We start from the raw sequence: 288,358 nt of genomic DNA, 5'->3' as shown, positions 1-288,358 counted from the left end.
AGACCCATCATATACAAGTAATCTTTGGGCTAGTCTTGAAATGGCAACCCACTCCAGTACTCTTGCCTGGAAAATCCCATGGACAGAGGAGCGTGGTGGGCTACAGTCCACGGGGTCGCAAACAGTCGGAAATGACTGAGCGACTTCACTTTCACTTTATACCTGGAATCCATCTTTGAGCCATTTTGCCCAGATCTCAATTGCACAAAGACCCTTTGGTTGGCATTATGAAGAACATGAGAGATAGATGATAGGGTGTAAGATAATAGCAATTTCATTGAAATATTGTTAATAGAATTTATTCCCAAAATTGTTCTGTGGATGCTGCCATTTATAAAATGAATACAAGAATTTCTTCTGAGGTTGCTCATTCCACAAATATTTATTGAGCACCTACTAGGAGCAAATGCTAAGGAGATACCAGGAAAAAAAATTCCTTGGCCTCATGGACCCTGTATTGTAGTAACCTTGCCACCTGTTCATCCTTTTTCCCATTCCCCAAGACAGTGGATCCAAACCCATTTAGCCTTTACAACTCTAAGTCTCCCCATCTTTGTCTCATCCTTCACCCTTAGTAGGTAACTTTATACATCACTTCACAAAAGAAGCGGAAGACAACAATGCATTTTTCCCTCTACCTCCCTGTAGACTATGCAGCCTCATTCCCTTTCTTCCTGCTTCAGAAGACTGGGCAGTAATTTTGGAACTTCCCCCTGGGATTAAGAGGCCAAGGTGCTATGAACATGCAAGTCTGCTATGGATGTTTGTTTGCAACACTGAGAGTACCTGATATTTTGCTTAATCCAGGAATGCCTTCATTTGCTGACACACTGCATAGTTTTAGCATGCCCTCAAAGCATTCACTGTCTTTGACTAACTCATTAGATAACCTTAAAGAAGACTATGCTCACTCTTATTCAGCATACACAATTGATTCGTACAACAAATCTTTCATTAGTTGTTAGTTAGCAAGTCCTATGGGGCTTCCCAGGTGGCACTAGTGGTAAAGAACCCACCTGCCAATGCAGGAGACATAAGAAACTTGGGTTCGATCCCTGAGTTGGGAAGACCTCCTGGAGGAGAGCATGGCAATCCACTCCAGTATTCTTGCCTGGAGAATCCTATGGAAAGAAGAGCCTGGTGGCCTACAGTCTACTGTGGGGCAAAGAGTTGGACACAACTGAGGCAATTTAGCATAGCGAGTCCTATAGAAGAAGAATTATGGGATTATAAATACTAGTGTTATTAAGAAAGAGAGTGTCCACAAAAACTTCCCTTTTAGTTTGTGAGTTGCAGAGATGCCAAGAGCTAAGTATAAAAAATAGACCTTTCATAAATACTAGATAACCTGACATAGAGTGATGAAGTCAGAAGATAGTGGACCTTGTAACAGAAAATCCTTAGTTTGCATTCCAGTTCTACTACTTAGTAGCTATGTGACTTTTGTAAAAGCTATTTAATACCTGTAGAACCCACCATTGCAACAAAAAGAATAAAAATACTTAGGAATATATCTACATAAAGAAACTAAAGACCTATATATAGAAAACTATGAAACACTGGTGAAAGAAATCAAAGAGGACACTAATAGATGGAGAAATATACCATGTTCATGGATCAGAAGAATCAATATAGTGAAAATGAGTACACTACCCAAAACAATTTATAGATTCAGTGCAATCCCTATCAAGCTACCAATGGTATTTTTCACAGAACTAGAACAAATAATTTCACAATTTGTATGGAAATACAAAAAACCTCGAATAGCCAAAGCAATCTTGAGAAAGAAGAATGGAACTGGAGGAATCAACTTACCTGACTTCAGGCTCTACTACAAAGCCACAGTCATCAAGACAGTATGGTACTGGCACAAAGACATAAATATAGATCAATGGAACAAAATAGAAAGCCCAGAGATAAAGCCACACACCTATGGACACCTTATTTTTGACAAAGGAGGTAAGAATATACAATGGAGAAAAGACAATCTCTTTAACAAGTGGTGCTGGGAAAACTGGTCAACCACTTGTAAAAGAATGAAACTAGAACACTTTCTAACACCATACACAAAAATAAACTCAAAATGGATTAAATATCTAAACATAAGACCAGAAACTATAAAACTCTTAGAGGAGAACATAGGCCAAACACTCACCAACATAAATCACAGCAGGATCCTCTATGACCCACCTCCCAGAATATTGGAAATAAAAGCAAAAATAAACAAATGGGACCTAATTAAAATTAAAAGCTTCTGCACAACAAAGGAAACTATAAGCAAGGTGAAAAGACAGCCTTCAGAATGGGAGAAAAATAATAGCAAATGAAGCAACTGACAAAGAACTAATCTCAAAAATAATATAAGCAACTCCTGCAGCTCAATTCCAGAAAAATAAAAGACCCAATCAAAAAATGGGCCCAAGAACTAAACAGACATTTCTCCAAAGAAGACATACAGATGGCTAACAAACACATGAAAAGATGTTCAACATCACTCATTATCAGAGAAATGTAAATCAAAACCACAATGAGGTACCATTTCACGCCAGTCAGAATGGCTGCTATCCAAATGTCTACAAGCAATAAATACTGGAAAGGGTGTGGAGAAAAGGGAACCTTCTTACACTGTTGGTGGGAATGCAAACTAGTACAGCCACTATGGAGAACAGTGTTGAGATTCCTTAAAAAACTGGAAATAGAACTGCCTTATGACCCAGCAATCCCACTGCTGGGCATACACACTGAGGAAACCAGAAGGGAAAGAGACACGTGTACCCCAATGTTCATCGCAGCACTGTTTATAATAGCCAGGACATGGTAGCAACCTAGATGTCCATCAGCAGATGAATGGATAAGAAAGCTGTGATACATATACACAATGGAGTATTACTCAGCCATTAAAAAGAATACATTTGAATCAGTTCTAATGAGATGGATAAAACTGGAGCCTATTATACATAGTGAAGTAAGCCAGAAAGAAAAACACCAATACAGTATACTAATGCATATATATGGAATTTAGAAAGATGGTAATGATAACCGTGTATGTGAGACAGAAAAAAAGACACAGATGTATAGAACAGTCTTTTGGACTCTGTGGGAGAGGGAGAGGGTGGGATGATTTGGGGGAATGGCATTGAAACATGTATAATATCATATAAGAAACAAATCGCCAGTCCAGGTTCAATACAGGATGCTTGGGGCTGGTGCACTGGGACGACCCAGAGGGATGGTACGGGGAGGGAGGTGGGAGTGGGGTTCAGGATGGGAAACACGTGTACACCTGTGGCAGATTCATGTTGATGGCAGAACCAATTGTATTGGCAGAACCAATACAGTATTGTAAAGTAATTAGCTTCCAATTAAAATAAATAAATTTAAATTTAAAAAAATCATACAGAAGAAAGATAAATAACAAAGACAATAAAAAATTGTCAATTACATTCCCCCCCCCCAAAAAATAACACCTGTAGAACCAAGTTTTATCATTTATGAAATGATGATAAAAAAGATAAAAATCTTCTCACAGTTATTGTAAAGAGTAGATGGGTTGACAAAGTTCAACATCCATTTATGATAAAACCTATCTAGAAAGCAGGCATAGAAGGAACATACCTCAACATAATAAAAGCCATATATGATAAACCCACAGCAAACATTATCCTCAATGTGAAAAATTGAAAGCATTTCCCCTAAAGTCAGGAACAAGACAAGGGTGCCCACTCTCACCACTACTATTCAGCATAGTTTTAGAAAGGCCAGTTTTCTTTAGAATTCCTATTCCCCCTCACTCCCAGCCTCATTTGTTTGGGTCATAACTCTGTCGTTGAGATGCAGTTGATGACTGGAGTTTCCCAGAGGAACTGACCAAATACTAATGTTCCCAAATGGTTAATCCACTTCAAAACAGTAGGAATTTGGGGCTGTTGGGTTGAGAGGTGGATCTTACCTATCTGATGCAAGTTTTTGACACAATTTTGAGTAACAGAAATCCAGTAAGCCTTTTCTCAACAGAAGGCTTTTGCTACCTCTAAACAAAGTGTATTTATGAAGAGTCCCTTTTTTTATGCTGTCTTGACCAAACTTTGAGATGATCTGTTAGTAACAGGAATTAAAAGTAGAATATTAAGTGTATCCTTCCATTTTCTGCCTATAGAAATCCTGCTACTTTGTTAGTAAGACAAATGCTGGAGCAGAAACACTGATCAAGAAACTTTTGGCTTCAGAAACTGACACAACGTTGTAAAGGAATTTTCCTTCAATTAAAAAATAAATTAAGGACATGGAAGCAACCTAGAGGTCCATCAGCAGATGAATGGATAAGAAAGCTGTGGTACATACACACAATGGAATACTACTCAGCCATTAAAAAGCATACATTTGAATCAGTTCTAATGAGGTGGATGAAACTGGAGCCTATTATACAGAGTGAAGTAAGCCAGAAAGAAAAACACCAATACAGTATACTAACACATATATATGGAATTTAGAAAGATGGTAAAAATAACCCTATATACGAGACAGCAAAAGAGACACAGATGTATAGAACAGTCTTCTGGACACTGTGGGAGAAGGCTAGGGTGAGAAGATCTGAGAGAATAGCATTGAAACATGTATATTATCATATTAAATAGATCACCAGTCCAGGTTCAATGCATGAGACAGGGTGCTCAGGGCTGGTGCACTGGGATGATCCAGAGGGATGGGATGGGGAGGGAGGTGGGAGGTGGGTGTAAGATGGGGAACATCATGTAAGCCCATGGCTGATTCATATCAATGTATGGCAAAACCACTGCAATATTTTAAAGTAATTAGCCTCCAACTAAAATAAATAAATTTTAAAAAATAAAATAAATAAATAAAAGGAAAATAAATAAATTAAAAAAAAGGAAAAAAACAAATATAACATTATACTAAAACTAATAGCAAAAACAGGCTGTCAACTACACTAAAAAGGATTAGTACAAGGATATATAAAAAAAGATTTTTTAATAAACTGAAAGAAGAATAAAACTTAAGCAAAATCAAGTATTTCAAACCAACAAAAGTATTTTTTGTTACTAACACAAAGCAATATTATACTTAAGAAGCCTCTTTGAAATGTCTATTGCTTTCATAAACCTGAAAACTGTCACTGAAGGATATTGTGTACATAGAGATTAAGAAGTGTACATGAGCAGTTAATATTTCACCTTTAAAGTAAAAATCCTTGTTTCCAACAGCTCAGTGTTTAAATATCACTAAAAAGAATGGGTAGTAAAAGTAAAGTAACTATATTTTAGACATTAATTCCATTGTGTACTCTCTGATTATGTTTCTACTTGGATTTATACAGTGTCAGCAGATTTGAGACATGGTGAAAAACTAGTCTTATCAGACATACATAGAAAGCATTTTTAATCCTCTTTAATAATGTGCTTCAAAAAAAGAGAAATGAAATGTCTTAACAACAACGATAAAGAAACTTCTGCCTTCAGATTCATTTAGATATATTCACGAGCTTTTGATTGACGTGGGAGTTCTTGTCCTCCTAGATGAACTTGCTGATTCATTTGGTGGAATCTTATCCATCTTCCTTAGTGAAGAGAAATAGGATCATTTGCACAGGATACAGCAGAGACCAGAGGCCCACATTTGTTTTAATCTCTGGTGATACACTGTGCTACAATAAAAAAATACCCTATCTTTATTTTTTAGAATTGCCTTGATATTTGCCAGTTTAATGATGGATTAATATTGGAGTTGAATGAAAGTGACAAATGGAAAATATTCTCAGAGGAAGCTTAAAAAAAAGAAAATGTTGTTTTAATATATGGTCATTAGCTACTATTAATGAATCTGTTCGGTTGATGAGGTACCACTGTTTAATTATCTGAATAACTGAAGGGATAGAATTTGGCAGAGGAGCTTCTTCCCCACCCCCCCACCCTTACTTCAGAATTTACTGTTTCTACCAACAATTCATATTTGCTTAGTCTTAGCGAAACACTGGTATTAAATGATAATGGCATTGATGATCCTTAGACGCATCTCTTTCTTTTCCTAGGACTTACCTGTTTATTACAAGATGAGAATAAGAAATGAAGTAAATATGTTTACTTATTAATTCAAATTTACAAACTTTTCTTTTCAAGTGTTTATTATCCATCAGGCACTGAATTAGTTATTGGATAGGAAAAGATGAATGTCATCATTTCTGTACTGGTAGGTTTCAGAGTTTAATAGGAGAAAAAGTCAGTTTGTCATAGAAGTCAGTGCACTTTGAGCCATGTTTTAGGTCAGATTTCCTAAAAGCACAGCCTGAAGTGGGAGCCCTTGTGCAAGTGGTTTACCGATGAAGTGTTTGAGGAGAAACTTATAAGAAAGTGAAGGAAGTGGATTAGGATAGGGGAAGAAGCTAAGCAGCCATGTGGGTTTGGCTAAGTCTAGTTTCAGCCTGATCTCCAGGAGAGCTCTGGAGTATGAATGACACCAGAGATTTGTCCTACTTTGAGTCAAAGGACTGGACTTTTGTACCTTTGAATCATCCAGTCATTTGATGAGGGCACTGCTCATAGGCATTTCTGGGTTTCTATAGGTCAAACACAATTCTCTGGAGAAAGGTAACTACAGCCCCTTAGCAGCCAAGATTCACAAAAGCTGAAGGAGGGCATGGCAACCCACTCCAGTATTCTTGCCTGGAGAATCCCATAGATAGAGAAGCCTAGTGGGCTTCAGTCCATAGTGTCGCAAAAAGTTGAACACAACTGAAGTGACTTAGCATGAACGCACAGAAGACAAGTGCAGCGACTCAGCAAAGACAGGCAGGGAAAGGCGTCATCTGCCACTGAGCACGAAAATGAGTATAACATGGCCTTAGATCCCAGTGAGTCAGAGCCTCATTGTAGACTGACAGTACACAGTTATAGCATAGTATGACAAGTATAATCGTAAAAGCTTGTACAGGGTGACATGCACAGGACAGTGGTTACCTGGTTACATGTTCACTGACACTTTAATCTCATTGCAGAAAATACTGGAGGTATTTTTTTTATAAGCTATATCTTTCTGGTGTTAAAGAGTATAGTCATACAGTATGGTATTGGCACAAAGATAGAAATACAGATCAATGGAACAAAATAGAAAGCCCAGAGATAAATCCATGGACCTATGGACACCTTATCTTTGACAAAGGAGGCAAAAATATACAGTGGAAAAAAGACATCTCTTTAACAAGTGGTACTGGGAAAACTGGTCAACCACCTGTAAAAGAACGAAACTAGGACACTTTCTAACATCATACACAAAAATAAACTCAAAATGGATAAAGATCTAAATGTAAGACCAGAAACTATAGAACTCCTAGAGGAAAACATAGGCAGAACACTCTCTGATGTAAATCACAGCAAGTTCCTCCATGACCCACCTCCCAGGGTAATGGAAATAAAAGCAAAAATAAACAAATGGGACCTACCTAATTAAACTTAAAAGCTTTTGTACAACAAAGGAAACTATAAGCAAGGTGAAAAGACAGCCTTCAGAATGGGAGAAAATAATAGCAAATGAATCAACTGACAAACAATTAATTTCAAAAATATACAAGCAGCTCATGCAATTCAATATCAGAAAAATAAATGACCCAATCAAAAAATGGGCCAAAGAACCAACAGACATTTCTCCAGAGAAGACATATAGATGGCTAACAAACACATGAAAAGATGCTCAATATCACTCATTATCAGAGAAATGCAAATCAAAAGCATAATGAGGTACCATTTCACGACAGTCAGAATGGCTGCTATCAAAAAGTCTACAAACAATAAATGCTGGAGCGGGTGTGGAGAAAAGGGAACCCTCTTACACTGTTGGTGGGAATGCAAACTAGTACAGCCACTATGGAGAACAGTGTGGAGATTCCTTAAAAAATTGGAAATAGAACTACCACATGACCACAATTGGAGAAGGCAATGGCACCCCACTCCAGTACTCTTGCCTGGAAAATCCCACGGACGGAGGAGCCTGGTAGGCTACAGTCCATGGGGTCGCTAAGAGTCGGACACGACTGAGTGACTTCACTTTCTCTTTTAACTTTCATGCATTGGAGAAGGAAATGGCAACCCACTCCAGTGTTCTTGCCTGGAGAATGCCAGGGACGGGGAAGCCTGGTTGGCTGCCGTCTATGGGGTCGCACAGAGTTGGACACGACTGAAGTGACTTAGCAGCATGACCACAATAATATTATATGGGCTTCCCCAGTGGCTCAGTGGTAAAGAATCTCCCTGCAATGCAGAAGTCGCAGGAGACACAGGTTTGATCTCTGGATCAGGAAGATCCCCTGGAGGAGGGCATGGTAACCCATTCTAGTATTCTTGGCTGGAAAATTCCAAGGACAGAGGAACCTGGCAGGCTAGAGTCCATAGGGCTGCAAGAGTCAGACGCAACTGAGCAACTGAGCGTGCAGGCTTAATATTATATACATTATATTGTAAATGAAACTTTAAGAAAGGAATAAGATGGAAACCGGTCGTCATTACAATCTAATGATAAAACCTTTTTCAAGAAAGTAAACTCATGATGATAGTATTTTCTTTTGAAACTAGAAAGAAAGAGGTCAATAAGAGTATAATGCTACCAGTGTTAGTCAACTTTTGTTGAGAGACAGATACATTTTTGTTTAATAATGGACTTGGCCAAGTTAAATGGTTAAGGTATGTCTTTGTAAAACATTTTTCTAAAGGTAGTCTACAATATCCAGTGATATTTTCTTTTAGTGATACATTGTTTCATTTGATACATTTTAGAATTAATGTTAGCTGTAAGTTTGTAGAACTTCCGGAGAAAATAGGCCTAACCCAGAACTGGGAACATCTCTGATTGAATCCAGGTTTTCATTTCTTGTCTTCTATTCCTCCAAAATTTTATTTAGTTCTGGTGGCCATAAATAAATCTATGTTTCAGTGTACTTACCTGATGCACTGCCCACTTGAATATTTGTATTTTAAGAACAATAGAATTAGATGATATTTCTTTGCATGTGTGACTAAGTGTCAGTTTCTATGGTTTTCTTATTCATTTTAAATCCTGGTACACAGAGCTTAACTTAGGAATTGAGAAATTGAAAGACCATTTATTTAATTGTGTTCATTATTACTGGAGATTTTCATATTTCATGTCCTTTTTAATGATCTTCCCAAGATTTTCACACAAGTTTAATTCATAACCTAAAAATGTATGTTTCATTTAAAAACAAAAAGTTGAAAGAAAACAGATTTTCTGTGACCCCATAATTACCTTCCATATTTGCTCTTTTGTATGTGTGAATATTTTAAAAATTTGCTGGTTCATGTGACATTCTATTTAAGAAACAAAGTTACATTGTCTGAATATCATGTTCATTCATCATTGTTTGATAACTTGAGGGATAGATGACCATGGAGAGAGGAAATTTCTTACAAAGAGAAATGTGGGGGAAGAGAATAAAGGAAACAAATACATATACACTCACACACACACTCATGGGTAAATGGCCTGATTTAAGTAATATTTGAAGCTTGTCATCAATTGGACTTTTACAAAAGTTTCTGAAACAAAGCTACATTAGGAAGTATTGGCAACTTATTTCTTTCTAAATTTTGTTATTCTTGCTTATTCTTTCCTGAGACAAGAAAATACTTAAGATCTTAATTAATTATAACAGGACAGACAGATAGGAAAATTTATCATTTTATTTGCATAACTTTTGTCTTATATTGCATACCTCCCCTAGGGGTAACTGAACAGTTTAAATTTGGGGAGCTATGCTTTTCAAGACTGTGTCTCTGTAGGCAAAGTGGAAAGTTTAAAATAAGCATTTAAGTAATTTACAAGAGGGATAGAAAGAATTTTTACAAAGACATTCTCTTAGCCAAACTGGCTATTAAATCCCTGATTAACCTACTTGGATATCTACTGATGTCCATTTCACTTGCAGTGCTTAGACTCAACTTTGTGGCCTTTTGAGTAAAAAAGTTCCTTTGTGGTTCCAAATTAAATTAAATTAGAATAGGCTTTGAATTTGGCTGTTTCTCTTTTGTATCTCTGTATTTTAATTTAGGAGAAAGCAAGCATTTGGAGGAGCTTTCACTTCTCTTGGTTAGAAGTATCATCCTGTGTTGGTCATCCATGGTTGGTTTGGTCCTTTAGGGATGCACAGTGTAGCTTATAAAGTTCATTCTGGTAGCATCACCCTGCCTAATCTCAATCCATGTGGTTCAGATAAGGCAGTACTCCCTTTTTTTTACCCCCTCACCCATCCCAGCCCCCTGGGGGAGGGCATATGACCCAGAAAGAAAATAAAAGTGAAATCGTTCAGTCTTGTCCAACTCTTTGCGACCCCATGGACTGTAGCCCACCAGACTCCTCCGTCCATGGAATTTTTCAGGCAAGAATACTGAAGTGGGTTGCCATTTCCTTCTCCAGGGCATCTTCCCGACCCAGGGATCAAACCCAGGTCTCCCGCATTGCAGGCAGACGCTTTACCCTCTGAGCCACCAAGGAAGCCCCATATGACCCAGGTTAACCACCAAAACATGTCATCCTCATGGCCAGGATGGGCTCATGATCTGAAGCTGAGCCAAACCATAGATATTCTTGTCCTTGCAACTAGACTATTCAATTAACATAGTTGTCTCTTGAACAACACAAGTTTGAACTGTGTGGGTCCACTTATACATGGATTTTTCAATAGTAAATATGATCATTTTACACGATCTGCAGTTGGTTGAATCTGTGGATGCAGAACTGCAGATACAGAGGAACTGTGGATGCGAAGGGCTGACTGTAAGTTATACGCAGATTTGCATCGGTGCAGAGGGTTAGTGCCCCTAACCCACATGTTCAAGGGTCAGTTTTCCTTTCTTAAAGAGTAAAAGAAATTTCTCTTGGTTTTAATTCCTATAAATTGAAAAGCCAAATGAAAAGACATTTTCTCAGTCTCATTCTATTATTAAAAAAATAGTGTGTCAGGAACCATGGTCATATTCATGGTCACATTTGGTTCATCTAAATTATCTTAAATAATTTCCATGATGACTCCCTGAGGTAGATACTTCTCTTATCCCTATTTACTCATAAGAACCTGAAACTTGGACGTACTAAGTAGCTTTTTAAAGGTCACATGCTAATTAATAAATTGTCTGCCTTGATTGTCTGCCTTGAAGCCACTCAGTCTGATCTGAAACTCATGCTCTTAACTACTGCACATTGTCTCTGAAAATTCTAGTGAGCAGAAGGAAAGCCTACATCAAGTATTTTTGAAACATCAAAATAAAATGTGTTTGGAACAGAGGGATGAAGGAAAAGTGGGAGAAATACATGATAAAGAACCAAATAAACAGAGGGGCTGTATTCTGTTCAGCTATTGGAGATCAAGATCTGAACATCTAGAATGGTTGTGGAACAGAAGTGGGTAACACTCAATTATCTGAATCCTGGCTGAGGACCTGCCAGGCGAAATCTACAACTCAAAGCAGCCTGGTGGCATCACATAACATTCAGTGTGAAGGCCATAGTCTAGAGTATTCTGAGGTTTGCTAGAACTAAGTATGAGTCTGGTTTGGTACCCTGTTGCTGCATATGTTTGTTGATTAATTAATTGCTTTGTATTTAGTCAGTCATCCTTTTGGTTTTTATTGAACACCTACTAAATGCCAGGAATTAGATACCTGGCCTATATCAAGGTATCTGCTTTTAAGGAACTCCTAGGAGAAGTACTCTACTCCAGTACTCTTGCCTGGAAAATCCCATGGATGGAGGAGCCTGGTAGGCTGCTGTCTATGGGGTCGCATAGAGTCGGACACGACTGAGTGATTTCACTTTCACTTTTCACTTTCATGCATTGGAGAAGGAAATGGCAACCCACTCCATTGTTCTTACTTGGAGAATCCCAGGGAGGGCGGAGCCTGGTGGGCTGCCATCTATGGGGTCGCACAGAGTCGGACATGACTGAAGTGCCTTAGCAGCAGTAGCAGCAGGAGAAGGCAATGGCACCCCACTCCAGTACTCTTGCTTGGAAAATCCCATGGACGGAGGAGCCTGGTAGGCTGCAGTGCATGAGGTCGCTAAGAGTCGGACAAGACTGAGTGACTTCACTTTCACTTTTCAGTTTCATGCATTGGATAAGGAAATGGCAACCCACTCCACTGTTCTTGCCTGGAGAATCCCAGGGACAGGGGAGCCTGGTAGGAGGCCATCTATGGGGTCGCACAGAGTCAGGCACGACTGAAGCGACTTGGCAGCAGCAGCAGCAGTCTAGAACAAGAAATAGATGAGTTAAAAAGAAATTATAATGAAGCGATAAGTGTTCAATAAGTTTCTAAGTTTCTTTTAGAAAAAAGAAAGAAAGAAGGGAAAGCGATAGAGTAGATTTGGTAACTGGTCCTATTTTGGAACATACAGTTGAGGCAAGGAAGATACTTCTAATATTTACTTTTAATAATTTAATTTGTTTAATTATGGATAAATTTAATTCTGGAAATGTTCCAAGATGCCTTTCTCTCCTGGGGAACACAACAGTTTTATAAATAGCAATCTTCCCCTCTTAAGGTGGCAGGGAGCCATCTTAATTCTTCAGTACCTCTGCTAGAAGCTACATATAAAGAATTTTATGCCTAAATACTGTGATACACTTGGGGAAAATACAAGAAATTAGATCCACATGAGATCTAATTAATTACTGGGTGTATTATATTGTGCAAATTATTTAACATTTCCCAACATAAGTTTCTATAACTGTAACAAGGGGAAGAGTATATGAAGTTTAAATTAATTAATAAATATAAAGTATACCTCATGTTGGTTGTCACTGGATCACAAATGTTAGTTTTCTTCCCTTGGTTTTTTCCCAATGGTCTCACAGTTTCCCTTTCCTCATTTATCAAACTGAGATAATAAAGTTTACTTGCAAGACTGATCATTCATTGAGAGAATATAAGTTTAAAAAAAGAATGTTTGGGACATAGTAGTTACTCAATAAGGATAAAATTCTCCTGGTATTTCTCTTGCATACTTAAAAATATACATGATTTTCAATCTTCATTGGCAGAAATATTTCTCTGATACATTCTAAAAAGAAAATTTACACATATCTGAATTATATTCTTGACTCAGGGTCAATTATGGCTTGCTTCAGTTCAGTTCAGTCGCTCAGTTGTGTCCAACTCTTTGTGACCCCATGGATTGCAGCACGCCAGGCCTCCCTGCCCATCACCAACTCCTGGAGTTCACTCAAACTCATGTCCATTGAGTTGGTGATGCCATCCAACCATCTCATCCTCTGTCATCCCCTTCTTCTCCTGCCTTCAATCTTTCCAAGGATTAGGGTCTTGCTTGGGAAGGCACAATAGAAACTTAAAGCAGGAAGCAGGTCACAAAGACATATAATGTATAATGGAACTAGTCAAGACTTTAGGTAAGATTATATATATTTATACTCTTAATGCCTTCTTTAATATTATCCCATTCTTACCAAAAATAAAAGCAATGCATTGGAGTCATAGATGGTTCAAGGAAAACCATTGCCTTATTAGTACTATGGAAATAGTACTTTAGAAATAAAATTGTTATTCATTTATCACATATATTTTTATAATAATTGGCCTGAACCTTGTGGCTGATAGTCTGGTTATGTAGAAGCCCTCTCGTTTCCGTAAAGTAGTTTCTTACTCTAAGTCAATTCCATTTTCATTTATATCAGAATGATGAATAATGCAATGTGGAACTGCTTTTTTTCTGATTTAATACCAGCATAGGAACTCTTCTCTGGAATAATACCTAATTAAAATTCACTGTTGCAGATGTGGGTTGTGGACCTGGTCAAAAAGCGTAAACTCCCAACCTACCTTCTGATTGTTTTAGTAGAAGATTTCCAGGCATTATTTTGAATGATCCCAACCATGCATTGCAGGTAATGAGGAAAGCACAATTTCATACCTAGTTTCTTAACTCCTTGGCTTCTGTTGAATATAGCTTTATTTTCCATTTGGTGGGCTTCAACTTCCCCTCAGATTAGAAAGAAGACAGCCCTTTAAAGTTTATAAGCACAGCTCTGTTAGGAGTGAGAAATAATAGCACAGAGTTTGATTTTTTATAGTCAATTTTATTTCTACTTTAAGGAACAAATTATTTTTCATTACATTTGTAAGCAGAGGCAGAATGGCTCTTGGTAAAAGTTAAAGTGTGAACAGTCTCAGCAAGGATAATTGAAATCTACACATTTAAATCTATTCTCTTTTATTTTTTCCAAATAGATATTAGCCCTTACTATATTCAAAACAGTATGCTCAATGCATATATGGTGGATTAAGTATGTCGATATCCATTATTCAGATTGGTCTGCCAACATTAAATAGGATCTCCTGATTTTATGCAGTTAAACCATTTAACTAGTCATAGATAACTTTGATTTCCTTCTTGTCTTCTTTTTGTTACCCATAAAGTTTTAGAGCCACACTACATTCTCAGAATATATTTGTCTAAGTAAAAGCTAATTTTGTGAGGGAAATCTCCTGTTAAGAGTCTAAGAGTATATCCAAGAGCCAAATGGGAATGTTTCTGTTTACCTAGTCTCTTTTGTTCCCCAGGAGTTTTAAAACTGACTAGTGTGGCAGGTGGGCTCTAAGATGTCTCCCAGAAATCCTTATCTCCTTCTCATTCACATCCTCTTGGAGTCCCTACCCATTGACTGTGGGCTTGTCCAGTGACTTGTTTCTAACTAATCCCTAGAATAGGGGGAAGATGTTGAGATGTCATTTTTGTGATTCAGTTCAGTTCAGTTCAGGTCAGTCACTCAGTCGTGTCCGACTCTTTGTGACCCCATGAATCACAGCACGCCAGGCCTCCCTGTCCGTGACCAACTCCCAGAGTTCACTCAAACTCATGTCCATTGAGTTGGTGATGCCATCCAGCCATCTCATCCTCTGTCGTCCCCTTCTCCTCCTGCCCCCAATCCCTCCCAGCATCAGAGTCTTTTCCAATGAGTCAACTCTTCGCATGAGGTGGCCAAAGTACTGGAGTTTCAGCTTTAGCATTAATCCTTCCAATGAACACGCCAGACTGATCTCCTTTAGAATGGACTGGTTGGCTGTCCTTGCAGTCCAACGGACTCTCAAGAGTCTTCTCCAACACCACAGTTGAAAATCATCAACTCTTCGGTGCTCAGCTTTCTTCACAGTCCAACTCTCACATCCATACATGACCACAGGAAAAACCATAGCCTTGACTAGACAGACCTTTGTTGGCAAAGTAATGTCTCTGCTTTTGAATATGCTATTTAGGTTGGTCATAACTTTCCTTCTGAGGAGTAAGCATCTTTTAATTTCATGGCTGCAATCACCATCTGCAGTGGTGACATAAAATTATGACTTCCATCTTGCTAGCAGAATCTCTGTTGCCATGTCAATTTGCATACTGCCATCTTAGGAAAGCTCATGTGGTAAGGAACTGAGGTATACTTCTAGCTAACAGCCAGCTGGAAACAGAGGTCTGCAGTCCAATTACCCTTGACAAACTGGATTTTGCCAACAAGCCTGTGACCTTGGAAGTGGATTATTTCTCATTCAAGCCTTCAGATGAGACCGCAGCCCTGGACAAATGTCTTGGCTGAAGCCTGTGAAAGACCCTGAAACAGACAACCTAACCAAGCTGTGCCTAAATTCCTGACCCACAGAAGCTGTGAGATAATAAATGTTTTTTTAAGCTGCTAAATCTGTTATAATTTGTGATGTAGCAATAGGTAACTAATGTGATTAGGTAATTTTCAAACCTTTGAATTCTCATCAGTCCTACCACTAACTTAACTGATAAATTACTTGGTTTTTACTTTACCTAATCTTTATTTTGCTTTTATGAGAACACAAATAATATAGTAAAATGGCCGCAAGCCTAAATGAGCATAAATTTATTCCTAGAGTCCCTATGGTCTTTTGTCCCAGGTCAGGTATTAAAGTCTGGTTGTCCAATACTATCCATTATGGAAGACTTGTTGCTTATTTTACACTTAATCCCTTGGACCCTCTGTGCTTTTTTTTTTTTTTTTCCACAAAATGAAAATAATAGGGCTACCTTCTGTTGAAGTCTGCATTGCATCAAATGCTTTATATTCAACATCAACTTTAATCATCAAATCTTATTTTGTGTGCAGAGAATCTCTAAGACAAAGAAAAAAGTTAAAAGTATATTATTGAGTGATGTCAGTAAGATGACAGAACAGAAAGCTCTGTTTTTACCCAACATCCTAATTCAACCATGACATGGGGACAAAAATCCCTTTGTGAGATATCCAGAAACTGGTTCAAAGCTGTAGGTAACCTTGTGTGTGTGTGCACTCAGTTGCTCATGTAATCTTGGCAAGCAGGAAACTAGGGAAACTGAAGTCAGAAGGAAATCTGAGACACCCTCTGCGTATAATTTCTACCCCCAGCATAGCACTATATGATCAGAAGGAAATCCCCAAGATCTCTGCCTTTTTCAGGGAAAGGAGTGAGGTGAACCTGACACCTAATGACCCAGCGTCTCTGGGGGCTTCCCAGAAGCCTGGCTTCTGTTTTGCTTGTCTCAGGGTGCTGATGGAACCTGGAATACTCCGGTGGTTTAGTTGCTAAGTCATGTACAACTCATGGCGACCGCATGGACTGTAGCCTGCCAGGCTTCTCTGTCCATGGGATTTCCCAGGCAAGAATACTGGAGTTGGGTTGCCTTTTCCTTCTCCAGCCACCTTCAGACCATTGAGACCAGAGATGGTGGTTTTAGGCTAGTAATTATTATAGCCCTCCTCCCAGATCAGCACAGAGTGAGCAGAGGAAAAATACCAGCTCCAAATTTCTCCTTGTGGAAAGGAAAATCACACATCCAAAACACCAAGTTTTCAGGAGACAGCCACGAGGAGTGACTTTGGTCTTGTCTATCTTAGACCACTAAGAAGACCTGGCATACTCCTGTCTAGGAGCAGAGTTGGCAGTCTGAACTAGCAGCTGCTGTAGAGCCCCTCCACCCAGCTCAGCACAGGGCAATATGGTTTTTCTGTGTCAAAAATACATGAAGTTGTAATTCCAATAGCTTTACCGATAAGTTGTACTGGTACAGTAAATTTACCGGTAAAAGTGAAAGTCGCTCAGTCATGTCTGGCTCTTTGCGGCCCCATGGACTACACAATCCATGGAATTCTCCAGGTCAAAATACTGGAATGGGTAGCTTTTCCCTTCTCCAGGGGATCTTCCCAACCCAGGTCTCCCACATGGCAGGCAGATTCTTTACCAACTGAGCCACAGGGGAAGCCCAAGAATACTGGAGTGAGTAGCCTATCCCTTCTCCAGTGGATCTTCCCAACCCAGGAATCAAACCAGGGTCTCCTGCATTGCAGGCAGATTCTTTACCAACTGAGCTATCAGGGATTTGCTTCCCCTCCAGTAATGTAGGAAAGTGGCTGTTGCCTTATATTCTGGATAACTTATATATCAACAACTTTTTAATGTATTTTATAATGTGATGGGTGAAAACAGTGTCTCACTGTAATTTTATTTGCACTTATTTTCTAGTAAGGATAAACAAAACCGCATATGATTAGTGTTTTTTTTTTCTATAAACCCTTAAAATTTTTTATTAATTTTTTGTCTTGGTGATTTATGGGCACTATTTTATATATTAGGGAGATTGGCCCTTGTTTTCTTAGATATAAGTTGAAAATAGTTTTTCTCATTTTGCCCTTGAGAATTTTTATTTTGATTATTATAAGTTTTGCTATGCCAAAATCTTTTACTGTCAAATTTTCACACTTTTTGTTTCATTGAAAGTGAGAGTGCTAGTCACTCAGTTGTGTCTCACTCTTTGAAACCCATGGACTATAGGCTCCTCTGTCCATGGAATTCTCCAGGCAAGAATACTGGAGTGGGTTGCCATTCACTTCTCCAGGGGATCTTCCCAACCCAGGGATGGAACCCGGGTCTCCTGCATTGCAGACGGATTCTTTACCATCTGAGCCACCAGGGAATGTTTTTAATGTGTTTGGGGAGACATTTACAACTCAGACATCATATATCAAAAATTGCTACCATGGTTTCTTCTTCTGCTTTTTATGATTTTTGTTTTAGTTATATTATTGATCTAATTAGACTTTTCTTTCAGATGGTCATCCAGTTATTTTGATACCATGGATTGAATAAACTTTCTGTTCTTCACTGATTTTACATGTTATCTTTTCCATGTGCTTAATCTCCACATACATTTGGGACTGTTTTTTGAGTTATTTTTTTGTTCTCTGTATCTATCAATTCATGTATCTATAATATATTCTGTAAATTATTTTGCCTTATGCAACATTTTAACATCTTTTAAGCTTGCCCCTTCTCAATATTCTTCTTTTGTAGAATTACCTTGGATAATCTTAGTTATTCTTTTACATTGACTTTGAAATCAGCTTTTTGTTTCACAAATAAATGAGTTGCTATTTTTGGTAAAATTGCACCAGACTTATAGGTTGATTTGGAAAGAATCCGCTTTATAAAATTGTCAGATATTTCCATCTAAGATCACTGTATGCCTTGACATTTGCTCAAGTCTCTTTTTTGTCTCTCTGAAGAAATTCTCAGTTTTATTTAGATAGTAAAGACTACTGGTAAGTTGGCATTCCTGGTGGCTCAGATGGTGAAAAATCTGCCTACAGTATGGGAGACCTGGGTTCGATCCCTGGGTCAGGAAGATCCTCTGGAGAAGGAAATGGCAACCCACTCCATATTGTTGCCTGGAGAATTTCATGGGCAGAGGAGCCTGGTGAGCTACTTGTGTCCAAGGGGTCACAAAGAGTTGGACACGACTGAGAAACTAACACAAACTGTTAAGTTATGTAAGCTTTTTTTTTTTTCCTATTGTGAATCAAGTGATTTTTATTTAAAACAACTAATTTGATTTTATCTAGGAAGGCTACTAAGTTTTAGATATAAAATTTGTGCCCAAACTTCTGGCCAAATTACTTATCTGTAATAGAAAAATGACAAAAAAAACTTTCAAGAAATTGAAAAAATTATTTTTAAATTGTCTTCAGTTTTTCAAATATACAATAAAATAATAAATATTCCTTCTTTCTAGTTTTTTACCTTAACTTTCTTTTTTTCTTAACTGTACTGAATTATACATCTAGAATTGAAGTTAAATAGCAGTGCTAACCATTTTTATTTATCTGGAATAAGTGACAAATATGAGACTATTCAAGTAAAATAAATCTTTTATTATTCTAATTGAGAAATTTATCTTATGGATTTAATTTGCATTAATGTTATTACTGTCACGTTTTAGCTTTTTTTTTTTTCTTTTCATTTTTTCTTTTGGACTTCCAATATATTGGAAGTTGATCATATTGATCAGTTGATGAGACATTAACATCTGTGAGCTGTGGGAACTCCCTCTTATTTTAAAAAATTATTTATTCCCATTTATCACTATATTCCATATTTTTCTTTTCTTTCCATAATAAGTTACCATCCTTGATGTGGGCTGCTTTGGTTTTGGTTTGTTGGTTGCAAAATATGTATTGTGTGTATGTATTATTAGCTTTCATAAATGGTTTTGTATCATGTATCTCATTAAGTACTGTGTTTCTAAGACCCATCATATTGCTATATGAAAATCTCCTCTGTAAATTCTGTTGTCATACTGAATTTCCTGGGGTTTGTGAATTATGTTTTGCCTCTTCATGCTCTAGCTGATGGTTGCCTCTGATTCCCTGCCAAACTCTTACTTGCTCCTATGGAGACTGTGTGAGAATTTCTTTGGATTATTCACTCAGGATCTTGGGTTCTAAGATGTATTCATAGGCAGCCAGTAATGCTAGATGGCTTCTCAGAATGGTATCACCAGTCTGTACTCCTGTCAGCAGAGCACAAGAGGTCATATTCTCCCACAATCCCTACCACTTGCTTGTATGAAATGTGTTTTATATATGCTGATTCCTTGCACTTTAATTTCTCCTGTGTAATGATTGGTCATATATATTTTCCAAAGTCTTCATTTTCTAATTTATCATATATATTCTTTATAAAAATGATACCATACCAATTTCATGTTATTGGTAGGTAAGATTCTTAATATATTATTTGCATTTGAAGCTGATGAAGTTCTTTCAAGCTTTACAATTTTGTGATTTAAAATAAACAGTTTTAAAAAGATGACATCAGTTTTAAAAAGATCACATCGCTTTTTGTAGCAAGGGTTTTACTTGTAAATTTCCCACAAGCTGCCTGTCTAAATACAACAGGAAGTATCTAAAAATTCTAAGGAAAAAAAAAGAAATCTAGGATAGGGATGAGTGGGAAGTCAAGGTAGGCACAGCTATTATTTCAGAAATATATTTACTCACTCATTTAATAAACATCTACAAAGTGTATTATGTGTTGGACACTATAATGAAAGCTGATGATACACAGATGAGTAAGACAGTCACCTCCCTTAGAAAACACATGTCCAGTGAAGGAGAGAGGCATGTACAAACAAATGATCTGCAAATATAACTACAGAAACATTAGCAAAGCACAGAGGACAGAAGTTTCTTCCATTTTATGACTCAGATTTTCCAGCCTTAAATTAATGTGTTTATTATAATGATGACACATTTTCAGAGTCATATTAGGGAAAAATAGAGAAAAAATAGAGTTGAGTCCATTGATTGTTGGATTTGGTCAACAAATATTTATTGAATGACTCATTTTATCATTGTACCAGGTGTCAGGGATACAAAGGTGAGCAACTGGTAAATGATAACCTTCAGAGGACAAAAGGAGCAGAAGCAGTATATCACTATGATTCTTAGGTCACAGTGATCCAGAATGTTTATAGTTGCTCAGTCATGTCTGACTCTTTGCGACCCCATGGCCTGAAGTCCACCAGGCTCCTCTGTCCATGGGATTTCCCAGGCAAGAATACACATTCCTTAATCATCTGTGCTGAATGTCAGAGATCGTAATAGTGTATATATATGGGAGTAAGCATTTTAATTTTGTGGCTGTGGCTACACAATGCTGATTCCATCTTGTCTTACTAAGAACAAAGATGCATTAAAAAGAATAAATCTTTCCATACACTGGTGGTTCTTCTTGCACACATAGTGACCTGGACCTCTTCAGGATGTCCTTAGGCAGAGATGTAATAAACAAAGTTGGTCTTCTCCTGTAATCTTCTACCACTATTCAAGGCTGAGATGTGTACAAACAGATTTATGGTATGTGACAGTAGAGCAGAGGTCAGTTGTGAAGAGTCTATGAAATCATAAAAACTAGAGGTGGTGTAGATTTTAAAATTAGATCCCAGTCATTTTATTTCTAAGGCAGTAATGTGGTCCTTTGTTTCTAGGGAAGAGCAATTTTGGAACATTTTTTCTTTAAATTCTCCATTCTGTTCTTCCTTCATTATGTAGCATTCCAAGGTTTATGTAGGACTGAGTCCATCCCTAGATCAACTGGAATAATCCTATCCTTTTTACCCTATTGAGTGGTTCATTGGCAGCTTGAGAAGCCTGCATGGATGAGCTGTGCTTTGAAGATGGAATAGAATTTGGATAAGTGGAGAACAAAACACGGGCAATAGTGAAGAAACAGGAATAGGCAAGGTTTGCTCAGAGAAGTCCGAGCAAACCTTCTTAACACCCAAAGCCATCTAGGTGCTTAAATTCAGTCCTTTCATTCAGTTAGCTACTACTGAATGGTACGTAGCACTGGATAATAGACAGGCTTCAACAAAGGAAGTTGCCTCAAGATTGAGAAACTTCACTGTCAAGAAAAACTCACTGATTTTAGAACTAAAAAGGCCTAGGACATTATCTTGAACAATCTGTTCATTTTCAGGTACAGAAACTGGAGCCCAGAGAGCTTAAGGCGAAGGGACAGAAGCAGTAAAACATGAGGGGAAAAATACAAGTTGTAAGAATCATTTAAACTCTCTTTCTTTAATTTCCAGCACTGGAAAAGTTGCAGGAATGACACAAGAAACTGTTGTAATTTGCGGAAAGGGCAGGTACGAAGCACCAGACACAAAATAGATACCAAATAAATATTCCGTTTCATTTTCGTTCTTCCCTTTATTGATAGTAATTAGTCATGCTAAGACAGAATTAGAAATAATTTTACCTGGACTCCCAAGAGAGTCCCTCCCACATAGTACAGCAGTTCTTTGTTAGAAATACCATGAGGAACGACGGAGGGCTCTGCTAAGTCGCTTCAGTCATGTCAGACTCTTTGCAATCTATGGACTATAGCCTGCCAGGCTCCTCTGCCTAAGGGAATCTCCAGCAAAGGAACTACAGTGGGTTGCCATTTCCTTCTCCAACAGAAGCCTCTCAATTCAGTCGCTCAGTTGTATCTGACTCTTTGGGATCCCATGGACAGCAGCACACCAGGCTTCACTGTCCATCACCAACCCCTAGAGCTTATTCAAACTCATGCCCTTCAAGTCAGTGATGACATCCAACCATCTCATCCTCTGTTCTCCCCTTCTCCTGCCTTAAATCTTCCCCAGCATCAGGATCTTTTCCAAGGAGTCAATTTTTCGCATCACGTGGCCAATATGGAAGTTTCAGCTTCAGCATCATTCCTTCCGATGAATATTCAGGACTGATTTCCTTTAGGATGGACTGGTTGGATCTCCTTGCAGTCCAAGGGACTCTCAAGAGTCTTCTCCAACACCACAGCTCAAAAGCATCAATTCTTCGGCACTCAGCCTTCTTCACAGTCCAACTCTCACATCCGTACATGACCACTGGAAAAACCATAGCCTTGACTAGACGGACCTTTGTTGGCAAAGTAATGGCTCTGCTTTTGAATATGCTATCTAGGTTGGTCATAACTTTTCTTCCAAGGAGTAAGCGTCTTTTAATTTCATGGCTGCAGTCACTATCTGCAGTGATTCTGGAGCCCCCCAAAAATAAAGTCTGACACTGTTTCCACTGTTTCCCCATCTATTTCCCATGAAGTGATGGGACCAGATGCCATGATCTTCGTTTTCTGAATGTTGAGCTTTAAGCCAACTTTTTCACTCTCCTCTTTCACTTTCGTCAAGAGGCTTTTTAGTTCCTCTTCACTTTCTGCTATAAGGGTGGTGTCATCTGCATATCTGAGGTTATTGATATTTCTCCTGGCAATCTTGATTCCAGCTTATGCTTCTTCCAGCCCAGTGTTTCTCATGATGTACTCTGCATATAAGTTAAATAATCAGGGAAGCAGAAGATATTAAGAAGAGGTGGCAAGAATACACAGAAGAACCACAGTTGAAAAGCACCAATTCTTCGGTGCTCAGCTTTCTTTATTGTCCAACTGTTACATCTATACATGACTACTGGAAAAACCATAGCTTTGACTAGATGGACCTTTGCCAGCAAAGTAATGTCTCTGCTTTTTAATATGCTGTCTAGGTTGGTCATAGCTTTTCTTCCAAGGATCAAGCGTCTTTTAATTTCATGGCTACAGTCACCATCTGCAGTGATTCTGGAGCCCCCAGAAATAAAGTCTCTCACTGTTTCCATTGTTTCCCCATCTATTTGCCATGAAGTGATGGGACCGGATGCCAAGATCTTAGTTTTCTGAATGTTGAGCTTTAAGCCAACTCTTTCACTCTCCTCTTTCACTTTCATCAAGAGGCTCTTTAATTCTTCTTTGCTTTCTGCCATAAGGGTGGTGTCATCTGCATATCTGAGGTTATTGATATTTCTCTGGGTTATTATCTTCACTACCTCCACCGTAGTTTGGTCTCCAGGTCAAACAACAGGTAGGGATCAGAGCCCTGCCCATCAAGAGAAAATGGGTTAAAGATTTACTGAGCATGGCCCCACCCATCAGAATAAGACCCAGTTTCACCCACAGTCAGTCTCTCCCATCATAAAGCTTCCATAAGCCTCTTATCCTTATCCCTCAGAAGGCATACAGAATGAAAATTACAATCACAGAAAACTAATCAACTGATGACATGGACCACAGCTTTGTCTAACTCAGTGAAACTATGAGCCATACCGTGTAGGCCCACCCAAGATGGACGAGTCATGGTGGAGAGCTCTGACAAAACGTGGTCCACTGGAGAAGGGAATAGCAAACCACTTCAGTTTTCTTGCCTTGAGAACCCCATACACAGTACGAAATGGCAAAAAGATAGGACACTGAAAGATGAACTCCCCAGGTCAGTAGGTGCCCAATATGCTACTGGAGAAGAGTGGAGAAATAACTCCAGAAAGAATGAAGAGATGGAGCCAAAGCAAAAGCAATGCCCGGGTGTGGATGTGACTGGTGATGGAAGTAAAGTCCAATGCTGTAAAGACCAATATTGCATAGGAATCTGGAATGTTAGGTCCATGAATCAAGGTAAATTAGAAGTGGTTAAACAGGAAATGGATGACAAGAGTAAATATTTAAATTTTAAGAATCAGTGAAATAAAATGGACTGGAATGGAAGAATTTAATTCAGATGACCATTATATCTACCACTGTGGGCAAGAATTCCTTAGAAGAAATGGAGTAGCCTTCATAGTTAACAAAAGAGCCTGAAATGCAGTACTTGGGTGCAATCACAAAAATGACAGAGTGATCTCTGTTTGTTTCTAAGGCAGACCATTCAATATCACAGTAATCAAAGTCTATATCCCAACCACTAATGCTGAAGAAGTTGAAATTGAATGGTTCTATGAAGACCTACAAAACCTTCCAGATCAGATCAGATCAGTCGCTCAGTCGTGTCCGACTCTTTGTGACCCCATGAATTGCAGCACACCAGGCCTCCCTGTCCATTACCAACTCCCAGAGTTCACTGAGACTCACATCCATCGAGTCAGTGATGCCATCCAGCCATCTCATCCTCTGTCGTCCCCTTCTCCTCCTGCCCCCAATCCCTCCCAGCATCACAGTCTTTTCCAATGAGTCAACTCTTCGCATGAGGTGGCCAAAGTACTGGAGTTTCAGCTTTAGCATCATTCCTTCCAAAGAAATCCCGGGGCTGATCTCCTTCAGAATGGACTGGTTGGATCTCCTTGCAGTCCAAGGGACTCTCAAGAGTCTTCTCCAACACCACAGTTCAAAAGCATCAATTCCTTGGCGCTCAGCCTTCACAGTCTAACTCTCACATCCATACATGACCACAGGAAAAACCATAGCCTTGACTAGACAGACCTTTGTTGGCAAAGTAATGTCTCTGCTTTTGAATATGCTATCTAGGTTGGTCATAACTTTCCTTCCAAGGAGTAAGCGTCTTTTAGTTTCATGGCTGCAGTCACCATCTGCAGTGATTTTGGAGCCCCAAAAAATAAAGTCTGACACTGTTTCCACTGTTTCCCCATCTATTTCCCATGAAGTGATGGGATTGGATGCCGTGATCTTCATTTTCTGAATGTTGAGCTTTAAGCCAACTTTTTCACTCTCCACTTTCACTTTCATCAAAAGGCTTTTTAGTTCCTCTTCACTTTCTGCCATAAGAGTGGTGTCATCTGCGTATCTGAGGTTATTGATATTTCTCCTGGCAATCTTGATTCCAGCTTGTGTTTCTTCCAGCCCAGCGTTTCTCATGATGTACTCCGCATATAAGTTAAATAAGCAGGGTGACAATATACAGCCTTGACGTACTCCTTTTCCTATTTGGAACCAGTCAGTTGTTCCATGTTCAGTTCTAACTGTTGCTTCCTGACCTGCATACAAATTTCTCAAGAGGCAGGTCAGGTGGTATGGTATTCCCATCTCTTTCAGAATTTTCCACAGTTGATTGTGATCCACACAGTCAAAGGCTTTGGCATAGTCAATAAAGCAGAAATAGATGCTTTTCTGGAACTCTCTTGCTTTTTCCATGATCCAGCGGATGTTGGCAATTTGATCTCTGGTTCCTCTGCCTTTTCTAAAACCAGCTTGAACATCTGGAAGTTCATGGTTCACATATTGCTGAAGCCTGGCTTGGAGAATTTTGAGCATTACTTTACTAGCGTGTGAGATGAGTGCAATTGTGCGGTAGTTTGAGCATTCTTTGGCATTGCCTTTCTTTGGGATTGGAATGAAAACTGACCTTTTCCAGTCCTGTGGCCACTGCTGAGTTTTCAAAATTTTCTGGCATATTGAGCGCAGCACTTTCACAGCATCATCTTTGAGGATTTGGAATAGCTCCACTGGAATTCCATCACCTCCACTAGCTTTGTTCGTAGTGAAGCTTTCTAAGGCCCACTTGACTTCACATTCCAGGATGCCTGGCTCTAGGTCAGTGATCACACCATCGTGATTATCTGGGTCGTGAAGATCTTTTTTGTACAGTTCTTCTGTGTATTCTTGCCATCTCTTCTTAATATCTTCTGCTTCTGTTAGGTCCATACCATTTCTGTCCTTTATCGAGCTCATCTTTGCATGAAATGTTCCTTTGGTATCTCTGATTTTTCTTGAAGAGATCCCTAGTCTTTCCCATTCTGTTGTTTTCCTCTATTTCTTTGCATTGATCGCTGAGGAAGGCTTTCTTATCTCTTCTTGCTATTCTTTGGAACTCTGCATTCAGATGTTTATATCTTTCCTTTTCTCCTTTGCTTTTCGCTTCTCTTCTTTTCACAGCTATTTGTAAGGCCTCCCCAGACAGCCATTTTGCTGTCCAGAACTAACACTCAAAAAAATGTCCTTTTCATCATAGGGGACTGGAATGCAAAAGTAGGAAGTCAAGAGATACCTGGAGTAACAGGCAAATTTGGCCTTGGAGTACAAAACAAAGCACAGCAAAGGCTAACAGAGTTTTGCAAAGAGAATTCACTAGTCAGAGCACACACTCTCTTCCAACAACACAAGAGAAGACTCTACACATGGACATCATGAGTTGATCAATACACAAATCAGAGTGATTATATTCTTTGCAGCCAAAGATGGAGATGCTCTATACAGTCAGCAAAAAAGAGACTCAGAGCTGACTGTGGCTCAAATCATGAACTCCTTATTGCCAAATTCAGACTTAAATTGAGGAAAGTAGGGAAAACCACTAGACTATTCAGGTATGACCTAAATCAAATCCCTTACAATTATACAGTGGAAGTAACAATAAATTCAAAGGATTAGATATAATAGATAGAGTGCCTTAAGAACTATGGACAGAGGTTTGTGACATTGTACAGAACGCAGTGATCAAGACTATCTCCAGGAAAAAGAAATGCAAAAAGGCAAAATGGCTGTCTGAGGAGGGCTTACAAATAGCTGAGAAAAGAAGAGAAGCAAGAAGCAAAGGAGAAAAGGAAATATATACCCATTTGAATGCAGAGTTCCAAAGAATAGCAAGGAGAGATAAGAAAGCCTTTCTGGGTGATCAATGCAAAGAAATATAGGAAACAATAGAATAGGAAAGACTAGAGATCTCTTCAAGAAACTTAGAGATACCAAAGGGAACATGTCATGCAAAGACGGGCACAATAAAAGACAGAAATGGTATGGACTTAACAGAAGCAGAAGATATTAAGAAGAGATGGCAAGAACACAGAAGAATTATACAAAAAAGATATTCATGACCCAGATAACCAGGATTATGTGATCACTCACATAGAATGAGACATCCTGGAATGTGAAGTCAAGTGGAGGCATCACTACAAACAAAGCTAGTGGAGGTGATGGAATTCCAGTTGAGCTATTTCAAATCCTGAAAGATGATGCTGTGAAAGTGCTGCATTCAATGTGCCAGCAAATTTGGAAAACTCAGCAGTGGCCAAAGGACTGGAAAAGGTCAGTTTTCATTCCAATCCCAAAGAAGGGCAATGCCAAAGAATGTCCAGACTACCACAAAATTGCATTCATCTCGTACACTAGCAAAGTAATGCTGAAAATTCTCCAAGCAAGGCTTCAACAGTACATGAACTGTGAACTTCTAGATGTTCAAGCTGGTTTTAGAAAAGTCAGAGGAACCAGAAATCAAATTGCCAATATCCATTGCATCATAAAGAAAGCAAGAGAATTCCAGAAAAAACATTTATTCTTTCTTTATTGATTACACCAATGCCTTTGACTGTGTGGATCACAATAAACTGTGGAAAATTCTTCAAGAGATGGGAATACCAGACCACCTTACCTCCCTCCTCAGTTCAGTTCAGTTCAGTGGCTCAGTCGTGTCTGACTCTTTGTGATGCCATGAATTGCAGCACGCCAGGCCTCCTTGTCCATCAGCATCTCTCAGAGTTCACTCAAACTCACGTCCATTGAGTCGGTGATGCCATCCAGCCATCTCATCCTCTGTTGTCCCCTTTTCCTCCTGCCCCCAATCCCTCCCAGCATCAGTCTTTTCCAGTGAGTCAACTCTTCGCATGAGGTGGCCAAAGTACTGGAGTTTCAGCTTTAGCATCAGTCCTTCCAAAGAACACCCAGGGCTGATGTCCTTTAGAATGGACTGGTTGGCTGTCCTTGCAGTCCAAGGGACTCTCAAGAGTCTTCTCCAACACCACAGTTGAAAATCATCAACTCTTCGGTGCTCAGCCTTCTTCACAGTCCAACTCTCACATCCATACATAACCACTGGAAAAACCATAGCCTTGACTAGACAGACCTTTGTTGGCAAAGTAATGTCTCTGCTTTTGAATATGCTGTCTAGGTTGGTCATAACTTTCCTTCCAAGGAGTAAGCGTCTTTTAATTTCATGGCTGCAGTCACCATCTGCAGTGATTCTGGAGCCCCAAAAAATAAAGTCTGACACTGTTTCCACTGTTTCCCCATATATTTCCCATGAAGTGATGGGACCGGATGCCATGATCTTCGTTTTCTGAATGTTGAGCTTTAAGTCAACTTTTTCACTCTCCTCTTTCACTTTCATCAAGAGTCTTTTTAGTTCCTCTTCACTTTCTGCCATAAGGGTGGTGTCATCTGCAGAAATCCGTATGTAGGTCAAGAAGCAACAGTTAGAACCAGACATGGAAAAACAGACTGGTTCTAAATTGGGAAAGGAGTACATCAAGGCTGTATATTGTCACCCTTCTTATTTAACTTATATGCAGAGTACATCATGGAAAATGCTGTGCTGGATGAAACACAAGCTGGAATCAAGATTGCCTGGAGAAATATCAATAACCCCAGATATGCAGATGACACAACTGTTATGGCAGAAAGTGAAGAGGAATGAAAGAGCCTCTTAATGAAAGTGAAAGAGGAGAGTAAAAAAGCTGGCTTACAACTCAGCATTCAGAAAACTAAGATCATGGCATCCAGTCCCATCACTTCATGGCAAATAGATAAGGAAACAATGGAAAAAGTGAGAGACTTTATTTTCCTGGTCTCCAACAATCAATGCAGGTGGTGACTTCAGCCATGAAATTAAAAGACGTTTGCTCCTTGGAATAAAAGCTATGACCAACCTAGACAGCATATTAAAAAGCAGAGACATTACTTTGCTGACAAAAGTCCATCTAGTCAAAGCTATGGTTTTTCCAGTAGTCATGTATGGGTGTGAGAGTTGGACCATAAAGCATGTTGAGCACTGAAGAATTGACGCTTTTGAACTGTGCTGTTGGAGAAGAGTCTTGTGAGTCCCTTGTACAGCAAGGAGATCTAACCAGTCCATCCTAAAGGAAATCAGTCCTGAATATTCATTGGAAGGACTGATGCTGAAGCTGAAACTCCGGCTACCTGATGCGAAGAACTGACTCCTTGGAAAAGACCCTGATGCTGGGAAAGATTGAAAGCAGGAGGAAAAGGGGACAACAGAGGAAAGATTGTTGGATGTCATTACCGACTCAATGGACTTGAGTTTGAGTAAGCTCTGGGAGTTGGTGATGGACATGGAGGCCTGGTGTGCAGCAGTCCATGGTGTCACAAAGAGTCAGACAGGACTGAAGGACTGAACTGAACTGATATCTAGCCAGAAAGGACCAAGGCAATTCAACCAATAAGAGTATGTCAGGGAGTCGCCTCAGGTTTATCTAGAAAAGCAATGGATCATGCCTAGGAGTAGAGGATGAATAATTCCTTTACTAACAAATGGTACAAGGGGCTTACTGCACTGTTTATAAATCTTGGTTGCATATCAGAATTATCTGTGGAGCATATGAAAGATATGGAAACCTGGTTCCTATCCTAGAATTATGGAAAGGAATTGGGAGACGAAGCGCAGGCATATGGATTTTGGGGTGACATACGGTTGGATATAATAAGTTTGAAGGGGTTGGGAAGCCCTGGTCTATTTTGTGCCAGGTTTTTGCAGAACACTGAAAATGCAGGCATTAATGAAACACACTGGTTCTATTCCTGGGTTAGAAGACAAGACTCTGTCCTAGAAAAAGTGATAATCAGGTGGGAGAGACAGGCAAGCAAAGATAAACAATCAACCAGATAAGATCTAAGACAGAGATAAGCACAAAGTCAGAACACAGAGATGGGAAAGTCCAGCTCAGTCTTGGGAAGGGAAGAAGCTTTCTAGAGGATGTCACATTTGTTTTTTAACTTTTTATTTTATATTGGAATTTAATCAATTAACAATGTTGTGTTAGTTTCAGCTGTACAACCAAGTGATTCTGTTATACATATACATGTGTTTATTATTTTTCAAACTGCAAAACAGAAACAGACTTACAGGCTTAGAGAACAAAACAGAGCTACGGGAAGGGGGAATGGAGAGGGGAAGGGGGGAAGGGATAGTTAGGGAGTTGGGGACTGACATGTTACACACATATTTAAAATGGATAGGCACCAAGAACCTACTCTGTAGCACAGGGAACTCTGTATATTCTGTAACAAGTGAAGTCGCTCAGTCATGCTGACTCTTTGCCACCCTGTGGACTGTAGCTCACCAGGACCCTCTGTCCATGGGATTCTCCAGGCAAGAATACTGGAGTGGGTTGCCATTTCCTTCTCCAGGGGATCTTCCTGACCCAGGGATCGAACCCAGGTCTCCTGCATTGCAGGCAGACGCTTTAACCTCTGAGCCACCAGGGAAGCCCTGTAACAACTTAATTGGGGAAATAATTTTAAAAAGGATGTCACCTTGGAAGCGAAATACAAACCATATGTAGGTGTCTCCTAAAGGAAGGAGGTTTGGAAGAATATCCCAAGAAGAGAATTGAGCCTCCAGCACCTACAGAACTTCACAGGCAGGTCAGACGATTCCTGGGAGAAGCCTCAGGGCAAAAGATTAGGGCACTTAAATGTGAAAGTCACTCAGCTGGGTCTGACTCCTTGCAACCCCATGGACTATACAGTCCATGGAATTCTCCAGGTCAGAATACTGGAGTGGGTAGCTTTTCCCTTCTCTAGGGGGTCTTCCCAACCCAGGAATCAAACTTGGGTCTCTTGCATTGCAGGCAGATTCTTTACCAACTGAGCTATCAGATAAGCCTAGGGCTTAAGCGTGGGCCAGGGCTTTTAGGTGTGCTTGAGCTGGAGGCTGTGATGCTGATCTGTTGCATTGTTGACGTATAGCTGTTTCCTAAGCCATTTTCATTTCTTCCAACTGGACATTTACCGGATACCTTTGTACCCATGAAAGTGAAAGAAAGTGAAAGTGAAGTTGCTCAGTTGTGTCCGACTCTTTGCGCCCCCATGGATGGTAGCCTACCAAGCTCTGGGTCCATGGGATTTTCCAGGCAAGAAGAATACTGGAGTGGGCTGCCATTTCCTTCTCCAGGGGATCTTCCCAACACAGGGATCAAACCCGGGTCTCCTGCATTGCAGACAGATGCTTTACCATCTGAGCCACTAGGGAAGCCCATATTGTACCCATGAGACAGTCATAAAAAGAATTGATAATAGAAATACACTAGAGGGGCAACACATTCCCTCGCCAAGTTCAGTGACAGAAGCAAAGCATTGGGGGAGAGATGTGACCATGGAGAAAGCTGGAAGGAAGGTGTACACCAAGCTGCTAACAGGCTTCTTATGCTCTGCAGGAGTCTAGATTTCATCTAGTTAGCTATGAGGAACCCTAGTTATTTTGTGCAGGGCAGTGACAGAGTCTGATTTAATTTTCTGGAAAGGTCATTCTAAGCATATGCAGGTTTTCCTTCTCCAACAGAATTAAGTATGCATAACAGGAATCTTATCTTGGCCTTTTGTTGTTGTTGTTCTTGCTTTGGGGGATTTTGTTTATTTCACCAACAGTGCTTAGCAGAGTCAGGGACACATGAAGAAGTGAATAGTTAGTATATTCATTACTTGATTGGGAGGCACCAACTCTTACTTGAGTTAATCTAACATGGATACTATATCCTATGTGGTGTCTGATAGTTAAAGATGGCAAGCAATCTTCTTTCTTTCTTTCTTTCTTTCTTTGGCTGCATTGGCTCTTAGTTGCAGCATGTGGGATCTTTGATCTTTGTTGCGGCATGCAGGATCTTTAGTTGTGATAGCTTATGGTGAATGATGTCAGATTCGTGATCTCTGAAGATTTAACTTCAAGATCAGGGACCAGGCTTGATTACTCAGAGCTTTTGTGTGGCAGAAGGACAGAAAAAGCTTCTGACATAGACATCAGAAGGGGGACAGACAGTGCCCCTCTCAGTAGTCTTAGCAAGGGAGCTATATACTTTTTCAATTGGTTATTACAGTAAATCAAAAGAATGTCTCAAGGTTGTAAAGGTCTTACCAGACCCACTCCCACAATTTACATTTTAAGATGACAGGATTTGAACTAGTAATAGAAAGATCTTACCAGACTCACTCCCAAAGATATCAGGATTAGTCAGAAGGTTCCTAAGAAGGAGAAACAGTCCTCAAGCAAGATACATTGTTGTTACAAAATCCTTGAAGGTGAAGGTGAAGGTGAAGGTGAAGTCACTCAGTCATGTCCAACTCTTTGCAACCCCACAGACTGTAGCCTACCAGGCTCTTCCATCCATGGGATTTTCCAGGCAAGAGTACTGGAGTGGGTTGCCATTTCCTTCTCCAGAGAATCTACAGAGTTTAAGATGACTTGTTTTGTTGTGTAATCACCAGCTCTGGGCTTAAAGGAAAAAAAAAAAAAAAAAAATTATGTGACTAAGACTAAGGAATGTAGAAAAAAGTTTGTCCTTTTCTCCTCCTTGAGAGCCTCAGACCCTTTTCTCCTTCTCAGGGACCCAGACTTCTTATCAACCTACCTAAGAATTAACTCTCTCAGTTGCAGCACATGGGATCTAGTTCCCTGACCAGGGATTGAACCCGGACTCCCTGCATTGTGAGCATGGAGTCTTAGCCACTGGACCACCAGGGAAGTCCCTAAAGGTCTCAGGCAATCTTAAGTTCTGCTTCTTAATTTTGCCAGTCACACAAATTACCTGGGATCTTGTTAAAATGGAGATTCTGATTCATCATGTCTTGGGTGGGGCCTGACAGTCTGCATTTCTAATAAGCTTCCAGATGCTTCTTTTGCTGATGATCTGCATTCTCACAGTTTGAGTGGCAGCACTCTTAACATTCAGTTGTGTTGCCTGATTTGTAGACAGTCTAATGGTGGATTCATCTGTGAACAGTGGAACTTTCTACAGGGATGGTGGAAATGGAGAAGCTTCACCGTGAGAGAGTAAGACTCCTTGGCTGAGACACCTATGGCCCCATGGGACTGGTCTGGAAGGCAGTGTCATAACTATGAGGCCTCTAGGGTAGACCTTGTTGTTATTTACCTTAAAGGGAATTTCTGATGCTGCCACCAGTTTCTTCCTCACACCACCAAATATTGAGTTCAGCTAGAAAATCCATTAGTAACAGTGGAGTTGATAATAGAACAGCAGATAAAGTCAGAGAGCTCTGAAAACAGCATGCTCTCAGTGTGAAATTTGTTTAGACCTATATAGAATAGAGTCTTTGCTTAGAAATTTTCAAGTTTGAAATTTGATTATGGGCCAGTTCATCATTGCTTAATAGTCTCCTCTTTTTCTTTGTTCACTTACTCATTGTCATGTAATGACAACCTGGATGTCCCTCAGTCCTCACTGTCTTATAGGCATAAAAGACAGTCACATAGGTTAGGCTGCAGTTTCCTCCCTTGATGTTATTCATTATTATGAACAGGTACTTGATCTTTATTTTAAGGCCCCCTGATCTTTCTACTGGTTCTCAGAGAAGCCCCAGGCCTTGTCTTCTCTCATTTCCAGTGTTTATGTGGGTCATTGCCTGCCCCTCCATCATTCAGCAATAGACCCCAATGGCTGCTCCATCTCAGTTCCCCATGACACCACCCACTCCATGCTGGCTGTGGCCACCGCATCCTTGGACTGAAGCCTCCAGCCTCCTTGTGAGCCTCATCTGGGAAGTATCAAGAGTAGTAGCAAAGACAATTGTCTCTAGAGACAGAACCCCACATCTCAGATGTGTGATTTGGGCAAGTTATTTAACCAGTCTAAACCTTAAATTTCTTCCCTGTAAAATGAGAATAATTAGAGTTCTATAATCTCAAGATTTTGAGAAAATAAGGTATCCCCTTAAGCTCCTAACACTTCATTCCTGGCACATAGAAAATTCTCAATAAATGCTCACCATTATTCTCACCACTTCTCTCTGTATTGTTATGATCCCAGTTTGGACAAGCTTCAATTTTATTTCACTACAGCACAGCTGAGACCAGTTGATAAGGTTTCCATGACATGGCTGATGTCTCAGGGATAACTGAAGGGGATTAAAATCTGGGAAAGTACAACTGCTATTTAATACAAAGGCTCAGAGATAATACAACCAAGTGCATTCTTCTTCTGGGGTCCCTTCCAAGAGTCTCCTTGCATTCCTACTGGTGACCGTCTTTCTGGGTCACAAGATATCCTCCCTGCACATTCCGAAGAGTGTCCTTGAACTTTTCTAGACTCCTTTGAGTTCAGGCTCAGAGGTCAATTTTGTATTCTCAGGTTCATTTTCTTTTCAACCGCCTTAGAAGGGAAGCTTTTTCCTACTCAGGAGTATCACCTTACCTTGAAATGAGGACCAATGTCTCTTTCCCTTCCCGGTCTTGCTCCAGGATTCACTTTCTTTCTTTGTGCGGTGGATAACCCAACCCTGGACCAGTCATTATTCAGCCTCTATTAAGGTTCATGTGGTGATAATCGCTCATGATAATAATAACAATAGCAGTTAAATTTTCTCATGTTTACCTCACCCTTCTGCCCCTGAAATATTTTTTAAATGCTTCTTTTTTTTCCCATTTTTTTTTTAAGGAACCTCTATACTGTTCTTCATAGTGGTTGTATGAATTTACATTCGCACCAACAGTGTAGCAGGGTTCTCTTTTCTCCACATCCTCTCTAGCATTTATTGTTTATAGATTTTTTTGATGATCGCCATTCTGACCGCTGTGAAGTGATACCTCAGTGTGGTTTTGATTTGCATTTCACTAAATATTAATAACCAGAGTAGGAAATGGCAACCCACTCTAGTATTCTTGCCTGGAAAATTCCACCGACAGAGGAGCACGGTGGGCTACAGTCCATGGCATCACAAAGAGTTGGACACGACTGAGCAACTGAGCACAGCACAATATTAGTAATTAGTGATGTTGAGCATCTTTTCATGTGCCTCTTGGCCTAATACAGTATTAGAAAGCAACTATACCTCAGTTTAAAAAAACAAAATGGGAAAAAGGGCACTAGTTATTTGAATTTAAATGTTTCACAATATGTTACTTTAACAAAATGTAAAGTCAAAATATATAGAGAGTCAAAAAATTAAATAAAATGCCGTATGTTTCACCCTTAAAAAAGTGAAAAAGGTCTTCTTATTTCACTTTCTGCTTCAAAGCAGTTGTTGTCCACCCCCATCCCTGGCACTAAGGATACAAAAAATATATTAACACATGAGGCTGTTTGTATGTGCTGGTCTTCTGAAATGCCCTCTGCTCCTTTGCTTTCTCAGAAAAAAGCATTCAACCTACATGGCCAAGCTTAAATCTGACTTCCTCTCTGGATTCTTTCTAGAACCTGGCACCCATGTCCCCAGACATCAACCAAGTTCCTTCCTCCAGGCCCCGATGACAGTCTGTACATTTCTTCACCACCTCACGTCATATAATACTTCACTTCCAGTTCTGCCTCCCTCTTTTAAAGGGAGGTCTATTAAAGCACAATCTCTAATCACATGAGTGGCCAGTGAATTTACCTTTAATTTATTGAGTTCTTTTTCATCTACTTTTTTCTCTGATCCTTACTAAAGGTCTGTGAGATATGTAGGGCAAGTATTGCATGATCTCTGCTTTATATATGAGAAAAAGAGTCCATAGCCACCCCTTCTATGTGAGGGAAAAGGGAAGTAAACAGAGCCTGAGTTCTTTGGACTTTAATTCCATTGCCCCCTTTCACTACTTTTTATTGCTTCCTTTTAACAGAAACCAAACCTTGGTAGGAAAAGGATAAGGTCCCCAGGAAGACACGACCTGGACCAAGGAAGACTGAGGGGAGATGGCAACACACAGAGAAACCACACCTGCAGAATTACGAGGACTCGACGGTAAGATTGAGTTGCGTGTGATGAGAGCCCTGGGTGTACTGTGTGCTGACTGACTTTCAGACCTGAGGGAAGCCGCTCTTTGACTCAAACAAAGTGGATAGGAATGAGAGTGGAGAGACACCACAGCAGTTTACACTTAAAATCCGGTCTCTAGCATCACCTTGCAGAGTGTCCGTCATTCCTTTTCAGTCACCCTCTGGACTGCTCTAAGTGACAAATAATTTTGTTAAAGTCTTCAACTGCTGGTAAGAGTCCTTTTTAGAGCTGAAAGCAAAACAAACAAACACGAAGCCCTACAGAGCTGAGAATAAGCTCTGGAGAGAGTGAGAGCATTGGAAATAGTTACTGGCATGAGGAAGGAGATCACAATGTAACTTGTCTCCAACCCCACGAGCTTGGCTCCTCAGCCACTCGCAAGTCCTACGGCAGGTCTGAGCTTGGTGGGAGTTGGGGGGTGAGGAGGGTTGCGGGGGAGGGGGTGGTTCAGGGGAGACGCCCGGGACAGGAGGGCTCAGAGCTATTTCAGACTCAAGGCCAACAGCCACGGAGACCTTGACTTACGTCACCAAAACTGTCTGGACTTGAGGCCCCTGAAGCCAAATGCGGTTTCCAGAAAAAGGATCCGCCGCACATTTGGATGCCCATCAACCGAATGTTGTCTCATCACTCTTGTGCTTGAGATCTTTTCATTTGTGAAGAGCATATTATTTTGCTTAATTATGGGCTTTGAGGAGATGGCATAGAACAGCGGAAAAAGCATGAGCTCGGAGTCAGAAAGACCTGGGTCTGAATCATGGCTCTGCGGTCCACCGACTGCGGGGCTCTGACTGGGGGCACCTCAGTCTCCTCGTTGTGATCTGAGAACATTCTTGTAATAATTACCCATCTCACAGGAGAGTTGTTAGGTTTAGATGGTTAATGTGTGTCGAGAGTCATATTGTGCTGCCGTTCAGATATTTAACGATCAGTAGCTATGATGAAGAAAGTGTCTTTTAACACAGTGACATTTGGCAAATGAGATTTCATTTTCACTTCAGAAGTGTGTATATGGTGGTGTGTTTTCTATATATATATGACTTCCTTCTACTTGCAAAATGCTGTTTATATGAAATTACATTTCCCAGAAAGGTAGTACTGCTATTATTCAGTATCAAAATACCTCTCCAAATTCACATTTCCTAGGAAGTTCTCTTAGATAGAGCCTATTGGTGCCCTACTGATGCTTTTTTTTTTTCCCTCCTGAACCTGGATATTTCACTTTTAAATTAACTTTTATTGGAGTATAGTTGCTTTACAATGTTGTGTTAGTTTCCACTGTATAGGAAAGTGAATCAGCCATATGTATACATTTATCCTGTCTTTTCTGGATTTCCTCCCATTTATGTCACCACAGAACACTGAGTAGAGTTCCCTGTACTACATAGTAGGTTCTCATTAGTTATCTATTTTATACATAATATCAATAGTGCATATATGTAAATCCTAATTCCTCCGACCCCTTTTCCCCCAAATATGTCCATGTTTGTTCATTACATCTGTGTCTCTATTTCTACCTTGCAAGTAAGATCATCTATACCATTTTTCTAGATTATACATATATGCATTAATGTGTATTTGTTTTTCTCTTTCTGACTTACCTCACTCTGTATGACAGAGTGATAATTCATTTTAAAATATTTATAGCTTATTTTGGAATTATCTATGCCATGACTGATTATCCTTTTCTTTAAAAAGGGTCACATCCAGAAAGGAGGTAAGATCAGAAGCCTTTATCTGCAAAACTCAGTCACTTACTACCTGATACTTTATCTCAAGTATGGGGGTAATTATTTGACCTATGTGTTTTACAGTTTTTTTGTATTTTTTCCCCTGGGGAAAAAAAAATCAAATGAACTCATAAATGGGAAAGAATTTTAAAATTATAAAAGATATAAAAATTTAACTTATGATGTGATTTTTGCTGTAGATCCCTTTGTAGCATATAGGAAAATTCCCTGCAAGGCCACCTGACCGATGCTGTTGACTGCTTCATGCCTGGGAGTCACCTTGAGGTCACTTAGCTGCTCTCTTTGCCACCGGATGTTAGGAGATTGAGTAACTTTCTTGAGTAATTTCTGACTCAAGTAATTTCTGACTCACATTCCTTGCAGTCCCCATAGTGACAGTGTACCACCTAGGGTGAGCAAGGAATTTCCTTTCTATGGCTGTTTAAGGACTAGCCCCAAACTTTCAACTTAGTCTTTATTTAACACATCTTCCAATACTACCTACCTGAGTAGCCACAGAACAAATCTGTGCAGAAGTCAGATTCGGGCTTGCTGATATGTATTTTGAGTATATGCTCTGGGAAGCACAGAGTCTCCACTCTAATGAGATTCTCCTTAATGAGATACTCATCTCTCCTTAAGGACCTAATTAAGGTGGAAGATCATAGTTACTACATGACACTTATTGTTGTTTTGTTGTTGCTTAGTTGCTAAGTTGTATCTGACTGTTTTGCAACCTCATGAACTGTAGCCTGCCAGGCTCCTCTGTCCATGGGATTTCCCAGGCAAGAATACTGGAGTGGGTTGCCATTTCCTTCTCCAGGGGATGTTCCCAACTCAGGGAAGGAACCCACGTCTCCTGCATTGGGAAGCAAATTCTTTACCACTGAGCCACCAGGAAAGCCATTAAGTGCCAATAAATAATCCAGAGATACCTTATAGGTGTACTTGATTATCTTCTTTTCCTTAGTTTATCTATTTCTTGTTTCTTCTTTTTTTAATCCCTTCTCTCTTTTATTCTCCCTGTACTCCATTGTCTGCCAATCAATAGACTCACTATGGCATTCTCGGCTATTTGTTACTGCTTGCATTAGAAGTACAGTCAGTGCCCTATGGAGGCTTCTGCATCCACTAATTCAACCAACTGCGATTTTTTAAAGATATTTTTTTTTTGATGTGGACCATTTTAAAGTCTTTATTGAATTTGTTACAATGTTGCTTCTATTTTATGTTTTGGTTTTTTTGGCCACGAGGTTTGTGTGTATCTTAGCTCCCCAACCAGGGATAAAATTCATATCCCTTGCATTAGAAGGCAAAGTCCTACCACTGGATCACCAGGGAAGTCCCCCAGGTGTGATTTTAATCTGTGTTTGGCTGAATCCATTGCACTGTTGGTTGAATTCATGGATGCAGACCCACAGACACCAAGGGGTGAATGTGCTATGCCATATTATGCTTATAAGGGATTTGAAGAGCCTTGGATTTTGACATCTGTGGAGTTCCTGGAAGCAGTCTCCTGTGGCTACTGATAGGTGGCTATACCCAGAGCACAACTGTAGACTCTTAGTCCAGGTTCTAGATTCTCATCCCTTGCTGTGTATTGCTATTACCTGGAAAACTAGAAAACACTGATGCCTGGGTCCCAATTGAGTTTACATCTCTAGGGGGGTAGGCCCTGGGCCTGGTATTTTTAAAAAGCCTCCAGAATGATTCTAACATGCATCCAGATTACACTGGTTAAAGATACTTGGAAAGCAAAGATATGACAAAGCTATACTAAAAATAAAATAAGATTTATGGCTCAAAGAGCTGCAATCATGTGGTTTGGCCACACTTGCTTGTTTCCTATCCATCAAATAACAAGTGTTTATTTTGAGGACCACAAAAAGAGGGGCTGGTTATGCCCAGGCAAACCCTGTAGCTTGTAGTCTCTGAGATAAGGTGAATGGCCATGAAACACTCTTAGAGCTAGTATTGGTTGGAAACACACTCTGAGTCATGTGCTACACTAGACACTTTTCGTGCATTATATCATTCAATGTTCTTAACCGCCCTATTAGGCATTATTATTCTTCCCAGTTTGCAAATAAACATAGATACTAGGTGATTGTTTAAATAGCTCAAGAGCTGATCACTAGTTAGAAGTGGAGCCAAAAAACTTGAATTTGACTGCTGTCTTCTTTTTAAATTCACTGCAGCAGTAATTCCCAATCTTGGCTGCCTTATTAGAGTCATTGGAGGAGCTTTGTGAAAAAAAGCAAAAAAGAATCCTTTGCTCAGGTTAACACCTAGGACCAATTTAATCCATGTCTCTTTAAGAATGGGATCCAGACATCAATAGTTTTTAAAGTATTACAAGTGACTCAAATGAAGTGAAGTGAAAGTCACTCAGTCATTTCAGACTCTTTGAGACTCCAAGGACTATACTGTCCATGGAATTCTCCAGGTCACAATACTAGAGTGGGTAGCCTTTCCCTTCTCCAGGGGATCTTCCCAACCCAGGGATAGAACCCAGGTCTCCCGCATTGCAGGCGGATTCTTTACCAGCTGAACCACAAGGAAAGCCCACAAGGGACTCAAATTACTGTTAATTACTGGGGTGTTTGGCAGAGATTGATCTGATAGTTTTGTGAAAGAAGGATTGAAGTCAGTGAAGAGGGAACTAGGCAGATCATTCAGGAAGCTGGACAACTTAGGCTTCTTTGGGTCTGAATTCTGAGTGACAGTGGCAATGCTGGTAGTAGAAATGGAAAGGAGAGGATGAATCCAGGAAACCTGGAAAAGAAAACCAGCTCAAGGGAAATTAACCTACCTGAGAAGGACAAAGGAAAGACAGAGTCAAAGACAACTTCAGGTTTTTAGGTGTGGCAGGCTTAAAGGGTGGTTGATGGTGCCCATGGCAGAATTGAGATGCTAGGAAAGAGAACAAGTTTGAAGAGTAGGGTCGGGTAGGGTAGGGTATATAATAGAGAATTTTACTGGCCTTTCTTCCGGGAGACTAAATCTTTGTACTAACCTAACTGATGAAAAATATCATTTTTATGCTTATAGTGGGTTGCCCAAGAAGTTCATTCGAGTTTTTCCATAGCATCTTACCAAAAACCCAATGTACTTTTTGGCCAACCCAATATAATTACAAATGTTAGACTCCTAGATAATTTTAGCATAGAGGCTAGATGTAAGATCAACCAACCATGTTGATTAGTCTTGCAACTTTGAGCTATCTTGACCTCCGGGACGTGGAAGAGGGCTGGAAACTGAGTTCAATCAATCCTGCTCATGTAATGAAACCCCAATAAAAACTCTGGACAGTGGAGCTGCCTAGTTGGTAAACACATTATTCATGTGCTGAGAGGGTGATGCATCTGATTCCACACAGAGAAGGCATGGTCCTCCCAGGACCCTTGTAGATCTTGCCCCTAGGAGTATCCTTTATAATAAACTATGATCATAAGTACAGTGCTTTCCTGAGTTCTGTAAGTTATTCTGGCAAATTATCAAGCCTGAGGAGGTTGTAGGAACCCATTCTTCATAGCCAGTGAGAAGTGTGAGTGGCCTGGGGACTCCCTAAAACGTGTGCCTAGTGGCTGCCTCTGAAGCCAGGGCAGTCTTGTGGAGGACCTTTCCTCATAATCTATGAGGTCTGTGCTGCCTCTGGCTAGTTAACATCAGAACTGAATTTCAAGACTTCCTTGGTGGTCCAGTGGTTAAGAATCTGCCTACCAATGCAGGAGACATGTGTTCAATCCCTGGTCCAAGAGGATTTCACACACTGCAGAGCAACTAAGCCCATGTGCCACAACTACTGAAGCCTGCCCGCCTAGAGCCCGTGCTCTGTGATAAGAGAAGCCACCGCAGTGAGAAGCCCACACACCACAACTAGAGAGTAGCCCTCGCTTGCTGCAACTAAAGAGAAAGCCCAAGCGACAAAGACCCAGTGCAGTCAAAAATCAATCAATTGAAAAAGAATTTCTGTTCACCCACTTGGGGTGGAAACAGAATAAGTAGACACAAACATGACATAAATATCTGTAGCCAAACTCAAAATTGCATGAAACCAGTTTGCCCTCCACACTAGGGCAAGAAAATGCAGGAAATACTAAATACAGCTTTTAAATGCCCACTTCTTGATTCTTAACTGACTGCTCTCTGACTTCTCCAAATGTCTTTGGATCAGTATGATAAAATGAAATATCAAGAGTTTTAAAAACAAAATGGAGCTTAACATCTATCTCCGTTACTCCCTTGCTATGAAATAGTGGGCATATAACTTATTCTCTTTTGGCCATGGCCCTTTATCTTTCAAATGGGAATATTAAGGGCTAATTTGTAAAGCCGTTAAGGGAATGAACATAAAAAGATAAGATCTTGGCAAAAGACAGATGCACAGTGATTGCTATTTTCTTCTGTCCTTTAAGATTATTTCCAATTGGAATCGTTCTTTGAGGGAGATTTTCTTTTATCCAGATTCATCAAAAGGAAGTCAGAATGATTGATGTGGCTTCCCTGAACACTCAAAGACCTGTCTGACTTTGTGGCAATAGGCTAACTCAGCCTGTCAGATGTCAGTGACTGGGTAGAGTTTTATTTTAAAGAGAGTCTTCCCATAATTGTCCACCATCTCTGCTGAGCACGTGAACAGAGAACATCTCCACGGTATTTGCATCTGCTCTCTCCATGGTGCCTGCAGTTGCGTGTATGGCATTTGTCACAAACCATCTGAGTTGCAGGTGTTCTGTGTCCGTACTCTGCACGGCAGCACTGTCATAAGCAGTCCAAAACTTCAGTGAAGCCCAGAAAGCCTAGGGCTCAAAATAAAATCCAGGCCTATGGGTACCTATGTGTCTCCTTAACCGCCTTCTTTTGACCTGCCTCCCTTCCATTTTGGGGGTGAAGTGGCTACAACCCTGAACCAAATCATCAGTATAGTTTTCTGGAGGAATGATCCTTTCTCATTTCCCTGGTCAAATGATTTCATTTCCCTGATCAAAATGATCACACAGAATGGTTGGGACCCATCCTTTGTGTGAAGTTTTAAAAAACACTTGTTTGCTCTGCCATGTACTGTGTTAGAAATTTACATGAGGTATCCAGATACGTTTCTAAGGTTTTAGTCTATGCATTATGCAGACAGAGAGGCTGAGCCCTAAAACAATCACACTGCTTAAGAGAAGAGACAGGATTTATTTATTTTTTTACACAAATATTCGTAGAAGCTTTATTGTAATAGCCTCAAACTGAAAATAAGCTGCCGAACCTACAAGATCTTATTTTTTTTAACATAATCACACAAGGGAAAACAACCTTTTAATATACAACATTTCATGCATTCTACTACACCTATTCAAACATCCTTCAGTTAATCAAGAAATGAGCTAAAAGTAAGAACACAAGATGACAGATAGTACAAAATTGGTGTGCACTAACTAAAACAAGATTGAGGGCAAGAGGAGAAAGGGGCGACAGAGAATGAGATGGTTGGATGGCACCACCGACTTCATGGACCTGAGTTCGAGCAAACTCTAAGAGACAGCGAAAGACAGGGAAGCCTGGCGTGCTGCAGTCCGTGGGGTTGCAAAGAGTTGGAGTTGCAAGTTAGCAACTGAGCTTAGTTGCTAAACTGAACAACAATTACTAAGACAAAATGAATAATTCCATTGAAGTAAACATGGTCATCATAAATATTGTTAAACTGTTGATATAATTCCTAAAATATTATATACACACATGTTGAATATTAAAATCCAAAAATATTTAAAATCAAGTGTGTCTTACTTTAAAGCCCCTTTCCTTTACTGAAGGTTTATTAACTCACGTGGGCCTGCTTCTGAGAAAGATGGCTACTTATTTCGAAGTGGAATCATCTCTTATATTTATTCTCAGATTCCATCAAGTTTATGTTTTCTAGAAACTTTATTATGAAATTCTTTATTCTCTAAATGTGGCTTAGTCAACAGAAGCTATTTTCAAATAATCAAGAAAAGATGTAGTACAACTTATACCCAAGTGTGAGTTTGCAGGCTTTAGGTTTTTTTAATACCCAGTTTCAACTTCATAGTTTGAGTTTAAACGGAAATTTATTCTGGAGGCTTTAGCAAAGCTGCTTCTCTTGCCATCTCCTCTTAGTAATCAAATCCTGGATGCTTTCCTTGCCTTGAGTGCTTAATGGCAGAATACATCATGTCATCATCCAAGGCAGAGTTTTTTGAGTGGCATATTCTCCTGGTAGGAGGGAAAAATCTGATCCAGGTGCCACAAAAAACAGATGGAAGTTTCCATACAAAACTGTTAGTCTTGGATTGCTGGCTAGTGAATTTTGTTTTTCAAAGTATGACTTTGGGCTCTTACTGTCATCCTATTTCAGGAGTGGTGTTTGGGATCTTGAGCTAAAATCCAAAGGTGTAATCGAGATAGATCAGTGGTAGGAAGTAGAGGACTTGGGGTAGTTGTGACACACCCAGTCCATGTAGTAGGTTATAAGACAGGTCTCAATTTTTAAAATGGTGGATGTCAGAGGAAGTCAGCTGCTAGGGCTGTGAGGACCTAGTGAAATGATATAACAAGTGGATTAGGGAGAGTTAATGAATTAGGTTGTTGAGATTTAATGAGATGATGTCTGTTATGAGCTTAAGCGCAGGGCTGTGTTCCTAGCAAGTTCTTAAAGGGCATTTCCTGTGAGTTCTAAGGTCAGTGTAGAAGCAATAGCAAATCAAGGATGGATCAAGGATTTCCTAGCTTTTGGCTTTATAGAACATCATTTTCTCATCTTAGTTTTTAATTATTTTTTATTGAAGTATAGCTGCTTTACAATGTTGTGTTACTATCTGCTGTACAGTAAAGTGAATAAGTTATATGTTTATATATATCCACTCTTTTTTATATTTCCTTTCCATTCAGGTCACCACAGAGCATTGGGTAGAGTTCCCAGCACTAATACAGTAGGTTCTCATTAGTTATCTATTTTATACAGAGTAGTGTCTATATGTCAATCCCTATCTCCCAGTTCATCTCTCCCTCCCTCCCCCAACTTACTAATGGTAAGTTTTTTCTCTACATTTGTGACTTTGTTTCTGTTTTGAAAATAAGTTCATCTGTTCCATTTTTCTAGGTTCCACATATAAGGGATATTATACGATATTTGTTTTTCTCTTTCTGACTTACTTCACTTACATAACACTGTTTTCTAGGAACCTAAATGGACACACAAATCTTGGGATAACAGGAAAGCCATGTAATAAATGATAGAGATTATAATTATTATTGCTGTTGTTATTATTACCATTAACATCAGTATCAAGAGGTAGTTGAACTGTCCTTTGATAAGTGAAATGATAGATACATACACAGTGATTAAATGTACTCAGAGAGGGAAAGCTAGTTGTTTTCCATTTCATCAAGAGAAGCACAAAGTTAAAGGAGCATTGTAGTAGAGTTCTGAGTCTTAGGAGCTCTGAGTTCTTCCAGCTGTGCAATTTGATTGGGATCCTTAATGGTTAGAATACACTCATTTCCAAAATTGCCCAATAAGAATTCTAGCACCAATTCCTAACCCATGGAATCAAAATCATCCTGAAAGTGTGCTGGGAATGTGTATTTTGAATAAACATCCCACATGATACTTATGATTAGATTATTTCTGATAAACACTAGGTTAGAACAATCTAGAAGGGCCCACCTGCTCTAAAATTCTAAGTAAGAATTTCTATTAAGGAAACCTTTTTTTTCCTCAGTTTCAATTTCAGAGTGAAAGCTCTTAAGTCCTGGAATTGTGTTCTGTTGGCAGTGTGGGTCCATGTGTATATGTTGTAGGGAAGTCACTAAGCAATAAGATTACTTGTAAAATGGTTAAATTTGAGGTCATCATTCCCTAGGATGGTTTAGAAATGACTGGACCACGACATGAGAGGCGAACAGATGACCTCTTGTTGTCTCTTAGAAACCTATGATTCCACAAGGATGACACAGGTTTCATGCATGATCTGTCCTGTTTACCCTCTCTTGTCTGAAATCAGTGAGTCACGAGAAACCAAAATTGCTACAGAAATGTCAATTTGGAAGACATCTTTGTGTTAGTTAGAAGGATTTTTGTGGAATTATGACTTAAGCTTTTGTGTCTCAAAAGATGAGGTAGAATTTCCCTGGAAAAAGACTCAAGAGAACCCAAGGAAATGGGAGATTTATTTTGTATTAAATACTTGGAAAAAGCCAGGAATCTCAATCCATTAGTCATAACCAAGTGTCCAGAGATGGTGCTGTTCCTCTGATGACTCTTGGAAAGATGGCAGATGCTTTAATGTGACCTCCTCTTCCATTCTGGGCTCCCAGCCCTAGTCTGTGTTGTCTATTTACTTCATGGCTGAAACTGTTCTAATAAGTCAACTCTTCTGCTTTCATTGTCTCTAGCCTATTTCTCTTCCAATCCATTCTCTACACTCCTGCCAGAATAATCTTGAAATGCTACCTTGCAAGCATCAATACCTTTCTTAAACCTCAATGGCTCCTATTGTGTTTATATATAGATATTATAAAACTAAAGATGGATAAGTACTCACAGTCATTGCTGTTAGCTCCTCAAATCCAAACAACTTTGTCCGGTGTTTAGGGACCTAAATAAGGACTCCTGCTTATGAATGACAGAAACTGGCTTGAGGGAGAAGGAAAAGTCAATGGTTCACAAAACTAAGTATCAGGAAGAAAAAATGTGGCTAGAACCAGGGGCTTAAACATCATTAGGATTCTCTGCCTACCTTTTCTCCTTAGTTCTCTCTGTTAGCTTCTGCCAGCTTAAAAAGTGTACAACATGAGAGTTTCGAGTTAAGTTTTATTTGGGGCAAAATGAGGATTATAGTCTGGGAGACAGCTTCTTAGATAGCTCTGAGAAACTGTTCCAAAGAGGCAGTGGGGAGGTCAGCATGTATGTGGTTTTGGTGAAGGGGGAGTATATACAATCAAGCACATATTTTTTACCGAAAACTTCTAGTCTCATAAAGGTTACTGCTAGTCACTGGAGCAGACAACACCATGAAGGATTTTAGTGCTTTTCTAGATATGAGGAGATACGAGAACTGGACTCATAAAATCATCTCTTGAAAATATCTAACTATCTGAAGACTTGTTCTGCCAGTTTTTCCCAGAGCACAGAGTGCCTTATTTCTTCTCTCCACCCTGAACTCCTTTCAAGGGGGTGTTGAAAGTCAGCATCTGCAGCAGCACTTGATGTAATCCTTGTAGAGGTAGATGGCAAGTGCTCATGGCAAATGCTAATTTGTAGTTGACACTCCCTTTCTCTGTGACCTCTAGTGGCTTTAGATTTACATTTTTATAGTTATTTCATTGGACAGAAAAAAATATTCAAGTCATTTCAAATTATAAATCCTGAAGAAGATATATCTCTTTGAATACCTTGGGGTAGCAATGGGAAAGTGTAGAAGTTGACAGAGAAGGAATTCGTATCAGCCCCCGTTAGAACTACATGATGAGTTTGGGGTGGGGTGGGAGAGAGCAATTCCTTAAAAGAAGGAGGTGCTTATCAGACTAAAATGAAGATTTGGGGGTAAATCAAGCAATTTTATCTATTGCTAGCACACAGAGGGTTAAATAAACTTCTATGAACACATTTAATGCTACTCTTTGAATTTTTATATAAAACGACATAAGTATAGACAATGTTTCTTCAACACATTATGTACCTTTCAGCTTCTATGACTTTTGTAGTACAATTTCTTATATCTCAAATATCCTACCTTTTCTCTCTGCTTAGATGTGGCTACATGACCTAACTGAAGTTACTGTTTCTTCTTGGCTTTCTCTGGGCTTCAAAGGTGACATGTGATGACTATGCCATGTTTATACAATTCAGTTGGCACTTAGGGTATCCTGTCTGGTATTAACAGTTACTCTTTCATGTGTATATCCTGTCTTACCTAATAGGTTATAACCATCCTCAGAACAGATGTATTTAAACTCCATTACAGAGATGATTGCTGCTGGCTATTATTACTGTTAAATCCCTACTTTATTGGAGAAGGCAATGGCACCCCACTCCAGTACTCTTGCCTGGAAAATCCCATGGATGGAAGAGCCTGATAGGCTGCAGTCCATGGGGTCGCTAAGAGTCAGACATGACTGAGTGACTTCACTTTCACTTTTCACTTTCATGCATTGGAGAAGGAAATGGCAACCCACTCCAGTGTTCTTGCCTGGAGAATCCCAGGGACAGGGGAGCCTGGTGGGCTGCCGTCTATGGTGTTGCACAGAGTTGGACACGACTGAAGTGACTTAGCTTAGCTTAGTTAGCTTAGCTTAGATGTGAAGAGAGAGGAATTTGGCAAACAACAGCAAGGAAGTCAAAGAATGAGAATACAGTTGCTTTCAGTATCAACGACTTATATTAATTGAACTGATAACCTCCACTGTTATGAACTTTGATCAAGGAAAGAGCATGGTAGAAGTTTATCCCTCAGTGAGTGTGGGTATTAGTTTAGGAAAGGCTACCCACACCAGTATTCTGGCCTGGAGAACTCCATGGACTGTATAGTCCATGGGATCACAAAGAGTCAGACACAACTGAACGTCTTTCACTCACTTAGGGAAACATCTTCAAATGTTCTCAGTATTTTGAAAGGAGCTACTTCCAGGGCTGAGCTTCCCATGTGTCTCTGTGGTAAAGAATCTGCCTGCCAATGCAGCAGATCCAGGGGATTTGGTTCCATCCCTGGGTCAGGAAGATCTCCTAGAGTAGGAAATGCAACCTGCTCCACTATGCTTGCCTGGAAAATTCCATGGACAGAGGGGCCTGATGAGGTACAGTCCATGGGCTTGCAAAGAGTTGGACGTGACTGAGCATGCATGCACTTCCAGGGCTATCTCTGCATTGGTAAAGAAGAGTGTAGAGTTCTCTGTCTTTAAGGTCCTTTTTTTCACACTCATCTCTATACCTGAATATAAATACCTCTCTGTTTGACAGGGACAGTTTCACAATTAGCAAATTAAAACAACCTAAGTCTACACTCTTGAGAGTAGTGATGGTTTGCAACTTGTGTAAACCTGGGTATAAAGTATATTGTGTTGAGTACTCTAATTTGGAATGCAAATATTTTTTCAATAAGTTAACACATTAGATTTTCATCATATGAATAAAATACTGAAGGTAGTCTATTGAATTAGATGCTTAATAAAATAGGATAGAAAAACATGGTTTTGTAGATTAAAACTTCAAGGAAATTTTTCATGACAAGTGTAGAATAAGGATTTCAAAATTGTTCCTTGGCCTGAATCTTTTTTCCCCATTATACTAATTCATTAAAACTGCTTCACAACTTGTGTAAGTTTCTAGATGGACAAGAGGAGATAGTGGGACTGCACTCACGAGGATAGTTTTAACTCCCATCCAGTCTTTCACATTAAGTCTTTAAACAACAAAATTGACTAAATTTTGACTTCCTCCTGGGAAGAATGGGTAGAGCTGAAGGATGTAGAGAGCTGGAGTGAGTGACATTCTCAAACTTATGACAAAAAGGAACCAAACTAAATTCAAATCTCAGACTTAAAAACAAACAAACAAACAAACTTTGGATGTACAACACCAAGAGTGAACTCTAAGGCAAACTATGGACTTTGGGGGATAATGATGTGTCCTGATAGCTAAGGAAAGGGAACAGGAGAAGGGAAAAGTCTATTCTTGGGACAAAGCACAGAATTAAGTACTGAACCCAGAACTGCAGCCAGGGGAGGGGCAGGAAAATTGAGAAGGCCATACACCCCAGGGACACAGACATGTTTACGGGCCTTAATGTGAACACCACCAGGTATGGGCTTCCCTGGGGACCATGGTTAAGAATCTGTCTGCCTTTGTGCCAATACCATACTGTCTTGATTTGAATCAGCCAGGACATGGAAGCAACCTAGATGTCCATCAACAAATGAATGGATAAGAAAGCTGTGGTACATATACACAATGGAGTATTACTCAGCCATTAAAAAGAATACATTTGAATCAGTTCTAATGAGGTGGATGAAACTGGAGCCTATTATACAGACTGAAGTAAGCCAGAAAGAAAAACACCAATACAGTATACTAACACATATATATGGAATTTAGAAAGATGGTAACCATAACCCTGTATACGAGACAGCAAAAGAGACACTGATGTATAGAACAGTCTTATGGACTCTGTGGGAGAGGGAGAGGGTGGGAAGATTTGGGAGAACGGCATTGAAACATGTATAATATCATGTATGAAATGAGTCGCCAGTCCAGGTTCAATGCACGATACTGGATGCTTGGGGCTGGTGCAATGGGATGACCCAGAGGGAGGGTATGGGGAGGGAGGAGGGAGGAGGGTTCAGGATGGGGAACACATGTATACCTGTGGCAGATTCATTTCGATATTTGGCAAAACCAATACAATATTGTAAAGTTTAAAAATAAAATAAAATTTAAAAAAAAAAAAAAAAAGGAATCTGCCTGCCAATGCAGGGGACATGGGTTCAATCCCTAGTCCAGGAAAATCCCAATAACCGTGGGACAGCTAAGCCTGTGTGCCACCACTACTGAACCCCTAGAGCCCATGCTCTGCAACAAGAGGGGCCACTGCAATGAGAAGCCTGCACATTGCAATGAAGAGTAGCCCCTACTCACTGCACCTAGAGAAAGCACAGCAGCCAAGACCCAGTGAAACCAAAAATAAATAAATAAATAAAAAGAAGGAGAAAAGAAAAAATATAACACGGTAATTGTACCTCCCACCCCGCACTGTGAAACTATGAAACTTCAAATGACAACAGCAAAAATATTTCTGGGCAAGGGTTGTTAGAGGAATAAGAATGTGCACAGAGAACCAGTTTGAGGCACAACCTAAAGGGAACACCAGAAACTCAGGATCCTACAGCCATTGCTTTGATGTACATCAGCCACCTTAGAAACAGGTATCTATAGAGATTTGAAAATCTGTGATTCATGGCATGTAACCTAGCAACAACAACAACAAATCACAAAACTAGCCCAGTTACTAACTGGATTAATGGAAAGGCTTCCTTTACAATTTTAGCAGAAGGAAAACAGTGCCCATGACAGTGGAGCTGGAGAGGTTAATTTTAAAAGTGCACAAAGAACTTATACAACTCAACCTCTAAAAAAACCAGTCAGTTAGAAAATGGACAGAGAACCTGGATAGACGTTTTTCCAAAAAAGACATACAGATGGCCATTAGACACATGAAAAGATGCTCAACATTAATAATCATCAGGGAAATGAAAATCAAAACTTCAACGAGTTTTGATAGCCAGTCAGAATAGCTATCGTCAAAAGAACAAATAAGTTTTAAGGATGTGGAGGAAAGGGAACCCTTGTGCACTATTGGTGAGAATGTAAATTGGTGCAGCCACTATGCAAAGAAGTATGCAAAAAATTAAAAACAGAACTACAATACAATTCATCAATCTCACTTCTGGATAGTTTTCTGAAGAAAACAAAAACACCAATATGAAAAGATATATGCACCATATGCTTATCGCAGCATAGTTTAAAATAGCCAAGCTATGGAAGCAACCTAAGTGCTGTCCATAGATGAACGGATAAAGAGGATGTGGTGTATATATGCAATTAAATATTATCCAGCCATAAAGAAGAATGGAATCATACCATTTGTGACAACATAGAGGAGCCTAGAGGATAATATTCTAAGTGAATTAAAACAGAGAAAGACAAATGTCATATGATTTCACTTATATATGTCATCTAAAATACAAAATCGGAGAAGGCAATGGCACCCCACTCCAGTACTCTTGCCTGGAAAATCCCATGGACGGAGGAGCCTGGTAGGCTGCAGTCCATGGGGTCGCTAAGAGTCGGGAACGACTGAGTGACTTCACTTTCACTTTTCACTTTCATGCATTGGAGAAGGAAATGGCAACCCACTCCAGTGTTCTTGCCTGGAGAATCCCAGGGACGGGGGAGCCTGGTGGGCTGCCGTCTATGGGATCTCACAGAGTCGGACATGACTGAAGCGACTTAGCAGCAGCAGCAAAATACAAAATAAATGAACAAACAAAAAAACAGAAGCAGAGTCATAGACACAGAGAACTAACAAGTGGTTGCCAGAGGGAGAAGTATGGGGATGAATAAAATAGGTGAGGGAAGTTAAGAGGTCAAATTTCCAGTTACCAAACAAATGAATCACAGGGACGAAGTGTACAACATTAAAAATGTGATATCTTTGTGTGGTGATAGATGATAACTAGACTTATCATGGTGATCATTTTGTAATGTGCAGAAATATCCAATTTCTATGTTGTACACCGGAATTAATATCATGTTGTAAGTTAACTGTAATTCAGAAAGAAACACAGAAATTCATAGGAAAAGATCCCTGGGTTGGGAAGATCCCTTGGAGGAGAGCATGGCAACCTACTCCAGTATTCTTGCCTGAAGAATCCCCATGAAAAGAGGAGACTGGCGGGCTATAGTCTGTGGGGTCCCAAAGAGTTGGACATGACTGAACGACTAAGCATGCACAGCACTGGGAATGCAATGTACAATATGATTAAATAATTAACACTACTGTATATTGTATATGAAAGTTGTTGAAAGAGTAAATCCTAAGAGTTCTCATCACAAGAAAAAATATATTTTCCTTTTTATTTTGTATCTATGTGAGATTATGTGTGTTCACTACACTTGGGATAATCATTTCATGATGTATAAGTCAAATCATTATGCTGTACACCCTAAACTTATATATAGTGTTGTATGTTGATTATATCTCAACAAAACTGGAAGAAAATAGACTGTGTGGTATTGGTGAAAAGACAGACTGATAGATAAATGGAATAGAATGGTGTCCAGCAATATACCCACAGAAATATAATCGACTGATTTGAAACAAAGACACAAAGGCAATTAAATAAAGAAATGCTAGTCTTTTCAACAGATCCTATAGGAACAAGTGAATATCTGGAGAAGAAAGGGACTTCAATACATATGTCACATTTTATATAAAAATTCATTTTTATCAAGGTTCATATCAATGGCAGTCATGCTGATATCATTTGCCCCTGGTATGATGTAAGAAGGAAAATTGAAAGTGAAGTCGTCTAGTTGTGTCCGACTCTTTGCGACCCCATGGACGGTAGCCTACCAGGACAATTACCTATGTGATATTCTTCTCCCAAATCCATAATATCATCTGTTCATGAGAAAATAGACTGAAATTGAGGTGCATTTTACAAAATAGCTTACTGGGGATATTTTATATAATATTTTCAATGATTCTGTAAGTCTAAAATTATTTCAAAATTAAAAGTTAAAAAAAGAGAGAAACTGACATGAATTTACATATATTTCCCTTGGAGGAGAGGCTTGAGGCAGACTCAACCCGAAAGAGCAGGCAAGGAAGCCAATCAAATTAGCACTTAAAGGATTTATACTTGATGCCATTAAACTTCCAAGCGTTTCTTAAACTTAACTGATGTGTATGAGGCCATTTCATTTTCTGTGCACAAGAACTTTGGTGGAGGAACTGGAACTTCTGAAGGCAACATGCTGGCTGTTAGTTAACCCCCGTCCTCCTACTTATGCCTTCAGCACTTAATTTCCACATTTTCCACTCCCAGGATTGCAGCTTGGGACTCTAATTCTCCAGGCTGGAGCCTCTTGACTTTACCTCTGCCATTTATTTCCCCAGATTTATGAGCTTGTGTGACATTTACCAGGATCTACCCTCTGTCAAGGGCTTCCCTGGTGGCTTAGTCGTAAAGAATCCATCTGCCAGTGCAGGAGATGTGGGTTCAGTCCTTGGGATGGGCCCTTGGAGAAGGAAATGCAAACCACTCCAATATTCTTGCCTGGCAAATCCCATGAACCAGGAGCCTGATGGGTTACAGTCCATGGGATTACGAAAGAGTTCAACACAACTTAGCGACTAGACAACAGTAACCCTTCTGTCAAAGCAGCCATAATGATCTGATTTCACAAAGGTAGGCTTGACCTACATTAAGGTTTCACCTGTAATGTAGGTGTTGCATCTACATCTTAGTAAAGTGACAGAAAAGAGAAATGCAGACTGTGAAAGGATGAGGTGTGGACCCTATTCACAGTGATATCCCCTTCTTGGGAACTGAAGCTGATGAAGACAGACCCTCAATGGCCGTGTATTTACACCAGTCCCTATTTGAACAACCAGAGTCTCTCTGCTATGAATTAGAAATTTGAACTGAAAGATACAGAAATATAAGACTAAGACAAAGTGTAGGAACTTCTGTCACTCAGGGGCCCAGTGTTATCTTAATTCTACTGTTTCTGGGGCTTAGATACAACCTGTATTAGTACCTATGGCTGTTGTGGCAAATTACCACAAACTGGGTGACTTAAAACAACAGATGTGAATTCTCTCATAGTCCTGGAGGCCAGAAGTCCAAACTCACGATGTCAGCAGGACGTACTCCCTACAGAGGCTCTCAGGGAGAAAGTGCTCCTCTCTTCCCTCGCTTATGGCTTTTTGGCTTGAAACCACATCACTCCCATCTATCTCTGCCTCTGTCTGCACATTGTCTTTTCTTCTGTCTTTCTGCTCTGTGTCTCTTATGAAGACACTTGCCACTGCATGTAGGGCCCACCTGGATAATCAAGGATGATTTTCTCATCTCAAGACAACTTAATTACACGTACAAAGACAGATGATTTTTCTAAAGCACATTGACAGATTCTGGAGAATATGGTATAAACATAATTTGGGCAGGGAGTACCATTCAACCAAATACATCACCCTTCCAGTTAATGTTTTCTTAAATTAAATAGTGCCAGTTTCTAGTGCGTGCCTGCTTGCTCAGTTACTTCAGTCATGTCAGACTTTTTTGTGATCCTATGGACTGTAGCCCATAAGGCTCCTCTGTTCATGGGATTCTCTAGGTAAGAATACTGGAACGGGTTGCCATGCCCTCCTCCAGGGGATCTTCCTGGCCCAGGGATTGAACCCGTATCTCCTGTGTCTCCTGCATTGGCAGGCAGCTTCTTTACCCACTGAGCCACCTGGGAAGCCCACAAGTGTCCATTACTGGCAACCAAAAGAACTTACATAGTTTGGTCTCTTGATGCTAGTGGCAGCAGTTATAAGTGGCTTGTGTCGTTTGTTTACTAAACTTGACTTCAGAAATTCTTCAACTTATGTGTAGTAAGAACTACATTGGAGCATGTTAAAAATGCAGGTTTCTGCCCTCCTCCCTAGAGTTTCTCAAAAAATTGGCCCAGGAATCTGCATTTTTAACAGTGTTCCCAAATGGTCCTGATGATAAAAGAAAGGGAAAATCGTGAAACCTCAGATCCATTCATGTGCCATTTAAATAAAAGCAAGAGGAGAAGCGATGAAAAATAATTTGAAACCTTTAATTAATGATGTTGTTTATATAGTAAAAACATAAAATCTTTTAAATAAGGTACATTCAATTTCTCAGAGCATCTAATATTCAGATAATTTATATTTCATACACTTTCCAACGTTAAACAATTGACTACATAATGCATTTTCTATAAAATGGTATTACAGCTTATACAGGTTAAAGTATATTACAAAAATGCTCAACACAGGAAGAATGGCAGTACATATTAGGAAATGCTACAAACATTCTGTTAAAAATATATATTTTTATCTCTTTCATGTATCATAATAATAAACAGAATATATATATTTTTCTTTCTAAAATTAAGTCTTACACAGTTTCCCTTTAGGATGGTAATATGTACAAACCTTATATCTGAATGAATATAAATAGCAAATACTATAATAGTGTTACAGATATATTAGTAACTTTTACAGAAACAAAATGGCTTTTAAATAAAAGCCTCTAGTACAGCTGAAATCTCAAAGCTATTTAAATTAGACATTCTGATATTTAGTAAGACACAATGGAGTCTCATTTCTTATTTCCAGTTGAATTACTGCAAGCAGTAACAAGAGAAAATAGAGGCAGTAGATACTGGACCAGATGTGTCAGCTGGATAAACTATTTGGGGTTTATACTTTGGGGGAGAGATAAGAGTTCTTTCTCCACACCATAGTTTCTTTTGGGGCCCTGGGGTCAAAGCTAGTCCTTGGTGATGAGAAAGAAATCATTGTTCCCTCCTCAAGCGCCTGAGAAACAGTCATTCATCAGATCTGGTCCGTCGTGAGGAAACAGCTCCGTGACCATTTCCGGTTATAAGCAGCTTATCTTTAATGACTGGACCTGGTTTCCTATCATTTCTAAAAACAGCTTCCGATATAACCTGTACATGGTGAAGCTGTGAAGGAACCGGATGGTCTTCTTGAGACTCTGAATGACAGTCTTGGGGAAGTGGTACGTCTTCAAGTGCTTTAGGGCGTGCAGCAGGCCCTTGCGCGTGTCCTGGTCGCCATTTTTTATCCTCCACAGGCTGAGCAGCTTCAGGAGTTGCTCACTTGATTTGCACGTCTTCACTGTTTTCTCAACGTCTTCGGTCGTCACTTTCTTCCCCGGCAAGCTTTCCATCAACTTTAGAAGCTGCTCAAAGGTGAGGTTCAGGTGTCCAATGTGCCTCCGCACGCTGTTTTCACAGAGGTCAATGTCTGAATGAAGCAAAAACAGAGACATTCATTCACACAGTCTATCTAAAGCCACTACAGAACTACCCCGAGGCAAAAGGGAGTTCCCCAGCATTTCATAATTTAAAGGCCGACCTCCTCCTTTCCTTTGAGGGAGGGCTCAGGTCACGCTAGTTATTTCTGAGAACTGAGTTCAATATTATTTTGTGTTACAACAGAATAATATGCTTTCTGTATTCTCGGCATCCAACAGAGCTTTGTGAAAAGCCCACATTTGGAAAATAACAGTAAGAAACTAGAGACACATTGTTCTCAGTTTTCTAAGAAAATCTGAAGAAATGAAAAGCGTAACATTTTAGAAAAAATACAGTTAGCTATTTTGTAATATAAACTTTCATTAATTGATACCAATATATGTGCTATTTGAAAAATTAGTTGCTTCAAATAGTCTTTAATAAATAGCACCAGAGGATTATCAGCACACAGGAGATCTGAAAATCCAATAATACGAGGCCAGAGAACAGTAGGATACACATGGCCTAGAGAATATTTTGGTAATGAGCTAGGACATAAACATAGATGAGTAAGTAATGTTTCTGTTGATGACATGAGTCATTTAGTATCTGTAAGACCTAAGGCAAGTCCCTTCATCTTTCTGGGATAAAATGTCTTCATTTATAAAACAGGGAATTCGATCCCATCCAATTCTAACTGTCTCTGTTTCTCTACTTCCCTTTCTTTCTGCTTCAGGGCTAATTATACTTTCAAAGAATACATTTTGTTTGCCAAAAACAGAAGACAAGTTTACTCTGCACAAGTGAAAGCATTCAACTGTCAAAGATGTTAGTCTCCTAAAATCTGTTGCCTCAGTTTCCAGATGTTTGAGGCTTTAGAGTTGTGTAGGATTCCTCAATCATTTAACTACACGTGAAGAGCAGAATGGATTTCTCATTAACATTGCATCATGAAAGCCCCCTTTTTTCCAGAATGTCCTCCCAATGCTAATTCAAGTCAGAACTTTCTCTTCTGTGTATCCCAAAGCTTATAGTACACTCTGGATGAAACTTACTCCCTTTTCCCTTCTGTATTAATTCACTCCCATCATAATACACACACACACACACACACACAGTTTCAAAAGGAGATTCTTTACAAAACTAAAACATGAGAGTACTTGCATTTAAATAGCCCCTTTCTCCAAGAAGCTCAAACACTTTAAAGAACTTATCTCATTAATCCTCACGACATGTGCTATTAAAATGGTAATTTTAAAATAGACTGTATTGTGAGGATTAATGAGAGGATACCTAGACACTTAGATTCTCTCTGGAGAGAATTACCAGATAAATACCACATAGTTTCTTGGTAGAGTTGCGAGGTAAGATCTAAAATAGTTAAAGAACTTCTAGATATATCAGACAGGATGCTCGCACACCTACTAAGGGATCCAGAGTCAGATTTCCTGAGGTTTATTCCTACATTTGAAATGTATTTTCTCTCCTTCCAGAGAGACAGTTGAAAAATTGGAGAGTAGAGTAGGTGAAAATAAAACCTCGCATGACTGATCTAGGAACAGCTTCTCCTCTATCATTTGAAAACTATTTCAGTCCAACAATAATTCCCAAAGGGAAACAGCATCCATACAACTAAACAGGTACATAGTCTCATTTCTGTTGTATGATGAGCAGGTGTTCTGATTTCTGTTTGAGTTATTTAGTTCAGGCTACCATACCTTGGATGATCTTCTTGACCATATCTTGGTCTTTGTTTTGATGCTTCCATAACTTCAGCAGCTGGAAAGTCTGTTCTCGTGAGTTGTGTCGCTGTTTTATCCTCTCTATGCTCTCTGCATTTACTTTGGTGCCAGGCAGATTGTCTACCAGGACACTGAGCCAGTTCGGGGTAAGCTTTGTAGGAACAGCAAACCTGAAGAACGCCTCCTCACACAGGGTCATGTCTAAAAGGAAGGTGGGAAGATTAAGAAGATTTACTCAATAATTTGGGCTTCCCTGGTGGCTCAGATGGTAAAGAATCTGCCTGCAATGCAGGAAGCCTGGGTTCAATCCCTCAGTAGGGAAGATCCCCTGGAGAAGGGAATGGCAACCCACTCCATTATTCTTGCCTGGGAAAATCCCAAGAACAGGAGAGTCTGGTGGCCTACAGTCCAAGGGATCACAAAGAGTCGGACATGACTAAGCGACTCACACTTTCACTTTCACTCAGTAATTGGAATCTTGGATGTCTAATGGATAATAATAATAACAGGAAGAAGAAGAAGGAAAGGGAGAGGGAGATAGAGAAAAAAAGGACAAAAACCAACACAGTTGCATTTTCCAGAATATTGCATGCTAAAATGAAAAATTTGAATAAAATCAACCTTCTATTGCCTGATGTTAATGGCAGATTGCCAATCCAGCTCGGTCCCATGAAATATTCTTTTAGAATATTTTGGAGGGGAAGAGTTTACTAAATGTCTAATAAAAATATAGTATTGCTATAAAAAATTACAGCAAAAATTCTATTACTTAATATAATATTAACATATTTTAAAGTAACTATTAAACATTCTTTTAAAGGCTTGGCTGGTATCTAAAAGTTACTTCAAGGCCAGTGTCAAATCATTGTCTTTAAGAAAGCCTGAAAAGTAACCTGAAATAGCATATTATTTTCTGCACACACACATACACACAGTATCTTTGGGAACAAGGATGGATACAGAAGTATAAGCATACATTAAGTGGGAAAATAATCAAACACAAAAACTTGTCATTTAGAAAAAAGGTCCAATAAGCTGAGTGTCTGGGTAGCATTAGTCTATCGTAGGGATTAAGAGTCTGTGTTTGGATTCATTAGGTCTGGGTTTGAATCCTGACTCTGCCATTCAAGTTCATACAGTAACCTGAACAAACTTCACAGTGTTTTTGTAAAGATTAAAACCCATATAGCAAAAGTGTCTGGCAAATAGTAAGTGTTCAAAGAGTGATATAAATAAAATTATAAATGGATTAAAGAGAATGTTAAAGTTAGATGTTACTCCTTTTAACATCCCTCCCCACATTCCATCATTTAATAAGAAACCAGACAGGATGAATGACTTAGCTAAGATTTTTATAAAACAGAAAAAATGTTGGAACCAGGCTTAAATCTTAAATCTCCCAATCCACGTTGCTATGTTTTATATACATCTATGTTGCACAAAAAGATGTTTGAAGAGAGTCAAGCTGACTAAATACTAAAAGGTCAGTTATCCTCGGTGTGATGAATCCTTGGTAGGAGGTCTGAGACTAGTGTGCTGGCAGGAGTAACAAGATGAGGATACCAACCTGATTAGTGTCATCACCAACATGGGGTGCATTCAGATACCTTGAACTTGGAGCTAGTGACCCTTCCTGAATAGAGTTTAAGACATATACAGGAACTCAGTACTTCTGTGCAATAGGTGCAGTAATACCACAGGTAACAAAGCCAGTATTGCCTTTCTAATTTGTCATCTATTTATATCACCGTGGCTCAGATGTAAAGACTCCACCTGCAATGCGGGAGACCTGGGTTTGATCCTTGGGTCGGGAAGATCCCCTGGAGACCGAAATGGCAACCCAGTCCAGGATTCTTGCCCGGAAAATCCCATGGACAGAGGAGCCTGGAGGGCTGGGACGGTCCGTGGCATTGCAAAGAACTGGACACGACTGAGCGACTAACACAATCCGATCCAAGTACTCTCAATTACTTGGCTTCTTAGTTGCCAATTTATACTTTGGCTAATAATACAGATGTGCTTAAAAGTGATAAAAATGCATAGGTTAAAAACATTCTGCAACTTGGACTCTGATAATGTGACCTTCAACATAATCTTACTTCACCCCTTTTCTGTGGGTAACGTGATTCAAGTGTGAAAGTCAGGGTTTGGAGCACTATTATAGGAAGATGGAGACTTTTTGAAAGATTTTTGAGTTGTGGCTTTAGCAATGATGCACAGAGAATAGTCTTAGTTGGTTAAAATTCAAGAAAGGGGAAATATAAGTTTAACTAAGAAGGACCAGAGAGTCTTGTATTCAACCCAGAGGTGGTACGAAGATTGATATTTTGAAACATAATTACCTATTCCGCATTTGTGAGTCGATGATTCGCTGCTACCAGAACATATATTGTCATGCGTTGCATTTCCTTTCTGAGTTAGCAGGAGCCCAAATGCACTGCAATTCGTGTGTTTTCTACAGGGCGCTTTGGATGATGTCTCATTCGAGAAGAACCCATCTGGACATCTTTTGCAAACTGTATTTCGCTCCGGGGTTCCTACAAAAATATCAAGCCGTTTAGCACATTGTTCTCAAGTACTCTCGCAGCAGAAACCATCTTAACAGAGTTGGGGTAAGACTTTTCACTTGGTTTTTACTGCTACTATTATGTTGCAGGAAACTTCAGGCATTTTCATTTTTCACGTCATTAGACAGAACAAAACTTCTACAGTGAACCCCTTAGGCATTCTTTCCTCCTTGTAATACAAACACAAATGTGTTCTGTTGTTACCTACAAAGCACATAATGGGAGAGGGAAGAAAAGAAGGGTAGGATATTCAATTAGTCCTGCCTGTGCTGAAGTTGTCAGGAAGATCTTGTTGTCAGCCATATTCTCCACACAATTATCCCTGGAAAATCATGAAAATAACTGCTGTGTAACCACTGTAATATCATTCTTTGAAATCAGTACCCGTGGTATGCCACATCGTTAAATCCCAATCGATTCCTACGGAAGTTCTTTCTTTTCTGAATCCTAATTGTGAAGCAATTCGTAAGTGTGCTAACCCCAAGAAGTAAAAATTTACAACATCTTAATAAACTTTTGAAGGTGGCAATAAAGTTAACTGTGGACTTAAGCGTAAGCCTGCAGTTACATAATAAATGGAAGATGATATACCATTTGCTTAAACTGTTGAGTTTAAAAAGGGCACAGTCGTTAAAATTTCAGGCAAGGGTGACTGAAAGGGCATTTTCTTTCATGGTGGAAAGATACTTGATAAATTTGGGGAAATCATTGGCAGGAAAACTTGAACCAGTCAACAACCCAAGATGCTATTAAAAATAAACATCTTTAAAACCCTTGACTCTATGCCTGAGTAGATCATACATTATAGTGTATTTGCATATGAAAATACCTCCATCTAGTGTAAGCTAGTTGAACAGATTTAGACTCCAGTGTTCAAATGTAGCTATTCCAGGGCAATTCTGGCTGACACAAGATACCAAATACTAAAGAAACAAATGAAAGTTAGAGAAAGTTAATAAACTTCATTTATTAAAACTTTTAACCTCCCATTTCATTGCATTCTCTACCAAAAAAGGGAAAAAGAGCACAGTGAATTTGGTTTTATTTTCACCTCTGGCTTCTTTCTTTTCTAAAGGGTTTGATAATGCATTGACCAATAAAAATGACAAAAAGGTGGCAGAAAAAAAGAAAAGGGGAGACCAAGCATGAAATTTTAACATGCTAAATGCCATTTCCAGGGTTGCAGTGACATTATCTTAGGAACCACCTTACAAAGAGGTCTCTCTTTTTTTTTTTTTTAGTATTTTCTTACTATACTCCTCTCCTTAAAGGGGATCCAACTCCACACCAAATTCTACAGTATCATAAGCAGAGGTATTTGGGCATGGACTGCATGGTATTATTTTATTGTGAATATTCTGGGAATAAATGGTCTTAGACATCTGGATCCAAATCTCCCTTTGTCAGCTGCACAAAGAAGAATCTTTAATTCTTCACATACGTGTTGATGGCTTGGGTGTTCTTCTGCATTCCAATGAGAAGGTCATAGGCACAAGACACTCTTCCAGGTAATTTAGCCTTTAAAGTTCCTTACCAAGAGGAATCCAAGAATTATAGAAGGAAAGTTTCTTAATATATGTGGAGGCTTTATGTGATGACCTTTCTGTAAAGGGCTTCCCTCTCTCATGATTGACAGAACTTCTTATAAAAGGATGTATCCATCTAAGTAAATGATTTTGCCTTGTTAATGTCAAGAGAAACACCCAAAGTATAATCTGGTAGGCAAAACGTGAAACAGAATGGCAAGAGGAATTTTGCTTTTCAGTTGAGAATTCACCATGCTAGGCATAAACAATTATATAAGAATTATACAACTAATAGAACTAACTACAGTTGATCCTTGGACAATGGTGGGTTAGAGGACCCAACCTCCTTGCATTGGAAAATCCCATTATAACTTTATAGTCAGCCTTCTATAGCCAGAGTTCTGCATTCACAGATTCACACAACGGGGATCAGGTATTACTGTAGTATTATTGAAAAAAATTTGCATAGAAGTGGACCCACGAGGTTCAAACCCATGTTATGCTGTTCAGAGGTCAGCTGTAAAATCTGAAGACAAGGCAATCTGACTTCAAAACAACAGAGAATGAATGTTAAATACTCTTTAGACTAAAACTGCAGAATCTTGCCTTCTCTTTGGTCTGGAAACTTTTTATATTTTAGGCAGAGAGAGGTGAGTAAATAAATAAACCTCTGTGTACCTTTGTGCTAAGACTTCGATTGCGTGCTTACTTCATTCTACAAACAGATTTTCATGCTTATATGAGTAAAATTCTTACTATTTCCATTATTTTTCAAAACTTTCTAGTTTCCAAACTGCAATGCCCTGCTTAATGAATTTTCCTACATATATAAATTACTGAATGGAATTAAATGCATCTGTTTCTGTTGGATGGGCTTCTCACTCTACAACTTGGGTTAGCTTTTGAGTCGCAAATTGTCATCCAGTAAAAATTAGGAAGTGTCACCAATTTCTCCCTCAAAGACTTATACTAGAGGCATTTTAAGGAACTGTTATGCAATTTGCACCCTCTGTGACTGATTTTATAAAATGCAGAACTTAGGACACTTAATAGTTCAGTTTTTGAATATATTTAATTCGTGTCCGACTCTTTGTGACCCCATGTACTGCAGCCTACCAGGCTCTTCTGTCCATGGGATTTTCCAGGGAAGAATACTGGAGTGGGTTGCCATTTCCTTCTCCAGAAACCTAAAATGTTGATAATAATTTAGACTCTATATTGCAACTTCTGAAAGTCAAAATGGTTACGAGTAATTCACATGCTCTGAACCCATGGTTGTCAACTAGGGGTGATTTGGCCATCCAGGGGACACTTTAGTGGAAAGAGTACTATTTTAGCATTTAGTGGCTAAAGACCAGGGATGCTGCTGAACATGCTACAATGCACAGGACTGCTGCCCACGAAGAGAATTATTCAGCCCCCAAAGTTAGTAGTGCTGAGACTGAGAAACACTGATTCAAATTGAATAATTGGAATCTATACCCATACTGCTTCCTCCAGAAAAGTGAGTGAATACTCTTAATTTTTCCAGGCCAGGAGAACATGCAGACGATACTGAAACTTCATGAACGTAGCAAAAAAAAAAAAAAAAAAAGGTGGATTGCAGCTTTAAAAAATTCAGTGCAAAGTGGCCTTAATCTCTGCTCTTCAAAATGCAAAAAGAGAAAGTACTTTGTTTGTAGACAAGTACTTACTCTTGGCTTGCCAGTCTGTTTTGTCTAAGATAAAGAATCAGCTTCATAGAAGAGATGCTGCTATAGCCGTTATCCTCCCAGACACTCAACTCCCCTGCCAAAGGAAAAACTAGCTTCATTTTTAATAATGAGCTGCAGTTCCCCTAGCCATTCTCACTTTTTATATAATTAATTATAACTACTCACTGTTTGCATGCCAGAGCCTCATTAATATCAGCATAATTACTCTCTTGGTATCAATTAACATTTCTGATGTTTGTCCAAAAGCACTGCACTCTGAGGCTGTCCATGCCAAAGTGAAACACAGACATAGATCAGCTATGAATGGTGCAACTAAGAGTGTGTCCCTTTAAGAAAGAGCAATCCATCACACATCTCATTAGAGAGTGATTTGCTGCATTTGAGATTTGTCACTAAATTGGCCCGTCGTGGCAAAGTGCTCCTCTGAGGAATGGTTCTTTGGCAGCCATCCAGACACATAGTACATACCTAGCAGATTCCATTACCTTTGTAATTTGCTATCCTGTAATGTCATCAGGACCAACTTGTTCCCTTAAACTTCCCCCACTACCTGACTCTGTGTGATGTTAATGAACTTGGCTGGTACATACCCGGGTGTAGCACTCCGAACCCAGGGGGACAGCTCCTGTGCTTCAAGCAGAACTCCAGCTCCAGATAGCGCCCCTCCTCACATTCACACACGCGGTTATGGGTGCGACTGCACTCCTGCTTTACATACTGCAGTTCCTTGCACACTGGGCTGCAGTACAGACACTCGTCACTGGTGTGCCAGGTGTCCGTGTAGTAGTGGTCAGGACAAGGGGCACACACGGTCTTCCGCCTTGCCGTGCAGGGCTGTTTCAGGAAGGTGCCAGGAGGACATTTGTCACACATCAGCTGACGAGAGCTCTCAGGGTCATAATGAAGGTACTTTGGAGGAAAGGTTTCCTGGGTGGTCCATTTAATGGAGATGTCTAGGAACTAGAAGAAGAAAGGGAAATAGTGGTATGTTAGCATGGAAATGGGGTGATTCTTCTGTGCAAAAGCATCATTAACCTCAGAGTCCTTTACTACCTGGAACCTCATGCTGTTCCTGCCTGCGGAGCTAGGACCACAGAAAACAAGTTCAGAAGCCATAACTCTTGCCTCTACGTAGATTAATCTCCAAGACCATGATGGCAGTACCAGCAAAGTATATTAGGAAAACATAGCTTATAGATAGCTGGAGTGGAAAGCTCATCCAAGTAGAAATTATTACACTTAGATGCACTGCTAAATAGCCTGTGTGCCTTGAGTAATACTTTATCTCCCTGGGTTTTAGGATAATCATTAGATTAGTGAGTTGGGTGAACTAGTGAGTTAGGTGAACTAGATTCTCAGGATAGCTATACCAGGATCCCTAGACTCCTTGATAAAAATGTAGATTCCTGGAATTTATATTCCTAAAAATTCTGATTCTACAGACGTGAATTCTAAATTTAAAATTTTGAATTTTAAATCCTCAGATGGGACTGAGGATTTAAAAATGTCCTGCAATGATTCCCATCTGTAGAACCCATATACAATAAATATTATTTCACTTATTCACTTGTTGGTAGTTATGTACCAGGCTCTGTTCTGGGTATTTGGGATACAGGAGTGAATAAAATAGTCAACAAACTCTGTCTTATGGACTTTATTTTAATAACAAATTATACATAAATTATGTGTTAGAAGATGAATGTTGTAAAAAAGTGAGCAAGTAAAAGATTGGAAATATGGAGGGGAAGGTGGAGAAATTACAATCTTTATTATGGGGTGATGGTCACAGTAGTATATTTAAGATCAGATATTTTTCTTTCAGTTTTCCTGTTCTAAGCTGTAATGATTTCACATGTATGTAAACAGTTGGTGATTATACTCACTCTGGTCATTCATTCACTCATGCAGCAGATATGTATTGCATGCTTACCAGAAATACGCTGATGAGAAGATATAATCTTTGTGCAGCTGGTAATCTGCTGGAAAACTATTAAAATTTTAAGACTGATATTTCCTCCAGAATATCAGTGTAGTCTTGAATCTTATAGGTGACTGATGTCTAGAAAATGAAATGATCACCTCTCTTGAGGTTAACTGGGGAAAACTTGAGGGAGTAGGCAGGGTTTCAGAAGTTTCTATCCATAATGGCCAAAGAGGTGTGTGCATAGTAGAGAGAGAGTTGTGTGGGCCAGAATCCTGCTTGTGAAGGTGGCTCCAAATGAGTATTCTATCTTGTATTCTAGATCTCAAAAGGTCTTCAAGGGAACACTGAAGTAGTTCTTCACACTAATTAAGAGAAAAAGTGTTGTTTCTGTGTAGGGGTTGTTTGTTTGGCTTTTATTGTTTGTTTTTGGTACAGGGATCAACACTGACTATTTTCAGACTTTTGGGAAGCAACAGGCTAAACACAATAATTTTTTCTAAACTCTCTTCTTTGCAGAACTCAGCAAATCTCACAGAAACCCTTTGACCTGGAGGAAAGTGTGCCAAGCTAGGAAAACAGCACTCCTTTTTGAATGAGGAATGACAGAGGTAAAGAAAGGCCTTTTTCATAAGTATTTGGGCATTTTAATAAGCAATAGAATCCACCTGCCAATACAGGAGATGCAAGAGATGCGGGTTTGATCCCTGGGTTGGAAAGATCCCCTGGAGAAGGAAATGGCAACCCATTCAACTATTCTTGCCTGGAAAATTCCATGGACAGAGGAGCCTGGTGGGCTACAGTCCATGGGGTCGTAAAGAGTGGGACACAACTGAGCATGCATATACACATGCCCTCATTTCTTATTGGGATATGGCTAGCAACAAGGCAGTTTGGACCTAATATGAGCTGATAAACCAGAATTGAATAAAATATCTTCCCTAGGGCCACAGACCTTTTAACTGAGAGCAGTTTTCAGAGTGCTATAATGTAAAGGACCGCTAACCAACAAAAGATAACTACAGTGGAAAATTGGGGCTGCCTTGATATTTTCAAGACACTCTCATGACCCAATGGTTTTGGGGAAAAGGATGTTCTTGAATTCCCCTGGGGCTTTTTATTGGCTAAGATAAAGTGGGTCAACAGTAGAAGAAAGAAATGGACCAGTAATGAGTGAAAGCTCTGGTTTGGTCTGTATCTTTCAGAAATCTATTCATTCAACATATGTCTCTTGACCACCCACTGTGTACCAGGCATTGTAGAAGGTCTTAGCATATGGTGACCCACAAAACAAGGATGCTCTTCAGACTGCTCACAGTCTAGCGAGAAGACAGAGAAGTGAAGGAATAAATAATTACAGATAACGATCAATCTTTTGAAGGAAATGAAGCAAGATGAACTAACTTTGTTGCTACTTGGTCATTCTAATAATATTGTACTATATTTCTGAAAGGCCCTTTGTGTGGGTTTGGCTGAATTATTTCTAACATCCTCAACGCTAGGGAACGAAGTATTCCTGATGCAACTTGCAAAGACACATGAAAGCAATGAGAAATGTTTTTATTTTTTTATGTCTTGATGTTCACTTTTGATTTCCTGAAAAGCCACTTTTGAGGGTTCTGTTTTTTCAAGAGGCCCAGCTCAGAGGTCCACAGGGACACATTTGTCTTGCTTACTGTGGCTGAGTGAGCCCCATCCTGGTAGGGCTGGCAGTCCTGAGACTTAACCCTGCCTGATTTCCCATCATCCTGCCCTTCCCATGACAACGCAGCTCATTTACCCATTAGCTGACTCTTTTCTCTCTTACCAAGAAGAGATGAGGATGAAATGGGAAAACCATTTCTAGTGTTCCTCACTAGAAGCAGCCACACAAATACAAGATCTGACCGAGAATACTGATGCAATTTGTATTTTTCTAGGCAATTGGACATGACACTGTTGGTTTTCTGAAACCATGCTTAAGAAATTAGTTGCCATTTCTTCAAAATACAGGGAAGCTGAGGTGAAAGGAATCCACAGAGGAAAAAAATTAATAAATTAGGTTGACTTAAGGATTAGAGAGCAATTATATAATAGTGAAGATCATTTCCCCTAGGCTACCGCATGGAATTATCATATATATTTTTAAAAATTGGAAAGCCTTAAAGAACTGCAGACTTGTTTTCAGCAAATTCTATGGGCCTCTGTGATTTACTTGAAAATTTTCCACTTTGGTAAAAAGACAGAGCTCTGTGTGGCCAAAATTAGATGCTTAGCTCTCCATCTCTGGTTAGCCTCAATTCCCGCATGGAATTTCTGGAACCAATTCTTGACAGAGGATTGGCAAAATTAATAAACCTCTTCATCTCAATCCCCTCTTTCTTCTGCATTTTCTAGAAAAGCAATGAAAAATATGCCAAAGGAGGACAGTCCATCTTAACACTGGCTCTGTGTCCTTTGCCAGCTGATAACATTTAAAGTCTAAGAAGAGTACAAAAGTAATTTTTGTGTGAAGTGAATAAATACTGATGAATATCTGCAAAAGCTAGGACTTGTGCATAGGTGTCTGCAGAAGCCTGAAGTGTCCTATATAAGAGTGTCCTATATTATAGTTTCCTATAAAAGAAGCTGCTTTTTCATGCTTAACTTTTTTTTAAATTGGAGGATAATTGATTTACAATATTGTGTTGTTTTCTGCTGTACATCAACATGAATCAGCCACAGGTATACATATGACCCCTCCCTCCTAAACCTCCCTCCCATTTCCCTCCCCATCCTACCCCTCTATGTTATCACAGAGCACTGGGTTGAGCTCCCTGTGTCACACAGCAAATTTCCACTGGCTGTCTATTTTACATGTGATAATGATAAAGAAACATTAAAATGGAATTTTCTCTCCATTTTTTCTTTCTTCCTCTTCCCACTCTATATCTGTCCACCAGCTACAAAAGTACAAAAGTAAATGAGGAACCAGTCCAGGTCACAGTAATTAGTGGAAGCAGAATTAAAACCCAGAGCATGTGCCATAGAATAGTATAGTTTGACCAAATCCTTTAACATTGCATAGCCCTAACATGCTAGTTTTTCATTCAGACTCAAGAGCATAGTGTTAGGAGATTATAGAAGTGAGATCACCCAGTGCCTTCCTTAAGTCCACATGAATGGATGGTGTTTCTTTCTTTGTGCTAAGACTAGCACCTGTCCAAGGTAACTGATATGGAAATGTCTTAGATGACACGTGATTTCAGTATAGCTGACTACCGGTATTTGCTGCTTAAAGGATACAGGAATATACTTTCTCCATCAAGTTTACTTTTGCGTGATGCAATGCAGTCAGTCCCCTGCTGCTGCGCTTATTCTCCAGTATGAAGAACCACGAGTGACCCAGTGGGTTTCCGTTTATGGAAAATTCATTAAAAGGAGCCCACACAAAGCTTGAAATAACTACTTGGTTTGGGAGTTCCTTTTGTGATCCCTCGTCATGATCTTTGCCGCAAAGAACTATTTGAGGACTACCAGAGTTAGCTAAACTTCTGGTCAATTTGGAAACCATGATATTTTACAATTCATCTTAGCCAAGAAAAGAAACATTCAGGATATATACCACAGTGAGTTTCCTAAAGATCTCTTGTAGTATAAACTACAAAGCTTATTAAAAAAAAAAACAAAAACTCTTTTGCTATGAAGGTTAGCTTATTTAACTTTCTATAGTCTTATGGTATAATGGGGCTTCCCTGGAGGCTCAGACAGTAAAGAATTCACCTGCGATGCTAGAGATCTGGGTTCGATCCCTGGGTTGGGAAGATCCTCTGGAGGAGGGCATGACAACCCACTCCAGTATTCTTGCCTGGAGAATCCCATGAACAGAAAAGCCTGGAGGGCTGCAGTCCATGGAATAGCAGAGTCGGACATGACTAAGCAATTAAGCATACACCTGGTATAGTGGCCTCTTCCCTATTTCTTCCAATCCTTAAATTATTTATTTATTCATTCATTCAGCAAACACTTATTGAGACAATTACTATGCTCAGGAAATATTGCTGAACAATAGAGCCGAGGAAGTTAATGTTCCTATTTCCTACAAGAATTCATCCAAAAGCCTCTGTTGGTGTAAAAAGTCACAAATCACTGCAAAACAATGAGAGGGAAAACAAAGGTAAAAAAAGGATCAAGAAAAGACTCAATAGAGAAACAGGTCAGAAATGAGAAGCTGAAATGAGGTAGTAGTAAGGAGGAGAGAAAAGATAGATATATGTTAGCTAATTGCCCGTGGAGGGAGGTACTAGAAAGAGTAAAGGAGGACATGCCCATGAATTATGACTATTAGGTATGTGGTGTTGCTGTTAATTACTGACAGCAGGAGAAAGAGGCAGTTATGGAGGAAGACAATGAATTTGGTTCTGGGTCCTCCAACAATGAGACTCAAGTGATGATGTCGAGTAGACACTTAAATATATGTATCAGGTATTCAGGATAGAAATGCAGCTAAAGACACAGATTTAAAGAGATGCAAATTCAATCCCTGGGTCAGGAAGATCCCCTGGAGGAGGGCATGGCAACCCTCTCCAGTATTCTTGCCTAGAGAATCCCATGGGCAGAGGAGCCTGGTAGGCTACAGTCCATGGGGTTGCAAAGAGTTGGACACGACTGAAGTGACTTAGCACAGGGTTATGAGCACATAAATGGTTCCAGAAACAGAGAAGTAGCATGGCATTACCCAGGGATTTTATACATAAAAAAATGTTAAGATATAACCTTTGGGACTTTACAAACATTTGCAAGATGAGATGAAAAAAAAGAAGGAAAAAAACAGTAGGGATTTTACAGAAAGTTTCAAGAAAAATGCTAAATGGATGATGAATAATAAGATATGAAAAATGTACAGGGTTTAGATCCATTAGATTGATATGAACTAACCAGATCTCTTTGCTGGGAACCTGCATATTAGGGTTCCAAATTCAGTTCAACCACCAGCTTAATAACCCTTGGCCATTATCTTAGCTCTAAAAAGAGATAATTCTTATTTCATCTATTCCTATACAATTGTTTTCAATTGAGTAAAGGGACACAAATAAACTTGGTAAAGAATAAGATTCCAGACAAGAATGAGTCATGACTACATATGCTAATTACACAGGAGGTGGGAAATAGGGAACATTTTGAATCAGATTCATTTTTGGAGACATTTTGAAGTCTCTTGTTCAGTAGGAAGTCACAAACCTAAAATGTGCCCCAGTCAGTTATTTATCCTATTCTTAAGTTGTTTTCAGAAAAAGCATCTCTGACTCGTTTTTAAAATCAGTTCCAGTATCTTCCCAACTTGTATCATTGACTTGGTCGAAAGGCAGTTCCACAGATTTGATTAAAGGGCTCAGATAGAAAAGGATTTGTTTCCATATACCTTAAATGTTTAGCGTGGTGTCTTACAGGCTTCCCAGGTGGCGCTAGTGGTAAAGAACCTGCCTGCCAATGCAGGAGTTGTAAGAGATGTGGGTTCAACCCCTGGGTTGGGAAGATTCCCTGGAGGAGGGCATGGCCACCACTCCATTATTCTTGCCTAGAGAACCCCATGGACAGAGGAGCCTGGAGGGTTACAGTTGCAAAGAGTCAGACACGACTGATGCGACTTAGCAAGCAGCATGCATAAGGTCTTATGGGCTTCCCTGGTGGCTCATAGGGTAAAGAATCAGTCTGTCACGCAATAGACCTGGATTCAATCCCTGGATCAGAAAGTGCCCTAGAGAAGGGAATGGCTACCCACTCCAGCATTCTTGTCTGGAGAATCCCATGGACAGAGGAGACTGGCAGGCTACAGTCCATGGGGTCACAAAGAGTTGGACATGATTGAGTGACTGACACATTCCCTGCTTTTTTCATGGTGTCTTATACACAGCAAGTATCCAATATATATTTTAATTTTATTCAATCCAGTAGATATTGAATACCTACTAGGTATAATTAGGATTGCTGGTGATTCTATAGACACATACAGAGCCTCCAGGTAAAGGATGCGTTTTCAAGGACAAGCACAAAATCTGTAACTTTCTTATCTGTAAAATGATAGTGATGACAAAATTTGCCTAAAGGAAGTTTTTTTTTTTTTTTTTTAAGCATCTTTCATTTTGCTTGGCATTTTGCATGGATCATTCTGTTTGTATTTAGCTTCTATTTTGAAGGTAAATGTGGGAAAAGCAGGTGGCTCATTTGAGAGGTTTATCTGCTGCTTCCATTTCTCTACCTGAGGGTCTGCCACTGCTTAATAATTTCCAGAACAGCCAGGATGAGGTCTCTAGGTAAGGATGCAGAGCAAATGCATTAAATCTATTCATCTATTAGGAACTGATGTGCTGCCAACAGCTTTTGCTACATAAACAGGAGAAAGGAAACAGGAACAATTATGATTTATTAGATGAATCGCTGGGCCAGACTTTACACTCTTTGCTTCCCGTGAGGCTGAAGAACTGTCTCTAGGTAAAACTTAACGTTAAATGCGTTTTGTTGTTGTTCCCTTCAAGAACTTTCCCTTTAGTTGTTTGTTTGGAGGCTTTTAGAATTAATTAGCAGTACCTTGTTTATGTCTGGAATCTACAAGAATTGTCAGAGCAGATTTGCTTCTGGTGCTTTTGCTGCTTCAGAGTTTTACAGATAATTAACATTTGCTAGATTAACAAATAAATGAGAAAAATCTCTAAGAACTTGTGATGCAAGTAAACACGTCAAACTTTCCAAGGCAGATGTGTGGACATCTCCCGCATTTTGAATCTCAGATCTTAATTTCTTCTCTTTGCTTATTTGTTTAGTCATTCATTCAGTTGTGTCCAACCGTTTGCAATCTCCTGGACTGTAGCCCATCAGGCTCCTCTGTCCATGGGATTTTTCAGGCAAGAATACTGGAGTGGGTTGCCATTTAATTCTCCACAGGATCTTCCTGACCCAGAGATTGAATTCATGTCTCCTGTGTCTCCTGCATTGCAGGTGAATTGCTGGGTCATAATCACCAGATTTGGGATATAACATCCATTTTGAAAATTTCAACTCAACAACAGAGCTGGCCACAATTTTCCTTTTAATTATATCCATTCAAGCCCACCAGACAAGCACAAGGGTGACATCCCTAGAATTTTCCAGAATTTTCCAGCTACAAAGTTCCTGGCACTTTGGACTCAGAATTGGCAATACATTTTAGTATGTTGATATTTTTGAACATCAATTATTAAGTCCCATTTTATTTCTACCTTTCTTTGAAGATAATTCCTTGTTCACATCATCTTATGAATTACTCTGGTTGGTGATGATTTAGATTGAAGCCCAATCAATATATGGTTAAGGGCATCTGGAGAGAGAAATTTAGAAAAGAACAGCCATGGTGGTTAGGAAATGAAATAGAAACTAGAAATGGAAATAGAATAAAACAGGATGTGACTTAAACATGTAGATGTTTATCATGTGCCTACAACAACGTGAAACATCCTTTTGGAAGTACTGGGTGATATGGTGAATAATAATAGCATAGTATATTATAACATCATGACATAGTAAGTTCTATACTTCACTTGTCATCTACCCCTCCAATCACCTCTGAGATGATAGTATTAATCCCCATTTTATAGATGAAGAAACGGAGCCTCAAAGAAGTTGAGTGATTGCTCAAAAGTCACAGAGCTAGCATACATTGAAGATAGGATTCAAACCTAATCCTGTCTGAACCTAAGCCTTTAACAATTGACTCTTCTCGCTAGGGACCTGCAGTGTTAGGAAGGAGACAGGCATTTAAGTGATCACCTATGACACAATGTAAAATTCTGGAAGATCTATATTTTGTCCATCTGTCCATACAGCCATCCATGCCACCTCATCCTATATCTATGCATCTATCTATCTATCATTTACATCATTTATCCTGGTGAATAAATTCCTCGCTCTTCTGTCCTGAAATGCAGTAGTTCACACAACTTCTCTAGAAGATGGTCCTGTGAGACTGAGCAGTCTGTTGTACTTTATACAAAATAGCAGCTTCTCAGTCAGTCAAGCACCCGCTTAAATTTGTCTTCCTTTTTTGCTTACTCTTCTTTTGCTAGCCCCTGCTTCCCTAGGATTGCTGTTTCTAATAAAGGAGCTAAACTATAAAGTGTTTGCCTCATGTTCTCTATCCTGAACGGTCTGGACTTAGAACTCAAGTCCGGTAAGGAAGCTGGGATATTTAATTTCATCAGGAAAGAAAAACAACAGTGGCCTCCTCTAGCTGAAGGAGCAGGTGAAAAAAGCATTTAAAAAATCCACTGGGATCACTTTGCCCAAGGATATGACTCTGAGTCCCATCCCAGGACGTTTGTATCTCCAGCAGAGAAAAGAACTCTGGTTGAAGGAACTCAGAGGCTTTCCTCTGCTTTGTGGGTATTTTTCACTGGACTCCACTGCTAGATTTCAGCTCCTATTAGAGAGAGAAAAAAAAAAAAAATCCTCAGCTAGGTCACCGTAGGGAAAATTACTTCACTTCTCTGAACCTTAATTTCCTTGCCTGTAAAACAGATTCCAGTCTCTGCATCAGAGGGTTTTTGTGAAAATGAAGGCTGTTAGCATTGTCCTCTCTGTCCAGGACCTAGGATCTTATAAAAATTAATATCTGGAACAAGGTTGGTTTGCTGGGAAAGAAAATGTTGGGAGTCATGTACAGGCAATGAGGTGCTCTAATGTACAAGTGACTTGTATCATTTAAACTCACAAATCTGCCAGAACTATCACATCCACCTCCTTCCTCACCAGAGAAAGCTGGAAGGTACAATGTTACCATGTTTCTGGAAGGTAGGACAAGGGAGAAGGCTTACAAACAGTAGGAATAGCTACATCATTGTTCAGTAAACATCACTCATACTTTGTAGTTGACCCATTATTTTAGCACAATCTAGTTGATTTTTTCCCCTTTTACTGGCTATTAAGAGACAGCAAACAGAGTGTGGGAACAGAGGATTCTGTCTCTCAGCCCACGTAGTATTCATTCTCCAGGGCATCTTCCTGACCCAGGAATCAAACCCAGGTCTCCCCCATTCCAGGCAGATTCTTTACCATCTAGCCACCAGGGAAGCCCAATGTAGTATTCCAGCACAGTATTAATGGTCATGCCAATCTACCCATTAACATGCTTATTTCACCTGAAGGTGAAATGCTTCCTTGTGAATACAAATTCAAAGAAAACTCTGCTCAAAGAGGCTAAAGAGATTGCTGGTGACCATAATTACATCTCTTTAGTAAGTCCTGAGGGAATAGGGCTTCTAAGTAGGATATGAAAATATGCACATTAATGGCTTCTATGCTAGCTAAAGACAAAAAGGTCTTGTTTCCGAATTTAAAAAAAAAATAGTTTTTAGCTTAAAAGAATAATCTGATCCTAAAACACAGAATTCTTACTGCTTAAAAGTAGGTAACATTTCAAAAAGCTGCTTCCTCTTTTGATCTCCTTCACTTAAACAGAATTTCTTATCAATGAAACCAGTTGGGCACAAGGAACTTTGACAATTGCAACAAAGTAGATTTAAAATTTTTTTCTTTAGTATGCTTTTTTTCATAGATAACTAAGTCCATTTGATTTTTGTATGTCTGGCATTTTAAATAGTATCAATATATAATAAAACACTTTAATTTATTTTTAATGACAAAAACGTAATTTTTTTTTTTTTTCCACTGTGCAAACTGCTTCAGTGCCTGCAGCCTACTGGCAGAGGCCAGGCAATAGTTTGGGGCTGGGTTTGCTCTGGCATGGGACACTATGAGAGGCCCAGGGGGATGAGCCAAAAGTATAAAATTATAGCAGAGCTTCCAGATATCATGTGGTACAACACACCTATTTTAAAGGTGAGCAAAGACCCAGAGAAATGAAGTCACAGACTGGACCTCAGAGTCTAAGGCAAAACTGAGGAATAAGATCTCTTGCTTCTTGACTGCTGTTGCGGAGGTCTTACTATCATTACACCTCACAGATGACTTCCTAAATTACTTCTGTTGGTGGTGATGATGGTGGTATGAATGCCAGAGGGAATTTAAGAATAGGGCCTTGATATCCATATTTTCTAAGAATAAAATACGTTTTTGAACAAGAAAGTAATATTACATGGCAATAGAGGTTTAGGGATCAAAGACCAGAGACGAAAACTGAATTTACCAAAGGCAGTCACAAAGCTTAGATGAATTACTGTCTTTTAAATCTATATTCATCTTGACACTGATTTTCCTGTTTTATAGTTGATTATTTAAGAGGCTGTTATAGAAAATGCTTCCAAGGTACAGACTAAATGGAGGTGAAGAATCCTAAGGCTACTCTTTTTAATTTTATAGAAGATGCTTCTAGGAAATTAATGTTTTTCACTGTATTAAAACTATGATAAAAAGAGGTGGATTAAAAAAAAAATCTCAATAGGAAAGTAATAAATCAGAACTTTTGGGAGCACATTACTTTTTTAGAAGGGCTCCAGAAATGACATTGCATTTCCTCCCGTATCCTCTATCCATTTATGGTCTGGCTGATTCAGGTGCTTCTGAGAAACTGGGCTTGAAAAAAACTACCCAAGCACCTGGGAAGTTATGTCACCTTGTAGTTGAAAGAAACCATTTTAGTGTGTCTGTAGACTGTTCTGGCCTTTGGAACATTCATTTAGCAAGGCCAGGTAAATGTGAGAGGGAGTGGGTACCACACAGCTTCTTACCTAATGTGTTGTAACACTATTCTTATCCCTTACAACTGTCTAAAAGAATTCTTTTTTTAGACTTTCTATGCTAGTTACCCCAAAATAAATATTCTGTGGTAGTGAGTTCCTAAAACTAATTACATGTCACATAAAAATACCATGTGTATTTCAAGTTGGCTATACCTCACTCCTTCTTCTTGCATGGATAGTTTACAGATGTTGCTAGGATTTCCGATTGACTAGTTCCTGCTCTTGTGGGTTGTGAAGTTTTATTTTGATTTTTGTTTTCTTTTCTAAACATGGCTGCTAGTACTGTTCATATGTGCATTTTTTTTTAAACCTATCAGTATCAGAAATGCACTCTGGGGCTGTGTCCTGCCCTCCTCTCTTGCCCTGTGAAATCCTCCTTTCCTATGGCTTTCAAAACCCGTTCTCTGCTCATGACCCAGATTTTCTGATCTCCAGTCCAGGCTTCTCTGAACTTTTTGAATCCAAATGCCTATTTGACATCTCCATGAGGATATTTTAAGAATGTATCACATTTATCAAACCAAAAAATGAACATCGATGGGAAGGTCAGAAAGGGGATTCAGTTAGGTAGCACCTGCAAGGGTCAGTATATAAGTCTGGTTCATTGTTGTTGCTCTCTTAAGAATGGACCTCCATGAAGGTATTGTACCTTCACAGTAGAAATGGACAAAAATAAGTAGGAAAAATACTGGTCAGGTGGGTAGGGCATTATATTTGTATTTTGAAAGAGATCAAAGCTGACATGAGCATGTGAAATCTCTGACAGTAAGCTACATTTTGTTGGAATATCCATGGAAACTACTGGTACATTATACAAACACCCCAGCAAATCTCATCGTAGCTCCTTTGACTCAGCAAACACACATTTAGTGTCAGGCACTGTGGAGACCTGGAGGCTATAAATATGAATTGGGAAAAAAATCTCTGTTTGCAAAGAGTTCATATTTTGTTTACCACAGGGGTCGTACCATCCCCTAGAAGTTCTGGAAATTTGTGTGGGATTTTCTCTTGTCACAGTTTCTGTGTGCTGCTAGATGCCCCAGTGACCAAGAATAATCCCATATTCCACACACTCTTTTTCTTGGCTGTGCCATTTGGCATATGGGATCTTAGTTCCCCCATCAAGGACTGAACTTTCTACCCCTGTGTTGGAAGCACAGAGTCTTCACCACCAGACCACCAGGGAAATCCCACACACACTGTCAAATGTCCTACTGATGATGGTATAAGTGATCTAAGCTAAAAAAAAATATTTATCATTATATGAGCCTGGATTCAAACTCCATATATATATATACACAAACACACGTATATATATATACATATGTGTATATAATATAAACACACATGTGTGTATGTGTATATATATATATACACACACACACACATATGTGTATATATATGCACACATATGGGCTTCCCAGGTGGCACAGTGGTAAAGAGTCCACCTGTCCATGCAGGAGAAGCAAGAAGAGTGGATTTGATTCCTGGGTCGAGAAGATCCTCTGAAGTATGAAATGGCAACCCACTCTAGTACTCTTGCCTGGAAAATTCCATAGACAGAGGAGCCTGGTGGGCTAAAGTCCATGGGGTCGCACACAACTGAGTGACTGAGCACACACACATACATACATATATATGTGTGTATATATATACACACACACATATGTAGACCTATGTGTGTGTGTTGTAAGATTTTTATGCCTATTGAATTTTCAAGGAATTTAACAACATAAAATTTGATAGAGGGTTGTGCATGCATGCATGCTAAGTCGCTTCAGTCATCTACGACTCTTTGCCATTCTATGGACTGTACTTTGCCAGGCTCCTGTATCCATGGGGATTCTCCAGGTAAGAATACTAGAGTGGGTTGCCATGCCCTCCTCCAGGGGATCTTCCCAACCCAGGGATCGAACCTGCGTCTCTTAGTCTCCTGCATTGGCAGGCGGGTTCTTTACCACTAGTGCTATCTGGGAAGCCTGAAAGAGGGTTGTATTTTGTTTAAAACTTTAGCGAGATTTGTTCACCATTTCAAAAAATCACAGCCCAAAGCCAACGCCAATCATGGTTTTGAACCCCACGTGCTCTCATCTGTTTCTCATGGTCTGTTCATGACAGTTCTACATAAAGATGCTAATGTATCATTACTTCATTAAATCTTCTAGTGAAGCTTATTTCATTATAAATCATTTTCTTTTTATTTCTCCTTCATAGTATAGTTATGCCAGTATATTGATTTGAAAAAATTCTGTATGTAGGTAAAAATATAAGCACTCTCAATTTCATTTCAGGAGAGCCAGGGAGTTGCTGCTGCTGCTGCTGCTAAGTCCCTTCAGTCGTGTCCAACTCTGTGTGACCCCACAGATGGCAGCCCACCAGGCTCCCCCGTCCCTGGGATTGTCCAGGCAAGAACACTGGAGTGGGTTGCCATTTCTTTCTCCAATGCATGAAAGTGAAAAGTGAAAGTGAAGTCGCTCAGTCGACTCTTCGCGACCCCATGGGCTGCAGCCTACCAGGCTCCTCCATCCATGGGATTTTCCAGGCAAGAGTACTGGAGTGGGGTGCCATTGCCTTCTCCAAGGGAGTTGTTACAAAGGATTTATTTAATAATCGCATGGAAGAAGTCTGATCTGATGGAGAACTACTGCTCCACAAGGTAAGATACACAGGTACACCGATAATGTTGGCATCTCTGCTCCATAGTAAAAACATCAGGGGCAGCCAGGCGTCATTAGGCAAGACTTTGAATAATGTAAACATAATTTTTTTTTAATGAAAGTACTCTTTCTCTGCAATATACTTCACTGTCCTTTTTTTCCTGGGCTGCAAAGAAAAGACTCAGGTTGAATGAAGTACTTCTGGTCAATGAGATACTGAAGGTAATGCTTCTCACAGAAAGCCTTCATGGAAAGGGAACATGCAGGCAGGGAGGCTGAGGGTTGCTTAGAGCAAGACCCAGCTGGCAAGTGAGTGGATAGGAGGACAAGAATATTTGAGTGTGTTTAGTGCCCCTTTGAGAGACTCTGATATACCTCTCCTTCTAAACTATGTAGATAAAACATCTGTCACAGAACGCCTTCTTCCCTGACCAGTGGAATCTGACAACCTAAGATTGGTTTTAACCTAAGAAGTAAAATTAAAGGCCAGATTGAAATTAGGAATAAGAAGTAAAATTAAAGGCCAGATAGAAATTAGGAATTGTGCTGAGGGTTCATGGGTGATAGAGGCCAGAGAGGTTGCTAGAGACAGAAGTACAGGACTGCTGCGGAGTGTATGTTAGATTCTCCTAGAAACTTCAAGTTATCATTCTCTTAAACAAACAAACAAAAAGGCTAGACAGATATACTCAACCACTGGGGGAGGGCAAGGAAACCAAAATAAACATAAGGAGGACCAATGTATCAGGCAGTTGTCCCGAAAAAAAAAAATTTACTACCTCCTAATGCTTCACCCCATCCCCCACCCCAAGTCCTAGCATCTTAACATTAATTTAGACCTTCGCTTTGAGAAGGTCAGTGGCTAGTTCTGGAGCTCCTTGATAGGAAGTTTCAGCCACCAGTGAAAATCTAAGACTAGACTAGGATGTTCCCAAAGCATCAGGAGGCTCCTTGAGCAACCATGAAAGAAGTGACTTGGTGATGTCACCACCTCACCTTGCAGAGCAGGTCTCTAACTACATGAGTGAGCATTTCAGAAAGCCCACGACTATGGCATTAGTCCTAATGACCACACCCTCTTATGCTTACCTACCAGCATATCCTCTGCTGTCACAAAAAGAATCTAGAATTCTAGTTTGCCTCACAATTTTATCTTCTTCCACTTCTTAAATTCAGGACGCCTTGATTTTATCTCCAAATAAGAAACATTTGGAATGTATAATGAGAATAATAAACATTCTATTGCTCCTGCAAGGTAATAGTTGGTGGCCATCTCTCCCCCATCTCTGAGCATCATCAGCACTTTGTTTACATAATTCACTTGGGTCTAGAATGTCGACTAGAAGCTAGTGTTACTGTGGAATAGGAACTCTATATTATGTGTGGTTATCTTGCACGTGTGCATATTATTATCTCTATTTTACAGAAAACTAAAACACAAGAGAGATATAAATTGCTCACCATCTTTTATCAAGTAAAATACTGGTATTTGAATTTTGAATTTTGATCGTAAATAACCAAACTCATAACCACTGCACAGCAGCTGCCTTTATAAGGTCTTGGAAGGCAGGATCTTTTATATTCCCAAGTCACCTCGTACTTCCCCTTTTGTTATTCTCATTTAGACATTCTAGTATCTGCCTTCTCCGTTTTGCTGTGCGGTCCATGAGGACAGAAATGGTGTCCATGTTTTCCATTCTGTGTCTTGTATCCAGTGGCCTGCCTGGTACAAAGGACTAAATAGCCGTAATGCTTCCAGTTCTTAGCACTACCTCCTGGTGTTTATGAAAGGGCATCTGGACTCTTCATATGTAACTGCAAAGTATCTTTTCTCACTTATTTATAAAATAAAATCAATCTCAGAAGCTACAGAAGGGAAAGGGAGCACATTCCTATTTGAAGTATTTACTAGGTTCAAGACACAATAAAAGGTTTCTCTTTTGATAATGCTGTAACATCTTCAGATCGTATTATATACATACGTATCTACATCCTTTTACAGACCAGATATCAAAACATTTGTCTACTTATTATTTTGGAACACTTAGAATACTGGAGTGAGTGGGTAGCCATTCCCTTCTCCAGGGGATCTTCCTGACCCAGGGATCAAAACCAGGTCTCCTGCATTGCACACAGATTCTTTACCATCTGAGCCACCAGGGAAGCCCATTATTAGATATACATATTATTTAATGGAAATTCTGAAATTTAAAAGTTACTGATAATATGTTTATTATTAATCAAATCTTTGACAGCATACAAAAGCCTAGGAAGAATAAAAGTGTCCCCATATTAATAGCAGAATTATTTATACTAGCCAAAACCTAGAATGATTAAGTCACTTGTGGTATAGCCATGTAATGGAATATTATACAGCACTGAAATGGATAGGCATTTGTGCATCCAATACTGGAGATGATCTCACAGTAGAACCTTAAGTGATAGCAGCCAGACACAAAAAAGTACATAAAGTTCATTTACTCATGGATAGCATTATAAGTCAGAATGTTGATTCCTCTGGCCATGACTGTCGTGGTGATAAGAGGAAGCTCAGGAAGCTTCTGGGGTGCTGGTAATGTGATGGTGTCTGAGCTGGGTGCTGGCTTACAAGTATTCACTTTTGGAAACTTAATTAGGTTCTTATGATTTGTGCAGTTCTTTATATGTGTCCTTTTTAAATAAGGGTTCACTTTTTTAAAAGTTCTCCATATTAGTGAAATTATATTATATATATATATAATATATACCCACATATATACAAATATATTTATACACATATATGTATACATAGTACCTATACGTAAGATTAGCTTGCTTAAGTGTGACCTCTTATTAATCTACCTTTCCTTTAGTGACTTTGCTGTTTATTTACTTATTCATGTGTGTGTATCCCAAGATCTAATTGGAGGACTTGCTAGCCTTCCATTCACTCTTAGTGGGTTGGACATTCACATTCAAGCAGTTACTGCAACAACTTTCAAAACACATATGTGGCTTAAATATGGATTTTCCTGTCCTTTCATGAATGTCTGATTCATATCTCAATGCAGTCTACATTTTAGTTTCAAAGGAAATAAGTCATTGGTCACAGAATAATCTACATAGAAATCTTATTAACTTGATTGGTCAAAATGTAAATTTAAGTAAAAGAAGCTAAAAATTACAGACATTCCTTTCTTTTCCAAATTTCCTTTCTTTTTCCAAATTTAAAATAACTTTTAGCCCTATTGAGTGCAGAACCTCAATTATTTAAATCTATTTTGTAACCCAATTAACATTATCTCACCAGTATTTTCCACATTACATTGAAATTGAAATGTCCCATTTTAATAATAGAATGTTATTAAAATTTTAAATTGCACAATAAGAAATATGTGTGTGTGTATGATCTTTTCTCTGGTGCCAATTATTCAAAATTTCCTATAATATTTGCTTAAGTGGCAAATAAGCCACTTAATATGACACTAATGATGTCATATTCACTGCATCCAACTTTTATTCTAATTACAGTAGTTTTAAGAATTATTATTCTTAGCATTAAGAATAATCTCTCAAATTACTTTGATACTACTATTACCGCTAATAATAATAATAAGGATGCCCAAGTTAAGCAAAGATGGTATGGAGCCATCTGAGATGAAGAAAGCCAATAAATAAAATGTATAAAAAAATCATTCCAATAAAAATGGTCAGGAGCTTTTCTTCATAAACCCAGCAGGAACTTTCCAGTGTAAAGGGACACCCTAGGAGAAGCACAGTCAGCTTGAAAGAGGTCTCCTGTTCCAACCTGACCCCAGATCTCTCCTGGGAAAGGGAGCAAGTTGAGCTTTGTCCCCATCAACAGGCGGTCAGGTCGGGAGACCAGGAGGCGAGGAGCCTCCGCGGGCGCGCAGAGCACCGCTGCCGGCGTCCCGGGCCAGGAACTTACCACGAGCGCGCAGCACAGCAACTTGTTCATTGTGGTCCCCGGGAAACCTCAGGCGCTCGGAGGCGGCGGCTGCGGGGCGAGCGCTACGGTGCGTCTCGGCTGCCCGTGCACTCATCACTTTATATATAGTGTCCCGGCAACAGGAAGTATCGGCTGGGCTTTGATCATTCATTCCCTATCTGGACCAAACTTTGCACCTTTCTTTTTTAGGAACCTTGGGCGGGAGTCGGGCGGGGAGTAGGGGTGCGGGGTGGGGGACGGGAGGGGGAGGCGCGAAACGCTCCGGGGTTAACACTTTCAGAACCAGGGCGGAAAGAAGTGGCACGAGAGGTGGGAGTAGGGGGTGGGGCGGGGATGTCTGGCCCCTGGGAGGCGAAAAAAAAAAAAGAGCTGCAGAACAAGGCAGCTGCTGTCTCCGTGCGGCTCTGAGGTTTCCTGGCCCCTTCCCGCCAGCGGCCGGCCTCCTGGCAGCCGCGACCAGTGGTGGGAGGACTGGGCGCACGCTGAGCAGTCGCTGTGCTGGGCTCCTCCACCCTGAGCGTCGGATCCAGCCAAGATCTCAGCGCAGCCTGCAGTGCGCCCCAGACACTACACCCTGCTCTCGTCTGACCCGCTTCTCAGGGGTTCTGAGATCCCCAATAACAAGTATTCTCATTCACGCGCTGCGCTCAGAGGCTCTTCTGGGAGTTTGCAGTCATTAATCTCCAAGGTTGCACAGATGGAGAAGAAACTTCTCTAACTTATGTCTGGTTCGAAAGCCCATGCCTTTCCCCACTCACTTTTGTTGCCTGGGGTAGTTCCAGCCAGAGAGAATCAGCAGAGGACAAACTTCTTGCCTAGAGCAGAAAAAACACCACCGTAGGATTCGCCGCTATACTGAACTGAACTGATCGTCTTTATCAACACCATCATCATCCAAAGGTTATTGGTACCTACTGAACTTCTGAAGTTGCCTCTTCCAGGTCTTTCCATTGCCCCCAAGCTTTTGGTGGAAGTTGGCTCTGCCTAAAGGGTTTTTGGATCCCCCATCCACTCCCACCAGCTGCTTTTGTGAGAGTTGGACCCCATGACTTCTAAAGTGTAGGCCCCTTCTGAGGTCCTGCAGTTTGCTGATTTGTTCTTAGGTTGCCACCAGAGCTCTTCACTTACAGAGGCTGAAAAAAAGAGAAAAAAACCACTGCAAAGCCAGCCTCCCCATCAGGGCCACGTGCTCAATTCTTGTCTCCTGAGAAGATCAGTTTCTGCTTTTCACCGGAGTTCATGGAGAGAGAGATGAAGTGATTCTCTCTGGCTCAAACTATCCCAGGCAATAAAAAGTGGCCCCCAGGGGCAAGTATTACCAGCAGGGATCAGAGTATCTGCGCTTTCAAACCAACATCTTTCCACCAGAAGGTCAAAGTGGGTCCATAGACCGAGTAGAAAATATTTAGAGGGAACAAAGTCAGCTCTTCTGCTCCGACTGTGAATTACAGAAGACAGAGCGTCTTACTCAGCTTTCTTTCTCCACAGCATGATGGTTTCTTAAGTGAACTAGTGAATGAACAAAGGTCAGTGAGTACTGACCAAATGGTTTAACTCCAGCCCTGCCTCTCAGCTTCTGAACTTTAGCTTTGACATCCACAATCTGAGCTACTAGCACTTAGACTGACCCTGGGACTCAGGTAAATTTGAATGTTAGTTGTAAAATACTAAGTAAATGGCAGTATTATTGTCTTTATGAGGTGATGCCTACCTGGGATACTGCCTGAAGGCATTTTTCTTGAACTGTCGTATAATGCTCACATGCAGGAGTCAAACTCTGGAGAAAACTGATCAAGGACTGAGTCCTGCAGTGTTAACCCTGGGAAAGTGTTTATGACTCAGTTAAAAATCTATCAGTTAAAAATAGTAGTTATTACAGAAATGTGGAATGGAACAAATGAAAGCATTTTAAAAAGTAATGCATAAATTAGATTAGTAATGCATAAATGAGGTTAATCACTAACCATGAGCAGTCAATAAGTAAATGCATATGAGATAACCTAGCACATTGCCTGGATAGGAAACATTTACTAAATTATAGCTATGATTGTTCACAGGGAGTACATATAAGATACCAGGCTTTAGAGCCAGACTGACTCCTAGACTTGAACCCCAGATCTCCTGCACTCTGGCTCTATTACCTCAGCCAGATTTTAACTAACCTATTTGTATTTCTGTTTGATTTCTTTTTTGGTATAGTGACAATAAAAATCATACCACCCTCAGAGGGATTAAATCGGCTAAAACGTGTAAAGTGCTCATCGCACTGTTTAACGTGTAGTAAGTGTTCACTAAGTCTAGCTATTATTGTTATACTTATCTGAGGTGCTCTTAGGCACATTTATACAAGCACCAGGTGAGTCTGGACTCTAAGCTCCTGGGAGCAGGAATCATATATTTTCTTACAATACTGCTTAAAACTTTTAGCTCCACATCTGGCCTCCCTTTAACTATTTGATGAATAATGGTAATAGAGGTGGTGGTGGTGGTTGGTATGTGTGTGTGTGTTGGGGAAGGGAGGAGAGGAAGTGTAATTAGCTGTCATCTTGAGAAAAGCCCCATTTTTATAGAGTCACAGAGTAGACAGTGTATTGATTGTGCCTTTCGGGACCTGACCGTGGGCTGTTTATTAATCACCCACTGACAGGAAACAGACACTCTGAGTTTGCAGTCACGTCATTTGTTATATTCCTGGAGCAGTCTGGCCGATCCCCCTGGCTCTTCCCAAGGGACCCACTACAGTGAGCAGCAGGCCCTGAACACTTGGAAGCTGGAGTCCATCTTCAGTCTAGACTGGACGGGACCCGGGGATTCAGAACTGAATCCATGGGGCGATGTCTGAACACTCGCTTGGTGGACAGACTACATCCATCTTCCCATGACAGATCCTTCATTGGCAGGGGCCAAGGGTGACATGAAACAGAGTGTCTGGTAAATTTAACCTTCTCTTTCTGATCACCAGAGATGTGTGATGCTGACTGTAGGTGACACCTCATCAGATAGCCATCATCTTCTCTTCCCTGAACTGTTCTGAGTTTGGTCCCATTTTCAGTGACCAAATGAAACACATTTTCATTGTGCACATTTATGATTGTCCCTGCTTCCATTTCAGCCACTGGTGTGGCTTTAAGAAATGGTGTCTGACCAGTCAGAATGGCTGCGATCCAAAAGTCTACAAATAATAAATGCTGGAGAGGGTGTGGAGAAAAGGGAACCCTCTTACACTGTTGGTGGGAATGCAAACTAGTACAGCCACTATGGAGAACAGTGTGGAGATTCCTTAAAAAACTGGAAATAGAACTGCCTTATGATCCAGCAATCCCACTGCTGGGCATACACACTGAGGAAACCAGAAGGGAAAGAGACACGTGTACCCCAATGTTCATCGCAGCACTGTTTATAATAGCCAGGACATGGAAGCAACCTAGATGTCCATCAGCAGATGAATGGATAAGAAAGCTGTGGTACATATACACAATGGAGTATTACTCAGCCATTAAAAAGAATACATTTGAATCAGTTCTAATGAGATGGATGAAACTGGAGCCTATTATACAGAGTGAAGTAAGCCAGAAGGAAAAACATAAATACAGTATACTAACACATATATATGGAATTTAGAAAGATGGTAACAATAACCTGGTGTACGAGACAGCAAAAGAAACACTGATGTATAGAACAGTCTTATGGACTCTGTGGGAGAGGGAGGGGGTGGGAAGATTTGGGAGAGTGACATTGAAACATGTAGAATATCATGTAAGAAACGAGTTGCCAGTCCAGGTTCGATGCGCGATACTGGATGCTTGGGGCTGGTGCACTGGGACGACCCAGAGGGATGGTGTGGGGAGGGAGGAGGGAGGAGGGTTCAGGATGGGGAGCACATGTATGCCTGTGGCGGATTCATTTTGATATTTAGCAAAACTAATACAATTATGTAAAGTTTAAAAATAAAATAAAATTAAAAAAAAAAAAGAAAAGAAATGGTGTCTGAATATTGGGGACCCCCTTGAGGAAAATACTTCCTCTCTTTAACACAACAGCAAAGCACCTGCTATAGGCGGCCATTTATATTCATCGTTATAACAGAAATGCCTGAAATTCAGGACAGGGATTGATTTGGTCCTTTGGGAATCAAGACAAACTGGTGGGTTCCCTAGAGACTGATTGAATGCCTAGAACATCTTACACATAAGCTCCCACACATAGAAACTGGAAACACAGTTCTGAGGTTGTGTATGGGAAAGGTTAATAGTAGAAGAACAAGAACTCATTCCTTGTTGTTTCGCTGTTACTAAATCTTTTTCTGGTTTCATAGGAGATGGAACAGAAAGAGGAGAAATAGGTAGTTAGCCTATTGATTTTATTTTATTAATGTTTGCCCACTTCTTCATTAACAAACATAATTTTAATTATTAATGTTTTAGACAAAACATTAATTTTAGCTATTAATGTTTTATTACTGGACTGGATTGTCATGCCCTTCTCCAGGGGATCTTCCCAACCATGGCAATCAACTCCAGTATTCTTGCCTGGAGAATCCCACGGACAGAGAAGCCTGGTTACAGTCCATAGGGCTATAGTCTATAGGGTTGCAAAGAGTCGGACACAACTGAAGCGGTTAAGCACAGCACAGTAATGTTTTAAGGTGTTATAGGCTCTGTGTGAAAATGGATATGTACTTACTTTAAAAATAGTGTACAAGGGAACTCTGGTCAAAGTTATGTAGCAGCCTGGAGGGGAGAGGAGTTTGGTGGAGAATGGATGCCTGTATATGTGTGGCTGAGTCCCTCTGCTGTCCACTTGGAACTGTCATTAACATTGTTCATTGGCTATGCTGCTGCTGCTACTGCTGCTAAGTCACTTCAGTTGTGTCCGACTCTGTGCGACCCCATAGGTGGCAGCCCACCAGGTTTCCCTGTCCCTGGGATTCTCCAGGCAAGAACACTGGCGTGGGTTGCCATTTCCTTCTCCAATGCATGAAAGTGAAAAGTGAAAGTGAAGTCGCTCAGTCGTGTCCGACTCTAGCAACCCCATGGACTGCAGCCTACCAGGCTCCTCTGTCCATGGAGTTTTCTAGACAAAAGTACTGGAGTGGGGTGCCATTGCCTTCTCCGGTTCATTGGCTATACTCCAATACAAAATAAAAAGTTTAAAAAAGTAGCATCCAGAAAGGCAAGTTTATATATAGCTGAAGCACTTTCTGCTTCAGTAGGTCACCCATTTCTTAAAGATCTGAAAGTATTAGACCAGGAGTCATTAAGGGCTAGTTACAGTTTCCCACTCAGTAGTAGAATGATTCCGACATTGTCAGTCATTTGTTAAAATAACCCTTTCATTGAAAGCTAGCATAAATCAATCACACAAATATGTAAATATTCAAATCTATAAGTACATGGAAAGAAATAACAATAGGAGCTACTGGGCCAGTGTGATTGTAAGCCACATCTCACATATGTTAACTAGCAGTGAGAAGATAGCCCTTGGACAGGGAGAACAATGTGTTAGCAGACCTTGAGGTAAGAGGAAGTGAGGTGTGATTTCCAGGAACTAGAGGAAGCCTGGTATGGCAGAGAGCAAGATGTTGCCTGGGCTGGAAGAGGCTGCAAAGGAGAGTGGACAGTGGTCAGGCTGCAAAGTGTAATTGATTCTATTCTTCCTTCAGACATTGAAAGGAAGCTCTGGAGGGTTTAAGCGTGAGAGTGACATGATCATTATAGCTTCTGTGGGGTGGAAATTCTCTGAACTTTACCCTGCCAACCTCAGGGTCATATCCAAGCATAGTGCACAATAGAAAGCCTTCTTAAATTAAGAAAATCACAGCAAAAATGGAAAAATGTTTTATTAAGTTAATTAAATTTAAGCTTTTTAAAATGCCTGCCTACGGTAAAAATTTAAATAGTATTAATACATATACCATGGAGGGTAAATTTCCATTTTGCTTCAGACCTCCACTGCCCATTTATAGAAGCTTCTACTATCAATGGTTTTTATATGATTGTTCAGATCATATAAAGACATATATTTATGGATAGATATCCTGTTTTTTGCACTAATGGTAAAGAATCTGCCTGCCATTGCAGGAGACACAAGAGACGTGAGTTTGATCCCTCGGTCTGGAAGGTCCCCTGGAGAAGGGAATGGCAACCCACTCCAGTATTCTTGCCTGGAGACGCCCATGGACAGGAGACTCTGCCTGGTGGGCTACAGTCCATGGGGTCACAAAAGAGTCAGACACGACTGAGCGACTAAACAACTACAAATTCTTAATATTAATCTCACCACTTGGTGTGTGTTTGGGGCAAGAAGGAGTACCTAAAATAAGTGACTACTACTCTCTGTAATGCATGTCACGTAGCACTGGAGGGAGCACTTTAAGAGGGAAGTCTGGTCTTTCAAGCTCTATAAAGAAAGCTACCTCATTTATGATTCAGGGCTCAGCAACTTCTGCTAGCCCTTCAAGAGAAGTGCAAGGTGGGAAATTTGTCTCAGTCAGCTCGGGCTGCCCTATCAAAATACCATAGACTGGGTGGCTTTAACAGCAGACATTTACTTCTCACAGTTTCGGAGACTGGAAGTTTGAGATTGAGGTTGAGGTGAGTTTGAGATTGAGATTGATATTGAATTTGAGTTTGAGATTACGGTGAGTCCTTTTTTTCTGGCTTTCAGGTGATCAGCATCTCGCTGTGTGAAAGCATGACCTCTTCTCTGTGTGTGTTCAAAGGGAGAGAGGTCTCTTTTCCTATTTTTATGAGGTTAGCAGTTCTATAGATTCCACCTTTATGACCTAGTTTAAACTTGTTTCCCTCCTAGAAGCCCTATCTCCAAATAGAGTTGCACTGAGGGTTAGGAGTTCAAGATATGAATTTAAGGGGGAACACAATTCAATCCATAGCAGCATATTTCTATTCCCCTCTTTTAGGGTGTATAAGCTCATGCTTAATTTTCAAGGGAATTTAGACTTTTGCAGTACTTGCTATAGTGCTCAATAAATGCCATGAATATAGAACTGTAAAGTCATAGTTTTTCTTACCCTCAAATTTCTTTCTGCCTCCTTTTCGGGATTCTCTTTCTCCTACTCAATTTAAGAAAATAACTTCCATAGTTCAGGCAGTTTCACTTTATGTCTGTATTTCTTTCTGAATACATCACCTGATTGTAGATTCTGGTTTCCCTGACTGAATGAGGTTGGCAAGATACTAGCAGGGGAAATTTTTGTACATTCTTTGATAAAGGTTCTTAATAGAGGGAATTCTCTGGTGGTTCAGTGGCTAAGTCTCCATGCTCCCAATGCAGGGGCCCTAGGTTCGATCCCTGGTCAGGGAACTAGATCCCACGTGCCACAACTAAGAGTTCACATACTGAAACTAAAAGGTCTCAGATGCTGCAACTAAGCCCTGGTGCAGCAAAATAAACAAGGTTTTGAAAAAGTTCTTAATAGATGAGCTGTATTACGTTACATAGCATAGCATACCCTGCCCTCTTAAACAGAGAAAAAACATAAATCAAGCCTTTCTGCACATGCGACACCCATCACAATTTTCTCTTTGAAATTATTTTCAAGGATGGTGCCAAATTCATGGTAACTCTCAGTGGGCAAGTTGGGGGAAAAGAAAAAGGCATTTCAATAGACCAAAACATGGTGTCTGTTGTTCCTCTGCAGCTAGAGGAAGAGACATACCTGTCTGTCAATACTTCCAGTTACTTCACCCAGGGTTTCCTGAAACTTAGATACCATCTAGTGTCTACTCAGGCCCACGAAATGGGTTCCCTAATTAAACAAGGATGTACATCCAAACAACCACTCACCTGAAGGCTTCTGAACAAATATGTGTGATATCTTCCTATCAGACAAGTGTTAGAAAATACAGCATGCCTACACAGTTTCCTCTTCTAAGATCCTTCAAGAAATTTGGTCATCTCTAGTGTCAATTCAAAGATTCTGCCCCTCTCCCAAACCCTCATTCATTTTGTTTGCACCTGGCAAATGAAAATAAGATAGATAAGAATCCTTAGAACTATTTTCTTAGTAGTCAATTAGGTGCTTCAGCCTGGGAAAGTCCTCTCCTTTAACTAAAACAAACCTTTATAAACAAAGATTTTGATGTAATAATTTTCAGAGAAACTAACCTGCAAGAAAGAATTGCTTCCTGCAATGAGAGTTTACCTAGAAAAGGCTTAGCCTAAAGGAATATCTCTGCTGCTGCTGCTGCTAAGTCTCTTCAGTCATGTCCGACTCTGTGCGACCCCATAGACGGCAGCCCAGCAGGCCCCGCCGTCCCTGGGATTCTCCAGGCAAGAACACTGGAGTGGGTTGCCATTTCCTCCTCCAATGCATGAAAGTGAAAAGTGAAAGTGAAGTCGCTCGGTCGTGTCTGACTCTTAGCGACCCCATGGACTATCTCTAAGTTACTGTTAAGCTAAAGAGGGAAATTAAGTTGTTTAATATCCAGCTGAAGGGACACTGTTAATGCAACAGGTTTCAGTACAAATAAAGTACTTTGTCATTTATTTATTCAACAGATAAGTGATAAAGTATTTAATACCTAGTAGGTACCAGATGCCGTACCCCCATTATAGACAGAAATAGTTAACCACACTTCTGAAGCTTTCAGTCAGGTTGGGGAGAGAGAGTAATGAAATAAACTGGGAAATAAACTCTTTGAATGTGATAAGCCAGTTTCAGAAAGTGATAAGAGGGTTGAAGTCCATAATACAAGTTAGCATAATGGCACTTGCCTAGAAAGGGGCTACGTTAGCTGAGTTTCTTAGGGAAAAGCTCTTTAAAGAAGCAACTTCTTTTATTTATTTATTTTTTAATTGGGGAATCATTCCTTTACCATATGCTGGTGAATGAATCATAATTTATATATATATATATATATATATATGTATATATATAGCATGCATATACTATATATATACGTATAGCATGCATATGAATGCTAAGTCACTTCAGTCATATCCGACTCTTCGTGACCCCATGGACTGTAGCCAGCCCAGCTCCTCTGTCCATAGGATTCATCAGGCAAGAATACTGGAATGGATGGCCTTGCCCTCCTCCAGGGGATCTTCCAGACCAAAAGATCGAACCCACATCTTTTTATGTCTACCTGCATTGGCAGGCATGTTCTTTATAACAGGTGCTACCTGGGACACACACACACACACACACACACACACACACATATATATATATATATATATATATATATATATTCCCTCCTTTTTGAGCCTGCCTGCCCACTCCCATTCCACCCCTCCAGGTCATTGCAAGATGCCAGGCTGGGCTCCCTGTGTTATACAACAGCCTCCCACTACTTATCTGTTTTATTTACACATGTTAGAGTATATATGTCAATGCTACTTTCTCAATTTGTCCTACCCTCTCCTTCCCCACTGTGTCCACATGTCCATTCTCTATGTCTGTGTTGCCATTCCTTCCCTGCAAATAGGTTCATCAGCACCATTTTTCTAGATTCCATATATATATATATATTAATATATGATAGTTGTTTTTCTCTTTCTGACTTACTTCACTGTGTATAATAGCTCTAGGTTCACCCACCTCATTGGAACTGACTCAAACTCATTCCTTTTATAGCTATTAATAGTCCATTGTATATATGTACTACATCTTTTTTATCCATCCATCTGTTGATGGACATCTGGGTTGCTTCCATGTCCTGGCTATTGTAAATAGTGCTGCAGAGATCATTGGAGTACATATGTCTCTTTGAATTGTGATTTTCTCAGGATGTACAGCACTGAAGCGACTTGCCAGCAGCAGCAGGATGTATAACTCCTGATCAGACGACGGGATGATGAACACATTGTGTATTCTGGGAGCGGGGGTGAGGGGTCAAAGTCTTCCAGGTAGAGCAAAGAACAAGGGTGGTGACCCAGATGAGAAATATGACTGGGATAAAACCAAGGGAGTAAGAGAGAGATTTAGACCATACGTGCCCAGACTGATGGACGGACTAGACCATGCAGGGGCCGGTGACAAGGTGTAGCAACAATGCCTCCAGCAGGCAAACAAGTATTCTTAACATCAGAAGTGGATTAATTCAGGGATCAAATTTAGGGCATTGATACTGAAAATATTTTACATCTAAATATTTTGTTGTTTTTGATGCTATTGTAAAAGCAATTTCCTTCTTAATTTCTGTTTCAGAGAGTTCATTGTTAGTATATAAAATGCACTGATTTTGTGTGCTGATTCTGTATTCTTCAGTTTTACTGAATTTATTCATTAGTTCTAACAGCTATTTGGTGGAGTCTTTAGGGTTTTCTATATATAATATCATGCCATCTGCAAGCAAAGATCATTTTATACTTCTTCCTTTCCAATTTGAATGCTTTTTATTTATGTTTGCTGCCTAATTGTGGTACTTTTGGTACTAAGCTGGATAGAAGTGATGAGCATGGGCATCCTTGTCTTGTTTCTGATCTTAGAGGAAAGACTTAACCTTTCACTCTTGAGTCTAACAACTGATACAAAAGAAATACAAATGATGATAAGAGGCTACTATGAACAATTTATTCCAACCAACTGAACAAACTTGAAGAAGTGAAAAATCTTAGAAACACAATCCATCAAGACTAAAATTAGGAAAATGGAAAATCTGAACAGACCAGTTACCAGGAAGAAGATTAAATCAGTAATCAAAAATCTCCCAAAAGATAACAGCCCAGGGCCAGATGGTTTCACAGGTGAATTCTGCCAAATATTTAAAGAAAAAATAATACTCAGATCAGATCAGATCAGTCGCTCAGTAGTGTCCGACTCTTTGCGACCCCATGAATCGTAGCATACCAGGCCTCCCTGTCCAACACCAACTCCCAGAGTTCACTGAGACTCACGTCCATTGAGTCAGTGATGCCATCCAGCCATCTTCATCCTCTGTCATCCCCTTCTCCTCCTGCCCCCAATCCCTCCCAGCATCAGAGTCTTTTCCAATGAGTCAACTCTTCGCATGAGGTGGCCAAAGTACTGGAGTTTCAGCTTTAGCATCATTCCTTCCAAAGAAATCCCAGGGCTGATCTCCTTCAGAATGGACTGGTTGGATCTCCTTGCAGTCCAAGGGACTCTCAAGAGTCTTCTCCAACACCACAGTTCAAAATAATACTAGTCCTTCTCAAATTCATCCAAAAATTTGAAGCAAAAGGAGCACTTTGAAACTCTTTTTATGAGGCTAGCATTACCCTGAAATCAAAGCCAGACAACAATACAGGAAAAGAAAATTGCTGGCCAATATCCCTGATGAATACAGATGCAAAAATCCTTAACAAAATACTAGCAAACCAAATTCAACAGCACATTAAAAGGATCCAACATGATTAGGTGGGATTTATCCCTGGGTTGGAAGGATGGTTCAACATATGCAAGTCAATAAATATGATACAGGGCATAAACAGAGTGAGAGGGATAAAAATTATATGATCATTTCAATAGATGCAGAAAAAAGTTTGACAAAATTCAATATCCTTTCATAATAAGAACTCTTGGTATCTTAGGTATAGAAGGAATGTGCATGGGTTCTCGCTTCATTCATGTCCAACTCTAGGTGACCCCATGGACTGTAACCCTCCAGGCTCCTCTGTCCATGGGATTTTCCAGGCAAGAATACTAGAGTAGGATGCCATTTCCTTCTCTAGGGGATCTTCCCTACCCAGGGATTAAACTCTCCTCTCTTGCATTTCCTGCTTTGGCTGGCGGATTGTTCACCACTGTGCCACCTAGGAATCCCCAGAGAAGGACTATACCTCAGCATAATAAAGGTCACATATGACCAGGTCAGTGCTTAAGGTACTCAGTGATCCTAAAAATAAAGGACAAAGAATTGGCTACATTCTGTATTCCTACGAAGGTCTGTAGAGGGTGTTAAAATAGTTTAGTTACGTGTTTCTCCACATATTTTTCATTATTACTCCCAAAGGAGAAATTTTTAAGTCAATATAACTCAGTTTAAAGAGAGAAATTAAATACTAAGGCATAAGATGTTTTCACATGAGGTTGTGCTTTGGAACATGAATCCCTTGCAATATTTCAGGGTTTGTTTTTTTTTTTTTACCTTTCCCCCACCAAATAAATTTTGCCACTTGCGGAACATATGTCTCCCACTGAGAATGCATGCTTTAGCCAATGCCCTGATTAAATACCCATAATTTCAGCAGTGAGAGCCCATTTTACCACCATTATGCATGCAGAGTAAGAAGTCTTTGGTATTGCTGGAAGATGGACAGAGCTGAATTCCTGGAATGTGGACTTTCTGTTGAAATGCTAATTCACTTTCTGCTAAGTGGGAGTCCTGGTTAAGTCAGCTGCCTACAGGCACAGGGTAGATTAACATGACTAATGTGTATATAACACATTATATACACGCAGTGCCAAAATATTCTACAATAAATTTCAGACACACAGGAATTCCGAACAAGGGAGTGGCAGAGAAAGAGCTGTGTATGGGGAATAGCTTAGACAATAATAGGAGAGAGAGGATAGGATATGACTCTGGAGGAATGTAAACCTGTATAAGTGAAAAATCGTTTCATCTACAAATTGTGTCACTACAGTCCTCCTCCTCCTCCTGTATGTGAAGTGAAATGGCCTTCGAAGGTTCATATTTCTGTAGGTACCACATGGTAGTCAATAAGAATTATGTAGTCAGTAGAACCTGAGAACAGTCAAGGTTACCTTTTGGGTCCTAGTGAGAAGGGCATGGCAACCCAGGCCAGTATTGTTGCCTGGAGAACTCCATGGACAGAGGAGCCTGGCAGGCTACAATCCATAGGGTCGCACAGAGTCAGACACGACTGAAGCGGCTGAGCACACGCACAAGAAGGGCATTAACTGTTATGGTTTTTTTTTTCTCTTAAAAGACATGTTGCTTCTGATGGGAGGCATTCCAGTAGAGGCAAAGACACACTTGTTCTTATAAATTAGGACATTAGAAAGGATTTTAAACTGTGGTGTTCCAAATCACAAGGACGCATGAGGTCTGAGCGAGACCAGGAGGGAAGGGGCAGCGGGAGGGGCGGGGAAGAGACAGGCCTCCCCACTTATCCTCTGTTTTAACTCCTCTCTGAAATACCTAGGTAACAGATAATATTATTTGATGAGTTGTTTTGCAGATGTGAAACCACACCCCAACCCTAACCAAATAGAAGATATTAACTTCTTGATGACCATGAGCACATAGCCTCAGCCCTCATGGAGCTTAAGGACTAATAACTTTAACCCCTGTGACACCAGTCTTACCTCACCATCAGCCAGTCAGAGAATTGTGCACCAGCTGGCCCTATAGAGCTCTCTTCTTCCCTGCCACCTGGCTTTTAAAAGTATTTTGCTGAAACCCTTCAGAGAGCTCAGGGGTTTTTAGGGCATGAGCCTCCTATCTCCTTGCATTGCCCTTCAGTAAACCTTTTTCTGTACCAAACTCTGACATTTCAGTTTGTTTGGCTTAACTATGTGTGAGGCACAGGTACTTGCATTAACAATGGAACTGAAAGTTGGCCCTAGACCCAGAGACATCACTTTGCCCACAAAGGTCTATGTAGTCAAAGCTATGGTTTTTCCAGTAGTCATGTATGGATATGAGAGTTGGACCACAAAGAAGGCTGAGCACCAAAGAACTGATGCTTTTGCATTGTGATGCTGGAGAAGACTCTTGAGAGTCCCTTGGACAGCAAGATCAAATCAGTCAATGCTAAAGGAAATCAACCCTGAATATTCATTGGAAGAACTGATGCTGAAGCTGAAGCTCCAATACTTTGGCCACCTGATGCGAAGAAATGACTCATTGGAAAAGACCCTGATGCTGGGAAAGATTGAGGGCAAAAGGAGAAGGAGGGGACAGATGGTTGGATGGCATCACCGACTCAATGGACATGAGTTTAAGCAAACTCAGGGAGGTGGTGAAGGACAGGGAAGCCTGATGTGCTGCAGTCTTTCAGGTTGCAAAGAGTCAGACATGACTTAGCGACTAAACAACAACAACGGAGATCATGACTGAGTGGATCCAACTCCACAGACTGTGCAGCAGGAGAAAGCCTTCTTGGCAGGAGTAGCCTCATGGCCGGGGCTTTCAAGTTCATGAGAGCTGTGGGTCTTCCAGGACAAAAAAAAAAAAAATGTGTAAACACATGAATTTTGCATTCAGTTTTAGAAGGTTCATAGCCTGTGACTCCAGGAGGGAAACCGATTTGGAATATGATGAAACATTTTGCGGCTCCGTTTTAAAGAGATGTTTGTACCTTGGTTAGTAATAATGTTGTATCATTGTTTGTCATGTTTCAATATTTATGTTTCCTGGGTTCTCGTCTAGGTTACCCATCCTGAATTTTCAATACTACATAAATGAAGCTTGTTTTCTTCTCACTAGTGCATCACTGTCCTGACGGAGTCTATAAACGGGCTTGACCTCTGACACTGTGTACTCGCAGCTCAGCTCAGATCTCAGGGCAGCTGATTCTGCTTGGCAGGTGTGGGCTGTGTGATTGAGTCACTGGAGAATCTCAAAGAGATATTTGTTAGCAGGAGCAGGGAACAGTGACTGATTCAGTAGCTCCGTGGGCTCCAAACAACCTGGTACTTACCACAGTTTACATTTGAAGGAAGCCCTGCTGCTTCTTCAGTGGTTGTTAGATGCTGGGGAGGTGAAAGGAACACAAAAGCAGAAGTCCCAAGGGGCAGGCACAGTGGGAAGTGTAGAAGAGGGGGTTTTTGTGGCTTTTCCTTTAAACTCAAGTAAGATAAGGTCTAGGGGTGTGTGAGTGCATGCATGTGTGTGTGTGTGTGTGTGTGTGTGTGTGTGCATGTGCGTGGGCTCAGTTGCTCAGTCATGTCCTACTCTTTGTGACCCCATGGATTGTAGCCCACCAGGCTCCTCTGTCCATGGGATTTTTCAGGGAAGAATAATGGAGTGGGTTTCCATTTCCTTCTCCAGAGGATCTTCCCGACTCAGGGATGAAACTCCAGTCTGCTGCGTCTCCTGAATTGCATAGAATAAAGATCAGTTTTGCAGCCAAAGTAATCATTTAGATGAAAAGCAATAGAGCAGAGTGTAGCTATGGTTCTGAGGCTGAACTCTTTGCATCTGAATCTTTGCTGCCTTGCTCTGTGTCCTTCCATTTCTCTGGGTCTCACTTCTTTCATCTACATAGTGGAGAAGCTGTAACAGTATTCATTTTTTAGGAGTGTTTTGAGTAGTAAATAGGGATATATATGTAAGAACAATGCCTGGCAAGCAGTAAGCTTTCCACAAACATCAGCACCTCTGTCATCAAATTCACTGATGTATTAGTTTAAAATGATTGTAACAGGTGCTATGTGGACACGGATGTCTAGGCCATTGAATGGAGAGATTTTATAGTTTCAAAGACTGTTCATGCTACAGTTACCACCTATTTAAAAGTATAAACTGGATATAAGCAGGAAACCTCCCAGCATCCATGGCAGTCAAATCAGGGAGGGGTGGAGGGAAGCGTACTGAAAATGGATGTCCAGGTGTCAGCCTTGCCTTCTGGGAGTTTATCGCCTGTCTCTTAATCAGAGCTTGGCCTATACTGTTACACATGCTTTAAAATAATTACAGAAAAGAAGTGGCACAGAAGGTCAGAGGCATAAAGACAGTATGGCAAAAACCATAATATTGTAAAGTAATTAACCTCCAATTCAAATAAATAATTGAAAAAAAAAAAAAAAAAAAGAATCTGCCTGCAATTCAGGAGACCTGGGTTCGATCCCTGGGTTGGGAAGATCCCCTGGAGGAGTGCCTGGCAACCCACTCTAGTATTTTTGCCTGGAGAATCCCCACGGACAAAAGAGCCTGGCAGGCTGTAGTGCATGGGGTCGCAAAGAGTCTGACATGACTGAGTGACTAAGTCCAGCAGCATAATGGGAAGTCTTTAGGAGTTTAGCCTGAGAAATGGAGTATTTCCTACCGTATTAATAAACAGGGATGTCATGGTCTTCAGCCATTCCAGCCCTCCAGGGCACACAGAAGGAGAAGCCTATCTGCAGGTCCGGCAGCCACTACCTCCAGGGAGCCCAAGGAGCTCAGGGTGTGAAAACGCAGGAAACTGGTCCCAGATAACTGAGATGCATATGAAAGGAATGATTTCAGTGAGCCCAGACTCTTGCATCTTCCCATAAATAGAAAAGTGCTAAATTCCTTCACTTGGGATATCTGGCTTCCTTTCATTAATAATTATCTGTTGATGTTCAGGCTACCTGCCCTTTGTTACAAAATTTCTGTATAAGCTGGCTCCTCCCCTTGCCTCCTTGGAGCAGTTCTCTCAAGCCTACTTAAGATGCTGCCTACTGGGCTTAAGTCCTAAAAGTTTCCTCCGAATAAAACATAACTCTCAACTTTTGGGTTATGGCTCTATTTTAAGTTGACAAGCACATAGGAAGGATACATTGAAATGGGACTGATGAAGGTCTGGCTACCTGGCAAGTCTTCCTGAAAGTGAAGGGCTTTGAGAAATAAGCAGGCCTTTCAGAGACAGAGATGAGAAGGAAATGGGTTCCAGGCAGAAAAAACAAGGCTACTGGAGGCCCAGACGCAGGCAGGAGTGGATATGTGTTGGTGGTGGTGGTGGCTTCCCTGGTGGCTCGGATGATAAAAGAATCTGCCTGCAATGTGGGATACCCAGGTTTGATCCCTGGGTCAGAAAGATCCCTGGGGAAGGGAATGGCAACCCTGGAGAAGGGAATGGCAACCCACTCCAGTATTCTTGCCTGGAGAATACTGTGGACAGAGGAGCCTGGTGGGCTACAGTCCATAGTGTCACAGAGAGTTGGACATAGCTGAGCACACACACAGAGGTACCTATATCGTCACGCTCACTTTAAACATACCTCTTATTTTATCATGTAACCCATAAGACACAATCCAACATTCTATAGTTCTTTTTAAAAATTCTTACGTATTTATTTGTGTGTTTCTTTATTTTTGGCCACACAGTGGCTTGCTCGATCTTAGTTCCCCAAGTAGGGATTGATCCCAGGCCTTGGCAGTAAGATCATGGCAGAGTCCTAACCACTGGGTCACCAGGCAATACCTTGTACAGTTCTTTTAAATCAAGACAGCATCATGAGACCATTTAATCATTTAACCTTTGACCAATAACTGACAGGTAGGTAAGTTAAAACATAATTAGCATTTCTATTAGAAAATTAGAAAAAATAAGAAAGTAGCACTCAGAGAGGACCAGTGACCAGTCCAAGGTGGCAGAGTTAACAAGAAATAAGCTCAAAGTTAAAGCAGGAGCTTGAACTGTAGATTCGAAACTTCTGTGCTCCATTATATTTTGCTGTTTCTGCTTAATTCAAGCTGTTGTCCATCATTTGATGGTAAGGTGTTTTCTTCTTTTTTAAAAAAATAATTTTATTTATTTATTTTTGTGCTGGGTCTTTGTTGCTGTGCAGGCTTTTCTCTCATTGCAGAGAGTTGGAGCTACTCTCTAGCTGCGGTGCACAGGCTTCTCACTATGGTGGTTTCTCTTGTTGCAGAGTGCAAGCTCTAGGGTGCACTGCCTTCAGACGTTGCGGCACGGGGTCTCAGCAGTTGCGGGTCCCCGGCTCTAGAGCAGAGGCTTAATAGCTGTGGTGCACCGGCTTAGTTGCTCCGCTATATATGGAATCTTCCCAGATCAGGGATCGAACCCGTGTCTCCTGCACTGGCAGGCAGATTCTTTCCCACTGAGCCACCAAGGAAGTTCTAAAAGGTATTTTCAACTGTTACCAGAACAGTTCCTTGTTTGATTATTTGAGGCTTGTGGGCAGGTACCAAGATGGAAGATTACAAGTGACTCATCTGATACAGAAGCTGGCTCTGTCTCCATAAAGCTAAAACTAGTCAACAGCATCACAGGACCCTGCCATGGCTGACGTGGCTATGAGACATGTTGCATCTTGTTGATTTTTTGGCCTGCCTTCCTCTCCTCCCTTCTTCCCGTCCCTTCACTCCCAGGCTAAAGGAGCAGAGGGAGCCTAACATCAGAGCGCTACCTTTTCTGGCTGGCTACCCGTCTGCATCAACATGATGTTGGCTTTGGCACCTTGGCGGTTGGACTCGAGACCATCTTTGGGCAGTTGCGATGATTTCTTTCTAATGGTTTCTTGACCCACAAAGTTGGGAATAGGTTATTCTTGCTTAGAGAGACCTCAACCTTTCAATGGGGAGTTTCGTTTTGGACATTTTTTAATGCCCTGCTCAGTTCTTAAGTAATTTTTAAAAAGTGCTAAATGATTTCCAAAGAAATGACTTTGCCAGTTGGCACGTCAGCTTGTGGGCCTAGAGCTGACCTCATGCTCTCCAAGCCACACTTGTAGGGAGGAGGCAGGCAAACCAGTCAGCCCCCTGTTGTTTTGCATTACCAAAAAGACAGCCCTTCCGCAGAGCAGTGGTGTGTGTAAATTCTGGCTCCCATAAAAAAAGTGTTGAGAAACATTTGCAGTCTCTTTAGAACCTCATAAAGTTAACAACTTTCCATGGAAGGGACTGCTGGAGCAGCAAGTCCAAGTCAAACTGGATGAGTAACTACCTATAGTAGAGATTGACTAGCTGGCTGGGAAAAGCCAAGATAAATAAAGACCTACTTATTCCATGGGATGTACCCATGTATTCCAAGAAGCAGTAATCTCTGAATCTGTTGCTCATAGACAAATCTCTGAATCAATTGCTCATAGACAAAACCATAAAAATTTTGTTGAGTGAATAGATGAATGTCTAATGTGTATATCACAAAGGCTTATATAAAAACTTTTCTTGGAAGGCCCTTTTCCCAACATAAATATATTTGTTCTTACAGTCACTCAACAAACATTGTAAGAAACTTTTAGGTTCTAAGCATTGTATTCTGGATATGATAGATATAAATAAATCAGGGTTCACATGTTCAAGGAATTTACAACCTAGTAAGGAAGACAGATAAGTGACAAGTTGAAACAGAAGGTGTTAAAGGTGAGCACAGAGTGCTATGGGAGGTCATCGGGGTAGCTGGGGTCGGGGCTGGGGAAGCCCAGAGCTGGCATATCAAGGCAAGGGTCCAACAGTTAAAAGAAACAAATAGGATATCAACTAGAATTCAGTTGAAGAGTTACTGAGTAAAATGATTAAAAAAATACCATCATTTATTGAGTCTCCTTTAAGTTTAGGCTCTTTTTATATACATCATCTGAAATTCGGAAGTTATATTAGATAATCTCTAAGGTGTCATTGAGCTTTTAACATTTAAATTTCATAATTATCAGCCCATTTTGACAGTTATTGAGGAGATATGATGTGCTGAACTGCTAAAGTTTCTGCAGGGTACTGGAGGAATTATGATGAAAGAAGAGAAAGAAATAATCCATTCATTTAAGATGCTTACCATCTTGAGGAGGAGATGATTGATGGCTTCAATATAAGGGAACAAACAATTCCCTCTGCTTCTGAACTTTCAGCTACTATCATTGTCCTACCCCAGAGTGAGCAGATTCTCTTAGTAAAGACATTTAATTCTGCCTGCCACCAACAGATGGGGCAAGTGGTTACATCAGTCAGACCTGTTGCATTGGATTTGAGAGCTAGTGAATGAGGGAGCTTTGAAAACCTAAGTAAGAAAATGAGCATTTGTATGCCAGAGTATCATGGGAATTGAAAGTAAGGGTCATTTTGTTTTACATGGATGGTGATGGGAGGTGGGAGGTGCTGTAGAGTGGGTCCGAGATGCTACTGAGGGAAGTTTAATAGAGCATTAATGTGTCAGTTAAATTTTGAAGCAGGTATATTAGTTGGGAGGGACTGGGGCTTCCCTGGTGGCCTAGACTGTAAAGAATCTGCCCGCAATGTGGGAGACCTGGGATTGAAAGGGAATGTCTACGAACTCCAGTATTCTGGCCTGGAAATTCCATGGACAGAGAGTCAGACATGACTGAGCGACTTTCTCTTTCACTTTTTCTTTCATACTAGTTGGGATGGCTTCAGTTGCAAAATACAGGTTACCCCACTGAAGATGGATTAATAAAAAATGCAATTATTATCCCACATAATACAAATTGCAGGAGCAGGGAAATTCCAGGTGTAATACAATGGCTCAAAATAGCATTGAGAATGCAATCTCTTTCTTTTGTGCTTGGTCTTTTTCTCAGGATATTGGTTTCTGGTCTTTAGCTTTTGCCTCATGATTGCAAGATGGCTGCTTAATCCCTCAGCATTTTTTAAAACAACAGTATCTTAAAAAAAAAAAAAAACTGAAAGGGGGCAACTTTTCTCAAAATCCTTTTAATCAGAGAGAAGAACCATGTTTTTCTTGCCCTGTTTCCTCTGTTTCTTACCCAGTCTCAGCAGACTTCCCTTCAGTTTGCTGTGGCCATGACTGGCACTCCAAACGCAAGGGAGGCTGGAAGAATACGTACCTGGTGTTTTCAGTCTCCATGTTGGATGGCAGATTCTGTCTGCTGGGAGGAAGTGAGTGTGTGAGGGAGGAAGTGGGGAATGGTGTGGATGCCAGGTAAGCTGCCAATACTGTCTTCAAAACAGGAAAAAAAAGAAGTAGAGAGTTATTAATGGATCTCCAACTCAGGCCCTGGCACAGCTCTTTGCTTTCTGAATTGTAGGCATTCAATTGATATTTGCTGATTGTGGGATCATTGTCATAGAAATGGAAAATCAATGTCAGGTCCTGCAACTAAGTAGTAAAATCAGTTATTCTTTCCACACCGTGACTTGAAAAAAATTTTTAATTTTGTCACTTGAATGGGTGACTGTTGACATTTCTACTAGTAGGCTAAATTAAATACTAATTCAACATCAAGAGAGATAGTGGTGATGTTTTTTTTTGTTTTTTTTTTTTTAAATCTCTAATTTAGCAACAGTTATATAATTTAGAAGCAAATCAGGGAAAAATTTGTATTCAGTGGAAAAAGACCACATCCTAAGAATTGAAAATTTACTGAAAATACCATGTGTGGGGCTCTAATGAAAAAAACAGAGTGTAAGATGGCCCCAGGGCTATGGAAAAAATTTAGTATGTCCTAATGACGTACTTGGAGAAGGCAATGGCACCTCACTCCAGTACTCTTGCCTGGAAAATCCCATGGACGGAGGAGCCTGGTGGGCTGCAGTCCAGGGGGTTGCTAAGAGTTGGACACGACTGAGTGACTTCACTTTTCACTTTCATGCATTGGAGAAGGAAATGGCAACCCACTCCAGTGTTCTTGCCTGGAGAATCCCAGGGACGGGGGAGCCTGGTGGGCTGCCCTCTATGGGGTCGCACAGAGTCGGACACGACTGAAGCGACTTAGCAGCAGCAGCAGCAATGACGTACTTAGTGTCTGTTGATTACACATGGAAACACAACAAGGAAGCAAAATTAGGACACCAAATTAGGACATTTAAAAAAATCAACTCTATGTACAAACAGACATCAACATTTTTTTAAAGCTTCCTTTATGAAGAAATTATCCTCCAATTAAAAAAAATTCCTTTGCCTTTCTCAGAAGTATAAATAGAACAGAAAGCCAAAAAGTTGTCTTCTGACTTTAACAACAACAAGAACATTAAATAGAGAATGAAAGAAGGCACAAGTCATTGTGTTGGTGGGTTGTAGATTATTTTAAATAATTCATATGAAATAATGCAGAGAGACTGCAAAATTAGTCTGAGCATGTCAAACACACTGATCCTTTGAAATGACTTCTCACCGTGTCTTTTTAAGCCGGCTAAACCCTTTTGCAGAATTGTGAGGGCTTGTCTGTAGAACAGAAAGCATTAAAGAGGAATAAAATATATGGGGTTATTTCGCACTGCTCTCTCCTGGAAGCAGTCGCTCCATTTTTAAATGACTGGGACTGTTTAGCTCTAACCACAATGTATTTCCAGTGGAGGTTTTTTTTTTTTTTTTTAATCCAGAGTTTTATTCTTTTGCTCCACTCCACCCTAATTTTCTACTCATGGATGCAAAGGCATGTGATAACTCAGGAAAAGGGGCTGCAAAGTATCATAGGTGGTTGATTCATCTTTAAATCTTTCATGGGGTTTGCTGTGATGTGTCAAGCAAGGTACCATATTTCTGTTATAAAGTTTTCTTTCCATCTAGACTAGATTCACAATCTTTCTGAAGTTGTTATATACTTTTGTTGACCAGTTTTCTAACACCACTTGGAGTTCCTGTATTTGCCCAAGTCCTTGAAGATAATGATGCAATTTCTGCCCTTTTTTTTCAGTGTCTAATAAGACCTGATGCAGTGTTCTTCCTCAGGAGTCCAGGTTAGACTTACACAGGGAGCTTTTACCTACACCCAGGCATCTACTTGCCTTAGTGCACAAAATCAGAAGCTCTACAGTTGGGCCTGTCAAAAACATACCTGAAAATTCTTTTTTGAGTTATTCTGATGTACAGATCTGGTTCAAACCATCACACTGTTGGAAATCATAAATTTACTCTCAAGAAGAAAAAAAGAGAGAGAGAAAAGAAAAAGAAAAGAAATAGAAAAACAAAGGCTGCATAGACAACCCCTTGAACCTGACTATAGGCATAGCTAACCAGTATGGCAAAACTGGTAACTGACAGAGAGAGTATCACGGTTAAGAGACCAACTCTTTGGATTCAAATTTCTGCTCTGCTATGTCACCTACATCAAATTAAGTCACCACTCTGAACCTAAGTTTATTCTCCTTATAATAAGTATAATAATAATACCTGTAGTATTTTGGGGATTTAATTATGTATTACATATAAGATTAAAAACATAAAGTATTTGCTGATACATTGACATAAAATAGTTATTCAGACAATGTCAACTCTTCATTATCTCAGGCTGCTCAGGGATTCAGATTAGAAGTTAATATCTTTGATTTAAAAAATGAAAACATGAGTAATTATAAATAAAAGCATTTTTGTTTAATAGATAGACTATTTTAAAGCCTGAGATCCATAGTGGGATTTTGTTTTAGGTCCTAGGTATTATAAATTTTGGATCCATATTTAATTTAAATAATTATATTAGCATTTAGAATGCCAGAGCCCCTTTTAATTGTATTAGTAAAACCCTAAGGTATTATAAGAGAAGGCAACGGCAACTCACTCCAGTATTCTTGCCTGGAAAATCCCAAGGATGGAGGAGCCTGGTAGGCTGCAGTCCATGGGGTCACAAAGAGTCGGACACGACTGAAGTGATGCAACAGCAGCAGCAGCAGCAGCAAGGTATTATAAAATGACACCTAGAAATTACCGTTTTGATTAATTAAAGATTGTGGTTTTTTCTGGTAGGTCATGAATATTTTGGGTTGTGCCATCCAACAAAAAAGATTAAGAATGCATGTAGTGCGTCAGCAAGAAGGCTGGTTGACATTGGTTCTGGGCAGCCGGGAAGTGTGATTCCTGCAGGGCTGTGGCACCCTTGTTGGTGCTTCTGCCCTGAGTTCCCTGACCCATGATGCTACAATTGCAGCCAACAAAATGGCCCTCTTATGGAAATAATGGGACTTCCTCCACCTGCAATACAGAAGATGCAGATGTGAGTTCAATCCCTGTATCAGGAAGATCCCCTGGAGGAGGGAATGCCTACCCCCTCCAGTATTCTTGCCTGGAAAATTCCATGGACAGAGAAGCCTGGCGGGTTTCAGTCCATAGAGTCACAAAGAGTTGGACATGACTGAAGTGACTAAGCACACACACACATACACGGAAGTCATGCCTCATTCTATCACATGCACTCACACTCTGCCTAGCCCCGCCATCCCCTGAGACCAAAATAAAGCCGAATGTTTCCCATACTGATCTACCATCCATCCACTCTGGGTGTGTTAGACCCACCTGGGTATGCTGCTGCTGCTAAGTCTCTTCAGTCGTGTCCGACCCTGTGCAACCCCATAGATGGCAGCCCACCAGGCAGCCTTAGGTTAACTTTCTGAAGAAGCTGAGAAGCAACCAATCAAAAGGCTATTTATTTCACTCCCTTTCTGGAAACGAATGACAGTTTTGGGAAGCATGGTGATGATTCTCAGTGGGTTCCTGGCAGCGGGCATGAGCTCTGTGATGTGGGCCCTTGTTCCACCAAGGTGGGAAGGCAGAGGTCCCTGTTGAAGTTCTGTGCGCTCCCACATGAGAAGGAGCGTTGGCAGTTCAGGACTTTGAAAATCAAGGAGGAACACCGCTGCACATTGAATCCAGCGGTCAGCACCTCGGGCTGGGCAGAGATGCCCCAGTCCTGGATGCTACCAAGCAGAGTGCATTTCTTGGCTCCTCACCAAGAGAGGGAGTGGGAAGGACTCTACACTAGCTGTTGATGAGCTGCTTCTTTATGCCCAGGAGTGGTTTTAAATGAAATACATAGTTTTTCTGTATTCTTGCAGTAGCTTAAGCAGGACTGATGGTGTGGGGAATAAAAACATCATCTGGAAATTCATGTTACTTCATTATGACACGTGGAATCTTAGTTCTCCACCCAGGGATCAAACCTGTACCCCCTGCAATGGAAGCTCGGAGTCTTAACCACTGGACTGCCAGGGAAGTCCCAATCTTGAGTGAACTGTGTAGTCTCTCTGAGACCCAGTTTTCTTACCTGTGAAATTGAAATACTGACATCGTATTGGTGGCCAATACTTATGTATGTTAAGCAGTGTCTAGGGCCTAGTGGACTTTCATTATGTGTTCACACTTTTTCCCTTCTAAAGCAAGTATGACTGACTACTTCCTTTTGCTTCTTTATATCTGGGAGAAAGCATTATATATCTCTGAGGGTTACAATGCCCTTTCCATGCATCATATACTGCATCCATCATTTATTTTCTTTATCCTCCCAAAAATTTTATGAGTGAGAACTACAATGATGCCAATCTTATAGATAAAGTGAAGCACAAAGAAATTAAGCATCTTGGTTAATGATCACAAAGATAGTACTTGTCACAGGTATGACTTGAGCTCAAGTGTTGGATCCAAAGCCCCTTCTCTTTATAGTCTTTGATCTTTCTTTGTGATTTGCATGGAGTCTGACTTTGTTGTGGCCAAAGATTAAGCCATATTTAGCATTATCTCTGTCTACAGAGTGGCTTCCCAGATGGCTCAATTTTAGAGAATTTGCCTGCCAATGCAGAAGACTCAGGAGCCATGGGTTCAATCCCTCAGTTGAGAAGATCCCCTGGAGAAGGGAACGGCAGCCCACTCCAGTATTCCTGCCTGGAAAATTCCATGGACAGAGGAGTCCAGTGGGCTACAGTTCATGGGGTCCCAAAGAGCTGGATGTGATTGAGCAACTGAGCATGCCCACATGCTGTCTACTGGTCTTTCTGTTTCCACTGTTATCAGAAACAACTTGATATAAGGTCAACTTCAGCCATGTTGAGCCTTCATTTGGAAAGGAGCAGCTGCATAAGTGTTAGGCTGAGTGTGGCCCCCTTTTTCTGTAGGACTGGAATACCACATTTTAATTTTGGAAAGGTCTCAGTTGTTTAGTCACTAAGTCCCCCAGGTATGTGAAAAACTATGGCTGGCCTTTCACTTAATTCAATGTCATTTTGCTCCACTCTCTATGTTTCTAGAGAGGCATTTCTGGATTGTACTATCTAAAATAGCACTTCCTTCATTGCTTTCTGCCTCCTTACTCTTTTTTATTTTTATTTTTAAGACTGTTTTTTAACCATATGAAATATTATATACCACATTTAATTGTCTGTTTTTCACCACTGAAATGAAAACTATGTGGAGTAAATACTGTCTGTTCTGTTCATGCAGTATATGTAAAATGACCCATTTGGTTAAATAAAGGGGAAGTTTGTTAGGACAATAGGTGATGGTGGTTCAGATGGTAAAGAGTCTGCCTGCAATGTGGGAGACCCTGGTTCTATCCTTGGGTCAGGAAGATCCTCTGGAGAAGGAAATGGTAACCTAGTCCAGTATTCTTGCCTGGAAAATCCTGAGGATGGAGGAGCCTGGCAGACTACAGTCCACGGGATCTCAAAGAGTCGGACATGACTGAGTGACTTCACTTTTGTTAGGACAAATACAAACTCTACAGAAAGAAGAAAAAAAAAAGAGTGCATATTTATTCTAATAACTATCCTGTAATCATCAAAAAGAGTAAACCAAAGTATTACCATATTCTGATCACTGCAGAAATGTGTGTGTGTATATATGTTAGTCACTCAGTCATGTCCAACTCTTTGTGACCCCATGCTCATAACTTGTCTGACTACTCTGTCCATGGAATTCTCCAGGCAAAAATACTGGAGTGGGTAGCCATTCCATTCTCCAGAGGATCTTCCTGACCCAGGGATGGAACCCAGGTTTCCTACATTGCAGGCAGATTCTTTACCATCTGAGCCTCCAGGGAAGCCCGCAGAGAGGTGTATCTTCCTTTAATTAAGACGAGAATTCTTTTAAGGACTTTCATTTCCCTTTACTGCTATCTCATTAAGCAACTTTTCTACCACTCAGTCAGTTTTCTAATTACTTTGTTCCTAGGCAGGACTGTGAATGCAGAGCTATTGGGCATAAGCAATCTGATCACTAGAGTTGTTCATTCCCACTTTTTTTGTATCTCCCTTAGTAATCAGTAAAGTGACGTTCTTGTTTATAAGAAAACATTGGAGCTAAAATTTAGGTAAACTCACAAAATCAGGTTTATGAACCTGGAAAGCCAAGGTCTCAGCTCTCCACTGTGATTTTCCTCCAACAGGTGGCAGCCGTGATGAAGCACATCTGAAAAGATTACCCAACCTTATCCATGACTCTCCTCTGCAATCCAGAGAGGCATATACATTTTGAGACTGGTTAGATTCAAGTTCATATTGGTTTAGATATAGCAATTGTGGATCTTCATAATTAACCTAAATGAGCTTAAGGTTTATAGAGTTTTACTGGGAGAAAAGGGAGACATTGCTATAGCATTGACCACACAATTTACATTTAATGGACAGATTTTCATTTTGTGAAATGCAGCAGTACAAAGCAAAAATGCTGCAGACATTTTTCTCTCAGTAGCTCCCTAATAAGGCTTAAACTGGCCAACTTCCATGCCCTTCAGGACTCCAGAAATACAAACAGGAAGTTAACATTTCCATAGCAATAACAATTCTATAATAAAAGCTGAGGCAAAACAATAAAACAGTAGGTCAGGATAAAAGCAATTTACCTTTTATTAACATGCTAACACTATATTGGAATAAATTTTAAATATTAAAATGAAATAGTAAAATGAGAGTAACATTTATAATCAAATGACTTTTTTTTTTTTTTCATTTTTAGGCATGGCTTCCCTCTTGTCTTGTAGCAAGGTGTGAGCTTATAGAGCATTTCTAAATTCCCTCAACTTGTAAGTTCTGTTGTGTAATCCATTAATAATTTTGCCCAAGCAAGGCTCTATTTCAAGCATAAATGTTCTTTTCAAAAAAAAGATGATTCTTGTATGATTTGCCATACTGGTTATTTGCTAATATTCACTCCATTATTGTGAGAAGCCATATACACTTATGTATTAGTCACTCAATCGTGTTCAACTCTGTGACCTCATGGACTGTAGCCCACCAGGTTCTTCTGTCCATAGAATACTCCAGGCAAGAATATTGGAATGGGTTGCCATTTCCGTCTCCATATACACTAATGAGTGTATGAAAAGAGTGATTTTAAGTAAATCAAATCTTCTTTGATTTGATTCTTCAGACATCCCTAGTAAGCCAAGAGGGTGACAGTTTGTGCTGTAGGCATAGACGTAACCTAGAAATGGTAAATGTTCCTTGAGTTCCTGCACTTGCACCTTTCCTTTCCAAACCACTGAACATTCCTTTCCTCTAACTATGAAAGATGATTGTGGCTTTCTAAGACGGTGAAAAGGTATTCAACACTGTGCAGCGGAAGGATGAACTGAAGGCCAAGAAGAGAGAAAAGGTACATTCCCAGGTTGAGATGAGTGACCAGGAGATAGGGTGTTTAGTTCCACAAACCATGAAGTTGTTACTGTAATCTTGAGCTGTGCAAGCCTCCATGGCCTTCTGTTCCTATCAACTGATGGGCTTATAAAGTAGATAAAGTTGCTAACAGTTGGAACATTGATACAGAAAATTAGAATCCCTTTCCCTGTGATGGAATCTATTTTTTGTCAATTATCTTTTATTGTTTAAGGAATACATATTCGGTGTCTTTAAATGGTCTAAGTGCCTTAACAGTAGTTTCTAAATCTTCCACTTTAAAATTGTGTTGAGCACCGAATAAGATCCAAGTAAATTCTCATCCATAAATGATTCCTTATCCTCTTTTATTTCCTCACTTTACCTCTTATTCCTGAAATGTGATTTTGATGTGGGACAGGCATGCTGATTTTGAAATAGTTGCAACCCTGAACATAGCAGTTTACACAGAATCCATAGAAAATATCTCTTTAAATAGAGATACACAAATGTGATAAATTTGTGTATTCATACTTAAAACCGACAAATTACTCTTCTTAACATAATCCTAAGGGGGTTAATACTAGCGAATATTATGGCAATCTCAATGCCTGTAATTGTAGTGTACTGAACACTTACAGGAAATTGTGTAAGAATTTGTTTAAATGGAATGCTGCCCTCTTATGGTTACACAAATCCTTCTAGAGCCAAACATAAAATTGTAGTCTTGAGTTAGGGCAGTTAATAGAGGGGTTTAATTAGTGGAAAGAGCCAAAAAATGTAAGCCACACGTGGATTTTATACACTACAAATTAGAGTGGCATAGAGGTGACTCATTGTAAGTTCATATATCTAGGTAACATAGAGCCAAGGATAGAACCCAGTTTGTTGCTTTTCTCCTTATTTTAATAATGCATATTTGAACATAATTTTAATTTCTACTTTCATAATTCAGATATTTCAACGGAGATCACAAACATCAATTTTATCAAAGGAATTAAAATAAGATTAATTGTAATAAATCAAGATGATATCAACACTTTCTAAACATTAGAGGACTTCAGCATCTTATCAATTCAGAAAATTTGGAAAGTTCTCAAATATCAAACTTAAAAACTTCCAGTTTTCAGGACATTTTATTTATATTCTTCCAAGATCATTCTTATCATCTGAGGAGTCCACAGAACCAGTTTAATACATATCTAAAATGTGGATGTCTGTCAAATACTGTATAAAAGCATTTTATTTTTCCTAAAAATTTCCATCTTTCACAAGATAACTATTTGCATTTTTATTTTTGTTCTCAAGGATTGTTTTTATTTGAATCAGCTTTATTAAGGTATAATCTACCTACCAAATTATATATAGTTTAGTGTATAGTTGAATGAGTTTTGATAAATACCTATAATAATGTAAGCATCAAGATATAGAACATACACATACAGAAACAGAACATATATTAATGTATCACCCACGTAAGTTTCCTTGTGCTTCATTTCAGTCATTCTCCCCATTCTGGTCCCAGGCAACCATTTATCTGTTTTCTGTCTTATCTGTAAAGATTAGACGTGATATACACAGACCTTCATATATAAGAACTTATAAAGTAGATACGCTTTCATGTCTGGCTACTTTCTTTCAGCATAATGGTTTAATTTTCATCATTGTTGTTTTGTTTATCAGTATTTTCTTCCTGTTTATGATTGAGTTGTATTTCGTAGTATGGATGTACCACAACATTCATCTGCTCACTATCTATTGGATATTTGGGTTGTTTCTAGGTTTTTTAATCTTTACGAAAAAAATACTGCTGTGAAAATTCATGTAGAAGTCATAGTGTGGTCAGATGTTTTCATTTCTCTTAGGTAAACGCCTAGAAGTACAATTGTTGGCTCATATAATGTGTGTGTCTGACTTTGTAGGACACCGCTACACTGTCATTCAAAGTGACCGTATGATTTCACATTTCCACCAGAACTATATGAGAGTTCTAGTTGCTTCAAATTCTTGCCACCACTTGGTGGCATCAGTATTTTCAATTTGAGCTATTCTCGTGGTTGCTAGGCATCTCATTTCGGTAGGAGTTTTGATTTGCATAGTCAAAATCTAATGATGAATCATTTAAAACCTTTTTTCATGTGCCTATTAACCGTTCAAATATATATAATTTAATGATGTGTCTGGCTAAATCTTTTGGTCATTAAAAAAATTAATTTGCAGCTTGTATTTGAGTTGTAAGTATGCTTTATATATTCTAGATACCAATCTTTTTTCAGCTATATGTATTGTCAATATGTTTTCTCTCAGCCTGGCTTGCCTTTTCTTTATCTTTCCGGCCATGCAGCGTGGTGTCTGGGATCTTAGTTACCCAACCAGGGATCAAACCTGCGCCCCCTGCAGTTGAAGAGCGGCATCTGAACATATGGACTGCCGAACAATAGTTAAGAAGTCCCATGTTCTGTAGGCCTGAACCTTGGAAGGCAAAATTCAGCCTTGGGACCTTTGTCCTTTCTTGTCAGAACAGATAATAACATTTGTTTTGGTGAGGTTTCCCGAACCTTGTGACTTGAGTGCAAGAACAAAGGATCTGACACCAAGATGTTTGCAACAACTAACCCCCCATCCCCACCCCCTGCACCGCCATCTTCCCTATAAAAGTGCTTTGCTGAAAGTTTTCGAGAGGAGTTTGGGGTTTTTAAGGCTTGAGCCACCAGTCTCCATGCATGTCCCTGCAATAAACCTTTCTCTGCTCCAAACTCTGATGTTTTGGTATTGTTTTTGACCTCACTGTGCATCAGGCACATGGACTTACATTAGATAACAATGGGACTGCTTGTGGAACTGCTTCTGGAGAGTGGAAAAAAGAAGACCCACACATATATATTCTAAGTGGAACTTTAGAACTCCATGTATGTATAAAGAGAAAATCCCAAAAGCTTCCAGAGAGAAAAACAGGGGACTTACAAAGGAAAAAGAAAGATTGATATAGAATCCTCATTTTAAAAACTGGCTCAAGAAAACATTTAACAGTATCTTCAGTATGCTGAGAAAAAAGATTACGAGCCTTGAATTTAATGCCCAGACCAATTATCATTCACATAAATGGCAAAATAATGACAGAGGAAGACATGCCTAGACTTGGAATATTTATCACTGCAAACTCTGTCTGAAATGTTTATTAAAGTTATATTTCAACAAACTTTAAAAAAAACTTCAAGCTGCATTTCATCAGAAACATTTATAAGCAACAAAACCAGTAAAACATTTTCTTCAGAATAATAGTGCTCTGATTTCAGCTCTAAGAGGTAGAGCTTAGAAGTCAACATTTCTGCCCTTATAACAATAAAAAGCTGAACAAACTAAAAATCAGCCAGTTTTCTTGGACCCATTAAAGAACCAGTGTCACATGGCAAACTCCAGAGTCAGATATGACAGACTATTAGGGAATTTTAAAGAACTGCATTAAAGGTTCTAATGGGAAAAGTAGACAGCATGAAGGAACAGGTAGATAATGTAAGCACAGAGATGACTCGCCTAAGAAAGAATCAAATGAAAATGCTACAAATAAAAAACAAAGTAACAAAAGTGAAGACTGTGTTTGATGGGTTGATTAGTAGACTGGACAGGGCTCAGGAAAGGATCAGTGAAGTTGAAAAGAGTTCAAATTTCCCAAACTGAAATACAAAGAGAAAAAAATAATGAACAAAACAGAGCAGTATACATAAAACAGAATGCATCAAACAATATCAAAAGATGCAACATACCCATAACTGGAATATCAGAAGCAGAAGGAAAAGAGAATGGAGAAGAAGAGATACTTGAAGAAATGATGCTCAACACTTTTTTAAAATTAGTTGTTGTTGTTCAGTCACTCAGTCATGTCTGACTCTGTGACCCCATGGACTGTGGCACACCAGGCTTTCCTGTCCATCACCAGCTCCTGAAGCTTGCTCAAACTCATGTCCAGTGAGTTGGTGATGCCATCCAACCATCTCATCCTCTGTCGTCCCCTTCTCCTCCTGCCTTCAATCTTTCCCAGCATCAGGGTCTTTTCCAATGAGTCAATTCTTTGCATCAGGTGGCCAAAGTATTGGAGTTTCAGCTTCAACATCCAACATCCAACCTTCCAATAAATATTCAGGACTGATTTCCTTTAGGATTGACTGGTTGGATCTCCTTGCAGTCCAAGGGACTCTCAAGTGCCTTTTCCAACTCCACAGTTCAAAAACATCAATTCTTTGGTGCTCAGCCTTTTTTATGTTCCAGCTCTCACATCCATACATGACTACTGGAAAAACCATAGCTTTGACTAGAGGGACCTTTGTTGGCAAGGTAATGTCTCTGCTTTTTAATATGCTGTCTAGGCTGGTCATAACTTTTCTTCCAAGGAACAAGAGTCTTTTAATTTTATGGCTGCAGTCACCATTTTAAATTTTCATGGCTGCAGTAACAATTTTAATATTAGTGACAGATATCAAACCACAGATCCAGGAATCTTAGAATACCAAGCAGGATAAACACCAAAAACACCTTCATACATGGGCATAGTATATTCAAGCTGCAGAACACTAAAGGCAAAGAAAATCTTGGAACAATGAGTAAAATCATAATCTTGAAAATTCTCAGATCGTATCAGTGTGCTAGTAGCATGTGACAAGGGATAAAATGTAAGCAAAATTTTTCTTTTCTTATACATAAGGTAAATACACAGACTAGCTCTAAGTAGTAATAGATTTCATATACTCTCTATGTACTTCAGAGATACTGCCTCGAGATTCAGTTCCAGGCCGCCACAATAAAGTGAATATGACAATAACATAAGTCACATGAATTTTTTGGTTTCTCAGTGCATGTGAAAGTTACTTTTATATTATACTGATATACTGTAATTCATTAAGTATGGAATAGCATTATGTCTAAAAAAAAATCACTGAACATACCTTATTTCAATAATGAAATAATGCTGTTGGCAAAATGTTGCTGACAGACTTGCTCAATGTAAGGTTGCCACAAACCTTCAATATATTAAAAAAAAAAAAAACATGCAGTGTCTCTGAAGCACAATGAAGCAAAGTGTAATAAAAGGAGATATGTCTGTACATACTATAAAACTGTAAGGACAGCAACAGGATGGGAGTTAGAAACAGGAAATATAACTTCTGAAACACTAGAGGGAAAATGATAGATTAAAAAAGAAAAATGTATCAGCAAACTTATACCTACACTGAAGAATTTGAGATCATTAAAAAGAACATGATGTCTGACTCTTTGGGACCCCGTGAACTATACAGTCCATGGGATTCTCCAGGTCTGGAGTGGGTAGCATTTCCCTTCTCCAGGGGATCTTTGCAACCCAGGGATGGAACCCAGGTCTCCTGCATTGCAGGCAAATATACCAAAAAACCTGAGAAGAATATACTCCTAGGAGGAGGAAGAGAATTGAAGTGGGAAAAAGAGAAAAAACGTTTTTTCTTACCTCTGTTGTATATATATGTACACACTTGTGTGTGTATATATATATATACTTGTGTAGAGTTCATATAATCTGGAAAAGATTTTTTAAAACTACCAGCCTTTCTGTGTAGATCCTGTCTTAATATTGAAGAATGGAGGATGGGTCTGAATTTCTCCTTCTGCAGTGTAAATGAAAGGGCACAATTAACATGAAGAACTGTATGAGAACACAAATTATTTCTCTCCACAAAACCTTCAAATGTCATGTTAGGAGATAGCGCTTCAAAGGGAAATAATTTGTTCCTGGAACACAATTTTCATTTAAACACAATCTTCATTTTGAAGAGAAAACAAATAGACACAATATAACCCAGCTGGCCTTATGCCCACTTATGTCCCACAAGTGCCATGTAAAACCATGAAAGGAACCACATCAAGGCAGATTAGACCACTGAGAACTTCAAGGAAATCACATCCGCCACGCACAATTTATCTGTGGACCTTTGTTAGAAAAAGCAAGCCAAGTGGCCCAGAGCTAATGGGAACAGTCATCAAATTGGAAGTTATCTTTTGAAATGACATGAAGAAGCAAGAATCTTGAAAAAGTCTGGAAAGGTCATTAACTTCATAGACATGGGGCTTTCTTTCTTTTAGGGAATAAAAAAAAAAGCATAATGCTATTCATTGTGCTTAAAGCCATTATTATCCGCACAAATTGGACAACCTTTTATTCTTTCCTTTCAGCCCAAGGAAGAGCTGCTTAATTAGTTTGTTTTTATTTTTACAAATTAATGGGCTTACCTGGTGGTTCAGTGGTAAAGAATTTGCCTGCCAATGCAGGAGACATGGGTTCTATCCCTGGGTCAGGAAGATCCCCTTGAGAAGAAAATGGCAGCCCACTCCAGTATTCTTGCCTGAGAAATCCCATCGACAGAGGAGCCTGGCAGGTTACACTCCATGGGGCTGTGAAAGAGGTGGGCGTGACTTAGTGAGTAAACAACAACTTATAATAAACTGTTTTTTAGCATTTGAAATATTTCTGAAACATCTCATATATCATTTATAATCTAGAAGTCAGTGTTGTGTAGCATGTTAGGAGAATGGGCTATAGAGCCACACTGCCTGAAAAAGCACCCCAGCTATGACACTGTTCAAGTGACATTCATCAAATATATACCTCCCTGTGTCTTGATTATCTCAACACGAGAATCGTGAACTAGAGGGCATTTCATCCTTGTTGTAAGGATTGAGTGAGATACAATAAGCACATTTCTCACAGCCCTCCTTGGAACAAATTAACACCAATGAAGAATAGTTGTTAAAATCCTCATATCAACCTTGTGAGGTAGATCCTTGTGCTACAGACAAGAATGCTCAGACCTTGAGAGGGAAAGCAACTAGTCCCACATTTTCCAAATGGTGGGTGGAAATGGTGGAGACAGAGTGCAAATCAAGTGCATTCTGACTACAAAGCCCCTGCTCTCAGCACTCATTAAAATAGATTATTTTGTAACTGTTTCATATCACAGTCTTTTGCCTTTACACTTGGATATAAACTCAGGAAACTCAGGATTAGCTGTACCTTCTAGTTGTAGATTTTCCCACGTGGCCCAGATCGGTACCCTGGAAACACATGGGCAAGAGTTGCTGAAAAAGAGAAAATTGACATTTATAAAACACTGAAGAAATGTCTGCCAAGAACTAGGGTGAGATACTGAAATAAATTGCATCCATATTTAATCTGTACAACAGTCTCAAGGGGCAAGTGTTAATATCCCTGTTTTACAGATGTTATACAGATGTTGTTGAGAGGATAAATTTTTCTTTCCCCAGACTGTGTATTTTCTTTGTGGAATGCACACAGTAAATGAGAGCAAGACCTTAAAGCCAAGCAAGCTTGGTAAGAAGCTTAGTTCAGCTACTTACTGAAGTGTGTGATTTGGAGTCATAAAACTTCTCTGAGATTCATCAGTAAAATGCAGATAGCACATACAACCTCTATCAAGGGGTAACTGCATTAAATAAGGCAATATGCATAAAGCCCACTATAGAATCACTGTAAGCAGTTAATAAATGTTAGTTATTATTATTACTGTTGTTACACTATTAATACGAGTTTCAGTAGAGTCAACTGAAGTGAAAGGACCTTTATTCAACTTTAGCCTGACCGTCAGTGTCTGCTTTAAAATGAGAAATATCCTCTTTAAAATGGGAAAGCTTTGGAGGTCAATTACACAGGTAATTGAATCAGTTTGAACAACTCCACTGGGCAGAACCTGTCCAAAATAATCATTGTTTCAGTAAAACAGTTGATAGGACTATTTTAAATAAAACAGTAAAAATACTACTTCCTGACAGGAATATTACCTATAGGTTTATAGAAATAGGCAGCCTGCGGACTGCAGGTAGAAATTGTATGCAGCAAGCACTTCCTTTGAAGCTAAAGGATATGACCTTAGAAAGGACAATGCAGCCAAACTTATTGAGACTTTATCATCATTTGTTGATTGCACTTCAGATGTCCAAAATGCCTTGGGGAAGAAAACTTCACACATAATATTTTCATTTTAGAAACTATGATAAACTCTGTTTATCCAGAATGATCAGTAAATTGAGAGTGCTAGTTATAATCAAATAATATTTGTCAAATATCCTAAGTTAATTAAAAGCTAGAATATTCAAATCAAATAATATACTGTCAGTAGTAAGCATAGCATTCAACTTTCAGCAAGTAAAATGCTTTCTCTGACTGTTCTGAAACTGCTTTAGAATCTTTGCGTGTCCCAGTGTTATCATTAGAAAGCTTAACTGTTATGATAACATAAATTTCAGTGTAAAGTAAGGAAGATTTTCTCACACTGAGCAGTTCCAAGATGAGATGGGTAACACTAGAATTTTGAGGATTCCCTTTGCAGGGAGATTTAAACAAAGGCTGCGGGACTGCTTGCCTGGAAGGTTGGAAACCAGATGTTGACATGGAGCGAGGAGTTCCAGAATTGATGTTTCCCACAGCTGATTATCTTCATTTTCTAGGACTATGGTAAGAAAGTACCACCAATTGGGTGGCTTAAACAGCAGCAGCTTATTTTGTCCAATTGCAGATGGAGGTATCATCAGAGTTGATTTCTCCCGAGGCCTCTGTGGCTTGTAGGTGGCGGTCTTCTCCTGTGTCTTCACGTGGTCTCCCCATTGTATGTTTGTGTCCTGATTGTCCTGATCTCTTTTCATAAGGACATCAATCGTATTGAATAAGAGGTCACCCTAATGGCCTCATTTCACTTTAAAACCTCTTTAAAGACCCTGTCTTCACATACAGTCATCTGAGGTACTGTTTGGTTGGTTGGTTTAGTCGTTAAGTCGTGTCCGACTCTTGCTACCCCAAGGACTATAGCCTGCCAGGCTCCTCTGCCCATGGGATTCTCCAGGCAAGAATACTGGAGTGGGTTGCCATTTTGGAGTGATGATTTCAATAACTGAGTTTGGGGGATACACGATTCAGTCCCTAACACTGGTTTTGTAAGAGAATCACTTGGGGACTTCATTAAGGATTCTGAATTCCTTAGAACCACTCTTGAAGATTGGAAGGTCAAGGAAACTGCATTTTTAGCAAGGATCCAATAGGCATTGGTTTGGTGTTTGTTTTTGGTTTTTTTTTTTTTTTTTTTGTAAGTAGCATAAGATACATCTCAAGCTTGCTCAACTAAAATAGAGAAACTCCTTAGCTTACACAACTGAACATTTCAAGACTAAAGTTTCTTTTCCTAGATCAAGAATCTAAATGACACTGTAGTATAAATAATGCTTTAGCAGCCTGACTGTTCTTTCTACATTTCTTCCATCTGTTTTCTCAGTGTCACCTCCTTTTCTCAGTTCCCTGGTGGTTGGAAGATGGCTTGACCAAGCCCCTGTGTCTTCAGAGGGTCATGTTTATCAGAGTTGAGGGTAAATCTGGTTAACTTTTTACAACACAATACCTAATGCAAAAGATACAAAGTATATAATTATACAAAGCATAATTCAAAGTTTACTTTTGTAATAGATTATTAATGCTGATAGTGTTGACTTAGTGCTTATGCATTAGCCTGTATGCTGACTGCATCATATGTGTATTTATATTCACATTAGGTGCAGTGATTCTCACCATTATACAGATAGGAAAACTGAGTCTCCCAGAGGCTATCTCTTGCCCAAGGTGTCAGAGTGAATAAAAGAGACAGAGCTGGAATTCACATTTCAACACTGGTTTTCAAATTCTCACTTCTAAATGCCGTATTCTGCTGCCTCATTAACGTGCTAACTATGGGTGTTAGCACTTTTTTTTCTTAAAATTGATTAATTTTCATTAAACATTTTCCTTATAAACCTTTTTCCCTTTTAATTTTACTGAGTCATCCCTGACAGACAGCCCTGTGTAGGTTGAATGTTTATAGCTTTGTGACTTGACTGACCTTATTATGAAAAATTAATCACCATAAGTTTTATCATCCATCAGCTCACATAGATACAAGGGAAGTGTTTTCTTGGTGAAGAGAACTTTTAGAATTGATTCTCTTGGCGGTTTCCAAATGCACCACCCAGTCGGGTTACTTAGCATCAGTAAATGATACTTTACAGCCTGGAGTTAGCTCTCTCCATCAGAGCTGCACTACCTGAAATGTTCAAAGTTTTGATGATAAAAGGAAAACATATTCTTTATCCTAATCATCCTTATGTACTAGAAAGACCATTTGTCGGCCTGTCATTTACACAGTTGTCACCCAAACTCAATATACGATGGTCACTGTATTTCTTAGCCCTCACCACAGGAATCTTTATAAGGTGACGACTTCTTAATTCAATTTAGTATAGGCAAATGGAAAAAAAAAAGTAGTCCAGAAATGCTTCTTAACTCCCCTACTGAAGCTGTGAGTCCCACCTGATGACTACCAGCTTGACAAGATAACCAACTTGCAGACTGCAAAAAAAAAAAAACAACAACAACAACCAGCATTCACTGTGAGTTGTCCTTATTCAGCTAAGTACGTTTATTTCACTACTGGACTGTAGCAAAGGTGTTGGTAGGTCTTTCCCTGGAATGTGGGCAAGATGCCTGTGTCCTGTTGCTGAGAAAGTGCATATAAATGCCCAAGCCTGTTTAGTGGTCTTTACCAAAAATAGCTTGGCCTTTTGACTCACCCAGGCTGCCGGTAAACTGTTTTTTTTTTTTTTCCCCTCTCCACAGATACACTAAATCTAGTAACATCACGTCAGTGCATTCCAAATTGGAGGCAACATTGACTTTGTTTTAGTTTGGGAATCCTTATTATTGGTTCATAAGTTGGATCAGAGAACACTGGGACAAGAAGGATCTGACAGATATTCAGTCTTCAGCCCAGCCTCGTAGATTTATAGATAAGAAGCAGAAGCCCAGAAAGGTTAAGTGACCCCCACAAGCACACATTGCTGGTAAGTGGCAGACCCAAAATAACTCTGGGCTGCTAATGCGTGAAGCAGTCTGTTTTCTGCCAGGGTCTCAGCCGGAGATTTCGTGGGTGGGTTGTGCCAGGTTCCTCTCAAGAGCAGTTTGGGGGAGTGATGGCAAGATATGAGTCTTGGCTGCCCTTGTATTTACAGAATTTTTATTTGGACATGTGCTGCTTTTGCAAGAAGGAATTTGAGAATCAAATAATACAGAAACCAGGAAAGCAAATAGATATTTTGATGCTCAAACTTGACCATGGGTGGCTTTTTAACAGGGCCTTTAGGGAAAGCTAGTTTGCATTAGCAAGCTTCTCTGAGATCTTTCAATGCCACTGTCATTCCTGTGGCTCAGGTGTCTAAGCCTCACACCTTCCCAGGTGGTCCAAGTGCACTGTTTTGCACACAGAAAGGATCCCCACAGTCTGCTCTTTACCCAGTGATCAAAACCTCTGTGTTTCTCCGTATGCTTGGCAGCTGGGCCAAAGTTTCATTTTCATACAGATCTTTTCTTTTCTCTCTCAAATCTTCCTCTCATCTGCTTGAATCTCAGGATAGGCTTTTGTTGTGTTTTGTTTTCCACTGAAAAGGGTATAAATTACTTCTATTTTATTCAGTCTGATAGACCTGTCTGTAATGTGAGGGTGGGATTTGCAGTTACAAGATGAAATCTGATCACACTAAAGAAGGGCTTCCCTGGTGGCTCAGCAAAGAATCTGCATGCAATGCAGGAGACCCAGGTTCAATCCCTAGATCAGAAAGAGCCCCTGGAGAAGGAAATGGCAACCCACTCCAGGATTCTTGCCTGGAAAATCCCATGGACAGAGGAGCCTGGAGGGCTATAGTCCATGAGGTCACAAGAGTCGGACTCGAATTAGTGACGAAACCACCACCACTAGCAAAGAAGGCAAGTATGCCTTTGCTGAGTAGCTATTAAATTTGTCTTTAAACAAATATCCAGAATATAATAAAACCTGAATAATAACTATTTCAGTTTAAAAGGGAGTAAATCGGGCACAGATCATGGAGCAGCACTTATTGTGTATGCCAGTTTTACAAGTGAGGAAAGCGATCCTCAGAAAATAAGGAATGTGGGTCAGGTACAAAGCTAGGAAGTGAAAAAATAAGAATTTAGACCTATATTTATATCTGAGGCTCACTAGGGGTCTTGTTATTTCCATTTGCCAGGCAGTCAGTCTCTATAACTGTTTGACTTTTTAATGGGAATATTAAAATCTGTTGTGAAGTGTTTTAATATTCATTATGTCCTTTGCTCTTTCTAAAGCCTTGAAAGGAAATTAGATGTTACTTTACCCACCTGAAAAGAAAGATACCTGAGGGTATGTTGCTGTTTCTTTTTCTTTTTTTTGCATTAACAAAATGGCAAAATAGAAAGACACTGAATTCATCTCCTCTCAGGAGCACACCTAGATCACAACTATCTGCAGAATAACCATCTAAGAAAAAGACCAAAACCTACTAGAAAGGATCTACAACTGAAGACATAAAGAAAGAACCTGAATGAGATGAGGTTTCCCACCATCCCTATATTGAGATGCAATCGACAAATACAATTGTACAATATTGAAAAATCAGATCAGATCAGTCGCTCAGTCATGTCCAATTCTTTGCGACCCCATGAATCGCAGCACACCAGGCCTCCCTGTCCGTCACCAACTCCCGGAGTTCACTGAGACTCACGTCCATTGAGTCAGTGATGCCATCCAGCCATCTCATCCTCTGTCGTCCCCTTCTCCTCCTGCCCCCAAACCCTCCCAGCATCAGAGTCTTTTCCAATGAGTCAACTCTTCACATGAGGTGGCCAAAGTACTGGAGTTTCAGCTTTAGTATCATTCCTTCCAAAGAAATCCCAGGGCTGATCTCCTTCAGAATGGACTGGTTGGATCTCCTTGCAGTCCAAGGGACTCTCAAGAGTCTTCTCCAAAAATAAAATTAAATTTATAAAAAGATACCTGAGCTTCAGAGAAGTTAGTTGACTTACACAAAGTTGACTGCCCAGAAGCAACTAATATGGGACTCAAATCAAAGTCTTGTAAGTCTAAAGCAAAGTGAATAGTGAAAAGCACTGGCAAAGTAGGCTCAAGAGACCCAGGCTCAAGTTCAAACTATTCATTCCACTTATTTGAAGTATATCCTGGACAGATTACTTATATCTGTGATATTCATTTTCTAGCTGTCCGCTAAGTGGGACTAAAATAACACCCTGTGGCTGGATTGTTATGAAATAAATCTGAAATATCTTTTCTGACCAAAAAGTAATTTATATGTGCTATGAGTAAAACCATTTTAAAACTTACAACTTTTACAGCTTAAGAGTTCAAACTTCAAAACAATATTAAAAGTTAAAAGACTATACCCCAATACAAAATAAAAAGATTTTTAAAAGTTAATAGACCCATTTATGATGTGAATGTGGAAATTCTCTTTTGCTCATAAAGGTTATTTAATCAGTTTGATCCTCACAAGAAGGTGCTCATTTAAGTATTTTGGCCATTTTCTCTTCTAACTTGATAATCTATGAGATAATTAGAAATACTCAGTGTCTTTTACTTCCAGGATATCTGTGTAAGCTATAATTATGAAAATACATCTTAAGCAGATTTCTAGATTCTGAAAAGTAATACAGTTCATATCCTAGTCCTTTTTCTTCTTTCCTTTCTAGTAATTAGGGGCTATTTGAGGGAGAAAAACCGTGATGTGGATGAGTAAAAGATGACATTTTTGAAAGGCTAATGGCAGATTTTTAAAGGAGTCTCTGTATATAATACATGAGATTATGTTCATTTATCAGCAAAAATCTCATTGAGAGAATCAAAGCAATACTTGTCTAAGAGTTCATTTCTTCAAATTAAACTCGATCAAATTTTTCTTAAACTTTTACTTTTAAAATGACATTTTCAGTAGGCTGAGGAATATAAACATTCTAATACCTTTCATACAGCTTTTTTCCTGCATTGTAATTGACGGTTTTCAAAAACAAGATGAATGCATTCAAAACAAAGAACAAAACAAGGGTACACATTTGATTTTAATTACTCTCTGCTGCACTTGGTAATAAAATGCCCAGTTGGAACTGGTCTTCCCTCTTCCTGCAGGGTGACGTCTTTAACCCAAATGAACCAGTGGTTTTTGTGGGAATTGAGGCAGGAACAAATGCTTATTAAGCAGCAGTAATATGTTAGGCACTAATCCTCATGATGATGCTGTGAGTTAGATTTTAGGGTCCTTGGTTTTAGTTGAGAAAATACACTCAAAAGTTTGTTTTTCTTCAAATGCCATGACAAGGTGATGAAGACCCGGCTCTGAGTGATTCTGAACCTGCTGTCTACTCTAGGCTTCGTAAGGAAATCTCTCTGTAGGCTCTGCTTTTGTCATGCCCCTTTCTCCTTCATTGGTCATGCTTTATAACTGGTGAGTGTCTGGGTGTCTTCTGCCTTATGGAAACTCTCAAATGTTAATGTACCAGATTTCATGGTTTCTAAAGTTATATACAGTAGACTAAAGCACAGATAAGTGCAGCTTCTCAGTCAAGGGGTATTAAGGAAATCTTTTGGATGGCAATAAAATAGAGGGGTTGGTGTTACCAAGTGAAAAACAACCTGTTTTATTTCATATAATAAAATCAGTTCATCACAATATCTACTGAGGCAAAGCACTGAGAACTAGTGCTGGAATGTTCAGCAGACTAGCAATCAAGACCTGTTTTTTTCCAGGTATGGATTTGCCAATTATAAACCATGGGAGTCAATTAACCTCACTGTTTTCAACTATAAGATATAAATTATAGTCTTCCTGCCACCTCACACGATTGATTTACAGATAAAATGAGACATTGTAGGTAAAAATTGTTTGCATCCCTATAAAACTGTAAGAATTTAAAAGAAATCAGTTATGTTTTCCTTTTGCTAATATTCCCCAAAGGGAGTAAATATTCCAGTTATTCCCATTGTGGATAGACTTCAACCCCATGTATGTATTTAATAATTAACACCTACCCTAAGTGTCTATTCAGTTGATTCCATTCTTTTTTTTTTTTAACCATTTATCATTTATTTATTATTATTATTTTTACTTTACAATATTGTATTGGTTTTGCCATTCATCAACATGAATCCACCACAGGTGTACATGCGTTCCCCATCCTGAACCCCCCTCCCACCTCCCTCCCCGTTTTAAAGCAGTTTCCTATCAATATTTTTGTTTAGTTTTATTTTATGGTGACACTCAAAGTTTATGACTAATTTTTTTATGTTAACTATGGGCCATGAGCATCATCAGTTGATTCCGTTCTTATATGTGATAGAGGGGACAGGTTGGTTTTGGTCATGTGTGGAGGAGCAATGAAACCATCACTTTGGCTGAAAAAAAAGTTTAATTAAATACAAAAGCTCATGAATAGAAGTTCCTGAAATGCCAAGTGATTGTGATATTCTTGTAAATATGATCTTGAGATGAAAATTTAAGAACTTGGTTTTGTTTGGCTTAATTGTGTTTTCTAAATAATAGCCCATCCCTGATATAACTAATATGTATTGTTGTGTTCGAATTTATTGAGTGCTTCCTGTTTGTCAGGCACTAGGCTAAGTGCTTTGGGTACATTATCATTTAATTTTCATAAGAGCTCCAGACATTAAGTAATGTTACCAATTGAGGCATAAATGCATTAAGTAATTTTCCCAAGGTTACACAGTAAGACATATACAAGATACATACAAGATTATGGAAATGATTGCCCTTTTGCCATTCATTTGTTTATTCATCGAGATTAATTGCAGTACTTTGTATGAGGAAAATCGGCATTCAGATGACATTTGAAGCCATGGGAATAGTTAAAATTGCCTCAGGATGTGTGTTCTAGAGAACAGACAAAGGCTGAGGACAGAGCCCTAAGAGTTTCCTGTATTTATAGATCTGAAAAAAGAGAAGGAGCCAGTAAAGGAAATTGAAAAAGAATGTCCCAAGAAGGGAGAAAAAACACTGTATAAATATGGTCTCAAAAACCTTGAAAATGAAATTAAGAGATAAGATTAGTCAGATTTGTTGACTCCTACTGAGATGTTGGAGCTTCCCTGGTAGCTCAGAGGTTAAAGCATCTGCCTCCAATGTGGGAGACCCAGGTATGATCCCTGGGTCAGGAAGATCTCTTGGAGAAGGAAATGGTAACCCACCCCAGTATTCTTGCCTGGGAATCCCATGGATGGAGAAGCCTGGTAGGCTACAGTCCACAGGGTCACAAAGAGTCGGACACGACTGAGCGATTTCACTTCACTTCACTAAGATGTTGAGAAAAGGGGGAACAGAAAATTTGCCATTGACTTTGGGAAGATGGAAGATGTTGGTGACCCTGAAAAAAATTATTTCAGTTAATGGCTGTTCGGTTACAGTCACACTAAGAACAAATAGAATGTGAGGAAGGGGAAGCAGTGAGTATAGAGGGTTCTTTAAAATGGAGCAGATACCAAAATGAAAACTGAAAAGAATTATGCAGTCTTTTTAAAAGATGAGTATTAAGGCATGAAAGTGAGTTAGTTGCTTAGTTGTGTCTGACTCTTTGCGACCCCAAGGACTGTAACCCACTAGGTTCCTCTGCCTGTCCATGGAATTCTCCAGGCCAGAATATTGGAGTGATTGCCATTTCATTCTCCAGAGGAATTTCCCAACCCAGGGATCGAACCCAGGTCTCCTGCATTATAGGCAGATTCTTTACCATCTGAACCACCAGGAAAGCCCATGAGCTACCAGCAAATTTGTAGGCAAATACGAATGATCCTGTGGTGAGGAAGAAAATGATGTGCAGTAAAGAAAGGGAATATTGTGGCCTCCAGAGCACCAATGAAGGGGAAGGCTTTCTACGAGAGCAGGATACCTGATCCACTAAAACAGAAAGAAGACAATGGCAAGAAGAAGAGGCAAACAGAAGGAAGTGCTAGCATCAGAGAGAAGAAGATGAAATTGTTTCTTTCCTGATTGTTTTGGGGGAAATTATCCTGCAATGTTTTCAGCTGAGAATGAGATAGAAGGAAAGGGTGGCTATCAGAAAAGAGTGTTAGAGTGGAGAATGGGGAAGTAATTTTTCTGGAGAAGTGTGGTAGGATTATCAGGCATTGCAGAGTTCATAAATTAAAATGAGGTCTATCAGCATACCTGTGTCCTTTCTTCCAGCAACATATAGCCTCTTAGGTGCAAGCACAGAGCAATAGGATAGCTGAGTTTAATCAAGCTTGAGTTTCACCCGGCAAAGAATGGCAGAGTAAGATAAAGAGGAGGGGAAAGTGATTTAAAAGTGTTTGCAAGGAAGTGAGAGCACTTCTGAAGATGAGATCTAAGCAGGGAAGGGAGCACAATGCAGAAGAGGGTGATGGATGTTTTTAAAAGTGATAGGGGAGGGACTTCCCCAGCAGCCCAGGGGTTAAGACTCTGCCTTCAGATGTGGTTGGGCTGGGGTGCAGGGCACAGGTTCAATCTCTGATTTGGGTACTAAGGTCCCACATGCCCAAGGGTGCAGCTGAAAAAAATTTTTAAAAAGAAGAGGTGAAGGAAAGTAATGGAGATCTGGTTCATTGTGTATATTAAGAGTAAGTGAATTGGAATCATAGGACGTTTCCAAAATGGCCCAGTTATTTGGCAGAAAGGATGTTCATATGAATGTAATTGAGGTGGGGTATAGACCACTGTGATGGATAGATAGAAATGTTGAGGCTGTTAAGAATGATTGCAGGAAATGTGGTGGAGAGGAAGATAGTGGGCTTTGTGGTGAAGCCAATCATGAATTCAGAGAGAGTGGTGAAGACCATGACAAGTTCACATGAAATTCACATGGGTGAATTCACACAGGATACGAGATGTTAACAAAAGAGTGGAAGAGTCATGGCCTACAGATCATTGTGATCGTGGGGAGAGCCCCGCTCTTCCTGTCAACCCTGAGCCTGAGTGAATAAGGGAGAATAAAAAGCTTCCATGTGAATGAGGCACAGGGGTCTCAGGTTTCCTAGGGGTTACTCTTAAGTCAGAATGCATTAGGTGATGGAGTTGAGGCTTTTAAAAATTAGTATCATAGTAGAAAAGTTTGGCCAGGAAATGAGGAGTAGGACATTGAAAGGAAAGCACAAATTTCAATAAGAGTACAGTATGTAGACGACACCACCCTTATGGCAGAAAGTGAAGAGGAACTAAAAAGCCTCTTGATGAAAGTGAAAGAGGAGAGTGAAAAAGTTGGCTTAAAGCTCAATATTCAGAAAACGAAGATCATGGCATCTGGTCCCATCACTGCATGGGAAATAGACGGGGAAACAGTGGAAACAGTGTCAGACTTTATTTTGGGGGGCTCCAAAATCACTACAGATGGTGACTGCAGCCATGAAATTAAAAGACGCTTATTCCTTGGAAGGAAAGTTATGACCAACCTAGATAGCATATTCAAAAGCAGAGCTATTACTTTGCCAACAAAGGTCCGTCTAGTCAAGGCTATGGTTTTTCCAGTGGTCATGTATCGATGTGAGAGTTGGACTGTGAAGAAAGCTGAGCTTTCTTTCACGAAAAATTGATGCTTGTGAACTGTGGTGCTGGAGAAGACTCTTGAGAGTCCTTTGGAATGCAAGGAGATCCAACCAGTCCATTCTGAAGGAGATCAGTCCTGGTTGTTCGTTGGAAGGACTGATGCTGAAGCTGAAACTCCAATACTTTGGCCACCTCATGTGAAGAGTTGACTAATTGAAAAAGACCCTGATGCTGGGAGGGATTGGGGGCAGGAGGAGAAGGGGATGACAGAGAATGAGATGGCTGGATGGCATCACCGACTCGATGGACATCAGTTTGGGTGAACTCCGGGAGATGGTGATGGACAGGGAGGCCTGGCGTGCTGTGATTCATGGGATTGCAAAGAGTCGGACACAACTGAGCGACTGAACTGAACTGAACTGAAATCTGGCTCTAATTCCCTACTCTTCCACTTAGTAACTGAGTAACTTTGGATGAGTTAGGGCAGGAAAGTTCTTTCCATAATCATATGTGATTTAATTTTCTCTTCACTCACTTCGTTCCAATTGAACTTACACTTTGCAAAGAGAAATATTCTTGCTACTACAAAGAGAATATCATTACTATTTTGGTGACTGAAATGTATAGATAAACATTCAGGAAAGCTCTTTGTGTTACCAGTTACAATGGAGAGAAGAAGTCGAAGTCTTTATCAGATTGTGTTTTTCAACTACTTGTAAATAAGTTGTGCACGGATGCTGTCATGTCCGACCCTTTGTGATCACATAGAGTATAGCCCACCAGGCTCCTCTGTTCATGGATTTTAACAAACAAGAATACTAGAGTAGGTTGCCATATCCTACTCCAGGGAATCTTCCTGACCTGGGGATCAAACCTGCATCTCCTGCAATGCAAGCAGATTCTTTACCTGCTGAGTCACTTTGAAACTGTGCTTGACAAGAGAGCTGTGTTTCAGTGTGATGTGAGGATTCAAAGTCAGGAACCACATAAATGTAAATTGTATGCAGAATAAATTATACTCTGTATCAGATTCTAGCTCACTGGTTTTAATACTTGTCTGAAATACTTGGTTGGGTCCCAAATGGCACAATTATTTCCAAAAAGTAAGAAGTATTTCTCTTTCCAATAGAGTCTCATATCATTGACCCAAAATGATTTCAGCATAAACAGAATGAGTATGTGATTGGCATCCCTGAGCATAGGATGAATTAACTGGATGTCCTTTTTAGGATGCTTGGAAAGCAAGATGATATCATTTAGAGGGATCTGGATTTTTATCTTCTCTTTTCCAGTTTGATCTTGGTTGTGCCACTTAAGCCATATCCTTACCTCTAAAATTGAGATGATAATACCAAGCAAGTTGCCCAGATTCTCTACCTTTTTCACATTGTTGCACACATTAAAAATTGTAACATTGCCGAGCACACTAAGACAAATGGATGAGGCCAGAGAATACTAACTTGGGGTTTCCCAACTGTGGTAAGCTGTCTAGCCTCCTTGAAGGGAACAATATCTTACCATATTTACAACTAGAAGGACTGGATATCTTATCATATTTATAACTGGGAGGACTGGATAATATAGATATCAACACTTCTGAGAATGAAATTGGGCACATTAATAATAGCACCCGGATTGGTACCCTAGGCAGAAAATGAAATGTGGGTATGTCTGTTAGTCACCCAGTCGTGTCCGACTCTTTGTGACCCCATGGACTGTAGCCCACCAGGCTCCTCTGTCCATGGGATTCTCTAGGCAATAATCCTGGAGTGGGTTGCCATGCCCTTCTCCAGGGATTTAACCCTTCTTCCTGACCCAGGGATTTAAGCCAGGTCTTCTGCATTGCAGGCAGATTCTTTACCATTTGAGCTACCTGGAAGGAGGGCCCTGAAATATTACTGGGTGATTGAAATATTACTGAAGTATGAGACTGAAAATATTACTGGGAAAACCAGAACATTTGTTCAACCAAACCATAACCCATCACAGCAAGCAGCCTACTTTTAGAGAAGTTCTAGACTCAAATGATAGCTGATATATTAAGCACTCAAAAGTGGTTAGCTGTTATTGTTATTTACAGGAAAAGTAAGTGTGGAGAACTTTTCTGATCCTTAGGGAAATAGTTTCTTCCACATGAAGTACTGGTTCAGCATTGATACCCACCATCTATTCTAGCAACTTCAGCTATATGATCAGGGAAAACAAGAGTAAAAATCCCAAGAATCCTCTTAATATATCACCTTTCCTAGTGTCACAGACTGAAGTTGCTTCAGTTTCAGTCTTCTCCCTTTTCCTTTACAGTTGCCAAGAATTATCCTTGAGAGGACTACGGGAATGAATAGCAATCTCTCTGAGACTGAAGTTTTTATTCTGAGTAGACCATCTATAGGCTATTCATTCCCCACCTTACTCAGCCCAGGGTCTCACTCTTGAACTCCATACTGATATTCCCAATTATCTTCTGAATGTATAAATCTAAACTTCTAACCCATTCTTCAAACTCTACATATCTAAAGTGAACTGTATATATCCAGTGTTTCACCCATACCAACCAACTTTTCCCTAGTCTATGCTTCTAACTTGTGGATAGCACCATTAATGGGCTCCTCCCTCAGTGAAACCAGTCAGCTTGGTGCTGATTGATTGCACCAAACCTCTTCCACCCTGGAGGGAGAGATCATTTATTTTTCCTGGAATTACTGTATATAAAGATATGGGTTTGCCTTTTATGCCTTCAGTGCTACAACTAGGACCACAATTAAAGGCTTACAAAATGCTTAAAATACCATCATAACTGTGGGATCTACTTATTTTAGATTCAATCATCAAAAAGCCTGTTAGAATAGTGGAAATGCTTATTAAACACTCAACTAATGTGCCAGCTCAGTAATATTGCCCTCAGGGTTTCAGCATTATCATCAGAATAGAGTGAATAATTTGAGCCAAGGATCAAGAGATGCTGCTGTGTCTGCAACAGGTGAAATACATGAATCCAAGAAGCAAGAGATTGACATAAAATAGGCACTGTTTTTTGAAATTCACATGTAAAATTTGTGCTCGGACTCTGATGGACTTGAGGAACTATTTTCCTAAAGGATTTACCTCCAAAGGAAAAAGGAAGAGCTCTACTCTTTGTGAAGCTAGAGTAACCTTTTAGTCACTCTGGAATCTTCATGCTAGTGAACCAGCAAGTGAGAAAATGATTATAGCACTGGTGTGGGTAACTGATCATAGTTTCCATAAGGAGCTAGCATTGTTACTATACAGAGGAGGTAAGTTGGAGTGTTTATTAACCGGACTATTTACTTGGGGTTCTGTATCCACTGATTATGATGAATGGGCCAGTGTATGTCATGTCAGGCCATGACCTAACAAAGGCATGAGTCCTAAGTCCTCAGCAGTGAAGGTCTAGACTGTATCATTAGGCAAGCAACCTTGACTCCTATGGAAGACCACTAGACCAACCAAAAACCGGCGAGGAAAATATTCAATGGATCAGATCAGAACAGATCAGATCAGTCGCTCAGTCGTGTCCGACTCTTTGCGACCCATGAATCACGCCAGGCCTCCCTGTCCAACACCAACTCCCGGAGTTCACTCAGACTCACGTCCATTGAGTCTGTGATGCCATCCAGCCATCTCATCCTCTGTCGTCCCCTTCTCCTCTTGCCCTCAATCCCTCCCAGCATCAGAGTCTTTTCCAATGAGTCAACTCTTCACATGAGGTGGCCAAAGTACTGGAGTTTCAGCTTTAGCATCATTCCTTCCAAAGAAATCCCAGGGCTGATCTCCTTCAGAATGGACTGGTTGGATCTCCTTGCAGTCCAAGGGACTCTCAAGAGTCTTCTCCAACACCACAGTTCAAAAGTATCAATTCTTCAGCGCTCAGCCTTCTTCACAGTCAAACTCTCACATCCATACATGACCACAGAAAAAACCATAGCCTTGACCAGATGGACCTTTTTTTTTTGCAAAGTAATGTCTCTGCTTTTGAATATGCTATCTAGGTTGGTCATAACTTTCCTTCCAAGGAGTAAGCGTCTTTTAATTTCATGGCTGCAGTCACCATCTGCAGTGATTTTGGCACCCAGGAAAATAAAGTCTGACACTGTTTCCACTGTTTCCCCATCTATTTCCCATGAAGTGATGGGACGGGATGCCATGATCTTCGTTTTCTGAATGTTGAGCTTTAAGCCAACTTTTTCACTCTCCACTTTCACTTTCATCAAGAGGCTTTTTAGTTCCTCTTCACTTTCTGCCATAAGGGTGGTGTCATCTGCATATCTGAGGTTATTGATATTTCTCCTGGCAATCTTGATTCCAGTGTGTGTTTCTTCCAGCCCAGCGTTTCTCATGATGTACTCTGCATAGAAGTTAAATAAACAGGGTGACAATATACAGCCTTGACGTACTCCTTTTCCTATTTGGAACCAATCTGTTGTTCCATGTCCAGTTCTAACTGTTGCTTCCTGACCTGCATACAGATTTCTTAAGAGGCAGATCAGGTGGTCTGGTATTCCCATCTCTTTCAGAATTTTCCACAGTTGATTGTGATCCACAGAGTCAAAGGCTTTGGCATAGTCAATAAACCAGAAATAGATGTTTTTCTGGAACTCTCTTGCTTCTTCCATGATCCAGCAGATGTTGGCTCTTTGATCTCTGGTTCCTCTGCCTTTTCTGAAACCAGCTTGAGCATCAGGAAGTTCACGGTTCACATATTGCTGAAGCCTGGCTTGGAGAATTTTGAGCATTACTTTACTATCATATGAGATGAGTGCAATTGTGTGGTAGTTTGAGCATTCTTTGGCATTGCCTTTCTTTGGGATTGGAATGAAAACTGACCTTTTCCAGTTCTGTGGCCACTGCTGAGTTTTCCAAATTTGCTGGCATATTGAGTTCAGCACTTTCACAGCATGATCTTTCAGGATTTGGAATAGCTTGTGTCAGTTTTCTCAGGCTGCTATAATCAAATCCAGAGACTAAATGACTTAAACACCAGAAATCTGTTTCTCTCAGTTCTAGAAGCTGCGAAATTCAGGATCAAGGTGGTGGTCCATGTGTTCCTGGTGAAAGCTGTCCTCCTGGCTTGTAGATGGTTTCCTTCTCATTGTGTGCTCACCTGGCCTTTCCTTGGTGCAGGTGATGAAAGAGGGGGAGAGAGCAAGCTCCTTGGTTTCTCTTAATTATAATCCTACTAGATTAGGGCCTAACCCTGTGACTTCATTTAACCTTACTTGTAGAGGCCTTATCTCCAAATGTAGTCACATTGAGGGCTAGAGATTCAGTGCATACGTTTTGGGGGGACGTAAGCATTCAGCCCATAACAGATAGTATATGAGTAAGAGAATGAATTAAAATCATGTGCTCTGGTACCAGTTACAATAGCAGGAACTGGAGTTGTACCCTTAATCTACTTTTAATAACTAACTACCTTTGAAATGGAATTTTGTCCTGGATTGGACTAATGGAAGGCGAAAGTGAATCTGAGTAATATAAGAGGTGGATGGTGCTGGAAGAGGATGCTATTGGACATCTTTTGTGCACAACTTCAAATCTTCTTAGAGCAGTTATGAGACACATAAGTCTTCAAGCCTCAGGCTCAAGTGACATGTTGCTTGTATCAGTAGCCAATTAGAAGATGCAACCTCATACTGGCTTCTCTTCCTTTTCTTTTTTTTTTTTCTCTTCCTTTTCTGTTTCACTTTCCCGTGTGTTCACTTTTGCTTTGGGGAACCACTTTCTAAATACAGAATCTTCACTCAAGGATTTGTCTTAGACAGAACTCTTGCTGAGACATCCAGTTTTCCCAAGATAAGTACAGCACTAAGCAAAGGAACTGATGGATGATATGGACCCAATAAATATTTAGGTAACAAATGCTGGTCTCTGGACCTGCTGTGTTCTTCCTTTGGGTCTGTCTAGATCTTTGCTCAGGAATTTCTTTTTAACCCAAACACCTCCATCAGATTTATCATCTGTAAAACTCCTGCTCATTTTTCAAATCTTAACTTATTTGCAACTCTGCAATGTAAACTCCCTGAGTTCTTATAAGAAACATAATGCAATTTGAGCACCAAACAATTTGATCTGTGGAAATACTGAAAGAGTACATTTCCCAGTCAGCATTGCAAGGAGCTAGGACCATGTGACTGAGTTCTTGTCAGGGAAATGTGATCAGAAGTGATAAAAGTGATTTACAACCCTAGCCACAAAACTTTATGCATGATTTTCCATTTTCTGTTTTTGTCTATGTAGTTATAAGTGAAGGATCAAAGATGACAAAACTGTAAGTTGGAAGCAACCTGGCTCCTAGTTTATCACTTGGGAGAGAGTTTCATAGAAATATCACCAAACCACACTGAAATTTACTTGAGTGAAAAGTAAATTTGTGTTAAGCCCCTAGGATATTAGTCTTTATTTCTATTAATACTTCAATACAGCCTACCACACCATCACTAATATATTCCAGACAGACATACAGAGTTCCTCTATGTTCCTACTGAACTCAGATATATCTGTATCAAATAAGTAAATATCAATTGTAATAGTTTCGTTTCATTTCTACCCACTTAACTATAGCCTTTCTGGGTTCCCTAATGCTGGTACTGATTGGATGGATGCAGAAGGGCATATGGGTTTACTCAGTATGGTTCTAGGAGAAAAATTTTTGGAAATTATTGGGAGATATATTTTGATTGACTAGGAAGAAAAGTTTCTAAAATTTTTAGCTCTGGAACAAAGAGTTTTTAAAAGGGCTGCATTTAGAGGGGATGAGAAATTTATCGTCGAGATAAATTTAAAGACCAGTTGTCCAAACTGTTCAGCTCACCAGTGAATTAAGTCCAGGGAAGTCAAAGGACTTGCCCAAAGCATATTTTCAACAGACCTGGAAGCAAAATTGAATTTCTTACCTTTGATGCCAGTTTTTTTTTTTCTTACATTAACATTCAGAGAGTTTGAGGAACTGGAAATATCAAATTTGTATTAGATCTGAGTTCAAATCCTGAAAATTGAGTAATTATGTGTTTTTTTGTTAATTACTTAATCTGGCTCAAGAAAGTTTTCTCCTTTATAAAAATGGGGTATATCTTCAAAGATTTTCATGAGATTGTGTTAAATGCAGATCCTGATACAAGGTTGCAATTATTATGATCATATTTATTAAATTTTAGCAATTATAAGAATCTTCTTATCAAGTCTATTATTTGCACTTTACCAGTATGGTACTAAGTACATTTCAGCTATGTTATACGTTAGAGAGGTTTTGGTAGCTAAACTGAAACCATTAATCCTATGGGAAAATGCAGTTCAAAATGCAAACCAATGAATTCTAAGTGAATTACGGAACACAATAATTTTTTTAAACTGAGAACTCTTTGGGAAGATATTTTTATGATAATGTGACTCAAGTCAATCGCAAGCAGTGTGAGTAGAAGAGGTATGGGAAAGAGTGCCTCTGGGAACTCATTGAGGAGGCTGGAAAGTCCCAAATGCCATCCCCCTTCTTAACTTCCTATTTTCCCAGTTTACTCTGAATTAGTATTCTTCATAATTTCCATGAAAATGAGTAATCTAGTAAATGTAATTCTGTAGGGTCAGGGAAGAGCTAAATTGACTGAATCATTATCAAAAGAGTAATTTTTTGTCACTGAGATTCAGCTTGTGCTTGAGTTTTGGGTCTATGATAGCTCAGAGGTTTGCATTTATTCAGGGAGATAATCTTTCCAGAAAACTGGATGCCTGGGCAATGGTGGGTGTCTCATGGGAGGCATTAAGACAGATGTGTGTGTGATGATCTTACACAACTATATAATAAATCCTGGCTGTGTCTTTTAATATCTTTGTGATCTTGAGAAAGTTACTTCAACATTCTGAGCCTCAGTTTCTTCCTATACCATGCCCACCTCCATTGAATTGTGATGGTTAAATATCTGGCACATAATAGGTACTCGACATTTCCTCCCTCCCTGCCTTCCTCCATTTTTTCCTTCCTTCCTTTCTACCTAATTAAGCAAGAGTGAAAAGAAGTGGCGTCAGTTTGTAAAATCTAATTAGCAAACTTATTGAGCACTAACTTGGAATTCCTGAATACAAACACACATAGTGTTCCAATAGCCTCCTTAGGGTAGTGCCTTTCATACCCTGATATATGCTCCTGCCAACATTCAACCTTAAAATTCACCTTTGAGGTTCATTTCAATAAAACACAGACAAGCGAGGGAGGGAGGGGGGCACCACTGGCTCAGAACCTCCCATGCAGATCCCTTCCCCCTTAAGAACAGATTGTGGGCAGCTAGAATAAAGCCTATAGAAAGGACAGATTCAGGAGGCACAGCACAAATGGGGATCTGACTTTGATTTCCTGCTCTATTCCTTTGAGAAGTTGGGTAAATCACTTTTGATTTGCTTATCTGTGGATTAAGGATTAAACGCACTTCAAGAAGGCTGTGCTTTGGCTCTTGCTTGATGATTATAAAGTAGTTTAACAACTTACTCACAAATGAAGTAAAGAAAGCTTAGCTTTTCAGTGCTATCTTTATCAAAGTTAGTTTAAAAAAAAATAAGTAACTCTAGGGCACATAGTGTGTGCTGGGGAGTTATCTAATCCTCACAACTACTTCATGATATAGGCATACTATCATTCTACCTTTTACAAATGAAATAGAGGCATAAAAAGTTTAAGTAACACGTCCAATGATGGTTGTGTTGAAATCTGATTCCAGGAAATTGGCCCCCAGAGATTTTGTGCTTAACCATTATGCTTTACTGTTGAATTTGGCAAGTGGGTTTAGCAGCTCTTAATTAAAAGGTAACACATCTCAAGAAAATGTACTGCATTTTTTGAGAAATTTTTGTTGCATTTTGTATCTGTGGTAAAGTCTTATTTGGCATGGCAGAGTGTAAAATTGGCCAAATATTTCTCAAGATGTTGGCCTAGTAAAAAGAAAATATTTTCCCATGTTTTATAGTTATATATTCTTCTTTTGTCAAGATAAATCCCATAGAAGAGGTGTCTTCTACATAAGGTATGAGAACCCCAGAGGTGTGCACAGAGAAATTCTTGGAAGTACAAAAAGAAATACTAGATCATTTATTTTATCTCATTTCTTTATTGTTAGTTATTTTAATAAGCAATATATTATTTTTAATAAGCAATATATTATTATTACAGGAGTTCTTCTACGTGATTTATAAATTCATATTATACTTATATTGGAGATTAATCCTCAATAATATCTTTTCTGATGGAGAAGAATATTACAACAAGTCTGGAGGCCTTAAAATTTAGGAAACTAACCTTTAATGCTTTACTGTGGTGGATCAATTTATGCTTTCACAGGATCATTTAAGTTGTCTTCTCAACAATCACTGGATTTATGAGCAATATCAAAACTATCAATATGTCTGAGGTATTCACCATAATACAAAGTTTTCAGATTTCTACTATAGAATCTAGTGCATACTAAACTCTCAAAGAATACTGAAGGAAGGAAGAAAGAGAAAGGGAGGGAAGAAGAAGGAAGAGAGGAAAAGAGAAAGGGAAAGGTGACTTCTTTTTACACAATATTTTATCTTTAAGATCACAGATTTTGTAAACAGTCTTGATCTTTACCCCACAGCTAGGAAACTCTTTTCATAAGAAACACAGATTATTCTTGGGTTCACCCTATCACAATGTTAATCTTAAACTGAACAAATTTGGGGTTTGCTGAGAGTTGAGGTAAGCATTTGCACACCACTGAGGATATGGAACTTAGCAGACACTCAATAAATTTCTGTTTAGAGAATAAAAGTTTATCTCCTATTTCAGTTCAGTTCAGTTCAGTTGCTCAGTCGTGTCTGACTCTGAGATCCCATGGACTGCAGCACACCAGGCCTCCCTGTCCATCACCAACTCCCAGAGCTTACTCAAACTCATGTCCATCTAGTTGGTGATGCCATCCAACCATCTCATCCTCTGTCATCCCCTTCTCCTCCTGCCTTCAATCTTTCCCAGCATCAGGGTCTTTTCCAATGAATCCGTTCTTCGCATCAGGTGGCCAAAGTATTGAACTTCAGCTTTAGCATCAATCCTTCCAAAAAATATTCAGAATTGATTTCCTTTAAGATTGACTGGTTTGATCTCCTTGCAGTCCAAGGGGCTCTCAAGAGTCTTCTCCAGTACCACAGTTCAAAACATCAGTTCCTTATGGTCCAACTCTCACATTCATACATGACTTTGACTAGACAGATCTTTGTAGGCAAAGTAATGTCTCTGCTTTTTAATATGCTGTCTAGGTTGGTCATAGTTTTTCTTCCAAGGAGCAAGCGTCTTTTAATTTCATGAATGCAGTCACCATCTGCAGTGATTTCAGAGCCTGAAAAAATAGTCTGTCATTGATTCCATTGTTTCGCCATCTATTTGCCATGAAGTGATGGGACCAGGTGTCATGATCTTCATTTTTTGAATGCTGAATTGTGAGCCAGGTTTTTCACTCTCCTCTTTCACCTTCATCAAGAGGCTCTTTAGTTCCTCTTCACTTTCTCCATTAGAGTGGTGTCATCTGCATGTCTGAGGTTATTGATATTTCTCCCAGCAATCTTGATTACAGCTTGTGCTTCATCCAGCCTGGCATTTTGTATGATGTACTCTGCATATAAGTGAAATATGTAGGGTGACAGTATTCAGCCTTAATGTACTCCTTTCCCAATTTGGAACCAGTCTGTTGTTCCATGTCTGGTTCTAATTATTGCTTCTTGCCCTGCATACAGATTTCTCAGGAGGTAGGTTAGGAGGTTTGGTATTCTCATTTCTTTAAGAATTTTCCACAGTTTGTTGTGATCCACACAGTCAAAGGCTGGCATAGTCAATAAAACAGCAGTAGATGTTTTTCTGGAATGCCCTTGCTTTTTCGATGATCCAGCAGATGTTGGCAATTGGAACTCTGGTTCTTCTGCCTTCTCTAAATCCTGTTTGAATATCTGGAAGTTCTCAGTTCATGTACTGTTGAAGCCTGGCTTAGAGAATTTTGAGCATTACTTTGCTAGCATGTGAGATGAGTATAATGTGTGGTAGTTTGAACATTCTTTGACTTTGCCTTTCTTTGGAATTGGAATGAAAATTGACCTTTTTAGTCCTGTAACCAATGCTGAGTTTTCCAAATTTGCTGGCATATTGAGTGCAGCACTTTCACAGCATCATCTTTTAGGATTTGAAATAGCTCAGCTGGAATTCCATCACTTCCACTAGCTTTGTTCATAGTGATGCTTCTTAAGGCCCACTTGACTTCACAGTCCAGGATGTCTGACTCAAGATGAGTGATTACACCATCATGGTTATCTGGGTCATTAAGATCTTTTCTGTATAGTTTTCTGTGTATTCTTTCCTCCTCCTCTTAATATCTTCTGCTTCTGTTAGGTCCATACCATTTCTATCCTTTATTGTGCCCATCTTTGCATGAAATGTTCCCTTGGTTTCTCTAATTTTCTTGAAGAGACCTCCAGTCTTTCCCATTCTATTGTTTTCCTCTATTTCTTTGCATTGTTCACTGAGAAAGGTTTTCACTTCCCTCCTTGCTATTGTTTGGAATCTGCATTCAGATGGGTTTATCTTTCCTTATCTCCTTTGCCTTTCATGTCTCTCTTTTCTCAGCTATTTGTAAGGCCTCCTCAGACAACCATTTTGCATTTTTTCATTTCTTCTTCTTGGGACTGGTCTTGATCACTGCCTTCTGTACAATGTTATGAACCCCGTCCATAGTTCTTCAAGCACTGTGTCTATCAGATCTAATCCCCTGAATATATTTGTCACTTCCATTGTATAATTGTTAGGGATTTGATTTAGGTCTTACCTGAATGGCTTAGACCAAGAAAGTAGTGGTTTTCCCTACTTTCTTCAATTTAAGTCTGAATTTTGCATTAAGGAGTTCATGATCTGAGCCAAGTCAGCTCCTGGTCTTGTTTTTCCTGACGGTATAGAACTTCTCCATCTTTGGCTGCAAAGAATATAATCAATCTGATTTCAGTGTTGACCATCAGTGACGTCCATGTGTAGAGTCATCGCTCATGTTGTTGGAAGAAGATGTTTACTATGACCAGTGCGATCTCTTGGCAAAACTTTGTTAGCCTTTGCCCTGATTCATTTTGTACTCCAAGGCCAAACTTGCCTGTTACTCCAGGTATCTCTTGACTTCCTACATTTGCATTCCAGTCCCCAGTAATGAAAAGGACATCTATTTTTGGTGTTAGGTTTTAGAAGGTCTTGTAGGTATTTATAGAACTGTTCAACTTTAGCTTCTTCAGCGTTAGTGGTCGGGGCATGGACTTGGATTACTGTGGTATTGAATGGTTTGCCTTGGAAACGAACAGAGACCATTTTGTCATTTTTGAGATTGTACCCAAGTACTGCATTTAGGACTCTCTTTACAGATGAGGAAATGAAGACCAGAGCAAGTAAGTGACTTGCCCAGTGTCACACAGTTAGTGGCAGATGCAAGATGCACACACACATAATCTGGCTTTAAAACCCTTGCTCTGAAGTCACTACACTACTACCCAGGAACTCTTCCACCTCTTCTCTCTTATATTTTAAACTTCTTTCCCCCTTTAAGGATACCTTGGAGTTTCACTGTATTATACTTATGTTGGGCTTTGCAAGCTGAAGAGGAGGGGTAATGTCATGGGATATTTCCCAGAGTACTAAGAAAAAATTAGTTAAAGCCAGTACCACTGGTATTATGAGGGATGTCATCATGGTAATCCACATCTTATGTTGTTTTAACACTTCAGTTATCAAAGTAGTCATAAAAAATACTTTTATATTGAACATTTAATACTTCCAAAGTATTTTCCCATTTCTGACAAGGAAAGAAATTTTGATGTAAGGTCTAGCCATAGTCACAAAGCTAAGGAATGAATGCATATCCTCCACTGTTTGGTCTTGGGGCCTATAAATAATTGCTTGAACTGATACCTTTTTGCAATGGGCAATTTAGATGAGTAATTGCTCTCAGAACTATACAAATAACAATTCCTTGCATTTTTACTGAGCCAGATTGGCAAGTAGTGTCCACAGTAGCTATGACTTTTTGGTGGTAATCAGCTGTGTTGAGAGGGATGTTGAGGCTCTGTCAAAATAAATGATTGATTAGTCATGGCTTTCACTGGTACATGTGTAGTGATTGAGGGAAAATTTTTCAGCTATTCACTGGACCTCTTACTGAGATTTATTTTTTAGGATTTGTTCTCTTATTTGTTGCATCTTCCAAACAGAGTTATCCCTTTGGTGATTTTACAACCCTATAGTCATACTTCTGTGATTTTATATTAATAGCTGTATAAATATCTAATGATATTTTTCTCATTCTCACTCTTGAAATCAGAGACCTTGTGTATCTGGGTATTTTTTCTGTCTGACACAAATCCTGGCAGATTTTTGGACTTAATACATTGTTACCGAAGGATTTATGGCTAAAAGTGATTTTGTGGGATGAGCATGATTAGTCGTCTATTTGAGAAAACTGAGATTTCTGTGAAAGCCATCTTGAACTGATACAGAGTTAAGGAGGTTTTCCTCTGACCTGTCTCTTAAGATGTAAATGACTTACCTCATAACCACTGGGACTTTTGAAAGCCATTAGTATTCTAAGAGAGGACAGAAGTGTTCTGAAGTTGCTCCCTCTAACTGACCTACTATACTTTGTTTGGAATTAAACTGCCTGTGTTTCCTGCAAACTTCATCAGTTCTCCACAGACATGAAAAGAAATCGTTTCCACCGAGCCATCTTGCTAGGAGACCTTTACTAAAATTGTCCTGAAGAAGAAATTATTCTTCGCCCTTGGGGTCACTTGGTAGCTAAAACAGACTTCTCCTTTTTCTTTTAATCTGTTCTACTTCACTGCCTTCTTTTTTTGTGTGTTCTTGAAGGTATTGCCTTATTTACTTTGATGGTTTCTCAACTAATTGAATACAGCAGTGAGTCCTTTCTTCCTTGACTCTTTTGGATGTTTCTGTTTCCCCAAGGGGAAGGGTCCCCATCAGATAGCTTGACTTTGAGCTACTTGCATATTGAAACTACTTTAAAAGTTATTGTTATTTATGAGGCTGTTAAAAGTTTGCTCGTTTGGCTGAAACAGAGAGCACTGGAGTGATACCAGCCTTGGCTTGTGGTGGTAGATTTCCTAATTCATAGGTAGGGGGAATAGTCCCTAAAAACAAAAGGATGGATATATCTTGTGGCTTCATATTTAGGTCTCTGTGTGTTGTGGTCAAAAGGGTCCTAATATGATTTAAAATAATAATAATAAATGGTGAACTTATTTGCAAAGCAGAAATAGAGACATACACATAGAGAACAAATGTATGGATACCAAGGAGGGAAAAGGCAGGGATGACTTGGGAGGTTGGGATCAACATATATACACTATTATGTATAAAATAGATAACTAATGAGAACCTACTGTATAGCACTGGGAACTCTACTCAGTGCTCTATGGTAACCTAAATAGGAAGGAAATCCAGAAAAGAGGGGATGTATGTATACATATAGCTGATTCACTTTGCTGTACAGCAGAAACTAACACAACATTGCAAAGAAACTAAACTCCAACAAAAATTAAACAACAAAAGCAACTAAGAAAATACTTGCGTAAGATGATAAAGAGCATGAGCTAAGTCCAAGTGAGACAGAAACTCTACTGAAGACAAAGAAGTAATTGTCTTAGAACCAAATCCTCACCTCTGACACAGAGATGACTTGTTTCTGACCCCATAGTTACCAAATATTTTCTGATACTTTAATATTTGTGTGCTTGTGTATAGATACACATAACCCACAGAAAAGGAATATCTTCCATAATCGGTCAAAATAGTATATATTTTGTGACTCTGTTTCCTCCATCCTTATCTACCTAATCCACTGTATAAAATACTTTCAAAAACATTTTCATCATGATAAGGATTTTATTTGACAGACTATAAAATCCTAAGAAAAGATTCCCACTCCCTTCTCCTTGGGCACACTGACCGGTACCCTGTGACTCTCCAGGGCTCAGGATTTTCCAAGAGTCTATGTTTAGCATGCAGTATGAGTAATGAATCATAGTGTCCACCTGTCAGGGTCATAAACAGATGGTATAAATATGCTTGCATAATGTGACTCAAAACACATCTCCAGTTTTAGCTGAAGTTCAAACAGTATTCGCAGTTCCAAGAAACCTGCGGCTTGCGACTTCCGGGTCAGTGGGAGGAGAATGCCGGAAAAAGGAAAGTGGGTTCCCTGTTGCCCGTCTGGACAGCCTGTCAGCGCAGTGCCAGGGCCCCCGGGAGACGGTCAGGTGAGAGAGGAGTGACAGGAAAGCCTGTTTTCCATTTGCTCCTGAAGCCATTCATTTTAAGGACTCCCAAGAAATTGGTCCTCGGAGCCTATGGGAATGGGTGGCATCATACAGGCTCCTCCCTCTTCCTGGAAGGTCTTTCCCTACTTTCCACCCCCTCCTGGTTTTTTCTTTTCTTTTTCTTTTTTTCCCTCGCCGCCCCGTTTGTTTCTACTCTCACTCATCAGGTCCCAGCTTCAAAGTTTTTTCCTGCGGGAGGGGAGGTCTTTCCAACCTGAGGACACACAGATGACACACAGGAGGGGGATCCTCTAGGGCAGGCATGGTGCTGCCTCCTACACTGACAAGCGCCCGACACTGGGCACGGGCAGTGCTTGGCACTGAACACTTAACGTTCATTTGAAGGCTTAACCCAAGAAGCAAACTGTTAATAAAGCTAAGCAACCCAGTTAAAATTTCAGTACCATGCTATCTGACTTCTTAAAAAGTGGTAAGAATTGACCTTGGGCGGGGGGCGGGGAAAGGTGGGGGGAGAAAGAAAGAGTAAAGGCAACTGAGTTATCATTGATCTGTGAGGTTTCATTCATTCCTCACTGTGTCTCTCTTATAATACAGAAATCAAGTATTCTATCCTCTTCCAAGTCTTGTCTGACCTCCCGAGACAGCAGTAGCCTTCCGTTCTATGATTACACAGCACTGGTTGATAGTCTGGCTGCTTTATGTCCTTTTATCCTACTCTATAGGTTTTCTGGATAGCGCTAGAGGTAAAGACGATGCCTGCTTATGCAGGAGATGAGGGTTCAATCCCTGGGTTGGAAAGATCCCTTGGAATAGGAAATGACAACCCATTCCAGTATTCTTGCCTGGAGAATCCCATGGACAGAAGAGCCTGGAGAGCTACAGTCCGTGGGGTCACAAAGAGTCAGACACGACTGAGCAACTGCGCATGCACACTAGGTCACTAGCTACTTAAAGTCCTGAACTGGGTCTCTGGTTCTTTTGCCTCATGCTTCATTCTACCTTTCCTAGGATCTAGCATATTACTTAGCACAGGGTAAGCACTCAGATGTGCTGAAATGATTAAATGTTGGTGCAAAACAAAGAACATTTATTCATTTAACCAACAGTCAATAAATATTTATTGAGAACCCAACTGTTTACCAGGCACTGTTTTCAGTGCTTGGAATACATGAATTAAAAATTCCCTCCTCAAATAAACATTTTAGAAGGTTTTAACTTTTTCAAAAATTCCAATAATGGTTTCTAGGTTTGTTTTGTAACTGTGTTTACCTAAGAGATGCACGCGGATACCTAGTACAAATTGCTAAATTGTTGTTTAGTCTCTCAGTTATGTCCGACTCTTTGCGACACTATGGACTGCAGCATGCGTGCCAGGCTTCCTTGTCCTTCACCATCTCCCAGAGCTTGTTAAATACTAGGTGTTAAACTCCAAGGTTGTGATTAAGAGTTAAGCTTAACAGTATCTCTTCCGTTATGGGGGAACCTAGTACCCTGAAGCTGTGCAGTCACAATACAAAACAGTAGCTAAGTTAGCCCATAGTGTTAGTGTTAGTTGCTCAGTCGTGCGCAACTCTTCGTGACCCTATGGACTGGAACCTGCCAGGCTCCTCTGTCCATGGGATTTTCCAGACAAAATGTATTGGATTGGGTTGCTATTTCCTTCTCCAAAGTTAGCAAATAATTTCAGTATTTACCAATGTTACCTTGGGCATGGATGTCAGTATAGCAGTGAACATTCTTTTCACTTTTTCATTATAAGTAAAGTGAAGTCGCTCAGTCATGTCCGACTCTTAGTGCTCCCAGGGACCGTAGTCTACCAGGCTTCTCTGTCCATGGGATTTTCCAGGCAAGAGTACTGGAGTAGGTTGCCATTTCCTTCTCCAGGGGATCTTCCTGACCCAGGGATCGAACCCAGGACTCCTGCATTGCAGGCAGACGCTTTACCCTTCATTATAAGCATCCTATAAAGATCTGAAGGTTAAAAGGCTAGCAATCTTGAATTGGTTAAAAAAATTGTACTTAATTAAGTTTTCTTTTTTAAAAAGCACCTAGTTGGAGAAGGCAATAGCAACCCACTCCAGTACTCGTGCCTGGAAAATCCCATGGATGGAAGAGCCTGGTAGGCTGCAGTCCGTGGGGTTGCTGAGTTGGACACAACTGAGTGACTTCACTTTCACTTTTCACTTTCATGCATTGGAGAAGCAAATGGCAACCCACTCCAGTGTTCTTGCCTGGAGAATCCCAGGAGCCTGGTTGGCTGCCGTCTATGGGGTCGCACAGAATTGGACACGACTGAAGTGACTTAGCAGTAGCAGCAGTAGCAGTCCTTCTTAAGAGAATAATCTTCTTTTTGAGTATGTTTAAATCAAATTCACCTAGGAACCGATATTTTGGTAGGTTTGTTTTAAGCTAGAATCATTAAAAATGCACAAGAATCTCAGGCTGTGCAATCTTTGTCTTTTCTAATGATGCTACTTCAGTTGCAGAGTGTTTAAACAACTAGGACTTGCTCATTATCAGTCATTTTGACATTGCAGATGATATACAGAATATAGCAATTCATGTCAATTATTATCCACAGTCATACTTCATTTCTGAGCTAGTAAGCAAAAATGTTAGAAGCAAACTTTCAATGTTAATTGGAAAATCAATAAACTTCTGATGGAATGAACTTTGTTTCTTCTATTTCCCCAATTGTAGAAGCTGCCTCAATTTAAATCCATGGTGTTAGCCCCATTAATATTGTTTTGGGGACAGGCAGATGGTGACTTTTTATTCTTCTATCCTGTCAAGGGGACATGGATCACATTATTTCCAGATTTATACCAACAGAACTTAACATTTCATGAAGGGCTTTGCAGCACTGCAGACTTCATAAACAGGTTCTCTCATTTGTCCCCACAGATGAAGTACAATAGCAATTATATCTAAGGTGGGGACTCTCTAAGGAGTTTATGTGCTCAATCACTCAGTTGTGTCCAACTCTTTGCAACCCCAGGGACTGTAGCCCACCAGGCTCCTCTGTCCATGGGATTTCCCAGGCATGAATACTGGAATGGGTTGCCTTTACCATCTCTAGGGGATCTTCCTGACCCAGGAATCGATCCTGTGTCTCTTGCATCTCCTGCATTGGCAGGCAGAATCTTTATCACTAGTACCACCTGGGATGCACCTAAGGAGTTTAGGGGCAGGAAATGACTGTCCTCTACAATCAAAACATAGGGTCTGGAGGAATTACTCCTTTTGGAGCTGGTGGAGGCTGAAGGCTTCCATATGGAAGGAAATGGAATAGGCAGAGTTTGGTCCTGGGTGAGTCTGCATCTCAGGTCAAGGCCTTAGAGATTCCACAGGCTTGTTGAACACCACCCCCTTATGTTCCTGGAAAGACCCATCCTTAACAAGATTGTGAAATAACATTGTTCTTTTCTGGTCTACTTTCTCTTTCCAGATCTGTCAATGCAACATAGTAGAAACATGACTAGAGTTAAATTCTAAACCCAGTTTTGAACCTAGCTCTGTCATTTACCAGTGATATGACCTGGGGAAACCAATATACATCTTATGAGACAGTATGTTTCTCTGTACTATGCCGCCAACAACACATAATCCACCAGTTGCAGGGAGGATTACATAGGTGGATGCATGGGAAAGAGCTCAGTCCACTGAGAAGCACTCTCTGTACTTGATTATTATTACCCTTAAAGCTGGCTTTGGGACAGAAATGGGCAAGACCATCTCATGGTTACTATTGCTTCCTCTGACAATCATCTTGCTCAGATGCCAAGATTCCCCTCACTTCTGTCCCAGCAACACCCAAATAGAGTATCTTGATGTTTTGGAGAAAAATAAAAGCTGTAACTGTCAGAACTGTGATGGAGTTGTCAACAGCCTCATAAATTAGATCAGCCTCATAAATTGTGAACCGAGTACAGGTTCTGTTTGTTCTTTGAAAATTTAATCGCTGGCCAGTTTTTTTTTAAGGAGAGCAAATGAAAAACAAAAAAACTCCGTGTGTCTGACTTCCATACAGACGGGCCTCTCCTACAGTCAAACAGTTGTAACCCCTTAAACTTTTTATTTCCCATCTATGTCTGTGTGGGATGAAACAGCAAAGATACAAGAATGTACGTGAAGTGTTAGTGTTATATATAAACTATTTCAGGGACTTCCCTGGCAGTCCAGTGTTTAAGACTTTGCTTTTCCAATGTAGGGGCCACAGGTTTGATTCCTGGTTAGGGACCTGAGATCTCACATGCTGCATGGTGCTGCCAAATTTTTAATCTTTTTAATTAAATTAAAAAAAAGATTTTAGCACTAAAAAGAAGAAACTGCTTGAGGTGGGGAAGTTAAAGCAGAGTTTATCTTTCACGCAGGGTATTGACATTGGGAAAAGCGGACATTTTTTTCACACCCCACGTCCAATCTCTCAGGACATTCTTTTGGCTCCTCCTTCAAAATAGATCTAAAAAGTGGTCAAGTGAGAACTTCTTCCCACCTCCTCTTCTTCTACCCTCATGTGAGCTATAATCACCTATTGCCTGGATTATTGTAGTAGCCTCCTAACCAGTCCTTCTCACTGTGGCTTCCTTCTCAGTCTGTTCCCAACTCAGCAGTCAGAGTCATCTTTCCAAAAAGCAAGAAGGATCATGACATTCTTTTGTTAAAAACCCTCTAATGTATTGTAAAGCAATTATCCTTCAATTAAAAATAAATATATATTTTTAGAAAGTACATGAGTAGAGGCGTAATGCAAGTCAGTGATTGACTAGGGCTAAAGAAAAAAAAACAAACAGCACTCCAGTGGTTTACATCTCAGAACAGCACTCCAGTGATTTACATCTCACTGAGTAAATGCCAAAATCCTGAAATTGTCAGGAGGCCCTCCGTACCCAACTTCTGTCTCTGTGACATTATCCCCTATTAGTTTTCCCTTGTTAGCTCTGGATTCCTTGATCTTCCTCCTGTTCATTAGGCACTTCCTGCTTGAGGATCTTTGCACTGGCCATCTGCTCTGCTTCAGGCAACTGCTTTCCTCTACGCTCTTCCCCCAGACACCCACCTTGCACTAGCACCTGCTTCAAACCTTTGCCTAAATATTGTTGTCTCAAGAAAGTCCATCCAACTACCCTATCTATTTAAAATCACAAACTGCACACCCGCTTCCTGCTTCTTAGTACTGCTGATCCTGCTATATGTTTTTCTGCAGCATTTATCACCATGTGGTATGCCATATATTTTACTTGTTTATTCTGTTTATTATTTATTGCCTGTCTTCCATCCATTTCCCCCATTATCAATTCCAAGAATGCAGGGATTTATGTCTATTTGTTTCATTTATGTATCCCATTTGGAGAATAAATAAATGGATGATCTTCCTGACCAGATATTCTTGAGGGTGGTATTTTTGAGGAACACTTCAGAGACAAGCAGACAGCTGGGAAAAGAGTATTTTTTAAATGGGAGGAAACAAGTGATCGAGTTATAGAAGTAGAATGGTGGGATAGAATTTAATGAACAGAAATAAAACTGAGATTATATATTCCAGATTTAAAACCCCCAGTTTCTACATATTTTACTATTCAGCTTAGTTCTCTCTTTGTGACTTCTATGAAAATTGGATAATATTCTGGTTTTAAATTTTAGTTTTGTGGAAAGAATGGATAACATTTAGTGAAACAAAGCAATGATGTTTCTGTTAGAATGTATATCTCAATCATTATATCTTTCAGCAAAAGCAACATCCCATTCTGTATTTATCTTTCAGTCAAGTAATTTGATGTCAAGACATTTGGTGAAAGCTGCAGTTACAGACATTCATTTGAAGTTGGAGGAATAGCTATTTGAGAGGCAGGAGTGGGATTTTTGTTGCTGCTTTCGTTTTAAGAGAGAATGTGACAGTCGTGTACTCCCAGCTGCTTTCATCCAGAGCCAGACACTGAAGGTCAAAACCTCACACGGATGCATATTCCTTCTGGGAAGTCTCATTTGTCAGAAACATGCCAATATGATAAGGGTTTGGAGGTGAAGAGTGTATAGCACAGTTCAGACATTAAATTTGTGCTGCTATGAGAAAAAACTGTGACTCTTTTGAGCTTCCATTTCAAGAAAGTGTTTTAAACTTTGTGTTTCCATGCCTCTGGTTGGGTAGGGGCCTGTATTATTAGCTTTTGACAAAAGACAGAGTTGATGATTACCAACCAGTTATTTCTCACCCATTCTTAGAATATCCTTTGGGACCTTGAGTCTCACCTTTTATGAAGAAAGGCTTCAGGAATTGGAAAAGATAGAAGTGGAATAAATTAGGAAAAAAACATTTTAAAATTATGTTTAAAGCTTCCCCAGAAATTGGGCTTCCCTGGTGGCTCAGACAGTAAAGAATCTGCATGCAATGCGAGAGACCAGGGTTCAATCCATGAGTTGGGAAGATCCCCTGGAGAAGGAAGTGGCAGCCCACTCCAGTATTCTTGCCTGGAGAATTCCATGGCCACCTGGTGGGCTACAGTTCATGGGGTCCCAGAGTCAGACACGACTTAGCAACTTTCACTTTCACTTTTTGAAATTGGGGGAGATGGCGTTTTACTTGTTTTCTTTAATAGGGGGACCCTTTGTAAGACCTAGATTATATGAGTGACCACAAATGGGAATGGCTACATAGATTGGGATGCTGGTCACTGATTGTTAAGGCTCAACCCTTAGGGGAGAATCACCTCCTCTTCCAACACACAAACACATGCACACACACACACACACAATGTGCATACACACACATCTATAACGTTGTACAGTCACCTGGTTGTAAGGGTAGTGGGCAAAGTGTCGGTAACTGAATGTCCTAGATGGCATGAGACTGCCACTGTTCTTGTATTATTCTTGTATTACACTGAGGAGGAGGTGTCATACTGAAGCCTGGTTACATTTTCTTACTTTTTTCAGAAAGATGGAGGATGAGAACAAGCCATCTGATTTACTGAAAGAGAATAATATTAAATTTCTTGCTAAGAGGTTTGGAGATTAAAAGTTATACCTGCTAAAATGGTCTAAAAGGGAAATTGAGGGAGAATTTTAGAATTTATCAATTAAGACTTCTCACACTACTCTTTTATTTTAAGCCACAAGAGATCTGGGCAAAACCATTGACACATAATCTCTCAACCCAGTTACAGTGAGTTTCAGTAAGCTGGGAGTTACATGCATTATCATAACTAACAGAAAATATCCCACTTTCTGTAAGATATCCATACAACTTCAATAGCATATATTTGCATCTACATAGTACCATGTCTCAGAGCTTGGTTTCCATTTCACAGCTTCAGTGTCTATTCCTTCCAGAACATGGAAATTGGGAGGTCATGCATTTGATCTTTGCTTTCCAGAGCTAAATGGAGAGAAAGTGATACCGAAGTATCTGGCAATTCAATCCACTGAGTGGAAAATCTGAAATGTTCCAGGCTTCAGCATTTTGTTTTCAAATTTACCACAGAGATTATTTTTTAAAGTTTTAGCTGCTATTGCCTCTATTACATAATGCTTGGTACTGCACGCTGCCTAGAATAAATGAGCACAAACATCAGCACTTCAAACATGGTTTCTGTGCTCTGTGGGTTCGTGGGAACTACTTTCTGTGGTTATTTCCCCAGGCCACCCACCCCTGTGGCCTTAGGTCAGGAACTTCTTACCTGAAACTTGGCTTCCAAAAAATCGACAAATACGGGCACCAGGCACAAAGTGACCAACCACACGGCTTGACCACATCACAGTGTGGGATTTGAGGATTCAGTTTTGGGAACCTCCAGTTCTTGAGAAAGAAGATGTGATGTGAATGACTGTTCATAGAACCTCAGATGTTTGCTTAAGATTCATTGTTGTTGCTGTTCCGTCGCTAAGTCGTGTCCTACTCTTTGCGACCCTATGGACTGTAGCCCGCCAGGCTACTCTGTCCATGGGGTTTTCCAAGCAAGAGTACTGGAGTGAGTTGCCTATTTTCTACTCCTGGGGATCTTCCCAACCCAGGGATTGAACCCATGTCTCCTCCGTCTCCTGCATTGGCAGGCAGATTCCTTACCACTGTGCCACCTTATTACAAATGATATTACTCCAGGATCCCTGTGCTTACACAGCAGACATAGACTCAGTTCACCCTCACAGATGAACAATGTTAGAAAACACCAAGTCTCCATCCTGGCTCCCTTGAAAGCCAATCTCCTTGAGAGCATAGTTTACAATAACTCCTCAACCTTATGTTCTTCCAGTTCATTCTCTCATCATCCTGTTCTTTCCATAACACAGTAGTATAGTTCATGCTTACATCATGTCAACAAACTTCACTTGGATTGCTCAAACTATCCCATTGCCAGAGTCAGTGGACACTTATCAGTCCTTATTCCATTTAGTCTTTCCTTAGTGCTTGATGTAGTTGACTAGTTCCTATTTCTAGTCAACTAGAGGAATAGTCTCCTCTCTTGATTTTGACAATACATAGTTCAGCATATTCTCAATTCTATTCTTTTCAAGAATAATTTTATTGAATGACTTTTCTGCATCATGAAGTAATACAAAAAGTAGAATGTGTTCATTTATGTGCTCATTTATTAATCATTTTTTGCAGTCCTGGACATTGCCCTGTGATCTTTGATTTTGCAGAGGTACATAGAAAAGTGTTTTAAACCATGGCTAATACAACCAATCCAATTGAATTGCAATGCTATCCCTGTCATTTGGTGGCTGTTTAGAAGAGAGTCCTGAGAGGATACTCTGAGATGAAGATCAGTGTAGGATGTTTATTAAGGAGTGCTCTTGAGATCAAAGCTGTGGGTGTTAAGGAGGGAAGCAACATCGGACAAAAAGAAAAGTAGAGCTGTAGACTCCTATCAAACTAGACTCGTGGAGTTGCCTGAAGCTGATCTCATATCAGCTAGCAAAGTAATGCTCAAAATTCTCCAAGTGAGGCTTCAACAGTACATGAACTGAGAACTTCCAGATGTTAAAGTTGGATTTAGAAAAGAAATTTACAGAAGAAACAGAGATCAAGTTGCCAACATCTGTTGGATCATAGAAAAAGCAAGAAAGTTCCAGAAAAAACATCTGCTTCTGCTTTATTGACTATACCAAAGTCTTTGACTTTGTGGATCACAACAAACTATGAAAAATTCTTCAAGAGATGACAATACAAGACCACCTTACCTGCCCCCTGAGAAATCTCCATGCAAGTCAAGAAGCAACAGTTAGAATGGGACATGAAACAACAGACTGGTTCCAAATTGGGAAAGGAGTATGTCAAGGATGTATGTTGTCATCTTGCTTATTTAACTTATTTGCAGAGTACGTCACGCGAAATATCAAGCTGGATGAAGCACAAGCTGGAATCAAGATTACTGGGAGAAATATCAATAACTTCAGATATGCAGATGACCATACCCTTATGGAATAAAGTGAAGAGGAACTAAAAAGAGCCTCTTGATGAAAGTGAAAGAGGAGAGTGAAAAATCTGGCTTAAAACTCAACATTCAAAAAACTAAGATCATGGCATCCAGCCCCATCACTTCATAGCAAATAGATGGGGAAACAATGGAAACAGTGAGAGACTTTATTTTCTTGGGCTCCAAAATCACTGCAGATGGTGACTGCAGTCTGAAATTAAAAGACACTTGCTCCTTGGAAGAAAAACTATGACAAACCTAGACAGCATATTAAAATGCAGAGGCATTACTTTGCCTACAAAGGTTGGTCTAGTCAAAGCTATGTTTTTTCCAGTAGTCATGTATGGATGTGAGAGTTGGACCATAAAGAAAGCTGAGCACCAAAGAACTGATACTTTTGAACTGTGGTGTTGGAGAAGACTCTTGAAAGTCCCTTGATCTCTCAAGGAGAATCAAACCAGTCAATCCTAAAGGAAATCAATCCGGAATATTCATTGGAAGAACTGATGCTGAAGCTGAAGCTCCAATGCTTTGGCCACCTGATGCAAAGAACTGACTCATTGGAAAAGACCCTGATGCTGAGAAAGTTTGAAGGTGGGAGGAGAAGGGGCCAATAGAGGATCAGATGGTTGGATGACATCACCGACACGAGTTTGAGCAAGCTCCTGGAGTTGGTGATGGACAGGGAAGCCTGGCATGCTATAGTCCATGGGGTCACAAAGAGTCAGACAGGACTGAGCGACTGAACTGAACTGAATGGGATGGGCTTTCAGAACTTTGTCAAACTTGGGAGAGGCTTTGTAACCCTGTTTCTACCAATTATTGGTTGCAGGCTTCCCCTGTGCTGTGTGCTGTGCTTAGTTGCTCAGTTGTATTCAACTCTTTGGGACCTCTGCCAGGCTCTTCTGTCTGTGGGGATTCTCCAGGCAAGAATACTGGAGTGGGTTGCCATGCCCTCTTCCAGGGGATCTTCCCAACCCAGGGATCAAACCCATGTCTCCCAAATTGCAGGCAGATTCTTTACCATCTGAGCCAGCAGGGACGCCTAGACTTCCCCTGGGGACGATATTATGGCTTTGGGCCATGTGGCTTTCTTAGAATGGGACTGGGAGCTGAGGGCTGTTCAGTAGCAATACTGCCAGCCATTATAGCCATGTGCTCTGTTCCTAAAGGGAACAGGAAGTCTTGGCATAGCCTCACAGTTTGCATTACAGTAGCTCTATATCCTTAGGGAAGTTATTTAAATTTTCTATGTCTTACTTTCTATAGCTATAATGGGAATAATGATAGTACCTACCACATGTTTTTGTGATGGTTTAAAATTATATCTGGCACATAGTAAGTGCCTGGTAAAATCAGGTATTGTTTAAAATTCAATAGCCACTCAAAACAGCTAAAGAAATAAATGTGCTACAGGACTAAATTCAATAGATTGCCAGACTGTAAGTGTGCCCACATTCAATCCATGAATTCTATTGATTCTTTGTTTTAAATATCCTACTAGTGATGTGTTCTCCAGCCTCAACAATGTTCCTTCCCTAGTTTAGATCCTTATTTGCTATTGTCTAGACCGATATCTTTACTCTCAATCTTTCTCCTTCTTAAACAATCCTCTAGGGATAGATAATGATCTTTTATACAAATTCAAATACAATTATTTGAATTATCCTAAAATCCCATTTGAATTATCATAAAATCCCATTTCCCATAAGATGAAGTAGAAGTTTCTTAGACAATCGCATTTTCTATTGCCACTCCGTTATGTGTAGCTCTGGCTTCCCTGGTGGCTCAGACGGTAAAGAATCTGCTTGCAATGCAGGAGACCTGGCTTCTATCCTAGGGTCAGGAAGCTCCCCTGGAGAAGGGCCTGGCAACCCACTCTAGTATTATTGCCTGGAGAATTTCAGGAGCCTGGTGGCCTACAGTCCATAGGGTTGAAAAGAGTTGTTGGACACAACTGAGTGACTAACACTAACTATATGTAACTCATTTCCCAGCAAGAGCTAATTAATTTTATTGAAGTATAGTTGATTTACAATATTGTGCTAATTACTTTTAACTCTGGGACTTTAACCAATTGCTTTGTGAGTTAACTTCTCTCCACAGCTAAAATCTTTTCTAGGAAGCTGTCTCTGCCTCATACACATGAGTGCAGAAAAACACACAGATCTTCTTTTCTGTCAGTGGAAAAATTACTTTCTCTCTCCTCTATGTTATCCTGCCTTCTCCATCAGTCTCTGGATTAAAGTATTTAACATTACTGTCCATAGTGGCATATGATGAGCCCTGAGATTGGACAGTCCTAGGTTTAAATCCTAATTCAACCCTTATTATGAAGTGATCTTGGACCAATTATACCCCTGATTTCCTTGGCTTACCCTGGAAGTTCCTTGTCAAGATTAAATAAGAAAATGTGTACAAAATACACCAAGTATGTACACAGTATTAATAGATATGAGTATTAATGTGGTTATCTACATGTTTCCTCCATTTAATTATAAGCCCTTCAAGAGAAGGAGCTTGTCTTATACATCTTGGTTTCCATGACATCTAGGAGAGTGTCTGGCACATTAAATGAATAACTGCTGGATACATGGCTAAGGCAAAAGTTTGATATGTATCATATATCATACTGAAATTTCACAGTAGTGTAAAGGACAGACTTTTGGAAAAAGTGAAATGTTAAGTGTATGACACAGAAACTTAAGGAGTTGTTATCTCTATTTTAAAATGAGAATGCTCCACAATCTTCTTTTTGAGAAAGTGAAAGTCATTTCAAAGGTCAATTCATATGTGGTCTTGTCATCTTAGGTAGATAAACATTATTTTTTCCTGATGACAGGAATAAAAATCACAGTAACTAATTATTGGTAGTATGGTATTCATTCATTCATTCAAAAATTATTTGAATGCTAATAATACTAGGTACAAACAATAAAAAGTAAAGACAAATCTCTGAGCATCAATTTCTATCACTAAGATAGACATAATAATAGTACTTCCTTCACTGGGGTTATTGGGAGAATCAAATAAGTCAATATGTGTAATGAGCCTAGAATAAATATAAGCAGTACTTATTATATAATTGTTTTGAAATTTTTGAGAAAATGCAGTCCTTTACATCAATACATTGCCAGAAAACTCTGAACATGTGAAGGCATGCCTGTGAAATTGACCATGCTTCATATTAAATACAATGACTACCCTACCACTCATGCACAACTCTGAGTTATTGTGTATAAAAGTATTTATAATTATTCATCCTGTATTTTATATGAAGATTTCAAAATTCCACTGATGACTCTGGGATGGAAGGATGGAAGTTGTGAGAGAGCATCGCATCATGTTGGGTTCTAATCATCACAGATGGAAACCATATTTAAAGGTCCAGTGTATTCTTTGGAAAGAAAGACAGAGGGTGGTGCCAGTGTTGCATCATATTCCAGACCAGATTAAAGGTCTCTGGAGTTGTGGTTGTGCACACCCTGTTTTATGGTTGTGAGAAGTCACTCCACAGCCAATGGTACATGGAGCTTCATCCAGCGTTCCATCTCTAAAATATGTAAACCAAATGCAATATCATGTAGAAATAACTGATTATCAATCACAAGGATCTAGGAGATTCTTACTGATGAAAACTAATCAATTGAGTGCTTACTCTCTGCCAGATATTAGGATAGACATGAAGGTACCAATAAGAAGAAAACACCCTCTAGCCAGGAAATTTCCAATTAGTGGAGGAGCAAGACAAGTAAAAAATTCCAAAACAGTATAATAATAGAGGCATATGAAATTCACAGCAATGAGACCTGGGGAGTGAGGTCTGTCAAATACAGAGGAAGCTGCCTTCAGGGAGGAATAACCTGAAATGAGTTTTGAATGGTAAAAAGAAGTTAATCATCAAACTAGATAGTGTCATGAGAAGAGCATGATTAGAAGAAAGGCCAGAAATCTTGGCATGTTTGGGAAACTTCAAGTATTTCAGCATTTGAGGTCAAAATAGTTGGGAATTGAAGTTGAAGAGGGCTTTTTGTCTTATATGTCTTGTGGAAGAGTTTAGGCTTTATTCTGTGGACATTTGGGGTCCATGAATGTTTTTTGACAAAACAGAAACATGATCTTTGTTTTGTTTTGTTTTAGAGTGATACCTCTGGCTGTAGCATGGAAAATGGGGAGTGGGGAGCAATAGGAGATTCTTAAATAATTCAAATGATAAATGATGAGGGTCAACATTTATGTCATTACGATGAAGCTGGAGCGATAGGGTAAATTATGTACGGATAAGAGTAATAAGACTTACAGGACTAAGTCACTGATTAGCTTGAAGTGTTGGATGAAAATGTAGAAAAGTAGTAGTTGAAGAAGATCATGTAACATTATACATCAACTGTATACCAATTAAAATTAATTTAAAAAGGAAACGATCACCATATTTCTGACATAGCATATCAGTTAGTGAATAGTGATGCTGATGACTGTCATGGGACATGCAGTTGAAGGAGATGGTTAAGTAGATGAGAGCAAAACCATTTACAGAGGGACTTCCCATTCTCATGTGTCTTACTGCAGACCTTTTCTCCTTGATCAGTTAGAAGTTAATCCAAAAGAAGAGTAAACAGGAAGAAAAATTATGTATTTCATATATGTTACATTATGTGCATGCATGCTCAGTCACCTCAGTCTGACTCTTTGCAATACCTTGGACTATAGTCCACCAGACTCCTTTGTCCATGGGATCCTCCAAGAGTAAAAATACTAGAGTGGCCTGCCATGCTCTCCTCCAGGGGTTTGACCCAGGGAGAAAACCTTCATCTTCTTCATTGCAGGTGGATTCTTTACCCACTGAGCCACCTGGGAAGCCCATATTATGTTATACTTGACCTTAATTCAACTTACAACGACAATTGAGCATTCATAGAGGGTAAATGTAATTTTAAAACCTATATGTGTATCACATCTTAGAGAATAGACTTTGACTTGAGAACATTATATTAATGATGATGATGATGATGATGACATATTAACTTGGCACTTAACATGTATCAAGCACAGCATTAACCTCTTCACAGTCGTCACAGAACAAGCCTATAAGACAAGTATACCATTGTTCCCACTTTACAGATGGGGAAATTTGAGATTTAGAGAGTTTGCTCGCCCACTGTTAAGATGCTAGCCAGGATTCAAAATGAAGTCCTCTCGTGTTGTGGGATGAGCAGAGGGTCAGGAATTCAGAGATTTGGTTTAGAGTCCTAATTTAGCTATTTATTGGCAAGGCAGTAGTCATGCCACCCTTCGTCTGTAAAACATGAGTTGAGGGATGGGTTGCTAGGGCAGGGAGAAATTGGAAAAGTTGAAATTAAAGACCTCTGTAGCCCCTTCAAGTTTTGTGTTCTGTGGTTTGGATTGTATAATGGAGTATTCATCCTGAGAGTGACTCTGAGCTCAAAGGGATATGGTAACTGATCCACACAATCTACCCAGAGGGTAGGCACGTCACCAAAAGGAACACATGGCATTGCCTAATCAGTGTGGCCATTAGTTTAATCCTTGCATATATTAAAAGCCCTTTCCAAGATTCCCGTGGCTGTGGTTTTGTACTCAGCCTGAGACATTAGATTATTGCCCTTTGTTTATAGGCAAAGTAGTGAGAGGAATTTCTCTGGAAAAGGAAAATCTCATTCTCTTGTAAACAAAGGTCTTCTCTTCCATGGTCTGTGTTTTAAAACAATTCAGAAAGGGATTTTTTAAATATATTTCAATATTTTATTCTGATCATATCTTGTATTGAAATATATTACACAGAAAGATATTTTTATTCATTATTTTGTACTAACTGAGAGAGAAAGGTGTACTCAGTATCTCCTTGTCTTTTATGCTCTGTCCAACTACTAATATCATCTTTTTTTTTAATCTTTATTTTATATTGAGGTATAGCTGATTAACAATGTTGTGATAGTTTCAGGTGAACAGTGAAGGGACTCAGTCGTACATATACAAGTATCCATTCTCCCCCAGACTGCCCTCCCATCCAGGCTGCCACATAACACTGAGCAGAGTTCCCTGTGCTCTACAGTAGGTCCTTGTTGGTTATCCATTTTAAATATAGCAGTGTGTACATGTCAAGCCCAAACTCCCTGACTGTCCCTCCCCACCCCCCACCCCCCACCTCGGCAACCATAAGTTCATTTTCTAAGTCTGTGAGTCTCCAGAAAGGGACTTTTTGTGATGCATTTGCTTAAATTTTGTCATCTCTCTTTCTTTGTAGTTCTGTTGCCCAAATATGGGACAATAAAAACCCCTCTAAGTAGAGGTTTGGAGAGTCTGAATATTTCCAGGAAAACCCATAGAAGGGTCTTTTTCAAACCACAGATAGGGGCAGAAAAGTAGGTGAGTAGAAATATCAGAAGTTTCTAACTTTGGTTTTTTAACTTTGGGATATGAACTGCTGATTCATTTTGGTAGCAGGAAAGTCCTTCTAAACTACAGTAGTACTAAGTGCTAACTACAAAGTTAGGGCTTCCCAGGCGGCGCAGTGGTAAAGAATCTGCCTGTCAAGGCAGGAGATGCAAGAATTGCCTGTTGGATCATTGGGTTAGGAAGATCCGCTGGAGTAGGAAATGGCAACTGACTCTAGTACTCTTGCCTGGAAAATTCCATGGACAGAGGAGTCTGGCAAGCTACAGTCCATGGGATTGCAAAGAATTGGACACAATTGAGTGACTGAGCATGCAAAAAAAAAGTTAATCCTACTCTTGGGTTTTAGAAGAAAAGACATGTACATTGAAAACAAGCACTGGCTCTGCCATTTATTAGTTATGTCAATCCCAGATAATATTCCTGAACTTCCACTTCTCATTTGTAAAATAGGAATCGAAATCTTTGTTTCAAAGATTATCATGAAGTTGAAAGGCAATAATACATGTAATGTACTTAGTCCAGTGCGTGCCTATAATTTAACAGATGAGAACTAACTGCATTATTCAAAAATAGCAAAGACTAGTATTTTGAGTTCAGTTCAGTTCAGTTGCTCAGTCGTGTCCAACTCTTTGTGATCCCATGAACCACAGCACGCCAGGCCTCCCTGTCCATCACCAACTGCCGGAGTCTACCCAAACCCATGTCCATTGAGTCATTGATGCCATCCAACCATCTCATCCTCTGTTGTCCTCTTCTCCTCCTCCCCTCAATCTTTCCCAGCATCAGGGTCTTTTCAAATGAGTCAGCTCTTCGCATCAGGTGGCCAAAGTACTGGAGTTTCAGCTTCAACATCAGTCCTATCAATGAACACCCAGGACTGATCTCCTTTAGAATGGACTGGTTGGATCTCCTTGCAGTCCAAGGGACTCTCAAGAGTCTTCTCCAACACCACAGTTCAAAAGCATCAATTCTTCGGTGCTCAGCTTTCCTAACAGTCCAACTCTCACAGAGTTGCTGCTGCTACTGCTGCTAAGTTGCTTCAGTCGTGTCCGACTCTGTGCGACCCCATAGACAGAAGCCTACCAGGCTCCCCGCCCCTGGGATTCTCCAGGCAAGAACACTGGAGTGGGTTGCCATTTCCTTCTCCAATGTATGAAAGTGTAAAGTGAAAAGGAAGTTGCTCAGTCGTGTCCGACTCTTAGCGACCCCATGGACTACAGCCTACCAGGCTCCTCCATCCACGGGATTGAGTTAGCAGAATACTAATAATATATAATTCCCTGTTCATTGGGCAAGATCTCCTACAAAATATTTTCTTTAACCTTGTTTATTTAGCCTCTTTACAGCACACATGAGTAACAATCACAGCAGATAGTGTCAATAAGCAAGCAGAATGGAAAATAATTAATGTGCTTGCGTGCATGGAAGTATCTATCAGAAATTATAATGCTCATGATCTGTATTCTCCTAGAATGAAATTAAAGCTCACAATGGCTTTGTATGTGCATTAGCTATTATTTTGTACTTTCAGGAATATCTGCTATCTCTAGTTTGTTGTGATTATTTTTGAAAAGCAGAAACAGGAAGAAGAGATATGAAACTGTGCTGGATTAATAAGAGTGCCCGAGGCATGGACAAAATATTATTGTACTTCACACAAAAATGGGGTGACCCAGCTGAGCTCAGATATCAAACCTATCTGTATCCAGGAGGATGTTAATTTTCAGTGAAAACTCTTGGATAGATGCCAATAAATTCTGGGAAAAGGAAATAATATTATACAGATTCCTTCTCTGAGATCTTTGATGTCCAGAGAGAAACCCTTTTTGAAAAGACAATTATTTTCTCCTTTGGCTCATCTTTGAGGATTGCTGCAGCTGGGTCATTTTGTACCCAAAGACCACCACAAAGTTCAGAGAGTGTAGGAGGGGCCTTCCCATTAAATCCATGGTCAACCATTCACATTTTCCAAAAGTTAGTTGACAATTACAAGGTTTGGGGACTTTCAGTTATAATTGTATTGCAAAAATAATAAGAGAGGAACCAGGCAGAGGTTATGTTAAAAGGCCCTTGGTGGCTGTCAAGGACATGTGGTTCAGCCTTTGAAGTCAGTTTCAATAGATTTTCATGTGAAATAAGCGGAGTAAAATGTTGCCATTTCATATTTCACAAGTGATATTGTTTAATGTACTGATGTTGTTTCTTGTAAATTTGTTTTAGGGAGTCATTTTATTTCCTCTGACTACTATTTCGGAACTCCTCCATTAAGCGAAGCAAAACAGCGGGTTGAAATTACATCTCTATTTTTTTTACGTTACTTAAAAAAAATTAATTCAAGCCCTTGTTTTTTTCTTAAATAAAAGATACAGAAAGCTAAACGAATATGAAGTAACAGTCTTGTTTTCCTATCTCTTCATATCCCTTTCAAAATTTCTTTTTGTATAAGTCCAAAAAAATACAAAACCGAATTTTATGTGTAGACCCACTCATGTAGCAGATACACTATATTGTGTATTTTACCCAAATAGAAATATAAAATACTATAGAGTACTTTGATTTCTCTCTTAACATTTCTTGGAGACATTTCAATATTATTATATATAGATCTTTGCATTCTTTTTAATATTTGCAAGTCATTCTATTGTTTGAATGTACCATAATATAGCTAACTAGTGATTTCTGTATCTTGTTGTTGCAAATACTGCTGTAATGGAGAGGATAAATTCCTTACATGGCATTTCTTGGATCAGTGCATCTTAAATTTTGACAGATTAATAAAGTTCCTACTAAGAGTATGTGTGAGCGCTTGTTTTAGGCAGGTATTCTATTGTCTGTGTGTGTCATCCTCTATACCAGGCTGAGGGTGTGGTATCAATCGATGTAAGCAAAATAAGTAAATAAAGAATAGAAACTTGGATACAACAAAGGTGTTAGTCAGGGTCCCAGCAGGGAATAGAACACCCACTCAAATGAGAATAATTTAAGGATGAGTCATTTACAAAGAACTTTTTGTAATGATGCAAGTGGATAGACGGGAAACCCATGGAATCATGCAGTAATCTGCAGGTGGTAAATAGTGGCTGAGATATAACCTCTGAGGCATAATGGAGAGGAGGGAGCAGATATTGGACTTCAGGGAAGTCACATAGAGAAGTTCACCTTGAGAGGAGTGGTACATGGCCATATGTTGAGGGTCAAGGCATCATGAGGGTCCCCTTTCCCACAGTTTCCTGGGGACAGGGGTCCCATTGGCTTAGTGAAGCAGAAGCCAAAGCCCATGCTCTTCACTGGGGTCCATACCAGTCAATTTCACAAGGCAAACAGGATGGTTATAAAGGATGAAGAATACAGCAGCTTCCCACTACCTATCTATTTTATGCATGGTAGTGTTTACATGTCAAGGAAGCTCAGCATGGTGCTCTGTGATGGTCTAGAGGGATGGAGTTGGGGGCGTGGGAGGGAGGCTCTAGAGGAAGGGGATATATGTATACTTATAGCTGATTGATGTTGTTGTACAGCAGAAACGAACACAACACTGTAAAGCAATTACATTCCAATTAAAAAATATCCTATGACAAACCTTAAAGGCAAAGAATATTAAAAAATGAATGGGTATATATATATATATATATATATAGGCCTGGCATGCTGCGATTCATGGGGTCGCAAAGAGTCGGACACGACAGAGCGACTGATCTGATCTGATCTGATATATATGACCAAATGACTTTGCTGTATAACAGGAATTAACAATTGTAAACAATGTAAGTTGAACAATTATAAATTACAATGAACAATTGTAAATTATTTACAGCATTGTTAAAATTAACCATTGTAAACAATTTACAACATTGTAAATCAACTATACTACAATAAAAATAAATTTACAAAAGAGTGAAAAATAGATCTGAATAGGGCAAAAAATTAAAATCACCCCAACATAAAGATGATTTCTATCACTACTGATTTCGAGAATGACTCATCCCAAACCAGATAAGGACCTATACAAACTCAGCACATATCTAGGGGCAGAGTCTTTTTTTTTGTACAGTATATCTTCTTATTAACCAAATATTTTATTTTGTGAATCATCTATGGGGAGGGACCATATCTAACTTATTCATCACACTTTTAGCAGAACCCAGAACAATGCGTGGCACAGATGAAGCACTTAATAACTAGTAGTTGGGCAAATAAATGCAAGAAAAAAGTTTCTTATTTCTGAACTTGACATTTTATAATGTTATTTAAGCCAGCTTCTTCATTTTCATTTCCTAGGACTCGTGGTGGGAAATTGTCTTCTAGAGAATGGTGGGCCTCTCCTACTTTCATGAGAGGCCAACCCTAGAATTGAAGTCATACCAGCTTGGTTCTTCCAAGGGACTTACCTATATGATGAGGTCCAGGGTACAGGATTTCACTCATACACAGAGCATGTAAGTGTGTGCAGAATTGCTCAGTTGTGGCTGACTCTTTGCCACCCTATGGACTGTAGCCCGCCAGGCTCCTCTGTCCATGGGATTCTCTAGCCAAGAATACTGGAGTGGGTTGCCATGCCCTCCTCCAGGGGATCTTCCCCACCCAGCGATCAAACACACATCTCCTCTGTCTCTTGCATTGCAGGCAGATTCTTCACCAGATGAGCCATCAGGGAAGCCCACACAGCATAGTTGACGGGAATAATTACAGACATATAAACAGCATTCGAGGTGATGAGAGGTTTCCATTCCTACTTTTTCCAAAGTGTTTTTTTCCCCTTCAGGTTTATTGAGATTAAATTGACAAACAAAATTGTGTATATTTAGCAAGTACAATGAGATGATTTGGGACATTGTTACCACAGTCGAATTAATTGACACAATTCATCACCTTCCATAGTTACTATAGTTACCACAATGTACATTAGATCCTCAGTCCACAAAGGGTTCTGAACTCTCAATTGATCATCTCAAACATCTGTTCACAGTATGAACTTCCTTGATAGAGATTTCTTTTGCCTGTGTACATCTAGATTATTATTCTTGGAAATCTTTGAATCTAATTGACACTCATTCCATTAAGGCAGTGATCACATTGAACTGTATTGTTTTCCTCTTGAATGACTGTATTAAATATAAATTTTGTTGTCTAGCTGCCTGAAGTTTCAAACCCTGTCTTTTTCATCATGAAATCCACAACATGAATCTTGGCATTTAATAGGTGCTCAATAATTAGAAGCTTAATTTATTCAGGTCAACCGTTCTTTCCTTTTCTAGGCTCTTCTGGACACATCCCTAGACTTCAGAGATACAGCAAGAAAGTTAATTCTCACTCTTTTCTGCTACTGAACAGAGAGCATGAAAATGACCATGGTAAGATTTGGGCTTTAATATGAGACCAACTGGAGCTCACATCACAGTTTTGCCATTTCTAGCTTGATAACCTTGAGTTATCAACTTCTTGAGTTATTCAACTTCTCTGAGGTTGCTGAGAGAATGTAACAGGTTTATGTACATAGTAAGTTCACTGACATGAAGAAATACTAGCTTTCCCACTTCTATCACCCTCTTTTCCCTTAAGGGTACCAAAAGCTGTGCTGTGGTTAAAGTCAAAGGATGGGACCATGGATTCAAATGGGGGCATTTAAAGACCTTGTAATTTTAGAAAAATTCATGGCATGATGGGAATCAACATTCTTCCATTAACTTTCCTTTCCATGAGATGTGGAAACTTAATCCTAGTACTGCTTAATTTTCTGTATTTATTTTTTGGCCACTCCACACGGCACGAGGGATCTTAGTTCCCTAACCAGGATTCGAACCCATGCTCCCTGCAGTGGAAGCTCAGGTCTTAAACCACTGGACCACCAGGGAAGTCCCAATCTTAGTACTATATCAAATGAACAACTGAACACAATACCATAGGAATTTATGTACATTCACGCCCCTCTTTTCTACATAAGCTGGTAAACTTGTTTCAGGAATGTATAAAATTTGAATCAATGGATGTTTGTGTTGAAATGATAGTGTTATACCCTCATTCTCATTCATTCATGAATCTTGTGATCCATCTATGTGGGCCTTTAGATTAATCATCGATATTTTGTTCTTGAGTTAACCTGTCCACACAATTTAATAAACACACCAGGATTATTTCCCAACCTTATCAAATGCTGCTACATTAGCTTTCTTCAAGTTCTTTTCAGTTTTACATGACCATCTAAGTATTATACATAAAATTATAACATGAAAAATATACATTAAAATTATATAAAATGACACTATATGTAAAATTAAATATGTGCAATTGTAGCAGTCTTACTAATAGCATTAAATTATATCACCCAAATTCTGTTTCTAAAGGCTCAGGAGTCACAGTGTGTGGCATGCATAGCATTGTCCCCCTGTCCCTGTTCACCTTAATTGCCCCTTCCCTCACCATGCTCTCTCTAAAGCCTTTATTCCAGTCATGTAGACAGAACCTTCTTTTTGCTTCACCAAGGCTTTCTTTTTTAATTCTGGAACATGCACTTCCTTCTGTTTATTTCTATTGTGCCCCAACTTCCAATTCCACTCACATTCCCAAGGTCAGTTCCCTCTGCTCACCCTTCAGTTTTCTGCTTGAAACAGCAGCTTCCACAGAGGCCATTCCTGACCCCTCCTGGGGTCGCTCACCCTGCCAGGGCATCCTTGGCACCCTGCCCTTCTAATGGGTAGTGCTTTCCCTATGTCAATGTTAATGCTGATTTAACTTTCTTTTTTTTTTTATTTAATTTTTATTCTATACTGGAGAATAGTTGATTTACAATGTTGTGTTAGTTTCAGCAAATGTTGTGTTTGTATAGCAAAGTAATTCAGTTATACAAATGCATGTGATTTAACTTCCTGACTCTTTCTTTATATTATAAGACCTCAGAGGAAAGGACCTGTGAGTTGTCTGATTTCTTGTTATGTACCTGTTGTCTGTGCATGATCCCTGTGTGCATGCATGTTACATCATTTCATTCGTGTCTGACTCGGAGACCCCATGGACTGTAGCCCCCAGGCTCCTCTGTCCATGGGATTTCCCAGGCAAGAATACTGGAGTGGGTAGCCATTCCCATCTCCAGGGAACCTTCCCAACCCAGGGAACTATTCCAGGTCTCCTGCATTGCAGGCAGATTCTTTACCAATAAGTGACTTAGCATAGCATAGCATAGCATATCTGTAAAACAAGAGATGGGGTTAGTGGACTTCTAAGAAATCTTCTGCCTCTGGCCCAGGCAATATATATAATATTAAACTATCCAGTGAATGGATTCTACTATTTTCTTCCTGGTAAATTTTGTTTCTTTATGACAACTCCAAGTCATGATGCATGAAACACCGGAAAGAAGAAAGCAGATACCAACCACAAAAATTACATCATTAGTTAGGCTTGATTCTGAAATTAACTATTATTTTGTTTTTGTTTTGGGGGACCTAGCATAGTAGTAGTCTTAAAAGCAGACATTCTCGAAGGAGAAAAAGATGTTCTCAGTTCCTTAATATCTTTTAATATCAAGGTGGAAGATTAAACCATGTGGAGTGAAGTTCAGAATATGATCTAAGGGATATAGTTACCACAAAGGGAAGAGCAAAAGCCCATTCATCCTAGAGCACGTGGGGAGAAAGAAGAAAGTCAACAGGAAGCATGTAGTGAAATACACATGCTGTGGGTCTCTGTTGCTGTCGTTGTTTATTCGCTAAGCCATGTCTGACTCTTTTGTGACCCCATGAACTGTAATCCACCAGGCTCCTCTATCCATGGGGTTCTCCAGGCAAGAATACTGGAGTGGGTTGCCATTTTCTACTCCAGGGTATCTTCCCAACCCAGGGATCGAACCCGAGTCTCTCATGTCTCTTATGTCTTCCCAACCCAGGGATAGAACCTGAGTCTCTTATGTATCTGCATTGGCAGGCAGCTTCCTTACCACCAAGTCACCAAGGAAGCCATGCTGTGGGTCTCCGCTTCGTTTAAATCCCTAACAAGAATTTCCATACTGATAAGGGATATATTAGTCATCTTTAGCAGGAAGATGTACGTTCAAAGCTTTGAGCAAAGAAAATTTGATGAAAGGGCTATTTACAGAGAGGTATGGACAGAATTAAAGGAGCCAGTAAGAGATGAAGAAGCACTAAGGATTATCAACAGAGGGGAAGCATCAGAAAGAGGAGCTGGGTTTTGGGATCCACAAGAGGAAGAGTTTTAACTGTATGCAAGAGAGTCATTCAACAGGAGCTGTGACTATTGATACGAGAGAGCCAGTGTCAGACTCTGGCCCTACAGGGGGAGTGTGGAGGGAACACCTCTACTTCTCTCCCTCCCCACCTCCTGAATGCCAGCTGATGATGCTCAGCGATTTGGCAAATTCAAACCCAGAAACTAGAGGACAAGTGAGACTCTAATCTGGTCTAAAAGGGACAGTGGGATTTTTTTTTCTTGGATTTTCCCCCAGGAAAAAAATAACAGGGGCAAATGGAGAATAGCTAACACAAAATAATTTCCAGACACATGGGGTTGTGCTTTGTGTGCCCAGACGTAACCTGCGAAACGTCACAGCTAGTTTGGCACCATGTCAAAGGGGCATGCAAATCCTTGTCAGAGTGGACGTCTATGGAATTTGGCCCCTAACATGGATGGAGCTGGGTCTTAAACCTATTTGTCTTGCTCCCAAGCCCATGCTATTATCTAGTACCAACTATTTTTGGCTCTTGTTGTCAGATCCTCAGCAGAGAATCTGCTGAAACAGCACTTCTTTTTTCCAGTCTGATCTCCAAATGATGGAGTACCATTTCATTCTTGTAGGAAAATCTGAAGGTGTATTTTTTTTTAATGGCATTTCCTTCAGTACATCCGTTCAGTAGCAAAACACAATAAGAATGCATTTTCATCATTTTGATGAAATGGATCCAAGACTAAAAGAATACCACCTAATAGCATTTGCTAAGTGCTAATAAGTTTGAAATCTTCCTTTTCCTAAACTATGCCAACTGGGTTCAAATTTTTACCTTGCCTCTTACTTATAATATGACTTTGGCAAACTGTTTGAATTCTTTGTATGTCATTTTCTGTACCTGTGAGATTGAGGTGAAATAAGATAGATGTTAGGAATCAATATTTTCATGTACCTAAAGTCCTTTGAAGAGTGATTGGTATATATTACAGATTAAAGGGACTTCCCTGGTGGTCTAGTGGTTAAGAATCTGCCTGCTAATGCAGGGGACACAAGTTCAATCCCTGCTCTGGGCAGATCCCACATACTGCAGAGCAACTAAGCCTGTGCACCACAACTACTGAAGCCCTTGCCCCTAAAGCCTGTGCTCTGCAACAAGAGAAGCCACGGCGATGAGAAACCCATGCACCTCACTAGAGAGCGGCCCTCACTCTCCACTACCAGGAGAAAAGCCTGTGAAGCAACAAAGACCCAGCACGAGCAAAAATAAATAAAATTTTAAGAAAAAACAACTGTGACTCCCAGCTAAATCCATATTTAGAGAAAAAATGATTAAAACTCAGTAAATGGTATTATTACATCTCTTAACAATAACACCTTGTGCTTTTTATTCAGCAAACTTTTAGTGGACACCCACTCTACAGGGAAGACCTATAAAAAATGGTTTTTGTACTTAACATCAGAACTTGGTAGGAAAAACAGACTAGTTAATATAAGGAATTGCATGACAATTCAGAGAGAGTCATAGAGGTCTGAGTTACACTGCTGCTGCTGCTGCTGCTGCTAAGTCGCTTCAGTCGTGTCCGACTCTGTGCGACCCCATAGACAGCAGCCCACCAGGCTCTCCCATCCCTGGGATTCTCCAGGCAAGAACACCGGAGTGGGTTGCCATTTCCTTCTCCAATGCATGAAAGTGAACAGAGAAAGTGAAGTCGCTCAGTCGTGTCCGACCCTCAGCGACCCCATGGACTGCAGCCTACCAGTCCATGGGGTCGCTGAGGGTCAGACACGACTGACTACCATTATTGACTGGTGTTGTCACAAATTCAAACTGGCCAGACAATGGTTGAGATGTGAAATAGGCAAGAAGGGAAACCAAACTTTGTGATCAATATGATAGTCATTCCTTATTTGTGATACGTTTGAACTTTTGTTTTTTTAAGGTTTTAACGTTTTAAAAAGTCTTTTCAAGAAATAACCCTGGTTTTATGGAATTTTCACTGGGGCAGCCGCTCAGAGACACAAGCTCAGTTGCCAGCACTACAACTTGCTGGCTCTGTGCTGCTGGACCATCCTCTCTGAGCATCCTCATTTGTAAAATGAACCTAGCATCTACCCTTCTGTGCTGCCCCCATAAAACACCATTAGGATCAAATAAGCTAAATGGATGTGCTAGTAAGAGTGTTAAAAACATGAGACTTTGTGCAAATGTAAAGAGGAAGGTTGTTATCCCATGATATACCCTGAGGTGACACTGTAGTTGTTAAAAACACAGGGCTTGGATTTCAGATATTGTTGCCGTTTAGTCACTAAACAGTCTTTAATGTCGCTAAAAAGTCTTTAATGTCACTAAAAAGACTTTAGTCTTTTATGCCCCCATGGACTGTAGCCTGCCAAACCCATCTGTCCATGGGATTTCCCAGGCAAGAATACTGGAGTAGGTGGTAATTTCCTTCTCCAGGGGATTTTCTTGGCCCAGCTATCAAACCCACATTTCCCACCTCTCCTGTATTAGCAGGCAGATTCTTTACCACTGAGCCACCAGGGAAGCCTTGGATTTCAGATATACTTGTGTTTGAATCCTGGCTTTGCCACTTACTAGCTGTGCAAACTTGGTTGAGTAATTAATCTTTCTGACCCTCATTTTATGTAGTGGATCATTTTGAGAATTTGTTGAGATTGTGTGTAGAAAATGTTTAGCACATTATTAATATCAAAGCTCAATAAGCTCTTTAAAAAACTATTCTTTACACTGCAGCTTGGGTAGGAATGCATCATAGTAATCAAATGAAGAAGCAATCTTGCACCTAAAATTTATAACTAAGAGTCATAACAGAAGAGAGAAACTATATTTGTATTTGTCTCCCAGGGTCAGCAAGATGACTTGAGGAAGTTTTGAAATGTTAGAATTCAGACAAGCAATATGGAAAGTCAAAACAATATACCAAATTGTGCCTGTGGCATATGCAGAAGGTAGATAAAGCTTATCACTTCTAATTTAAAAGGGGAGATTTATTAAACTAGATAAGGATCTAGAATTTGTGATAAATTTTGTTTCTGTTTCTTATCCAACCACTTTTCTGTTTTTAATAATTTACACCTCTGAAGTTACGTGGACCATGTAACACTTTTATCACCCAGACTTTCAAATGACACAAAGACTTGCAGACACCCAGAAACAATAGCAGGAAGCCAGAGAATTTACCTAAAAATTGAAGGTGAGTCAAATAGGAAAAGTCTTCGTAACCAAGAGCAACCAGACAGCGTCTAATGTGACTTTCCCACATGAAAGACTGTTATAACAAAAAACCCCACCAGTATCCTAAGCCGTAGAGTTTTGCCAAAAACACACATGAAAAAAACATTTCCTGTCTGTGCTGAACTACCAAGTTGCTGTGACATTATGTGTCTGGGTGTGACTTTCATTTTTTTTCTCTTTTTTTAAAAAATATAAATTTATTTATTTTAATTGGAGGTTAATTACTTTACAATATTGTATTGGTCTTGCCATACATCAACATGAACACATGTATACCTGTGGCGGATTCATGTTTATGTATGGGTGTGACTTTCAATACAGATAAACAGTCTTGCTCTTTTTTTTTTCAGAGATAACATTACCAACAGTATATTCCAGACTCAAATTCTGTTTGTTTTCTTATCTGATATTTATTGAAACTTCATATTATTTTCATAATTGGTCTCTATTTTCATATATGCATATGGCAATGCAAATAGAAATTTGAGGGGCATAGAAATCCTAGAGCATTAGGGCTAGAAGAAGACTTAATAGTAACTTGCATGTGTGCTAAGTCACTTCAGTCGTGTCCAACTCTTTGTGACCCTATGGACTGTAGCCCACCAGGTTCCTCTATCCAAATGAAGAGGATTCCAAGGGAAGAGATTCTCTAGGCAAGAATGCTAGAGTGAGTTTCCATGCCCTTCTCCTGGTGATCTTCCCGACCCAGGGTCAAACCTGCATCTCTTACATCTGCTGCCTAGGCAGGCAGGTTCTTTACCACTAGAGCCACCTGGGAAGCCCCATAGTGACTTAGTCAGATGCAAATACTGAACCCAAGAGAGGATGATGATTCTTTGAAAATCTCACACTTAGAAGTGAGACCACCATATCTTCTTTCTATTTCCTTTTACTTTTCCACTATATAATGCTGCCTTTCAAAATAAGTCAACAAAAACAAGTCTTAAGAAAAAAGTTAGAACAAATACCTGTACAGGGGAATTTTTACTATTGTGGATATTGGAAACACTCAAACTAGGGAGATCACATATCCTAGTTTGTCCAGAGTAGTTCAGTCTGCATCTGTTGTCCTGTTGTAATCATCAATAGTCCCCCATTTGCTCTCATAATTGTGTGATTTAGAAGATAATTTCTATGGTCACCTTAATGAAGGCACAAGTTTCTTGTTGAATGTGAAGAGTCACATTTTACTTGCAAAGAACCTGAAGGTACATTCTAACTTGGCCTTCCGTAAGGAAGTATACACAAGCTATTATAAGCGTTTGGGATTGAAAAGAGGCTGGGGGATGGGAAATACTGTGTGCTTGAAAATGAGCAAGGTCACACACAATGGCCATAGTAAAGCTGTGCTCAGTCACTCAGTTGTGTCTGACTCTTTTCGACCCCATGGACTGTAGTCCACCAGGCTCCTCTGTCCATGGAATTTCCCATACAAGAATACTGTAGTGGGTTGCCATTTCCTACTCCAGAGGATCTTTCCAACCTAGGGACGGAACCTGCATCTCCTGCGTCTTTTGCATTGGCAGGTGGATTCTTTACCACTGAGCCACCTGGAAAGCCCAGAGTAGAACTAACCACTACCAGAAAGACCCAAGCATGTACATGTAGCTTTGCAAGATGTCTTCAATGAGAATTTTGGTTCTGTTTTTATTTTTATTTTTTTTAACAAACAAACACACATGAAAGAGTAGTAAAGCTATGCTGTGACTGAAAAAACACAGCTGGGACCCAAACACATTGAGACCCAAACTCATGTTTCAGCAAAATGTAACCTGAGGCTTATTACTCTAAATCTCTGGATCTTATTATTTCCATCGTTTATAAAGTAAAATGACTCGATGAGACTCTTTGTTTTCTTTCTAGCTCCAATTTTAGACTCCCATGGATTTGTTAATTAGCTTTCATGATTTTATCATTTCTCAGGAAAAATTATTACTCATACAGCCACCCCCGCCTCCACCATCACCATCACCAATTTGCCTCAAGCTCTTGATGAAATTTCCTCAGAAATTTCAGAAAATGAGAACCACAAAGAATTTCTCCATCTGGAATTTGCCTTGGGCATTAATACAACTTACCACAACCTAACAACTTAAGGTCATGTTGGTAGGCCAATGTTTCAGATTTCACCTTCCAATACAGAGAGTGAAAGTTTGATCCCTGGTGGGGGAGCTAAGATTCCACGTGCCTCATAGACAAAAAAATAGTATGTAAACAACAGAATTTGTTACTGTAACAAATTCAATAAAGACTTTTAAAATGATATGCATTAAAGAAAAAAAAATAATCTTAAAAACAGCAACAACATAAAACAACGTGAGTTCAGAACAATAGGGGTCCATCTTTCCATCCCAGTGTCCTGGGATGTCATTGCATGTTTCATGTTTTTATCTTTTTAGCTCAGTGGCAAACGAAGGCTCTACCTGTATACAAGGAGTGGATAAAATGTGGCATGACCAATCGGCTCAACTCTGCTTTTTCTCCCCAGTTGGCTTAGAATTTGGCCCAGCAACTCATGATGACAATAGGGAAAACTGAAACAATAGGATTAGATATGCTATAACCTCATTTGATGGCATGAATAGACCCAGCTTCATTTTTTCTGAACTCCATTGCTGAGTTTTAATGAGAAGTCCAAAGGTCAATTACTTTTTGACCGCCTGTTTGAAGAGAAAACTGATAGCTGGGAAAGTTGATTGTATCATTCACTCTGCACACACAGCAAATTGGTTTTCTATTTATGGAGAATGTTTTTAATTAGTGTTTGTATCATGCATTAAAACTGGGCAACTATAAATAGTTAACAGCTGTGATATTTTATACCTTAAAATTCAAAACTTCCCCCCACCCCCCACCTCAGTTTGATGAATTCTAACCCATAGCTCTCTGTTTACATGTTTGCTATTTTGGTTCTGTGTAATTCTAGAAATAACTAGTTTCAGACAGTTATGGTTTAGTGAACGCAGGGAATTGCTTTTGCTAAAATTATTGTTGCTTGTTTCTAAAACTCCTACAGAATAAATCTACGGTCTTTGGAAAAGCAAAAGTTATTTCCAATGACACATACTATTTGCTGAAAATTTACGGTAGATTGACTCATGCATCTTTGCATTGTACTTAGATTAAAATACTATAGCTTTGGTTGAGCGGCAGATGTGTCAGTGGCCTCTCTGTGGCTTAACAGTTTGTTTTGATAGGACGTAGAAAGTTTACCTAATTATAGGAGGCTCATTATTGGTTCTGAAGGAGGAAAAAAGTCATCTCAACATTGATTTCTTCTGGAAGTGAATCATGCAGTTGTATAACTTTTAGCACCACTGTCTGTCTCCATCTGTGATCTTCTTTTTTTTCTTTTAGTTAATGTGAAGTTTGTCATTTCAAATAATGTCTGATGTCTGGCCCCAAGCTATTTGTAGATTTATCCTACCCAACATGTGTCACTGATCCTTGTTTAGATTCTGCAGCCTTCATTCTGGCAGACTCTTTTCATTTTAGCCTTGCTTTTGCTTTGTTGATGGCTCTGTACAGATTATAATGGACTCTTTCAGAAACAGTATGATTAATGGTGATTATCATAAGTCCATTGATGTACAGTAAATTGGAATTCTTGACATGAATTTATCATTCAGATTAAATATTAGCCTCGTCTTATTTCAACAGTTGCTTTGCCCATATTTTATATTGGCCAACCCATCCTTTTAATGGTACCACTTAAAGAAACAATAGATAGTTCAAACTATTCACTCAACACATCCAGTCTCTATATTGAAGCTAGAGATGTTGGAATTCTTCTAAACATGAAAGATGCCTTAATTTTCAAACAATTGTAATTTTACAATTAGACTTTCCTGAGTTTTACGTGGTATTGTATCTGTTTTATTGTGGTTTTGTTGTTGTTGTTCAGTCACTAACTTAGATCGGACTCTTTGCAACCTCATGGATTGTAGCACTCCAGGCTCCTTTGTTCTCCTAGTGAAATGAAAGTTACTCCAAGTGAAGAGTACAGCTCTTTGCAACCTCACTCAGTCATGTCCGACTCTTTGCAGCCCATAGACCGCCAGGCTCCTCTGTCCATGGGATTCTCCAGGAAAGAATACTGGAGTGGGTTGCCATTCCCTTCTTCAGGAGATCTTCCTGACTCAGGGATCAAACCTGGGTCTCCTGCATTGCAGGCAGATTCTTTACCACCTGAGCCACTAGGGCATAGGGCTTCCCCGAGTGTGCTCAAATTCATGCCCTTGAGTTGGTGATGCTATCTAGCCATCTCATTCTCTGCCACGCTCTTCTCCTTTATCTGGGGCTTCCCTGGTGGCTCAGATGGTAAAGAATCTGCCTGCAATGCAGGATACCCACGTTCTATCCCTGGATTGGGAAGATCCCCTGGAGAAGGTTATGAATGTTGTTGCTTATTTAGAAATAAATTTTATTTCATTTAGACCTGATATTGAGCTATAGACTGTCTTCCTATGGCCTTATGAGTTAGTCAATGGCTTTACCACATATTGAACCATAGAATTTTCTTCCCCACATTTAGCTTTCATGTGAAGTAACCAGCATGAACTTGCATGTCAAGAATTCAGCAAAGAATGTGATGAGGTCTTGGGAAGAGCATTCCCTTAGGAAATCTTAGCTTAGTTGACTTAGTTCTAAGTAATCTGGCTCTTCTACTTTGGACTCTACTCAAAAATGTGTGTGAGGAGGAATATATACCAACACGTTATTAATGGGTACCTTCTCAAAAGAAGCAGTACATCATTATCACAGAGAAGCAACCACTTTCAAATAAAAGAGTACATGGAGCAGTGTACAAGGTAAACATCTTGGGTCCATCTGAGCTTTGGTGAAACTGGTTTACCACTTTGGCTCTAATTCCACATGGGTAATGGATCAGGCAGCTAGAGAAGCATGGACTCTTTTCAACTGTGGAAGTTCAGGGCGTGACTCCAAGCCAGAAGTGTGGCCATGGCCAGCTGTCTCAAGCCTCTGTGTGTACTCAGTAACCAAGAGTATGTTACAACATATACTGTGTCACATCCAGCCATTAGCCTTCCAGATCAAGTTAAGAGAGTCTTTCTTGCACTGATACACCAGCAAGGAAGCTTCATTTAAATTATAGGGATCAGGAAGCACAAAGGTAGAGAGACTAATGCTCAAAGTGAAATTTGGACTTTCACTTTCCAGCTCTTAATAGTGGCATTTCTACTTCTGTCTTTTTAGAGGACTAATATACATGTACTATTCAGATGCAGGTTTTTCAACACCCCGCCCCCTGCCATCAGCTGGAATGGAGATGTTTCTTCTCTGAAAAATGTGCAAATAAGGATATATATTTACTCTTTTAAACATAAACCCCCCGAGAGGTATTGTTTTATTTCTGAACTAAAGCCCTCCAGTTTTCTACATTTTTCTGTAGGAATGTGATTACATAGTATAAAGAAAAACTAAAAACTAATAGGAGAAAACAGATGGCCTTGAAAGTCCAATGTCAAAGGTGTCATGCCAATTACAGTAAAAATCCAATTAATAAAACACAGCTCTCAGCAATAATGCAAATAAGTGGAAAGTCTGAATTATCCTCTTATTTAAAAAGCATGTCGGGAAAACAAGCTTATCTCATAGATGTTAGCAAAATATGATTTTCAAGATAAATTCTAGAGTTGGAACAAATTTAATCTATCTCCATACATAAACCTGTCTACTGTAGAATGAGTCATCATTCCACACGGTAACTCCTAATGCTCTATACTCAATCATCAAAGAAAGAGATAATTTTTAAAAGCATCCTTATTTACTAAGCCACAAGAACAGCATAATCGAATTTTTTAAGTTTGGCTTGTTTTTTTAAATTAGTTTTTCAACAAAGAAATATTCTCAAGTTCAAAGGCTGAGTCTTACTGTACTGTCTCCAGTGCTTAGGCAAGTACATGGCAGAGTCAGTACTCATAAATTCTTGATGAATCAAAGGAATTTTCTTTTAATACCAATTATAGGAGCTGTATAATTGACCCTGAAGAAGAAACAAAAAGCCATCTCAGCACTGGCTGCGTCTGGAAAAGAACCATGCTATAACTTCTAGCACTCCTGTCTGTCTCCATCAATGATCCGAAAATTCAATTATCTAAAAATTCAGTTTCCCCCATTTTTCAGAAATACACTGTCAGTGTGGTTGAATTAGCTTTTGCTTGGAGAGACAAACTGGCTTTCAAGGCTGAAGTTGCAACTCTGAAACTGATTGCCTCTACTCATAGTTCAAATGATGATTACTAGCCGTGAAACCTTGGGCAAGCCACTTAACTTCTAAATACCTGCTTCCTGGTAAGAATAGTGCATATCTACTTGGCTTTTGGGGAGCATCTAGTTCATACATGTAAAGCACTTGTAAAAGTGAATGTTCCCCAGCACTTCGTAAGTCTTAGCTATTTTATTTTGCTGGATTACTAAAAGGAAAGCATTCTATTTCAGATTGCTTGTCACATAATTTCTAAGAATTTCTACGGTAATCAGAACATAACTGATCTTCTTTTTAATATTTTACTGGATGTCAAGGAAAAATAAGAAAGTTTACTTGGCCTGTGAAGTACTGATTTAATTATAAACTCACCATTATCTCTTGAAATCATTTTATGACAGCCTTAAAGTGATATGATTTCTTCAGAAGTTAGTAAAGAGATTTTCTATCCAAGAGAAGCTTATAAATCATCAGATAGAGGATACAAGAAAAATATAGACACACTGGTGTCTCAGATGATAAAGAATCCACCTGCAATGTGGGAGACCTGGGTTCAGGGTTCAATCCCTGGTTGGGAAGATCCCCTGGAGGAGGGCATGGCAACCCACTCTAGTATTCTTGCCTGGAGAATCCTCATGGACAGAGGAGCCTGGCAGTCTATAGTCCATGGAGTTGCAAAGAGTTGGACATGACTGAGCAACTTAGCATACACATAGTCTGATTAAATGTCTGGATGTCTGTTTTATTCCTCAGGAAAAACATTTTATAATTTTTGATGTGATAATTTATTTTACTCTAATACAACAGCTTATACTTTTTAAGACAATGAAAAAAAATATTGTATAATTCTAAGACTCATGTGAAAAAAAATTTTTTTGGAGATAAAAAGACAATAAATCAGTTCATATCCAGGTCACTAGATACCAAGCAATCCTTTGCCACTATGGAAGCATATCTGAGTGATTCTATCCTGGATTTACTGACTTGTTTATAAAATGGGAAAAACAGGACCAAGTCAGGAGCTTGCTGCCTATGTTGGTCAGGTAGCTGTGATCTTTCCATCACTCTTACAGTGAAAAGGAGTACGTCAAGGCCATATATTGTCACCCTGTTTATTTAACTTATATGCAGAGTACATCATGAGAAATGCTAGACTGAAAGAAACACAAGCTGGAATCAAGATTGCCGGGAGAAATCTCAATAACCTCAGACATGCAGATGACACCACCCTTATGGCAGAAAGTGAAGAGGAACTAAAAAGCCTCTTGATGAAAGTGAAAGTGAAGAGTGAAAAAGTTGGCTTAAAGCTCAACATTCAGAAAACGAATGGCATCCGATCCCATCACTTCATGGGAAATAGATGGGGAAACAGTGGAAACAGTGTCAGACTTTATTTTGGGGGGCTCCAAAATCACTGCAGATGGTGACTGCAGTGATGAAATTAAAAGACGCTTACCCCTTGGAAGGAAGGTTATGACCAACCTAGATAGCGTATTCAAAAGCAGAGGCATTACTTTGCCAACAAAGGTTCGTCTAGTCAAGGCTATGGTTTTCCCTGTGGTCATGTATGGATGTGAGAGTTGGACTGTGAAGAAAGCTGAGCGCCAAAGAATTGATGCTTTTGAACTGTGGTGTTGGAGAAGGCTCTTGAGAGTCCCTTGGACTGCAAGGAGATCCAACCAGTCCATTCTGAAGGAGATCAGCCCTGGGATTTCTTTGGAAGGAATGATGCTAAAGCTGAAATTCCAGTACTTTGGCCACCTCATGTGAAGAGTTGACTCATTGGAAAAGACTCTGATGCTGGGAGGGATTGGAGACAAGAGGAGAAGGGGACGCCAGAGGATGAGATGGCTGGATGGCATCACTGACTCGATGGACGTGAGTCTGAGTGAACTCCGGGAGTTGGTGATGGACAGGGAGGCCTGGCGTGCTGCGATTCATGGGGTCGCAAAGAGTCGGACACGACTGAGTGACTGATCCGATCTGATCTGATATCTAAAATATTCTGAGTCCCACTACCAACAAGAAAAGTTAAAGTATCAATAAACAGTTAGGCTAAAGATGAAGCAGAGCAAGAGTGAGAGCTATTTGCTTTTTCAAAATGAATAAATCCTACTTCCATCCTTTTTCCAAAGTTTAAGTGTTTGAGTGAAATACCCATGTCCTTTACAGCTGTAGACTGAAACCCATTTTTCAAGTTAGAGGGATAAGGGCTGCAAATTTTTAAAAATTTTTTTCATTTACTTATGAATCATAAGAGTCTGTAATGAAATCTAAAGCTTAATTAATTATTAAAAATGAAGTAGAAATAAGAGCACAGTTCAGTTCAGTTCAATCGCTCAGTCATGTCTGACTCTTGGACTCCATGGACTGCAGCACGCCAGGCCTCCCTGTCCATCACCAACTCCCAGAGTTTACCCGAACTCATGTCCGTTGAGTTGGTGATGCCATCCAACCATCTCATCCTCTGTCATCCCCTTCTCCTCCTGCCCTTAATCTTTCCCAGCATCAGGGTCTTTCCAATGAGTCAGTTCTTCACATCAGGTGGCCAAAGTATTGGAATTTCAGTTTCAACATCAGTCCTTCCAATGAACACCCAGGACTGATCTCCTTTAGGATGGACTGGTTGGATCTCCTTGCAGTCCAAGGGACACTCAAAAGTCTTCTCCAACACCACAGTTCAAAAGCATCAGTTCTTCAGCACTCAGCTTTCTTTATACTCCAACTCTCACATCCATAGCACAAATTATAAGTAATGTAACTCATTCATTGCTCTTTCCAGATTACTGTTTTAGGTGGTACTTGGATTACTGAAACATTTTTCCTTTTTAGTGATGTAGTGAGATAAGTACCTAGATAGCAAATCAGATCTGAATTCAAATCCTTGTTATGTCCCACCCACCCATCTGGCTGAAGGCAAGCCTCTTGGCCTTCCTGAGCCTCTGTTACTCCACTTATAAAATCAGATTTTTAAGAGGAAGATAGAGATCATGAGCCTAATGAAACTGCTGTCCATGTTTTACAACATCAATTAAAGTATCCAACTCAGAAAGTCTGGGCCTTGATCACAAGCAAAAGTGCCTGGCACACAGATGGAGTGAAATAAATATCCATTTGAAGATTCATCAATGCTTGAATAAATAGATGAATGTACAGTAGATAATACATTCAATTGACATGAACTTGAGAAAACTCCAAGAGATAGTGGAGGACAGGGAGGCCTGGCATGCTGAAGTCCATGGGGTCACAGAGTCAGACACGACTGAGGGACTGACAACATCATAGTAGATAAAACAGTGACATTTATTCCCCAGCCTGAGCAGAAAAAAAAAAAAAAAGATAATAATAATAGAAGCAGCAACATCCTCCTCCTTTTAGACCGTGATTACATTATATAAGTTGTCAGTTTCTCTAATGTATAATGTGTACATTGCTCAATATATGGAAGCAATATGGCCAACTGTAAAGGTACAGATTCTGAATCCAGTGGCAGAGCATGGAAATGCTCTGGCTCAGCTCAAGTACAGCTTTTGGATCCTGTACTTGAATCCCATCTCTGCACCTCAATGTCTAAGTGATATTAAGCAAGTCACTTAAATACTCTGTGCCTCAGTTTTGTCACATGTCAAATGGGAAAGATAAAAGTATTATTTTAGTGTTCTAAGCATCAAAAGAGATAACAAAATTATTCAGTACTCCCCAAAATAAAGACCTTTCTGGGGTAACTTTGTCATTCTTTGAAGAGCTGATGGGAAATATACCAGGATGGCAACGTTGCTATAATTATTTCCATCTACAACATTATCGAAACAATTGAAGTTTATCATTCTTAGCCAAAGTTCATTTGACTTGGTTTAAGCCAACATGTTCCTAGCAACATTCCACAGTTTTAGCTTAGAGCTAGCAAAATGCATGCATTTTTTAAATAGGACGTCAGAAGTTAGACAAATTATGGAAATAGTAGCAACAGGTCTGTGCATATACTGATCTCTCATAGAGGTCATATTAATGTCACTTAGGTATAATTCTGGGTATCCGCAGTGGCTCAGTGGTAAAAAATCTGCCTGCAAGGCAGGAGAAACAGGAGATGCAGGTTCAATCTCTGAGTCAGGAAGATACCCTGGCGAAAGAAATGGCAATTTCTTTCTTCTCCTGTATTTTAGCATGGGAAATCCCATGGACAGAGGAGCCTGGCAGGCTACAGTCCATGGGGTTGCAACGAGTCAGGCGCGACTGAGCACACATGCAAGCAGGTGTAATTCTGAGAGCTCCTTACAAGTCTTCTCTGCCAGGTGAGTATTTTAAGTTAAAAAAAAATCAAGTCTTTCCATTACTCAAGGCATTATATCATTAAATTTCTAGAGCTCCAAGGCTATCATTACTCACGTTAATTTCTAAGATCTGAACTCGAGTTCTGGTTGAGGTACTTATTGGTTAAACAAATTTATTATGTCTCCTAAAGTCTCTCTGAGTCTTGTTTACTCACAGAGTTAATAAGATTCTCAGTTTAATATAATATCTGTGGAACAAATTACAAATAGCAAATCAAGCTATGCTCTCTCCCAAGGTCAGTTGATGTTATTTTTGTGTCCATTTCATTTTCAGAGGAGAGAAAAATAAATATGGCATCTGGTGTATTTTCTATCAATTTTAATTTAATTGAAAAAATGTTGCTGGTGGTGGTATGTATCTTTAAAAAGGGTATTTTATGTTAGATTATTGGGAAATTTTAGTGGAAGGCACACAATGAGAAAGCAAAAAATATTTGCAAAATGCAACAAAAAATGGTTTTGGAGAAACGTTGGCAGCCCGAGAAGGAGGGAGAGTGAGGATACATAGAACCAAGAAGAGAAGATCAAAGGCAAATTTCTTTTTAATTAATTTATTTTTATTTATCTGGCTGCATGAGGTCTTAGTTGCAGCTCCTGGGAACTCAGGCCCCCTCTATTGGGAGCACAGAGTCTTAACTACTGGACCAACACAGGGCAGTCCCTCAAAGGTAAATTTCTAGAGGAAAATGTAGAGAAGGAAATGCTGGAGAGAAGGTGACAAAGGGGAAATTCCTAGTATGTTATTGGCTAGAGAATTTTGAAGAAGATGAGTCCCTTATAGTCAAGTTTAAGTTGTTTGATGTGCTCAAAAATACTCACCCTCTTTTATCCTCAGCACTTGGGTATTCTTGCCTGGAAAATCCCATGGAAAGAGGACCCTAGCAGGCTGCAGTCCACGGGGCTGCAGAAGAGTCAGACATGACGTAGGGACTAAAGAACAACAAAAGCAGTTGTTCTTAGCAGGTGTTTTGCAGTAGCAGTCAGGGTTTGAACCCTGCCTCCACCACTTTTCCCTGAAACCTTGGGTAAGTTACTCAAGGAACTTCTAAAGTTCCCTACTTGCAAAGTGCAGTAATTGCCAACCACTCAGGACTGCAGGTAGTATAACATGAGATTAAACTCCCTCGTATGATGGATTGCACACACTTGAACTTACACAATGGAGTATAGTCTTCCCTTCAGTCTCAATTTAGTTGACTGACTTGAAATAATTTAAGAATGCAATTAGTGAATGTGATTTTTTTTGTCAAGGAAACTCTTCCATAGCAATAGATTGCCAACAAGTCATATGATAATGCTTGTATTTTAAACTAAATGTACTAAACATATTCATAGAGGCAGCATGCAACAGGCAAGGAGCCACTTAACAGAGATACCATGGACCTGGGGTTGAAGTATTGAAACAAAACCAAAATTGAGTTGAGTTCAATGGTGTGGCCCAGATATCATAACACATTAACCGATGTACATATTCCCATGGTGTCTGGAAGCACACACAACATTATTTCTGGGAGTCCCTAAATTCTGGCTGCTGTTTTCTCTGATATAGTCTGCCTCTGAAGTTAACTTGTTTAAAAATATTGTAGCAACAAAATGCTCACTTTCAACCAACATCTTTCCTTGGTGTTGTATACATTGTGACATGTCCTTGTGAGATTTTTCGATCCTGCAGAAGAAAAAGTAATAGGAGTAAAAGACTTCTGTATCTATGTCTGTTATGAGGTATTTGCTTGACTACTAAGTTTAGGTCTTCTCAGAAGTATTTTGTGAAAATATGTGATGAAAATTATATATGATGTAAGTGACCAAATTTCATAATGTGAAATCTCTGCAATATAAACAGACCATTAAAAAAGGAACATATCTTTTATTAGGCACATGTTTCCCAGCAGAGCTGAAGTAAATATTTATCTCTATAATGCAGGAAATATTTTTTCCCAGGAATGGGTGATATTCTGGATTTCATCAGTTCAACAAATGCCTGATGATCTCTCTTGACTTCTCTGTATTGAATGTCAAGCAAATAGAGCAGGTCAACCAGATGCTCTTCAGTCTGTATGGAGACCTTGTTGCTGTGGCTTCTCAGAAGCAAAGGGCAAAAGAAGTGGTCAACAGCAATTACCCTGAAGAATGTTCATCCCTGACCTCTATACACAATGATGAGAAAGGCAAAGATGCCCTTTAAGTAATTCAGCCTGTATCTGTTTAGTGGCTGTCTCCAGGGAACTCAGGTACAATGAACCTTTGTTTGACCCATCTCCATAAGCAGAGCATGGATCTTGGTCTTCACATTTGAGAAATATGATGTGGCACAAGAGATCATCTTCCCAGAGACAAAATCTGTAATAAAATTGAAAGTTGGGTGCAGGCTTTTTAAATGTCAAGTCACCATTCTTGTTTAACACAGTTTCTGTTAGAAATATTCAGTCTAATCATCTATTTTTCCTAGAGAGCATAAAGCAATTTAAAAGAGATCATGTATTTGAGCTAACTACAAAGAAAAAAATGCCATGTCAAAAAGGAAAAAGAAGTGCACAAAGTATTAATTTCCCTTTCATACTGCCAAAAGAATGAATCTCTTAGTTATAAAATCTGAACTTTCTTCTTTTATATGGATTTGACAAGCTACCAAATTTTATTGATTCTTCCTTTATTCTACATTGATAATCTTTGCATATCACTTCCTATTCTTTCAAGACCTCATCCACTCTGATGACTTTAATTATAACCTATATGTGGATGACTTTCAAATCTGTACCTCTGGCTGAGATTTCTTTGGGGCCATCCAATACCACACCTTGAATATTCCACAAGGATGTTGAACTAACATATTCAAATTTTAATTTTTCGTCTTTTCTTGAAATTTGCATTTCTTGTCTCAGTAAATGACATCACTTCCAACTGTTCAAACCAGTAACCTGGGAATTTCCTTGACCCCTTCCTCTCCCTTGCCCTCCATTTCCAAACAATCAGTATGTCTTGTTACTTTCACTTTCTTTTTTTATCCATTTGCTTCACTTTATATCTATTCTTGCTTCCAAAGCCCTGATCTACCTAATCAAACTATTTGATCTCTTAGCCTCCCTTGCTGATAGCACAGGGACATAATCCTGGCCAATGAGCTGTAAGAGGATTTCACCCCAGAAGTTCTCCGGGATCAGATCATATCAGTCGCTCAGTCGTGTCCGACTCTTTGCGACCCCATGAATCGCAGCACGCCAGGCCTCCCGGTCCATCACCAACTCCCGGAGTTCACTCAGACTCACGTCAATTGAGTCAGTGATGCCATCCAGCCATCTCATCCTCTGGCGTCCCCTTCTCCTCCTGCCCCCAATCCCTCCCAGCATCACAGTCTTTTCCAATGAGTCAACTCTTCGCATGAGATGGCCAAAGTACTGGAGTTTCAGCTTTAGCATCATTTCTTCCAAAGAAATCCCAGGGCTGATCTCCTTCAGAATGGACTGTTGGATCTCCTTGCAGTCCAAGGGACTCTCAAGAGTCTTCTCCAACACCACAGTTCAAAAGCATCAATTCTTCAGCACTCAGCCTTCTTTACAGTCCAACTCTCACATCCATACATGACCACAGGAAAAACCATAGCCTTGACTAGACGAATCTTTGTTGGCAAAGTAATATCTCTGCTTTTGAATATGGTACCTAGGTTGGTCATAACTTTCCTTCCAAGGAGTAAGCGTCTTTTAATTTCATGGCTGCAGTCACCATCTGCAGTGATTTTGGAGCCCAGAAAAATAAAGTCTGACACTGTTTCCCCATCTATTTCCCATGAAGTGGTGGGACCAGATGCCATGATCTTCGTTTTCTGAATGTTGAGCTTTAAGCCAACTTTTTCACTCTCCACTTTCACTTTCATCAAGAGGCTTTTGAGTTCCTCTTCACTTTCTGCCATAAGGGTGGTGTCATCTGCATATCTGAGGTTATTGATATTTCTCCCGACAATCTTGATTCCAGCTTGTGTTTCTTCCAGTCCAGTGTTTCTCATGATGTACTCTGCATATAAGTTAAATAAACAGGGTGACAATATACAGCCTTGACGTACCCCTTTTCCTATTTGGAACCAGTCTGTTGTTCCATGTCCAGTTCTAACTGTTGCTTCCTGACCTGCACATAGGTTTCTCAAGAGGCAGGTCAGGTGGTCTGGTATTCCCATTTCTTTCAGAATTTTCCACAGTTGATTGTGATCCACACAGTCAAAGGCTTTGGCATAGTCAAGAAAGCAGAAATAGATGTTTTTCTGGAACTCTCTTGCTTCTTCCATGATCCAGCAGATGTTGGAAATTTGATCTCTGGTTCCTCTGCCTTTTATAAATCCAGCTTGCTCATCTGGAAGTTCTTGGTTCATGTATTGTTGAAGCCTGGCTTGGAGGATTTTGAGCATTACTTTGCTAGTGTGTGAGATGAGTGCAATTGTGTGGTAGTTTGAGTATTCTTTGGCACTGCCTTTCTTTGGGGTTGGAATGAACACTGACCTTTTCCAGTCCTGTGGCCACTGCTGAGTTTTCCACATTTGCTAACATATTGAGTGCAGCACTTTCACAGCATCATCTTTCAGGATTTGGAATAGCTCCACTGGAATTCCATCACCTCCACTAGCTTTGTTCGTAGCGATGCTTTCTAAGGCCCACTTGACTTTACATTCCAGGATGCCTGGCTCTAGGTCAGTGATCACACCATCGTGATTATCTTGGTCGTGAAGATCTTTTTTGTACAGTTCTTCTGTGTATTCTTGCCATCTCTTCTTAATATCTTCTGCTTCTGTTAGGTCCATACCATTTCTGTCTTTTATCGAGCTCATCTTTGCATGAAATGTTCCTTTGGTATCTCTGATTTTCTTGAAGAGATCCCTAGTCTTTCCCATTCTATTGTTTTCCTCTATTTCTTTGCATTGATCACCTAAGAAGCCTTTCTTATCTCTTCTTGCTATTCCTTGGAACTCTGCATTCAGATGTTTATATCTTTCCTTTTCTCCTTTGCTTTTAGCTTCTCTTCTTTTCACAGCTATTTGTAAGGCCTCCTCAGACAGCCATTTTGCTTTTTTCATTTCTTTTCTATGGGAATGGTCTTGATCCCTGTCTCCTGTACAATGTCACGAACCTCAGTCCATAGTTCATCGGGCACTCTATCTATCAGATCTAGGCCCTTAAATCTATTTCTCACTTGCACTGTATAATCATAAGGGATTTGATTTAGGTCATACCTGAATGGTCTATTGGTTTTCCCTACTTTCTTCAATTTAAGTCTGAATTTGGCAATAAGGAGTTCATGGTCTGAGCCACGGTCAGCTCCTGGTCTTGTTTTTGCTGACTGTATAGAGCTTCTCCATCTTTGGCTGCAAAGAATATAATCTGATTTCAGTGTTGACCATCTGGTGATGTCCATGTATAGAGTCTTCTCTTGTGTTGTTGGAAGAGGGTGTTTGTTATGACCAGTGCATTTTCTTGGCAAAACTCTATTAGTCTTTGCCCTGCTTCATTCTGTATTCCAAGGCCAAATTTGCCTGTTACTCCAGGTGTTTCTTGACTTCCTAATTAGACAGCTCGATAGTCATCTTTTCAAAGAATTATCCCGGAGATAATTCTTTGAAAAGATGACTATCGAGCTGTCTAATTATCTCAGCCCTTGGTCATCCTGCCTAGAATGTAGGTGCAATGTTTGAAATTATGGCAGCTTTTTTGTGACTATGAGGAGAAAAGCCACATGAAAATATAGTGAAGCCAGAGAATAGAAGTCTTGGTCCCTGACGATAGATAGCATGGTACTACTATGTGATCAATAAGATTAGGATTCTCTGCTTTCAGATTTGGGGAAAAAACAACAACAATAACAACAACAACAAGCAAACTGAAAAACCCATCACCTATCTTGTTAAGTGGGCTTCCCTTGTAGCTCACTCGGTAAAGAATCTGCCTGCAGTGCAGGAGACCCGGGTTTGATCCCTGGGTTGGGAAGATCCCCTGGAGAAGGAAATGACAACCCACTCCAGTATCCTTGCCTGGAAAATCTCATGGACAGAGGAGCCTGGTGGGGTTGCAAAGAGTCAGTCACTGAGTGACTAACACTTATATTGTTAAGCAAATAAACCATTGTTTTTTGTTTCTATTAATGAAGGTCTACCTCTGACATATCTCTCATATTCTGATTTTCAGATCCAGCAACAGCATCCCCTTTCTTAAAACCTTTCTTGCACGTCCACTGCCTTTAGTATCTTTTCCAAACTCCTAAGCAACACCTATAATGTCCTTCAGATCTAGTCCTTACCTTCAGCTTGAGCCTCATCCATCCAATCAAGTTCCAAACTCTAGCCTCAGTCAACTACTTTCAGTTCCCCACACATATCTTTCTATCTCTCAACCGAGTCTTGGCATATACTACTCTGTCTATGGAAGCTGTTTTCATTTTATCCCTTCTCAGCTTTATTTGTCTGATTCCAATAAAGTTTCCAAAACCTGCTTAGGAAACATCAACTAAAGGAAATTTTTCTAATCTACCAAACTTAAGTCAAGTCGCTCTCATCTAAGTCTCCATGACAACTGGATACCTGGTGTTTGTCCTTATCAGAATGGGAAAAAATTTAAGAAATAACTTAAACTGGCAAGTATTTTTTAAATTTCTCCTTCTTCCTCAAAAGATAATGAATTCCCTAAGGAAAACTCTGTGCCTATGGACACAGATATTAAACTATAATATCTGATAAATAATTCCAGATATTATACTACAGTATCTGATAAATAATACACAGTTGTTGAATCAGTAGGTGAATAAATGCATTTGTGTCACACATATCTATCATTAAAACTCAAACCCCTATCATTATGTGCCCATATAATTACCCATTCTAATTCATCCAATATTATTCAAGAAATTGCAGTGTATAATTAATCACAGAACAAAATAATGAAAATCAGAAACTTGCCTTAAGACACATTAGAACCAGAAGAAGGTATTGATCTGTAAGCAAATGGTTGGGGATACTCATGCTCTTTGGTGTAATTAATTTTTGTAATTAAGTTTATACTCAGATTTATTTAAATAATAGAATTTAGTAATTTGTAATATATTAAGTTTTTTCTTTTCTCTGGTTACTGTTTTTTATTGATTCCTTTGATTGAAAAAGCATCACATAAAGACACTAGGGGCTAACATGGCAGCAGTTTTAAGATTGAATCTACCAGAACTGATTTCCAAAGTGGCGGCAGAGGCAAAATTTTCTAACTGATGTATTCTAGGCTTACAAACACTTCTTGAGAATTAAAACATTTCAAGAGTTTGGAAGGTAATTTTAACGTTAGTTGTTTTTCACTTCTGTGTGATTTTTTTAAGTTTTAGGGAGGTATAAATTATGTACCATACTATTAGCCAGTTGTAAGTGAGGAGTTGGGATTTTTATGTATTTATGTAGTTGTGCAACTGCAACTGTAACACAAGTTTATAACAGAGCCATCACTTCCCAAAGTTCCTTTGTGTCCATGCGAAATCAATTTCTGCTTCCACCCCCAGCCTTAGGCAACTACTCATCTGCTTTCTATCTTGGAAATCTTGCCAATCCTAGAAATTTCATGGAAAAGGAATAATATAATATGTAGGAATTTTTGTCTGGTTTCCTCTGCTTGCATGCTCAGTCACTAAGTCTTGTCCAACCCTTTGCGACATCATGAACTGTAACCCACCAGGCTCCTCTGTGGAATTTCCCAAGTGTGAATACTGGAATGTGTTGCCATTCCTTTTACCAGGGATCTTCCAGACCCAAGGATAAAACCCATGTCTCCTGCATTGGCAGGCGGGCTCTATACCATTGAGCCACCAGGGAAGCCCCTGGGTTCCTCTACTTAAGGATCACTTGGAGAGGCACCATCATCTATGTTGTTACATGTATCAGTAGTTTGTTCCTGACATTATTGATCCATTGTATGCGTACACTACTTGATGGACAAAATCTATCCACTGCTTGATGGACATTTGTCTTATTTCCAATTTTTGATTATTATGAATAACACTGTTATGAACATTCATGTACAAGTACTTGTATGGACATATATTTTAATTTCTGTTGGAAATCTATCAAAGAGTTGAATTGCTAGCTTATATTTTAAGTTTATATTTAACTTTTAAAGAAACTTCCAAACTGTTTTCCAAAGTGACTGTACCATTTACATCCCTACCAATAAAGAAGGAGGGTTCCAGTTTATTACATCCTAGCCAACACTTAACTATCACTTGGTTTATTGTTATGACTAGTCTAATCTGTGGCTAATGGTATCTGATTGGAACTTAAGGAGTAATGACATTGGGCATCTTTCCATACCTATATTAGCTATTTACTGTCTTTGTACAAATGTCAGTTCAGTTCAGTCACTCAGTTGTGTCTTACTCTTTGTGACCACATGGTCTGCAGCGCGCCAGGCTTCCGTCTCCATCACCATCTCCCAGAGTTTGCTCAAACTCATGTCCATTGGAGTCGGTGATGATGTTTGCTCAGTTATTTAGCTCATGCTTTTTTATTTAGTCAGTTGCATTTTATTATTCAGTTTTTTACAAGTCCTTTATTAAATATATGGTTTGCAAATACTTTCTTCCAATGTGTGACTTGTCTATTTATTCTTAATGATGTATATGTGTGCTTAAGTACAAATGTTTTAAATTTGAAAGTAATATAATTTATCAATTTTTGTGGGCCATGGCTTTGGTATAATATCTAAGAAATTTTTGCCTAACTCAAGGTCACAAGTATCTTATTTTATGTTTTCTTCTATAAGTTTTATAGTTTTGTCCCTTATATTGCAGTTTTTGGTCTGTTTTGAGTTAATTTTTGAGTACAATGTGAGATGTGGTTCTAAGTTCTTTTTGTGTAGCAATTCAATTTTCCCTGCAACATCATTTGTTAAAAAATACTATCACTTTCCTCACTGAATTGCCTTGGTACTTTGGCTAACAATCAGTGTGAAAATTTATTTCTGTACTCACTAGTTGGTTACATTAATGTATAAGTATGTTTCACATACATTGTTCCATATTAAGTCTGTCTGTGGCAGCAAAGTTGCTGGATTTTGGGGACTTCCTTTTACTGATAAAACTACTGTGCTCATAATCTTATATAGAGGAAAGATGGAATTGGCATCACACATGAAGGACTCGTACGTTCATTGTTCTTATACAAAGCTATGACAGCTTTTCAAGAATAAATGTTTCTACACTTATTATCTGCTTTGGTCAATTTTCGGAACTCTGAAATAGTTTATTTTTAATAATTTTGTTTAGTTTCATACATGTTATGTGAAAAGGATGCTCTACTCTCTTCCTGTAGCCATATCCTCCCCAAGACTAATTTTTAGGGGAAAGAATATGCTCATTGAGTCTCACCTTAGGACATCTGCCTGAAGGAGTTGCTTGAAACTATATGATAAGGTAATCTTTGGAGTATCTGAGTCCATATGGCAGCTTGAATCTACGTATTTATATTCTATTTCCTCCAGAATATCACCAAAATAGCAATAATAGAATACAAATAATAATAATAATCTATTATGATAGATTCTACAGAAAAGAAGAAGCAATAGAAAAGTGACTACAGATAATGCAGAGCGGTGAATGCAAAAAGGCTCAAATTAAGGACATACTACTGAAATTTCAGTAGATAAAGAAATGCTCCTAAAATGAAAACAATATTCTGTACAAAGAGTAGACAATTTGAACGACATCAAAGCTCTTGATAGCAATACTGGAAGCTAGAAGAAAGTAGAATGATGCTTTTACATGTCATGGTGAAATTACTTCCAACCCAGAGTTCTATACCCAGCCAAAATACAACGTAATTTGGAGATAGAATTATTACATTTTCAGACATGCAGCATCTGAAAAGTGTATCTACAGCTTCATTCTTTTTCGGGAAAATACAACACAAGGTGAAGGATAAAACCAAGGGAAAAAGTGTGGACACAGGAAAAGAAGTGGTAATACATGTTCTTAGACAGTGAAGAAAAGTCCCAAAATGAAAGCTCTACCTCAGCCTAAATAACATTCAGTCTAGACGGTACAAGTATCTTGAGGCATTTCTAAGAAAAGCAGAGGAAGAAGTATTTCTAAGAAAAATAGTGGAAACTAGTTGAATATTTTGAATATTTTACACTTTACACAGAACTGACAAATCTCAAAGAATGAGTAGTTATTATAGGGTTGGTACATAGAAAGCCATTTAAAAGAAAACAACACAGTTATTAAATATTGTGAAAACAAAATTAGTTCAGGAAACAAAATGTCATCATAATGCACCATGTGATTCAGCTATGAATAATTGTTACAGTCATGATAATACACTGAATATTGTATTAAATGATAATATTAAATTATAAAGAGAAATAAATGAAACATGTGGAAGAAGACGTAGGACTAAGGATGAAAGAGAAAGAAATCTCCACTTTCCAATTAAGTCAATTTAATTGAAAAAATAAAACTCAAGAATACCAGTATAAATTTTTTGCTTAAAAATATGGAAAAGATAAAAGAAGAAGAAATGACTATAATAATGTCCTCACAGGAGCAAGAATAAAGATTAGGGCAAGAATAGTAGGAGGATTGTGTTTTATCTCATAAACCTATTAAAACAATTTGATTTTTTTAAGATGTGCTTTTATAAATATGACTTAAAATATAAAAAAATAATTTTATGAATGTCTGTTAGCATTTTGCTTTCTAAATATGTCATTTTAAAAGCCTTTCTAATAACTTCTATTTTTTTTACAAACTTCAAACAATTAAATTAACTTACAAGAGAGAATTTTAAGCAAATAAGATGCTTATATGGGAATGGACAAAGACCAAACCAAGTCCAGAGTTGAGTTATGTCACCTTGTCAGGAAATTCCTTCAGGAGATGAGGTTGTCATTTTGTTGTTCTCCTGTTTTAACTAGTAAAACACTTCAGCCTTGGGATATGCTTGTTTCATATTCTGTTTTTCATTTCCCTCCAGATAGCATCTAAGCTGGATGCACAATAATTAAAATACACAAGAACAGATGTTACACTGTCTCTGTCAGGCACCAAGTACATGTATATTATGTTTTTCCTTCCCAGTAACTGGGAAGGAATATCACAAGAATGGTATCTTAGTTTCCTAGGCCTGCTGTAACAAGCTAACACAGAGTTGGTGTCTTAAAATAACACAAATTTATTATCTCACAACTATGAAGGTCAGAGGAGAAGGCAATGGCACCCCACTCCAGTACTCTTGCCTAGAAAATCCCATGGACGGAGGAGCCTGGAAGGCTGCAGTCCATGGAGTCGCTGAGGGTCGGACATGACTGAGCGACTTCACTTTCACTTTTCACTTTCCTGCATTGGAGAAGGAAATGGCAACCCACTCCAGTGTTCTTGCCTGGAGAATCCCAGGGACGGGGGAACCTGGTGGGCTGCCATCTATGGGGTTGCACAGAGTCGGACACGACTGAAGTGACTTAGCAGTAGCAGTAGCATGAAGGTCAGAGTATGAAATTGAGATGCAGGCCTGAGCTCCTTCTGAAGGCTCTAGGCAAACAGTGGTTCCTACATTCTTTTAGTTTTTGGTAGCTCCAGGGGTTCCTGAGCGTGGCTGCATAATTTCAACCTCTGCCTCTGTCCTCATGTGACCTTCTCCTTTTGTCCCTGTGTCTCCTCTTAGTGTCTCTTATAAAGACACTTGTTATTGGATTTAAGGACCACCCAGATAATCCAGATAATTTGCTTTCCTGGTGGTTTAGACAGTAAAGAATCTACCGTCAATGCAGGAGACCCGGGTTCCCTCCCTGGGTTGGGAAGACCTCTTGGAGAAAGAAATGGCAACCTACTCTAGAATTCTCGCCTGGAGAATTCCATGGACAGAGGAGCCTGGTGGGCTACAGTCTATGAGGTCGCAAAGAGTTGGACATGACTAACACAACACATGGATAATCCAGATAATTTATCTTGAGATCTTTAACTTAATTACATCTACAAAGACCCTTTTGCCAACTAAGATCACATTCACAGGGTTGGGGCATTGAAATGTGCACAAATTTTTTATGGGGTCACCATTCACCATGAAAAATGGGTAGAAGAGAGGGAAGGGGGTGAAATACCACTTGTTATTCACTTCAGTGGTATGTCATTTTGGACAAGAATAAATCTTAAGCCTACAATTTCAAATGCCTTGGGAAATGGAAGATGAAAAATTCAGGAAAATGTGGGATCACAGGACAATTTCATAAATGAGTCACTAATTCTTGTCTTTTTAGATTCATTATTGTGTGTGTGCGCATGCACATGCGCGTGTGCACACACTTGGTCTTGTTCAACTCTTTGCGGCCCTGTGGACTATAGCTTGCCAGGCTCCTCTGTCCATGGAGTTTTCCAGACAAGAATATTGGAGTAAGTTGCCATGTCATCTTCCAGGGGATCTTTCTGACTCAGGGATCGAACTCGCATCCCTTGTTTCTCTTGCATTGGCAGGTGGATTCTTTACTACTAGCTCCATCTAACCTCTTCTAATTTTATTTGAACTGAAAACTTGATTGATTTATTGTTTATTTCAGAACTATGTTTTAAAGAAAAGGCAGAGTTGACTTGTACTTCAACTTCTGACTTCATTTTCTAAATAATGGAGAATTACTTCTTATATCTCAATATTTTTCAAGCAAGCAACAGATATTTTTCACAAGAAATACATTTAACATCATCTGATGACTTCCTTTCATTTATTCAATCCTCTCTCCCCTTTTAAAATTTCTGTCATTCATTCATTCCATATTTACTGGGTTATCAGGGAACCTGTACAAAATTTTTAAACAATAGTGACAGGCTCACAACTTTAAATGTGGTTGAAATGGGTTCACAAATGTGGTTTCATTAGTACCTTCTTTACATTATTTTTCTTTTCTTCATTGACAGATTATATAGTAAATTATTCTAGATTCCATTTCTCACTCATCACAACATTTAATTTTTAATAGCACTCTGGTTTAAGCACTGTTTAGAACTCTTAAGGAGAACTGATACAGCATGTTTTTAGATGTTGAAGGTAAGTAAGCAGGAGAAATATATGTCAATAAAGTTGTATTATTATAGTTTTCTTATGATTGTGACTTTTCAATAATGACTTTCCCAGTGGTCATAGGACTCCTTGTCACTCCTTTTCTGTCATCTTGATGAAATCTCTCTACCAAGTGATCTCTTTCATTCATAAGGTGCTATTTATAAATTACTGACTTCTAAATCCCATGGCTTATCTCAGCCTTCATCTTATGCTTCCGTGCATTCATTGGGACCAATTATACACCTAGACTTTCTTGTCCTTTGGCTTCCTTGACATTTTGCTCCCTCTTTGATCTGTTTGCTAACCCTCCTTTCACCTTCTGATCCCCTGAACTTAGAATCTCTTGGCATTCATACTCTTGAACTTCTTTTCTCACTCAAAATTCCACTTTTATCTATAATCTCCATTCTTTTCACTCTCCAATTGAAATCTCAAATTCTAGACTTTCTCCTGGAATCATAACCTGCATTCCAAAATGCCTGCCTTGTGATCTCCATCCTGTTATTTCCCTGACCTTTAAACTTAGCCAGCCTCATTATTTTCCTTTCAGAATTATTTTTTCCATAACCAGGGTTTCTTAGTGGCAGCAGTGTTTTTCTTGTCATCCAGATTAAAACTGAAAAGTGTTTTTTAAGATCACATTTCTTGGTAAATCATAGCTGAAAGTAGAGCAGTTCTCTCTAGTCTATGAAAGTCCTCTTCTTTGAATATCCACCTATTTATAATCTCCCATATTTATCAGTGAGGGGAAAAGCAAACTATAATTTCCAAGCCAGATTAGAAAGAAATCAATCTGGAGACCATAGACTCCATGAGAAAGAACAGAACAATGTGATGACAATATATGAATTATTTTTTAGAAATTTCTCTTTGTCTCTTGCTCTCAGCATTCAGTGAGTTACCAAGTCACATACATTCATCTTCTACAAGATCAAAAAGAATAAGAACACAGTTTGAGCTCTAAAGATGTTTATCACAATATTATAATATTAGAAAGTTCCAATTCCCAACAATAGGGCATTGATTGACTAAATCACATTTTATATATAAAATGTGTGATGAATAATCGGAACTAATTCAAATTTTGATATGATAGTCTATTCATTAATATGGAAAGATATTATATGCACTGGTGAGTTTTTTTAAAAAATGTTGGAAAGAAGCAGGAATAGGGCATTCAAGGAAAAATACTAAGGACTATTGCTTTAAACTGTTACCAGTGGATCTCTGTATATAGATGTAATGAATGCATTTTCATTGTGTGCCAGGCAGTGCTTAAAAAAGAAATGAAAGAAGTGAAATAGATTTAGAATAGTCTAAATAGCTTAAAGAACACCTATTTTCAAAGAATCATAGAATTCAGAAGGTACATTAAATATCAAGTCCACACTCACTTTATATGCCTTGAGGCAATTGCAGTTAAGTGATTTGCTCTGTGTCATACATCTGGTTATGACAGATGTGAAATTTGAGGCTTCTAACGTCATTCTATTAATTCCATTTTCCTATCACAGTTAACTTGACAAATGCATCCACTTTGGACATTTTAAGCATGTATGAAAATGAATGCACTTTCAAAGCTAGAGAATATTCAGCTTTATGGAATGAAAATAGCATTTTAAAGCAGAAATTTTTAGACATAATTTGTATTTGAATTTCTTTTGTCCCCTTTTCAATGGGGACTATAGGGTCTCCAGAGAAATAGAACCAACAGGATATATCTTTATCTATCTATATCTTATCTGTATCTTTGTGTTTATATCTGTCTGTATATATCAGTATTATTGTTGTTGTTTTAGTCGCTAAGTCCAGCTCTTTGTGACCCCATGGACTGTAGCCCGCCCAGCTCCTCTATACATAGAATTTCTCCAGACCATTTCCTCCTTCAAGGGATCTTCCCAACACAGGGATTGAACCCATGTCTCCTGCTTGGCAAATGGATTCTTTACCATTGAGCCACCTGGGAAGCCCGTATATATCAGTTCAGTTCAGTCACTCAGTCATGTCCGACTCTTCGCGACCCCATGGACTGCAGCATGCCAGGCCTCCCTTGTCCATCACCAAATCCTGGAGTTTACTCAGACTCATGTCCATTGAGTCAGTGATGCCATCCAACCATCTAATCCTCTGTCGTCCCCTTCTCCTCCAGTCTTCAATTTTTCCGAGCATCAGGGTCTTTTCCAATGAGTCAGTTCTCATCAGGTGGCCAAAGTATTGGAGTTTTGGCTTCAGCATCAGTCCTTCCAATGAATATTCAGGGCTGATTTCCTTTAGGATGGACTGGTTGGATCTCCTTGCAGTCCAAAGGACTCCTAAGAGTCTTCTCCAACACCTCAATTCAAAAGCATCAGTTCTTCAGCACTCAGCTTGCTTTATAGTCAAACTCTCACATCCATAAATGACTACTGGAAAAACCATAGCCTTGGCTAGATGGACCTTTGTTGGCAAAGTAATGTCTCTGCTTTTGAATATGCTGTCTGCTGCTGTTGCTAAGTCACTTCAGTCGTGTCTGACTCTGAGCGACCCCATAGATGGCAGCTGTCTAGGTTGGTCATAACTTTTCTTCCAAGGAGTAAGCGTCTTTTCATTTCATGGCTGTAGTCACCATCTGCAGTGATTTTGGAGCCCCACCCTAAAAAAGTCTCTCACTGTTTCCCCATCTATTTGCCATGAAGTGATGGGACCAGATGCCATGATCTTAGTTTTCTGAATGTTGAGTTTTAAGCCAACTTTTTCAGTCTCCTTTTTCACTTTCATCAAGAAGATCTTTAGTTCTTTTTTGCTTTCTACCGTAAGGGTGGTGTCATCTGCATATCTGAGGTTATTGATATTTTTCCCAGAATTCTTGATTCCAGCTTGTGCTTCATCCAGTCCAGCATTTCTCATGATGTATTCTGCATATAAGTTAAATAAGCAGGGTGACAATATACAGCCTTGATGTACTCCTTTCCTTATTTGGAATCAGTCTGTTTTTCCATGTCCAGTTCTAACTGTTGCTTCCTGACCTGCCTACAGATTTCTCAGGAAGGAGGTCAAGTGGTCTGATATGCCCATCTCTTTCAGAATTTTCCACAGTTTATTGTGATCCATATAGTCAAAGGATTTGGCATAGTCAATAAAGCAGAAGTAGATGTTTTCCTGGAACTCTCTTGCTTTTTTGATGTTTCAACAGATGTTGGCAATTTAATCTCTGGTTCCTCTGCCTTTTCTGAAACCAGCTTGAAAATCTGGAAGTTCATAGTTCACATACTGTTGAAGCCTGGCTTGGAGAATTTTGAACATTATTTTACTAGCGTGTGAGCTAAGTGCAACTGTGCAGTAGTTTGAGTGTTCTTTGGCATTGCCTTTCTTTGGGATTGGAATGAAAATTGACCTTTTCCAGTCCTGTGGACACTGCTGAGTTTTCCAGATTTGCTGGCATATTGAGTGCAGCACTTTCACAGCATCTTTTTTTAAGGATTTGAGATAGCTCAACTGCAATTGCATCACCTCCATTAGCTTTGTTCATAGTGATGCTTCCAAAGGCCCACTTGACTTCACATTCCAGGATGTCCGGCTCTAGGTCAGTGATCATACTATCGTGGTTATCTGGTCATGAAGATCTTTTTTGTACAGTTCTTCTGTGTATTCTTGCCACCTCTTCTTAGTATCTTCTGCTTCTGTTAGGTCCCTACCATTTCTGTCCTTTATCGAGCCCATTTTTGCATGGAATGTTCCCTTGGTATCTCTCATTTTCTTGAAGAAATCTCTAGTCTTTCCCATTCTATTGTTTTCCTCTATTTCTTTGCATTGATCACTGAGGAAGGCTTTCTTATCTCTCCTTGCTATTCTTTGGAACTCTGCATTCAAATGGATATATCTTTCCTTTTCTCCTTTGCTTTTAGCTTCTCTTCTTTTCACAGCTATTTGTAAGGCCTCCTCAGGCAGCCATTTTGCTTTTTGCATTTCTTTTCCTTGGGAATGGTCTTGATCCCTGTCTCCCGTACAATGTCATGAACCCCCGTCCATAGTTCTTCAGGCACTCTATCAAATCTAATCCCTTGAATCTATTTCTCACCTCCACTGTATAATCATAAGGGATTTGATTTAAGTCATACCTGAATGGTCTAGTGGTTTTCCCTACTTTCTTCAATTTAAGTCTGAATTTGGTAATAAGGAGTTCACGATCTGAGCCACAGTCTGCTCCCGGTCTTGTTTTTGCTGACTGTATAGAGCTTCTACATCTTTGGCTGCAAAGAATATAATCAATCTGATTTCGGTGTTGACCATCTGGTGATGTCCATGTGTAGAGTCTTCTATTGTGTTGTTGGAAGAGGGTGTTTGCTATGACCAATGCGTTTTCTTGGCAAAACTCCATTAGCCTTTGCCCTGCTTCATTCTGTACATTCTTCAGCATATACCTCTGTATATGCCCATATCTATAGATATGCATATCTATACCTCAAGAAAGAGATCTATTAGATGAAACTTGCTTACATGATTGTGAAGGATGTAAAGTCTCATGATCTACCATTTGCAAGCTGGAGACCTGGGAAAGCTAGTGGCATACCTTCAGGCTAAGCCCGAAGACCTTGAGAATTGAGGAAGACAATGATATAAATACCTGTCCCAGTCCAAAGGCTCTAGAACCAGCATAAATGATGCTGTAAGTTCTAGTCCAAGTGTAGGACAACATCAGTCCCAGTTCTGTCACTCAGGCAAAGAGCAAATTCTCTGTCTTTTTGTTGTACTCAGGCACTCAAAGAATTGGATGAGAGCCCCTCTTTTGGGGAGGCCAAACTGGTTTACTCAGTCTACCAGTTCAAATGCTAAGCTCATCTGGAAACATTCTCACAGACATGCCCAGAAAAACTGTATAGCCGAGGGTCTGGCTCCCATGATCCAGTCGACTCCTAAAAGCAACCATCACAGAGGCCTTGGGAAAACTGCTCAACTTTTCTGAGCTTCAAAGCAAGGGAATTACTATCTATTCCACAGGGCTATCTTCAGGTTTAAAGAAAATAAGCAAGTTAAGAGACCAAGGCTATCTTTGCACATAATGACTATTCAAACAATGCCAGTTCCTTTCCCTCCCTTTCCCTGTATGACTTATGAAAAGATAAGTCTAGTCATAGTACTAGTCTGTTGTTATGCGTTGAATTGAGTCTCCTCAGGCCAAAAAAATTGGAGAAGGAAATGGCAACCCATTCCAGTATTCTTGCCTGGAGAATCCCAGGGACAGAGGAGTCTAGTGAGCTGCCGTCTATGGGGTCGCACAGAGTCGGACACAACTGAAGCGACTTAGCAGTAGCAGTAGGCCAAAATAGAAAAATCCTATGTTGAAGTCCTACTCCCAAGACCTCATACTGTAGCGCCTTGGGGCACTACCAGGGGTTATGAGAGAGCCTGGAACTGATCCTCTCTTGGTGTCTTCAGAAGAGGCATGCTTTGCCAATGCCTTGAACTCAGATTTCTAGCCTCCATAATTGTTGTTTAGTAGCTCAGTTGTATCTGATTCTTTGTGACCACATGGACTGCAACCCATCAGGCTCCTATGCCCATCAGATTTCCCAGGCAAGAATACTGGAGTGGGTCGCCATTTCCTTCTTTTAATAAAATTGTCATGTTGCACGCTCACACATTTGTATGTACTATGATTTGGCAACCCTTAACATATCATTGCGGAGAAGGCAATGGCACCCCACTCCAGTACTCTTGCCTGGAAAAATCCCACGGACGGAGGAGCCTGGTAGGCTGCAGTCCACGTGGTCGCAGAGGGTCGGACACAACTGAGCGACTTCACTTTCACTTTTCATGAACTTCCATGCACTGGAGAAGGAACTGGCAACCCACTCCACTGTTCTTGCCTGGAGAATCCCGGGGAAGGAGGAACCTGGTGGGCTGCCATCTATGGGATCACACAGAGTCGGACACGACTGAAGCGACTTAGCAGCAGCAGCAGCAGCAGCAACATATCATTGACTCAGTGGTAAAGAATCTGCCTGCCAATGCAGGAGACACAAGTTTGATCTCTGAGTCAGGAAGATCCCCTGGAGAAGGAAATGGCAACTCACTCCAGTATTCTTTCCTGGGAAATCCCATGGACAGAGGATCCTGGTGGGCTACAGTCCACGGGGTCACAAAAGAGTCAGACATGACTTAGCTACTAAACAACAACAATATGTCATTAGGCAGTTGATGCCCCTTCCTGCTTTGGCCACATCTTTTAATCAAAGCTTTGTCCACATTTCACAGTATTTCTTTAAGGCAGTGTACCAGAAGGCCAGTTACTAGGGCAAAGGCTATACATATTTTTAACATTCTTGATACTTATTGCCTAATTGCTTTGCAGTAAGTGGTGTTCTTTCCTTTGGGGTTTAACCCCAAGACAATTCTTTGTAGCAAGAGAAGGAAATAAGCTTATGGAGAGCAGTAAGAGTATTAGTGTTCAACTGACACCAGAAACAGGTAATGAATATTTCCTTGTTAAAAAGCTCAAAGCCATGCACAATGATTATATAATATGTAGGTAATTCATAAAATCTCTGGCTCAGTCTTTCTGGAACCCCAACATTTAAGTGCAATTTGGGCATTAAATTATCCATTCATGTACTAAGCCAAAGGTATATCTGTTCTATTTTCTGGAGTGTTTCTACTGACCTGCACACTTGAGTGTTTAGGTCAGAGATAATTTTCAATAAACTCTTGTCACTTGAAAGTAAACAGTCTGGAAAATGTACGGCTCATTTGGAACACTGAGAAAATAAACAACCTAAGATATGCTTCCTTCCTGTCTTTACAGCCCTTTTTGGAATGTGTGTTCCAGATATTTCCCTTTCTTCCCCAAAGAAGAAGTTTTCATTAAAAATCGAACTGTTTATTTGGCACTTTGAGGCAGCCCTTTTTTGAGGAAACCGCAGCAATGGGTGGCTTTGGAGCCCAAGTTCGAAGAAACCAGTTCATTCTCCTGGTGCTCTTTCTTTTGCAAATTCAGAGTCTGGGTCTGGACCTCGACAGTCGTCCTACGACTGAAGTCTGTGCCACACACACCATTTCACCAGGACCCAAAGGTGAGGAAAGAAAAAAAGTGAAATTTTCCCATCTAATAAGTAAGCTCTCTTACTTCATCGCTCAGTGCCACTCTAGCTCCCACTTTCTCTAACTCTCCTCCCTAGAGTTTTCTACTCTCCCCCCTAGAGTTCTACTCTCCTTCTATTTTAGGAAAATCAATGTCCTGGTACTCCCTTGATGTTAAGTAAGAGAACCCCAGGAGGGAGTGGAAGCCTGGGACAGGGATGTGATAGAATTCACCTGGGACAGGGGGATATTCCGCCTTCCTTGCAGCTCCAGGGGGGATACACAGACAAGATTCCTTTTGTTAATAACATCTCTATTCATGGACTGTTTTTACTCCAACTGTTTTCTCATACTGATTCTGGTAAAGCTACTAGACAAAAGCTCAGTAAACTTTAATTCTTTTATACATTTCATAAATTAATGGACTCCTGGGTTCCAAAGAAGAGGGGTCCATCAAGAATTGGAGGTGGCAGTAAGAAAAAAAAAAATGCCAAAAAAGGAAAATGGCACTGTCATCTCAGCATATTGTTTTTATTTCTTCCATGTCTCTTAAACTTGTGTCCCCTATTAATCATATTTTTCTACAGTCATAATCAAAGTGTGTGGTCCATTTTGAGAAGTGTTGGATAACAGAAAAAATTACCTTAGTGAGACATGGACCAGGCTGAAAATTTCTGTTTCGTTTCTTTCTAGCTACATGCTCTTTAGGAAAAGTTTTAACTCTCTGAACCTAAGCTCTTTCGTATTAGGAGCGGGGGAAAGTGTTATCATCCTCTCCACTCACCACTGGAGTAATGATTAAATAAAGTAATATTTGCAAAAAAATATTTAATGTCTGGAACATAGTAGTTGCATAACAGACATCAGACATGTTTCCCCTTTTTCTTGTAGCCTGCTTTTTCCAAATACTGTTTATTGTAAATGTTGAAAGATCAGTATGTTTATAATTATACTTCTATGTTCTTCGAAACCAAACAACCCCCTCCAAAAAAAATAAATAATAAAAATAAAACAAATAAAGGATTGGAGATAGTATAGAAATAAGCATTTCTTTATTTGCAAGTGGAGACTTTAGGGCCAAGAGCCTTCAACAAAAGGACGATAGAATATTGGAATTTTTTTTTTTCAAGTAGGGCCAAGGTCCAAATGTGCTTCAAGCACCTGGTTGATTAAAAAATGCTCCTGTTTTCTTGGTTTCAGCTCTGACCCTTTTGTTCTGGAAGTGGTCACTGCAGTACAGATCGGTGCTCCTTCGTTAGTAATTCATGCTCTGTTTCTCCAGGCTAGAGGGTGGAAGAATTGCAGCTTACTTAAAATTTTAAGTTGAAAAAAAGGTCTTAAAAACACACACACAGACACAACAGAAAAACATCGCCCTGTGCTTGTCAGTGATTTAAATGTGTATTGCTTAAAATGCATTTTTCTTAATCAGTGAATTAATTTCCTCCTAAGATTGCAATCTAAGTTTTAACCTTTGATACCATAAAATAAATGCAAGGAAGAACAATGAGACCTTGGGGCTTCCAAATAATTTCTTGGGTGAATAAATGAATAATGCGAGGGTCAATGTTCAGAAAAGAAAGTTTCAGTCAGAAACAAAGTATTTACTTAAAACCATTACTGGACTTTCCACAGAATAGAGGAAAATTAAAATGTTTCTGTCCCTTCAAAGGGAGAATCCATTTGAGAATAGAAATGTTAAGCAGTTTTCCTTACAGAGAAACTGCAACTTTCAAACTGGAGGAAGAATGGACAAAGTATTGTTAAAATAATGTCCAAAAGACAGTGTACTCCAATTCAATGATTCTAGTCATTTCAACTCAGCCAACATATATTGAATGTGCTAAGCACTATTTTATGTACAAGAGATGCATTAAATTATATATATATATATATATATGGTTTCCTGATGCCTCAGATGATAAAGAATCTGCCTGTAATGTAGGAGATCTGGGTTCGATTCCTGGGTTGGGAGGATCCCTTGGAGAAGGGCATGGCAACTCACTCCAGTTGAATTCCATGGACAGAGGAGCCTGGTGGGCTACAGTCCATGGGATTGCAAATAGTCAGACACAGCTGAGTAACTAACACTTTTACATTTTTCATATATATATATATCAGTGTCATGAGCAATGAAATGGTAAATAATTTAAGAGGGAAAGCAGAGAGCAATTAATATGTGTTGGATACCAGCATAGTGTCCACATAAATCTTCCAACTCTCATTTTTTTAATTTAACACAAAACTTTTCCCTTCCCATTAGCAACTCTCTTAAGACTCCAAACAGTGGAAACCCCTTTAACTCTCTTCCTGAGTGTATGTAGAAATTATGAGATGATTACAAGTGAGAATGTGACAGAAGGAAGAAGTGAGTGCTCCCAGGGAAGAAAGACTTGGAAAGGACCCCTTAAGAACCCCGGATTCCAGAACTAAGTCTGTTATGGACTTGGTACAATTTCTTCTTCCCCTAGAGCCCAGGGACTTGGCATCAAATGGATTCCACATTTCTTATTAAAGAAATTCTTATTAAAGTGATTCCAAGATTCTGGAGCATACTGAATACCTACTAAGTCCCAGGCATCAGTGAAGTGAAGTCGCTCAGTCATGTCCGATTCTTTGCAACCCCATGGACTGCAGCCTACCAGGCTCCTCTGTCCATGGGATTTTCCAGGCAAGAGTACTGGAGTGGGGTGCCATTTCCTTCTCCAGGGCATCTTCCCAACCCAGGGATCGAACCCGGGTTTCCCGTATAGTAGGCAGATGCTTTACTGTCTGAGCCACCAGGGAACCCAGGCATCATGTACAATGCTAAAGGTTTCAAGCTAAGGAAAAAGCTTGTACCTACATTTCAAACTGGTGTTAGCTTAAAAACTCTTGGGGTCAGGCCCCACGTAACTCATATTTTTATTTGCAAATTGCCTCTATGTGCACAACACGTATAGCATCAAGAGCCTATTCATCACTGCCCTACCTCTGCTCTGTGTCCTGTGCTAGACATTGTGGATACCCCAAAACACAAAAATGATTTTTGTCTTCCCTCAAGATATAGACTGCTTCATCCTCTTATGAACGTGATGATAGTCTTCCCCACCCCTGAATAAGGCAGATTTATATATTTATCTCTACAAAATGACAAAAAAGAAAGGTTTGATGGCTAAGTAAACATTTTTAAAGAACTAGATTATTGCCCTTGTTCAAAATATTTTTCCTAAAAGCAAGCTGGTCTATGTTTTTCTTCATGGCTAATCATCTCAATACCATATTTATCAGCACTGTGCTCAGAAACTTCTAAATACTCTGAGAAACAGACAACAAAAGGAACTTTCCCTAGATTCATTTAGGAGACTTGGAATTAAATAAAAATATATAGAATGGCAAACAGAAAACTGTTAATGTTAATCTGTCATATAGTATGTTATCTAACACAGAGACACCATTTTTTCCTGCACTATTTCACAAACTTGACTTAGTGGAAAACATTGGATTGTACCTGCTTGATCTTCATTCAGGATGATATCACATCTGTCTATACTTTAGTTTCTTTATTTGCAAAATGAGTTTCATGGCAGACATGTTTTAAGAATAACATCAGATAATCAATGTGAACCTTAAACTGTATCGGTGTCGAGAACAGATACTTAACAAATTCTGTTTGTCTTTCCCTCTTCTTCCTATTTGGCTAAGTCCATTGAATAGCAGTTTTGAGAATGAGTATTGCTCTAGTTATCAAAAATTATTTGTTGAAAGCCATTTTTATTTTTCTTTCTTCACCTTAAATTTATTATTTTATGCTGCTTAGTAGACATTTTTTTTCCCCCAACGTTGGTGGTTTCCTTAAACAATTTACGTGAAATTCTGACCTCTAGTGGTTTTACTTCAAAACAGCAATGACAAGAAATTTTAATAAGAAATGTTAAAAAAGAAACGTAAAACCACTAAGAAATATTTGGGTGATAAGTAAGTCCTGATTGGCTCTTTTTGACCCCATGGACTGTAGCATGCCAGGTTTCCCTGTCCTTCGCTATCTTGTTTAATTTTCACAGCCTAGGTTTAGTCGCTCAGTCATGTCCAACTCTTGCGACCCCATAGACTGTAGCTGCCAGGCTCCTCTGTTCATGGATTTCTCCAGGCAAGAATACTGGAGTTGCCATTTCCTTCTCCAGGGGATCTTCCCAACCCAGGAATCAAACCTGGGTCTCCTGTATTGCAGGCAGACTCTTTACTGACTGAGTTATGAGGGAAACCCTATAATTGACTTATGTGGTAGCAATTATTTTAAACCTCAGTTCAGTTCAGTTCAGTCGCTCAGTCGTGTCCGACTCTTTGCGACCCCATGAATCACAGCACGCCAGGCCTCCCTGTCCATCACCAACTCCCGGAGTTCACCCAGACTCACGTCCATCAAGTCAGTGATGCCATCCAGCCATCTCATCCTCTGTCATCCCCTTCTCCTCCTGCCCCTAATCCCTCCCAGCATCAGAGTCTTTTCCAATGAGTCAACTCTTCGCATGAAGTGGCCAAAGTACTGGAGTTTCAGCTTTAGCATCATTCCTTCCAAAGAAATCCCAGGGCTGATCTCCTCCAGAATGGACTGGTTGGATCTCCTTGCAGTCCAAGGGACTCTCAAGAGTCTTCTCCAACACCACAGTGCAAAAGCAAGGATAAACAAATACTCTCAATGAGGTCAAGTGGAGTTTCCAAGGTCTTCCACTTAAGATGTTATAGTCATGCAATTTGAGCTTGACCCCTGACCTTCTAGTATGGGTCCATGGTCATTCTGTGACGTCTACTAGTTTCTATTAGAATAATGTTTGAAAACACAGCCCACTGACCCCTTTTTGATAAGAAATGAGTAGGACCCTGCCTCAAAACATGGAGTTTATGCAACCTCACAGTCCAGCATTGTACTGTACTACATGCTAAATGTGATGACCCGCCTCTCTGATAATGAACTCCATCACTTCATTTGTCTGTTTAGAAATTATATTTAGAATGGTATTTTACCCTACTGCTTATTTTGGCTTTTAGTTTAGGAGGCTTTTCTTTCAAAGACATTTGTGTGTGTGTGTGTGTGTGTGTGTGTGTGTGTGTGCGTGTGTGTGTGTGTGTGTCTATGTGGACTCAGAGGTCCTTTGGATCCATCTGGCTTCTCCCAACTTCTCCCGCCTCATACTACTTGCCCACTTGTTTGCTGCAGCCTTCCTTGCTTTGTCTCTCATTCCCAACCCAGGATCTTTGCACTTGATGTTCCTTTTGTCTGACCCAAACTTGCTCCAAATCTTCCCAAGGAGAGTTCCTTCTTCTCGTTTTTGGTTTTAGCTCCAGTGCCATCTGCACAGTGGGGCCCTGCCTGAAGACCCCTGTACTCTCTGTCATAGTTTCCAAGACATTTTATTATTTTCACAGACTGATTGCTATTTATATACATACTGTCAGTCCTAGAATGAAAGTTTCATGATGGCAGAGACCCTAGAAGAATTCCTGACACATAGTGATGGCTCAGTAAATATTTTTGATGCAATTGTTTTTTAGTTGCTAAGTCATGTTCAACTCATTTGCAACCCCTTGGACTGTAGCCTGTCAGGCTCCTCTGTCCATGGGATTTCCCAGTCAAGAATATTGGAGTGGGTTGCCGTTTCCTACTCCAGAGGATCTTCCCGATCGAGGGATTGAACCTGAGCTTGTTGTGTGTCTCCTGCATTAGCAGGCAGATTCTTTACCACTGAGTCACTGGGGCTTCCCTTTTGACACAATGAATGAACCCAGATTTTCCAAGATCCCCTGACAGTTCCTTGAAAATACTTTCCAGGGATATGCTGCAGATTCCCCCATAAGTTGTGCAATGCTTCAAAAAAAAAAAAAACTGCTCTTGGAAGGCGCTGTCATTTCACCCCTTCAGTACTTAAAGAACTTTCCCACCAGTGGCCACTGTAAGCACAGCAGTGCACAGCTCCCCTGGTGCCCCTGTGTTGGCCTGGCCTGACCACTAACTCAATGACACTTCACTCAGTAAGGAAGGCTTCCCTTTGCTTCTGAGGACACTGCAAATTTACAAGTAATGATCATCAATCCACACTTGTGGCCTGTGATGAACTCAAGCAGCCAAGAAAGGCTCTCTCCTCTTCAGCTTGACTGTAATGGCAGTCTCAGTCATGGTGGTAGCAATAGTAACCAGCACACATTGAACAGATGCCACTGGCAAGGCGCTGCTTGAATGCTTTCCAGCAATTTTTAAGTTAAACTCTCTCAATAGACTTTGAGAGAGGAGACATAATTCTCATTTGAGAGATGAAGAAACAGGGTCATAACTATTAAGTCACTAGCCTAAGGTCACACAGTTGGAAGGTGGTGGGTTGGAACTCAATTCAATCCCAATTGGACTCCACGTTCCAGTCATAGTGCTAAACCATCTAATCAGCTGGAGGGGTCCCAACCAGTGTTGAAGACATCAGAGGATTTTACAGGGCAGGATGAAATAGCTATTATACTTAAGTTTTGGCTTAAAAATCCTATCCATCCCTATGGAGCCCATGCGTGGGTGGACGAGAGCACTAATCTTTGAGTGCCAGACACTATGAGATCACATGGCTTTGCCAGTATATAAACCTCTTTCTTTGGGATAATTTCTTTCTCAGCAAACCCCTTACCTCTAGGATTTGGACTTCATCTGGCCACTCACTATTTTTCTGAACATGGCCCTGGATCCCAGCAATTGACACATGAGTTATTTTTCAAGAGTGTTTTCAGTTTCCAAACAGATGGCCAGTATGCCCAGCAGTATCTGGGTTACTTTCACACTCTGATTGGAAGTGTAACTACCTTTTAAAGTAACTCCAGATTACTTAATTTAACCCCCGTTATTTTCACATTTGTGAAAACTGAAGCCCAGAGACATAAAGTAACTTGTTCTAGGTCACACAGCTGCTCATTGACGGCAGAGCTAACAGTCATCTTCCAGATTCCCAACCAGTAAACATTGTTCCATTTCACCGTGTTATATCATTGTCCTCACGTTTTGTCATCCTCATTAGGCATGAAATGATCCTTCCCTTGGAGGTATAAATTAACATTAGGAAAGGAGGTCAGTGTATAAACATGGTACAGAATTGTTTTAGCTCGGTCACCTTGATACAGATTAAGCTGCTGAGTTCTTTCTGGTGACTTTATCAGAGAGGTTAAGCAAGTAGGTATTTTCCTAAAACCTTTATATTAATTATATTAATTCACTACAGTCTTTCATTAAGAGTGTTAATATGTATGCTATGCATGAGGACGGACCAAAATTTTAAGTGGCTTGGCTTTTTCAACTTTATATTCCAGTATGTGGGTGTTCTGAACCATTCTTTCCCCTCTCCTTTTCCCTTTGAATAGATGTCAAGAAAAGAGTTCAAGGTTAGGTCAGGACAGGAAGAATAAAACTTTAGTCAATCAAAGCGTGGACAAAGATGAGTCAGTAGGTAATGACAAAAAAAAATAGTTTGTTTCATTTAATAAAGTTTTATGTACGACCTATGCCATTTTTTCCTACAACTTGCTTACATAATAAGTTGGCTATATATCAATCATTACTAGGGACTGTAGTAATAAAAACTCACATGTTGATAAAGATGATGCACTTTGAAGATAGAATATATGTTTTTTTTAATTTGACCTCTGTCACTTACATATCTGGAGTTCCCTGGTGGCTCAGTGGTAAAGAACCGGCCTGCCAATGCAGGACAGATTTGATTATTGGGTCAGGAAAAGCCCCTGGAGAAAGAAATGACAACCCACTCCAGTATTCTTGCCTGGGAAATCACATGGACAGAGGAGCCTGGCAGGCTACAGTCCATGGTGTCGCAAAAGTCAGACACAACTTAGCGACTAAAACAACAACAAACAACATTTATCAGCCTTGGTGTCCCTGTTTTCTAAATGGAGATAATTATATTGTCAATCTCAAATGCTTAATCTGAAAATTAAGACGTGTTTAGCATAGAGCTCAATGGCACCCCACTCCAGTACTCTTGCCTGGAAAATCCCATGGACGGAGGAGCCTGGTAGGCTGCAGTCCATGGGGTCGCTAAGAGTCGGACACGACTGAGCAACTTCACTTTCTCTCTTCACTTTCATGCATTGGAGAAGGAAATGGCAACCCACTCCAGTGTTCTTGCCTGGAGAATCCCAGGGATGGGGGAGCCTGGTGGGCTGCCGTCTATGGGGTCGCACAGAGTCAGATACGAATGAAGTGACTTAGCATAGCATAGCATAGAGCTCAGCTATCATTTTATTTATTTATTTATTTTTTTTCATGAGCTCCCACAGCTCAACATTCAGAAAACTAAGATCATGATATCTGGTCCCATCACTTCATGGCAAATAGATGTGGAAACAGTGGAAATAATGGCTGACTTTATTTTTGGGGGCTCCAAAATCACTGCAGATGGTGACTGCAGCCATGAAATCAAAAGACGCTTACTCTTTGAAAGGAAAGTTATGACCAACCTAGACAAGCATATTAAAAAGCAGAGACATTACTTTGCCAACAAAGGTCAATATAGTCGAAACTATGGTTTTTCCAGTAGTCATGTATAGATGTGAGAGTTGGACTATAAAGAAAGCTGAGTGCTGAAGAATTGATGGTTTTGAACTGTGGTGTTGGAGAAGACTCTTGTGAGTCCCTTGGACTGCAAGGAGATCCTACCAACCCATCCTAAAGGAGATCAGTCCTGAATATGCACTGGAAGGACTGATGCTGGAGCTGAAACTCCAATACTTTGCCACCTGATGCAAAGAACTGACTCATTTGAAGAGACCCTGATGCTGGGAAAGATTGAAGGCTGGAGGAGAAAGGGACAACAGAGGATGAGATGGTTGTATGGCATCACCGACTCAATGGACACGAGTTTGAGTAAACTCCAGGAGCTGGTGATGGACAGGAAGGCCTGGCATGCTGCAGTTCATGGGGTCACAGAGTCAGACACAACTGAGTGACTGAACTGAACTGAACCGAACCACTGCTGTTACTAGTCACCATAAGCCTCTCCCCACATTCCTAAACAAAGGCTCATAGGTGGTAACCTTGGCTCTACAGACAGAAATCTACCAGGGAAAAGGATATCCACTACCCACTTCTGCTGCTTGCTGCCATTTCCTGCCTATTTTAGTCTCACTGCAAAGTAAACTTTCATTTATCAAAGTTCACAAACTTGAGTCCACCCTTTCTCTTTGTTAATGTGGCTTCTTTTTCCTAACTCCAACTGAACCTGGGGCTTCTTGTCAGTTAAATAGGAATAATAGTGTAAATACTCCCCAGGAATGTAGTAGGATTAAATGAATAAAGACATAAAAAACCAAGCCTCAGTCTTTTTATCTGTAAGATGGGTTGATGGTGGCATGACTGCTTCATAGGACTGTGATGAGGAGAAATGAGTTAAGCCACATAAAGCGCTTAGCACTATCCCTAACACACTATCAAGGACTCTTTAAGTATTAGAAAATCATAGATTAGCAAAATCCAAGGGAGAATGAAAATGATATTCCTGGGTTTTTCTTCTTTTTTTTCCTTTAAGAACCATTTTCCTATAGCCACAGTCTGTGCCCTGGGCAGGCATTTCTGTTGGTCTTAGGTCATTAGCTATATATATATGCCAGATACAACTTAGATCTAACTTTTTATTTGTACTTATGAAATTCAACTTCTGAACACTTTCTAATTCTGTTAGAAATGGTTTTATTTGGTACCTCCACATCTTTATAGGATATTCCAACTGATAACCAGTGTGTCTGGTTTTTGTACTGTTATTTGATCTGTAATATTCTATAATTTTCTAGAATCCTTTAAATTATACTTTACAGTTTTCTCTACTCTTTTATGAAGGAGTTATAAATATATGTGATTAAAATCTGACACTCAGAGACTCAAGTGAAGTAGCATCTGAATAATTTAATTGTTTTCAAATTTTTTATCATGGCTATTCTTGATCTAAAAACACCAAGTCTCTTAAAATAGTTGTATTTATGAAATAAATTATATGAATATGAGTTTTTAGAATTCACAAAGGTTTATCCATTATTTTGCTTTGGCTCCACTGACATGCTATAGGAATCATTATCTCTATTTAAAGAGAAGGAAACTAAAGCTTATGATCCTTTTGAAGGTCATTTATTTGACATATCACCCAGGATGGGTATACATATAAGACATTACAATATCAGTTGCGTCAAAAATAATTCACATGATGTGTTCTTGTTGACTTAAAAAGTATTCACAACCTAAAAGTTGAGAGCTATGTTTTATTCAGTGGGAATTTTTAGGACTTCAAGCCAGGAAGGGAGCATCTCAAGTAACCTTGAAAGAACTGCTCTGAGGAGGTGATGGGGGCAGTCAGGTTATATAGAAGTTTTGCAACAAAGGGCAGGTAGTCTGAACATCAAAAGACTATTGTTAATTAAAGGAAAACCAGATATCTCAAGTTAAGGAATTTATCACTTCAGAAACTGTTCCTTTGATATGCATCTCAGCTACCTGGAGCCAGTGGTCTTTGTTTTCATATCTGGAGTGAAAACTCATCCTGAGGTGAGTTTTCTTAAGGAGTGGCTGTAGTCACAGTTAAGTTCAATTCAGTCGCTCAATCCTGTCCAACTCTTTGTGACCCCATGAACTGCAGCAGGCCAGTCTTCCCTGTCCAACACCAACACCAACACCCGAAGCCTACTCAAACTCATGTCCGTCGCGTCGGTGATGGCATCCAACCATCTCATCCTCTGTTGTCCCCTTCTTCTGCCACCTTCAATCTTTCCCAGCATCAGGGTCTTTTCCAACCAGTAGTACTTCACATCATGTGGCCAAAGTATTGGAGTTTCAGCTTCAGCATCAGTCCTTCCAATTAATATTTAGGACTGATTTCCTTTAGGATGGACTGGTTTGATCTTCTTGCAGTCCAAGGGACTCTCATGAGTCTTCTTCTACACCACAGTTCAAAAGCATCAATTCTTCAGCACTCAGCTTTCTTTATAGTCCAACTCTCACATTCATACATGACCACTGGAAAAACCATAGCCTTAACTAGACGGACTGTTGTTGGCAAAGTGATGTCTCTGCTTTTTAATATGCTGTCTAGGTTGGTCATAACTTTTCTTCCAAGGAGCAAGTGTCTTTTCATTTCATGAATGCAGTCACCATCTGCAGTGATTTTGGAACCCCGCCCCCCACAAAAAAATAAAGTCTCTCACCGTTTCCACTGTTGCCCCATTTATTTGCCATGAAGTGATGGGACCAGATGCCATGATCTTCATTTTCTGAATGTTGAGTTTTAAACCAACTTTTTCACTCTCCTCTTTCATTTACATCAAGAGGCTCTTTAGTTCTTCTTTGCTTTCTGCCATAAGGGTGGTGTTATCTGCATATCTGAGGTTATTGATATTTCTCCTGGGATTCTTGATTCCAGCTGGTGCTTCATCCAGCCCAGCATTTGTCATGATGTACTCTGCATAGAAGTTAAATAAGCAGGGTGACAATATACAGCCTTGATGTACTCCTTTCCTGATTTGGAACCAGTCTGTTGTTCCATGTCCAGTTCTAACTGTTGCTTCCTGATCTGCATACATTTCTGCATTTCTCAGGAAGCAGGTTAGGTGGTCTGGTATTCCAATCTCTTTCAGAATTTTCCACAGTTGATTGTGATCCACACAGTCAAAGCCTTTGGCAAAGTCAATAAAGCAGAAGTAGATGTTTTTCTGAAACTCTCTTGCTTTTTCCATGATCCAGCTGATGTTGGCAATTCTATCTCTGGTTCTTCTGCCTTTTCTAAATCCATCTTGACCATCTGGAAGTTCACAGTTCATGTACTGTTGAAGCCTGGCTTAGAGAATTTTGAGCATTGCTTTGCTAGCATGTGAGATGGGTGCAATTGTGCAGTAATTTGAACATTCTTTGGCATTGCCCTTCTTGGGGACTGGAAAGAAAACTGACCCTTTCCAGTCCTGTGGACACTGCTGAGTTCTCCAGATTTGCTGGCATATTGAGTGCAGCACTTTCACAGCATCATCTTTCAGGATTTGAAATAGCTCAACTGGAATTCCATTACCTCCACTAGCTTTGTTCATAGTGATGCTTCCTAAGGCCCACTTGACTTCACATTCCAGGATGTCTGGCTCTAGGTGAGTGATCACACTGTCATGGTTATCTGGGTCATTAAGATCTTTTTGGTATAGTTCTTCTGTGTATTCTTACCACCTCTTCATAATATCTTCTGCTTTTGTTAGGTCCATACCATTTCTGTCCTTTATCGAGCCCATCTTTGCATGACATGTTCCCTTGGTATCTCTAATTTTCTTGAAGAGATCTTTAGTCTTTCCCATTCTATTGTTTTCCTCTATTTCTTTGCACTGATTACTGAGGAAGGCTTTCTTATCTTTCCTTGCTATTCTTTGGAACTCTGCATTCAAATGGGTATATCTTTCCTTTTCTCCTTTGCCTTTAGCTTCTCTTCTTTTCACAGCTATTTGTAAGGCCTCCTCAGACAGCCATTTTGCCTTTTTGCATTTCTTTTTCTTGGGGATGGTCTTGATCACTGCCTCCTGTACAGTGTACATAGTTCTTCAGACACTCTATCAGATCTAATCCCTTGAATCTTGATCCCTGTCTGCTGTACAATGTCACGAACCTCATTCCATAGTTCATCAGGCACTCTATCAGATCTAGGCCCTTAAATCTATTTCTCACTTCTACTGTATAGTCATAAGGGGTTTGATTTAGGTCATACCTGAATGGTCTATTGGTTTTCCCTACACTCTTCAATTTAAGTCTGAATTTGGCAATAAGGAGTTCATGATCTGAGCCACAGTCTGCTCCTGGTCTTGTTTTTGCTGACTATTTAGAGCTTTTCCATCTTTGGCTGCAAAAAATGAATCAATCTGGTTTGGGTATTGGCTGTAGTCTGGTGGCTGCTGCTGCTAAGTCACTTCAGTCATGTCCGACTCTGTGCGACCCCATAGACGGCAGCCCACCAGGCTCTGCTGTCCCTGGGATTCTCCAGGCAAGAACACTGGAGTGGGTTGCCATTTCCTTCTCCAATGCATGAAAGTGAAAAGTGGAAGTGAAGTCACTCAGTCGTGTCTGACTCTTCACAGCCCCATGGACTGCAGCCTACCAGGCTCCTCCTTCCATGGTATTTTCCAGGCAAGAGTACTGGAGTGGGTTGCCATTGCCTTCTCCTGGTGGCTGCTAAATGGCAGATATTCTTTCCTTCCTAAGTTCCCTCAGCACTCACCATCAGTGGTGACTTGCAGTCGCTGTTGACTGTAACATCCTTTCTTTGCTGATATGGGTGGAAATATCCCTTTTCTCATTCTGCCTGGCCTGAGATGAACAGATATCTAGAAAAAGATTTTGATATTCAGAGCTATGACAAAGTCACCTCTCTTTCATCAGACCACATGCTGAGTGACCATATGACCAGACAACCAAAAGGAAGAGGCCCATATGTCCAATAGGAAGTTGGGAGAAGGAGTGAGGCAGCAAGTGTGGCAACGTGCAACAGACCAAAATGAAAGTCCGCAGAGATTGGAAGGCTTTGATATACCAAAAAGGAGGGTCTCTCGATCTATTTTTATCAGTGCTGCCCTAGCACTTGAAGAGCAAGGCTGGACAATGTGACCAATGATCTCGGGGCAAAGCCAGTGATAGACCATAGACAGAGACCAAATTCATTGAAATAAAGCTCACACAGAGTGTGCAAAGGCGAGGGATATGACCTGCTTTCCTAGATGAGAGTACTCCTAAGGGGATATTATACTTTTGTTAAAATGGGCCACTTTTATTAATATATATTCCCAGACAGCTCAGTGGTAAAGAATATACCTGCCAATGCAGGAAATGCAAGAGACTCAGGTTCAATCCCTGGATTGGGAAGATCTCCCAGAGTAGGAAATGGCAACCCACTCTAGTATTCTTGCCTGGAAAATCCTGTGGACAGAGGAACAGGTGGTCTTAATCCTTAGGGTTGCAAAAAAATGCTGAACATGACTGAGCACACACACACACACACTTAATATATATATGTGTGTATATATATATATATATATATACACGTACATATATATGTACATATATAAACATATATATGTATATATATTGAGAAATAAAATATTGCCTGCCATATCAGTAAATAAAAGATGTCATAGTCGTCAGTGATAGCAGCCACTTCCGAGGATCAACCAGTGAGCCCTGAGGGAACTCAGAAAGGAAATAAAGAATACCTTTCATCTAGCAGCCATCAGGGCTTCCCAGGCGGCACTAGTGGTAAAGTGCCACCTGTAAAGAACCTGCCTGCCAACGCAGGAGACTAATAGACATGGAATAGATCCCCTGGAGGAGGGTATGGCAACCCACTCCAGTATTCATGCCTGGAGAATCCCATGGACAGAGGAGACTGGCAGGCTATGGTCCATAGGGTCGCAAAGAGAGAGACACAACTGAAGTGATTTAGCATAGCAAACAGTAGCGATCAGGCTGCAGCCACTCCCTACATGAGCCCTGAGAAAACTCAGGATGTGAGAACACAGGATACTGGCCCAGATAACTGAGGTACACATCAAAGAAATTATTTCAGTGAGCCCCGACTCTTGCATTCGCCCATACATAGAAAAGTGTTGGATTCCATGGGGTATTTAGTTTTGTTTTTTTTAATTAACAGTAATATTTTGTTCCAACTAGCTGTCCTTTGTTGCAAAACTCCTATATATCCTAGCTCCCTGCTTACTTCTCGAAGCAGTTCTCTCAAAGTTACTTGAGATACTACCTTCCTCTTGGACTTGAAGTACTAAAAATTTCTGCTGAATAAAACATAACTCAGCTTTTAGGTTGTACATATTTTTTTAGTCGACAATATCTAGATCTAGATCTATATCATCTATATCATCCTCTTCTGATGATCACAGGGAGCAATAATACCATGTTGGTGTTATTCCAGTGTTGTTCAACCATACAAAAATGGCACACTTTTCTGCTCCCTCTTTCTGACTCACTCATATTTTAACTCTCAACAAATGAGCATGTGCAAAACTAAAATGTTCAGCATTCATGGCAGCCAAGGTGTTTCTGCATCTTCCTGAAAAGTTTTTTTTACTGGTAACAGAATCTACGAAAATGCTTCATTCCATTGCCCATCCTTCTCCATCTCTTTCTGTCTTACTTTTTGAAATTAGAAATATGAGTAGGGGTGGGAGGTTAGGATGCAGTACCCTTCCCTGTCAAAAAAAGTATCACAATGTAACAAAATTATTGACTCAATTTTCTGGTCATCAGAGACCTAGTCTTAGAGAAGTGGTATCCAGCGGAGGAGGAGTTAAGTGTTATTCGACCTCCATTTAGGTAAATAAGATTGATATTTTAAAAAAGTAGAAGGCAGAATTATTTTCCCTATCCTAGCTCCAATGACTTCTATGTAAATATTCATATACTTCCTTATGCTTTGTTAATCTAATTTTCATTGTACTTTGGGTTTTCTTTTTTCTTCTTTTCTCTCTTCTTCTCTTTTTCTTTTAAGTTTTCACAGCTGTTCTGTAGAAGTAGTGATATTTATCAGGTCTGACCAATGAAATGATAGTTTAAACCCAAGGAGCCAATGCAAGGTTTTGAGTAGGAGAATGACATAAATCACATCTTGTTTTTTAGGTAGATTAATCTCTTGGAAGGGGTGACAATAGATTGAAGGATGTGAGAAGGTCCTGGTGGAACATAAATTAAAAAGAAGCCATACATTAGAGCTGTTGGGAGAGGGTGAAGGGGGTGTATATTTCAAAAGAAAATTGGCAGATTATACTGAGTTCCAAATTCTCTTTGAGTTGCCTGTGAACATCCAGATGTAAAAATGCAATAGGCAGTTGAAAACAGATATCCTAAATAATTTTTAGGCATTTCCTCTCTATAGAAGATAATCACACGACCTACAGTCTTTACTCTTAGTTATTATATTTTTGTTAACCAAGTTCATGCACCCAACACACAGTGTGGCCAAACTGAAACGTCGGAGTTTGGAAGCAGAGACGTATTTCCTGCAGGGCCGTGAAGGAGATGAGGTTCCTGACGACCCAGAAAGCCTCGTGCTCCCGAAGGGTTTCAGCAAAGCATTTTAAAGAGCTATGTGAGGTGTGTTGGTGGTGGGCTCCACAGGGTACCTGATCTGCTTGTGTACAAGTCTCTGACTGGCTGATGGTGCAATAACAGGGTGGTGTCACAGGGGTTAATTTTATAGTCTTTAGGCTCCAGGAGGCCTGGGGCTATGTGCTCATGGTCATCAAGTAGTGGAACATCTTCATTTGGTGGGGGTTTTCACAACTGCAAAAAAAACTCAGGAAATGTGCATCAGATACCATTATCTAGGTACTTCAGAGAGGAGCTAAAGCAAAGGATTTAGGTAGGGGAAGGCCTGTCCTAGGAAGGCCCAATGGGTCCTGCTCAGTAACTTTTGGTCTTTTTCAGTGAGAGTCAGCAGGGAGGACTGCCTTTCTCACAGACAATTTGGATGTCCATGGATTGGGCTGTTCATTTATATAGTAACAGTTATGACTTACACAATAATAAGACTACTACTCTTTTTCTTTAAATTTGCTTTGGCAAAATTATGTACTGGAATGAACTTTAGACAAGATATTGTATGTTCCATCTATAGAGTTTGTAAACATTTCAATGCCAGAAACACAGATCTCTGGAAGCAAAAATACGTATCACCCAGGGCATTGGAAACCAGCACGACCAAGGTGTGAGCTGAGAGGGACATTGCTTCCCTTTGGCTTCTCTTTCTATTGCTATAATTTCTTTTTCTTTTTTTTTCACATTTTTTTTTGAGGGGGGTACTCATTCTATTTTAGTTTTTAAATTTGAAGTATAGTTGATTTACAGTGTTGTGCTAGTTTCAGGTTAATTTCAAAGTGATTCAGTTTATATATATATATATATATATATATATATATATGCTTTTTTTTTTCAGATTCTTTTCCCTTATAGGTAATTACAAAATTTGTATCCCTCTAATTCTTCTAGTGGCTAGAAATTCTAGGGGCCTATCATAATGCACTGGTTGACCAAACAAAACTTTCATTTGAGTGTTTGTATAACATCTTATGTTCTATGAAGACCTACAAGACCTTTTAGAACTAACACCCAAAAAAGATGTCCTTTTCATTATAGGGGACTGGAATGCAAAAGTAGGAAGTCAAGAAACACCTGGAGTAACAGGCAAATTTGGCCTTGGAATATGGAATGAAGCAGGGCAAAAACTAGAGTTTTGCCAAGAAAATGCACTGGTCATAACAAACATTCTCTTCCAACAACACAAGAGAAGACTCTATACATGGACATCAACAGATGGTCGACACCGAAATCAGACTGATTATATTCTTTGCAGCCAAAGATGGAGAAGCTCTATACAGCCACCAAAAACAAAACCAGGAGCTGACTGTGGCTCAGACCATGAACTCCTTATTGCCAAATTCAGACTTAAATTGAAGAAAGTAGGGAAAACCACTAGACCATTCAGGTATGACCTAAATCAAATCCCTTATGATTATACAGTGCAAGTGAGAAATAGATTTAAGGGCCTAGATCTGGTAGATAGAGTGCCTGATGAACTATGGAATGAGGTTTGTGACATTGTACAGTAGACAGGGATCAAGACCATCCCCATGGAAAAGAAATGCAAAAAAGCAAAATGGCTGTCTGGGAGGCCTTACAAATAGCTGTGAAAAGAAGAGAAGCTAAAGGCAAAGGAGAAAAGGAAAGATATAAACATCTGAATGCAGAGTTCCAAAGAATAGCAAGAAGAGATAAGAAAGCCTTCTTCAGTAATCAATGCAAAGAAATAGAGGAAAACAACAAGATGGGAAAGACTAGAGATCTCTTCAAGAAAATCAGAGATACCAAAGGAACATTTCATGCAAAGATGGGCTCGATAAAGGACAGAAATGGTATGGACCTAACAGAAGCAGAAGATATTAAGAAGAGATGGCAAGAATACACAGAAGAACTGTACAAAAAAGATCTTCATGACCAGATAACCACGATAGTGTTATCACTGACCTAGAGCCACACATTCTGGAATGTGAAGTCAAGTGGGCCTTAGAAAGCATCACTACGAACAAAGCTAGTAGAGGTGTTGGAATTCCAGTTGAGCTATTCCAAATCCTGAAAGATGATGCTGAGAAAGTGCTGCACTCAATATGCCAGCAAATTTGGAAAACTCAGCAGTGGCCACAGGACTAGAAAAGGTCAGTTTTCATTCCAATCCAAAAGAAAGGCAATGCCAAAGAATGCTCAAACCACCACACAATTGCACTCATCTCACATGCTAGTAAAGTAATGCTCAAAATTCTCCAAGCCAGGCTTCAGCAATACGTGAACCGTGAACTTCCTGATGTTCAAGTTGGTTTTAGAAAAGGCAGAGGAACCAGAGATCAAATTGCCAACATCTGCTGGATCATTGAAAAAGCAAGAGAGTTCCAGAAAAACATCTATTTCTGCTTTCTTGACTATGCTAAAGCCTTTGACTGTGGATCACAATCAACTGTGGAAAATTCTGAAAGAGATGGGAATACCAGACCACCTGATCTGCCTCTTGAGAAATTTGTATGCAGTTCAGGATGCGACAGTTAGAACTGGACATGGAACAACAGACTGGTTCCAAATAGGAAAAGGGGTATGTCAAGGCTGTATATTGTCACCCTGCTTATTTAACTTATATGCAGAGTACATCATGAGAAACGCTGGGCTGGAAGAAACACAAGCTGGAATCAAGATTGCCAGGAGAAATATCAATAACCTCAGATATGTAGATGACACCACCCTTATGGCAGAAAATGAAGAGGAACTAAAAAGCCTCTTAATGAAAGTGAAAGAAGAGAGTGAAAAAGTTGGCTTAAAGCTCAACATTCAGAAAACAAAGATCATGGCATCTGGTCCCATCACTTCATGGGAAATAGATGCGGAAACAGTGGAAACAGTGTCAGACTTTATTTTTCTGGGCGCCAAAATCACTGCAGATGTTGACTGCAGCCATGAAATTAAAAGACACTTACTCCTTGGAAGGAAAGTTATGACCAACCTAGATAGTATGTTCAAAAGCAGTGACATTACTTTGCCAACAAAGGTTGGTCTAGTCAAGGCTATGGTTTTTCCTGTGGTCATGTATGGATGTGAGAGTTGGACTGTGAAGAAGGCTGAGCACTGAAGAATTGATGCTTTTGAATTGTGGTGTTGGAGAAGACTCTTGAGAGTCCCTTGGACTGCAAGGAGATCCAACCAGTCCATTCTGAAGGAGATCAGCCCTGGGATTTCTTTGGAAGGAATGATGCTAAAGCTGAAACTCCAGTACTTTGGCCACTTCATGCGAAGAGTTGACTCATTGGAAAAGACTGTGATGCTGGGAGGGATTGGGGGCAGGAGGAGAAGGGGACGCCAGAGGATGAGATGGCTGGATGGCATCACTGACTCAATGGACGTGAGTCTCAGCGAACTCCGGGAGTTGGTGATGGACAGGGAGGCCTGGCGTGCTGCGATTCATGGGGTTGAAAAGAGTCGGGGACACGACTGAGTGACTGATCTGATCTGATCTGATCTGATAACATCTTATGAAAAAACCCAATGATGCTTTTTACCAACCCAGTAATATTTCTCGAGTACTCACTGCATTCCAGTACCACGTGGCCCTTGCAGGTATCATCACTTTACTCATCTCCACAGCATCTGAGGAAGATATTTCACTGTTCTGATTTACTGAGGAAACCGAGGCTGAAAGAGTTGATGCGGGTTGCTAAGTTCTCACAGCCTGTGAGTGCTGATCCCCCATGCCCTGTTCTTCACCACTGCATTGCATTGTGGGTCACCACACAGTCTAGACAGATTGGATACACCCTCCTTGCATTTGTTTCTACTGACTTGGCTATGAGTGCGTTTAAATATTGAATGTATGTTCAGGCAGAAGAAAAGCTGTCCCACAAAGCTTAATGTTGTATTTGACATTAAGGATAATGTTAGTTGCTGTTGTTTTCCTCCTTGTTACTCAGACATGCAGTGACTGCAAAAGACTTGAAGGTTCCAAGGAGGAAATCTTTTTAAGGTAGATAAGCCTGAAAACAAAGGATAGGTGCTTTGTATTTCAAGTAAGAAAGATTGTAGGATTCTTGAGAATCTCCTTTTACTTTGCTAGGTTATACACGGGTGAGGTGAAGGAGAAATGAAGTTTATGGTTCCCGGAGTTGATGAAACACAGTGAAGAGACTGGTTGACGTCGTGGCCATGCATATTAACATCCCGGCTTGGCCCATAGTAAGCACCCAATAAACATTAGCTGTTATCATTATTAACGTTGATATCATTAGTAGATAAGTTCATACAATATGCATGCGTGCTCAGGTGCTTCAGTCATGTCTGACTCTTTGCCACCCTATGGACTGTAGCCCACCAGGCCACTCTGTTCTTGGGACTCTCCAGGCAAGGATACTGGAATGGGTTACCCTGCTGTCCTCCAGGGGATCTTCCTGATGGAGGGCTCGAACTGGCATTTCCTGCTCTGCAGGCGGATTCTTTACCACGGAGCCATCAGGGAAGCCCCTAGTACATTACAGGTATCTCCTTAAGGACTTTCCACGTGGCTCAGATGATAAAGAATCTACCTGCAATGCAGGAGATCTGGGTTGGATCCCTGAGCTGGGATGATCCCCTGACAAAGGGAATGGCTACCTATTCCAGTATTACCTTGCAATTGTTTAGTGTATTAATAGAGGAAAAGCACTTCCATTTTATTTTCTTATTTGATAGGTTATTTTGTCATCAGAGGAAAGAGCAGTACAGATGAATAAAAGCCGAGTCTCTTTTGTTGTTGTTTAGTCACCAGGTCGTGTCTAATCCTTTATCGACCCCATCGATTGTAGCCCACCAGGATCCTCTGTCCATACGATTTCCCAGGCAAGAATAGTGGAGTTGTTTGCTATTTCCTTCTCCAGGGCATCTTCCCAAACCAGAGATCGAACCCATGTCTTGTACATCTCCTGTGTCTCCCGCATTTCAGAGAGATTCTTTACTGCTAAGCCATCAGGGAAGGCCCTAGTCTCCTTACCCCTACATCATTGTTGCTGCTGCTAAGTCGCTTCAGTCCTGTCTGACTCTGTGCGACCCCATAGACGACATCCCACCAGGCTCCGCCGTCCCTGGGATTCTCCAGGCAAGAACACTGGAGTGGGTTGCCATTTCCTTCTCCAATGCATGAAAGTGAAAAGTGAAAATGAAGTCGCTCAGTCATGTCCGACTCTTAGCGACCCCATGGACTGCAGCCTACCAGGCTCCTCCACCCACAGGATTTTCCAGGCAAGAGTACTGGAATGGGGTGCCATTGCCTTCTCCAACATCATTGTTGCTGCTGCTGCTGCTAAGTCGCTTCAGTTGTGTCAGTTGCCAACAAAATACACAGTAATTTCCCTTTTATAACTTCATGACAGTTAAAGGACCTTGCTTGGTGCCTTCTTCCTACTAAACTTTTAGTCTTAGATCATGTTTTGCCTGGGGCAGTGTTGTATCCTTAGGATCCAGCCCAGAACTTGGGAACTGGTAGAAACTCAATAAATATGTGTTCAAGCAATGAATGAGTGAGCACATTGTGCAGCTCTGAACAACTCTTGAGAACAAAGTGTAGAATGTCTGCCCCTATCACAAAGAACTTACACTCTTAATTTAAATAACAATGCATTTAAAAATAATACTTCAAGGCAGCAATTAGAAAGTAGTAACAAGGAACCAGATGGTGAGTTTCCAAGGAAATAATTCCATCAATAAATTCAGAGAATTTAGAATTTAATTTGAGACAAGACTTATGGGTAGGATTTATAAAAGGAGAAAAGGGCTATGATTCCTTTATATTATTTGCGATTTATTTTTTTAATTGCAAGAGTAATTCAAGCTTGTTGTAACATATAACATGTATAAATGTGTATAAAATAAAGATGCATAAAGAAAAAGCTAATGATCTCTCTTTTCACTGTGGCTTCCTTTTCAGATCCAATTCTCTCATGTAACCATCATTAATAGCTTGATATTAACTTTTCTCTGTATTTTTTCTGTTTATTTGTTCTTTCTTCTAAATCGGATCGTGTGCATCTGACTTTCCAAAAGGCATTCTTCAGATAATAGAACATGGAGTTCACTCCTTAATTCAGGGATCTTTCATTATTTTTAGTAGTTGCATAACATTCCTCATATTTTCATTAGTCTCATGATGATAAACTTTCAGATTGTTAATGGCTTTTTGTTTTTACCACTGCAGGCATATATACAGATATACATTTGTTCTTATAGTTATTCCCATAAAATAGGTTTCCTATCCCTGGTGGTTCAAATGGTGAAGAATCTGCCTACAATGCAGGAGACTCGGGTTCCATCCCTGGGTCAGGGAGATCCCCCAGAGAAGGAAATGGCAAACCACTCCAGTATTCTTGCCTGGAGAATTCCATGGACAGAGGAGCCTGGTGGGCTAGAGTCCATGGGGTCGTAGAGAGTCAGATGTGACTGAGCAACTAACACTTCCATTTTCCTTTCAAGGTAGAGTGTATGGATTTTTTATTTTAATCATTATCGATAGATTATTTTCCAAAAGTGTTGTAACAATTTATGTTGCCAAAAACAATGACCTTGTTTTCTCTCTCTGGTACCTTCAGATACAATTAATCTTTTGAAATTATTACTAAATCTGATGGCAAAATATGATACAGACATTTACACAGATATATGTTTTTCTGACTAATAGCGAATCTGGACATTTTCATCCATCATTTGCTGTTAATATTTTTAGATTATCTTTTAATCTTTTAATTTCATTTATTGTCTTTTTTGGAAAGTGATTTGCAAAAACTTTTTGTATGATAAAAATATTAATTGTTTTTATGTCTTAGTGTTTGATTTTTTCATATCTATCATATTTTTGTTGGTAAACTTTATATATTTATGTGGCATCTTTTATCATATAAAAACTTTAAATTTCTCATATAGTCATATAAGTCTTTTATTTTATAACTTTTTCCTAGGAGATGAATTTCAAATAGAGAGAAATACTTGTGCCTTTCAATGGAGACACACATTGAAAGACATTTAATGAACAATGAACAGACACATTGGGCAGGAATAGAAGGTTATACAGGTCAGTGTCAAAAAATAATGCCAGAAAGTTCTACTCCTGCCAGTCTGCGAAAGTCCAAACACTAGACTAATTAGTTTGGACCTGACCTAGAAACACAGAGGAACTGCTGAAATGTTTTGAATAGGGCAGTTTTATAATGAAAATGTGATTTTATAAAGATTAAGTTTGCACAGTGGTTTGAAAAACTGAAGTTCAGTGTCAAAGAAACCAGTATTTCAACAACTATGTATTGAAAAGACACAGTTCTAGGCACTTGGAATCACCAGGGAATAAAAGACTGTGGAGACCATTTAGTGCTCACTTGCAAGGTTAGTGTATGAGGACAGGAAGAGGTAAAATAACGGCAGTAGAAATGGAAGGAAAAAGAAAGGATGGATGTGAGAAAAAATAAGCATCAAGATGGGAGACAGAAAGGAGGAACGAGGACTTCCCTGGTGGTCTAGTGGTGCTGGGGACTGGGGTTCCATCCCTGGTCAGGGAACTAGATCCCGCATGACTATGATTTATTAATAGTTTGCTGCTGCTGCTGCTGCTGCTAAGTCGCTTCAGTTGTGTCCGACTCTGTGCAACCCCATAGACGGCAGCCCACCAGGCTCCCCTGTCCCTGGGATTCTCCAGGCAAGAACACTGGAGTGGGTTGCCATTTCCTTCTCCAATGCATGAAAGTGAAAGTGAAAGTGAAGTCGCTCAGGTTGTCTACTTGAAAGTTACACAGTCGTGTCCGACTCTTAGCGACCCCATGGACTGCAGTCTACCAGGCTCCTCCATCCATGGGATTTTTCCAGGCAAGAGTACTGGAGTGGGGTGCCATTGCCTTCTCCAATAGTTTGCTAGGACTGCAATAACAAAATACCACAAACTAGGTTGCTTGAGCAACAGAAATTTATTGTCTTACCATTCTGGAGACTGGAAGTCCAAGGACAAAGAGTTGGCAGATTTAGTCTCTTTTAGCCAAGACCCCTTTCGTTGGCTTACAGATGGCTGTCTTCTCACTGTGTCCTTATATAGCCTTGTCAGGGATGAGCACAAGTATCCCTCATATTCCTTTGTGTGTTCAAGTTTCTCTTCTCATAAGGACACCAATCAGATTAGATTGACTGCCCTAAAAGCCACAATTTAAGTGAACCACCTTTTTAAAGGCCTTATCTCCAAATACAGTCCCATTCTAAAGTGCTATGTAGGGCTTGAACATATGGATTCTGGGGTTATGGTTGTTGTTCAGTCTCTAAGTCATGTCCAACTCTTTGTGACCTCATGGACTGCAGCACACCAGGCTCTTCTGTCCTCTACTATCTCCCAGAGTTTGCTCAAATTCATGTCCACTGAGTTGCTGATGCTATCTAACTGTCTCATCTTCTGCTGCCCCCTTCTTTTGCCTTCAGTTTTCCCACCATAAGGGTCTTTTCCAATGAGTTGGCTCTTCGCATCAGGTGGCCAAAGTATTAGAGCTTCAGCTTCAGAATCAGTCCTTCCAGTTAATATTCAGGGTTGATTTCCTTTAGGACTGACTGGTTTGATCTCCTTGCAGTCCAAGGGACTCAAGAGTCTTCTCCAAGACCACAATTGAAAGCATCAGTTCTTCAGTGCTCACTTAATTTTGGAGAAAGGATACAATTCAGCCCATAATAGACTATGAAACTCCTGTTCTATCCATTGCATCAAGCTTCTGAAGGAAACCTAAATGATGGCCCCATTGCTACATTCAACTTGAATAGACATGGTTCTTAAGACTGAGCCCCTTGAAAATTTCACCTTGATCAAAAGCTGTTACCTTTCATGTAAGATTCTCCCTGGGACAGCTTTTCTCCTTGAAGGCATGCAGTTTCCTGAACATGGTTCTTTTGTAACCATATTCCTCCTCTGGACAGGTACACGCAATATTTTGTGAATGTTTTAGTATTTATTTATTTATTTGACTGTATTCAGGTCTTCGTTGCTGCAAGCAGGATATTCGATGTGGTGCATGAATTCTCTAGTTGTGGTGCACGGGCTTAGTTTCTCTGTGGCATGTGTAATCTTAGGTTGCCCACCAAGGATCAAACCCATGTTCCCTGCATTGCAAGGCAGATTCTTAAACACTGGACCAGCAAGGAGGTCCCTGTGAACATTTTAAATGTGTTAGGAAAAGTGTTGGCTGTTTACAAGAATGCTCTTATCTCATGCACATTCATCATAAGGAAGTGACGTAATGTTAGGGAAGCATCTCAGAAAGATATCTTAGAGAACCTGTGTGCTACCGCCATCTCTTTACTAATCATGGAGAAACATATTGTTTATTTTTCCTAAGCAAGGTTGACCAAGGTCAGGATCTCCCTTATCCACAGATAGCATGCCTCCCGGCCATGAAGATGGGGAAAATACTGTTTTTTAGAAATCACACCTGCTCATTTAAAAAAAAAAAAAAAATGAAGAAAATTGCCCCTTAGAATCTCAAATGAAGAAAGAGTGCTGTGATAAAAAATGTCACCATAGATCTGTAATCTCACTACACTATCCCCCAGTGCTATCTTTGGGGGAATCAGCAAGTCATGCCTGGTTTTAAATTAAAGATAATCTTTAATAATAATATTTAATATTATCTTTAATCTTTTCCTTAAAGAAATATATTTATATATCTAAAGATAATCTTCTCTTATTGGCTCCCATTAACCAATTGGTACCAGTTCAAGTATAAAACCATTTAGACCAGGGGTCCCCAACCTCTGAGATCTAATGCCTGATGATCTGAGGTGGAGCTGATGTAGTAATATTAGGAATACATGTAATGCCCTTGAATCATCCTGAAACCAGGAGAAAGACTGTTAATGTCCCCCATCCCCACCCCCATCATATATAACATTATTCTGGCAGTGGAAAAAGTACAAAACTTCCTGTGAATTTTCTTTAACATTTCCAAAACGAATTCTCTAATTTTTAATAATTACTTCCTTTGAGCAGGGGGTAATGACCTAGGCTCAGCTACTTCATTTCAAACTAGAATTTAATTTTAAAAGACTTTTTGCTTGTTGGGGAAAAAAAAAATTGTACCTAAAGAAAAATTGCTCAACTGTGTGCTCTGCTGGAATTATGCTGGAGAGATTACCGCAGCAAGCTGGTGGCCTGGGGCGGGGGGCTGAAACAAATCATTTTTGTAAAATTGAAATGAGTTCATTACAGTTGATAGCTTTTCATTTAATTTTTAAATGTAAAGTGGCTATTTTTAAAAGAAGGAAAGTAAGTCTAAATTGCCCTACTAATCCAATGAAATATTGCCAAGAGGATAAAAGCAGACAACTGTGAGCCATGTGGGGATCCTTTCCAAAGCTTGCTTTTATGCTTCTCTTCTGTTCTCATTAAAACAAGTCCCAAAGATCAAATGAAGCTGGAGCCCAAGCTCAAGGCAAGGGGACAAGTTGTTTACTTCATAGCAGCCAGCAGCCCTCTCACCACCAGGCGGGGATTCAGGCATACAGGTCAAAAGGATAATAATCCTATTTTCACCCTCCCAGGTCTCTATCAGCAACCACCAGGGAGCAGCAGATGACTAAGTCACTCATCTGGCTGCCTCCAGTTAAGTACTTGCTTGAAAATGAATAGGAAAGCTTACAAGAAGGGAGAGAGGAGAAATAATCATGGCACTAATAATTCCTATTAGTGTGGTTTTATGATTCAGAAAAGCACACACCTGCCTGCGTTTGATCTTGCCTTTTGGTGAGCCAGACATGCATCTTTGGTCTAATTGTGCAGAATTGTTGTTTAGTCACCAAGTCATGTGCAACTCTTTTGCGATTGCAGGGACTGTAGCCTGCCAAGCTCCTCTGTCCATGAGATTTTTCAGGCAAGAATACTGGAGTGGGTTGCCATTTCCTTCTCCAGGGGATTTTCCCAACCCAGGAATCGAACCAGCATCTCCTGCATCTCCTGCATTGCTGCTGGTGCTGCTAAATTGCTTCAGTCGTGTCTGACCCTGTGCGACCCCATAGATGGCAGCCCACCAGGCTCCACTGTCCCCGGGATTCTGCAGGCAAGAACACTGGAGTGGGTTGTCGTTTCCTTCTCCCTCCTGCATTGACAGACGGATTATTCACCACTGAGCCATCAAGGAAGCCTCATTGTTTCGGAATAACAATCCCCAGACCCAGAAATGTTGGAACAGAAATTTGTTCCCAATCATACACATTGTTCAGAACATTGGTTTTGAAGGCATTTTCCCTGGTTTGAATTCTAGCTTTATTATTTATGATCGATGTGACCTTGGGAAGTTATTTAACCTCTTTTTGACCTCATTTTCTCTTCTGTAAAAGGGAGATATCCATCTCAGAGGTTGTTGTGGAGCTCAAATGACAGAATGCAGGTCCAGGACTAGGAACTCTTTGGTGCTTAATATTCAATAAACATTATCACTCTATTTGTTTTATGGCTCATAAAACATACCCGGTTCAACTATATTTATTAAGCTCCAGAGTCAAGCACTTTGCTAAGTTTTGGGGGTACTGGAAAAATCACTCAAGACCCCAGGGATCCCACAGGTCACAGACGAGTATAAAGGATAAACAGATAAACACACAGCATGGATGAACAGATGCATAGAAGGTGGTACTTTAAGGAGAATTTAGTACAGCCTGAGGGAGTCAGAGAGAGCTTCCTGAAGGAAATACTTTTTAAATTTTACCTGTACCAAAACTCTCTGAAAAGGGTATTATTCTGGCATTCTACAAATGAGTGAAACAAGGTCCAAGGTCAAGGGCTTCCAGAGGTCCCTCAGCTCATGAGTGGCAGAGCCAGATCTCACTTATAGTAAATTGCCTCAAGGATACATTCCCTATGAATTAAGTCACTGAGACATTGAGCTGGTTTTGTCTTCCCCACTCTCTTTCTTACTTAAAGAGGAACAAAAAATTCACTTTCTGCATCTCCCCTGTTCTCCTTGAAAAATCTGGTGCAGCGTCAAGTTCTATAAAATCCACAATCTGCTAAGAACTGCACAATTCTAGAGTGGAAAGGTGGAGAAAGCAAGGGCAACCCACTCCAGTACTCTTGCCTGGAAAAATCCTATGGACAGAGGAGCCTGGTAGGCTGCAGTCCATGGGGTCGCTGAGGGTCGGACACGACTGAGCGACTTCACTTTCACTTTTCACTTTCATGCATTGGAGAAGGAAATGGCAACCCACTCCGGTGTTCTTGCCTGGAGAATCCCAGGGACGGGGGAGCCTGATGGGCTGCTGTCTATGGGGTCGCACAGACTCGGACATGAGGGAAGCGACTTAGCAGCAGCAGCAGAGCAGAAGGGACAAATTTTTTTTAGTAGGGATCCAGAGGGCCAGAGACAGACGTATTGTTGAATCCTAGTTCTGCCACTCACAAGTTCTATGGCAATAGGGTCACAACTTAATCTCAGTGAGTCTCAGTTCTTCCATCCATAAAATGGAGCAGCAATCCTTTCTATCTCCTAGAATTGCTGTGATGAGCACATTAGCACAGTGCTGGCACACATTATAATTGCTCAATAAACGTTCACTAATAACTGTAGCTAGAGAAATGCCATCTGGTTCATCCACGTCATGTCACTGGCCTAATCACACTAATCACCTGTGAATTTTTTTCTGAAAGCCTTCCCCTGAAGGAGATACTAGAGTTTCATGTGTGCAGGGTTCCAGTGCCTGACCAGTCCCATGATCTGGAAATCTAACCTGTTCCGTACTTTGCTATGCTTTCATTTAAACATTCTGTTCTCAGAAAAAATTAGAGAATGGCTGATTGTGCTTTTTCTGGATAAATAAATGTCTCAACATTCTCTCTCTCACACTAATCTAATCTAATCCCAGGAATTTCATTTTTGTTTTTTGAAGTCTCTTATCTACCACTTTCCACTGGAGATGACCAGGACTCCTTCCTGTCCTGAGATTGCTGTGGTGATAAGGCAGGTAGCTGGTCTTAATAATATTGTGGGTTGTGCTTTTTATTTTCAAAGCAGATTCACGTGCCTTCCTTGTTGATCCTAATACACTGGGAGAGTTGAGGAGGATGGTAATTATCTCCACTTGAAGGGTGGTGAAACTGGACTATAAAGGAAAGAACAAAAGCCACCACCACTTCTAAGCATCATTACATTCTGGGTCTTTTTAAATTTTTTATTATATACTGGAGTATAGTTGATTAACAATGTCGTGTTAGTTTCAGGTGCACGCAATGTTTCAGTCTTTTCTGCATTTTTGTTGTTTAGTTGCTAAGTTGTGTCTGATTCTTTTTCGGCCCCATGGACTATAGCCTGCCAGGTTCCTCTGTCCATGGGATTTTCCAGGCAAGAGTACTGGAGTGGGTGGCCATTCCCTTCTCCAGGGGATCTTTCCAACCCAGGGATCTAACCTGCATTTCCTGAATTGGCAGACAGATTCTTTACTGTTGACTACCAGGGAAGCCCTCCTTTTACACATAGTATCTAACTTAAATTTCTCAGGAGCCTTCTTTACTAGATGTTATTAGTTCCATTAATAGAAGACAAAAATGAGGCTCATAAAATGAAGTCACATATTTAACTTTCTCCAGATACTGAATACTACAGCTGAGAAACTCCAGATTGATCTCATACCAAAGCCAATAAGCTCAATCACTGACTTTTGCAAATTGGCTTAACCCATCAGTGACTAACACTACATAAAGTCAGGATTCCTGGGTCACAGTTTAGGATACCTTCCACCAAACCACTCATTCAGTCCTTGTTGACTGGTGAATTGCTAGAGCTTGACCCACCTGTGACTAGAACGGTCACTGCTCACACTGACCTGCTTTGCAGCTGTTTCGCACTCCTGGCTAGTTTTCTGTTCTTACCTTCTAGGTCCATGCCTATGATTTTGGGATTTAAGCATTTGTAATTCTCAAGTCAGAGAGCAGTAAATATATATGGGCTTTCCAGATGGACACAACTGAGCGTGGACACACATACACATATTACACAATTTATGTACACTTAATATATATATTTATACATATAATACATTGATATGCATGTATATGGATGTATATACATGCACATGCTTCCATAATTTGCCAGATTCTCCAGCAAGAATAAAGATTTGCCAGGCCAAGCAAACTTCTCAGGGTTTTACCAACAAGGATATTTCTTTAAATACCAAGTTGGATGTGTGTTGGTTTGCAATTTGGGGAATTTCCTCAGTGAAATTTGAACATGTCCCCATACAAGGAGGGCAAGGAATGAAAAAGAAAGGCAGGCCACTCCAAATTGGTGGGTGGAATGTTTCATAAACAACGAAAGTTTCAAGATTCGTCTTGAGCAGCCTTAAGACAAGTAGATCTCTGCACTCACCCACCAGAATTTTAAAGGTTTATTTACATAGATGTCTTAACTGGGCTCAGTCATGTTTTCAGCCTTGGTGATTTCAACACGTTATTGTCTCAAGGCTGCATCCTTGAAATGGCTTGAGCTATGCAAACAGGCTGGAATGTACATTCCACGGACAAGGGAGAGGGTGAGGAGCTAGGGTCTAGCTTGCTGGTCAACCAACGGTCACCTCTTGATTACCTCCTCCAACAACAAGGGAAAAGTGAAAGAAAAAAGTTAACAGGAGTGTCTTCTCTATCTCTGAGTGTCTAGTTCACGTGTACCTATTAGGCATAATCACCTTGAAGCTGTAAGGCAAGCACTGAGCTGAGAGATGAATTCTAACCACGTTCAGTTTCTCCTGGGGAATCTGTGCTTATGTTACTATTTGAGCTACTCCACTCATTCATTTTTCATTTCAAAAGGAGATGATGGTGAAAAAGGAGATCCAGGAGAGGAGGGAAAGCTTGGCAAAGTGGGACGCATGGGGCCGAAAGGTAGGTGACCCGACGTGACTTTGACACTTTTCTCTATACAGGACTTGGCCTGGGAGTTTAGCAGCTTCCATAACACCCTCTGCTCCAAAGAGTCATGAACTGTATTTCACATGTGAATTTAGTCACCACCAGAGAGTTCCCATGAGATTGCTTGTCAGCAAGACTCAGACACAGTTCTCAGGCTGCGTCGTTAGGGCCGATGAAAGAGGAACACCCTGGGAATTCTGGAGCATAGCAGTCTCTGGGACTATCTGAGAAACCATTAGTGTTAGAAATACAGCTTTGTTAATTGCTGTGTCTCTTCTCAGAAGCCACACTAAGCAGCTCTGGTTTAGAGTGTGAGGAGGAAGATAAGAAAGAACAGAAAGAACTGTCTGATCCATGGATTTACTCACTTTTCCCCAAGATCTCCCAGCAAGTGGTGGGGTATTTATGGAGAGATACAAGCAAAGAAAATGAGAATAACACAAAGGATTTTTGTGAATGTTTTCATCACAAGACAAGACTTAACCTTGACAAAATACAGCTTCTGCATTGTGATGTGTGTGTGTGTGTCCTGAATGCTAGAACCGTTCCTTGCCAACTGCTGCAAGGTGGTGGCCCTGGACCACTGATTTTCATATCTTCAGTAATTTAAAGAGAAGCAGACTCTTGGCTTTTGAGGCCTCAGTTTGAGAAATGCTGACTTAAACTCTTCTTAGTCTGAAAATAGGCTTCCCTGGTGCTGCCGGTGGTAAAGAACTCACCTGCCAATGCAGGAAATGTAAGAGACATGATTAGATCCCTGGATTGGGAAGAAATATGTACAATCAACTGCAGAATTATTCTCACATATAGACAGCTTTACAACTGGTAACTATTTTTTAGATAATCACAGATTAAAAACCCAAATTAATAATAATTTTGTAGGAACTCAGGAATTCCTGATTATATATATATATTTTTTAAAAATAAAAATATGGTGGAACAATCTTTGATGTTCCTTTGATTATTAGGTTTTATTATTGTGCATTTGCTCCCTTTTTAAAAAAATGGTAAGATAGTCAAATCTTATTTTAAGGTAGTGAGGAAATAGAATCCCATGAGGCTAAAATGGATCTCAGGAGGAATAGAATTAGAATAAAATACAATAATTTTTTCACTCAGTCCTTTATCTGACCTTTAGATTAAACATCCTCTGCTCAAGTTCTTTAGAAATATTGACTCTGTAAGCATTTTAATATCATCAAACCCAGGAGTCATACTCACTCACACTTTAATTTTAGTGCATCCATTATAATGCTATTAAAATAGGTGATATAGCAAAGAATATATATTATATATTGCAGATAGAAGAATGCACTTTTAAGTATTTCCTTCAAGTGAATATCATATGTTAAGCATATCATTAAAAGGAAGATAAAACCTTAAGATATAAAGATGACACATTTTGCTTTTCAGGAGTTAAGGGAGAACTGGGTGATGTAGGAGATCAAGGCAATATTGGCAAGACTGGGCCCATTGGCAAGAAGGGTAAGCTGTATTCTACCATTCTCCAGTAGCAATTTATTTATTTATTTATTTATTTATTTTTTTTTCCATGTGTCCAGGGCATGAACCAGGCATGGGCACAGAGCAAAAGCCAAGCTGGGATAAACAAGGAGTTGTTTTGTCCCTCACTGATATGAGACAGGCGCCACCAACCAGGTGCCACTCTACCCAGGTCAGGGACGTCCAGTAGCAATTTAAAGCAGATGGAACCTACCCTTAATCTATTTTGAAATGTTCTGTATCGCAAAAATGACCCTTTTTCTTTCTTTTAAAATATGAGTTCTCTCTTCCTAGCTTGGCTCTTTCTTCCATATGTAAGCCATGTGTCTTTACAAAAAGGCCTTGAGCAAAATTCAATTGAAATTCAAGGACAGAGTCAAATATAAAGTTCAGTTAAACTCTACATAGAAATGTCTCCTGGGACCTACTGGTTATAATGCTTTATATCATTAAAATGGGTGTCATGACCATGAAGCACATTCGGTTGTAGAAAACAATCATTCATAAAAATCAAGATAGCCAAGAACAGTATAATACTGTATTTTAATTGGAGTGGAATAATAATAATTCTATGTCTGAGATCTGTTAACAGAGTAGGAATCTGAAGTGTATATATCTACATCCTTTTGTTTTCACTCATATTTTGATCCTGCACATTCCTGCTTCACTATTATGTAAAACGGAGATGGCCTTCTGTTTATTATCTCAGCATTCTTATCTTCTTTTCCTAAAGCCCCGCAACGGTAGCTGGTTCTTACTGCTTCTGATATTTACCAATTCATACAGACATTGTACTATTGGTTTGAAGATGCAGAGTGATCATTTTTTACTTGGATACACAATTTGCTTGAACCTACCAACTGCTCCAGTGGAGATAAATTGCATCAGAGGAGCATTTTAAGCAGACACTTGCAACACTTGAGCTCACACAATAGTAGTGGGAGGTGGCTACGAAACTATACCTTAGTACAGTATTTCAGTTCAGTTCAGTTCAGTCGTTCAGTCGTGTCTGACTCTTTGAGACCCCATGAATTGCAGCACCCCAGGCCTCCCTGTCCATCACCAACTCCTGGAGTTCACTCAAACTCACATCCATTGAGTCGGTGATGCCATCCAGCCATCTCATCCTCTGTTGTCCCCTTCTCCTCCTGCTCCCAATCCCTCCCAGCATCAGAGCCTTTTCCAATGAGTCAATTCTTCGCATGAGGTGGCCAAAGTACTGGAGTTTCAGCTTTAGCATCATTCCTTCCAAAGAACACCCAGGACTGATTTCCTTTAGAATGGACTGGTTAGATCTCCTTGCAGTCCAAGGGACTCTCAAGAGTCTTCTCCAACACCACAGTTCAAAAACATCAATTCTTCGGCGCTCAGCTTTCTTCACAGTCCAACTCTCACATCCATACATGACCACAGGAAAAACCATAGCCTTGACTAGATGAACCTTTGTTGGCAAAGTAATGTCTCTGCTTTTGAATATGCTATCTAGGTTGGTCATAACTTTCCTTCCAAGGAGTAAGCGTCTTTTGATTTCATGGCTGCAGTCACCATCTGCAGTGATTTTGGAGCCCCAAATCTATTTCCCATGAAGTGATGGGACCAGATGCCATGATCTTCGTTTTCTGAATGTTAAAGCCAACTTTTTCAATTTCCTCTTTCACTTTCATCAAGAGGCTTTTTAGTTCCTCTTCACTTTCTGCCATAAGGGTGGTGTCATCTGCATATCTGAGGTTATTGATATTTCTCCTGGCAATCTTGATTCCAGCTGGTGCTTCTTCCATTCCAGCATTTCTCATGATGTACTCTGCATAGAAGCTAAATAAGCAGGGTGACAATATACAGCCTTGACATACTCCTTTTCCTATCTGGAACCAGTCTGTTGTTCCATGTCCAGTTCTAACTGTTGCTTCGCGACCTGCATATAGGTTTCTCAAGAGGCAGGTCAGGTGGTCTGGTATTCCCATCTTTTTCAGAATTTTGCACAGTTCATTGTGATCCACACAGTCAAAGGCTTTGGCATAGTCAATAAACCAGAAATAGATGTTTTTCTGGAACTCTCTTGCTTTTTCAATGATCCAGCAGATGTTGGCAATTTGATCTCTGGTTCCTCTGCCTTTTCTAAAACCAGCTTGCACATCAGGAAGTTCACGGTTCACATATTGCTGAAGCCTGGCTTGGAGAATTTTGAGCATTACTTTACTAGCATGTGAGATGAGTGCAATTGTGCAGTAGTTTGAGCATTCTTTGGCATTGCCTTTCTTTGGGATTGGAATGAAAACTGACCTTTTCTAGTCCTGTGGCCACTGCTGAGTTTTCCAAATTTGCTGACATATTGAGTGCAGCACTTTCACAGCATCATCTTTGAGGATTTGAAATAGCTCCACTGGAATTCCATCACCTCCACTAGCTTTGTTTGTAGTGATGCTTTCTAAGGCCTGCTTGAGTTCACATTCCTGGATGTCTGGCTCTAGGTGAATGATCACACCATCATGATTATCTTGGTCATGAAGCTCTTTTTTGTACAGTTCTTCTGTGTATTCTTGCCACCTCTTCTTAATATCTTCTGCTTCTGTTCAGTCCATACCATTTCTGTCCTTTATCGAGCCCATCTTTGCATGAAATGTTCCCTGGGTATCTCTAAGTTTCTTGAAGAGATCTTTAGTCTTTCCCATTTTGTTGTTTTCCTCTATTTCTTTGCATTGATTACTGAGGAAAGCTTTCTTATCTTTCCTTGCTATTCTTTGGAACTTTGCATTCAGATGCTTATATGTTTCCTTTTCTCCTTTGCTTTTCACTTCTCTTCTTTTCACAGCTATTTGTAAGGCCTCCCCAGACAGCCAATTTGCTTTTTTGCATTTCTTTTCCATGGGGATGGTCTTGATCCCTGTCTCCTGTACAATGTCACTAACCTCCGTCCGTAGTTCATCAGGCACTCTATCATTCTAGGCCCTTAAATCTATTTCTCACTTGCACTGTATAATCATAAGGGATTTGATTTAGGTCATACCTGAATGGTCTAGTGGTTTTCCCTACTTTCTTCAATTTAAGTCTGAATTTGGCAATAAGGAGTTCATGATCCGAGCCACAGTCAGCTCCCAGTCTTGTTTTTGCTGACTGTATAGAGCTTCTCCATCTTTGGCTGCAAAGAATATAAACAATCTGATTTTTTGTTGACCATCTGGTGATGTCCATGTGTAGAGTCTTCTCTTGTGTTGTTGGAACAGTATTTACTCTAGTTAAATTTATACAGTTATGATTTAATACTGCATCATTATGTTTACATTTCTCATAGCTGGGAATGGCACCATGTATGGTCTGCGATTGTGTATGGAAGTTTTGATAAATATTAACTTTCTATAATCAATTTGTAGATATTTTATGGTATATCTATTCTATTTAATGCATACATTTTATGTATTCATGACATACCTTCATCTTAATTTTTTTCGTATGTCTAGTCTATGCAGTTTATATGTGAGTTTTTTCAAATTGTTGCGAATCTCCAAAAAGTTCCCACCAGTGGACCACGTTATGTAGTTTGTGTATATTTCTACTTTATAAATTTCAAAAGAGTAAGATGTTTCACCCCTGCTGCACTGCCTGTTGGTCTGTGAGGTGATTCTGTCCCCACTGGAATGTATGGATTAAGAGTACTGTCTCCTTTTGCTGTTTCCCCGACACGTCACGGTGTCTTCTCCTGCCCTCTGCCTTTACTCAGACAATTTTCTACCCCTCGACACCTCTTTGTCCATCACTGTCAGTCAAAATACCTCTCATTCTTTGAAACCATAGAAAAATAGACTTCTTGATAAGGCTTTTCCTGAACCCCTCCTTTCTTTTGTGCTCCCAGCCTGAGCTTGATCATCCATTAAGCTATGAACATCTTCTACCATGGATTATTTGGTTTGTCATACAGCACAGTATTTAAGCTCTTGAGGTTCGAAATCAGAATGATTGGGTTTCAATCCACTCAGGGTCTTTCTTGTATATATTTGACCTTGTGTACATTTCTTAATCTATCTGTGCTTCAGTTCCCTCATGGACAAAATAAAGACAATAACAGCTTAAAAAAAAAGAGTCCTGTCTTCTAATCCAACTTTCTTCCATCATACTTCTCCTTGTATCAGTTTTTGGAATGGATACAAGTGTTTTGGGAGCTAGTTAAGAAGAACTTGAATAGAGGAAATATTTCATTTGGACTTAATGGAATATATCTCTGTAGTTTGTAGTCACTTCCACGTACAGTTAAGCTCCTGCTAACAATTCTGATGTAGGAATGGCTTCCAGGAATACTTCTACCACCTACCGTGCAGATGTATCCAATGCACTTCATGATGGAAAAGTGCAGGGGCAGAGGTCAGATCATCACAGGAATATGTCCAGGGCATCCAGCCCAAGAAATGTGTAGGTTGTACAAAAGAAACAGGGTATGAAATGTACCGGGCATTGTTCATCAGTGGAAAAATTTTCAAATCTAACAGCTCATATGTGAACAAGACTTTACAGAGGTATTTTCAAGTTTGACAATATTCTTAATTTGCATACACCATCAATAATAAGTTGTGAGGTGAGAAAAATGACTTACATTGTTTATAACAAAGACAAAATTCAGATTTCTGCTACAGGCTATGAGAGACTCACCTGCATGAATCCTTCTGCTAAGAATGACTAGTTGAGTCAAAAACAAACAAACAAACATATTTGAAGGCATGAGAGGGCAACCAAATTGAATAGACTTTAGGGGCTGTGATCTGGAGAAGAAGGGGACGGCACTAAGGTAGGCTCTACATCCTGATCCATTTTCCCTTATTTACAGATTCACATGTGAGGCAGTAAAGGACCAAGAGACTCGAGCAGAAAGTTGCTCAGACTTAATTGGTGTTCAAAGTCTGCCAGAGATGAGTGGCCCAGGAAATGGGACTCTTTTATTTTTCATTTCAAAAATAAGAACCTCCAGTTAGAACTTATGAAATTCTGAATAAAATAGTCAACACATGCCCATTAATTTTTTTTTTAATTTTAGCAAACAAAATCAAGGGGAACATTTAATATGAAAAGGAATAAAAAGGAATAGCATCAATGAAAACTTATTTAAAAATCATATTTGGTAGTGAAATATTGAACACTGCTCTCCTGATAATGGAAATGAGATAAGTATAGCCCTCATCAAGTCTAGTCAACATTATAGAAGAGGGTCTAGCCAGAGGAAAAATGCCAGAATAAGAGATAAGAATCACAATAGTTGGAAATGGAGAAATAAGAAGGTGATTAAGAAGGTGATTATTTCCTGATCATGTAACATACCCAGAAAAATCAAAAGAATCTACAGATAAGCTATTTGTATTGTTTTTAAAGATAGCTTAACAAGGGGCTTCCCAGGTGGTGCTATGGTAAGAATCCACCTGCCAATGCAGGAGCTGAAGGAGATGCAAGTTCAGTCCCTGGCAAAAAAGATCCCCTGGAGGAGGGATGACAAGCCACTCCAGTATCCTTGCCTGGAGAATCCCAAGGACAGAGGAGCCTGGTGGGAGTTGGACATGACTAAACATGCAGGCAGAGCTTTAATTTACAAAAATCAATTTTTGTTACTAAGTACTAGAAACAATTTTAAAAACTTAAAAAAAAATTAAAAAGATTCCCTTTATTATAGCAAATATCTAGAAATAAATCTAACAAAAGATGTATAAGCTCTCTACAACAAACACTACATGATTATAATGAGAGAAATTAAAGATTATCTAAGGAGATGGAAGTAAAGCTACATTCATAGATTAGGAGACTCAATCTATGTTAACCTTATATAATGTGATTGCATCTCAGAAATCTTGAAGTCCAACATCCCATACTCTAGTTACACCTTTCCATCCCTTAACATATCCCTTAGACATAGTGTTAAGATGTCCCAAATTTGATCTGTAGTTTCAGTCTTCTCTCAATTAACATCCCAGAAGTAGTTCTCTTGGTATCTGATAAGCCAATTCAAAATTTATATGGAAATGAAAAGGACCATGGATACCCAAAGACTATCTTGAAAAATAAAGACAAAAGTGAAAGATTTAAATCAAATAAATGTTATAAATTAATGTTTAATAAATTTAAGCATTTATTATAAAGCTAAGCAATTACAATAATGTTGATTTAGTGCAGAGACAAATAGACCAGTGGAAAGAAATAAACAACGCAGAAACAGACCCCAAACTTGAGTTATGCAAAGGTGATATTTTGAAATGGGAAATGAGACACCTATCAATAAATATTGCTAGGTCAAGTGGATGAATATGAATGCAGCCAAACATACACAGCATATTATATATGAAAAGAACAATTGTAGATGCACAAAATTCATTTATTAATTAAAATGTTACATTTTTAAGTGAATTTTGTAATGTGGCACTTGACTACTTGTAAAATTTAGTCATTTAGTTTTATTTCTTTTCTTATAATGTGTTGATTTTTATCAGTACTTTTTAATTTGGAATTTGGCATTTTTTTTTAAAAGTCTCCTCAAATTGTATAAGCTTTGGATAAAATCATCATGAATCTGCCTCTGGTTATATCAGCTTCACTTAACAAATGTTTAAGGGATGGAAAGGTGTAACTAGAGTATGGGATGTTGGACTTCAAGATTTCTGAGATGCAATCACATTATATAAGGTTAAGATCTCAAGTATTTCCCTAGAGATGAGCAGAAGTAGAGGGGGAAACTAAGTTATTGCAGTGAACACATCCAAAATTCAAGACCTTCATTTTTCAGTGAATTATTCTAGATGTTGAACTTTCCTAGATTTAGATATGTCAAATCTAGATGAGACTCCAACCAGGAGAGTTGAAGTTCATGACTTTGAGCCAAGTCTTAATCCTTCCATAGATTAAGACTAGATAACTCTTGAAGAGAGGGTGGTAAACAACAGAGACAAGGGGAAGGTCGAAAACTGTACTATGATTATCTGAGCCTCAAAATGGATGAAGTTCCAAATATTGGAGAAGCAGCAGTCTGGAACGGATAGGGTTAAAAGATGCTCACTCCTTGGAAGGAAAGTTATGACCAACCTAGATAGCATATTCAAAAGCAGAGACATTACTTTGCCAACAAAGGTTCGTCTAGTCAAGGCTATGGTTTTCCCTGTGGTCATGTATGGATGTGAGAGTTGGACTGTGAAGAAGGCTGAGCGCCAAAGAATTGATGCTTTTGAACTGTGGTGTTGGAGAAGACTCTTGAGAGTCCCTTGGACTGTAAGGAGATCCAACCAGTCCATTCTGAAGGAGATCAGCCCTGGGATTTCTTTGGAAGCAATGATGCTAAAACTGAAACTCCAGTACTTTGGCCACCTCATGTGAAGAGTTGACTCATTGGAAAAGACTCTGATACTGAGAGGGATTGGGGGCAAGAGGAGAAGGGGACGCCAGAGGATGAGATGGCTGGATGGCATCACTGACTCGATGGACGTGAGTCTGAGTGAACTCCGGGAGTTGGTGATGGACAGAGAGGCCTGGCATGCTGCGATTCATGGGGTCGAAAAGAGTCGGACACGACTGAGCGACTGATCTGATCTTCTTCAGGCCAATTCCTTATTCAAACTCTTATACATATGCACCTAGTGCACACCTATCACTGTATTATCACTATGCCTTGTTAACTTGTCTGTGTCATTCAACAGGCTATGAATTTCTGGAGGAAATGAACGGAAGCTATATCAGATCTATTTGTTTAAATACATATAAGTTGTATTGGGGAAATCCTGCTTTTTAATCATTTTATTCTAATGTCTACTATAAAGGAGAAACTAAATGTTTATTGCATTAAGAATGAAAAAATAAATGATATATGTCATTTCCTATGATGTGACTCTCTTTTCTACTCTTTATTTCTGTTAGCTACTACTTTCCCTTAACATTAGTTTTCAATACTGGCTAAGTTTTTTTCTCCTCCAGAGATATGCCTTGAAAATTTATGAGCATGTCCTGGAATATTTTTGAAAATGGAGGTTCAGTGTTCTGGCTCACCTGGATTAATTTCATTTTTAATCTGTACTTTGAAATTTATTGTCCTCATTTTGTCGCTGGTCCTTCTAAATTTTTCACTGACTCAGATTAATCTCAACTTTCTGGGCTGACCTTAATGTTGTCACTTGAATGGAGAAGGTAGCTTTCTGGATGTCAATATTTCATTTCAGGAATAGGAAAGGATGATTTAGTATAGGTAAATTCAATCTCATAGCAAAATAGATGCTTTTATTTAAGGTCGATAATCCTTTTACAGTGACAGTATCACAGTGTTTTGTTTGTTTAAATGCAACCTCTGATTCTTCAACCTTAAGACAGTTAATACAGAGGTGTTCTCACTTATGGGTCAAAAATTAATTTTTATATGTGGCTTTAAACCAGATTTCATTTTGGGGAAATAGACTCAATGAGCTCACATCCACGATGAACTGGCTAACTACTTGGCACGCTTTCCGTTACTGTAACTCTGATTTAGTGCATGGAAGCAAACGTTGGTTAAATACCCTCTACAAGTCAAGCACAGACCTAATCCCATGACATTGTCTAATTTATCCTTCTTATGACTTTAGGCACCATCATTCCACTTTAAAAATGAAGAAATGGAAATTTAAAGGAATTAAGTAACTGGTCCATGTTTAGCTAGTAAGACGCAGAGTCAGTATTCAAACCCTGGTTGTTCAGACTTCTGCGGTTTTTCACTCCACCATACTGTTTTGACTTCCCCATCTGTTAAAAAAAGGAAAAGAATTCATGTCAAAATACTGGAACGTAGTCACAGTGCTTACATCTTCTCAGAAAAAGTCCATGTATCAATTCAAGAATCTATTCTCTACATTGTTAACATCCAGTTAAAGGCTGCTGTTTCAAAGAAGCCTTCCTTTCCTACTCTGATCCGCAGTCATCTTTGCCTTCTTTGAATACCCACCAGACATTTCTTTTCTCTCTGTTAGGGAGTAATAGAGCTAGTGTCTCATCTCCTTGGTCTCTTATGTGCGCTTTGTTTTCCTTAAAAACTTAACATTTTGGCCATGCTGCACAGCCTGTGAGATCCTACTTCCTCAACTAGGGATTGAACCAGCATCCTCAGCAGTGAAAGCATGGAGTCCCAACCACTGGACTACCAGCGAAGTTCTCCAAAAGCCTAAAATTTTCTAAAGCAAATACTTTATGAATACTTTTTAAATGTTTATTATTGGACTTAGACCAGAACTAGGATCATAGCAGAGCTAGAATCAGTTTTCAACTCATGTTGAATTGAAAGAGATTCACACATAAAGAAAATAAACTATTTTTAAATTAAAATATGAAGCCAGATTCATACGATCTTTCAAATCCATACTGTTTTTGGTGATGATAAGACTTATATTACTTTCAACATTAGAGCTCTTTTTGAAGATTTTGCTTCCCTTCATTATATTGTTGGTTAAATTACTTGAAAAGTACCGCAATCTGGGAAGTCAGAAGTGGTTGGGTTTTAATAGCAGCACTGCTTTTGAATTGTTGGATGTCCTTGAGTCATTCATTTTGCCTTCCTCTCAATTTCTTCAGTTGTTAGAATAAAGATAATGATAGCACATAGCTCATTGGATTTCATATAACAATACCTCTAAAGTATCCAAACAATACTTGACAAATGATTGGCACTCAGCAAACATATATTCCCTTTCTTCCATTAACATTGTCTCAAATCCAGTCTTATCTTTTCCAGTTTACACATAAGAGAAATGAGGAGTTTTCAGGACACAGATCTGATGTGTCCAGATCAATCTTCCTTATCAGGATGCTTGGCATACTTTTATGCTTCTTTCCCAACTACTGCTGTACGGGATCTACTACCTGCCTCCCACCTCCACCTGCTGAAACTCCAGCACCATCACCTCAGGAGAGCCTTCCTCCATTCTTCCAGCTGGAGCACTATCTCTGCCAGCTCCCTCTAACATTGGACAGAGTATGTTATCTCTGTACATGGTATCTCTTACAATATTTACCACATTCCATTGTCATAGATTTCACCATGGTCTCATTTCATCTAAGCCCAAGGTTCAGAGACATTCCAGTGCATACTCAAATTACATTCAGAGTTTCAAGGAGCCCCCTCCTTTTATCTGGGGAGCTCCTGAAGGTCTGGCATCACTGTAAAGAAAAGCATCCATGTGAGTCAATTAGGAAAGGCTCAGCAAATCCTTGATGCCCTGGTCAGCATGAATTTCTGGATGATCAATGATCAACAAGCACAGGACTCTTAATGAAAAGTGATCAGCAAAGACAGAATAGCTAATGGACAGGCAATATGGGGGATCCTTTCAGTTTTCCCTTTTTGTTGGGAAAGGAAGGAATTAGGCAGAACCTCAATGCTGACTCCATTCCCCTTTACATTGTCCCCTCCGTTATTTACCCAATTCCTGGCCATATCATTGTCCTACAAGAGTAAACCTCATACTCTTCTTTAGCCTGTATGACTATCATCCTGTATTTATCTCCCTGAATTTTTTCTTATTCTTTTTCCAGATCTCCACTGAAGCATAAGCTCTATTTTACTTCTATCAGGATCTTCTCTTTTGATTCCCCCAAAGTTCAGCCAAACATTTCCTCTTATAAATCAAAAGCTTTTGCTTTCAATTATTGTGTCTGATGTGGACTTCAAGAGCCTATTTTGAAGTTGAAAAAAGTCAACTTTTTTTTCTCTCTGCTTTAACAATTCTGATTCTCAAATTTATTTTGTCGACGTCTCTGATTAAGAAAAAGGTCACATAAAAAAAAGAGCAGAAAGGAAAATTATCAAGGTTGATATTTCAGAATAAGATTTTTGACACAGCTTAATATTATCAGTATTTGCATACATCACATCTCTTCCAAAAAGCATAAATTCTTTCAAGCCAAAAGTTTAATCTTGTCTCTCTTTATCTCTTTTCAAAGTACCAAGCAAATGTTTTGTCTTTCATAGAGTAAGTAAATAGTATGTATTTGTTGAATTAAATTGAAAAAGCACAATATATGTTTTTGAAAATCCAAGGGCAAAGCCACATGGAAGAACTTAGGGGCATAATATAATAAATACACAGACACTGTGTTATGCTAATCAATTGATTCAGATATGTAAAGCAATGGAACTTTAAAAATTAAAAACATGCAGAATATTGTATTAGCTGTGCCTAGAAGGCCACATTATAAAAACATGTTAGTGGCATAAATGACACAAAATTAAATGTTTATACATTCAGCTGGAATTCTGTATTCCATCTAATTAAATTATGACTTATTTGATTAGTTATACCTGTGCAGCCAACTCAAAACCAAATTATTTTTATAATATTAGTAAATATTACTTGGAGATATTACAAATGAAGTTTAAAACCTCTTTCTTCTTATTTTAGGTACGTAATATATTGTCTGCCTGATATAATTATATTTCATTATATTTTATGCATTTAATTCTACTCCTTAATAGTACTATTTTATTTAGTTGTTCTTTTCATGGCTATTGTTTTTCTTCAGGTGACAAAGGGGAAAAGGGTTTGCCTGGAATACCTGGTGGAAAAGGCAAAGCAGGTATAATATGCTCATTTTTTCTTTTTTAAATTAATTTTTATTGTAGTGTGGTTGCTTTACAATGTTGTATTAGTTTCTACTGTACAGCAAAATGAATCAGCCACATTTTCTTTATCCATTCCTCTGTTGATAGATATTCAGGTTGCTTTTCTTTTTAATTTTTAACATCATTACAAAACTATTTGTCTCAAAAATAAATATATTTAATAGAAGAACAATAGTCTGTTCAGTGTGATTAACCTCCTTTTCCTTGGGCCAGAGGGAAGGAAGGAAGGAAATTCTCCTCTCTCTCCAGTGGTGACTTTTCAGGCCCTGTGGAAGGGGTGGAAGGACGGTGGTTCATTCCACCTCTGCCACGCTTGCTTGAGGTAGCAATTCTAGTACATCAGGAAGCAGCCCTCATCCCCCTAGACCAAGAGGAAAATCCACAAGGGCCTCAGCAATAGGACCAGCAATAGGCTCAGCCTTTCACCAGAGTCTCAACCAAACACTGGCCAAGCATTTTGTCACCAGCAAACTGGCCTGATGGACAGAGTCCTGGCGGTTACAGAACATGCATCAGTGGTCCGGAAGCCTCTCCCTGATACTGAAAAGAGGACTCTTTCCAGTGCTTGATGCAGGGAAAGAAAGTAGCCCATTCCTGGTGAGCTTCTATTATTTCTATCCGTAAAGGTGTGAGCGCATGCGTGCTTAGTTGCTCAGTCATATCAGACTCTTTGTGACCCCATGGACTGTAGCCTGCCAAGCTTCTCTGTCCATGGGATTTTCCCAGCAAGAATACTGGAGTGGGTTGCCATTTCCTCCTCCAGGGGATCTTCCCTACCCAAGGGATCAAACCCACATCTTTTGCATCTCCTTCATTGGCAAGTGGATTCTCTACCACTGAACCACCTGGGAAGCCCTTATCCATAAAGATGTAGAGAAGCCTAAGAACTGTTTTAAATTCCTTATATTTAACTGTGAATATGGATAAATAAAGCCACAGATTTTCCCCCCCTTTGGCTAGTAAAATTCATTTTGCTTTTCAACCATCGGATAAAAAAGCAAATGGAAATGTTGACATGAAGCATAGTTAAATAGGAAAAAAGAAGCATTTACTTTACATCATTTTCCTTACAGCTTTTTCTCAGCCACATTATCAGTAGGTGATTGAAAAGGTAAATGAGTGAAGGGGAACTAGTGGCAGAAATTAAAATCATAGTTAATCCACAAATGGGACAACTTGCTCTTAAAATTATAAGATGAATCTATTCACAAGATTTAAACTTAGTCTCAAAACATTAAGCTATACTCCAAATGGATAATCAGAATTAACATTAATTTTGTCATGAAAGGTTTCTCCCAACTAACAATACAGTAACACAAGAGAAAACTAGAAATATGTTTTTAAAACACTGTAAAGATTTTATTCTGAGACTGTAGAGGTACATTCTGTGTTCAACAAAAATGCCAAATGATTCCCAATATGTGAGCAGTGGTTCGTCACATTTACTGTTCTTTTTAAAAAACTGGTTTAGAACTCTCTTTTAACTGCTTCAAATTATTGTAAAAGATGTATTCAGAATTCCTGTATATTGGAAACCTTGTCTTTAGTAAAAGACAAAAAGCATCACCATTCACAGAAAGACATAGCTAGACTAGAAAAAGACAGTAAATATTGGGAAGAGAGCAATTGCCTCTCTTATCCATTCTTCATGGGCATCAACATGAATTGACAGCTTTGTCATTTAAAAGGTACTGTCTGTGATTGTGGAAGATACCGAAAAGTTGTTGGACAGCTAGACATCAGTGTGGCTCGCCTTAAGACTTCAATGAAGTTTGTTAAGAATGGTGAGTCTATTCTCATTTGCTTTGTGGTATTTATCCATGGATCTATCTCCTTCAACATGGCAATTCTGGGATTTTCCTGGCTGTCTAGTGGTTAGGGCTCTACCCTTCCACTGCAAGGGGCATGGTTTCTTTCTCTGGCTGAGGAACCAAGATCTTGAATGTCACATGACCTAAATAAATAAATAAATGCAAATTTAAAAATAAAACAATCTTTTTCTTAAAGAAACAAAAACAAACAAACCACTGCAATTCCAATATCCCTAGCAGAAACTAACTTAGTTTGGGCAAAGGATTATTGAGAGAGTGTCTCCAGTTTATAGCTCTCTTAGAATCCTGATTATCCACTTACTCTAGTATACTTCAGGTCCTGTGGACATACATATGTCCATTCCTATAGGTAGAAAAGGGGATTTTAGTGACAGAGGGGGAGGGAGAAAAGGCAGAGTTTGAGTACCTGGGCCTTAAGAAAAAAGCCCAACAACCAGCATCTTAGAAAATAAAAATAGTAATGAAAACAGTAGTTGCTTTGTTGATTACTTGCAATAATACTAATTTTTATGATTAGACTGAAGTTTAGAGAGATTACCTTGCCCATAGATACACGCTAATGAGCAGTGGAGGAAGGATTTGAATACAAGGATTTGAATTCACTGACTCCTCTGCCCTCAGTACAAGTCAGTGAGAACGTCATGCATTTCTCTAAACTGTGCTAGTCCACGTTAGCCCTTTTTGTTTTCTCTCGTATTTCCCCAGGATGGTTAGCAGTAAAACCCTTAAAGTGGGGCTTATGTGCTCGCTCCTGAGACAGTATGAATCAGGGAGCTGTTCTAGTTGCTGTTACAACTATTTTCACTTTGTTGTACTTTTATTTATTGGGTTGGCCAAAAAGTTCATTTGGGGTTTTCCATACAATGGTACAGAAATATTATAATCCAGGAGTATTTACTTACATTAGTAGAGGCACACAAATGCTACCTTGTGTCCATCCTCATCTTGTAATACTAGAGGCATAGGAAATGTTTGATATTAATTAACCCTCAGTTATAACTCTGGTTATAACCTGTACAGATGCTGCCTCTGACCTGACTTTGACCCCAATGACTAAACCAAACTCCAGAGGTTTAACATAGTGCTATAGTTCTTAACATTTGAGTTCTCATAGTTTTATTTGTAAATTTTAACTTATAGGCCCTTAAGGGTATATATACATATATATGTGTTTGTGTGTGCTTGGACCACAAAGCCCAAAACATATATAGCATATCATGGTCTTGTGATGATACTGACTTCCTAATTCTCTCCTGAATCTTACTCAGAAGCTCAATCTATTTTATGTGTTGTTGTTCAGTTTGCTAAGTCCTGTCCAGTGCCTTGAGACCCCATGGACTGCAGCACACCAGTCTTCCCTGTCCTTCACTGTCTCCCGCAGCTTGCTCAAACTCATGTCCGTGGATTCACTGATGTCATCCAACCATCTCATTCTCTATGGCCCCCTTCTCCTCTTGCCTTCAATCTTTCCCATTCTCAGGGTCTTTTCCAATGAGTCAGCTCTTCACATCAGGTGTTCAAAGTATTAGAGCTTCAGCTTCAGCATCAGTCCTTCCAATGAATATTCAGGATTGATTTCCTTTAGGATTGACTGATTTGATCTCCTTGCAGTCCAGGAGTGAAGTACAGACCATCTCAGTTGATGCATATATTCACAGTCTGGGAACCTGGCCAGAAGTGGATGAAATTCTATATTATTTCTGTATCAGTCCAATAAACCTTTACCACTATCCTGCACTGTTGCAGGCACTGAGACTACAGAGTGACAAGGACATGGTCTTGGGCCTTAAGATGTTCACAAGCTTAAGAGATACACAATTAGGCTAAAATGTGTCGAGTGCTATGAAGTGAAGGGGTCAGTGGGAACACAGGGGAGAAAGCGCAACAGCACCTGTCTCTGTCCAGGGGCATTGGAAAGGCTCTTATAGGAGAAAGCATTTTGACTGAAATCTGAAGGATGGGTAGGAATTTGCCAGATTAAGCACCAAGAAGACTTTCCAGGCATGAAAGGCATGGAAGGGGAAGAGGGAAGGGTGTGCTCATGGAACTATAAGGGTGGAAAAAGCATACATTAGGGGGGAAAGATTATCTGAGACGAGCTGGGTGACAGTTCATATAACATATCTTTGTCCAAACAGCTCTCTGCTTCACACTGTGTGGGAAGTAAAGGAGGAAAGACAGGGGAGGGCCAGTGACAGGAATTGGTTCTTTATCAGACAGCTACAAAGGTGGACAAAACACTGAAGCAGTGCCTACCTCATGATAGGAAAAAGAATTGTTAAATCTTGAATAAATTTATTTAAATCTAGCAATATTATATACTTAGCTTTTCTCTGTTTGAGACAGATAATCACGTTCTTCTTTTCCTCACTGCAAAGTCATAGCAGGGATTAGGGAAACCGAAGAGAAATTCTACTACATCGTGCAGGAGGAGAAGAACTACAGGGAATCCCTGACCCACTGCCGCATCCGGGGTGGAATGCTAGCCATGCCCAAGGACGAAGCTGCCAACACGCTGCTGGCTGACTACGTCTCCAAGAGTGGCTTCTTCCGGGTGTTCATCGGGGTGAACGACCTGGAGAGGGAGGGTCAGTATGTGTTCACAGATAACACTCCCCTGCAGAACTACAGCAACTGGAAGGAGGGTGAGCCCAGCGACCCCTATGGCCACGAGGACTGTGTGGAGATGCTGAGCTCAGGCAGATGGAATGATACCGAGTGCCATCTTACCATGTACTTTGTCTGTGAATTCATCAAGAAGAAAAAGTAACGTCCCTCACCCTACACATTCGTCATTTCCCTGGGACTATCGTCGCTGTTATTTTTATCCATCCTTTTCTAATTATACTACATTCATTCTGACTCCAGCCAAGTGAGAAATGCTAGACTAAACTTTGGGATCTTCATCGCCATGCTTATCCATGATGATTTTGATCATTTTCATACATGGTATGTTATTGATTCAGTAGCTCACCAGGTTAGGTGTCCCAAGAGAGAACGTGAATCACTCATTGTATAGGAGATGGCTGTCTACTTCTCAAATGGAATGTTCTCTTGACATTTGCTCTGTTGATTCTCTCTAAGGCCCTGAACCACTGTCTATATGGCCCAGTGGATGATGAATTGAACAGTGGGTTGATGACTAGGCTCAAAGCCAGATATATGAGAAGGCTTCTATTAGTAATGTCAAGGTATTATCTGTCTTTGAACCCAAGGTCCCCAGTTCTTTGATCAGTCACCCACCACGGCCATAGCCACACTCGCAAGGTCCTCTGTTTGCACAGGCATAGAAATACTTTAACCTTACACCTCTATATGAGGACCTTCTAGCCTAGTGACCTATTCTAGGCCATGTGGAATCATATAGTTAAATTTTATGCTTCTGATTGACAGCCTTCACTGAAGTATACCAAACATGGGCCGCCTTTATGTACACCCACAACTTAATCCCAGGCTTCCAGATATTAACCCTCTGATCTGAGGAAAAGGGAACTCTAGAAATTGAAAAGATAAAAAGAGAAACAAATATTGTATATTAATGCATGTATGTGGAATCTAGAAAAATGGTACAGATGAATCTATTTGTAGGGCAGGAACAGAGATGCAGACATGGTGAACAGTCATGTGGAAATGGGGAAGAGGGAGTGAGGAAGAACTGGGAGATGTGGGTTGATGTACTTGCACTGCCATGTGTAAAACATATAGCTAGTGGGAAGCAGCTGTATGGCACAGGAGGTTCAGCTCGGTGCTCTATGGTGACCTGGAAAGGTAGGGTGGGGGAGAGGGAGGGGGTTCCAAAAGATAGGGGATGTATGTATACTATAGCTGATGTACTTGGTGGTGTAGCAGAAACTAACACAACGTTGCAAAGCAACTATACAGCCCCGCCCAAGAAAGAACCCTCCCCAAAGAGAAAAGGCTAGTTCCCAAACAGTATCATTTATACTCTTGTGCTAAGATGACCTCCTTCTATTAATATGTCTCCATTTTTTCCTCATCTTAGGTTTATCCATAGCAACTTTCCTTCTCTTGGGCATGGAGAATGAGGGAAAGAGTTTGTGAAGCCTTCAGAGAACTCTGGAAACTTCACAGTGCTACTAACATCATGTCTCTAAGGTCTTTGCCTCTAATATATCACTCATGGTGACATTTAACGGCAGGTGCTTTATTCTGTGTAACTGTATGTTGTAAAAACCTCACATCAGTGGTGCTTTCCTATGATATCACAAGATGTCATTTCCTATGATGTCATTTCCTATGACATTTCTCCTATGACATCACAACAGTGTGTCAAGTATGGCATTTGGAACATGCCTAAGACTCACCTATATTATAATACTAAACTGGTAAATTTCTACTTTGAACTGCAGATCAAACCTCAAAGCAGCTCTCATTTGAAATTTAAAAATGAAAGTTCAGCCAAACCCTAGATTATCCCCTTGTAAACTGCTGCTCCAGTTGTAGTTTGTGACATATAATTAGACTGTTTAAAATGCTGGCAAAACAGTTAATGAACTAAGAGAAACAGATCAACAACATATGTTCACCTTAAACCATCTGTTCATGATTTCATCCATGACTAACTGGTTAGGAGAATGGATTTAATTAGGTTATTTCCGTGAATGTTTCAAGGGTCACAAACTCAGGTCCTACAGGGGCCACACAGATGACATAAATAAATGACGTGGTACAGGTGGGGACCCTGGTACAATGAACACAGACTGCCCTCCTAAAGAAACCAGCTGCTTCTTAGTCGTTGCTGTTTTTGCCATGAAGGACCCAGTGCCACTACATGATCTGACATTTAAGAGAAGTCAGAAAGCTGGAAATTTGTGAGATAGTCTTCTATTTTTAAAAGATGGTGACTCATGATTCTTAATCTAAATTCTAAGTCATATAAAACAGTCTGCTAGACAAAATTGTGACCTCTGCACTTCTCACGTCTGAGGAAAAGTTCTGAAGGTTCTAACTATATAGTAGGTCATTAGGACACAGTGATGTCAAAGTCAAGGCCAGCCATTTATACCACACTCAATTCAGCTCCAAAGTCAAGGCCAGCCATTTATACCACATTCAATTCAGCTCAACAACAGGAATTTGGTCAATGTTTATCATTCATCAGGTTAATGAACTAGTTATGGATTCAGACTTTTGAGAATATGGCATAATTTGAAGGCAGAGCAATTAAATCAGAATTACAGAGCGAGACGTTAGATCAAAGTCAGGATCCTTGAGTAGAATGCCAGCCAAGAGCTCAAGGAACAAGAGTCTAGAAATACTTTGGTAGGTAGGTTTAGTCGCCAAGTCGTGTCCAGCTCGTGTGACCCCCATGAGGTCACACCCACCAGGTGTGTAGCCCACCAGGCTCCTCTGTCCATGGGATTCTCCAGGCAAGAATACTGGAGTGGGTTGCCATGTCCTCCTCCAGGGGATCTTCCTGACCCAGGGATCGAACCTTGGTCTCCTGTATTGCAGGCAGACTCTCTACCGAATGATCCACCAGGGATGACTTCCAGGATAAGAAAATAGAGAGAGAACAGACACCAAACATTGCCGACAGGCAGCTCACATCGGGACCCATATTCTGAGTTGTTCTAAGCTCCCCTAAGTGTGAATATTAATTATGTGTACTGTCAACTCTATTCTTATTTCTCTTATGATCTTTGTAATAATAACAACATTTCTCTTAATGACTCATCTTTGCTGCCAGTACTTCCAAGGGAAGATGACAGAGTTTCAGTGAATAGGATTTATCCTGCAATCTTGCCTGGGAGAAATTTCGAAGACACCACATACTTGATTAGATTTGCGGTGAAACTTACTTTGTGCTTACAAAATAAATGCCCTCACATATTTATTTTCCAAGTAATCCTGATAAACTCTAAGTATGAAGGGCAGACATTTTTAATGCCATCTTCCCAAAGAGAATACTGAGGTCCAAGGAAGCCAAGCAATTTACCAAAATCAATATGTGAGAAAAGCAGAACTCCAGCCTGCTGATTAAAGCTCTCAATCCAGTGTTCTCTCCTGATTTTACTCTTATTTTGAACGGAATTTCATCCATGATTCTCTTGTGATAACAGAGGCACAGATAATCACTCTTGATTACTTTCCAAAGTTAAAGATCAGGGCTAATTAACAGAGATGCTAGCAGTTCAGAAATGTGTGTTACAGATATGGTCCTCGCAGGTTTCTCTTTAAATTTGAGAATGTCTACACATGTCATTCGGAGAAGGCAATGGCAACCACTCCAGTACTCTTGCCTGGAAAATCCCATGGACGGAGGAGCCTGGTAGTCTGTAGTCCATGGGGTTGCTAAGAGTGGGGCACGACTGAGCGACTTCACTTTCACTTTTCACTTTCCTGCATTGGAGAAGGAAATGGCAACCCACTCCAGTGTTCTTGCCTGGAGAATCCCAGGGACAGAGGAGCCTAGTGGGCTGCTGTCTGTGGGGTCGCACAGAGTCAGACATGACTGAAGCTACTTAGCAGCAGCAGCAGCAGCACACATGTCATTAAAGTTGAGGAGGTGACAGTGCAGCATCACTATAGTCTTACAGATAACTTACAGGGATAACTATAGGGAAAGCAAAACAAATATCTTAAAGGCATGATACAAATGAACTTATTTAGAAAATAGAAACAGACTCACAGACATAGAGAATGAACTTACGGTTGCCAGGGTGGGGAAAGGATAGGGGGAGGGACAGTTAGGGAGTTTGGGGTGGACAGATACACAATGCTGTATTTAAAATGGATAACCAACAAGGACCTACTTACTGTATAGCAAAGGGAACTATGCTCAAGTTATGTGGCACCCTGAATGGGAGAGGAGCTTGGGGGAGAATGGATACGTGTATATGTATGGCTGAGTCTCTTTGCTGTCCACCTGAACTGCACAACGTTGTTAATCGGCTATACTCCAATATAAAAATATAAAATGAGCAAGCAATTATTTGTCCCATAACATAATTCAGTAGAGCATTCCCTTAAATAGCATTTAAAATAAATTTCATTCTCAAAAGATAACTATTGATTCAACTTTTTAGGAATATAGCTGGGCATTTCCCAAGGATGACACAAAGGTTCCAGGGGATGAAAATTAAAAATTTATTCACAGCTGCACAACACTGCCTTCTCAAAGCAACACATTCTATAACTAGGCAAGAGGAAAGAGCTTATGTCCAGAGTCGTCGCCTAAACACAATAAAAAGGTCCTGTGTTGAGACACATATAACCAACATTGATTACAGTTTGGATAATTCACCCATAAAAACTACTGGTATTAAAAAAAATGTATTTTTTCCTGCTAAGACGTATGTTGCCCAAATATGAACTGCTTTGATTGTTATTAACCAATTAATTTTTAGCTCTCTGGATTGCATACCTGGAGACATAAAACAGCTATGGAATAAGAAAAGTTAACAAAATAGCAGTACCCACTGCAGTTGCTGCAGTTATGGTATACATACATTTTTTTATATGAGACTTTCTTTTACTGCCCCCCAACAGATGGCCATAAAGTCCATATCTGAAGGGTTTTAGTAATTTGCTAACCCCATTTGAATTCTTTTTCTTACAGTGAACTAAAATACTTCCCTCTGATGTCCATCTGTCTTTCTGCTGTTTATAACTCTGAAAGGCCTGGCCCTGAGACAAGCTAGGGCAGGCTCTTAATGAAAATACAAATCAGGGCAGGAGAACTGTGCTCACTATGGCACTGGTTACTAAGGTGAATATCAAGTTTTGCACATGTCTCTAAACCTAGATGTTATGCCCTACACCCAGTGAGTTCAGATTTTGTTGGTGAGGCATTAGAGGCACAGATAAAGAGTAGAACTGAGATTCAAAATCATGTGAGAATCTCAATTATAAATAATCTATTTATTGGATTGGCTAAGTAGTTCTTTTGGGTTTTTCTGTAAGGTGTTACAAAAACCCTGAATGAGCTTCTTGGCCAACCCAGTTTAGGAGAAGGTATATGGTGGACAGGATTAAACTCCAAGGGAGGAGGCTATTAAGAGGTCAGTGGTTTGGTAAGACCTCATTGAGTGGGTTCAAGGCAGGTGTCCAATGCCAGTGGGATGAAGTCCAGGTCAGAGTCCAGATGTGTTAAAACATACATGAACAACTGTGAACAACTGACTTAGGTGGAGAGTAGAGCTCACTAACTCATTAATTCACCAAATATACTTGAGCGTTTACTATGATATGAGGGCTAGAGGCACAATGAAAATGAAGACAGATCAGATTCCCAGCCTCATGAACAGAACTCTCCTCTGGCTCATCGAACATCAACACTACCATAATAAAGCCGAAAAGTTAATCCATTGTTGGGGGTGGAATATATAAACCTATTCTATTTTTACTCCTACTTCCTCTTCAATGTAACACCTCTTCAAAATTATACTGAAACAAGTCAGACAAGGAAACTTTTTTGATAAAAGTACCACAGTACCATTTCTTGAAGAGCAACATTAACATATTTCTTCCAATACATTTTTACATTCCTGTAGGCTGACTAATTTTGATGTGAACAAGAAGTTCCTGCATCATTGGGTATACCCACCCACACCACTTTTTTACAAGACAGAATATATCCTTGTGTCTGTGCTTGGATGAACATTGACCCCTGATAAACGTTCCTCCACATTATTTTCTTCTGGTGACCTACACCAAAATTCAATGAAACCCAGATTTGCCACAGATTGTCACTTTCATAATAAAGACAGGTAGGAAGAAGGGAGAAGTGAATCAGACATTTTATAATTTATTAAAATGTGAGTACGGTTACCTTGAATTAATCACCATGTTGGCATCTGCAGCTGGAAAATAAGAGATCAAACTGTGTCCATACAATTTTAAAATCTATATAACACTTTGGCTGATGTATTTTTCACTTTAAAACCCTTACACAGGCTAATTTATCAAGAGTTAAGTAAGCCTTATTCTTTGTACAAATCTGGTTGTGGGCTTTGGGGGGAGGTGATGGAGATGAAGATTGTACACAACCCATCCCCTGATAGGTTTATAGAATGTCAGTTGCGAAGAGTAATCATAAGCTCCATCACAGTATGTGAAAAGCCAAGATACAGAAACATTTCCTAAGTCTTGAGAAAATGAGATAAGTGGAGACATAATTACAAAACACATTCAACTTAAATCCAATAAAATCTAGGTGAATATTTTTACTAAGAAGTGTAGAAAATGGGATGGGAGTTGGGTGGTAGGGAGGGGATATATATGTACACATATGGCTGATTCACGATGTTGCACAGCAAAAACTAACACAAGACTGTAAACCAATTACTAATATATTCCAATAAAAAGATTAATATATAAAAAAGAAATATAGCACATATAATGGATAATTGTGGGAGACTCTTTCCTAGGAGATCACAATTTCATATGTATATTTCCTGAATCAACTCAGAGAAGATGATTCTGAAGAAATCTTACCAGAAGAAGTATATGTGTTTTTACACATAGACGTTTTCTGGAAATGTTTATGTTTAAAATAATAATATGTTTCAGAATATATTTCCCCAAGCTCCCTGATTTTTCTGATCTTATCTTTGATTCTGCTGACATTGGTACATTTCAGGGACTCAATCTCTGGGAAGAATGAAGGATTTTTGTACAGGCACTTACAAGCCCCAAAGTTCTCTCATCCACAAAACCAAGATATTATCTTTGCCCTAAAGGACCTTAGGACTTAACGAATACAGTGAGCCAACACAGGAAGCTATTTCCAACACAGTCCAAAATATTGGCCTCTACATTTGAGAAAAAGGAAATCCAAAAATACATTTTGAGACACTGCAGTGAAATATCAAAAAACACAGTTTTTTTTTTTTGAGAAGCTTGAAAATATTTTTCTGAGTTTTCTAACCCTAAACACCCTTGCACAGAGAGATTTTATAAAAAATGTAGGGCAGGGAATAAATATATATGTTTGTGTCTCCATCTTTGAATGTGTAAAAGAAAAAAATTCCTAAGCTCTTCTTTCTTCATATAATTTCCTATATTATTGGGGGTGGGATGGAGCATTACATGACTTCTCCTTTTAAAATGTTGTGTTTTAAGTTTTCCTCATTCTTATATTTTCAAAAATTCAAGAGCTCAGAGCTTCCCTAGTGGTCCAGTGGTTGAGAACCTGCCTGCCAACGCAGGGCACACAGGTTCGATTCCTGGCCTGGGAAAATCCCACATGCCAAGGGGCAACTGAGCCCACGTGCCACAAATACTGAGGCCTGCACACCTGGGAGCCCATACTACACAACGAGAGAAGCTGCTGCACTGAGAAGCCCGAGCGCCACAGCTAGAGAAAGCCCACGCACAGCAACAAGGAAGCCCAGCACAACCAAAAAGAAATTTTAAAAAATTCAACAGCTCAGTATGAACTAATATCCAGGTCTCACCAATTCATGCCTGTATGGATTATCAAGATGGTAGGCACAGAGTGAAATTGTGCAAGAAAAAAAAAGGAGGGAATGTATTCCTTTGATCACCACAAAGCCTCAGGTCCATTTGGACAGAAATAACATGATATCTGGGTCCTGGTATGTAAACTTCTTCCACTGGAAATCTTTACTGTCAAACTTTATAATCACTCCTAAATAATTTGCATACTTGGGATTCTGAAATCTTACATGTAACATAGTTGTGATGGCTTATGAATTCCTGAGAACTCCTAGCCAGAGTTGTTGGAAAACATCCTCACTCTTGGCAGAAGTATAAGTATCACATAGTTAGCAGGGTTAGAATTCCTTAGTTCCTTTATTCTTAACTTGGCTTCTTCCATTGACACCCAGTGATGAAGAGTAAAAGGCAATTCCACTTTATTTTGTGCAAAGATCTCTGGAAGTAACCGCACCTTCATTATGTTTCTGTGCTCAGCATCCATAAGAGATCTTTGGATAAGCATTTGATCTAGAGAATCTCCCTCCCTTCAAGTTCAATAAAGTCCACTTCACCTCACCAGAACCAGACAAATCGATTCTAACTGGTATCACAGCTTTGGGAAATATTTGTCATAGAAGAATGTCATTTTTACTGATATACTGTGTAGCTTGGGGTCACAAACACTTCTCACCATGCTTCTACTGGATGACCTTGGCTGAGGCTATTTGGTGTGGTAAAAGATAATGTGGAAAATATTCAATGGCAAGCAGCAAAAGAACCTGAGACTCACTGGACTTTAAAAACCTCAAGGAATTAAACCTTTGAGACTTTGTCATGTTTTATCATTTTCTGTATCTCAGCTCTTCCACGGCTTCTCAGAAGTCTCATGTTTAAAATCAAGTACCTCTAACTTCAAGATATTTTGTAGGCATTGAGGTTTCTGGCCGCGGTCCTGTGACCTACGTAATCAGCAGCTTCACGCACTGTCATTTTTGAAGACGTAGCTTCTGTTTTCTGTCTCCATGTTCACATTCTCAGCATCCCATCTTTCTGCTAAACTTGACCTCTCCAACTATCCTAGGACAATAAGGAAGAGTTAGTCTCTCATCTACCTCCTTTTGAATGAAGCATAAATTCTTTTTTTCTCATTAACGGACTATGCAAAATAAGACTTTGATTCTTTTATCACCTGGTATTAGGCTTAGCCTTAACCTAGTCTGCTGTATTCTCCTTGTTTCTTTTTCTCCCATATAAGCTATTCGATCAATTTTACCATCCAGCTCATGATGCTAAAGGTCTTAAGCTTAGATCAAAGAAATAAAGGATGAATTCAAGGACTGAAGAAATAAAAATCATCAATGCCTTATTAATTAGCAAGAGTGTTATCCACCAAATTATACATCTGAATAAGTTTCCTTTTTCATTTCTCACTAAGATTCACTCAAAATACTGGTAATACTCAGCACCCCACATGAGGAGAGTACTATACTATGAGAAGTCCTGAGCAAATCAAGCTTCCTTCTCTTCGAAAGTCCTTGTCAAAAACAATTTATGTTGTTATATGACAATAATTCTGCAAATCAGGAAGCCACATCATATATGCCTAAAGAGTAGGTTCCAGAATTTGAAATTCTATGCTAGCAATTTTAAAAGTTCACTTTACTTGAGTCTGTATCATAGCACATAGACATTTCCCATTCATGTTATTTTAGAGACTTTTCATGGGGAGTCCTGACCAGAGTTCCCCACAGCTATCCTGGACATAGAGGTGGGATTTGAAGGTACAGAAATGAGGTAGGTTGCTTTGGGTTACAATGTTGAGTAAGGAGACCAGATATCCCAAACATGAGATCTGAGTTAATCTATTATTTAAAGGTTAGGGAGAAGGATAGGGGTAGGTTTCTCAGGATATATTGCTAAAGAGTAGACAGAGAATAGTAGTAGACTCAGGAACATTTCAAGAAGGGAGCGTCAACTTTATTCAAAGTCTATGAGAGCTCAAAAACAAACCATTAACAAGTACCTGTTGGACTGGTCAACATGAAGTCCTAAAAGAACTTAGCAAAAGAAATCTCAACATGACAAGAGAATCAGGAGGTAAAGTAGAGTTGGGTTTAGAGGGTAATGGACTGCAAAGAAGTAGAGATAATATGCGTGTGTGCATGCTAAGTCGCTCCAGTTCAGTTCAGATTAGTTCAGTCGCTCAGTCGTGTCCGACTCATTGCAACCCCATGAATCACAGCACGCCAGGCCTCCCTGTCCATCACCAACTCCTGGAGTTCACTCAGACTCACGTCCATCGAGTCAGTGATGCCATCCAGCCATCTCATCCTCTGTTGTCCCCTTCTCCTCCTGCCCCCAATCCCTCCCAGCATCAGAGTCTTTTCCAATGAGTCAACTCTTCGCATGAGGTGGCCAAAGTACTGGAGTTTCAGCTTTAGCATCATTCCTTCCAAAGAAATCCCAGGGCTGATCTCCTTCAGAATGGACTGGTTGGATCTCCTTGCAGTCCAAGGGACTCTCAACAGTCTTCTCCAACACCACAGTTCAAAAGCATCAATTCTTCGGCGCTCCGCTTTCTTTACAGTCTCTCACAACTCTCACATCCATACATGACCACAGGAAAAACCATAGCCTTGACTAGATGGACCTTTGTTGGCAAAGTAATATCTCTGCTTTTCAATATGCTATCTAGGTTGATCATAACTTTTCTTCCAAGGAGTAAGAGTAAGAGTCTTTTAATTTCATGGCTGCAGTCACCATCTGCAGTGATTTTGGAGCCCCCCAAAATAAAGTCTGACACTGTTTCCACTGTTTCCCCATCTATTTCCCATGAAGTGATGGGACCAAATGCCATGACCTTTGTTTTCTGAATGTTGAGTTTTAAGCCAACTTTTTTACTCTCCTCTTTCACCTTCATCAAGAGGCTCTTTAGTTCTTCACTTTCTGCCATAAGAGTGGTGTCATCTGCATATCTGAGGTTATTGATATTTCTCCCGGCAATCTTCATTCCAGCTTGTGCTTCTTCCAGTCCAGCGTTTCTCATGATGTACTCTGCATATAAATTAAATAAGCAGGCTGACAATATACAGCCTTGACGTACTCCTTTTCCTATTTGGAACCAGTCTGTCATTCCATGTCAAGTTCTAACTGTTGCTTCCTGACCTGCATACAGATTTCTCAAGAGGCAGGTCAGGTGGTCTGGTATTCCCATCTCTTTCAAAATTTCCTACAGTTTATTGTGATCCACACAGTCAAAGGCTTTGGCATAGTCAATAAAGCAGAAATAGATGTTTTTCTGGAACTCTTTTGCTTTTTCCATGATCCAGCGGATGTTGGCAATTTGGTCTCTGGCTCCTCTGCCTTTTCTAAAACCAGCTTGAACATCAGGAAGTTCATGGTTCATGTATTGCTGAAGCCTGGCTTGGAGAATTTTGAGCATTACTTTACTAGCGTGTGAGATGAGTGTAATTGTGCGGTAGTTTGAGCATTCTTTGGCATTGCCATTCTTTGGGATTGGAATGAAAACTGACCTTTTCCAGTCCTGTGGCCACTGCTGAGTTTTCCAAATTTGCTGGCATATTGAGTGCAGCACTTTCACAGCATCATCTTTTAGGATTTGAAATAGCTCCACTGGAATTCCATCACCTCCACTAGCTTTGTTCCAGTAGTCAATCCAGTAGTGTCCAATTCTTTGTGACCCTGTGGACTGTCACTTGCCAGGCTCCTCTGTCCATGGGATTCTCCAGGCAAGAATACTGGAGTGGGTTGCCCTTTCCTCCTCTAGGGGATATTCCTGACCCAGGAATCGAACCTTCATCTCCTATGTCTCCTGCCTTGGCAGGCAGGTTCTTTACCACTAGTACTACCTGAGAAGCCCCAGAGGTGGTATATATAGGTAATATTTTTCAGGAAGTTTTCCAGCAGAAGAGAGTTGAAACAATCAAATCAAGAATGGAAACTGGACATTATCAATCCAAATAATAGTACAGTACTAACTAAAGTAATTTGAATGCTATGTTAAGCATTTTACATGTGGTTTCAATTTAATCCACAAATCAACCTTCTATGGCACACGCTATTACCATCTCCATTTTACCTATGAGTAAATAGAGGCCCAGAGATTACAGAGCACCCCTAAGGTCCCCGCTAGGATTTATTGCAGGCAATTCAGTCCAGTGCTTTCATTGCTAAATCACTGCACTGTTCCATCTTACCATGTAATTAGCATATTTGGAAAGTCCAGAGTTTCTTCTATGACTTTGCTAGTTAAGTTCTAGATAAAACCTTCAGAAATCAGTTTTTCTGGGCATGTTGTCAGCGTATACAACACATGTATTGATGGATATGTGGAGAAGAGGAAAAACTGTACAAAAATACTCCTGTTTTACAACTCCATCAGTCATGACTTGGTTTGGAACTTAGGAACATATTGTCTGTACCTCAAAAAGAACAAATGGATATTTCAAGAGTTTTGGAGATTACTCTTTTTTTCTGTCCTTCAGAAGGCGAGGAAAATTACAGCCTCACATAAAGGAAGTGACTCTAATAGAGACAGAGCGTTCCAAGGGGATCTGGTGGAAAACACTGAAAGTCAAACATGATGAAGTTCCTGAAAGAACCTTAAGAAGCAACTGCTTTGACCTAGAGGAGGGAAAATGAGGTAACTAGGGTTCCCTGGGCTGGAGTGATGGGACTGTGGGATGCAGTGTGGCAGGAAGATGGAGTGCTCAGGGGTCATCTTAAAGGGCACTGTGAGTGCTGCTGGAGGGAAGCATGGGCATGTGGGTCCCCCCTAGTGAGGATGTCTAGTCATTTGGGGGACTCTGAAAGCATTCAGGTCCCACTGCTGTAGAAATAGTATTCTAGCCTGGAAAAACCTATTCCCTGCCTTCCTCTTTTATTACTGTGATGTATATAGTGGGGCAGGACTTCCCAGTGGTTCAGTGGTAAAGAATCTGCCTGCCAATACAAGAGATATGAGTCTGATACTTGGATTGAGAAGATCCCCTGGAGAAAGAAACGGCAACCCACTCCAGTATTCTTGCCTGGGAAATCCCATGGACAGAGGAGCCTGGCGGACTACAGTCCATGGGTTTTCAAGAGCTGGGCATGCCCTAGCGACTAAGCAACAACAACATGTTTGCTCAGTAGCTACTTTATAAAGGGCCAATTCAGGAGGAGAGTTCAAGGTCTCCTGGTGTACTTTGGTCCTACTATGTTCAGAGCAGTATTTTAGAAACAAGGAGTGTTTTATTCAGGGTCCTTATGGGAAAGAGATGGAATATGTAAATGAGGTAATTGTGAAGACTTGAAAAGGGGAACTTTTACAAAGGTGTAGGCAGAGTTAAGACTGAAGTGACTGAGCATGCATGCACATGGGCAGTTAAGAGAAACCACCAAGAGGTGATGAAACATGGAGGGCAGTAACAGCCATGCCTGCAGGGCTGATGGATTACCAGACCTGGAGAGAGCTCATGGGAGAGCGATCCAAGAGGAACCGTGGCTTACAGGTAGGAAAGCAACCTTCTGCCAGGTGGGGAGGGAAACCAACAGATCGGTAGCTGGCTAGCATCTCCTACTGCTCCCTACTAACCCACAAGTGCTTCCCATTGCTAATCCCAACCAGAAACCAGGGTAAAGGATCAGCTGTTGTAGGCTAAAAAATCAACCTCTCTAGACTCTATCCATGGTGGAGCCAAGTAAAGATGGAGTTGAAGGTCAAACAAAATAATCCATCAGAGAGACCAGAGTCCAAGATCTCTTCTTCAGGAAGCGGAGGCTGACAATGCCTATTAGGGCATCCAGAAACTAGGATATGATAAGGAATTTGGAAGGCCATTAAAATTAGAAAGGCAGCAAGCAATGGAGAGCCAGGATTAATAGAGAGAGTCCTGACAAAGCATCAGAATACAGAGATGAGTAGATTGGTAGATACCAGATGTGAGGCAATGGGACTTGAACCCAGGATGAAACAGGAAAGTTTCAGTGAAAAATGGTGAGGGTAGGAGACCCTCTCTAAAATGGTAGAGTTGGTTATAGGGAGTTTTCACAAAATGTTTACAGGTTTATTTTTAGGAGAAGAAAGAACTACTAAGTCTACAGAGCTGGTTTTAGCAGATGCAAAGGGGACTAAAAGATATTTCTAACTTTCAGTTCAGTTCAGTTCAGTCACTCAGTCGTGTCTGACTCTTAGCGGCCCCATGAATCGCAGCACGCCAGGCTTCCCTGTCCATCACCAACTCCCGGAGTTCACTCAGATTCACGTCCATCGAGTCAGTGATGCCATCCAGCCATCTTATCCTCTGTTGTCCCCTTCTCCTCCTGCCCCCAATCCCTCCTAGCATCAGAGACTTTTCCAATGAGTCAACTCTTCACATGAGATGGCCAAAGTACTGGAGTTTCAGCTTTAGCATCATTCCTTCCAAAGAAATCCCAGGGCTGATCTCCTTCAGAATGGACTGGTTGGATCTCCTTGCAGTCCAAGGGACTCTCAACAGTCTTCTCCAACACCACAGTTCAAAAGCATCAATTCTTTGGCGCTCAGCTTTCTTTACAGTCTCTCACAACTCTCACATCCATACATGACCACAGGAAAAACCATAGCCTTGACTAGATGGACCTTTGTTGGCAAAGTAATGTCTCTGCTTTTGAATATGCTATCTAGGTTGGTCATAACTTTCCTTCCAAGGAGTAAGCGTCTTTTAATTTCATGGCTGCAGTCACCATCTGCAGTGATTTTGGAGCCCCCCAAAATAAAGTCTGCCACTGTTTCCACTGTTTCCCCATCTATTTCCCATGAAGTGATGGGACCAGATGCCATGATCTTCGTTTTCTGAATGTTGAGCTTTAAGTCAACTTTTTCACTCTCCACTTTCACTTGCATCAAGAGGCTTTTTAGTTCCTCTTCACTTTCTGCCATAAGGGTGGTGTCATCTGCACATCTGAGGTTATTGATATTTCTCCTGGCAATCTTGATTCCAGCTTGTGCTTCTTCCAGTCCAGCATTTCTCATGATGTACTCTGCATAGAAGTTAAATAAGCAGGGTGACAATATACAGCCTTGACGTACTCCTTTTCCTATTTGGAACCAGTCTGTTGTTCCATGTCCAGTTCTAACTGTTGCTTGCTGACCTGCATACAGATTTCTCAAGAGGCTGATCAGGTGGTCTGGTATTCCCATCTCTTTCAGGATTTTCCACAGTTTATTGTGATCCACACAGTCTAAGGCTTTGGCATAGTCAATAAAGCAGAAATAGATGTTTTTCTGGAACTCTCTTGCTTTTTCCATGATCCAGCAGATGTTGGCAATTTGATCTCTGGCTCCTCTGCCTTTTGTAAAACCAGCTTGAAACTTTAGGAGTTTTTAAATAGCCAATGCAAAAGGGTCAGATGGAATTCAACTATGCCATCCATATCTGCATATTCTATCATCTCACGTCTAAATACACTCTTGTGATCCCCAATCCTTGAGAACTTTAAAAAAATGTTTCCACAAGACCCTGAAATTCTTTGCTATCATGGGCATCATATGTAAGAAATGAAAATGTGTATTTACAGCTTTATGTTTAAATTCTTCAAAAAGTTACCAATAAATTGGTTATCATGAGTCTATTTTAATTCTAATCATAACAACACATAAAGAAAGACTCAAATTTTATTCTCAGTCAGAGTCAACTCAATCAAGCAAAAGTCATTCGTGCAAAGAGTGTGTTTCCACATTCCCTCTGCACCACTACTTCTGGGCTTAGAGCTCTCCCTTTGTACTGCTTCAGGCCAGAATATTTTTTTGACTTTTTATTTTATATTGGAGTATACTCAATTACCAATGGTGTGACAGTTTCAAGTGCACTGCAAAGTGACCCAGCCATACACATACGCGGATTTCCCAGGTGGCACAGTGGTACAGAATCAGCCTGGCAGTGCAGAAGACAAAGGTTCAATCCCTAGGTCAGGAAGATCCCCTGGAGAAGGAAATGGCAACCCACTCCAGTATTCTTGCCTGGAAAATCCCATGGACAGAGGAGCCTGACAGTCTACATACAGTCCATGAGATTGCAAAGAGTCAGACATGACTGAGCGACTGAGCATACATATACATACGTGTATCCATTCTCCCCCAAACTCCTCTCCCACCCACATGCTATGCTGCCACAGAGCATTGAGCAGAGTTCCCTTTGCTCTACAGTAGATCCCTCTTGGTTATGCATTTTAAACACAGCAGTGTGTACATGTCAATGCCAAGGCCAGAATATTTAAACAGCAAGAAAGAGCAACTCAACTCAGACCGACTGAAGCAGGGGAAGAAAGTGGGAAACACGGGGCTGTTGCTACATTGTGATTCATCTGGATCCAAGTCCTGCAAGGATTTTGCCTTTTCTGGGTTCTTGTCTTTATGTCCTTACAGACTCTCAAGCCTTGATGGGATGCTGGCCACATGTCAGCCTCATGTAGACTCTCATTCTTCCTCTTCACCAACCCCAGCGAAAATACAGTGTGTCCTGCTGGCTGTGGCACAAGATCCCATTGTCCCCACAGAGCTTGGTTTTGGTCTGTCCCGGCACTAAGGCAGGAGAACAGGTGGGATGGGGAAGGAGTAAGTAACAATTCCAGTAACTCATGGAATCTCTCTCTTTCTATGTCTCTCTTTTTTCTTTCTATATTTTGATTTCTCTAATCATCTACCTATCTAGAAATGCATCTATCTTTGTATGGAGTAATACTGTTTTGAATTGTGTTGATTAGAATTGAAGGCCTGAATAGGAAGAAGGGAAAGAAATGAAGAGGGATAAAGGACCTAGGTGTGCCATTGCTCCACCTTCATTTTGCCCAGGAGACATCATCCATCATAATCAACCCCAATTACTTGTAAGGAACATGCATCCTTGAAAGTCCTAGACCTGAATTTTGCTCTCATATCCAGTGAGTTAAGACCACTGGGATTTTTGATATAAATATCTAAGGAGGCACCAATATCCATCCTGCTAAATTGTAAATTGCCTCCTACAGCCATTCTCCCCTTCTGTTCATCCTCGCCTCCCAGTTTCTCAGTTAACGAAGGCAGGCAGGCTTGTCTCTGCCAAGTGAGTCAGCCCATGGAAGCTGAAGTTTGCCAATGCTGCAAAAATAAATGTATTTGCACTTCCATATCTCATCTCAAAAATTCATCTCAATGCTGCAATCTCATCTACAATACAGTATGTTTATTTTAATATAAAACAATATGCCTACTGGCTGTTTCAGGCAATAGAGAAACACGGACCATATTTCTCCTTTGCGCTGGACCTCTTTGGCACACTGCTAGAAATATCTTGGTCCAATAAGCAGGGGTATGTTACTGCCTCACACAGAAACCCAACTTGGGTAAGACCATGGGGGTGTGATTGCCAGCTGGAAATCAATTTGATTGTGCAGGATCACTTTCACACTCACTGAAATTTTAATTGCCCTGAATATTTTTACAATTACCAGACATTTCCTAAATGAAGAACTAGCAATTATGGCAATGACCATGAGGCATTTCATTATGTTCATGGTGATCCTATGTATCTTCTTTTTTTTTTTTTATCAAGTTGACATTTTCAAGGTGAGAAAGGCTTTTTCTGTGATTTAAAAAAACATATGGCTGCTAAGTTGACACATTATACCTGGCAATTTGACAGCACCATCAGTCAATTTGAGAATCTATAGCTGTTCCAGCTACAAGAATAAGTGCATGTGTGGTCTTTTATTCTGCTGACATACCACTCTTTCTGGTCCGACAGGGAATACATTTGACCATTGATCTTTAGCACCCCTGTTTCTATCACCAGGGAAGTTCCTTCTTGTTCATGGTTCTCCTTGGCCTGTACTGATGCGGGTGTTAAAGACCATGCCTTCTTTCGGGGTTAAATAGCTTTTGATGCTTGTGTGCATGTGCATGCTAAGTCGCTTCAGTCATGTCCCACTCTTTGCTATCCTATGGACTGTAGCCTCTGTAGGTTTCTCTGTCCATGGGATTCTCCAGGCAAGAATGCTGAAGCAGGTTTCCATGCCCTCCTCCAGGTGATCTTCCTGACCTAGGGATTGAAACTGCATCTCTTATGTCTCCTGCTTTGTCAGGTGGGTTCCTTACCACTAGCGCCACCTGGGAAGCCCCTTTGAGGCTTGACTCTTCTTCCAAAGTTTGGGACCAAAGGATTGTGTCAGGTCTCATCCAAAGGAATTTTTAAAAGCCAGAGTTGTGATCTCTTCAGGAATACAATTCCTTTCAAAATAAGTAGTCTTCTCCTCTTCTTGCTCTAGGTTCCATGTGCCAGCAACCACACACATAATTCTCTGATAGGAAGAATTTTCCAACCTGATGTATTTCTCTGTTTGCTTGCTTTGTGCCTGTCCCATTCCCTCTCTTGGAGACTCTCTGGGGCAGTGCTTGGAAAGTCTACAGTCTTCATCTGTCTTTGCCCAGATTACTTTATTTCAACTGAGAAGTTTTATTAAACCTTTTATTGAATGTCTTCTAGCATCACATCTTTTTTTTTTTTTTTTTTACAGTCCAGGTCCTCTATCTTTTTTACACCCATCACGCCGTGAATTCATATGGATAGGCTTCAACTTGAACTCAAGTTCCTTTCCATTCGTTCTCATGAAGTATGCTTCTCTGGGTAGGGCAGGCTGGTGCCTCAATTGAACCAAAGTGCCTTTCTCTTTAGCTTCCTTCTTTTTCTGATCATTTTCCTTCACACGTTTCAGGAAGTTTTCTCTGCTCTTAGAGTGCTTAATAGCCTTGGAAGGCACATTAATTCTCTTGGCAAGAAACTTGCCCTTAACTTGTTTGTTTACAATAATGTCAACAGCATGCTGGGTGACATTGTAGACTCTTCTCGTTTTGCCACGGTAGCATTTGTTGGACATTCCTTTTTGAAAAATGTCTATTCCCTTGATATCTACAATAACACCTTTCTTGTAGATTCACCTGTATGTAGCCAAAGGAACAACTCCAAGTTTTCTAGAAGGCCTAGAGAATGTGTAGTGGGAACGCCTTTCCCTTTGTGCTGGTCATTTTGGCAAATTACTAAAAGATGGCAGTTCTGAAAAGAAACTAAAAGAAAGGAGCATCTTCTTTAATTTTTGGAAGCCTTCTGACATGGCAAGAACTCAATTTCTGCATGCTACTCTCTTTCAATTCTACTTACATACTGGCTAGTTGCTGTCAGATTTTTTTGCATAATAACCTTGCCAAAGGCAGCCAGTAATAGCCAATAGACACTAGTGTTCTCATCTTATGCATCCATTTCTCCTAAAGCTAACAAGTTAAAGGCGCTTATTCTGTCTCTGGAGTTACTAGAAGTACAGTTTTTTCCAGCTGCTCTTCTACAGTATAAATAGAATAGCTAGTTTCTCATAATCCCAGCCTGTGACATGGATCTTCTTGATGCCTAATAATGAAGCCAATGTCACATATTATAACTTATTTAAAGTGGTCTGATTCAAAATACCAATTCCTTTACTGGTCAGGATACACTGAGGTATGTCTAAGTAAATGCACTCTCAATTCTTAGGGATTTAATGCACCAAATGTTTATTTCTCATTCATATGACCCTTAAAAATAGACTGGGGAGTACTTCTCCATCTCTTGGTGGCCCTATGTAGAACCACTAGCTTCCTAGTTGCCACAAAGGAGAGAGAGAGATCTAAAGACTGCAGAAAATTACTTTAAAGGCCATGCCTGGAAGGAAGTTCATATCATTATTGCCTACATTCTTCTAGCTAGAACTCAGTCATATTTTGCCCTATCTAGTTGCAAGGCAATCTAGCAAATGAAGCCTTTCTGTGTGTTGGAAGAGGAAAATGAAGTAAACACATACCATTTTCTCTGCTGCCTGCGAATACAAACTGGTAGTTAAGTATAATGACCCTGATGTTACTGTGTATTGTCATGGGACATTAAGCAAGTTACTTAACCTCCATGTGCTTCAGTTTCTTTCCATGTAAAATGGGGATTGTGAAAGGGTAACTACATCAGAGGGTCATAGGTTTATATACATAAAGTAATTAGAGCAAGCCTGGCACACAGTAAGTGCTATGTAAGGTTATATAAAAGTGTTACATAGCAAGCTGTTGAAATGTCAGTACAGAGCACACCAAGATAATTAGCAAAGGAGCCGTTTTATAATAAGTTGATTTGACTAGAAAGACAGATATTTAAAAATCCCAGCCCGTGTGGCTCTAAGTCCAAAATAACGCACGCCTCTCATTCTGTGTCCTATTTTAAGCTCATTTCAATTTCGCAAGATTTGTTTTAGATTGTGTGTTGAGCCAATAGGATAAGACACTCGTGAAAATTCTTCAGATGGGCCTAATTTGATACTCACGTAAGAAATACTCCTCCTGAAGGCTGTAAAGGAATTATCTGATTAATGACTGCCAAAGTCACCAGGAATCGAATGTGAATGAGAAAATATTGTCTTTTATTTATAAAACAGTTTATTTACCAAAAGTTAATAAGCAGTTCTTATGTGCCAGATATGGAGTTAAACAAAAAAGCTCTAAATAATTGATTTTCCACCTGGTGGTAGAAGATTGCGTGCCTGTGGAGTAGAATTCATTATTATCTACATTTTAATAAATTAGAAGTTGGAGTTTGAGAAGGTGCTATAGATGCTCTACTTTTCTTCACTAACACAGGAAATGAAGCGAAGATCTGCATCCAGGAGATCTCGTGCCAGCACCCAGATTCTTCATCCTCCTCCAGCATTTCAGGCAGGATGCTGGCGGGAAACCGCTGGTACACGCAAAATGGCTAAGTCAAGGTGAGTTTTAAAAAGGGACTACAGGGACTTCCCTGGTGACCCAGTGATTGAGAATCTGCCTGCCAATGCAGAGGACACAGGTTTGAACCCTGCTCCAAGAATTAAGATCTCATGTGGCAGGGCGACTAAGCCTCTGGTCAACAACTACTGGATCCTGCATGCCTAGAGCCTGCGCTCGACCACAAGAGGCCACCACGATGAGAAGTCTCCACCACGGTGGAGAGCAGCTCCCACTCTCTGCAGCTAGAGAAAAGCCCACATGCAGGCATGAGGACCCGGTGCGGCCAAAGATTTAAAAATAAATACTTTTTTTAATGTTCAGAAAAAAAGGAACTACTAACAAAATTGTGGGCAGTGTGGGGAAACGAAGGGATAATAGAGTACACTAGGGCTGGTAAAAGTTGAGCACAGTTCCCACCTACAGGTCTGAATGGAAAGAATAAAAAATAACTATGGGAAGTGAGAGAGGAGCCTACGTATAAGAAAATAAGAACTTAGGCCCATCATCAGATGAATGGATAAAGAAGATCTGTGTGTATACAATGGAATATTACTCAGCCATAAAAAAGAATTACAAAATGCCATTTGCAGCAGCATGAATGGACTAGAGATTATCATACTAAGTGAAGTAAGTCAGAGAAAGGGAAAAATGTGAGAGGAAGGATAAGCCAGGAGCTTGAGATGAACACAGGCACACTAATATGTATAAGATGAATAACCAACAAGGACATGCTGTATAGCACAGGAAACTCCACTCAATATTCTGTGATAACCTATATGAGAAAAGAATCTAAAAAAGAATGAATATATATATATATATATATACATATATATCTGAATCATTTTGCTGTACACCTGAAACTAACACAACATTGTGAATCAACTATGTGCCCAAAAAATTAAAATTAAAAAAAATGAGAACTTAGTTCCAGGGACTTATGAAACCCACTGTGACCCCACAGGGAAAGGTTAAGGGCCATAAATACTCAAAGTCTCCCTCCCTTGGAACTCCTGCCAGCGTTTCTCATTCGCCCAAAGCACTTGGAAGCTGGAGAGAGGCTGTTCAGCTTCTTGCAGAAAATAAGAAGTTGGAAAAAGAAGAAAGAGAGTGAATTAGAAGGGAGCATATGAAGATACCCCAAGTGGAAAATGAAGGAAAATGATTCTGAAGTGGCAACCAAGGTAGTCACCACAGCCATAAAGGGTACACTTTCATAAAGGGTACACTCACCTATTTATACAGCATTTTTTCTGGGAAGTTATGTTAGTCAAGAATTTACAGTGGATTTAACTTAATCTTCATAGAAACAGCCCTCTTTTACTGTAAATATTACTTACCTCTGTTCATTGATATTGAATTATTTTATTATAGTAATGTGACCTGGTGAAACAAGTTTGGAAGCAAACACACTTGCCTCTTAGTAAGCACACATATTAACAGGTGATAATTGAAGCAGGCAGGCTAACCCAGATGTCCACTCTCTGCAAGAATTCAGTGCAATGGGTCATTGTAATTTAACAAGTGATGAAGTACATCAGTGAAACCAGCAAATAGGATTGAAAAGGCAAGGAAGACAGCTTCTAGTTGCTAAGCTTCTGGTTGTTTTACTCTGATATCTTAAATGGAGAAACATTTGTCTGGCTAGAATATTTCAAGTCATTTTATCTAATCTTTTCTTACAATATCAACAGTCTTCAGTTTCTTATCAAAGCTGTCAATGATGGTTAATTTCTGTGCAATCCTCATGTCTGAAAATTTCATGGATCGGCATCTCCTCCAACTGCCTGTTTGGTCCATTTTAACAGCCTAGTTTTGCAGGCAGTGTCAATGATTAATGAATCCTGTGTCATGAACTAGCAGCTTGCTTGGTATTTCTGACCTGGGTATTTTAAAACTCATTACTGGTACCTACTGAAGCTTTTCTAATGGATTTAAAATAGACTGCACTGCTGTTAACATGATTCTGCTCTTACATGATCTAGATTTCATGTTCCTTGTTTTTATGTTGCAACTTGTCATCCTTAGGCACTATTAACAGACATGCTTTGGAGAAGGCAATGGCACCCCACTCCAGTACTCTTGCCTGGAAAACCCCATGGACGGAGGAGCCTGGAAGGCTGCAGTCCATGGGGTCGCTGAGGGTCGGACACCACTGAGCGACTTCACTTTCACTTTTCACTTTTATGCATTCGAGAAGGAAATGACAACCCACTCCAGTGTTCTTGCCTGGAGAATCCCAGGGACGGGGGAGCCTAGTGGGCTGCCATCTATGGGATCGCACAGAGTTGGACACGACTGAAGTGACTTAGCAGCAGCAACAGACATGCTTAAAAAAAAAGTCAACCTACACTCAGGGTAACAATTTACCATGTATCATTTAGACAAAGTTACATGTCTGAACAATGGGCTTTTGACACATGATAGGCAATGGCACCCCACTCCAGTACTCTTGCCTGGAAAATCCCATGGATGGAGGAGCCTGGAAGGCTGCAGTCCATGAGGTCGCTGAGGGTCAGACACGACTGAGCAACTTCCCTTTCACTTTTCACTTTCATGCATTGGAGAAGGCAATGGCAACCCACTCCAGTGTTCTTGCCTGGAGAATCCCAGGGACGGGGGAGCCTGGTGGGCTGCCATCTATGGGGTCGCACAGAGTCGGACAGGACTGAAGTGACTTAGCAGTTAGCAGCACTTATTTAATGTAGAATTTTTGTGTCTAATATGACAAATAGAGCCAGGTCTATAAGAAAATAGTGCCCTGGAATGCTCCCTATAATGGATATTGATTATTTGCTCAATATTTCTTTTTCCAAGTGGCTGTAGCAGGGACTGGTAAACATGTTACTCTATCTCTGTCCCTCTGTGGGTGGGAACATGCTCTAAGCTGGCCAAGCAAATAAACTTCTTTTCCTAATCACTGTGATTGATTCAAGAATGTGGCTCAAGCACAAGCCAATCACTTTTTGTTGAGATTTAACATATGGATAATGGAAGATATGAAGTATCTTTCTTCCTCTGGGATTACAAATAATAAAGGTGATGGAAACTGGAGTTGTCACAGACATCTTTCCTTTTTTAATGGAGGAAGCCACCTACACCAGGAAAGAGTGGGAATAACTCATAAAGATAATCACTTAATTTAGCACATAAAAATACATTGTTACCAATTCTTTCTCTGATATAAAGTATAAAAGCTAGAATCTTCCTGCATTCTAGTATGACTCTTTTATGCTAATTTGGATTTCAGTCTTTGAGACTTTAGATCCCTCTTGGCTCAGGAAGATCAGAGAAACCTGATAAATATCCCACAATTACTGCCTTCTATTAAGGATGAAAATTGGGGTTAACAGAAGGAAGAGGAATGAATGTGAATGACCAGGAAGAAACAAAAAAGAAGGGGAAAAATAAAATTATAAGCCATAAGCAAGCAGACATCAAATCTGGATTGAAAACCAAATTGTGATCAAACTTGGTGGTTTCTTAAAGAATTAAAATAGATGAACCTGATAGTAGATTCATTGGCTCTCTAAGCTGTGCTTAATTTGCCAGCTATTTTGGATTCTCAATGAGTAGAATTTCTTCCCATCCCACCCCACTCACCTCTTTCTCTCTTTTTCATTTTTGTGTATCTCACTGTGCCCTACATACAGCGGTAGTCTCATGTTTGATGTTAAAGTAATAATACTGTGTGTGATATGTAAACACACACATATGCAAACACACAGAGAATAAGAAAGTATATGGTATAAAGAAGGAAGGGGGCTGTTGGTTAATGATTTAAAAATAGAAAATTCTAACTATATGTGTATACTTGAGGATGTAGCAAAGTGAGTGAGAGTAAGAAAGAGATCAAGACAAAAACTTTGACACAAAAATTTTAGACTAATGGAAGTCCAAAACTTCAAATTCTGAAATTTCAGAATATAAAAGAATTTCAATACAAAGGCTGAAAATTATTTCAAGAAATATTCAGTTCACACTATATTCTATGGTATTTCCAAATTACATGAACCAAATGGTTTCTGTAAAGAAAATTAGTGCCTTCAAGCAAACAAATGATTAACAAAATTTATATCTACAGAATGATCTTTAGATAATAATCATGGCCTATGGAAAACAGGGACCAATTTTGTTTATTTTGTCTTTTTTCAACGTCTATCCCAGCATTGCACATAGCAGATGCTCAAAAAAAGGCTTATTGAAAGAATGACTGTTACCCTTGCAAAAACTTAAATGACTGGTTGCCTGGCTATAGAGGTATACCTATGCATGAATATATAGATAAATATACCAGGAAACAATTATTCACTGGTTGTTTAATTATAGATAGAAACCTTTGTTCTTTGCAAAGATGTTTATAGTCTTTAATTTAATTGGGTTAAAAAGATAGTCTCTGCCTTGAAGAGGGATGTAGTTTCTTTGAAGAATACAATACACATAATGATATCTAAGGTTTGTTTATGTTTGCAGTATTGATCAACATAGCTCTTTTAAGTGTCAGATAAAACTGAAACATAAAATTTTATAACATTATCTCATTTATTACCTACTTTAATTTAAAAGAGTTAATGTAGTTTATAAACTTAAAGTATACAATTTTACTTCTCTTAATTATTTTGTTTTAGAAGGGCAACAATCTTTATCTTTAAAAGAGATAAAATATGACCTGCCAAAATTTATAGTCAATTTGTGGAATCAATCTGAAATTAAAGAATATATTTCAGAATTTTACATTCAGAACTAAATTTCTGTTCTGTTTGCTGAATTCATTTATTCATTCATTCAATGCACTGATTGTTCAAAAGTATTATTTACTGCTGAGGAATTTTTGCCTAAATTTCTTTTATTAACTTTGTACACTCTGATTTTGTCAATAACTTGGTTCAAAATCTTTGTTTATTTATTCTAAGCTATTAAATGTCTGATTACCAGGATAAGTCCACTGCTCACAAAGGTCTGGTTTTAAAATAATTTAGGCAAAATGAGCAAAGGTTTACTTATTTAGGATATATAGTCCGAGAAACTATTATTAAAATGAATTAAATAGCTCACTTTATTCATTGTCTGAAGACTAAAATATCAGTGGATGACAGTTATACCTTCCCATAGTATTTCCCCAAACATAATTAACCAAACTTGGAATATTTTGTTTAATAAATATACTCACTGCTAGACTCTAAACCCTATCAGAGTAGGGATGTATTAGTACTGTTTTCCACTTGATGTCCAATGCACACAAAAGCATCTGCCACATAATAATCCAATAAATATCAGTTGAAAAGAACAAAATGGAAAGGTAAAGTCACATAGAAGCTCTTCCAACCACTTATTGAAAGTATAATGAGACATTTCAACATGCAAAGGAAATTAAACCTACATCAAAGGAAATTAACTAAAATCTTTCATATATTTCATACATGTGTTTGATTTTGATATTGATATATAAGTATGTATTGCATGTATCTGTTTTGATGTCATTTCTAGATTATCATAGACTTTGAATGCTGAGAATGTAATAAAAATAATAGCAATAATAGTATAGATAAATGTTTATCAAGCCCTTACTATGTACCAGAAGCTATGTGCTTGACATGTATGAATTAATTTAATCCTCACAACTGTTCTACTAGGTAAGTATAATTTTATCCTCTTTTACAGAGAAAGAAACAGTGTAATTCTACAGGCACTATAAAATAAATGGAAAACAATGTCATCTTTACAGTTCGACCAGCTTCTTATATGACCACAGTGGGGGTGTGGGGGAAGGAAAGAGAAGAAAGAAAGGTAGTTAATTAGTTCCTGATCAATCCTATTAAGTATACATCAATAAAGACCACTCAGCTATAAACTAGGTTATGTCACCTAATGCAGGAAGAAAAGCCAGTTTAACCGGGTGAAGTTGTGCAGTATATACACTGCAGTATGTTCCATAGGTCACTCATCCTTTTTCACTTCAGGCTTGCTTTTTGTATTGCACAGAGCAGACAGAGTAAACAGAATGACTAAGTAAACAGAAAATGGCAAATCGCACCAAGTATTCTGAGACTTTGTGTATACTAAAGATTCCACAGAATCAAGCTAAATTTAGCCATCAGTTCAGTTGCTCAGTCGTGTCTGACTCTTTGAGACCCCATGAACCACTGCATGCCAGGCCTCCCTGTCCATCACCAACTCCCGGAGTCCACCCAAACTCATGTCCACTGAGTGGTGATGCCATCCAGCCATCTCATCCTCTGGCGTCCCCTTCTCATCCTGCCCCCAATCCCTCCCAGCATCAGAATCTTCCAATGAGTCAACTCTTCACATGAGGTGGCCAAAGTACTGGACTTTCAGCTTTAGCATCATTCCTTCCAAAGAAATCCCAGGGCTGATCTCCTTCAGAATGGACTGGTTGGATCTCCTTGCAGTCCAAGGGACTCTCAACAGTCTTCTCCAACACCACAGTTCAAAAGCATCAATTCTTTGGCGCTTAGCTTTCTTTATAGTCCAACTCTCACATCCATATATGACCACGGGAAAAACCATAGCCTTGACTAGACGGACCTTTGTTGACAAAGTAATGTCTCTGCTTTTTAATATGTTGTCTAGGTTGGTCATAACTTTCCTTCCAAGGAAGTAAGCGTCTTTTAATTTCATGGCTACAATCACCATCTGCAATGATTTTGGAGCCCAGAACAGATGGAAAATAAAAGATCTTATCACAGGCCAAGATAGTGCAAGGTGGACCTTTCCATTGCTCTTTATGAAGTGGAAACTAAGTTTATCTTGATGTAAAATTGAAATTATGTCCTGAGATGCCTAACATACAAGCTGAAGAAGTTTTATCAATGCCGCAAGTCTGTCTGCACAGCTTTGTATGCAGCTTGCAGAGAGAGTTATCATTTAGACAGTGAATGTAATTTATGTCTGCATTTCTATTCCTGCTCTGCAAACAGGCTCATCTGTACCATCTTTCTAGATTCCATACATATTTGTTCAAATACATTATATTTCTCTTTCTGACTTACTTTACTCTGTATGACAGGGGAGGAAGGGGAGGGTAAGACAACTTGGGAGATTAGGACTGACATGTGTACACTACCATGTGTAAAATAGATAGCTAGTGGGAAGCTGCCGTATAGCACAGGGAGCGCAACTCAGGGCTCTGTGATGACCTAGAAAGGTGGGATGGGGGTGGTGGGAAGGAGGTTACAGAGGGAGTAAGGGAGTAAGGGGACATATGTATGTGCTGTCCTTAGTCACTCAGTCATGTCTGACTCTTTGCGACCCCATGGACTGCAGCACGTCAGGCTGTCTATGGGGATTCTCCCGGCAAGAACACAGGAGTGGGTTGCCATGCCCTCCTCAGATATATGTATCAGTTTAGTCACTCGGTCGTGTCTGACTCTTTGCGACCCCATGGACTGCAGCACGTCAGGCTTCCCTGTCCATCACCAACTCCCGGAGCTTACTCAAACTCATGTCCATCGCATTGGTGATGCCATCCAACCATCTCATCCTCTGTCATCCCCTTCTCCTCCTGCCTTCCAACTTTCCTAGCATCAGAGTCTTTTCAAATGAGTCAGCTCTTCACATCAGGTAGCCAAAGTATTGGAGTTTCAGCTTCAGCATCAGTCCTCCCAATGAATATTCAGGACTGATCTCCTTTAGGATGGACTGTTTGGATCTCCTTGTAGTCCAAGGAACTTTCAACAGTCTTCTCCAACACCATAGTTCAAAATATGTATCAGATCAGATCAGATCAGTCGCTCAGTCATGTCCGACTCTTTGCGACCCCATGAATCTCAGCATGCCAGGCCTCCCTGTACATCACCAACTCCCGGAGTTCACTGAGACTCACGTCCATCGAGTCAGTGATACCATCCAGCCATCTCATCCTCTGTCATCCCCTTCTCCTCCTGCCCCCAATACGTATGGCTAATTCATTTCATTGTACAGCAAAAACTAACACAACATTGTAAAGCAATTATACTTTATAAAAATGTAATTTATACATATATATTTAAATATGTGTTTATATTAAAAATTCATATTTATGTAAAATATAAGTTATTTATCTCTTTACATAAGCCAGGTATCACATTATTTACATAAGCCAGGTATTTCATTGAATTATCCCATTGCTGTTCCTAACTGCTCTTTGATGGTGTTATTACTTCCTCATCAGGAGGCCGAGAAAGGGGAAGTTAATAACCTATCCCAGGTTACACAGAGCAAGTGCTAGAGCTTCATCTGAATACAGGCGGATTGACTCTATCACGCATACGGTTTCACTGCTCTGTAAACTCTTTGGAAGTGTTAGTCGCTCAATTGTGTCCAACTCTTTGCAACCCCACGGACTGTAGCACACTAGGCTTCTCTGTCCATGGGATTCTGCAGGCAAGAATACTGGAGTGGGTTGCCATGCCCTTCTCCAGGGGATCTTCCTGACCTAGACATCGAACCCAGATCTCCTCCATGGTAGGCGGACTCTCTACTGTTCAAGCTGCTTATAGTGAAGTCGCTCAGTCCTGTCCGGCTCTTTGCGACCCCATGGACTGTAGCCTACCAGGATCCCCTGTCCATGAGATTTTCCAGGCAATAGTCCTGGAACGGATTGCCATTTCCTTCTCCAGGGGATCTTCCCAACCCAGAGATCGAACCCGGGTCTCCTGCATTATAGACAGTGGCTTTACCGTCTGAGCCACCAGGGAAGTCGGGAAGTTGAGCTACTTGGGAAACCCAAACTCTTTGGAAGTTGGGTTGCATTTGCTAAGGGCACATGAGCAACTGGCCCAAGTGCAATTACTGTAAATCTTGAGGTGGAAGTAGACAAATACATCAGCAGGTTACTACTGACCTTGGTCAGGCTTGAGCTAATAAGAGGCCAGACTGAAGCCATGTGTGACCATGGATCTGAAAAGGAAGAGGCAAAGGCGAGAGCTACTTAGGAGACTGCTTGGCCAGAACTTAGCATCCATTAGATGTAATGGTAAAGGGACAAAGAAAATCCTTAGGTTCCTGGTTAAGTTATGAAAAAATGTGCCCCCTAAATGCATGAAGATTTAGAAAACTGGTTTGTTAATTATGTCTAGTAGGAAAATCTTGAATTTGAGGTAATTGCCTTCAGTTGGAGATACTCAGAAGGCAGATAATCATGTAGGAGTGAAACTCAGAGAGATTAACCCTATAGAAAAAGATATTGGGAATTGTCAGCTTGCTGCTACTACTGCTGCTAAGTCACGTCAGTCGTGTCCGACTCTGTGTGACCCCATAGACGGCAGCCCACCAGGCTCCCCCGTCCCTGGGATTCTCCAGGCAAGAACACTGGAGTGGGTTGCCATTTCCTTCTCCAATGCATGAAAGTGAAAAGTGAAAGTGAAGTTGCTCGGTCATGTCCGACCCTCATCGACCCCATGGACTTCAGGCTACCAGGCTCCTCCGTCCATGGGATTTTCCAGGCAAGAGTGCTGGAGTGGGGTGCCATTGGGGGTGAGGCAATTATTTAAAGTGATTAAACACTCAAAATGATACACAGAGTAGAAAAAAAAGATAAGAAATCAAGGAGAGGAAGCCTAGAAATAACCAGATTTAAAGAGTTCCATCATGCTTCCAAGACCAAAGCTTGACTTCTTCAAGAGACTCTTTAATATTTAATCTTAATTACTGAACAATTTCCATGCTAATGAATTATGTTTGTATTCCAATAAACATTATTTGAATAAAATAATAACTAAATACAATAAACATTTTAAAGTAAAACTATATTACATAAATAAGCAATTAAAATATAAATACAACAAAATAAATAAAGCACAATATATATAAACATATAAGATAATGTAAATAAATAAATTTAGTATAATTAGTGCTATCAATAAATAACACATAAATAAAATAAATGTAAAATAGGACCCCAAAATGACAGTCTAACCATAGATCTGCTGTTTGTGTGATTGCACTACTTATTAAATGACCTTATTACAAAAAATGAATAGAGAAAATATTGGAAGTGTAAAGAAACAAAAAAATAAATGATTTTACCACTTGACAATCTCCTTTGTTTATAAATCAGCTTATTTACTTCTAGTAATTTATTTGTGGAAAGCATAAAGTATGCTCACATTATTTAAAATAAAATTAGAATAATGCTGTATATTTACTTTGTGTTATTATTTTGATTTACTTATTAATGTAAAACTATGATACAGTAAAATTCACTCATTTAAAAGCACAATTCATTGAGTTTTGGCTTGTGAGTATACCCACATACCCAATAAGGTTTGGAGTGGCTCTGTCACCCCAGAAACCTTCCTCATGTTTCTTTCCAATCAATGCCTTCAACTCATGGCAATCCCTGTTTTGATTTTTATGGACATGGATTACTTTTGCCTATTCTAGAACTTTCTATAAATGGAAGCCTGCAGAATGTATTCTTTTTTGTCCCACTTCTTTTGATACCACAATATTTTGGAGACTTATCCATGTAGCTGTGTACATAAATACATTACTGAGTAATATCACAATTTGCTTATCCATTCAACTACTGGTAAATATTCAAAGTGTTTTTAGCTTGAGGCTATTATGAAAAAAACCTTCTCTGATCATGTTTTACAAAGTTCATAAACGTATGTTTTCACTTCTGCTTTTCAGAAGTTTAAAATAATAAATTTATGTTGCTTCTTGGCACCGAATTTGTTACAAAAGCATTAGCAACTAATACCTTTTCTTTTACATATTTTCAGAATTGGCTTATTCTAACAGCCCATAGGCGATGGCACCCCACTCCAGGACTCTTGCCTGGAAAATCCCATGGACAGAGGAGCCTGGTAGGCTGCAGTCCATGGGGTTGCTGAGGGTTGGACACAACTGAGCGACTTCACTTTCACTTTTCACTTTCATGCATTGGAGAAGGCAATGGCAACCCACTCCAGTGTTCTTGCCTGGAGAATCCCAGGGATGGGGGAGGCTGGTGGGCTGCCGTCTATGGGGTCACACAGAGTCGGACACGACTGAAGTGACTTAGCAGCAGCAACAGCCCATAGCACATCAAAACCTCTCTAAATGCATTACAAATTGCCACCAAAAACTCAGATTAATTTAATTAAAATTCCCAAATATGAGTACCTTGAGTCAGACATGTCTTTAAATGCAGAGTTCTTATATAAAAGGGCAAAAAAGATGTGTATATGTATGTGTGCTGGGAGGCAGGCATGAAAAACTACTAGCAAGTATATTTCTGTCTTAACAAGACACCTATTACTGACACAACTATTTCCAATAATTCAAGAATATCTGCCACTATGAAATGTGTTCAATTTTGTAAAAGTTAGGATACAATTGACATGGTGAGAAATTGCTTATTCCACCACTCTTCAGAGAAATCTGCGCAGCACTGGAAGCTCCACCTTCTGCTGATGGTAAACACCGCACCTGTTACTTGGCACCCCACACCTAATTCTCTCATGTGACAGTTTTCATTTATTCCCACGCTTAAATGCCACGAAGAGATGACCCACAAACATCTCCAAATTGTTCCTTTTCCCATTTACACTCAAACTTTACTTGTGTGCATATGTGTAATTAGCATTTCCATTGAATCAACAGCATGATTGGTCATACTTAATGATTCATGATTAATCATTAGATTAAGAGAGGTTTTTGATCTTTGATCTCAAAGGCCAACACAAGTAGTAAAGTACATGGCCTTGATCCAAGACTTCTTTATATGTGTATTGTGGATTTTTACTTCCTTGTGTCAAGAAACAGGTAATGCTTTACCAAGAATGTAGATGAACTGGTTTGATTGGTTATATTTATTTTTAAATTTAATGAAAAGAAGCAGGAAGCAAATGTTTTCTTTAATTTTGGGTTTCATTAAAATCTACATATCTAATGCTTCAGTTAAATGTTGAAAAAATACATTCAAGAATGATTCAATTGGAAAAAAGTGGGTTTAAAATTTGACTTTGTTATAGCAACACAGAAAACTCTGGCTCTAAAAATTTAGTTTTATTACCAAGAGATTGCATCCTGGTTCATAAAATTTTCTGTGTCAGCCTTGGAACTGGAAATTTCTCATATTTCCCCCCCCCAAGATAAATTTTATAAAGCGTAGGTTATCGTCATTTTCCCTTTTCATGGGAATCTAAGAGTCAGGGGCCTGGAGGAGGAAAGGCAGCTTACATTGTGGTGTCATTCTTCTCTTTCATTTTCTAGACAAATCACCACTGAGTTAAATCAATGTATATAAAGTACCTATTGTGGACATTAATATTAAATGTCAAGAATAAAGTGAATAGACACAGTTCCAGCTTGAAACATGTCTTTCAAAGGACAAATAAAAGTCTATTAGATATTTTTTAAGATCTATATTTTTTAGTCTTAAGATCAGCAGATTCAATTTTAATTACTTTTACTGATTTTTGGTTCTTGCTGGGGAATTATAAATTAAAAAATATATATATCTGTATGCAAAAATAACACTGGGGCTTCCCTGGTGGCTCAGTGGTAAAGAACACACCTGCCAGTGCAGGAGATTCAGGTTCGATCCCTGGGTCAAGAAGATCCCCTGGAGAAGGAAAGGGCAACCTACTCCAGTGTTCTTGCCTGGGAAATCCCACGGACAGAGGTGCCTAGCGGGCTGCAGTCTGTGGGGTCACCAAAGAGTCGGTCAGGACTTAGCGACTAAACAAAACAACAAAGACAACACTCCCCCCACCCCCGACCCCACCTCCTACTCCAAAGGCCATGATTAACCAGATTCCTTAAAGGGTGAACAACTCTTCCAGGTTTTCCCAAGGAAACTTCAGTTTTAGAATTGAAATCCTATATGCTGAAAATCCCTCTCAGTCTCAAGCCAGCTGAGACAGGTGGTCACGCTTCTTACGCATGACCAGGTTCAAGTTAGCCAAATTTAAAAAAATATGCCTTGTTTTTCTCATGTATGCCCAGCACTCTGCTAGGAATAGTATATGAACTAATTAGTGCTCAAACCAAGAATTTGATCTTTTGACAAGGAATACACTTTAAGTAATACACTTTATCTCACTATTTGAAAAAGCAATAAGAAAATTCGATGCCTTATATTATTTAAATAATAAAGAAAAGCAAACCTTCAAACCATTCAGTTCTCAGTTACAATCCCTCCAGCAATCATTTCACTTTGTAGCATCACATTCTAGCCTAATTGTACTAGAAACGTCAGTGAACAGAAACAATTTATAATTGCTGAGGGAACCATAACTTTGAGTTATTTCACATTGGGGCCTTGTATCTATATTTTTAGGTGACAGTGTAAATGAATACCTGTTTTTAAACTAATTTAGATTAAATTCTTCAGGACACAAGGGAAAGATATTATACCATTTGCTTTTTCAAAAATGCTACTGTTAAAGTAATTCAGAACCTAAAACAAACACGTTAACTGAATCCAAGAATGGTGTTTTCCATTCATATAACTAAGATGAAAACTGGGAAGCCATCATTTGGCTGTCAAAGTTGAACAATTTTATTCACTGATAGTGCTAACTAAATGAACTGAGTGTCTATTTCAATTTGGCTACCCAAGATCTCTATTTCAATTTGGCCACAAAAGGTTTCATATTTATATATTTTTTATACTTATATATTTTTTTTAAATCATGCTTTTCAAAAGTTAACAGATTTTGAGATTATTTAATACACTGAATTTAATCATGATAAAATTATATTAGCCAAAATAGAATCCTCAAATCTTTGAATAGTCACTTATGATTATGGTGGGTTCTTAATTAAGAATTGCTAAGGAAAAACTCCATACAAAACAATTTTATTCACTAAGATATCAAAGTTATTATTAAAAAATAAAATGATATTTGTTTATTCCCAGGCTGGGATAGAGTAGCTGTGCTTGATTGTCTCAGAGACATCTCAAATTTAGTATGTCTTAAAAGGAACTGTGGACTTGAGGAGAATTCTCTGGTGGACCAGAAGTTTTAACTTCAAGCTTCCCTCTACAGGGGGCAAGGGTTGATCCCTGAACAGGGAACTAAGATCCTGCATGCCTGCACGTCACAGTCAAAGGTTGGGGGGTGCGGGGGGCCGAGAACAAAATCATAATTGAAGAACATAGAGAAAAGATTGCTTACTTGATTTGGTTATTTCCCAAATCTGTCCCCCTTCCTCCTGTCCTCTCCTCAACTCTGTAAATGGTGTGACCACCCTACCAGTGAATCAGCCGCGATCCTAGGTTGTAAGCATGAGTGCTTTTTATGTCACTCCACCAAGTCCTCTTTATCCTGTCATAAGTAGGTGTGGAATCCATGTCTTTCTCTCCACCTTCATTCCACCTATCTTAGCCCAGACCACCATTGCTTCTTTCCTGGATCACTCAACAGCCCCCAAACAGATCCTCTCACTCTTTCTCACTCTAAATCCATTCAACATTGAAAGTATACGTAAAACACACCTTGGGGTCACTTAAATCTGTTTCAAAACCCAGCATTAGCTTCCTGCGGCACTTGGAACAAAATCTGAATTTCTAACCCTGGCCCTGAAATACCCTGACTGATCTGGCTTTGCCTATCCTTTCAGACTCATTTTATGCTCATTTTCTCATTTTCTCCCCGCACCTTCATTGTCTGCTGCTCATTGACTCACTGCTGGCTTTATCTCCATGGGTTCTTTGTTGTTGTTCAGTTGCTAAGTTGTGTCCGATTCTTTGAGACACCATGGTCTGCAGCGTGCCAGACTTCCAGACTTCCTTGTCCTTCTCTGTCTCCCAGAGTTTGCTCAAACTCATGTCCATTGAGTTGGTGATGTCATCCAATCTCATCCTCTGTCGTCCCCTTCTTCTGCCTTCGATCTTTCCCAGCATTGGGGTCTTTTCCAGTGAGTCAGCTCTTTGCATCAGGTAGTCAAAGTATTGGAGTTTCAGCTTCAGCATCAGTCCTTCCAAAGAATATTCAAGGTTGATTTTCTAAAGAATTGACTATTCTAGTCTATTCAGGCTGTTATAATAAAAACACCATGGATCGGGTAGCATGTAAACAGCAGAAATTTATTTCTCCCAGTCCTGGAGTCTGGAAAGTCCAGTATCAAGACCCCCACAGAGTCTGTGTCTGGTGAGGGTCCACTTCCTTATTCAAATACAGCTGTGTTTTCACCGTGTCCTTATATGGCAGAAGGGATGAGTAAAATCCCTGGGGTCTTTGTTAAGGTCCTAATTTCATTCATGAGGGCTCCACCCTTATGACCTAATCACCTTCCAAAGGTTCCCTGCCTCTTAATATCATCACATTGAGGGTTAGCTGTCAACATATGAATTTAGGGGCAGACATATTCAATCTACAGCAGGTTCCAAAAAGAAGCTTTAGGCTTTAGGATCCTCACACAAACATTCCATGTTCTGCCAAAGATTCCACATCTTCTTGCATTGTTGAAATGTCATCTCCTCAGAGGCGCCTTCCCTGATCACTCTACTTAGACTATTACCAAGTCCAAGTTTGCTCTGCTCACCACCAGGTAAGTCAATGAATTGGAGACGAGATGTTGGGATCAGGAAGGGACTTTATTCTGGAGCCAGCTGGCCAAAAAGATAGCAGGCTAGCACCTCAAAATAACCATCTTGTTGGAGCCTACATGTCTGATTCTTTTACGGATCAGAGAGGTACGGGGGGAGGTAAGGAAACAAAATTTAAAATACCATTTAATTCCTGCAATCATCTCCTAGAATGACAAGCCTCGGGTAAGGGGACGTGTTAGTTCCACTTCCTTTCAGTCATTTCATGGGTGGTATGAAACGAAATATTCTCTGTCATATCAACAAACAAAGTTTTCATATCTATCTGTCATTCTGGCTTCCCCAAATGTGAATTTCTGGGCAGCACTGGTAAGCTGCTGAGGAGAGGCAGGGCGACGCACCATTTGTCACACAGAGGATTCACATTCCTTCACAGGTAGGCAGGGTCAGGCTATATCCCTGAGGTAGGCCATTGTTGGTCCTGTTGCTCACTCACCCAGTCATGTCCTACTTTTTGCAAACCCATGGACTACAGCACACCAGTCCACCCTGTCCCTCATCATCTCCCGGAGTTTGCCCAAGTTCGTGTTCATTGCATTGGTGATGCCATCCAGCCATCTCATCCTCTGACTCCCTCTTTTCCTTCCGCCCTCAATCTTTCCCAGCATCAGGGACTTTTCCAATGAGTCATCTGTTCGCATCAGGTGAC

The 288,358-nt window shown here is 39.7% G+C and overlaps 2 protein-coding genes, 2 non-coding genes and 1 pseudogene across 7 annotated transcripts; 1 reads left to right on the top strand and 4 right to left on the bottom strand.

The window, feature by feature from the left end:
• Positions 1-55,487: 55,487 nt before the first annotated feature.
• On the bottom strand, positions 55,488-83,665 carry TNFRSF11B (TNF receptor superfamily member 11b). The gene is given in 5 exon segments (NM_001098056.2): positions 55,488-56,703; positions 58,412-58,636; positions 60,778-60,972; positions 64,834-65,203; positions 83,438-83,665. Coding segments are annotated over 5 exon segments (1,209 nt in total). The 5' UTR covers positions 83,468-83,665; the 3' UTR covers positions 55,488-56,314.
• COLEC10 (collectin subfamily member 10) lies at positions 60,960-256,000 on the top strand. 4 transcript variants are annotated; one of them, XM_025001502.2, is made up of 9 exons: positions 60,960-61,047; positions 66,684-66,775; positions 79,144-79,508; positions 166,184-166,279; positions 233,942-234,013; positions 235,454-235,525; positions 247,040-247,093; positions 248,828-248,923; positions 251,350-256,000. In XM_025001502.2, exons 5-9 carry the CDS (start codon positions 234,001-234,003, stop codon positions 251,739-251,741), a joined length of 627 nt encoding a protein of 208 aa, XP_024857270.1. In that variant the 5' UTR covers positions 60,960-61,047; positions 66,684-66,775; positions 79,144-79,508; positions 166,184-166,279; positions 233,942-234,000; the 3' UTR covers positions 251,742-256,000. The 4 variants fall into 4 exon arrangements, 3 of the variants coding, with proteins under 3 accessions (XP_024857270.1, XP_059749174.1, NP_001192642.1); XM_059893191.1 differs by lacking the exons at positions 60,960-61,047; positions 66,684-66,775; positions 79,144-79,508 and adding an exon at positions 122,085-122,229; XR_001501838.3 differs by lacking the exons at positions 60,960-61,047; positions 66,684-66,775; positions 79,144-79,508; positions 166,184-166,279 and adding an exon at positions 202,840-203,026 and having other exon boundaries at positions 251,350-251,920; positions 252,975-256,000.
• Positions 75,820-75,954, bottom strand: LOC112449671 (small nucleolar RNA SNORA42/SNORA80 family). The gene has a single exon (XR_003038265.1). It is a non-coding gene; the product is annotated as a small nucleolar RNA SNORA42/SNORA80 family (small nucleolar RNA).
• Positions 235,591-235,725, bottom strand: LOC112449625 (small nucleolar RNA SNORA48). The gene has a single exon (XR_003038226.1). It is a non-coding gene; the product is annotated as a small nucleolar RNA SNORA48 (small nucleolar RNA).
• A 13,936-nt stretch (positions 256,001-269,936) lies between the features above and the next one.
• On the bottom strand, positions 269,937-273,914 carry LOC112449554 (large ribosomal subunit protein eL21-like; annotated as a pseudogene).
• Between the last annotated feature and the right edge of the window lie 14,444 nt (positions 273,915-288,358).

This window comes from Bos taurus, chromosome 14 (assembly GCF_002263795.3).
Source record: "Bos taurus isolate L1 Dominette 01449 registration number 42190680 breed Hereford chromosome 14, ARS-UCD2.0, whole genome shotgun sequence".
NCBI classification, from domain to species: domain Eukaryota; kingdom Metazoa; phylum Chordata; class Mammalia; order Artiodactyla; family Bovidae; genus Bos; species Bos taurus.
The sequence above is the reverse complement of the archived record's forward strand: the minus strand, read 5'-3'. Positions and strand labels throughout refer to the sequence as shown.

Coding starts and splice junctions, on each gene's coding strand:
- COLEC10 (NM_001205713.1), top strand. CDS start 202,879: ATGGGTGGCTTTGGAGCCCAAGTTCGAAGAAACCAGTTCATTCTCCTG. Junction 203,027..233,941: donor CATTTCACCAGGACCCAAAG/GTGAGGAAAGAA, acceptor TCATTTCAAAAG/GAGATGATGGTGAAAAAGGA. Junction 248,924..251,349: donor AATGAAGTTTGTTAAGAATG/GTGAGTCTATTC, acceptor CTCACTGCAAAG/TCATAGCAGGGATTAGGGAA.